The sequence below is a fragment of the Mytilus edulis genome, chromosome 1, assembly GCF_963676685.1.
Source record: "Mytilus edulis chromosome 1, xbMytEdul2.2, whole genome shotgun sequence".
In the NCBI taxonomy this organism is placed as follows: Eukaryota; Metazoa; Mollusca; class Bivalvia; order Mytilida; family Mytilidae; genus Mytilus; species Mytilus edulis.
Window position 1 is genome coordinate 109511854 of NC_092344.1, and position 288358 is coordinate 109800211.

General features: G+C 32.0%; 15 protein-coding genes across 32 annotated transcripts in view; 7 read left to right on the top strand and 8 right to left on the bottom strand.

Moving 5' to 3' along the window:
* Positions 1–9801, bottom strand: part of LOC139517614 (ubiquitin-conjugating enzyme E2 W-like) — a 28522-nt gene extending 18721 nt beyond the window's left edge. Inside the window, exons 1-2 of the mRNA XM_071308857.1 lie at positions 9756–9801; positions 1271–1362 (exon numbers count right to left, since the gene is read on the bottom strand). Of these exons, the coding sequence (XP_071164958.1) occupies positions 1271–1362; positions 9756–9770 (107 nt within the window). The 5' untranslated portion in view covers positions 9771–9801. The remainder of the gene's footprint in view (positions 1–1270; positions 1363–9755) is intronic.
* Positions 9802–9939: 138 nt separating this feature from the next.
* LOC139517592 (putative inositol monophosphatase 3) lies at positions 9940–23716 on the top strand. Of its 2 annotated transcripts, none has more exons than XM_071308814.1 (6): positions 9940–10319; positions 11528–11693; positions 14572–14679; positions 15939–16112; positions 16807–17623; positions 17720–23716. In XM_071308814.1, the coding sequence occupies exons 1-5, from the start codon at positions 9993–9995 to the stop codon at positions 17061–17063; spliced, it is 1032 nt and encodes a 343-aa protein (XP_071164915.1). In that variant the 5' UTR covers positions 9940–9992; the 3' UTR covers positions 17064–17623; positions 17720–23716. The 2 variants fall into 2 exon arrangements, with proteins under 2 accessions (XP_071164915.1, XP_071164924.1); XM_071308823.1 differs by having other exon boundaries at positions 9942–10319; positions 16807–17631; positions 17728–23716.
* A 3457-nt stretch (positions 23717–27173) lies between these two features.
* LOC139517567 (uncharacterized) lies at positions 27174–34148 on the bottom strand. Its single transcript, XM_071308785.1, has 2 exons — positions 33676–34148; positions 27174–28327 (listed from the first exon to the last, which is right to left on the bottom strand). The coding sequence occupies exons 1-2, from the start codon at positions 34025–34027 to the stop codon at positions 27399–27401; spliced, it is 1281 nt and encodes a 426-aa protein (XP_071164886.1). The 5' UTR covers positions 34028–34148; the 3' UTR covers positions 27174–27398.
* A 3190-nt stretch (positions 34149–37338) lies between these two features.
* LOC139517582 (uncharacterized) lies at positions 37339–39508 on the top strand. The gene is made up of 2 exons (XM_071308803.1): positions 37339–38007; positions 38415–39508. Exons 1-2 carry the CDS (start codon positions 37671–37673, stop codon positions 39194–39196), a joined length of 1119 nt encoding a protein of 372 aa, XP_071164904.1. The 5' UTR covers positions 37339–37670; the 3' UTR covers positions 39197–39508.
* A 2246-nt stretch (positions 39509–41754) lies between these two features.
* On the bottom strand, positions 41755–46490 carry LOC139517535 (uncharacterized). Of its 2 annotated transcripts, XM_071308733.1 has the most exons (3): positions 46332–46490; positions 45336–45513; positions 41755–43533 (listed from the first exon to the last, which is right to left on the bottom strand). In XM_071308733.1, the coding sequence occupies exons 2-3, from the start codon at positions 45508–45510 to the stop codon at positions 42005–42007; spliced, it is 1704 nt and encodes a 567-aa protein (XP_071164834.1). In that variant the 5' UTR covers positions 45511–45513; positions 46332–46490; the 3' UTR covers positions 41755–42004. The 2 variants fall into 2 exon arrangements, with proteins under 2 accessions (XP_071164834.1, XP_071164841.1); XM_071308740.1 differs by lacking the exons at positions 45336–45513; positions 46332–46490 and adding an exon at positions 43725–43872.
* A 2856-nt stretch (positions 46491–49346) lies between these two features.
* On the top strand, positions 49347–106046 carry LOC139517489 (choline transporter-like protein 1). 13 transcript variants are annotated; one of them, XM_071308638.1, is made up of 20 exons: positions 49347–49448; positions 57338–57381; positions 76256–76304; positions 78706–78807; positions 82456–82604; positions 83942–84154; positions 86892–87055; positions 88458–88547; positions 89333–89478; positions 90730–90916; positions 91551–91637; positions 91753–91834; positions 97121–97261; positions 97612–97733; positions 98056–98093; positions 99172–99300; positions 99561–99653; positions 100871–100966; positions 102183–102206; positions 104052–106046. In XM_071308638.1, the coding sequence occupies exons 3-20, from the start codon at positions 76272–76274 to the stop codon at positions 104133–104135; spliced, it is 1980 nt and encodes a 659-aa protein (XP_071164739.1). In that variant the 5' UTR covers positions 49347–49448; positions 57338–57381; positions 76256–76271; the 3' UTR covers positions 104136–106046. The 13 variants fall into 13 exon arrangements, 9 of the variants coding, with proteins under 9 accessions (XP_071164739.1, XP_071164785.1, XP_071164766.1 ...); XM_071308684.1 differs by lacking the exon at positions 91753–91834 and having other exon boundaries at positions 91551–91719; positions 104052–104143; positions 104312–104426; XR_011663149.1 differs by lacking the exons at positions 91753–91834; positions 102183–102206 and having other exon boundaries at positions 91551–91719; positions 104052–104242; positions 104334–104912.
* Positions 106047–113444: 7398 nt separating this feature from the next.
* LOC139517486 (multiple epidermal growth factor-like domains protein 10) lies at positions 113445–154093 on the top strand. Of its 2 annotated transcripts, XM_071308618.1 has the most exons (13): positions 113447–113626; positions 137638–139398; positions 139811–139942; positions 140173–140375; positions 141482–141594; positions 141753–141793; positions 142121–142228; positions 143459–143634; positions 144550–144672; positions 147092–147165; positions 147923–148042; positions 148360–148474; positions 150070–154093. In XM_071308618.1, exons 1-13 carry the CDS (start codon positions 113560–113562, stop codon positions 150133–150135), a joined length of 3099 nt encoding a protein of 1032 aa, XP_071164719.1. In that variant the 5' UTR covers positions 113447–113559; the 3' UTR covers positions 150136–154093. The 2 variants fall into 2 exon arrangements, with proteins under 2 accessions (XP_071164709.1, XP_071164719.1); XM_071308608.1 differs by lacking the exon at positions 141753–141793 and having other exon boundaries at positions 113445–113626; positions 141482–141635.
* Positions 154094–160320: 6227 nt separating this feature from the next.
* LOC139499341 (L-threonine 3-dehydrogenase, mitochondrial-like) lies at positions 160321–170672 on the top strand. Of its 3 annotated transcripts, none has more exons than XM_071288013.1 (9): positions 160321–160546; positions 163594–163762; positions 164673–164715; positions 164993–165063; positions 166505–166720; positions 167100–167206; positions 167896–167986; positions 169026–169292; positions 169819–170672. In XM_071288013.1, the coding sequence occupies exons 2-9, from the start codon at positions 163615–163617 to the stop codon at positions 169992–169994; spliced, it is 1119 nt and encodes a 372-aa protein (XP_071144114.1). In that variant the 5' UTR covers positions 160321–160546; positions 163594–163614; the 3' UTR covers positions 169995–170672. The 3 variants fall into 3 exon arrangements, with proteins under 3 accessions (XP_071144114.1, XP_071144119.1, XP_071144127.1); XM_071288018.1 differs by having other exon boundaries at positions 160414–160640; XM_071288026.1 differs by lacking the exons at positions 160321–160546; positions 163594–163762 and adding an exon at positions 163766–163802.
* A 2459-nt stretch (positions 170673–173131) lies between these two features.
* LOC139499353 (XK-related protein 6-like) lies at positions 173132–178864 on the bottom strand. The gene is made up of 4 exons (XM_071288038.1): positions 178749–178864; positions 176650–177387; positions 176183–176391; positions 173132–174731 (listed from the first exon to the last, which is right to left on the bottom strand). The coding sequence occupies exons 2-4, from the start codon at positions 177213–177215 to the stop codon at positions 174154–174156; spliced, it is 1353 nt and encodes a 450-aa protein (XP_071144139.1). The 5' UTR covers positions 177216–177387; positions 178749–178864; the 3' UTR covers positions 173132–174153.
* Positions 178865–180669: 1805 nt separating this feature from the next.
* Positions 180670–190209, bottom strand: LOC139498392 (uncharacterized). The gene is made up of 6 exons (XM_071286809.1): positions 189522–190209; positions 188457–188665; positions 187464–188068; positions 182909–183657; positions 182156–182364; positions 180670–181478 (listed from the first exon to the last, which is right to left on the bottom strand). The coding sequence occupies exons 1-6, from the start codon at positions 190127–190129 to the stop codon at positions 180862–180864; spliced, it is 2997 nt and encodes a 998-aa protein (XP_071142910.1). The 5' UTR covers positions 190130–190209; the 3' UTR covers positions 180670–180861.
* Positions 190210–200113: 9904 nt separating this feature from the next.
* On the bottom strand, positions 200114–210514 carry LOC139517622 (XK-related protein 6-like). Its single transcript, XM_071308869.1, has 4 exons — positions 210402–210514; positions 207688–208320; positions 206054–206262; positions 200114–205183 (listed from the first exon to the last, which is right to left on the bottom strand). Exons 2-4 carry the CDS (start codon positions 208239–208241, stop codon positions 204495–204497), a joined length of 1452 nt encoding a protein of 483 aa, XP_071164970.1. The 5' UTR covers positions 208242–208320; positions 210402–210514; the 3' UTR covers positions 200114–204494.
* A 4044-nt stretch (positions 210515–214558) lies between these two features.
* LOC139499362 (tubulin alpha-1B chain-like) lies at positions 214559–218253 on the bottom strand. The gene is made up of 3 exons (XM_071288047.1): positions 218117–218253; positions 216552–216774; positions 214559–215775 (listed from the first exon to the last, which is right to left on the bottom strand). The coding sequence occupies exons 1-3, from the start codon at positions 218117–218119 to the stop codon at positions 214646–214648; spliced, it is 1356 nt and encodes a 451-aa protein (XP_071144148.1). The 5' UTR covers positions 218120–218253; the 3' UTR covers positions 214559–214645.
* Positions 218254–228577: 10324 nt separating this feature from the next.
* On the top strand, positions 228578–239866 carry LOC139499371 (phosphatidylinositol-glycan biosynthesis class W protein-like). Its single transcript, XM_071288056.1, has 9 exons — positions 228578–228679; positions 229539–229726; positions 231015–231434; positions 232829–232982; positions 233697–233819; positions 235761–235891; positions 236522–236660; positions 237490–237580; positions 238954–239866. Exons 2-9 carry the CDS (start codon positions 229545–229547, stop codon positions 239178–239180), a joined length of 1467 nt encoding a protein of 488 aa, XP_071144157.1. The 5' UTR covers positions 228578–228679; positions 229539–229544; the 3' UTR covers positions 239181–239866.
* Positions 239867–249932: 10066 nt separating this feature from the next.
* LOC139499393 (tubulin alpha-1A chain-like) lies at positions 249933–253903 on the bottom strand. Its single transcript, XM_071288074.1, has 3 exons — positions 253563–253903; positions 253152–253374; positions 249933–251133 (listed from the first exon to the last, which is right to left on the bottom strand). The coding sequence occupies exons 1-3, from the start codon at positions 253563–253565 to the stop codon at positions 250004–250006; spliced, it is 1356 nt and encodes a 451-aa protein (XP_071144175.1). The 5' UTR covers positions 253566–253903; the 3' UTR covers positions 249933–250003.
* Positions 253904–264784: 10881 nt separating this feature from the next.
* LOC139499380 (tubulin alpha-1A chain-like) lies at positions 264785–267978 on the top strand. The gene is made up of 3 exons (XM_071288067.1): positions 264785–264981; positions 265363–265585; positions 266707–267978. The coding sequence occupies exons 1-3, from the start codon at positions 264979–264981 to the stop codon at positions 267834–267836; spliced, it is 1356 nt and encodes a 451-aa protein (XP_071144168.1). The 5' UTR covers positions 264785–264978; the 3' UTR covers positions 267837–267978.
* Positions 267979–288358: the final 20380 nt, after the last annotated feature.

Consider the following 288358-nt stretch of genomic DNA (forward strand, 5'->3'; position numbering starts at 1 on the left):
CTGGTGACCATGTCTTGAAGGCAACCATTAAAGAAAATTAGACTGTTTTTAAACACAATCTATTTAATAAAAATATTAAATATTTCTTCCAAAAGCTGCATGTAATTATATAAATGCTTCCAGTGTTGAGGCCTGGACTAAGTCGGGTGTCTCTATTCTGTGTTGGTCATTCATTATGTATTCGTGTTTGTTTTATGTAATGAGGTAATACTTCAGTTTCATTATGTATATCTGTTATATTCATTTGATAAAATTTACTGTTTGCAATAGCATTAATTGTTCTAAATAATTAGGATGTTCTTATACCAAGCATACAAACTTAGCCGTATTTGACACAACCTTTTTCAACTTTTGATCTTCAGTGCTGTACAACTTTGTACTTTTTTTCTGCTTTCGATCTTTTATATCTGGGCGTCACTGGTGAGTCTTGTGTGGACGAGGCGCATTTTTTTTGGCGTATTAAAATTTAAACCTGATGCTTTTTGTTATTCATTAATCATGTGTTTCTTTGTCTAATACGTTTTCCTATTTATTTGTATGTTAGTCCTGTAATATTATGTTGTCATTTCTATGTTATATTTAACATTGCCATTAAAGTGCGAGGTTTGGCATGCCACAAAACCAGGTTCAACCCACCATTTTTTTCCTTTAAAAATGTCCTGTACCAAGTCAGGAATATGGCCATTGTTATATTATTGTTCGTTTCTGTGTGTGTTACAATTTAACGTTGCGTCGTTTGTTTTCTCTTATTTTTGAGTGTAAATTGACATTGCGATAAGACGTGTCACGGTACTTGTCTATCCCAAATTCATGTATTTGGTTTTGATGTTATATTTGTTATTCTCGTGGGATTTTGTCTGATGCTTGGTCCGTTTCTGTGTGTATTAGTTACATTGTAGTGTTGTGTCGTTGTTCTCCTCTTATATTTATGCGTTTCCCTCAGTTTTAGTTTGTTACCCCGATTTTGTTTTTTGTCCATGGATTTATGAGTTTGAACAGCGGTATACCTTTGTACTACTGTTGCCTTTATTTAGCCTAATGATGGCTATTTCTCATAATTTAAACTATTTTTGAACCAAAATATCAAAAGAGTTTTTTCCTGAGATGATACTCATTTTTGACTTCATGTGAAACACAAAATGCACATTTGATTGTGGCTAGGCCGCTTAGTCAAACAGTATAAAAAAATTCAATAACTACATGTACCATGACTATAAAACAACAAGAACTTTAAATTGTTGCAACTTTCTGTATTGGTGTGAAGACTTACTCAGATAAATTCTTATAAATACTTTCAGCATCTACTTTAACACCTGTAGGAGGATCTTTCATTAATGCTGTTAGTTCTTTTTGCAGTCTTTTCTGAAAAGAAAACGTTTACAAATTCAGTCACCTTGCAATACATCTATGTATTAACTCCTCTTATACAATAAAATGCTACGCTGAGCACAACCTGATATGACCACAGAGGTCAAACCATGAACAGTTAGGGCAAAATTGGACACAATATTCAAGCTTTATACATTTTGTACTTCTTACTTTCGATTGTGATCAACTTTTTGACATAATTAAGGTTTCTGACACAAAATAAATGTTGTCAAAGATCTTAAAAATCTATTACCCAATACTGTGCATTTAAAGATTTCTTAAAACTTTACAAAAAATTGGGGGAAAAAATATGAACCCCTTAAAAAATTGGAGAAAAAATCACCCTCAAACTTTTTTGAACGGACCCCTGGAGCAATTACCCCCTTTGTACCTTCCCTTTGTAGAATGGAACCTTGAAGTACAATTTAAGAGAGATCCATAAGCTTAAACACAAAATATTGTCTGGAAACTAGAAAAAAATATGAGTTTTTGGCCCCTTTTTTGCCCCCAAGTCCTTCATGCTTGAGGCAACTACCCCTAAACTCAAAAATCACAGCCTTCCCTTTCTGATATGGAACCTTGTGGTACAATGTCAGAGAGATCCATACACTTACACAGAAACTACAAAAATGCTTGTTTTTGGCCTCTAATTCCTTAACTATTGGTACCATACATGTATATAAATAAATCCCGACCTTTCTTTTGTGGTATTGAACAATCTTGTAAAATTTCATAGAGACCAATTTACTTAAACTAATATAGTTATTGTCCAGAAACCTAATGTGTCTTAGGACATATAGGACAATGACGACAAGGCAGAAGACAACAAAGACGATGACAACTTCATAGCATTATACAACCTCAAAACTTTTGCGGTCCTTAAAAAATGATGACATGCCATTCTCTTCATTAAATTTTACCAAATTACTAATCTTAAATTTGTCTATCCACATGTACATACATGTATATTTTGTGTGTCTACCAGACTATCACCAACCTTCCCAGACAGCACCATCCCCAAGTACCTTTTGTAGTTTCATATCCACTAAATTGCCAATCTATTAAAATTACTTTTTTTAATTCAGGATGCTCAAACCAAAAAGTAGTCAACCCAACAGTCACAGATGTTTAACATTTTTTTATATAGTTGTACATGTTCATAGATATAAGAAGATGTGGTATGACTTTAAAAGTATCTAATATAAAACAACTGAAAATCCACTTTTTAAGTATACAATGTAAAAGAAACTTCAGTATCAACCTGAAACAAGCTACCATATCATGCATATAGAGTCCAGTTGTGTCAAACTATATTTCAGTGGCAGATCCAGAGGGGGGAAACCTCCCCTTTTTTTTTGGAGGATCAATGCATTTGAAACTGTACATATAGTTGGAACCCCCTCCCCCTTTTTTTCTGGGGAGAAACCCCATTTTAAAAATTGCTGGATCTACACCTGTGTCGTATTTTCTGCTTCTCGCTATGTTTTGATATAGTTATAAAGCCAGCAAATACGAATATCTCATAAAACTAGTAAATGCACGGGGTAATAAATAAATACGGACGTCAAATCTGTTGTCTGTTCTCTCTCATCATTGGTAGCGTGAATAACTAGTCAATAGTAACCCGGTGCTCCGCAGGGCACAGCTTTATACGACCGCAGAGGTCGAACCCTGAACAGTTGGGGCAAGTATGGACAAAACATTCAAGCGTGATACAGCTCTGAATTTGGATTGTGATCAAATTTTTGACATTACATGGGTTTTTTTTTACACAAAACAAATGTCAAGATTTTACAAATCAATTAAAGATTTCTTCTTCAAACTTTTTAAATCTAAAATTAAATAGTTGACACAGCATAGGTTTCTGACACAGAATGAATGTGGTCTAATGAACTTAAAAGTTTTTTTTGCCTTTGAACAATTCACTATGCTGTTGAATATTAATCCTCTCAAAAAAAATGTTTGAAGAAATTTTCTTTTTATTTATGAAATCTGAAATGAGAAAAATTTAAACCCCCACCCACCTTTTTTTTCACATCCCCGTTTCCCTTTTTCCAAAACTGATATCAATTCAAATTTCTAATGGAGTTTGCAGCAATAACTACTCATTTAAATACATCATAAAATATTAAAATGTAAAATAAAGTGCTTGTTATCACTGAATGGTAAAGATTGGTTGGTAGTAAAAGTGAATACACATTGTTTATTGTATAAAACAATAAAAAAAACTTCATCAGCAACATTTTATATTGGCAAATTTCCAATGAAGTTATTTACATAAAGTTATTGGCAAATAAAAATAGAAAATGACATCATAGTCATGTCTGGCAAATGTCCAACATACATTATCTAAAAACATTTTAGATAAGATAAAGAAAAAAAGCTTCATCAGCAACATTTTATATTGGCAAATTTCCAATGAAGTTATTTACATAAAGTTATTGGCAAATAAAAATAGAAAATGACATCATAGTCATGTCTGGCAAATTTCCAACATATATTATCAACTACTATTCTATACAAAGAAAGATAACTCCAATTGAAAATTAATTGCTATTGCACAATATTGTGCAATTAGATATTTCTTGCTATTGTGCAATACTGTGCAATTGAAAATTTCTTGCTATTGCACAATACTTGATATGGAATCCTGATTTGGACCAACTTGAAAACTGGGCCCATAATCAAAAATCAAAGTACATATTAAGTTGAAGCATATCAAATAACCCCAAGGATTCAATTTTTGTAAAAATCAAACTATGTTTAATTTTGGACCCTTTGGACCTTAATGTAGACCAATTTGAAAACGGGACCAAAAATTAAGAATCTACATACACAGTTAGATTCAGCATATATCAAAGAACCCCAATTATTCAATTTTGGATGAAATCAAAAAAAGTTTAATTTTGGACCCTTTGGGCCCTTTATTCCTAAACTGTTGGGACCAAAACTCTCACAATCAATACCAACCTTCCTTTTATGGTCATAAACCTTGTGTTTAAATTTCATAGATTTCTATTTACTTATACTAAAGTTATGGTGCGAAAACCAAGAAAAATGCTTATTTGGGTCCCTTTTTGGCCCCTTATTCCTAAACTGTTGGGACCTAAACTCCAAAAATCAATCCCAACCTTCCTTTTGTGGTCATAAACATTGTGTTTAAATTTCATTGATTTCTATTTACTTAAACTAAAGTTATTGTGCAAAAACCAAGAATAATGCTTATTTGGGCCCTTTTTTGGACCCTAATTCCTAAACTGTTGGAACCAAAACTCCCAAAATCAATCCCAACCTTTCTTTTGTGGTCATAAACCTTGTGTCAAAATTTCATAGATTTCTATTAACTTAAACTAAAGTTATAGTGCGAAAACCAAGAAAATGCTTATTTGGGCCCTTTTTGGCCCCTAATTCCTAAAATATTGGGACCAAAACTCCCAAAATCAATCCCAACCTTCCTTTGGTGGTCATAAACCTTGTGTTAAAATTTCATAGATTTCTATTCACTTTTACTAAAGTTAGAGTGCGAAAACTAAAAGTATTCGGACGACGACGACGACGACGACGCCAACGTGATAGCAATATACGACGAAAAATTTTTCAAATTTTGCGGTCGTATAAAAATGATACTTTTATTAAACAGCCGATATATTTCCATACAAGTACAATATTCCAACAATAATATATATAATTTACATACGGGCGGAGCTACTAAAATAATAGTCTTTTACTTTAGCTTGTATTTTCGTACGGACCAACCGGGATTAACTTGACAATATAAATAAATATGCAAGGCATACAGCTATCTGCGCTGCTTCTTACCTCTAAATTATAACCCTTACTTGTAATATAAAATGCGAGGCATACAGCTAATGCGCTGCTTCTTACCTCTAGGAACCCCCGGGATGAGCCTTGCTGCAAGCCAAAAGTAAACACAGCAAAGACTGACGAATGTGAGTTTGCACTGGTATTTATTTCAAATTACCGGAAGTAAATATTCTAAGCAGGAAGAAAAACCAACGTAAAACGCTCACATAAAATATAGGAGTCCTCGACTCAAAATGTTTATAATAATACAACCTTATAAATAAACAAATCTAGACATATCAATTCTTCCAGTTAAGAACTCATAAATGAACACTTTTGGGTTCACGCTTAAAATATTGACCCAACGGTAACGTTCTGAACAATGCATGACAAAGTTGTGCCATATATGACGTTATCGATACAGCTAATAACATAAAGTAAAACGTACGTTAATTACTCATTCAATATACTAAATACTAGAAATAACTTCAGACAACTGATATAAACTCTCTTAATACAATAATAACAATATTCCTTTACTTGGAAATAACCGTCCAATGTACACATTTACAACAATCTGTATACATAACATGTGACAATGCATTTGGCTATTTATTTAGGTATTTTTGTCATATACATCATGTACAAATGTATGACGACAAAAGTTCAAGCGGGACATAAATGTATTCTCTGATCAAGCAGGACAGATTTCCAAATAGGGATAAGGTGTATTTGAAAAATTTGAATTTCCTTCTCTATAATTTCAACCTCATAAGTAATTTTAATAGATTGGCAATTTAGTGGATGTGAAACTACAAAAGGTACTTGGGGATGGTGCCATAAGTAATTTTAATAGATTGGCAATTTAGTGGATGTGAAACTACAAAAGGTACTTGGGGATGGTGCTGTCTGGGAAGGTTGGTGATAGTCTGGTAGACACACAAGATATACATGTATGTACATGTGGATAGACAAATTTAAGATTAGTAATTTGGTAAATTTAATAAAGAAAATGGCATGTCATCATTTTTATAGGACCGCAAAAGTTTTGAGGTTGTATAATGAAGTTTAGCTAGCTATAAAACCAGGTTCAATCCACCATTTTCTACATAAGAAAATGCCTGTACCAAGTCAGGAATATGACAGTTGTTATCCATTCGTTTGATGTGTTTGAACTTTTGATTTTGCCATTTGATTGGGGACTTTCCTTTTTTGAATTTTCCTCAGAGTTCAGTATTTTTGTGATTTTACTTTTTTCCAGGAAGGAAATTTGATTTTTAATATACATTTTTACCTGAAATATAAATAACATATGTGATATTCCTATCACTATCTATTCAATCTGTGAAACAAATATTGGATCTCCTGTAGTTGGTGATCGCAATACTGGTATACCAGTATTGTCCACAATACTGGTATAAAAATTTTGTACCAGTATTGTATTCCAGTATTGTACCAGTATTGTGCTTTTTTTTTAATAAACACTATAGGTAATTAATCTTTTGTTAAAGGTGTCACATATATGCATAATGAAATTAACATATGACATGACAATTTTATTAGGAATGATTGTGTTTAACTGATGATGCCATAGATGGTACACTGTGATTGTCATCAAATAAAGTTTTAAATCTTCTGATGTTTTTTTCTTAACCTTTCTGTCTCAGCATTTTAACAAACTCTGTACTTTCTTCTATGTTTTCTTTCAGCTCTCTCTTTCCAAGATTCATGTAGTATATTTTAGTGAATTTTATATTGACATTAATGCTGTTATAGCTTCTGTATCATCAGCATTGGTATTTCTTCTTCAGATGTGATTTATGCAACCCCTCCCCCTTACTATATTGGTATTTAGGTATTCAGTCTCTGTGGACTTTCTCTAACGCTTACTAGATTACAAGCTATTTCAGATAGCATTTGTATAGCTCTCTAACTGTCAGAATGCTGGTCTAGTATTTGTACCAGTAGATATACATGTATCTGCTACTAATTGTATTGTCCATGGTTCTGAATCAATTGCTTCAACCCTTAACATTTATGTAGACAAACTAGTTAATTGGATTATAACAAGGTTCCCCTATAAAGCAACTTTTTATAATTAATGAATTATATTGATATCTTTTGTTGTGAAAGATTAATAAGAAAATAAAGACAAACAAATGCATATGATCTTAGTACACTAAAAATGTATACATGTATTAAAATATCTGTCAAAATATGTGATGGCATACATGTAAATGCTGAATTTACAGTGTTAGAGTCTAATAATTTGCTTGAATTTATTAAAGTATTGCTCAGATAATAATAAGCTTTTATTTTATTTTATCTATATTAAATAAAATAAAATATAGAAATATGATAAAATTATTAGCAATTGTTTAAATAATAATGATGATATGAGTTAATTTCAATAATCCTTTGTTTATTTGTGCAAGTACAGTATAGTAATGACTTTTAACTGGTTGTTAATTGATTTCACAATTATCCTCTATAATCTTTTTGAGTTCCATTTAATCTCCCTTTGATCTTCAATATAGTCTAATCAACAATACAACTACAATACTGGTATATCAGTAATGTACCAGTATTGCTGTTTTTTTAATAAAAAGTAACAATACTGGTACAAAATTTTTATACCAGTATTATGGACAATACTGGTATACCAGTATTGCGATCACCAACTACAGGAGATCCCAAATATTAGTGAAAGTCTCTAATGTAACTGTTATTAGTATTTAAGAAGGACACTAAATAAAAATGTCTATGAATATTTTTTTTATCTGTTTATCATTTCCATATTGCATTTTCGGAAGTAATTTTTTTGTTACTATACACGACTTCAACAAACTTTGTGTCATGTTTGTTGTAGAAGTAATTTCATACTTAAACATATGAGTCAAACCACAAGTTTCATAATGCACATCACATTATTAATATGAGACAATATCTGAAAAAGTCTAATTTTTGGAAATAAGAAAAAACCAAAAAAATTTTTTTAGACCCAGTATTTTAATAGCACAAATTGAAGAACACACATTGGGGATCTAGGAACTGTTGTCTGTAATTCAAAAAATTGTTTTATAAGGAAACAATGGCTATTTCAAAAATGGTACAAAACAAATCCAGTTCTTTCCTGTTACCAAAGTGAATCAATTTTAAAAAGTTTCTAATGGGAATAATGAATAAGTTTAAGACAATATTTGTGGTTTACTAGTATATCCTGCAAGAGTTTATCAAATGCCAATTATTTATTTTAGCATTTGCAATACAAAAGGTTTAGAAATATACTTAAATATAGTCAGATATGTCGGTAACATGAAAGAATCTTGAGTAACAGCACAACGGTAACAGGACAGAGTTGTTAACAGAAAGGATTTTTCTGCTTTATTTTAAAGTTTAAGAAAAATACATCATTTTAAATTGGTCACAATTGGAAGATAACAGCAAACAATGTGATTTATCCTTTGAAACTGTATTTGCAAGATGAAAAATCTGCCTAGGTAAGGAAAAATTCTAAAATAAATTCCTTTCTGTTACTATTTACTAAACTAGAATTGCACAATGTTCTCTGCTGTTATCAAAAGCAAAAAACCTATTTTTTTATTAAATATACTGTATATTATTTAGAAATTTATTTAATATGGTGGTGATAACTTATATTAAATAAAATGGTTAGCATATAGTAGATTAACTTTTCGATTGTCAGTGAAATTGTCTTGAACATCCTTCCTGTTACTGATGATGGTTATGCTGTTACTTTTTATCAGGTAACATGACAGAACGTAACAGAAAGGAATTACGCGATAGTTTTTGTCCTTTTTATCACATTAAATGTAAGTGTATTTCCTGTGACATATAACTTTTAAAAAGATGATATAAAAACACACTTAATGCTGTGGTGCACACTTAAAAATATTCTCAGTAAGTGTAAGAAAAGGCTGTAACAGGATAGAACACCAATAAGTATTTTTCTATAAATTCTTACCTTGGATGGGCTTGAATTTTCAAACCTGGCCGCCTTTCCAACTATTTCTTTGTACTAATGCATTCAGGAAATGATGCTCTGCACAATACATAATGGGAAAATAACTCTTGGTCTTGTAAATGTTTCCACAGGTAAAAAAAACCCAGTGGTAACAGGAGGGAAATCAGCCCTGGGGACAAATTTTTTTTCTCTTAAAATTTGCAAAATTTTATTACATGCTATAGTTATAATATAAAAAGACAAATTAGGGGCAAGTTTATTATATAATATATCATATATGTGAGAATCGGACGCCTGTTTAATTAATTTGGATATTATTTGAATGATTTAGTTTTCAAAAAAACACAGGGGACAACATGATTTTAGGGGGGTTGAACATTTAAATTACAATATTTTATTGGAAGAAATATAAGAATGAGTGTTTAATTGGCAGGCCATGGTGCATTATATAATTTAGTTTATACTGAAACTTAAAATTTTCAAAAAAGATGGTTGAATAAAAAAATAATTGCTGGTGAAGTGCGGGACATGGAAATTAGACTTTTTCAGATATTGTCTCATATATCGAATAAAAGACTGAAATGTAAAAGTGGAATACCTCCATAGAAGCCATGATCGTCTGTCTGTTTACCTTTAGTTTCGAATAAAAAGAAACTAAAAATTTATTGTTTTATCGTGTTTCATATATAAAAAGTATAAAGTATTAGAAATAAAAATTAGATTTCTTAATTTTGTGGATCGTGCATTTCTTTCCATAGGTTTAAAATATTATTCGAAACTAAGTCTTTACATCAAGCTTCTACTTATTTTTCCAGCTCGACATCTATGATCTACAATGGGACCTGCAAATGTAAGAATCAACCCTGTTGGTGGAGCTGTATTTATAGCTCTTGGTGTATGTGCAGCTTTGTACATGTTTGGTCTTCCCGACTGGTTCCATAGAGAGCCCAGAGTTAGCATGAAAGAACTGTTATCAGTGTGTATACAGCTTGCACAAGAAGGGGGCAAAAGAGTAAAAGATGTAAGACTAGCTAGTAATGTACTTCAGGAAAATCTGAAAGGAAAGACAGATGAAGGTGTCAAAGATGTGAAGACTGAAGGAGATACACAGTCGCACAGGGCTATTGTATATGGATTGGCAAAAGCATTCCCTGGTCTAAAGGTAGTTATTATATAAGACCTAATGATAGTTTTCTTAAATGCTAGTCTATTAGTTCTGGTTTGTTTCGTACCTACAATAAGGCAGTTTGGGGAAACAGTTTTTAGACTTACATGTATCTGTCGTGTGACTTCCATCGCCACGTGACAAAAATGTATGCATCCTGACTTCCAACTCATGTTGAGCAAACGGATGAAAAAGTTTGATTTTATACTACACAAAATATTTGGGAAATTAAAATCTAATAAGATGGTCACCCTCCCTCATTTGTACAGGAATCGCACCTACCCGCACATTTGTTGTTCTCACATCGAACATGTACATAAAACAGTACGATAATACTCCCCTGGGAGGCCTGTACTATAAAGGAAGAAGAAGAAGAATCAAGATTATGTACTAATGGAACATAAATGATTTCTTTACTACCCTACAAAATGACGATAATGCTGGAAACTTTTAATAGGGCAGGGATACAGACACATCTTCTATCTGGTAAATGACGTCATAAAGGGGTGCGAAATTGGCGATCTTTTCCAGTGAAAAACATGATTCCAGAAATGACGTATGGTAGTGTTATTGACAGACCCTTTAAGCACTGTCTTAATATCAGTCTGAGAAAGGTCCCAGATATCTATCTTTGGTTCTTTAATTTTTCGGTCCAAAAATGGTATGTCAGTAAAATTTTATGATATATACATTGTAGGTCAGCCTACTATTTTCAGTTTTCTAGTGTATAATATTTCTTTACTACTTTTATTGCTCTACCACATTCATACTGAATTTTGTTCAATGCTTTATAAATCATACATGTAGGTACTATTTTGCAATCAGATATATTTGCAAGGTTTTTGGATAATGTCACATGTTCAGTCCCCCAGGTATTTTACAATTTTACTGTGCCTTTTCACAGCCTTTGTATATCTCTCAGCACCAAAGCATGCTGTAATGAGAACTCACTGTTTGAGCTATGATTTCTGAGGGTGAACCCTTTGCTGTCTCAGACTCTTTATATTGGTGTGCAATATTTTTCTTTATTACAATGTACCCGGTTTGTTAGGTTGGTCTGTTATATATATACATGTATTGTTTTAACCTTGTAGTACTCATTATTGTTGATATTGATAAGATTATCGTTGATCCAAAATGTGTTCATGATGTTTAGCTTAAGTGTCAAATGCCTTATTTCATAAACTTGGTATATTTCTCTTTAGGTTATATCTGAAGAAAAAGATCTAAAACCTGTGAATTTACTGGAAATAAAAGACACAAATAAGCATTTAACAGAAGTTGCAGAAACAATATCAAGTGACCAATCAATATCAAACTCAAAGATTACAGTGTGGGTCGACCCTCTTGATGCTACAAAGGAATACACAGGTATAACAATATTTTGTCCAATTAAAGGGCCCTGTAAAGAGCTATTATCACATTACATACAAATACATAAGATAAGAGACATATAAGAAAACAACACCTTTCAACAATATTATTATTTTTATGCTTAGTGCTATATTAAAGTCCAGGACAGAACATATATACCTATGTATGCAAGTATACGTAGGAGTATACTTATGTTCTTTTTGGGTAAATACAGCAAACGCTTGAAAGTTTACAAATTTGATTTTTAAACAATAAACAAATATATAGCCATTTTGTGAGTTGTTGCATTAAGTGTTTATAAGGAAGTACACCACTAATTCATGGTCCCATTGCTTTCTATGTTAAATTCCTCCGTTTCAAGCAGGCACACCTCTTTTATTTTAAGTTCAAATAAAGTGGCAATCATTGCATTTCAAAGCAACACTTTATGGTGTCTTGTACTGAAAAAATCAACATACCTTACATTGCATATAAGAAAGAACTGGTTCCCGGAACTTCAGATGTACCAAAACAGGTACTTCAGATCTGACAAACAGACAAAATGTACCCTCTTTTTAAAATTTGGAGCAGTTTTTTTACTATTCAAAATTAAAAGTCCAAAAGTGTTCTACAATGATCACCAGTCCTTCAGCTTTCATTTGATACCAAAAATACCTAAATATTCTACATATTTTGAAAGTTACACTCATGCGTAGGAACTATTTTGTGTTAAATATGTACTACTTTCTGGTATGTGCTTTCTGGCCGGGCCTGAATTAGTGGTGTTACACCTATAACAGAACCAAACTTGCTATATTGACTTGAGCATTACTTTATTTCATTCTATGATCTATTTCAAGCAATAAAAAACATATAAAGCCTTAGTCCAAATACTATTTTATTAATTTAAAGCTCAAATTGGACTGGTAGTAACATATGGGTTATTCAAAGAAAACTGCATATGTATATTACCATTGGCCAATATATTTTTTTTATTCTCAATATCATTGTTTTATTTATTAATTTCTATTAGGAAAGCTATGTGCTTACTATTAGTCATATTTTTATCAGAGGTTCTTCATTAAATAACAATACATTAGTCCAAACTTAAGACATAAATGAGAAATTATCCCCCCTTTTTTCTTGAAATTGAAAAAAGGCTTTTTTTTTTGCATGAATTATAATTCTGTGGTAAAACATAGATTAATAAGAGCAATTTATATATCCCTCAGCTAGATAACTTGCTAAACTGGTCCAAAATTGCATGTACAGTGAGATTTAAGAATTCTTATATGAGTATATACCATTTGCCTAGATTGTAAAAGGCTACCATAAGAAAAACAAAAAAACTTGAAAAATCATGTGATTATTTTGACCAAGAGCTATTTTGTTCCATAAACAAGTCATAAAATACATGTTTTATTGATTTGAATCAGAAAAAATGCAAAAATGAGAACTTGGAGTCAAGTCTTAACTGCATGCATGTTGTATGACCATAAAAGGCTAACATATTTGAGTATGCCAATTTAAGAGCTTAAATTTCCCATAAGCAGGACGGTTGACCCAAAAAAGATGATTAGACATGATTACTAACATCATATTTGACTTATTTTCATTGGAATAGGTACAACTTCTAAAAATTGGATTTCTGGTGATTCTCTGTAATAGGAAGTACACCACTAATTCATGGTCCCATTGCTTTCTATGTTAAATTCCTCCGTTTCAAGCAGGCACACCTCTTTTATTTTAAGTTCAAATAAAGTGGCAATCATTGCATTTCAAAGCAACACTTTATGGTGTCTTGTACTGAAAAAATCAACATACCTTACATTGCATATAAGAAAGAACTGGTTCCCGGAACTTCAGATGTACCAAAACAGGTACTTCAGATCTGACAAACAGACAAAATGTACCCTCTTTTTAAAATTTGGAGCAGTTTTTTTACTATTCAAAATTAAAAGTCCAAAAGTGTTCTACAATGATCACCAGTCCTTCAGCTTTCATTTGATACCAAAAATACCTAAATATTCTACATATTTTGAAAGTTACACTCATGCGTAGGAACTATTTTGTGTTAAATATGTACTACTTTCTGGTATGTGCTTTCTGGCCGGGCCTGAATTAGTGGTGTTACACCATAAGGCCATTAACAATCAATCAAATTTTCAATATGCAAACTCTAATTTGAATTTTTATAATTGTTTCCATATATACTGATGTGCATCCACAATTATAATCTATTTTACCTGAAAATTTTAGTTTTATGTTTGTTAAAATATACAGCTTTTATTTGTTTATCTGAAATAGTTTATTCTTTAGGATTCAAAATCTGAATAGCAAGATAAATGTACATTAACAGTCTATACATATTTATAAAGGAACAATGACTTGATACATTGTTTGATATATACATGTACTTTGCAAATGCAAGCAATCACAATGTATAATCAAATAAGTTTCGATAGCAGATAGCAGAACTTTCGAGGTCAAGGGTTGAAGTCATAAAACTTTGCTCAGTGCTCGGAGCACACAAATCATGCTCGAAACATGAAATCCAACATTTTTATTGCTTGAGTTTTGAGTAAGAGTACAAAAAACTGACTTGAAAGTTTAATGACTTCAAGGCTCTCCTGACAGTTACAATTTCTCTGCTCTGTTAACTACACAATAACACTAAGTACTACATAATTTTACCAATCAAATCTTAATAATTTTGTTATTTGAATATATATATTTAATTTTGATGATGATATATATTTCTAACACTCTAAGTGGTACTTTTAAATCTGCTTGCATTATCTTGTGAAACTAATCTGATGAAGCAGCACATCTGTCCTATAACATGTGTAAAGTTATAAACTGAAATTCATTGACTGAATGATATTGCTATTTACAGAAAAGAAGTTAGAGTATGTAGCCACCATGGTATGTGTTGCAGTAGATGGCCATCCTACTATTGGTGTCATACATAAACCTTTTGTGAATGATAATAAAGGAGAGACAGGTAGGTGTCATACATACACCTTTTGTGAATGATAATAAAGAGGAGACAGGTAGGTGTGATATAGAAACTTTTTGTCAATGATAATAAAGGGAAGACAGGTAAGTCAGATTTATCAATGTGATAATCGGTGGATAAGTAAGTCAGATCTATCAAATCGTATAAAAAATGTGCTGATTTTGAGGTCCATAATGTGTTATTTCGTAGATATCATTGTTGTTTAAAAAAACAACTCTATAGCTAGTAGTTATAAAGAGATCAGTGAAGTTGAAATCATCCCTATGTAAATTTTACCAACATCATCAACAATTGGTTAACTATTATGGAATATCTGTTACAAAGATGACGACAGATATATTCCAATTGTTGCAACTACAATCTTGTACCCTTCACCTGAATGTGACATACCATATTAGACATATCACTGGGTTTGTACCCTTCACCCGAATGTGACATACCAAATTAGACATATCACTGGGTTTGTACCCTTCACCCGAATGTGACACGACAAGAACCACATATGGAGCAGGATCTACTTACCCTTCAGGAACCCCTCAGATCACCCCAACTTTTTTGTGTCTTTGTTTTTCTATATTGTTTTTCATACTGTTGGTCATATTGTTTGTCTTTTTCTTTTTTAACCATGGCATTGTCAGTGTATTAACAACTAAGTTTGAATGTTTCTTCATATTCATTTAAAGGACTAATTTGTGCCAAATGGTAGTATCTGGATTTTCAAGATAGTAGATGTTTTATCAAGTATTTCAATTGCAAGTTAACATTTTTTAAACTAAAATCAGCAAAATTAAATTATATCCTCTTATTTTTCTAAAGCTATGAATAATATAGTTTTTAATCCGTAGCCTATTGAGGTTTTGAGGATATTAAAGGCAGTCGGATTGATTTTTCATAAGATTTTAAATCAAACAAAATATTCATAAAAATCATGATGTGATTACATAATTACATACATTGTATTTACCAGATAGTCAAATTATTAATGAAAATATTTTCAACAATTGTCAGTTGTTTGTTTAGTTACGAGTAGGTATGAATTCCTTATGTCAATATTGTTCAAGTACATTAAAAATTACAAAAGATTTATTTCAAATGGTCTTAAAAAAAGTCTCATTGCAAACTAGAGAAAAATTAAATTTCATGTCAAGCATTATTACTAATTTATATATATTTTTTTTAATGTACATGTATGTAAAAGCATTTGTAACTACATTAAATATTTTATCCATAATAAATTATTTCAGTTTGGGCTTGGGTTGGTTATGGAAAATCCACAACCTTAGAAGCAGTTAAGACTGAGAAGAAGGAAGGTGATCCTGATAGAATTATAGTATCAATATCTCACAAAGGGGATGTAGAAACAGTGGCTAAAACTGCATTAGGGGAGAAAACTCAAGTAATCACAGGAGCTGGTGCAGGTAAAGATATAATACACATGTATCAACAAATACTTACTACACCCACCCACCCCCCAACCCCCACCCCCACCCCCTTTTCCCATTGGTTTCCTCTAAACCTTACAATACTGTGGGGAATAATGAAAGGAAGCACCCTTTATGTTTAAGTGTAATTTTCCAGTTTATTGTTTAAGGGTTATGGAACTTAAACTGTTATATTTAAGGCAATATTTCACAAATTGTTCACTTACTCTAGAATTCCTGGATTGATTTCCTCCGAACTTTACATTTTTGTGAGGACTGATGAAACGAAGCACTTTAGTCAATTTAATTATTTTCGGGTTGGTTGCTCCAGAGTTTCATTGTAAGATGTAAGTAAATTTTTCACAGACTCTTATACCATAACTTAATTTTGCCGACAATAATGGAGTGGACACTTCACTTAATTGCTGGAATTGGTGAACATAAAAAATTTGGGTTATTTGCAGAGCCAATTCATTTGCTTATGATTAACTACCTTTGAAATATCCCATTTTATTCTTGCAACAATTTAAAAATGCACAATTATATTGTATCATGCGCTCTTGGTGCAGCTGTTTATTATCCATGTCAGCCACTTTGTATGATTGTTTAAAGTTAGATTAAAAACTTAAAACCTAGATGCCCTAATGATTTTTTGATTTTTTTCATATTTCCTGTTGTTTTTTTCTTGCAGGCTATAAAACTTTAGAAGTAATTAAAGGTAATGCAGACGCATATCTTCACACAACAAAAATAAAGAAGTGGGATTTATGTGCAGCTAATGCAATAATAAGTTCTATGGATGGTAAAATGACAACATTACAAGGAGATTTTATTGACTATTCATCTACTACAGATAAAGTGGTTTCAGACGGTTTATTAGTGACTTTGTCAAATCATTTTGATTACTTGAAAAAACTAGCAGGTGCTATGAAAAAATCTGATGCATAGAGTATAGTTATTCTTTTAATTTAATTATATAAGGAAATTTGTTCATGATTGTTATTGTTAAAAATGCAAATTAGCTATTCTCAACACTTCAAAACTATTAATCTCACATGTTTTCTAAGATTCATAACCAGTGAGTTATCTTATGGGGTAATATGAAAAAGGCCAACCTGTTTTATGGGTATACTTGAATACAATGTTCCTCTGTACTTTTAAAACAGTTTTGATACTTAAATATAGAAAGTGGATATAAAATTATCCACTTTAAAAATGGCACCACAAGTCATGATTGCTGTTATAAAGATTTAGTATTTAAAGATATTTTAGGGGAGAAATGTGCAAATTTCAGTCTCAGAAGGTGTGACCTTTCTCAAATTGTTATTTTCTAAATGATGATTTAAGATAACTTGATAGTTTTAACAATTGAGAGTTTTCTGGTAAAACCTTCAGATGTTTTGGTTGTCTTGTCATTCAAACATTTACTGAAATGTAGCTCTTATAATATGGTATGTGAGGTGATAATTATTTATTTCTGAAGCAGTGTGGGTATAAAATGTGTAGAGGTTTTTAGGTGGATATGTTGAGGTTTTTAGGTAGATATGGTCGGGTGGTTGTCGCTTTGACATATTCACCATTTCCTTTCTCAATTTTATGTTGAGGTTTTTAGGTAGATATGTTGAGATATATCAAATTCTAGAGGTTTTTAGGTAGATATGTTGAGATATATCAAATTGATTATGAACAGTATTATTATGATATTTATTAGTCTACTGTGTGTACAATAATTGATGTGTATGATTTGAACTGCATCAGATAGAAATTGACTTTATGCAAGTGTACGTTAATATGTGCATGTATAAGAGTGATTTTGGAGCTTTTATATACGAAATGCATGAAATGAAAGATGTTTTTGGTCTGGTTTGTAACATTTGATTAACAATTCAACTTGCAAACACTCCATTACTTTTCGTTGAAATTTTTTTCAAAACTGAAATAGGTTAACAGAGGTATTGATTTTGATTTGCATAAGGACGATTTCTAGCTCATTTTATTATTGCTAAATTCTTAATTCCAAGTCTACAGTACAAGTTTCAGAAAATACGTTTCTGATATAAACATGATAAAGTGAGAGAACATTTTAGTAGCTTGTGCTGATTCTGCATTTCATCATATGCACAAAGGTCTTAAACAGAATAGCCAAACCATGTAGTGTAAAAAAAAAAAAAACACATTTCCTGGAAAATAGTACCGGTAGATTATAACAAGCTGATGATATTAAGAAACCATCATACTATTAATTAGATAATGGATCTTCTAGAAGATCAATTTTGCCAAAATACATATTATTGTTTAGGGTGTTAAATATTCTAGTCTTTATATTCTTTCTGTAATGATCAAACTATTGTTGTTAAAACTTTTCCTTTGCTAGTCATTTTAGTTTTTATAGTGATATTGATTATATTTTAAGTTACTTTGCATTATGCATTCATACATATCCATTACTGTGTTACTTATATGTGTTGAGCTACATTCATAAATATTTTATATAAAGGACAAGTTACAAAAAAGATTCTGAACTGAAAGACAATTGCTTTAATGCTCAATAAACAGATAAAGTACCTATTACTGAAATAAAAATCTTTTGTTAATATTTCACATGTTACTGGAAATGTTTTATTTACAGATTTTGGTTTTAGTTATGTATATTGATGGCATAAAAAAGGAAGGTTTTAAGAAAGCAATTGGAAAAATTAATTTCAAAGAATTGTAATCCATCAGAATTGTCATATTTATTATGTAAATACCTGAGCCCAGAAGTATATGCAGAGCTATCAATTTCATATCACAAGTATATAAATGATCTATTATCCAAAACTTGATTGATATCCAAACTTTATGATGACCTATAGTTGCTAACATCTTTGTCATTTGGTCTCTGGTGGATAGTTGTCTCTCTATCAATCATACAACATCTCCTTATTCTATATTATCCAGATGCATTTGTGAAACTGGGTTCAAAAACAAAAAAAAATGTATAATATTTCAGTGAAGTATTGGCTGCCAACAGTTTCTGTGAATAACTTATGAACCGTTCAGGCAATTTTTTTTATTTAAACTATCATATATATTGATACTGATTTCAAAATGAAGGTCGTGTTCCATATTGACATAGTTCACTTATTACAGTTCAGGAGTTATGGTCCTTGATATATGCACTTTATGTCCATTGGTACCGATTATCAGGTTGTGTGCATGTTGATATTGTAAAATATCAGCTGCAAGTCACAATATGAAGGTTTTTGTCGAGTGAGCGCAGCAAACGACATCAAAAAGCCTTCATATTGTGCAGAGCACAAACTTATCAAGGTCAGTTCAAACATAATGACGTCGCTGATATGTCCCTGTTAGAGTTATTAAGGCCGGGTCAAAGTATTTGACGTCACAAACCCGTGATATGCAACTTTATTAAGAGCTGAACAGAATATTATAGACCGTGGGACGCGCAATAACATTCAATATCTTTCAATGAGCCCTCTTACCAATGGTTTTCAAATTATAAAAATATTACAAAAGGAAGGTCAAGTTGGATCTTTTGCCATGTCAGTAGTTATGGTCCTTGACCTATTGGACAGCTTATTCCTTCTTCAGCTTACTATACTATGTATAGGTTTTAAATATAAAAGGAATTTATTCTTATTTCAGTGAATTCCCATGTAGAAATGTATTAGTCCTGCACATTTAGATCAATTAAGACCATTGTAGACATGTGTTATAAGATGTACCTTTGTTATTGTGTTATTTAGTCCCTATTTCTACTTCTATTTAGTAGAAGAATGTAATTAATGTGTTTTGTAATTGTGATTGTCTTCCAACTTGTGCTACCAAAGATGTATTGATTATCCAATATGCATTCCATTATATTTCAATTAAAATAATGCTTTAGTTAGATATTTCAGGACCAATTGGAAGCACTGTAACTCACTTATGAGAACACAGTATTTCATGATGTTGTACCTTTACAATAACTAGAAAAAAATGTCATATTGACAATTTGTTCTTTTAACAATTTATAATTTTAAAACAGAGCTTTCATATTTATTTATATTTTGTACTTTGCTTTTCTCTCATTACACTTTGAGGTATTATAGCATGGTATTTGTGTAGCTCATTTGTTTTATCTACTGGTATGTAATTAAATGAAAATACAAAATTAAGTTTAAAATCCTATTATTTTTGTTTTTTGCTTCACTATTTTTCCAATAGCATTTTGTATTGAACAGTAAAATTACTACAAAAAGAAAATCAAGAATAAAACAAGCTGTCACCTACATATCCATACAAAAGAAATTATGCAGTCATTCATTATGAAATTGATTCAAATCTGATGTCAAAAAAGAATCTGAACAGGTATTTAATACAGTAGATTAAACGATAGAGGGAAGGTTTTGTTTGTTTGTTTCCAATGTGACCTTTTCATCTTTTAACTTGTGTTTCCATGAGAAATAGGTGCATTTGGTGGATAGATTTCAAAATTATTTTCGAGAACATTTTGTTCTTGCATTATGACAAATCTTTTGAGAAAGATTTCGGTGACATCTGTAAAAAAGTTGTGGCAATTTTTCCTGGCAGTTTAATTACTGGTCTTACTAAATTTGTACCATCATTTAACACATGATGACTAAAGAAATAAGGATGAAAGGTCAATATATAGAACATGACTTGAGGAAAAATAGAATTTAGGAAAAAATAATCAGCATACAAGTAATAAATTTCATTACAATGTGTATAGGAATTATATATGTAAATATATTGTCATACATGTGTAAGGACATAAGGTATTGTAAATATTTTAGTACTATCATAAATTACATTATGATATAGACTCTTGTGTCTGAATTTTCTTCTGGTGCTAATTTTTTGTTGTTCAATCTCTGCCAATATTTAAGTCAGTTTTTCCTGCTGCTCCATCAAATGAAAAAAATCTGTTTAAATTGATAGTCCCTTTTATTTTCAGGGTGAAGTAATTGTGTATTAAATATTAAGTTCTATTTGTTTAATATGTCATTATATTAGCTTCAAATTATTCTACAACTAACCAAAGGTTTGAATTAACTTGACAAATACTTTTTTTAATTATTTATTTTAAAATGGGGAATAACATGTCTTAATATCAGGTGTTGTGTATAATTGAATGTTTTGAAAAATCCTTTATCATTTTGACCCTTGAACATGCCAAATACTAAGATTTATATATATTCTTCCAAACTTATTGATCAATGATTATTGTGATACCTGATTTATTTTTGAATTTTGTTCATACTTTATATTCATTGTAAATATCATTTCTCAAAGAACAAGAGAATTTTTATCATCTATTTTTCATCCAGTCTTTATGTACAACGGTTAGTTAACATCTGTTTGTATAAAACATTTAAAGTATACAGTTTATTTTAAACAGCAAATGTCATGATTCATTTTACATTATAAATGAACAAAGTAAAGTTGTTAGATTCCTGCTCAAATATGATCTCCAGGAGCGAATCAAGGGTTTTTGAAATGAGTGGTGCAATTCCATTAAACAAATTACATACTGCCCAGCGATGCGAGGCTTAAAATAAAATTCTGGACCATTTAGTGCTTAAATATCATGTAAAATGTGAAAAACATGAAATAATTATGTGTAATGGGGAATGGGGGGGCATACACCCTCTCCCCTCCCATTTCCCCTTGATCTGCCACTGATCTCTAGACTCTTTTTATTATACAAATGTACTTTTAGAATAGTCTTTTTTTTAAACTGATGAAGGTTATTTCTATTGTCATACATTATGCAGTAAATCAATTTTGTTTGATTGTTTAAACAAAACACATCAGATTTGTTCACTGAAATTGGCTAATTTTATTTATCATGTTAAGAAATATTGATTCTTAACTTATAAACTATAATTTGGTAATCTTTTTATTGATAATAATAGGACTAAAGTAGTAGATGCACAGATGTACAGTGATCATATTAACTTATTGTAAGACCTTGAATACACAAAAAAATGTGTTGCTTAAAGAACAAACTAGTAATCGTTTCTGTTATTCAGATGAATACTGATCATATTAACTTATTTTAAGTCCTTGAATACAGAAAAAAATATGTTGCTTAAAGATCAAACTTGTAGTTGTTGCTGTTATTCTGTGATTGTAACCCGATATAGACAATATAGACGTACACCTTATTAGTTGAGAGTTTCAAGAAAACATTACAAAAGACCATAAACATTTCATGAAAACATAAACTGCATTTATATTACAATAATTACTACAAAAGTTTGTACTTTTCAATGGCTGAAAATAAAATCAGCATTGCAATATCAAATTGCATTTCTCAATAAAATTCAATGTACATGACTGCATTTACTTCCCATGACATCGTAACTACAATGCATAACAAAAATGCAATTTTACAGGGTTGTAAGTGTTGATTGTGCCAACATTTAAAATAAGGCCTACGGTCAATACTTTTACACCCAAATCCAATTACATAAAAAGCATTCAATTTATGAATTTTGTAGTATAATACGTACAAAGTTTAAACATATTTAATCCTATTTCTATTAAATAAATATTTCCTAAACAGATGAAAATTACAGTTATTGGGACCCATTAATGTATTTATATTAGACTACAATCTGTGATTATAATATTCAGTTTTTTTATTATTTAAAGTGATTTTATGTATAAAGGTTTATTTGCAAATTTTTTTCACAGACTAATGAATATTTCATTCATCATAAGAGAAGGGAAAGATACCAAAAGGACATTTAAACCCTAAAGTTGAAAAACAAACTTACAAAGCCATAGTAATCCCATATTGATACTGCCACTATCAGAATAAATGTTTGACTGGTGTCATTTCTATTTCATCTGTAATTGAAGTTACTTAATTTACAAGCACTTGAAACAAAACAAAAAGAAGGGAACTATTCATGTTGATCCTCAGCAGAAAACCTGTATTATGGTCAGCTGGGTACAATTATTTCAGTACAGACCTAACTTTGGTAGAACTTTTTAATATAATTTTATGGATTTGATTTGTATACAAGTGTTGGTCATTCATATTTAGTGTTTCAGATCTCATAGATATTGTGTATTATTCTTATTTGTATAGCAGATTAACTTGGTAGACATTGTTTATTATTCTTATATGTACATGATGCATAACAGATAACCTTAGTAATAAATTAATTGGCCAAAGGGAGGAAAGGTAGCAAAATTGGTAGTAGTGAAAGGTTTGAAAAAGTTTGAATAAATATGATATTTTACTGTAAATTATTCTATGAGTTCATACAGTTCTCTAATGTATTCAAACTGTAAATGGACCATCAAAATGTCCTCAAACCATGAATGTTGACCCCCAAAGAGTATTCTTTACATCTGTTTTCAAAAGGTATTGAATTGTTGTGTGAAGTTTATTTGTACAACAGTATTATAATTTTGCTTGTAATATATTTGTCAGCATTGTTTAGGTTTTCCTGTTACATTATATTATTTAGAAGTATGGTGTAAGACAGAGAGTATGTGTATAGATGGACTATTGTTAATTTATGTTATCATTGTCATTTTAATGAATATCAGTATATATAATAAAAAGCCTTGGAATATAACTATTATGATTATTATATTGGCCACTTTGTGGAATAGAGAATGGAAAAAGGGAATGTGTCAACATCCTGACTAATGAACAGTTACAGCCGATTTCATTGAGTGTGTAGGCAAAGGTAATATCTTTGGTTAGCTTGCTTGCTAGGTGAACAGTGAAGTCATTATTAGTTAAGGTATACTACCCTCCTTTCGATTAGCCTAGTCCTACAGACAGATAGATTGGTTATCAGTCTGACTAGTCTATTCTTAAAGAACGGTAGTTTACCTAACCTAATAATGACTTCACAGTTCAGCTAGCAAGCAAGCTAACCAAATATTTTATCTTTAGCTACACACTCAATGAAATCGGCTGTAAAGGCCACTGGCCTCCTGCTAGAGGTGCAACCGGAGGTGGTCTTTAGCTGGTCCCTTGACATTAATGTTTACTAGTTCAGTGCAAAGGTGCCACACTTGACTTTTGAAACATGCATTTGAACCAAAATTTATTTAACACATACATTAAGCATTTGTTCAATTTACAGGAACTTTGGTGGCCATAGTTTATGACAGAAATGTTTTTGATCTAGTTAGTGATAAATTTCTTGTGCACTGAACATTGATTGAATTGAATTCATAAATAAGAGTTGGTTTATGACTGTAACAAATGTCAATGATTTATTATGACAGTCCTCTGTGACTTGCAAATAAATATGTCCGATCATATGAATCAACCTCTTCAGGAGATCATCAAACTCAGCATTCATTGGTCCATTTTTTCCAATCTTTACTATGTTTAAGCAGAGGTTTTGGCTTATTAATAAAGCAGAATATGAATTATCACACCAACATTTAAAATTTAACTCTGCAGGAATGCAGGGATTTGGAGATGTGGTGTTTTGTAAAGTGAATAATGGTTTGCAGTTTCATGCAGCTACTTCTTTTCCATCATAGCTCAACATTGAAATTAGCTTAAAGGAAGATAATCAAAGTTATGTCCCTTTGACCGTAGTAAAATTTTACAGAAGGTCTTTTTAGATTGGGTCGATGTTAGTTTCTTTTAAAAGTTCAATGTTTTGATAAAAAATAAAATAAAGAAAAAAATGTTTAACTATTACTTCCACTTAAACTGTTTGATGTCATTTTTTATTCTTAAGGCCTCATTCAGAAAAATATTTTTGCGTTTAATAAGTTGATATTTGTAACCACAGCTTGTGGTTGTTGAAGCAGATTGTCCCAGATGTTAACCAATGTTTGAAGAGAAAAATAAACAAATGTGTCAAGCATTTGTTCATCGAACATAACAGTTTAATCCTTTGTAAGTCAACCTACTTTGGTATTGACAACATTAGTCAAAATTTTATGATCTGGAAATCTGGAAATTCTGTATATTGTGTATGATTATAGGGGACGTCTATTGTGTCAATGAAAGGGGTACCACTGTGTGTAGATTCCATTGGGGAACAATCTTTTTGTTTCTGAACTTGTGATGCATACTACCTTAATGAAGATGGATTTTACGTGCAAAAAAATATACATATATATCTTGGCTATTTGTTTTGGAAATCTTATGTACTTTAAAAGTTCACCTCACTAAGTCCTTAAGTTTCAAGATGTCGGTTGTTTTTTGTTTTAATTTAAGCTTGTTGGTCTTTTGAACTTTCACCTACACTCACAAGTACAATTTGAAACTTTTGAATACAGCATACGTTTACCAATATGTTAATGCATGTACATTTTTAATGCCTTTTCTGATCACTCAGCAGCCTAACGTAAATTGTCGCAACACGCTTGTCCAGTACAATCGGTAGCTTTTTTTTGCCGTTTTGTCTTAGAGTTATCGTTTTTCTGAAAATCAGGTTACCAGTGTTGACGCTGGAGACAATTGTATTTCTAAATGTGTTTTTTTATTTTTTGGCATGAACGCCTGACAATGTTTTTTTTCTTTTCGATATTTCGGTTTAGATGTTTAGAAAAGGGTGTGTTTTTCAATGTTATCTGGTTAGAACAGGGTATGATTTGGCAAGTGCTGTCGGCACAGTTATACCCGAAAGGATAATCAGTACCAACAAACCTCCTCCACCCACCCCACCCCCGGATGTCAACAGCAAAAATGCGATTATAAACTTCTGCATGTAAGATCAATTTTCAAAGTGTGCGATCTTTGTAGAGCAAGTTAAAACACTCCCAGGCGACCTCAATCTAAAATCAGAATTATTACTAGTATTCAATCTAATTTTTTCTCACTTTTATGAGCTGTAACTTTAAATTTGTTAATTTTTCATTTTCTTTATAGGGGTTGTTCTCGCATTTGGTCTCAGCATTTTCCAAACAGATAAAATTACGATACTTTTAAAAATGACAGTTCTTTGGAATCAGTGATATTATTCTTTCTTTTGGGTCTTTTAATCGGAAATAAACACATTTATTCCAAAACCCTAAAACCAGTTGTTGTCACGATACGGGTTTTGTTTTTCTCGGATAACTTATTATATCATGGTAATAAACCTCTAACAGGAGGAGTTGTCGTTGATTTTCATATGACGAAGGTATAATCTTTTGATCAGTTTAATTGAGATATGGAGCTGGCAAATCAGTAACTTCTAGTAGTCATTTGTTAATTTAGGTAATAATTGTCATTTTACTTATAGTTTCCTCTGTTACCTTTTCCAACATCGTTTTAAACGGAGTTTAACTGTGTGTTTGTTTATTTCACATTGGCTAGAGGTATAGGAGGAGAGCTGAGATCTCACAAAACATATTTAACCCCGCTGCATTTATGCGCCTATTCTAAGTCAGGAACCTCTATCCTTTGTTATTCTAATAGTGAATAAGTAAAAGAACATCGACAGAGATGCCGGTTAATGCATTTTAATGTTGTCTTGTAGTTTTTATTATTACTCGTACAACGATAACTCACATGCCAAAGATCTAATTCAACGGAATATTTTTCTCCTATCTTGGTACTTTTTAGAATGAAATTCAAAACAGTGTGGCTGTGGCCATTGATTGACACATTAAATCCATCCATTGACTGGGACAATTTAGGTGAACGTTTGTATGTAACGACCACTGCTCACTATGTACTTTTTAAAGACAATTAAACTATGGGGTAACCAAAAGTTCTCAACACCTTAATAAAGTAATTCGAAAAATTAATCAGAAATAACACGATGTTTTGATTTATATCAATTATATAAATCAAAACATGAAGGTTATTCCCGATTAATTTTTCGAATTATTTTATAATTAAAGGCGTTAAGAAATCTTTGGTGACCCCACAGTTTAAATGTCTATCGTAGGTACGTCGTGAACAGTGGTCGTTACAGACAAACGTTCACGTAAATTGTCCCAGTCAATGGATGAATTTAATGTGTCAATCAATGGCCACAGCCACACTGTTTTGAATTTCATTCTATTATAAGTATGTGCATATTGCTACATGAACAAATCCTTGGCGTATCATTAAAAGAAATCAAAATGCAAAATAAATACATGCACTGTTCTTTTTAAGAACATTGCATCTTTAAAATAAATACTTCTTCAGTATTAAGAATCAAGAGGGAATTCTCCTTTTGTGTGTATGCGTTTTATGTAGTATAGTAAGCGTACTTGTTTCTTAAAGAAATTTCATGTAGTATGCTTGAGACCAAAAGTAAAGCTGTATCTATAAATTAGACGAGTAACATTAGTTTATTCGAATCATGTTTACACCGTTTCAGGTTCTTCGTTCCATTGCCGTACATTGTCTTCAGTCTTTGGACTGTTAATACTGCTGTTAAATATTTTAGGCACATGCTTTATTTCTGCTTTTTCCGAATTTTTCGTGTTTGTCGGATCCCATGTTATCGAAAATTCCGATTGTGCATCTTCTTCTTCCAAGTCACTGTCAGTGCCATAGTATGATTCCGTCATAGAACCATCGTCTTGGAGTGAACGGAGGGAATTACACACAGAATACAACTCCGGAGAAAGCGTGAATGAAAATTTGATTCCCCGAATATAGTCTTCACCTTCCGTTTCACAGTTTTGGAATGCATCTGAATAAAAGTCACTCTGCTTCATAACAGCTTCATTCAAAGCAATGTAGAATTTCATAGGAGTTTTGATTTGCAATTCAAGTAGTAAGAAATCGTCATCCATTGTAGAAGCAAGAGCTGTTTCTTCCTCAATAATGTCATCACATTTTAGATAACTGGAATATTCAGAAGAAAATAACGGGACTTCTCCTATCACATGTCGAATATTCATTGGTAAATGAGATCGATTGTCTAAAACGTCTTTAATTTGAAATAATCCATCATTTGTTACCAATTTGTTAACTTTGTAAAATTTTCCATTTTGTGATATCGGTAAATACATGTCCTTGTCTTTTTCGTCTGTGCAAACTAGATATTTGGAAGGCGGGGATCTTCTCGTTAAAGATCCCGCAACATCCGTTCGTTTTATTTGTAGAATTTCACCAGAAGATATTTGCTTTCTTACTGACTGTTTTTCTCCTTGTTCACTGTCTGTTAAACACAAACAACTGATACTGTTTGCTACCAGAACTTGGTCGGTATCCTTTTGTGCCACTGACTCTAGCGTGGTATCAGGTAGGTATTTCTCTTTAGGGTCATTCAATAAAGTAAACCAACCTAAAGTGTAACAAATAAGCATTAATAAAGAAGGATATATAAAAAAGCATTATAAAATAAGAATAAGGAAATTGAGATATGACATGGGTGTTCCTTTTTCACTTGATACAATAAAGTGTTGCATAAATCAGTCAGTTTTCTCGTTTGAATTGTTATACATTTGTCATTTCGGGGCCGTTTACAGCTGACTATATATGCACTGGGGTAAAGCTGATGACCGTAACTGCATTCACGGTCATCCCAAGATGTCGGATGAAAAATTAGGTCAGTTTCTGTATTGTCTGTTAAAGTGTTTCTATATCATTTTCTTTACAAATCATACATTGAAACGATGTAAATTTATAAAAGAATCACTCGGAAATCACTAATTACTTCTGAGAAATGTGCATGAAATGGGAAATTCGATTTGAAAAAATCGCCAAGATGACCGTAAATCACAATCGAGATGACCGTAACAGAATCAGCGATTCATAACAAGGCTGACCGTAACTGCTTTTAAGATGACCGTAATTTGTAAATGATGACCGTTACTTTTAAAGGATGACCCTCAATTCTAAGAAATATCCGTATTTATATAACTATCTTTTTGTATCAAATGATTAATCGTGTTGGTATACACATATTAATATGAGAGTTTTATCCTATAGGTAGAAGAAAATAAGACGTGCTTCAAATGCAAAGATTACCATATGTATCTTTTTTACAGTAGAGGGTTTAATTTTTAAAATGAATTTGCCAAAAGACATGCAAATGAACAGGAAGGGAAAACATGAGCTACAAAAGCGCGATAAAATGACACCTTACAAGCATAATGAAAAAAATGCGGTGCACAGCCTTCAACTGCTCGACAAAAGATTTTTGTTTTTGTTTCTGGGATTCCTTTTAATGACATATAATAAATACACATTTTTAAAAATGCCAAAAAAATTGCATGTACACCCATTGATATTATATCGTCTTTCATTTTGTCGTGCAAATAAAATAACAGAAATATTTTGAAAATATCATTCGAATAAACTAGTGAAGGTGAGCTCCAGCAAAGTAGATCCTTAAAGTAGTATTGTACGAAAAGCGTATCACAAGGCGGAACGTTGTCAATTTGTATTTATACTGCACTCGTTCTATTTGAGCAGTCAAAATGCGTTGACCGTATATTTCTATGTCATATACAGTCACTGACCTGATATCACTTTTCCTCATGAATATTTAAATAGAAATTGTCGAAATTATATTTAATTATTCATACGACCTCTTCAACCTGTTCTTGTTTCAAGTGTAAACAACTATGCGTTTAACGACTCAAACTTGTTTCTTTTACAATTTTTGGGAAAACATATTTCACTTATTAATATTTTTTGTTTGCAACCTATAAATCATTATGTTTTATGTTTATTGTTGATATTTTAGTCTGTAAACAAACGAATTCGTTCACCATTGATTGCAGTTTTCAACAGGTAATGATGTACATTTCATCGTGTTGTATATTTCTCCGCCTGTGTGATATGAGGCCTTTTTAAAGGGGGATTTCCCCCAATATTTAAATCAAATAAATAACATTAACACACTAAACAACAATTGAAAATGTTTTTTTTTAGATTGCAGTATAAAGACAATAATAGTGCATTGACTTGACATATCAACGATATTAGGATTCGGCCCGAAACGGGGAAAATGCTCGGCACAGCCTCGCATTTCCCCGCTTCTAAGCCTCATCCTTATATCGTTGATATGTCAAGTCAATGCACTATTTATATTGTCTATATATACAGAAATGTTATTCATACAGTCAGGATTCTACTTCTTCAAAATTATCTCCCCATTACGCCAGTTCATGCTTACAATCGTAGAAATGGAAGCCATTGTAGGAATGACGCTCTGCCAATTTTGCTCTTGAAAACTGATAAATTTATCCACATAGCACCATTACGATCGATCGTTATATGTCAGTTATATTTTAAAAGACAAATGTATCTACTAGCTAATGAGCATTAGTTAATGATCTTGTCTGCATTGATTCAACTGAAAAATATTGTCTGTTCGGATGTCAAATGGAATTTTTGAAAATTCTTAAGCATTTAAAAAAATTCTAATTAAATATTTCGTGGAAGGGCAGACTAAACATTTTGAGTGGTTGAAGATTATAAACCCTAGTTATCACACACAAGAAAATCATATTTTTTCGAAGATATCCATTTTCATCATCCAAATTAAAAGACTGTCGTCAAGTACTTTTAGAAAAAAAATAGCTATTCGAACACACCTACTCTGTTTTTGTGATTCATTAGATAGGTATCTCACTTGACCCATATATTTCATCTTTTCGTACTGTCATTTTTTAACGTTATAAAGTCAACCTGTAGCTTTGATATATAATAATGATAGGATCTGAAGCGAGATGCTATATAAAATACTCTTGCTTTGTACGTTTTAAAGACAAATATACACCCCAAACATGCACCAACATAAAAAGGTGCACTCGATTTTTCTCTTTTCGATACAATCGTTACCTGTTTTGGGGAATTTTTTTCTTGATTCACATATTGGAAGGGCAGACACGAAAATTTCTGAACTAAAAGATTGATATGTTCTCCGTCCGTGATAAAAAAAAATCGGAGGTTATGCATTTTCTACATCCAACTTATAGATACTATATATAAAAAAGAAGATGGTATTATTGCCAATGAGACAACTATCCAGAAAAGACCAAAATGACACAAACATTAACAACTATAGGTAACCGAAAGGCCTTCAACAATGAGCAAAGCCCATACCGCATAGTCAGCTATATAAGGCCCCGATAAGAACCATGTGGTCGACTTGATATCTTATTGTTTTGCATTACTATGTAATAGATACATTGAAAACTTATGCAAAAGGTGTTTTTAAAATAAGAAAATTGTCGTTTTATTTGTTTCTATTAATTTTTTAAAATTTTGTTACTATATCAAACATTACAGTTAACATTTATCGCTTTCTCGATAAACACAGAGCTTCTATTCTTTTGTTCTATTTCAAAAAAAGTGTTTCCGCCTGCATATATCAAGACGAATCAAGATTTTAATCTGCTTCCTCTGGAACCATACACATGGGCTCGATTACCAAATATTCGTATGTATTATTAATGTTTTTAATGTTTTTCTGATCTGTGCGTACGTTCGTCCATTCGTCTGTTTGTTTGTCCGTTTGTCCAGCTTCAAGTTAAATAAAATTGAAACTTAGTACACATTTTCCCTATGGTATGATCTTTTTAATTCTAATGCCAAATTACAGTTTTATCCCATTTTCATAGTCCACTAAACATAGAAAATGATAGTGTAGATGAGGCACCCGTGCACTAGGGACACATTCATGTTTCTTCAAATTTTCGTCGTATCGCTGTCAAATTTGTGTTAAAATTTTAACGTCGATATCAATAAATATTTCATTGTTTACGAGAAATATGCAATTTACTATCATTTGTTATTAATCCTAAATATGGCCAATTATATTATAGTTTAAAAAAAGAAATTTATGAAACATATTTATATCCGCTAACCGAGCCCCTATTGAGATCGACAAACTCAACAAAAAAGCTTTGGATACAATACGGATATTTCTTAGAATTGATGGTCATCCTATAAAAGTTACGGTCGTCCTATATAAATTACAGTCAGTCTTTACAAATTACGGTCATCCTTTACAAGTTACGGTCATCTTTTTACCAATCACGGTCATCCTTGTTTTATGTTACGGTCATCTTGAAAATATTTTGATTATGATTTACGGTCATCTTAACGATTTTTTCAAATCGAATTTCCCGTTTCATGCACATTTCTCGGAAGTAATTAGTGATTTTCGAGTGATTCTTTTATAAATTTACATCGTTTCAATGTATGATTTGTAAAGAAAATGATATAGAAACACTTTAACAGACAATACAGAAACTGACCTAATTTTTCATCCGACATCTTGGGATGACCGTGAATGCAGTTACGGTCATCAGCTTTACTCCAGTGATATGTGGTATGGACGTTGATCATTATTGAAGATCGTCACGATGAAGGCCGTACACTAACTTATAGTTTTTAATTTCGGTGTCATTTGGTCTCTGGTTGAGAGTTTACTTTTTTGGTAATTATATCTTGCTTTTATATTTTATGACGCTTTGGTTTTTTTTTCATCTTGCTTGCAGTAGTCACCTGTTTTGTAATTTGATGCTCTGTTGTTCTTCTTTTCGCCCTCCAATATCTTGCCCTGTTGTTGTCTATATTTTTTTTTACCTATCCTTCTTTTATGCACTATATACATGTAAGGTCACTGTTATGAAGACGAGATGCTCATTTAGATTTTTATTACTATACCAGTTGCGATTTCATCAGCTCATTTTGCATAGACTAAATAAAGTCATAAAGGTATAACTCCAAACGTTGGGTTGGAAGACGCCAAGTTTAAACATCCAGGATCTGAACCTGCAGTAATTTATTTGTACTACACATTTGGAGTACCAGGTTTGAACCTACGTAGTATAGTACTATAAATTCTTTAAGTACAATACATATGTAGTACTTCTTTTTTACTAAGATTAGATAGGGGGATCTGAAATTGTTTAAGATGTTTGAAACCAGTTGTTGGCATGACACGGGTTATGTTCCTCTCATTTATGTTATGATGGTATGATACTAAACCCCTCACGGGAAGGATTGTGCCTGATATTCATATGATGGAGACATAATCTTTCAATCAGTTTAATTGAAGTCTGGAGCTGGCATGTCAGTTAACTGCTAGAAGTCTGTATTATTGTCATATTTTTTATTTTCTTTGGTTACATCTTCTGTCATCAGACTCGGACTTCTCTTGAACAGAATTTTAATGTGCGCTTTGTTATGCGTTTACTTTTCTGCATTGGCTAGAGGTATAGGTGGAGGGTTGAGATCTTTGAAACATGTTTAACCCCGCCGCATTTTTGCGCCTGTCCCAAGTCAGGAGCCTCTGGCCTTGTATTGATTTTAATTTTGGTTTCTTGTGTACAATTTTGAGTTTAGTATGGCGTTCATTATCACTGAACTAGTATATATATTTGTTTAGGGGCCAGCTGAAGGACGCCTCCGGGTGCGGGAATTTCTCGCTGCATTGAAGACCTGTTAGTGACCTTCTGCTGTTGTCTTCTCTATGGTCGGGTTGTTGTCTCTTTGACTTATTACCCATTTCCATTCTCAATTTTACCTTTGTTTTGTACCTAAAATGCTTTTCAAATTAACAGAGGAGTATTCAAAGTAGGTACTTCGGTCCCCCCCCCCCCCATGACAACCAACACTACAATATCGTCGCAATGATACATTAATCTATTATTATGTATATGATGAGCTTACCATTATAGTCCTGCGGTATAACAACATATCTGCCAGTCTCCTGAAGTTCTCCTTTCTCGGAGTCTAGCTTCATCACAGCAGCTTTCACCTTCTTTGCTGATCTGTGACTATGAAGCAACAAAGGCTGAGATAAGTCAAAGTGTAACAGATTCCAATCTAGACTACAGGACTCGACACTACACTTGACGGCACAAGGAAGTCGAAAGTTATTTGTTATGTGATTCAAAGTATAAGAATGTGAACTCCATTTGAAGTCTATTACTTTGTTGGATGTTTGTAATCTTCGCTTGCCTCCTTTGAATTTTCTGATTTTTATCACTCTTTCGGTACCGTAATGTTCATCTTCCTCCATTTTTCAATGAATTTGTTGACAATTTTTTTATCTAGTTATAAATTCCGGTCACACAGTAGATATACACACTTATAAACCTTCACATCTTTAATGTCGCCATATTTAAATGTTTTCTTTAGAAAATTGTTTTTAAATATGACGGATGAGTAAATTTCAATAAAAACGAATTAGAATAACGATAATATCAACATTTTTACCTATCTCTCAAAGAATACAAAAAAAAATTCTATTGAATTTGTGTTTAGGTAAGATATCCTGCAGCTGTTTACAAAAAACCTGCATAAATGAAAAATTATATAAGAAACTTCATACATTCTTAGTAATAAACCATAAGAATTCACCTTTTCTTTAAGGTCTCAATAAAGAAATTCGACCTGTGCGATGTGTGTGTTGAGACTATATATCATTGACATATTTCTTTAGATATAACAAGTATGGACACAGACGCAAATTGTCAGTGGGGTTAAAAGTCGTTACAAATGTATTGAAAGCTAGACTGGAAATGTGTATTAACAAATTGAGTTGATGTGTACATGTCTTCATTCAAATGCATTGACTGATAAAAAAAGGGGGCTTCAACTTCCACCCCTCTCTATGAATAAGTTGTTTGAGTGTTTGAATATGGAGTTTGTTAATAAATAGCTGCACAGTAAGCGCATGATATGTCTCCAATGGGTTTTCAATGTAGCCAGAAACTCCTGCACTTATAGGTGTCCAAAAACTATAAAATCCCTTCTTTTTTTAAGCATATATAAAAATTCATAACACAGAAATGTATAATCTGAAATTTATTACAATCAAAAGGGACCTTAGGTCAATAGTTTAAACAATTCACCAAAGTTTAATTAAAGGTGATGGATGCATTTTTGTGTTATTGTTCAAAATTGGAAAATTCTCTCTTTTTTAAGGATAAAATCTCTCTTCATAACATGGAAACGAAAATTCTAAAATTTATAAAATCGATGTGGAGCTAATGTCAATAGATATAAGCATTTCAACAAAGTTTCTTGAAAGTAGGGGAAGTGTTTTCTAGTTATTGTCTGAAGTGTGGATGATGGACTGATAGACAACAGTATACTATAATATGTTGTGTGTGAGACATTGGTATAATAAAAAGGTTTTGAATGAATAATGATTAGAAACTGTTTAATGCAGTTATTGAGGGAACGACAGTGAAGAAATTGCTGAGATCAATGCGTTTGAATCCTAAGAATTCAATTTTTGTTGAAATGAAATAAAGTTCAATTTTTTACCCTTTGGATCTTAATGTAGACCAATTTGAAAACGGGACAATTGAATATTTCTGGCTATTGGCAATACTGTGCAATTGAAAATTTCTTGCTATTGCGCAATATTGTGCAATTAGATATTTCTTGCTATTGTGCAATACTGTGCAATTGAAGATTTCTTGCTATTGCAGAATACTGCGCAATTGAAAATTTTTCTTTAGATATAACAATTGTGTGTTGCAGATAAAAAAGTTTGTTTATAATTAAATCGTCATACATGTCAACATAGGTGTCTAAGCTAGCTCTGACAGCCCTGTCATTCGGACAGAAAACGTCACTACTGTACAAATTTTAACACCCGACGAGATGTGCTTTAATGTTTAATGACTTGAAACAACGAGAAAGGATTCGTACGCTACTTGAATTTCTTAATGTATGAGTATAATGGTTAGATGTTGATGTGATATGGTTTAAATTCCATCATACGAAACGGTCTATTTATCATCGTAAATTGTATTCAAATGTCATATATATGGACAATATTGATATTTGCAAACCGCATACCCTGTTAGTTGGGTAATTCAATTGAAAAAGAAAATTTCAAGACCAGAATGCATTTATTTATACTATATTGATACAAATAAGACAAAGCTCAACGAAACCAAGAAATAATCTTTGAAGCCAGTACAGACGTCCTGAACATTATATTTTTAAAAACAGATATAAATAATCTGGAGAATAATTTAGTCGCCAAACAAACTAACAGAGCGGCTGGTGGACTTCACGTTCCTGTAGGTACCAGTAGAGCGAATTCTGAAGGACATAAATGCTATTGTAGTCGCACAGCGTGACTTTGATATTTGAGGGGAACAATCTGTTAATAAAAGAGGTTAATTTTGTGATTCTACGGTTATACTGCAGATATATATGTAGTGTTTAACTGAAACAATTATTCCTAACTCTAAAATCTGTCGTATTACCGATAAGGGTGCTTTTTAAAGACATTAACTACCTATTCACAAGCGTCTTGCACGATCGTTCAGTAGTACTAAACTGATTGAGAATGGAAATGGGGAATGAGTCAAAGAAACAACAACCCGACCATAGAACAGACAGCAGCAGAAGGTCACCAATAGGTCTTCAATGCAGCGAGAAATTCCCGCATCTTGAGGCATCCTTCAGCTGGCCCCTAAACAAATATATATACTAGTTCAGTGATAATGAACGCAATACTAAACTCCAAATTATACACAAGAAACTAAAATTAAAATTAGTACATGACTAACAAACGCCAGAGGCTCCTGACTTGGGACAGGCGCAAAAATGCGGCGGGATTAAACATGTTTATGAGATCTCAACCCTCCCCGTATACCTCTAGCCAATGTAGAAAAGTAAACGCATAACAATACGCACATTAAAATTCTGTTCAAGAGAAGTCCGAGTCTGTTGTCAGAAGATGTAACAAAAGAAAATAAACAAAATGTAACTAGTTTCAAATGGGGTTTATTGATCTTCAAATTTAGAATTTTTCAGTATTTAGTTTCCAGTACCTATGATGGGAAAATATTGTAGCATGTAATTAGTAATGATTTGTGCAGATTTTTTTGGTTACAAAAATTCAGTACAAAAATGCAACTTCTATACAAAGTATTTCTATACTAAATATATATATGAATTTCCCTGCAGATCTTCACCAAATACTGATATTAGTTGTTTTACTATACAAAATTAGTATTCGCAAAGCCAGTGGCAAAACGCTGACATTTGTGGACCGTAGTTTTTCTTTTTACACAAGTTTACAGAAAGGTCAAACCGGAGAAAGTCTTTCAAATTAATACTGTCCAATATTTACCAAGTATAAATATTTTAACGCATGAAGGACGTACGACTGCCTTATAAATCAAATTCCTTACACGATTGTAATTAGTAATATAACAAGGATTATCAGGTCCAATGATCAAGTACAATCAGAAATGAACTTTTCTTTTTTTACAAATTTTAATGAAGTCTGATGATTTATGAATGATAAAATTCTGATTCGTCAAAGGTTCTAATTAAAAGGTAGTTTAAATTCTGGGCGATTTTTAGGATTTTCAAAAGTAAGGGTGAGAAACGAGTGTACCTATGAAGTGTTATATGTCAATAAAAAAAATCTGATGGACAAGTTCTTGTTCGTTTGTGTATTAATGAATGGGATTTAAAAATAATTACTGAACCAAAATAACTGTCACAATGGGATAGTACACACTAGACTGAATCAGTGCGTTTCAATACACAGAAAACAAATAATTTACACTTCACTAGCATATGTGAAGAGATTTGTCCACTGCCCGGAAACATTGTGTTTAAAACAGAAAGTGATCACATGTTATCTATGACAATACATAAATATGTTATGAAAGACTTTTTGTAAAATGTCGGGATCTGTAAGGAAGAAGACTCGCTTACGCCAAGCGGTGGCTAGACAAGAAAGTATTCGCGAGGAGCCTAAGAAAGCGCAATGGAGCAACCAGGAGTATACAACAGAAGAGATATTAAAACAGTTTAGTTTACCTCAGATTGTGAAATGTAACCAGGATTCTGTTAGGATTCGATCTGACTCTCCATTGCCTATAAACTTTGGCAACCCACTGGTCTTTTATGACAAAAGAACCGTTCGGAAACTGCTGGCTAAAAATATTGGTATTGATGCAGTGTCAAACAAATACCACGAGATTAATGACACTATTGTTATACCTGCTGATTATGAAGGTATGTGCATCCCTTATACTGAAACATACTAACTGAGTATATTGATTCATATTTTTGTCTGATATTGTTGAAAAATTTTCATATGCAATTGATGTATTAAAATAAAATAAATCATAATCTGAAAAGGCAGTATGAATGTACCCGTTATGTAAATGAAATCTGAAAAGGCAGTATGTATGTACCCGTTATGTAAATGAAAGAAACTTGTAAAATCCAAAAAACTCTATAACATTTGATTTTAATGTTCATTTCATTCTCCACTCCTAGCTTCATATAAATGTTTTAAGCGAGGCGATTCTACCTAGTTCAAGATTGATATCAACTGTTTTCAGCTTGTTAAAAAATAAAACCAAAATATGCTATGCTGACATATCTTTTTTCACTTATTATTTTAATATCTTTTGCAGGTTTATTTCTAAGACTGCAGTCAAGAACCTGCAAAGATAATACATGCTTCAGGAGTATTGAAGCAATGGCTAAAAATAATGTACGAGCGTTCCTAAATATGACAAAATTTACAGCCTTTCGCATTGGTGAAAATGTTACCACGAACGATTATACCAAAGTAGATTACACTCCTGGTAGCGTGTTCATCGTCGATAGTGTTTGTACTGGAACTTCAAGGACAAGAAAGGATGTTGTTCAACACAGTTATCTCAAATGTAAGGACGAGAAGGATGTTCAGATTCTTATACCCTTCCATCACCCTGGGGAATTTTCTGAGGTGTTGACAAACAATAACAGAATGTCTGTCAACAGTGAATATCTGATTGCAAATCAAAAGTTTCCCATGGTAGTGCGTTTCATAAGTAGTAAACAAAAGCCTAGACTGAAATCTTTTTCTGGATTATTCACTCTCATAGACTCGTTTGAAGAATCAACTGTGATTGGATGTGTTTTAAATCCATCAGGATTTACCATGTTTGAACTGCCTGTATCTTCACCGTTGTCATTTCATTTAGCATTAAACAACCAGGAAATGAACCAGCATCCTGTGGTAAAAAATGCACTGAAATTGTGCGAGGCCAAAAATAAACTATATGCAAAAGACATGAAGTACAAGTTTAAATTTGTCCATAGAATTGGAGAGAAATATTCCACCGTACCAGAAGAGGATGAAGATGACGTCCCAACAAGTGCTCTAGATAGCGCGAGATTTGGTGTTACCATAACTTATCTGTATATTTGATGGAGGGACACACCAAAATTCGTTTGACTGAACTGTTATAAAAATTACATTTAATCTATGTCCGAAAAGGATTTAAAATATGTTTACATCTACCGAATTTCACAAATTATATTCCAAGTTATTTTTACATGTGTATTGATTTTACGTCATGGATAAATATAACTTCTTTACCATATACATGTATGATGTTTCGTGATACGTCAATGTTATGTTCCTGGAAATTATAAATTCCTGATATTGTAGCTCCATGTTAATTGTGGTGGATATATTATTTACTTTAAATCGTCTTTTATTGAATAAATGTTAAATGTTTTGCATATCTCATTACATAAGTCTTCTCAAGCACTTAATTTTATTTACTTGTATTTTCAAAATAGGAAATGTATATTGATAAATATTCACGGTATCGTGCGTCAGATTGACGACAAGGGATAACTTTTCTGTGGTTTCTATTTCTTATATCAATATGATAGTCTTAATTCTTACTCACACACAACAGCCACACTATTAAATAACTAACATATTAAAATAAGCGGTACTACCACAGCTTATTTGTGAAAATAAACATTTGAATGGTAATGCAGATCAGCAATGTACACCTTTAAAACAGGAAGCAAACGGTTGCAGCAAAACAAATATTTATAGTTTTAGAGAAATTTATTTTTTATTTGATTGTATTAAACTGTTTCTATACTTCATGTATCACAACGTCGCCGGGCTTCCAAAATGTTGTAGATAAAAAACAAACAAGAAAAAATATCTCACAAACAGGCTTTGAAAATTTTGACAAATTGTTTACAAACCAACAATACACCAAATATTGATACTGCATTTCTTTTGGTAAATTTGCATATGCCTGCTGTGATTAACTTGCAGAACAAAAGTGTCTAAACTTTTTAGAAAGACCACAGACAAAGATTCCTCCTTTTGTGCTGATCGAGTGGTAATCGTTTAGACAATGATTTGGTGTTCGGCAGTTTCATGGTACATATATTACGTTTGCTAGATACCGGCAAGCGAGAGGGGGCTCGTGTTTTCCATAAATCGCCTATTTGTTTCCGAGCTTAAATCTATTTTGATTATACAAGTGTGGACACAGATGAGTGTGGATAGTATGTTTGGATGTTTGACAGTGTTTTATGATAAATGTAGTTCTATGATTTTCCTATATGTGTTATTAACTGTGTTGCACGATGACAACCAACCGGAGCATTAGGAGTATTGTTTATTTTATATTTAGTTTAGTTTTTATGTTCAAGACAGGCATGGAAGAGACACTAATTGCATTAGTTACCAAATGATTATGATAGAATATGTTCCACATCTTTGATTTTGGATACATTTTATAGCTAGGAGAGCAACACATAATAGGTTCAATTTTTCGTGATTTTTTTAATTGGGAGATGATATCTGAGAACATGATATAAGGAGCCTGTAATTCAGTGGTTGTCGTTTGTTTGTGTGTTACATATTCGTTTTTTCTTTATTTTTTGTACATAAATAAGCCTGTTATTTTTCTCCTTTGAATTGTTTCACATTGTCATTTCGAGACCTTTTGTAGCTGACTATGCTGCGGATTTAGGGGGGGGGGGCAGGGGGCCCGGGCCCCCCCTTTTTGGGAAAAAATTTGGTTGCTTATATAGGGAATCACTGGAGCTGGCCCCCTCTTAGGTCAGTCAGTGGGCCCCCACTTATGAAAATTTCTGGATCCGCCACTGATGCTGCATTAGCTTTGCTCATTGTTGAAGGTTGTGCGGCGACCTGTAATTGTTAATTTCTATGTCATTTTGGTCTGTTGTGGAGAATTGTCTCATTGGCAATCATATCACATCTTTTTTATATGTATTTGCTAACTATTTGTATGGTTCTATTTATATATACTGAGTGCCAATGAAAACGCAACACTTGGTTTTTCAAAAATAAAATTTATATTAGAAATCATAATCTTTCAAAATGAATTGTTCTTGAAAATTAACAATTCTAACAATAGATCGATATCAAACAAAAATGTTTCATTGTCATCTTTCGGGCCCAATAGATAAACGAAACATCCAATGTCGAATCATCAAATCACAGTCCTAACTAAAAATGTTACAACCCCGTAGTGCAGCGCAATCTCAACAGCGCTGTGGAATTGATCATCCTGGACTTTTAATGTGATCTCGAGGATTGTTATTCCACTTGTCCTGTAAAGCAAACTCAAGCTGACTTTATGATATTGGTGGTGGTTTTCATCGTCTAAACCATGTCAAATCTGATGCAAAATTTGCTCTATCGGACCTAAATCTGGCGAAACGTACGACTTTTGGCCAAGGCGGGTGCCAAACGTCTATGTAACCACCACTGACGATTTTTGGTACATAATGAATGATTTTTGGTCTACAGAATTCGATGTTTACACCAGACGGCCGTTTAGATGTCGGCTGCGGTCCTCTTTAACCGTTGAATTTCTACGCAAATGGTGCTTTACTGAAATTGTTTGATTATACTAGAGTTTACTAGTTAGCTATGCCCTCCTGGAAATATTCAACCTTAAATAAAATAGAAAAGACAATACGAAATAGAAATATATTTTATTTGAATCAAACTATAATTGATGCATGGTATCAAATAATCCTTGCTATCTCTTTTCCATCTTACTGTCTCTATACCAGTTTCCCTAACTACTGAAAAGACTATTAGGTAGGAGATACAAGAAAACAAAAACAATGAAACAGAATTCCTTTATTTACAGGTTATACCTAGTAAGAGGCTATCGATCTCTATTATTGTGGATTTTTGATACGAAACACAAACAAAAATTACATCTCATAAATATTTAAGTAGGTTTTGGATGTCCTTTTCCCTTGATTGAGGTGCATACATCGTGTCATAGACTGTAATAGTCTTTCCATTGCGGTTAGAAACACATAGTTTACTTTGGTCTAATGAGAAACATATTGCAAATGGTCCATTTATAGCATCCTCTTTTGACAAAGGTACATCCAAACTAATTCCGTCTGAAGATAAACGATGAACATTATTGGACCGATGTCCAGCGACATAAAGGTTGCCACGAGTGTCTGTAACAATATTTCTAGGACTATCTAAGTTCGATACATCTTGACAAAACACGTGGCGACCATCGGGTTTCATGCAGTAAACATAAGTACAATCCGAATAATAAAAATCACCATTTTCTCGTGGATGTATATAAAATACACTGATGCTAGGTACAGCTATTTCATTTAATTTAATACCATCGGTATCCAATATTTGCAAGCTGTTCTTCCCACCAACAATAATTCTCTTGTCAATCGTTGCGATTCCATAAACTCGCCAATTAAATTTGACCATTTTACCTGCTACCATACTGTTCGTGTTGATAAACTGAATTGCATACAAGATTGGCAAAGTGGCAACAGCTTTGCCTTCTCTTTCGCGCGTGATTGCTACGTCCCATGGCTCACCGGTCAGTTTACAATCTTGCAAGTATTTCCCCTCCAGAGTGGTGATGATAATATTGCATTTCCCGCCACCACACAATAGCAGACGGTTGTCGTCTGTAGCTGCAATACCAGTTATCATAACATCTTGCTTGACGTTTACATCAAATTTATAACTAAAATCAAATCCCTGTATAAAAGACTCTCTCTGTTCTACTTCTTTGCTATGTTTTTCATCCATGTTAAATGATGTTTTGGTATTTGAAGATAATGATAAAGACCCAAATGAACCAAGACTATCTAAGATGTCTCCGTTTTCTTGAAATACTAATGATATCGTGCCAGTTCGAGATTTCATATGTAAAATTCTTTCTTCTATGCCAATGATGTGTTCCTTGATAATATGGGCAGCTAGAAAGGTTTGCTTGTCTGTACCATTCTGTTTTTCGAATTCTATTTGCTCTTTGTGAGATTTCACTAAGTCAGCGGTTTGTTGGAGTTTTCTTGACTCCCTTTCTAGTTTGGATTTTCCGGATTGTTTAAGGTTTTTCAGTTCGTCATATAATTCTTTTTCAATAACGTTCAAACGTTCTGTGACTTTTTGCCTGAGTCTAGATACCGTATTCCGAATAGCAATATCCTGATCATCTATTTGTTTTATATTTTGTAGCTTCCTCTGTCGTATTCCATCAAGTGACTGTTGTATATTCTCCAGCTGTGACAGAAGCTCGCTGATACTTCTTGATTCTTTGGCACCTTTAGCGGCGATGTCTATTGGAATAATATTTGCGCATGCACGGTGGTTATGGGTCATACAATTTTGACAACAGATAGCGTCGTGGAATAAGCAGTGATACTCAAGTCTCTGATTAGTATGTGTCTTGCAGAACTGGCTGGATAATTTCATCAAAGCTGAAAAAAGAATGCATTAGAAAATAAGATGCACACATTAGTATATAACAAAACAATCTTACCATAAGTGTAAAGAAATAAAGTCATGATAAAACATGATTGGCATATTTCACATGGTATATACCTGGTGGCTTCTTATTAACGCAACCATTAAAGAAAGGAATAATGAAACAAGTAATAGCTAAACTTACTGTATCAAGCCATTTTTATATTGGAACCGAGTCTTCCCCGTCTACCTTGTGAAATATTTCTATCAATATTGTTTTGTATGATGTGTGTAATTTTTTAATGACTGGGTTTTAAGTTAATGCGACATTTTTAATTTTTGAAGTTGTATACAATGGAATTTAAGAGGATTTGGTGTTGTGTTAATTGGAGCTCTGCCAGAATTAAAAATTATGTTTTAAATACTTTTAGAATTCATACAATGATATACTTTTGTTTGCAATTGACATTTTTGTATTACATTGGTCGTACGGTATAATCTTTTAATTTAGTTCTTTTCTATTATCTACTTCTCGGTTTGAAATTTTCTTCTCATCTTACACGTAGGACTTTTTAGAAAAATGTAAATCAAAGTTAATACAACCTCCCAAATAATGAAATAAAACAGAAATGTGAAAAAATTTCTTTGGTATTGTGAATAGATTATTTAGATCTAGTACATTTATGTTACATATATAGTGTGACAATGGTAACATTTTGAAGCCAGTTGAAAGGGACAGTCAGATTTCTGAAACAAAGAACAAGATAAAACTCATACCACATCTTCTTATTTATAAAGACAACGACATTTGAAAAACAAAACAAATACTGAATACAAGAACAAATAGAAGCCATAACATAGAAAACTAGACTGAGCAACACGAACCCCACTAAAAACTGGGGGTGATCTCAGGTGCTCCAGAAGGGTAAGCGGATCCTGCTCCACATGTGGCATCCGTGGTGTTGCTCGTGTTATTACAAACCCGGTAAAAAGTCTTATTCGGTATGTCAAATTCATGAAAAGGGAAGGGGATTGTAGTTACAACGTAAGAAACGACGTAAGAACCATATCCGATATCATCTCAGTGGCGGATCCAGAGGGGGGGGGGGGGGGGGGTTCCGGGTGTTGGAACCCCCCCTTTTTTTTTGGCCGATCAATGCATTTGAATGGGAGCATATAGTTGGAACCCCCCCCCCCTTTACTCTGGGTTGGGAACCCCCCCTTTTTAAAATGGCTGGATCCGCGCCTGCATCTGCGAAATGGATATTCCATAACGGTCAACCAACTCGTGATGGCGTCCGTAAAATTTACGAAGGGATGATTTCAAATTCACAATTAGAACTCTTGATTTAATAGCTTCCTTGTGAGAAGCAACCTTCTATCAAGGAAATCATGATATAACATACAAGCGAGGGGATCTCGTATCAATTGGGAGATAAATATACTCCGTATGCATGCGCTACTGGAATGTTGCTACATAGAAATGGACAGTTCACAATTGGGATGTTGAAATCATCTCGTTTGTTGTAAAGTTTTGTTTTCAACCAACCCTCAATGTCAATTTCTAGATGTAAGTCAAGATGTGAGGCAGTCTCAACTGTATCTGTTGTATCGTTTACCTCTAGTTCGATGGGATAGATGCGTTCAACATAGTCACCAAGTTTTGAATTATTTAGTGAGAGAACATCATCTATATAGTGGAAAGTAATAAACTTGGATGCATGGGACCTAGGTCTCTAGCGCTTGTATAGACAGTTTGCGTTACTGCTTACTGGAATGGGTTCCCGAGTTTATGTGAGGTATGCATGGTACTTACCTGGGACAGGTGTTGTCTTTGCTAAATCGATGTCAACAATACGATGTGACAACAAAGCTTTCATTGACCTATGGGAATCATAACAGGATGAACATAATGCTTCATCACACTCAGTACACCACTTTACTGCAGGAACGCCAAGACCTTTTCTGTGGCAGGGTTCACAAGATGTCATTGCCTACAAACAAACAAATTATAACAAGAAATAAGACAAAAGTATGCTGCTTTACGATATTGTCTGAGTCTTCAGTACCATAATGCAGTTAACCTGATCAAGCAAGTCGGAGCCTTATTGTTAGCATTGGGTCTGCAGTTATATGTCCATAAATCAAGATTGCTCAAACCGATTTATATATTTTGTTTGCATGTACTGTTTATACCTACAATATAATCTCTTTCGATTTTTGTGAAATTAGGACAAACTGTTATGGTAAAAAATTGTACTTAATTTAAATCGCCCATCAGTTTGAGAAAAAATCATTTGTGCTAGGATTTCAACAAATATTAATATACATGTATATAATCATAATAGTCTTTACCAAATAGATTCCATCGAATCTATATAGATCATTTGTCTTCTATTTTTTTTTACATTTCAAGATTTTAAATGTTCGCGGTAAAACCAATTACGATGTGTACCTATGTCCTTCATTTCTCGTAAAATTCTGAAATTTCTTAAATTTATAGAACAGAAAATGACAATAGAAACTCCTTCCCATTCTCCTCCCCCCTCCTCCTAAATTCAAAAACAAAAATAATTATTAATCCAGATTTCCACACATCATTATCATCAGCAACAGTACTAGTATATGTTTCTCTATATACTGTATACACCTTTGTTCAACCAGATAGTTACAAGACTCTGTTTCCCCTTTTCAGTAAGTATTTTAATTAACCTATATTAGTGAATATTGAAATATCCCATTTGAAAACTAAAACTCAAGAACACGCGCAGTGTCTGCAATTATATAAACATACATGTACTTTCAAACTTACTTTCAGTTTGGCTCCAAGTTTGCCCTTCAATGTGTATATCAACGTTTCGATCCTTACTAACGTGCAGGGTTACAATATTGTTTGGTTTCCATATCTCGCCAAAATAAAGAGTGAACATATCAAATTGCAGATTAGCTATAGAGAAGTCGACATATACCCAATGTGTATTTAATTCGATAACCATATATATAAAGTAAATATTAATTGTAATTGTTTCAATGGTTTTAAGAAACGTTGTCTGGATGTACAGTGTGTCAAATACAAACCGTGACATACATATTTCAAATCTGTATGTCGACCCTTGAAATTTTGTTAATTTCGATTCGGCTGAACGCTAAATATTTTGAATTTTAAAATGTTTTCTCAAATTAAGATAAATTCAAAGACATTTTATGTAAGTAAAGGGTCACATGTAGACATAAAATGTGATATATTTATTTTTTGCAGACGAATAAAATGCACGCCAAAAAAAAATGTCTTCAGGAATTTATATAAGACAAGTATACAGCTTAAAAAAAACCACCGTCGTCTTACTTAAGTTGTTTGATCATCCAGTGGAACACGATTAGTTTATTTCATCGATCATCCAGTGGAAAACGATTAGTTTATATCATCAATCATCCAGTGGAAAACGATTAGTTTATATGGCAATTTCTGGAGGATTCATTTATTTTTATTCTGATTTTGTTTCACATTTCAAGCGGCTAGTAAATACAGAAAACTATTTTTGGGGTATTCCAGATATTTTATCTTTTTACACTTTCATTTAAATAGGCACCAATTTACTTGAGGAATGGATCCTCTTTTTTTCCATTTTATCTCTTTGTTTTTGGAAAAACTCTTCAGTATACTTTATAGATACAGGAAGATGTGGTGTGAGTGCCAATGAGACAACTCTCCATCCAAATAACAATTTAAAAAAAGTAAACCACTATAGGTCCATGTACGGCCTTCAACACGGGGCCTTGGCTCACACCGAACAACAAGCTATAAAGAGCCCCAAAATTACTAGTCACGGTAAAACCATTCAAACGGGAAAACCAACGGTCTACTCTATGTAAAATAAACAAACGAGAAACGAGAAACACGTATAAATTACATAAACAAACGACAACTACTGTACATTTCAATATACTTTAACATGTTTCTCCTGTGTAATGTGTTCTTGGCTTTATCCTTACGATATAAGAAATAACATTATCTTTGAATTCCAAAAACTGACTGCTTGGTGTACGATCTCCCTGTTATGTATTCGCACAACCTCACGGTTTGAAGTTAAACGAGTCACTCTATAACCTCTAGTAAGGAATTCGTATAGTACTATTTGATCCTTGATTGAATTGCACAATCTTTTCAGTCAACTTTTATCGGATATAAAATTTCATTTTCATCTGGGACCTATATCAGACTCATATATATATATATCATGTTAAGTCTAAGTTTTCATGATGATTGATTGGCGCCATTAGGATTTTCGATATCTCAGTAGCATGGGTTCGAATCCCGGCGAGGGAAGAACCAACAATTTGCGAAAGCAAATTTACAGATCTAACATTGTTGGGTTGATGTATATATTATAATATACATATGAGTCTAAAAGATTGTGTAACAATACCGATAAATAGATGGAAAACAAAACACTAAAAAGTGTTAAATATCATCGCACAAAGATTGAAAAACTGAACATATGATATAAATTATACAATAATTGCAAATATTTCGGCTCAACAAATGGCCTTCTTCGGTGCAAAAGTTTTAATTATATTTATATTTAATTATATTTATATATATAACTCGTCTAAACATCAACCCAACAATGTTAGATCTGTAAATTTGCTTTTGCAAATTTTTGGTTCTTCCCTCGCCGGGATTCGAACCCATGCTACTGTGATATCGTGACACCAAATCGCCTGCACTGCAGCCGTCCCGCTAGACCACACGACCACCTGGGCTCTCAAAAAAAAAGCTTTCGCTGACCGTGTGTTACCTTTCCTCGTCAGTTTTAATCTAGCGGCGTACTACAGTACATGATATATAAGGCATGAAGATGTTATTGTTACAGATCAGCTAAATTATCTATATATATACGGGATGATGTATAATTATAGTAAACAGTATTCCAATTTTCCAAACTTTGTTTTTATAGGAAATTAAAAATCAAATTGTCATTCGGAGGAATATATAAATTGCAATAATGGTACAATGCATATAGGCAGTTACTCTCAAAATTTAGACTTAAAATCATCATTTCCAAGGCATTGAATGGTAGATACAAAACATTTCAAGAGCACGAAGTTTATGTAAAGAATGTGGAGTCCTGGATGACGAATAAGTATGTTAGCTTATCTGAAAGACTTTATTTCAACATCTTGATAAAACACATTCTATTAAAACCCGTCACCCCTCAACTTGTTTGTCATATTCGAGTCTTCGTTAAGCAGTATTTAGATCTCCTAGGTCAGACAAGTTAATGATTGTGTTTTTTACATAAATTTGTAAACTATTAAACTCTTCCTTAGAATTAGTTCTATTATATTATATGGAATTGTATTGTATTTAGTTGTAGCATTGCTCTTTTATATTGCTTGACCCTTATGGGCGTAATTTTGCAGTAATCTGAGATTGATACATATTTTCATTTTTTACAATTTTTTTACTTTACACCTCATATAATTTGGAAAAAAAATAAACGAACTACTTGATATGAACGGGAAATATAATTGAAAAATGCGAATGACAGTGTTTACAAGTCTCAAAGGCATATTCCATGAGTTTTGATTGGGGTGTAAAATTTACATCTCTAAAATAAGTCAACTATTGTTATGGTAGTCTCTAAGTCAGACATGAGTTAATTTGAAGTGACACTGAGTATTATCTAAGTAATAAACAATCTTGTGATAATTATTTTCAACAATGATTTTTAATCATTATAATATTACAGTAAGACCTAAAATCCCTGTTTCATGTGTTTAATTTCAGACTTCGATTCCATTTTAACAATAATTTTTTACATTCAAAGGGAGACAACACAGCAGAAAAAGAAATCAAAGGGGAGACTACTATAAACAAACTCAGTTACCAGCAGCAGCACTGAACTGAAAAGGAACTGAAACAGAGGTAAGTTTATGCTACTGCATCAAACATCATCCATTGTACAGTGCTTCAGAATAATAGTGTAATATACAGCAACTGGAAACTGAGTGACATTTATACATCTCAAACAGAAAGTGAAAGTAGATGGGTTGTGATTCATCAGTTCATTGACTGAAATTTTAATATATGTATTCAAACATCACAGTCTTCATGCCTGATCCTAACCACGGATAACACTTGCTAATTGGTAAACACTGCACTAGTTCAGAAATGTAACAACCAAAAAACAAAATTTTCTCCAAACTAAACATGGTAGACAATTATATTTTTATAAAAGTCATTGACCCCCTAACCTGTTTGCAACCTGGAACTACCAGGCATATTGAACTTTCTTTTTAATCTCTTTCTGTCTGCAAGGAGTTAACCTCATATTTGATAACCTCATATTTGAGTATTTAAAAAAATCAGGCAACAAAAGTAGTGGGAAATTGAGAAAATAAAAGGGACAAAACAAAAAAATAAAGATTCAGTGATGTGTAGTTTCTGCCTTTAATATCTAGCTGAAGGTTTAGAACTGTCTCTTACCAGACATGGTAGTGAATTTTGTACCTGAAAATAAGTTGCTGGTACATTGCCCGAACTTAATGGGGTTATAGAAATATAGGGAGTCTGTCCATGCATGACCCTTCATCTGCCACGTCTTGTAAGGGCTCAATTCCAACAATTATATGCATTAAATGATTGCCATTTAATGTAAAGTAAACAATGATAAATCTACTTATCTTTTGTGACAACAAATTTAAAATTACTAATCTATACAAAAGTCATGGTAGAGACGAAATAGTCTTCTTCATAGTTTATTTTTTATAGATGATAAAGAGGGTAAACTGAAAACTAGGACCTAGAGAAAACATTATATATATCAGTTATTTTGTTGCTTGAGAAGTAAATATCCTATTTTTGCCTCTGTCTATGAAAATGATGATAAATGTATATATGTATCTTAGTTGATTTGACATGTATGTAGGTGCATTAATTTCAATAACCCTAAAAAATATAAATATACTCCTACAAAATTACCCTGTCATATTGCAAAGGAGTACAGGGCCTACGTGTCTGAGTAGGTTTAATTGGTGTATCTTTATGACTAGCCCGTCATTACTGAGGTGAATTTGAATCCAGCATGTGGCTGGTTTGCTTGACTCCAGTCTTATTTGACAAGGACTATCAGTTTTCCTACTGAATGTCAGTGGCTCTCTCTAAGCATTCCAGCTTCATCCACCAATAAAAACTGACTGCATGAAATAGCACAACTGTGTTGAAAGCTGTGTCAAACACCAATAAAAAATCATGGTGGATAAAGTAATGACATGGAATTCAACCTCACCATAATGACTATTATATTGTAGTGATATGTAGTTACATTTATATATAATTTTCATGCATTTGTATATCATTCTATTCTACTATATTTATAAAAGTGCAGTGCAAGTGCATGGTGGACACTCTTCTGTAATAATTCGATTTTTCTAATAAAATGGATTTGAGAAGCTTAGGCATTCATATTTTCCTTCAAAAAATGTTTAATCATTCATGAAGAGTTATTGTTCCTTGAAATTGCAAACGTTTTTGAGATATTCTTCCGCATGCGTGTTCATAGATATTAATGATTTTTTACTTATATGTATATAATTTATCTTCTTTAAAAAGTATTTGATTAGTATTCATTGAGGAAATGAATATATAACAAGCGATAAGGAATGTTAGTTTGCACTTGATGATGTCTTAGTATTCATCATGTTTATCGATTGGTTAAAAGACCAAAACAAATATTCCGTAATAGAAATCTAGGCGATAGCAATACACCAGAATGCCCTGTCTGTTTTCCGCTGTAAAAATCTGCTATTCGAATCTTTAAATGTGATATGTTACAAGCCACTTAACCTCACATTTGTGCAATCTATTATTAAGATACAGACCCTGAGTACAAGCTTTTGCTGAAAACACTCCATTTATCTTTCTGTTTCAAGACCCTTTTGTATTCTCTGGTTTTGTAAGCTGAAAATTCATTGGCTGATGTAAATATAACTGGAACAGAGAGTAAAACAGCAAAACTTTGACACAGATCTTGATTTGGGGGTAAAAATTGATTCGCTGATTTCTTTCATTTGTGCTTAAATTATTTTGGTATAATGGATTTGACCTGAAGCTCCTAAAATAGTGGGCCTGTATATATGAATTATTTATAAGTCATTTTGATGTTTCCATTTGAGTTTTTAAGTAAAGCTATCAATCTTACAGAAACTTAGAAATTTTCAAGAAATAGGCTTTTTATATTTTATATACAAAGTGGTCATATTATAATAATTTAGGTTTCTATAATTGTTGTCGCATTTATTTTTATCTTCTATTTTATTTAAAATAATGCCTCACTGAAAGTTCCATATAAAATTTATTAATTGCACATTAAAATGAATCAAAATAATAATCGTGGTATAATTTTATGAATTTAATGACAGTTTTATTTCTTATAATTGTCACAAAATGGTCTGTTGAATTACAATGGCTTGTCAGTAGACAGTTATTAAGTGTGAGTGGTAGGATAACATTACATATAGTTATGACTTAAAAGCTAAAATGTTGCCCACGTTTGACAAATAAAATGGCTGAAATAGCAGGAAGCTAGCAATAGAGCTGTTAAAAGGAAACAGGAAACGCCAGACTCCATTAGTATTCATTACAAGGAACATAGAGAACCTCTGTGATTGATGATCTTGAGTTATTTGAAGGGCTTCTATTTAGCTTTAACTTTGTTTGACAGATTCTACAAAAATCTCTTTTCCCTGAGAAATTGATTTTTGTATCTCAATTAGGATAAAGGGAAGCAACTAAATTGGAATGTTGAATTGATGAAATTGATTCTAAAGCTGTAATTAATTCTTTTCTGAAACTTGTCCATTTTCATTAGTTGTTGTATAATAACCTAATTAACTAAAATTTTATTGCTTTCCATTTGGGTTTCATAATCATCTTTAAAGGGAAAAAATGAACAAAAATAGTAATTTGTTTGAGAAGCAATATGTTGGCTTTTATCATTTGAGAGTCCTCTCAAACAGCACTTCCAGTCTATCATGTTGTGCTACAGGGATTTAGTGGGAAACATAATGATCTGATTACATAGAAAACACCTGCTAACAGAAGTGTTAGTAATAACACAATCACTGGGAAAATACTTCTGCTCATAGCATCAATTAGATTTGTACAGATTGTACAGAAAAGCTTTTTTTTTTAAAGATAGAACAGAATGTATCTTTTTGCTGTAAATATTCAAAAAGCAGTCCAAGGAAGAGATGCACTTTTGCTTGTGGGAAATTGATTTTTTTTTCAAATACTTCATTTCTTGGTTTCAACCAATTTTGTATACAATTCAATAGAAAACTGTAACTAATTAATAAGCAATTAATTTCTCCTTAAGATACTAACAAAATGCATTGTTTTGACTTATTTGTGAGGGAAAATATTCAGCCCATGCAATTACCCAGAAGTTATTTGTAAGAGACGACATCAAAAGATCGATGTAGGATAAAAAACTTAAATCAAATAGTTTGGGGGTAGGGGGGGGGTTAAAATTCTGCAAGTTTTGTATATATATCTAAAATCGATTTTTACATATATCCCTATTGGCAAATCAATTTTTACCAAATGAAGTTAAGAGGGGGGGTCAGTGGAAAAACTATGTGAATTAAGTTTTGTATCCTACATTGAACTTTTGATGTCGTCCCTAAGAGAGTTATTTATTGTGTATGCCAATTACTGTGACAGTTACACAAATGGAGTTCTTTCATGCCTAAATGTAGATTGTTTCAGATTCATGATATCAAATTAAAAGTAATTTCACCATATTAGAATAGCCACTACCAATTTTTTTTATCATAAAAATACATCTAATTATTGTCATTTTCATATGGGTTTTTGAACTTGCAAATATGGAATAGATTAATAACCAATAAATGATTAAAGTAATTGAGTGAATACAACATCACATGCAAACATCTACTTGGTCCTTGCAATACATCAATATCAATACATATATATATCTTCTATTATAGACATTTTCATATTACCTTTGAAGTGTATATTTTTACGTCAGGTCACCTACTCAGTGGATGGAGAGTCTGGAACTCTGTTAAGTGAGAGCAACTCATACATGTCATAGTAGTATTGTGTATTTAAGAATACATAAGACAGTTTATGTTTTTTCAAAATAGAACTGATTGTATGCTTGATTTTTAGGCAGTTAATCTGTCTTATGCGAGCACCCTAGATTTGTGTTCTACCCAATAAATGCTGACATACGTGCCATTGTTATTATCTAGCTGGATATTATGTTATTTATAACTAATTGAACAGTTTTTTCATACTTTTAATTCTGGATTATAAAAAATATGACCAGAAAAACCTTAAATGATCGTTGAATCACCCAAAAGTTTTTAAGTTGCGCATAGGAAGTAGAGCACAATAGGAATCCTTAAGTGGTTCATTATCCCCTGAGCTTTTGGCTAAGATGTCAAAGAACAAATGTATGAAATATTTAATCACCGAAAATCTCTTAAAGTCAAGTATTTTAGATTTCCCAAATGGCAAAAGTCATAGGAATATTGTTTGTCTTCAATACGTAGTCTATTAAAATAAGTTCAACTGTTCATGCTGTTGGCGGCAATTTCAAATTAATAGAAGACGAAATTTTTGTATCTTTTCAATTTGGAGGCCAGGGGTTCAAGTTAGCGGTGGTCCAAGGTCTGCAACCTTCCACTTTTGCAGTCGGACTTTCGACTTGGTTACTACATGTAGCTACGCCCGACAGATCTTCCATTTGAAAGAAAGGAAAAAATAACATTGCAAACCTTTTTACCAAAGTCTCCAAATAAACATTCTCAAAACTTATTTTCATCATTATTATTCATGACAGCGATGTTCATTTTGTTAAACCGCTAGCTTTATATACAGAAAATCACCAACAAATAATGTGTAAATTCGAGTAATATTGTATCTGACTGACAAAAACAACATTGAAAACAAAATGGATGTCGAAGACAATTACAATATCGGTTCCAATTCCGGAAGCGGATAAGGGTAATTCTCCTTTTTGGCGATCAACTAAAAAAAATATCCACGCAGGTGACAAAATACATCTATGCAGTGATAAATATTGATAATGCATGTAAGATGCTTTTAAAGTGTAAACATATTACTGCAATTTTGAAGGGGTATTTTTTTCTCAATTTGGAAGGGTCAGTTAAAGTAGCTGGAAGTTTCTTACTTTTTTTTCACAAATAGTGCAACTAGATTTTATATAATACCTGAATGTAATCAAATCATATGATATATAGGTGGCTTCCTTTGGCCCACCCCTCAAGCATATACATTCATGTATGGGACTATATAACTAATCAAATGAAATATAGGGAAAGTCCCTAGGGTCACCCCACCCCCTCCTGTTTGGGAACTTTGAAACGATCGATATCCCCACCCCTAAACCATATATATTTAAGTATGTGACAATATAATAAATCAAATGAAATATATGGTGAGTCCCGTGAGTCCCCCCACCCCTTCCCATTTGAGAACTTCAAAATGGTCAAGATCCCCACCCCTAAACCAAATATATTCATGTATAGGACTATATAACAAATCAGATGAAATATAGGGGGAGTCCCAGTGGTCACCCCACCCCTCCTGTTTGAGAACTAGGAAACCGATGAGATTCCCACCTAAACTATATAATCAAATACGGGACAATAAATAATAAATCAAATAAACTTTAGGGGGAGTCCCTGGAGTCGCCCCACCCCCTCCCTTTTGAGAACTTGGAAATGGTAGAGATCTCCACCCCTAAACCATACATACTCATGTATGAGACAATTTAACTAATCAAATGAAATATAGGGGGAGTCCCTGGGATCACCCCACCTCCTCCTGTTTGGGAACTTTGATACGGTCGAGATCCCCACCCCTTAACCATATATATTCAAGTATGGGACAATATAATAAATCAATTGAAATATGGGGGGACTCCCTGGAGTCGCCCCACTACTCCTGTTTGAGAACTTGGAAATGGCCGAGATCCCCAACACTAAACCATACATACTCATGTATGGGACTATATAACAAATCAAATGAAATAAAGGGGGAGTCCCTGTGGTCACCCTACCCCCTCCTGTTTGATAACTTGGAAACAGATGAGATCCCTACCCCACCCCTAAACTAAATATATTCATGTATGGGACAATATGATAAATCAAATGAAATATAGGGGGAGTTCCTGGAGTCACCTCACCTCCTCCTGTTTGAGAACTTGGAAACTGATGAGATCCCCACCCCTAAACCATATATATTCAAGTATGGGCCAATATGATAAATCAAATGAAATATAGGGGGAGTCCCTGGAGTCACCCCACCCCCTCCTGTTTGAGAACTTGGAAATGGTCGAGATCCCGAAGTCCCTGGGATACCCCTACACCATATATATTCATCTGGGACAATATAACGAATCGTTTACATTAACTATAGGCAGGTCAGTCAGACATCACCTTTGATCCCTGTAGTAGTAAACATTTGTCTGATTTGTGTCTCATAACTTTTGTACTATAGAACACAAACTCAGTTTTCTTTCCAGGGAAACAAGTCTATTCATACTGTTACAAGTTCGTACTAAGTCAGCTTGTACTACTAACAGTCAACTAATACCAATGTTAACTACCAACTAGAACAACTGCAATTATTGGAACTTGTACCACTGCAGACTCACCATTAAAAATATACATTGATATATGCATTGCTTTTGAAAACCTTGATAACATTTAAATTATTTACCTTAATAATTAATTCATTAATAAATAAATGTACAATATATGAATATTTATTGTTGAAGCATTGCCACAGTTTTCATAATTACCTTTACCTTGGTTTTTGGTTAACTGCCTTCAGCGCTTACAGCGCTTTGATTCTTCTTTTAGTTACTCTTTATTTATAATTACCTAACCAAGGACCAAAATGTCTTTAACACCAGTGACTATTGTGTTAGGTTCTACAATAACTAGTCCAGAGAAGAATGTATGCCATGCTCTCTCTTTTAAAAATATGCCATTAAAATATTGTTCAATCATAAGTGTATCTTTTTATTATTTTTGGGGATTTTTTTTTCATTTACGGCCATAAAGGTTAATTACTGTGACAAAAAATGTACCTGTCACATGACGTTACCTGAAAAATCTAATTTTTAGATCCAATTATTTATTATGTACATAAAATGTACTAAGAAAGTTATTTACTTTTACTTTTAGGAGCAATTAGATTTTGATAAAAAGTTGATGTCTTAGTTCTGACAAATTATGCAAACTTATGCCTTTAGTGTTGAACACTTTGATATAGAAATATAAAACTATTGCATCCCAAGAAATCAGCACAAGTTTTTAACGTTATAGCAAATAATCCACAGTAATTCTTTCGTGCTGTAGTCACATTAAATTGATAAAACTTTTTGATGTCCCCACTCTATTACATTTAAGGGAATCATTTTGCTACTTTTATATTTAAATGCATTATGAAAGAGAGAACAAATTCATGCTTTACACAACAAATTAGAATATTTCCAGGCAATTTTTTTAGTCTTCCGTCTTTGTTGTTTATAAATAGAAAAAAATACAATAATATGAAACATAACTTCACTGATTGGGTTTTCCCTATAGAAATGTATTGAGCTATATTATTACAATAAATCAGTGAAGACATCAGTCAGAAAGTCTTCTTCAATACAAGACAATAATTACAATGTTATTATGCATATTGTTGTGTAGTAAGATTCCTGGTGACATTCTTTCATGCATAATTTGTCTTACATTTTCTCCTGACAGAAGAAATTGAATGATTTGGATGGATTTTCTTGGTTGACATAAAGGTAAAGTTATAAGTGTGAAGTTATAGCTGTATTGACTACTACGCCTGTGTACCAGTTCAACCATTACAATATAACATCTAGGAGAGAAATTGTAAATATTCATAGTTAATATGTAATGATTCATGCATCACCCACTTTGAAGTTTTTAGTGTAATTTAGGACAAAGATTTGATGATCTGTCATAATATATGTAGGTGTAGATAAGTTTTTTTTGGAGAGACCTTGATATTGTTAACAGGTAAGTCTGTGCATTTTTGCTATAAGATCAAATCGAACATATTTTTTATTAATTAATGCATATTGCTGTGTATGCAAAGCACGTTTACATTAAGTTGCATTATTGCACAGTTTTATGCACTTGGTTTTATACTATAAATCAGTACACATATTTTATGAGAATACAACATAACTTTAACTCATTATTAATCAGGTCCATAAATGATATTCAGCAAAGCAAATGAAGTAAAATTTAGTGATGAATATAAACTTTAACAAAACTAGCTTTTAAGTAAAAAATAGCAGCTCATAGTGAAAACAACAAAAGGTACATACTCTAAATTGAAGTACATAAACAAGTTTTATAGTGTGCTTAGGGCAGTGTCAAGGTACTGAAACATCTCTGACATACCATGTTAGATTTATCAATTAATAATATATATGGCTATGGAAAGTGATTTGAGCTATAATCCTTTTAAAAAATCACTTGTCTCATGTTTTTGTATTAACATATATACTACATTTTCTATGCAAAGGATTACAAAAGAGAGAAATTTTTATTGTCTCTTTAAAAATTGTGATTTTTAGTTTTACAAAATAATGATATATATAATTTGTTGGAAAAAAGAAGATAGACGTCTTTTGGAAACTTACTTTGATATATTCTTTTGTGCTTTCTTTACATGCGAGTTTAGTATTAATTCACTTTGCACCATTTTTATCATTCTAATTTGAAAACATGGGTCAAAAATGATAAATATTTGTCTTCGGAAATTTATGTGGCTCAGTCCTTGTTTCATTTAACAAAAATCTCAGGTGATTTGAAATGTAAGCAGTTCCTGCTTTCCTATTGGCACCTTAGAAAGTAAAAATCTGGTAATAAGTTCAATTGATATGTCATAATCAAGGACTGCACCAGTTTATTGTTTACTCCAACTTCATAAAGTTGTGTGTATGTAGGTGTTTACATTTTAAAAAAAATAATTTAAAAAAAATAAAACTTGTATGTTAGTAATTGTTTTCTTTTAAGGATAAATAAGAGATCCTGGTAAATGTAATTCAATAAATTTTGCTATTGAACAAAGGGTAACAAAATGGTATCTAGACTTATCACATACTTATAGTATATGACTTATAATTTTTACAGTATGATATCATAGCATGAAATTTACGTGCATTCCATATTTACTGAAATGGTATTCAGCATGGCATTTTTCATAGATGTATTTTCAGCCCTCGGTCAATAAGAGCCCTCAAGCCTATAGCTATTGGACTGATAAAACATCTCAAATGAAAAATGCCATGTTATAATCTGATATTGTTGCTATTGTACAAAGGGTAACAAAGTGATATCTAGACTTATAACAATCAATGATGCCTTTAGGGAATTAAACAATATCATGTTTTTTGGTGATATTTGAATGTCACAAAGGTACTAAAGCCCTGTTATAAATGTCAGAATTGTCCAAACTAGTTGTTCTTGTCATATTAAAATATAAAGATAAGGTATCAGTTTTGTTGCATATATATGACATGTTTCTATACTTCATTTCTTATTAAAAAAAAAAAAAATTCTTCCTTATATTGATAGCAAACGGAAAATTAAGATAAATGGGGTTCTTATTTTTTCAAATTGTCAAATACATGTACAACTGCATTCAATTAAAAGTGAAATGGCATTTTACAATTATACCAGATCATATACAGATCAATTGCTGTGTTTTAACTTTTATCCTAAATTAATCACCATGCCACACACTTTATTACTTGTTCTTAAAGTTTGCAATTATGAGAGCCCCACATTTGTAATCAGTAATTTTGATATGACATACATTACTTCCTTATAGTTTTTACATACTTTGACATTTTTGATAAATATTTTTTAAAGTTCAAAGTCAGGAAGGAAAATAAGTATTTCCAACATGTGACATTGACCTGCTAGTACAAGACCTGCTTTGATCCTTTTTATTAGCTCACCTGGCCCGAAGGGCCAAGTGAGCTTTTCTCATCACTTGGCGTCCGTCGTCCGTCGTCGTCCGTCGTCCGTCGTCCGTCGTCGTCGTCGTCGTCCGTCGTCGTTAACTTTTACAAAAATCTTCTCCTCTGAAACTACTGGGCCAAATCAAACCAAACTTGGCCACAATCATCATTGGGGTATCTAGTTTAAAAAATGTGTGGCGTGACCCGGTCAACCAACCAAGATGGCCGCCACGGCTAAAAATAGAACATAGGGGTAAAATGTAGTTTTTGGCTTATAACTCAAAAACCAAAGCATTTAGAGCAAATCTGACATGGGGTAAAAATGTTTATCAGGTCAAGATCTATCTGCCCTGAAATTTTCAGATGAATCGGTCAATCGGTTGTTGGGTTGCTGCCCCTGAATTGGTAATTTTGAAGAAATTTTGCTGTTTTTGGTTATTATCTTGAATATTATTATAGTTAGAGATAAACTGTAAACAGCAATAATGTTCAGCAAAGTAAGATCTACAAATAAGTCAACATGACCAAAATGGTCAGTTGACCCGTTTAGGAGTTATTGCCCTTTATAGTCAATTTTTAACCATTTTTCGTTAATTAAAGTAATCTTTTACAAAAATCTTCTCCTCTGAAACTACTGGGCCAAATTAATCCAAACTTGGCCACAATCATCTTTGGGGTATCTAGTTTAAAAAATGTGTGGCGTGACCTGGTCAACCAACCAAGATGGCCGCCACGGCTAAAAATAGAACAAAGGGGTAAAATGCAGTTTTTGGCTTATAACTCAAAAACCAAAGCATTTTGAGGAAATCTGACATGGGATAAAAATGTTTATCAGGTCAAGATCTATCTGCCCTAAAATTTTCAGATGAATCGGTCAATCGGTTGTTGGGTTGCTGCCCCTGAATTGGTAATTTTGAGGAAATTTTGCTGTTTTTGGTTATTATCTTGAATATTATTATAGATAGAGATAAACTGTAAACAGCAATAATGTTCAGCAAAGTAAGATCTACAAATAAGTCAACATGACCAAAATGGTCAGTTGACCCGTTTAGGAGTTATTGCCCTTTATAGTCAATTTTTAACCATTTTTCGTAAATTAAAGTAATCTTTTACAAAAATCTTCTCCTCTGAAACTACTTGGCCAAATTAATCCAAACTTGGCCACAATCATCTTTGGGGTATCTAGTTTAAAAAATGTGTGGCGTGACCTGGTCAACCAACCAAGATGGCGGCCACCGCTAAAAATAGAACATAGGGGTAAAATGCAGTTTTTGGCTTATAACTCAAAAACCAAAGCATTTTGAGGAAATCTGACAGGGGATAAAAATGTTTATCAGGTAAAGAACTATCTGCCCTGAAATTTTCAGATGAATCGGTCAATCGGTTGTTGGGTTGCTGCCCCTGAATTGGTAATTTTGAAGAAATTTTGCTGTTTTTGGTTATTATCTTGAATATTATTATAGTTAGAGATAAACTGTCAACAGCAATAATGTTCAGCAAAGTAAGATCTACAAATAAGTCAACATGACCTAAATGGTCAATTGACCCCTTAAGGAGTTATTGCCCTTTATAGTCAATTTTTAACAATTTTCATTAATTTGGTAAATTTATGTAAATTTTTACCAAATATAGTTCTCTGTTACTAATGGGCAAAGTTCATGATAGATATAATTGTAAGAAGCAAAATCGTTCAGTAAAGTAAGAACTTCAAACACATCACCATCACCAAAATACAATTTTGTCATGAATCCATTTGTGTCCTTTGTTTAATATGCACATAGACCAAGGTGAGCGACACAGGCTCTTTAGAGCCTCTAGTTGTATTTTATCATAGATGTATGGTTTTATACAATGTCATGATTCTACCCATTCCAAAGCTTTCCTCTCAGTATCTGCCGTTGTAACTAAATATAGTATTATGCAGTCATTTTACTGCTTTTATAGACACAGCTTCAGTTATTAAATGCCTCAAGACCTGGGACATTATATCATTTATGGTTTTCCAGTTTTCAACAGTTTCATAACATCAATAATCCCTTTCAAGATAACTGGTAAAATCAACACAGCAAATAAAAGTTTTCTAATGGTGTTAAATGATATAAATGATGTCTAGTCAGGTATGATGATGTTGTACAATCAATCTGGCTTCAGTGACAAGGTTAATTAGAAGGAAGAAACATTTCTGATTACAACTAGCATCTGATAGCTTTTCTTTGATGTGGAATTGATCATTTGTTCTGCAGTATAGAATGTATTAATGAAGAAGTTGTGATGTAAACCTCAACTTGTTGAACTCTTTTGTTTGTTCAGAAATAAAGAAAAGTAATGAATTATGCATGTGTAAAGAAATTTTATTTTACTTGAATCTTTTTGTTTTAAGTCAAATGAGTTGATCTTTATTAATAGGCCACTCTGACGTTTGTTTTATGCTTATTTATTTAAGCATGTTTTATTTAGCACTTATGATTATTAGCAATCATGAAAAACCAGATAATTGTAAATTTCTAATTATATTTTTTTCACCATTTGTCATTTTTTGCAAAAATCCTTTCCATGGCCTCTGTTACTTAAAATAGATATAGAAATAAAAATCACAGGTTGTAGGTTTTCTTCCATCTAAGTGTAAAAATATTCAGAAGACTTTATGTACAGAATGATGTTTTATGATCTTTAGCAGATTAAGCTTAGTTTTGAAACTGCATACCTTAAGTATGGTAAATTTTTTGGCATTTGATTTTTTGGCTGAAAATTTAATTATCTCCTTTATAAAGATCACTTTAGAGTTGAAACAACAAAAACATGTGAGTGCCCATTACCGGGGTTCAAATCCATCCATTTAAAAAAAAGTGGGGTTCCCAACCTAGGATAAAGGGGGGTGTTCCAACTGTAATTCCCCATTCAAATAAATTGATTGTCCCCAAAAGGGGGGGGGGGGGGGGGTGTTCAAACCCCCGAAACCCTCCACCTGAAAATAAGCCATATTTACTGTACATTGAGTAGATATAAGTAAGTTTTAACTTTCATGTACCAGTAGTAAATGCCATGAAAATGAATGTTTCCACTTCCAATGTCCTTCAGCTGTTCTTGCAGCTATGGAACTTGTATTGTTATATAATTGTCTGATAGGTAGTTTCTGATTCATTTAACTTTTTACGGAGGTTGATCAACTTTTGATCTTTTAACTGTATGTTATTTGTGAATTTTATACTAGATTTATAGTAATAAATAGATAAATAGATGTTGTATTATCACTGATGAAACAACTACCCACCAGAGACCGAATGACATAGATGTAAGCAGAACAATAATGAAATGTAAATGAAGACTGCACTCACACAAGAAAAACACCCTATAAGGCCCAAGACCACAATTAATGACCCCGCTTTTCGTTGTTCACGAATATAGTTCCCTTTAATTATAGTGTGTTTTTTCTTTATTTTTTTCTTTCCCTTTCTCATTCATTTCTTAGCTTTTCTGGGGTGGAAATGAAAGAAGAGAGCTGAAATAAACTTTTTATATGTTTTATTTTAACTGATTTTAATAAGGAAAGAGTGATTAGGCCAGGTACAAAGAGGTAATATTTACACTTTTCGGATCATCTCTTGACTTGCCTATAGGGGTATGGATGTGTATTGGCCAAATTTGTATGATGTAAACATGCAATTTTTCTGAAAATTGCATATATTTTTGGACTTGTACTGTACATTACACACACAAAAAATTAGACAAAAAGAATAGGCAAAACTTTTTTAATGCGAAAAAACGTTATAAAGAAATGATAGAGGAATTAATTGTGGTCTCGGGCCTAAGAGGTGCATTTCAGCAAATTTTGAATTTATACTTTGACAACTTCTCTGAATGATCTATTGGTATTAATTTGTCAAACTATATGAGAAGAAATGATTTCCACTTTTATTTGATAGAAATTTGTAAAAAAAAGTCCCTTTTCAGCTGATATGCCCAAAAAGTAACTTTTTCACTTTTTTCAATATTTTTGCAAAAGCAGCATCCTTAATTTTTCTCTGACATTTTTTTTTATATCTATTTGTATTTGTGGTATTTATTTCACGTGTTTTACTCATTTATGAACTCTGAACACAAAGAAAAGTGGATAAAAGCATAAAAAGAATGCAAAATGTGCTGTTTTAATAGTCTAGGTCTAACGGTCCGTACGAAGCAAGTGAAATATGAAGTTCTATGCACTTAAAAATTGTATTCCTTTAAACAGATTGCACTGAATCTATGTCAAAAGCACTTAGTACTGGTTGTTTAAACTTGTCTGTTTCACAGAATACCTTTATTTTCTACTGTTGGATGGCTGGTGGTTAAAATATTGGCATTTTAAGACTGAAATTTCATGCAGGTTTAAACAGAAAATTGAAAAAACTTTGCATCAGACCATACTGTCTACATATATAGATAAAAGCAACAGTCTTGTTACATCCAGGCTTCATATTTGATCATATCTCAGCAAGGATTTGAGCAAAAAGAAGCATATTTCCATCTCCAATATCATTTATATGCAATTTTATAGGGAAATATAGGGAACGGCCCAAATTGTCAACTTGTTATTTTAAGCTTGACATTGCTTAAGACCATGTAAAACTCATTTGTTAGGCTATTTGGAACTTTTATTTACATGAAAAGAACATGTATGATATGTAAAATGTTTTGTTTTAACTCAACAACTTCAGAAAATTGTTGTAAGTGGAAAATATTACATTTCATATAAGGCCTTGCTTCATTTGAAAACCTCTATTTTTTGGCATAGGCACATATGAAATTAACTTTTGTCAAATTTTTATAAGTCTCATACATCAAGTATGCTATAAATGACTTTAAATAGATAATATCTTATACATTGAGACATTGAAAAGTGCAATTTGGTGGTTTTTTTTAAATTTTTGATGCCAAAATTTGAAAGTTGAAATTGTTCTATTTCAACGTCACAATTCAGCAACAAAAGTTGAGGTATAAAAAATGCCACATTTTCTATAATATATATCATATGGCTTTGAAATTTTGTAAACTGACTTGTAATACACTAAGCTTAAATCATGCCAAGTTTTATTGGAATTGGTCAAGTTTTTGGCCCCTAATAGGCCCAAGACCACAATTAATGACCCCGCTTTTCGTTGTTCACGAATATAGTTCCCTTTAATTATAGTGTATTTTTCTTTAATTTTTTTCTTTCCCTTTCTCATTCATTTCTTAGCTTTTCTGGGGTGGAAATGAAAGAAGAGAGCTGAAATAAACTTTTAGATGTTTTATTTTAACTGATTTTAATAAGGAAAGAGTGATTAGGCCAGGTGCAAAAAGGTAATATTTACACTTTTCGGATCATCTCTTGACTTGCCTATAGGGGATAATGGATGTGTATTGGCCAAATTTGTATGATGTAAACATGCAATTTTTCTGAAAATTGCATATATTTTTGGACTTGTACTGTACATTACACACACAAAAAATTAGACAAAAAGAATAGGCAAAACTTTTTTAATGCGAAAAAATGTTATAAAGAAATGATAGAGGAATTAATTGTGGTCTCGGGCCATAACTAAAGTATAAAGGCATGCATCGTAGGAACAGAGCACATCATAATGTCATTTGAACAAAACTGATGAACAAAATAGATGTGTACTCCTATTTATATAAAGAAAAATGAGAAGACTCAATTTCTATGATGAGTTTGGTTCTGCCTCTGTATTTATCTATTTGGATTTCTGTATAGAATTACCAGTCAGAAGTTCATTGAGTCAGTATAAAGCTAAATAGAACTATGTGTAGACATTGATTTTTTTAGAACCTGTAGCCCACTACATGCACAGTATTGGATAATAAAATGTGTAATTTATTTTCTGTTTGCTGGTATCTCTCTTGATGCATATAGATAATTGCCTCCTTTGACATACTGTTAAGTGCTTAGTCCATTCTCATTGGTCTTTGAAGTCAGCTGACTGACTTAGGTTTGTTGTTCTATCACATCTTGCACTGTAATTTGTTTTTCAGTTTTGTACTGACTGGTTTCTGAGCCAAATATACAACACATATTTTGCTAAAGATAATAAAAGCACAGGAAGTAATTAGGGCCCTGCATCATGGATGAAGTATAATATAAAAAAGAAGATGTGGTATGATTGCCAATGAGACAACTATCCACAAAAGACCAAAATGACACAGACATTAACAACTAAAGGTCACCGTACGGCCTTCAACAATGAGCAAAGCCCATACCTCATAGTGAGCTATAAAAGGCCCTGATAAGGCAATGTAAAACAATTCAAACAAAAAACTATAAGTAGGAGGCCAATATAATTATGCACAGTTTTTGTACATAATATGTAGTTGTGCATATTTTTATATGGTGATATTCAGATCATTAATGTTGGAAAAACCTGGTGGTCACATTCTACTCAGCATATTGAGTACTTCTTGAATTTTAGTTAGTTGCACTGAGCAATTTATTTGGGCACATCATCTATGGTAATTTCTGCCACTATTTTGTCTTACATGCCAGATATAATAGCATTAGAGAAAAACTTCTTGAATTTAGTTCAAAACTTCAAAATAGCCTCATTTAGAATACTCACATATGAGCATAGAATTTACCCAGACAAGATATTTTGCTACAATATGTATTTTACAAATATTATTGTAGCAAAATAAGATATGTACATAAAATACCTTTTAGAGTAAGCTGCTGCCATACTTTCTATATGTTGATTTCAACAGTTTTATGACAGCATTGTGACAACACAAGTATCCTTACCTTTAAGTACCATAGTGTCCATATGATATTAACCTGTTTATATATATCAATAAAATTACAATATTTTTTTGAAAGATTTGAATCATTTACTTATTTTTGCAATTTCAGGAAAGGGGGGGGGGGGGGGGGGGGGGACCCGGCTCTAGTCATGTCTCCTTCTTTGGTAAAATTTGAAATTGGGAAACTTTAAAAACATGTTGCCAAGTTTTTTTCAGTTTGAGATGTTCTTTACACTACATGCATAAGATAAGTAGTCTGATGAAAAGGATTTATCCTCACTGCTTTTGTTGGTCGTAGTTACTACCGGTATATAAATAGAAAAGAAAACATAATATTTGATACATGAGAGTGTTTAACCTTCTGGCCATTACCATTTATTCTGGAATCTGGATGAACTTTATGTCAGTAATCATGAATTATGAATGATTCAAAGTAAACTAAGATATATATGTTCATACTGCAACTATTCTGTTGAATATTGTGTGCTTTGAAGTTTTCCTCAGCAATAGAAATTAAAAGAAACAAGATAGTTCATTTTAAGTGTTTCCAGTAAATAGATTTTTAAAATAACATCTTTTCAAGCTGTTATTTTGATAATTATGTCATTGTTTGTTATGAAATAGGAAAAAATATTATAAATTAAAAAAAGCTGAGGATACTTTTCTGTTTTATTAAAATAATATTGGAATACATTTGATTTTTTCCGTGAATGATATTGGAATTTAATGACTGTATTGAAGTGACAATAGTGGAATTGTCTTTCCTATTGATTATCTGTATTGATTGGAAAGATTATCATTCACTATGTATATGTACCGTGGTTTATTTTACAGTTATTTTATGATTCATTACAGCTAATTGTCACAAGCAGTGTGCTTACCATGATATTACATAGTGTTATAAATATTTGGTAAAAGCATTAAATCGTGTAACTATTTATATTTCTGCATAGCAATACAAAATGTCTTCCACTCACGGAAAACACAAATTGTTCCCGGAGGAGTTCATTTAGCATTGGAATCATATGCTTGTTAATTTGTCCTCTGCTGACTTGAGTAGAAAAGTAAATTGCAGTTTCTGGTTTGAAGAGCACTTCACTATTTTATTGCCATCAGAATGAGAAAAGAAATATCGAGCTAGAGTTGTGCTTTGCAGTATAATGTGCCATTCTTTGAAGATTTTTAAAGCTAGATAATTCTAATGAAATATCAATAATTGAATGAGATTTGTATATCTATGTAGAAAGAAACTGAACTTTCATAGGTGAGTTAGATTTTTTATATTCTAAATGAGATCCCAATAGTTTATCGGAAATGATATAAATAGAATTTCTTCAAAAGCCTTCAGTACAACTGTATAAATACTGTAGATTCAGAAATTATTGCAAGATTTTATTAATGTAAAAAAAGTGTATTTTTTCAATTCTGTGGATTTTACAGCCTTGTTCAGAAAATTAAGATCATAGGAAAATAAGCTCCCAACTAAGGGAATGAATCTCTTTTTATGTCGAATCATCTTTACACTTGATAGGACTTACGTTTGGTACTAGCCAGCAGTGTATGAGTTGGTGTGTTCCATCTTGGTACTTCATGGTAGTGTAATAGCTGATGTGTTCAGTTGTGGTACTTGCCAGCATTCTAATAATTGATGTGTTCAGTTTTAATATTTGCCAGCAGTGTAATAGTTGATGTGTTCCGTCTTGGTACTAGCCAGCAGTGTAATAGTTGATATGTTCAGTTGTGGTACTTGCCAGCATTCTAATAATTGATGTGTTCAGTTTTAATATTTACCAGCAGTGTAATAGTTGATATGTATCGTTTTGGTACTTCCTTGTAGTGTAAAAGTTGATACATTCTATCTTGGTACGTGTCAGCAGTGTAGTAATTGATGTGTTTAGTCTTGGTACTTGTTAGCAATGCAAAAAAAATGTATTTAGTCTTGGTACTAAGCCAGCAGTATATGAGTTGATGTATTCAGTCTTGGTACTTTCCAAAAGTGTAAAATTGATGTGTTCAGTCTTAGTACTTTCCAACAGTATATGAGTTGATGTGTTCAGTCTTAGTACTTTCCAACAGTATATGAGTTGATGTGTTCAGTCTTAGTACTTTCCAACAGTATATGAGTTGATGTGTTCAGTCTTGGTACTTTCTAACAGTGTGAAATTGATGTGTTCAGTCTTGGTACTTTCCAACAGTGTAAAATTGATGTGTTCAGTCTTGGTACTTTCCAACAGTGTAAAATTGATGTGTTCAGTCTTGGTACTTGCCAGTGGTGAATAAATTGAGTTGTCCGGTTTTGATACTTACAAGTAATGTAATAGTTGAGTTGTTCACCTTTTGTTATAGTCAGCAGTGCTATAATAGATATGTTTTGTCTTGGTACTTGAAAGCAGTGTAATAATTGATGTGGTCAGTCTTGGTACCAGGTACTTGCCAGCAGTATATTATAGTTGATGTGTACAGTTTTGGATTTGTTAAAATTAGCTGTGCACCAGTTGATGGTTACACTAAACAAAACAAAATTATAATGGTTGTATGCAGTGTTATGATTAATACAAAAAAGTTTGAGAATATATGTAAATCAGATATGTTCAATAAAAGATGTAGCAAGTCACATACTAAAACAAAAATTTGTATAGAACTATACACCTACTTATTTCCACATGTAAACTCTTTCTTTCCAACTTCACGACAATCTATGTTTGCTATCTTTTCCTTTCAGGATATATTTATAAAAGGCAAGATCCAAGTTTCACATATTTGCAACAATTTTGAATTCATGTTATTTTTCTATTCTCAAAAGAAGATAGCTCACAACAATTAGTTGGTTAACAGTATATCGCAAATAGTTTACCAATGGTATTACCATTCTTGTAAAGTTTGTAAAACTTACAGACAGTAATCTAACAGTATTTGATGTTATTTTGTCATAGTATTTCTTTAGAGAACTGATACTCAACTGGTATATGATTGTAAATGTATTATCAAGATTAAACATTAATGCACATGAAGATTTGCGGCCTCAATTTATGTTCTTGAATTGAGTTCACTGTTGATTCACTTACATGGTCAGTCAACAGATACACGTGTCACAGAATATAAGTTCCTACATAATATAAGTTCCAAAAGGAAAAATATTCTGGAATATTATTTCCGCAGGAATAAATATTACAGTATATGTTCCTAACGGAATAAATGGTATAGAATATTTGTTCCAACAGGGATAGATATTATGACAATGTTTATAACAAAGTTTCCATTGGAACTCCAGTGTTAGGCGGAACAAATATACGTTGACACATGTAACCATTAAATTAAGTGTGGGTGGTTGCTCTCTTTTATTTTCTTTTTATAAATTCTTAGGTAGTAGCAAAAGGGTTATAAAAAAAAATGTGATAAAAAAATAAAAATGAAATAATTTCAAATGCCACTGAAAAATTCATATTGAATTGTGAATAAAACAAAAAAATCAACAACTAAAAATAGGGTTCAAAAAGCTACTTATAAAACCCTCTCAAAGAGTTAAGGCAAGGCTGATAGCATGGACATTTAAATTAAAAAAAACTGTCTTGGATTGTACAAGTAGATAATATTGCTATGGTTAGATATGCAGAAATCTTAGTTTTCCAGTGCTACTAACCATTAGTAGTTGTCAAAATGTTGCATTTATGTGCAGTTTTGTTCTTCTAAAATTGAAAATGAGATTAAAATACTGAACATTGAGTAAATTTTAACTGCACTATAATTGTTAAATGCAAAGAATTTGAAATAAAGGAAGTGGAAAAGTAAAGTAGCACCTTTTGTTTAATTAAGTAAAAGTTGTGAAGATATCCCCAATGATTAGAATTTTATATTCTGTAGAAGAATTTGCTGCCAGAATCAATTACCTAATTGATATTCAAAATGAGAAATACTGAGCAATTTTGGTGACAAATGTAGAATGTTTATAACCTTTCTGGACACAAATATGGAGAAATTACAGAAGCTAATTGCTTGGTTTCAGGAACTTTATTTGTTCTTTGTAGTTTAGATCATAGTTGCAACTTTTTATTGCTTGACAATTTTGATTAGTATTGAACAGTAGGATTATGTACTTGCAATATTTTATTTTATCTTCATAATAAGCTAATGGTAGAAAAAAGTTATATGCTAAAGTTGTTTGGTTTTTCTGTTGCACAATATTAGAAAACATAATGTAGAAAAGATAGAAAATCTTAGTTTTTTTGTGGTTGTTTACTGTGCATGTACAGATTTTGTGTCAAAGATGGAGACTTCATATTCTTAATTTTCTATTAAACTTGGAAGAAGATTAATAGATTGCTTTGGCTTTTACCTATATACAGACACCATTTATGAATGAAATACAAGCATTCAAAAGCATACAATTTTAGGATAATGAGGTCATGTTGGACTATGTCCTTAATTAGAATAAATGGTCAGTTCCATCACTGAGACCATCAGTACTGGTATGATACTCTGTTTGGCTTATCATTAATACAGAATCTGTCAGACTTTGACATTCTAGATCTGCCATTTGTCTCTGAGAAAGAATGATTTAATATATATCATATAGAACACAATAATTGATGCAATTTTGCCCTCAGCATTAGATTTCAAGAGAAATTATAGTTGAAAATCAATACTGAAATCTTGTGTAAAATGATATAATTTCTTCTATGTTCCTCTTCAAGACAATAATTTATGTTTTATATTTTCTTGCTATTTAGATTTGATTTGTTTGACTTGATCAGTGTAAAAAATCCTGACAATTCCTAATTACTTCATTTGGTGAGAAAAATGATGGTTTTTACAATGGATTACATGCCCCTAAGAATACTGAATCAGTAATGGAATTATGCTGCAATGCAATCAGACAATCAGTATAGCTATCATCAAGAGAAAATTCAATTCTTACACTGCAGTAGAGATTGAATTTGGCAAGGAGTTCTACGATTTATGAATTGATGGATGGAATAAGTCATGTATCTCAATCAAAGCAATAAATAGGAAATGGTTTTGGCTTTGTGGATGTACAATAGCTACTTGACATGATGTCTATAGTGACTGATTAGAAGTCTAGATCAGCACCAAATATACTTGTCCGCAACAATTCCTCATTCACTTAAAATGGCAAAAGGCTGAAGAACAAAACATTGTTGTTGAGAGTGAATTTCTTTATGCCATTACGGTTGAATGCTTTCAATAGCATTGTAACATTACATTATCCTCCAAATAAATTCTTTCTGCCATTACGCTTGAATGGCGTTGTAAGATTCCATTGTCCTCCAAAGAAATTCTACTTTCATTTACAAATTTGAAGGCTTGTTAATTAACTGATGTTTTCAAAGTTCACATAATTTACATAAATCTTGAAGGTTGTGAAAGATTAAATTTACCAAGTTTAAAGCAGTAAACCTAGTAATTTACATGACAGATTAGTTTTAGAAGCTTCTGTCAAGGGTAGAAAATCATTAAAGCTGTATATATGAATAATTCAGATCTGCTTTAACAACAAAAATTGAAAATAATGGTATGCAAACAGTTATCCAAGAAATGAGGAAAATTCTAATGAATAGAAAAATTCTATGATTTTGTTTTACTGAAATTTTCTCTAATTTCTATTACAAAAAAAATGATTGATTATGTAACATAACTAAAGCATTGATTTATTTGTATTTTAAGTAGGATAATTGTTATATGGGTTCATTTAGCAATTTTTTTAAATTTTTTTCTACTGATTTGAATATTTAGATGTGCTTTGATTTAAAACCATCCTAAGAACATTTAAAAAAATACAGCCACTTGTTATTATTTTTATTCTGGAACAATAGGGTGTTAATCATTGTGAATAGATTTTTGTCCAAATGAGAATGATCTTAATAAATCTATTGTTATCAGGTCCGAGACCACAATTATTTCGTAGTGCATTTCTTTTAGAAGATAAATGAAAATTTAAAAAATCCCACCTGCGCTTTCTCAATGAAATTTTTACAGTATGTTGTACTACTGTTGGGACAAGTTATATCAAAATTATAGAAAACTTCATCGGCTCTAACTCAAAATATGGACAATTTTATGTTTAGGGCATCTTGAAATCTTTTGACAGCTTAGGAAGTGCTAATTTTCAACCTTTTTCAGCTGGACCAAATCACTACTTTCCTTTAAAATTCTGAACCCAAATTTTTTTTCAGTGTAATTTCACCCCCCTTCTTGCAATTTGAGGCTTTAAACATGGAGAAATAAATTTGGAAGGGGTATAAAAATTAATGTCAAGTAACCCACTGTCACATAGGGACTATATTTGTGAACAAAGAAAATCAAGGGACGACAATTGTGGTCTCGGACCTAATAGGATAGAAAGAGTTGACCAATCTTAAAAAAACTTGGTATGACCAAAGTTTAATAAATTATAACACTGCTTACAAAGTTTCATAACAATAGGATATATGTTAAATTCTATACTCATCTTTGCGTGTTAAATTTTGACGTTAAAATTGAAAATTTCAACTATCAACATTTGGGGCTTCAAAAATTAAGATATTGCAAAATTATACTTTTTAAATGCCTTAATATATCATTTATAATGTACTAAAAGCAATAGAGTACTCATTTGATTTATCAGACTTAGCATAATTATTCAAAAGTCAAATTTATATGAGCCTACACCTAAAAATTAAGGTTTTTCAATAAAGGGGGGCCTTACATGAAGATGTAATATTTTCCAGCAATTTTAAATTTGTGAAGCTTTTTGGTTATAAATAATCCTTACATATGTATTGAATGTACTTTAAAGAAAAGAAAAGTTACAAATAACATATTATATTAGTTTAAAAGGGTCTTAGGGCAAGTAAGACTGGAAAAAATTTAGGGTCAATTTAGGCCGTGCCACATATTTACATTAAAAAATGCATATTGAGGCTATAAGAAATAAAAAATTGTGTCTTTTTTTATCATTTCTATACTCATGTGACATGATACAACAAATCTGAGCACTAAAAGACTCTTGCAATTAACTTTTCTTGCAGATAGTATGGCCTGATACAAATATTTTTGCCTTTTTAGTGAAAAACTTGCATGCAATTTTAATCTCAAAAGGCTTCTATTTAAAGCACTTGCTATCCTACAGAAGAAAAGAAAGATATTATGTGAAATGGAACAGGTACAATAGACATTTTAAAGTGCTTTTGATACAAATTTAGTGAGGTCTTTATTATGGACTTCAAATTTTATGTACTAAGCTCCCCATTTTTGACTGACTTCAACCAAACAGGGCGTTAGACAAGGGTCATTTATACAACACATTTTGCACATATTATCTGAGGTAATCTTCTTTTCTGTAGATTCAGAGTTCATAAATAAGTAAAAGAACTAGATAAAGGCATAGAAACACAAATATTGACATATGAAAACCTGTCAGATAGAAAGTCAGGATGCCATTTATGCATCAATATTGAAAAAGCTATAAAGTGCCTATTTGACCATAAAATGCCAAAATTAGTCATTTTTGCAAAAATTCTATAAAATAAAAAGCTTAAATCCTTTGGTTTCATTATATCTGACAAATTGACACCATCAAATTATTTAGGGAAGTTGCCAAAGTAAAGATTCCAAATTTACAGATTTCACCTCTTAGGTCCGAGACCACAATTATTTAGTAGTGCATTTCTTTTAGAAGATAAATGAAAATAAAAAAAATCCCACCTGCGCTTTCTCAATGAAATTTTTACAGTATGTTGTACTACTGTTGGGACAAGTTATATCAAAATTATAGAAAACTTCATCGGCTCTAACTCAAAATATGGACAATTTTATGTTTAGGGCGTCTTGAAATCTTTTGACAGCTTAGGAAGTGCTAATTTTCAACCTTTTTCAGCTGGACCAAAATCACTACTTTCCTTTAAAATTCTGAACCCAAATTTTTTTACAGTGTAATTTCACCCCCCCCCCCCTTCTTGCAATTTGAGGCATTAAACTTGGAGAAATAAATATGGAAGGGGTATAAAAATTAATGGCAAGTAACCCACTGTCAACACTAGGGACTATATTTGTGAACAACGAAAATCAAGGGACGACAATTGTGGTCTCGGACCATCAGTTGTCCATTGATATTTGAGATTTTGTTCAAAGCAGCGTTGAAGACCCATTGGTGGCCTCAGCTGTTGTCTGCTCTTTGGGCCTCAGCTGTTGTCTGCTCTTTGGTCGAGTTGTTGACTCTTTGACATGTTCTCCATTTCAATTGACAATTGTATTGTATAATAATAAGTCTGCTACATTTTGATATTCAATGCACTGATAGTTTGGAGTCTCTGTTAAACAAATGTTGATGTTTAGCACAGCTAGTTCATCCAGATGACTTCTTTTCCTCAACATTCAAAACTTTTATATTTGCTTTTATTTAAATTCACCTTAATCCCTCTTTTCCAATAAATTTTGAATTGATGTTTTTTTGCTGTACAGTTTTTAAAGGACTCTGGTTTCACATGATGAAAATCCATTAAATCTTGACCATATTATTACATACAGTGAACTTACAGTCTAATTGGACCAGCTTTCATACCTTTAAACAAACTTATTGTATCAAACTGTAAAAGAAACAAACTTAGTTGATTTTCTTGCTCATATAAAGCCATTTACAAATCAGCTAGGGCCTTTAATTATCATGTTTACCAAGCTTTATGTAAATTTCAGTCACAATTCATTTGGGATCTGCTGTTATACCAATACTGGACATTGCTTATTTAACAACCTGTCTGGAGCCTCATTATAAACTGTGCATTGCTTATATAATAACCTGTCTGGAGCCCCATTTTATACTGTTCATTGAACTTTTGATGTTTGCTTCATTGGCAGACCAGAACCATTCTATAATAGTAATCTGATGGATAAGACTTTTGCATGAAACCATTCTTCTTTTTATGGCAGTAATACATCCAACTTCCTTCAGATGGAACCCAGTTCTGATGTTGATTGAAATTTCCTCCTTGCTTCACTGACAGTCCAGAACTATTTTGCATGTTTATCAGATGTTTAAGTCTTTGAGACAAGTTAAAAATCAATTGAAAGCAAGCTGAGGCTAGGTGATGTAAATCACTTACTCTCAGACGATCAATCGATGGAAATTTATTTTTGTATCTGTTGTTAGACCAGATTTAGCATTATTTTGTATATTCTTTCCTTTAGAGTACAGCTTTTATTGAATTGTTGTACGATTACATCAGTGACTTTCCAGACTGACATATATTGTTTCACACTGTTATTTAGTTACTAATATAGATATATAGGCTTGTCTGTTTCTACTGCTATTTGTTGGGTACAGCTTTTTATTGAAATGTTGTAAGAAGGAAGTACATGTATATTATGTATATTATGAACACTTATATACCCTCAACTACAAGTTATTGCTGCCAAGTATGTAGATGGGTGGCACTGTAAAATGTTGCCACTATATAGTTGTGTTTCACTTTGTATAAGGGAGAGCATATTAACATATTAAAGAAAATAAACTGAAATAATTAGAAAAGTATTGAAAACTACTGTAATACAGAAAATAATAAATAATGTCTATACCCTCAGCAACTGTTATTTCACTTACTTAAAAAAAGGGGATATTGACAAAGTCATCCAGATATGTTCTAGACAATTTCATAAAAGAGGACGCCTTTGAAATACACAGCCTCCCACACTCAAAGTTAAAGAGCACACACTACCACAAGATGATGAGGTTTATGAAAAGACTTGATAAGTCAGACATTGTTTCCCTTTAGCAAAAGTAAAAAGATTACCTGAGTTTGAGGGGAAGTATTTCATTAACCTGTGTGCTCAAAGGTAAATAATTTGTTAGCATTTGAAATAGGTGATTTGACTGGATTGAAATATATATCAATATATATTTTTTTTATTTTATTTTCAGATTGTAAGAATTAATCATGTGTGCTGGTGACTGCTGTTGTTGTGATCAGGTAAATATTAAAATCCATGGATAGCATTACATAAATTTGTTAAATCAAAATTGCTTTTCTGTCTGTTTCCCTAAAATTTCACTTGGCAAATTACTATTAAAACAGTCATTTATTAATTGCTTTAGGCTTACCATAGTCTTAACTGGTGCCAATGAATTTGATAAAACCTTTTTAATCAGAATTTATTAAATTATCTAGAAATCAAATGTATGATACATTTTTAAAATTTCCTTTGCAAAATTTTAGTGGTTCAAAGAATTCTAAAATTAAAAATGATAATAAAATAAGATTGCATGCATGTGACTTTTCACAAGATATCAATAAGAGAGGTCACAAATATATTGTCACATTATTGCTTATATTAGACTACATTTAAGATATAAAAATCAATAACAGTTGTGTTTGTTTTAAAATGTGCACAGCTAACATATAATATGTAATATGTATTTTCACCAAGATTAGGAAGATACCAGTTATGATATATACCATTCTAACATGATGCTTTGATTACCCATCTGTGGTAAAATATGAATATATTGCCTGGGCTGTTCCAATTGTACTCCCACGTCATATGCTTTTTTATGAATGTGGTACCCAACTTCATAGAACGATGATGTAAGAATATAAGCATTTTATTGGAAAATACACGCTTGTGAAACCGAAAATCATCAAAACAAGGAAACGTAAATGAACGATGCTAAAATGTGGAATGAGCCATTTTATTTTTTTACATATAAGACATATAAGTAAATTATCATTTAAATTCATCCTAAACTATCTAAATACGTTATCGTAAATGGTTTAAATATGTGTTTTCCCTGTTCTTTTACACCAATTTAATAGTGCTTTACTATATGGGAATGGCAAATATTTGACTCCTCCTAGAGCATTTTGATCCAAAAGAATTGCTGTATTTGTCCTATTAGAATCAAAATAATTCATAGGGGATCTCCTCACTGTGTTAAAGATCCATTGATGGTCTTCATCTGTTTTCTTGCCCTTTGGTTGTTTCTTTGACACATTCCCCATTTCAATTTTTAATTTTATTTTATATGCTATACTTAAGTTCTAAATTTAAGTTTTTTCTACAGTAAATTTATAATATGTCTTAATGTTATCCCCTATTGATTTGGAAGAAACAAATTACTGAGATTGTATCAGAAGAAAACACATTGAAGATCAAAAAGCTATTTTCTGTGAGCATGAGCATAAGCTAGATAAATGATTCAATTTAACAAGGTTTAAATGTTTCAGATTTCATCATAAATTGTTGTCAGCATGAAATCCCATAATGCAATGTTCTAGATGTCTTACTTCGATTTCTTTATCAAACGAGTTTAGATAACTAAATAATTATGATTGATATTAAGTCAGTGGTAAAATCAATTGGATCTTAGAAGAAACATGCTTTATGCAATTATTTCAAAGAATGAATTTTCCTGATTGAAGATTTTGATTGGTTACATATTGACATTGTGATTTCAGTACAACTTTTTTCTTTAATATTTGCTTGGGTAAATTGTAGGCGATTAAAGCAAGAAGAAACAATTGAATAATTACAGGAAAACAAGCATTTAAATTCTGGAATTAACTGAAATATTAATGCATTTTATTGATTATAGAATTACTGTCAATAATAGCATGCCAGGAATAAAAAGTTTTCATTATGTCTCTGTTTGAGGTTGTCATTCTCATAAAGAAGTACGGAAACAGTCCCAGTACAAGTTAAACATTTGTATTTCTCTCAATTTTTGTTTGTACAAGACAGGTACATTGTATATCCTGATTAAGATCGGTGGTTCTTAGGTTTCATGAAAATGATTTATTTGAAAAATATAACAGATATTCTTTTGATTTGAATAAGACTTAGTAAATTCATTACCTTGCTGTTTGATAAAAAGTTTTTCAAGCATTTAATCAAAGATCATCAAATACTACATGAAAAGCATTGACATTTTTACCATGTGTAAAGCAATGTTTGAAAATATCACAACTTTGATGCCATTTTATTCATCCATTTTCATTTGTTCTGCCTTAATTAGAATTCTTTTCAACATCAGTAAATAATAACTTAATAAAATTGTTGACTGGATGTTTATTAACACATGCCCAGTAACAAGTATTTCATACATAAACAGGACAAGAAAAAATAAGATTAAGTAATGATGAAATTAAGGTGCAAAGAAAAAAGAAAAAGTTTTGTATGTTAACCTCATAATATCAATAGTAAGTCATTGATCATTTTCTACAACCTGTTTCCTAACATATATACCTGGATCAAATGAATAATTGTTTTTGTCTAATAAGGCTACCTGATACACCTATATAGTTTATTAGTATTCTTACTTTACATCCTTACTTAAATGAATACTATAGGAGATTGTAATTTGTTTGTTTACAGCCTGATTCATCAGAGAAAGCTCGGCTAACGAATTCTACAGAGAACAGAGGATGTACAGACATACCTGTATTACTTATATTTATCCTGTTCTGGGCCGGAATGGTAAGTTCAAATAGATAAAAAGATGCACTTACTGCAATTGTGACTCCTATGCTTAAAAAGGTTTATTGCAGACAATATTTTAATTTCCTTTTTGACATCCATAAGAATAAACATTCTTTTTCAGGACTTTGTTGGTATGATAACTGGCTGTTTGCCCTTATAAACTGAATAAAAGCTCAAATCATTTTTAACCGGATTTTTGTGACAAAAATGTCGGTTATTGATTTGGGGATGTAAGGCGGGCGGGCGGGCGGCAATCAAATGTTGTCCGTGCATTAACTCATGAACCGTTCAACCAAAGCTTTTAAAATTTTAATATGTTATTACTGACAACTATTCGAAGGTCAAGTTCAATAATGGCGATTTTGACTTTTACCGTTCAGGAGTTATGGTTCTTGAAAGATTGAAAAATGGAGTTGTCCGTGCATTTACGCATAAACTGTTCTACCAAAGCTTCCCAAATTTTAATATGTTGTTACTTATGAAAGAATGAAGGTCAAGTTCAATAATGACGAATTTGACTTTTACCGTTCAGGAGTTATGGTTCTTGAAAGATTGAAAAATGGAGTTTCCAGTCGTGTATGAGGGTGCAATCAACAGTTTTTTTCTATGACGTCACATTTTGAGGGACCATGCATAAGTGACCCTTAGTGGTGGACTGATTAATAAAGATACTTGTATAAAACTAGATATCACTGGAATCAGAATGTTCTCTAGTTTATAATGAAATAAAAATAATGTGTACTTTTAATATTTTAAAAATATTCCATCCAATGAACATGGGGGAAAAAAGGTCTAATTTGAACATAAAAAACTTGAAACCAGGTCATGTGCACACCCATGAAGACATGATCCGTGCACATTTTACATAATCAAAACTGTATGAAATTTGTAAGTTTTTACCTGGCCTTTCAAAAAAATCTTGTTTCAGGGTACGGTTTCCTGCTCCGAAAAATGCTACAGTGGCTGCAAATAAGTTTTCAATTTTCACTGCCAAAAAAACAGGATGTTTACAGTGTTGTCTCCCCTCAAAACATGTAAAGTTAATATAATTTTTAAAATTATTTCAATCATTCAACCTGTTTTAATTCAAAGCTAATTAACTAATTTTTACAATCAAATACAAAAAGCATGATACTTTTTCACCAATTGAGTAAATAAACAGGGGTTTCCCTCCATGGTTATTTTTAGTAGGGGAATAACCCCTAGTTTTTTATACGAAACTGTTTATAGCACCCTTAAGGCAAAACTTTATATGCGATATATTAAAATTTCTTAGCTTTTCTGAATCTGTACACTATACCGATTAAAATGATGTCTGACTTTAAGGATTGTGACCACGAATAGTGAAAATACAGCTCTTTTTTCATGTCGCGTAGTACTGGCATATTGGCCAGTGGCAAACAGTTTAACCAGCAAACCTCAAACATTTCCTGTATCTCATTTTCATCAGTTTTACAAAGAAAATAAATCATAAAATAGGGTTTCTTTTGAATAAATAGAATAAAAACTATGAAATAAGCATGAATAAAGTTACTTTAAATATATTTTGTCCCTAGTATTATGTGAACTAAGTTATAGCTGAGTTGAGAAAAATATGGAAATAGTGTTTTTCTTAGGAATGGCACTTGTACCTTTATGACTTTAAAAAGTACCAAATATATATTATAATGAATCAAAATTTATGTCACACTGATCAGAAATACAGGTCAAAGTAGAAAAAATCTACATTTTGCATGTGCAACTTTTGGTTCCAAATATATGAGAGATTGAATAAAATATCATGACGTCACAAAAAGTTGAAAAAAAACTTCAATATTCGCGCAGAGTCTGGTTTTCTTATTTCTGGTTGCTATGTACAAATCTGTAATATTTGCATTAAATATACCAAACTGATGCTTTTAAATTAAAGTATACGTGCCGTACAATATTTTTCAGAATTGTTTTACTCCATTCGCGTACACATTTCTATGCGAAAACATCACTATAATATATATTTGTCCCTTTAAGGGTGCAATCAACAGTTTTTTTCTATGACGTCACATTTTGAGGGACCATGCATAAGTGACCCTTAGTGGTGGACTGATTAATAAAGATACTTGTATAAAACTAGATATCACTGGAATCAGAATGTTCTCTAGTTTATAATGAAATAAAAATAATGTGTACTTTTAATATTTTAAAAATATTCCATCCAATGAACATGGGGGAAAAAAGGTCTAATTTGAACATAAAAAACTTGAAACCAGGTCATGTGCACACCCATGAAGACATGATCCGTGCACATTTTACATAATCAAAACTGTATGAAATTTGTAAGTTTTTACCTGGCCTTTCAAAAAAATCTTGTTTCAGGGTACGGTTTCCTGCTCCGAAAAATGCTACAGTGGCTGCAAATAAGTTTTCAATTTTCACTGCCAAAAAAACAGGATGTTTACAGTGTTGTCTCCCCTCAAAACATGTAAAGTTAATATAATTTTTAAAATTATTTCAATCATTCAACCTGTTTTAATTCAAAGCTAATTAACTAATTTTTACAATCAAATACAAAAAGCATGATACTTTTTCACCAATTGAGTAAATAAACAGGGGTTTCCCTCCATGGTTATTTTTAGTAGGGGAATAACCCCTAGTTTTTTATACGAAACTGTTTATAGCACCCTGAACTGTTCTACCAAAGCTTACGAAATTTTAATATGCTGTTACTGATGACAAAATGGAGGTCAAGTTCAATAATGACGATTTTGACTTTTACCGTTCAGGAGTTATGGTTCTTGAAAGATTGAAAAATGGTGTTTCCCGTCTTTTCCATGCATTTTCTCATGAACCATTCAACCAAAGCTTTTTGAAATTTTAATATGTTGTTACGGATGACAAAATAGAGGTCAAGTTCAATAATGACGATTTTGACTTTTACCGTTCAGGAGTTATGGTTCTTGAAAGATCGTAAAATGGCGTTTCCATTCAGGTTGTTGCATTTACTCATGAACCATTCAATCTAAGCTTTTCAAATTTTAATATGTTGATACTGTTGACAAAATGGAGGTCAAATTTGATATTGACGATTTTCACTTTCACCATTCATCAGTAATGGTTCTTGTGATATTGCCAGGACACAAATAAATGTTAATAAATCCGGTTTGCTGTCGTTGTGACAACCTCTTGTATTTGAATGTTTTTGAGAAAAACTGAATTTTACTGTGCATATTGCTGTGTTTGTTAATTCCACATTGACTAGAGCTATTAGGGAAGGGTTGAGATATCACAAAACATATTTAACCCCGCCCATTTTTGCACTGGTCATATATTGTTGGAAACCTCTAGGCGTAGTTAGTCTTGTATGTTTTTTAAACTCCAATAATAAGAAGAGTGGCTGTCAAAATGGTTGCTCCTTTACTAGATGTACCAACTTTTTCATTCATATGAGTTAATACTTGCTAATCTGTTGTCATCTTAAACGTGTTAGATATTTTTTCCTCTTAACATTAAGGAAAGAACATTCAATCAATTAGTTGAAGTTTAATTCCAGTGTATAATTTTAACACTGACACTACACATTGAAAATATCAAATATACAACACTTAACAAAACAGGAAAGATAAGAGTCATTTCAATTTTTTTGCAATAAGTTAAAATATATATTTTCAGATATACATAGCTGTATTTTCTGTGTCACATGGAGATGCCTTTAGATTGGTGTATGGTTACGATAGTTTTGGAAACACATGTGATGAAGATAATGCAGATAAGACCATGGAAAATGTCTCATTGACAGGGCTCAACCATAAAGGAAAACCGTAAGTACCATCAAATCCTAATGTCTCATTGACAGGACTCAATCATAAAGGAAAACCGTAAGTACCATCAAATCCTAATGTCTCATTGACAGGACTCAACCATAAAGGAAAACCGTAAGTACCATCAAATCCTAATGTCTCATTGACTGGGATCAACCATAAAGAAAAACCGTAAGTACCATCAAATCCTAATGTCTCATTGACAGGACTCAATCATAAAGGAAAACCTTAAGTATCAACATTGCAAATGTCTTTTGTCTGATCTCAGCCAAAAAGAAAACTTGAGGTTTTACCATCTAAATAAATTATTGGAATTTTGAAAACAAGGAAATAAATTATTGTCAAATAAAACTACTGTAAATTCAGAGATTATTGTGTTCATTTATTATTGCAATTTCAAGTTTTATCCTTGTCCTTCTGTATGTCAATCTGTCTACATCTGAATCTTGTTTCTGTTTTATTACTTGAGTTTGCCTCAACCAAATATTATACATCTGATGCACAATGCTAATTAAAACATAACACAGATCAAATTTGAATTTGGTGACATTACTTTCACCATTCTAGAGTTATGTCCCTTTACAGATGGAAAAATTACTGATTTTTCATTTCCGTACTCTAACTTAAGTTTGCTTCAACCAAATGTTATAAAACTTTATACATAATCCTTTTTGCCACAAAACTCAGATCAAGTACTAATTTGGGTAGCATCACTTGTATAGTTTTGAGTTTATATCCCTTTATAACATTATTTGCAAGCGGGTGCATCATCTGTATCCCATGGACACATTCTTCATTTATTGAAGAATGGACATAAAATCAAGACCAATTATTGCGATTTTCAGGAAAATTGACATACAGACATCTGTAGCAGAATGTGAGTTCTTATTATGCCGCTAATAACCAAGTTGCATTATTTAAAACCTCGCAATATTTTCTGAATCTACCAGTACAGTATTAGTTTCAACAAATCTAAATTTTTCATTATCACAACACAACCTTGACCTTTTCCTCCATAAAGACACCTTGTGACGCGTTTGACTAGGAAATGTCAGTTTCAAACTTAATAAAAATTCATATCCAATGTGAAAAGGATATTTGTAGGAATATCTTACTTATATTTATTTGATGAAATTTTCTTTTTCACAATGCTTTAATACTTTGAAGCATATTTTAGCATTTTATTGAAAAATCCTATGGAATCAAGTATGCAAAAAAATAGATTTCATTGATTAAAGGGTTAACATAAGTTTCAACAAATTCAAATGTCTCAGTGTTAATTTAGCTTCCTTCTAATAAAACTGTATTCATTCATGAATTTGTTTTTTGTTTTTCAGTTATGTTTTCTTTCTTGATATCAGAAAACCGCTTGAGACAACGATGTTATGTGTAACTAAATGTCCAGATATAGAGATTGATAATATTAATGGAGTACAGGAGTTTGCCATTAAAGAAGGTTCAAATTTATGTCGTTACGATGTACCAATAGACAAAATCACAGATGATGCAAATAAAGATAAATGTCCACAAGTGTTCCCTGTATGGAAAAGGTATTTACATCCACAGAGGAATAATTATTTTTTTAAGCTATTTTAAAATTGGGAAATAATGTGATGTCCATCTTCTAGAGATTGTTAGTTAAGGGGATTAGTTATAGTTTTAGGAAATTAACTGTTGACTTAAGATTGTAGGCATTCAATATTCAGTTGTTTCAAATTTTGTTTATGAAGCCATAGTGACAGAATTTAATAATTGCTTGGAGGAAAAATAGTATAAAACTACCATTTGCTTAATAAAAGAAGAAATGTTTTGCCATAAAAAGATAAATATTTTATGTAGGTTTATGTCATTACTCTCTCATAATTTCAATCAAGTGATTTTATAACAAATTATGAATAATCAATTGGATAATCACATTTTTAATGTTTTATTCGTTAAAATAAGGATCAATTGATGGATTGTGTGTTTCTTGTCTACACCTTATTAAGATCAGAAAGAATTCATATTTTTTTCATGTTTTAATTTTTGAAATGCAAACTGAAAACCATATCTAAGAAAAATAATGAAAAATGAAAATAACATAAACCATCAGTATGAATCTTAAATTTTAACTTTTGAAATGTATTATGAAATTAAAATCCATTTCCAACAATACTTTTTGAGCCTATGAATATTATTTTACCACCACTCACAAATGTGTGGTATACTTCATACATACATTGTCTTTTCCATCCAATCAGAACTACATATATGTATGGGGTTAAACTGATGAGTAATCAATTTGATCCTGGAACCCTTTTTATTATCAGAATAAGTGACAACTATAAAACTCACTTAATAACTAATACAGAAAAAGCACTAGTTCTAATGATGTCACTAACAGAGGGAATCAAAAGATTAAAAAAATGCAAACATGTATGTAAGCAACTATAGGTCAACTAAAGGCCTACAACAAAGAACAAAAGCCATACCTTAGTAAAGTGAGGTAAAATATCAATCAGTACACATCCAATAGATTAAGTGAACAGACAAATAACCAGTCTGAGAAAAGCATGACCTTGTACAATGCAAAACATAGGTATTGACAGCATGTAAGGCTGAAAATATTAAAAAAATGCTAAAGCAATACATTTTTAGTATTATTTTTTTAGTAGTAAAATATATATTAACTGTTAGAACTTATCTAAGTTTACTGGCTCTTTAAACAACATCACCATAAAAATTCAGTTGACTTCAACCAATGATTATGAAATGGCCTGTCTGTAACTAAAAAAAAGATAGCTAGCCACAGGTATTTCACCTGGGGCCATATAAATAAAGTCAAACTATTAAGGATGCTGATGTACTATATCTTGGTAACTTTGTGACGTACCTCATTTGATTTTTTCAGCCAACCTTTGATGAGTTATTGTGTACCAGGAAGCCTTACTAAATTAATTGATAAAGGAAACTCTATCATAGCATATTTTAACAGTTTCGATCTTTTCAACAAACTTACAAGTGACTTAGCTAGAGCGTGGAGAGAAATTCTCCAGCTTTGTGTTCTAGCACTAGGTATAATTCGCTGTTATATTTATATATGTGTTATATTTTACAATGGGAGAAAAAGCTATTACAGATGACAAACTTTAAGTATTTAAGAAAATGATTAAAAAAGTTAAAAGGCTTTAAAAGAAAATAATTTTAAAATCTCATTTTATTACTCCCAATTGGACTTGTTTCAGTTTCATGTTGAACTTTATAATTCCAGTATTTCTTTACTGAAAATCAGTACATTTTTATATGAACAAATTTCTTTGATTCATATACATTTGTGGATGAAGAATGAGATTTTAAAATTAATTGAATGTGTTCCTGCTGTGGACTTTTCATTATTTTTGGAAAACCTTAATATTTTAAAAATAATTTGGGCTACTAGTACCAGCTTATTTTTCAGTTAAAGGTTTTTATCAGTTAAGCATGTAAGGAAAAGTCACTTAATCTAATAAATGATCTTATCAAAACTTACTGGTGTTTTAATTTCATTTAATGCTTAGTTTAGTGATCTCCATTACTGGAGAAATCAAAGTAAAAATTATTATTCATTGAATAATATAAATCTCTTGTGTTAATGTTCATTGAATTATTATTAATCTCTTGTGTTAATGTTCAACTGTAATAGCTTTTCTGTATATTGGTGTTCTTTTTAAGCAAGTGGTATTAGGTCAGACCATATTATATTTTCAAGGACAGATGTAGTCCTTGATAATTTTACACACAATTAACAAAATTACTAACCAACTGAACCAAATTAAAAACTAGATTTGAATATTATTTTAAGTAATATTCGAATGCTATTTTCAGAGTATTTTTTTCCAATTTCATAATATTGTTGCTGTTTATTCAATCAGATGCATTAAATGATAACTTTTGGATTTATTTTTACATATGTTTATGAATTGTGAATTATGGTGTGACCTACATCATGTTTTATATTATAGCACTCAATGTTTATGTGCCTGAGTTTTGTTTCTTTCCTAGCATTTTTTCTTTGGTTCAGTTTGGTTTTTAGATACATTTTGTATTATCAGCTGATTTTCTGTTACAGTTCTAATACTGTGCTGAGTATTGAAATGTATTTTTGAAATAACAAACTTTCATGAACAAAAACTAACTATAATACATAAATAAAAATTTATTTATTTAGTGATAAAACAAAATCAGATGATAATATAATTAATTGTATTACATAAAATTAAGTTGGAATGTAATTAAATTTGTAGCAAATTTCTTTTTTCCTATTTGCAGTGACGATTTGTTGTTTAGGTGTGTCCCCAGTAAACTTACTGTTTTGGGGGACAAACTGGCAGTTCTTTTTGAATTTCTGAATAATAGTGATACGTTCCAGAAAGCTCTGAGTGATCTTTATGCTTCATGGAAAGAAATGATTCTTCTTTGTCTTCTAGCTTTAGGTAGGAATATATTTTTCATTGTGAGATCAATGTCATTCAAACATATTAGTTTTGTCACATCCCAATTTCATGTGTGTCCATTAAATATAAACATCCATTTTTGCAGTCATTCGGCAGTTCTTCATGCTTTTTCACTTTTCTCTATAACAATAAATATTTTCATCAATTTCAAACTCAAGCTAAACATAAAATAAAAGCTATATTAAATTAAATAGGTATGCTTTATAACCTTGAAGCTATAAGTTATTAAATTAAATAGGTGTGTTTTATAACCTTGAAGCTATAAGTTATTAAATTAAATAGGTATACTTTATAACCTTGAAACTATAAGTTATTAAATTAAATAGGTATACTTTATAACCTTGAAGCTATAAGTTATTAAATTAAATAGGTATACTTTATAACCTTGAAGCTATAAGTTATTAAATTAAATAGGTATTCTTTATAACCTTGAAGCTATAAGTTATATTAAATTAAATAGGTATACTTTATAACCTTAAAGCTATAAGTTATTAAATTAAATAGGTATTCTTTATAATTGAAGCTATAAGTTATTAAGAGACTTGACAGGTTCTGTAATTTTTTCTGTTATCTGTACTTCTCTAATATTTTAATATTTTCATTTCCCATTTCCTGATAGTTTGTAAAACAAATTGTTCTCCTCACTACTGAAATAACTGTTCGCAGCAAATCATGATATAATGAAATAAGATTTTCTTGATTTCTTCTGAATTTCCTATTGTGACGTCATGAAAAAAGGCAATCATGACTGATGACATCACATGAAAAGAACACAACTTTCTACAAACCTTTGAAAGGGAAGGATAAAAGTCATTAGAGAAACAGATTCGACCACTATAACTCATGTATTAAAATATTTCTTCACTCTCAATAGTTTAATTTTGATTGTTTAAAAAACTTTGCAGGTAAATAAATGAAGGATTGCCATGACAATATGAAAGGATTATGTTTTTCTCGTGTTTATTATTAACATTTATGGCAACAATATCGTTACTAACCAAACACATCTTTTGTTTTGTCACCTTTGTTCATGTTTTTTGTTCATGTGGTTTTGTTTTCATTTTTCTATATTTATTGTTTTTTATAACATCAATAATACTTTTATATATTTCACTATTTTGATTTAATGGTATGTGAAATAACATTCTTTAAAACAATTATTGATTTTAGACCATATTTCCAATTTTCATTTTTTGTTGTTGAAAATACATTGTATAAAGAGAATACATGTAGCAGTTACAAATTTCAAGCATATCAAACCTTAGAAAAAATATATTCCAGTAATAATTATTGTGTTCATCAAGTTCATTGTAAACAAAACTGTGATCACAGAATTGCAGTTTGTGATATTTATTGCAACAAATCTTATTTTAATTTACAGTTTTTGCTATAATAATGGTTTTACTGATCAGATTCATGGCTTCCATCATTGTATATGTCATCTTAGGTGTAGCTATAGTAGCCAGTTTAGGTAAGTATATGTTGTTATGGCATGAATTGGGAGGAGGGGTAGTATGCAGTTAGGTAAAACAAATTTGGTTCTCAGACACAGTTATCGTCCTTTGATTGTCTTTGTCTACAAGTAGAGTCCTAGTTTGGACAGTGTATAACTTGCAAATTTTTTTAATACACTTTCCAAATTGATTTTTTAAATTTGATTTTTTGATTTTTGATGTCTTAAATGTCTATGTGCATTTAAAAAACCATGTGCTCCTATATTGTTGGATAGTAAGAGCATATTTTTTCTATGCCCCTGCTGTAGCGTAGGGGGCATTTAGTTTTATTATTGTCTGTCTGTAAGTACATATGTTTTTACATCCTAAAATTGGTTTCTGTTCTCTAACTTGAATGGCTTCACTTTAACCATTTTAGAGATATGCTCCTTTATAAATGGAAAAATTGAAAAAATTTTAGTTTCAGTTTTCTGACTATGTTAGACTCACTTAAATGTTATAAAACTTATATACAATGCTTATAACCACTAAACACAGATCATATTTGAATTTTAGTGGCGTCACTTTAATCATTATTGAGTTGTGCTCTTTATAAATAAAAAAATTGCAAAATTTTTAGACTCCTTTCTGCATCTTAAGGTGGTACCTAACACTACAGGGAGATAACTCTGTAAAATCAGCTAAACGTTTTAATTATGTTGCGCTGTGAAGGCAATATTAAGCTTCTCAATGATCAAAATTACTGTTTGTCAAACTGCTATATAACCAGTATAAAATTTTATGAATATTTATTTTTTGACAGCTGGTACTGGGTTTTTATGGTGGACCTATGCAGATATAGTTAGTGACCTGAATGATGATATAATGCACAAGATTCCACTTCTGGACATTGAAGTCAGGGCTAAAACAGCATTTCTTGTTTACTCTATTATAGCCTCAGTCTTAACAGTATGTATTTTTATAACACTCATTACTCAATTATAGCCTCAGTCTTAACAGTATGTATTTTTATAACACTCATTACTCAATTATAGCTTCAGTCTAAATAGCATGCACTTATACAGTTTTAAGATATGAAGGTTAACGCTGTAACAGCAGACCAACATTGCTACAGCTTCAATGGTCTCAACTGTGGATTAATGCTAACATTTTGTGTTCAAATCTAAACATGATTTTTGTTAGAGTACGACAATCACTGTTTAGTATCAATATCATTAATAAACCACACCTTCAGATTGAAATTTGTCATCACTTTGCCACACCTTCAGATTGAAATTTGTCATCACTTTGATGTCGATAATGAGTTTATCAGGGAAATTTTAAAATAATTTTGATAAGGGGTGTATGACTTTTGCGCAGGTTTAAAAACATTTCCATCTTTCATTTGCACCCATTTGATTCTCTCAAATAGGCCAATTCTATATTTGGTCCTTTTTGTGTTTCTATTTTATGACACAAGTGAGTAAATACATGTACATGTACTATAGAAAGTAAATTGGTAAAATCTGAACATAAACTTTGTTCACTTATGTTTAAGTCAATTTTGTTTCATATTATTTGGAAACTTTGTTGAGACACTAACCATCTCAATGGTCACGTGGCAGCATGTTTACCTATAGTACAGGAAGTTGCAGGTAGGAACCCTAGCCCATGAAACCAAAGACTTTAAAATTGGTATTTGGTGCTTCTACGCTAAGCACGCATCATTAAGGAGGAAGAGCAAAGACTGGTCGGCTAGGAGTCATAATTGTGTGTTCGATTAAGGTAAAATGTCTGCCTGTGGACTCTAACCTTGTGAAATAGCACATAAAAAATCCAGCTCTGTTGAAAAGCAGGGTTAATTTTGATTTTACTAACACATGTTCTCGTCCTGAATATATGCATACCAATTTGCCATTATCATCATCTTCAATGTCGTTGTTGTGACATGATGGACATATTGTACACTGAAACGAACAGAAGAGGTTTATAATGATAAAAAAAAGGACATTCACCTGTAAATTACCTGTACAAAATTGGCACAAATGAAAGACAAATAAAAAGGTGCAAGCGAAATGCAGATTGGCGCAAATAAAAAACGTCAGTGATAAGCAAAGTCAACTCTGATATTTAATCAATTGATTTTATAACAAAAAGAACTTTATTGTTCTAATCATTTGCTCCCAGTTATAAATTTATTTATATAATCTTATTTTTCAGGTAATCCTTCTCTTGATAATCTTAGTAATGAGGAAGAGAGTTGGCTTGGTTGTAGCATTGTTCTATGAAGCAGGAGATTGTTTGTCCGCTGTACCACTACTGCTAGTTCAGCCACTTTGGACATTCTTACTTCTAATGGCATTCTTCTTCTACTGGGTTATTATACTGGCATATTTATCAACATCAGGTAAGTTGGATATTTTAAATAGTATTAATGATATTTTAATACTTTAATTTCTAAAATAGGAATCTTTGAGTGATCATATTAAAACATGTAAATTGTTAACTAAATTTAGAATATACTCATTGAGTTTTTAAGTTGAGCCATTATACATTGTTATAGATCTAAGTCAAATTTTAATTCACACTATCATCTTCCCATCTTCTGCCAGCTGCTATCATATAGGAGTGATTTGAAAGTTTTCTATCTAAAGAAACAATAAACCATTTGGTTTTTTTTACAAAATTTTGAGAGAGAGAAAAACAACAACAACTGTAATTTCAGAAATTATTGCATGTATATATATTATATCTTTATTTGAAGAATGGGCAAAAATGTGAGATCAATTATTTCACGAAAATCTGCTTGCAGATATTTGTATAAGATATCATAAGGCAAGCTCTCATTATTGTGATACACACCTAGTGACATTATTTGCATTATTTAAACCACACAATAATTTCTGAATTTACAGTATACTAATTTATTACTAACATATTACTGATTTAATGCTGATTTGATTTTGAATATTTTGTATTATATGTTGATTTATTTACAATTATGTGATTAGTGTGAGACAATATATAATTTATTATTTCAGAGATAAGAGAATATAATAATGTTACTGGACACATTGATTATACAGAACACGAGACTGTCTCCTATTTTTGGTGGTATCATCTGATAGGTTTGATATGGACCAGTGAATTTATCATTGCATGTCAACAACTTGTAGTATCTGGAACTGTGGCTACATGGTATTTTAGCAGGTGGGTGTAAACTGTTGTCACATGTGTCTTTAGGTTTGATATGGACCAGTGAATTTATCATTGCATGTCAACAACTTGTAGTGTCTGGAACTGTGGCTACATGGTATTTAAGCAGGTGGGTGTAAACTGTTGTCACATGTGTCTTTAGGTTTGATATGGACCAGTGAATTTATCAATGCATGTCAACAACTTGTAGTGTCAGGAACTGTGGCTACATGGTATTTTAGTAGGTGGGTGTAACTGTTGTAATATGTTCCTTTCTTACGGTTTTTGGGTTCTCACTGACCTAGTAATCAATGTAGATCCTCTTCGATGAACACTAAATTGTGGGCTGTACCACATTTGTTGAAAGGTGTGTTTGACTTCTTAATTGACTAGGATTGCAAATTTCTTGCTGAAGGTCAGTTGTTTTCTCTCTGTATTCCGGCTTCCTCCATCAATATAAAAACTAGTGGCTACAATAAAGTAAAAGAACTGAAAGTGGCATTAAACACCAACATTTAATCAATCAATCCACAGTTTTGAGACAAATGATGAAGTTTTTTACAAAGTAATGATATTTTATCTTTTATATATTGCTTATTCAGAATTTGACCTGCTTTACATGTATTGACTGATGGAAGAAAATGGAATGAATATATATATTTTATGACGCAAGATTGTTTTATACTTAACTTAAAATAATACTGTCATATTTTAAGATCATTAGGCCACACCAATTTAATTTCTTGTTCTACGGATTTTTGGACTCCAAAATTTGGGGCGAGCGAGCGATTTGAAAATTTAAATAAAAAAATATTTAATTTGCAAATTTTTGAGGCGAAGCTTGAAAAGTAAAGGCGAGCGATTATAATTTTTTTTTGTAAACATAAAATAATAGGTTTTGACGATATATATATATATATATTAAAACTTGATTTATCACTTGTACTTTGACATTTCTTTAATTTCTGAAGTATTTTTTCCCTGTTCACCAAGAAATAATTAAATCTGGTCTATGTATGTGTGACTGACAATGAGACAATTCTCCATCCAAATCATAATCAGTTTGGGGGCAACCCCTTAATGTTATAAATATCCCTTTACATGTTTTATGAGGGATCAATATAAGTTATTATATATTTGTTTGTACAAAAGGGCTCATATTTTCTCATAGAACTATATATCTATCTGGTATTAAATGGTCAAAACATGTCCAAGAATTTAGTAATATTCCTGGACTTTAACCATGTTAACACATTTACTTTAACAGTTTAATATTATTCAAAATAAGTGGACCCCTCTTTTAGAAAAAAATGTTTAAAATATGATGTAACTCTCCTCTTTTTGAGTACAAAATTCTAAGTAATCAAAGGTTTTGTATAGAAAAACTATGCAAATCCTTGGTATTTCTATTGTCATTTCTATATCAGTAAAATGACCCCTTGTCTGAGGGAGGGTTGTTCTCAACCTGATAATAACAAACACAGGTCAAAGTACGGCCTTTTATACAGGGCTTTGATACAGACCAAACAGCAAGCTATACAGGACCCCAAAATTATTAGCCTACACAATTCGAACAGGAAAACCAACGATCTAATTTATATATCCAAACGGGAAAATACCAATGAACAACATCAACAAACGATAACTGCTGAACGACATGCTCCTGAATCAATCAGGACAGGTGCATAAACATGCAGCGGCTATGGATAGTTTTGTTTCGCCAGCATACAATATAATTGCAGTTGAAGGCAAATCCTACAGAAGTTCTTTGTACTTTATTCTAACCACGAACATATTTTGATAGGGAATATAAGTAAGGGGGAAAGAAACCAATTTCTTGTTCTTCACGGAAATACCCGCTGTTATAACTTTTTATCGGAGCACTCCAGGTTTCATGCTGAAAGTTCAAACAAATATTCTCACAGATATTTACACATTGTGTTGAGTTCCTTTTATGTTTAAAATCGTTATTTACAGGTTAGACTGTGATTTAACAAATGTTGATATCTTTTTATAATATTTACAACAACAAAAAAACGGTGTGGGAAATGGACATGATTACAATTCCGGATGCGGGAAGCGGGAATATAAAAAAAATAAAAAAATTCTGTTTTGAAAAAAAATGGTGCGGGCGGGTCCGTCGAACAAGGGATCAAATTGGTGTGGCTTATTTGAAAACTGCTTTTATAATACAATGTACTGCATTTAATTTTCTTGAACACATGTATAAATTATTTTGGTGTAATCAGAATATTACATGGGTGTTGAAAATTAAATTTAAAAAATTGTTAAGCTGAGTAGTTAACCAATCAGATTACACGATTCTTAATTTGTAAGAAGTAATATGATCTTTTAACCATATAACAATAGGGGGAAAAAACCTATCTAGCTTAATATTAGAAGCTTAGTGTTGAGACAAATATTTTACGTCATACTTTTACTTTACATTCTGTTGAAAACAGATAAGGTCTCAATAAGAATAGAATTTAGTATATTAAATAATCAAAATTAAGCTGTTCAATGTTTGAATGCATTTATTTTTGTTGATACTGCGACAAAAGTCGCAGAAAGCTCGACATAGGGATAGTGATCCGGCAGCGGCGTCGGCATTAGCTAACTTCTTAAAAGCTTTATATTTTAGAAGGTGGAAGACCTGGATGCTTCATACTTTGTTTATGGATGCCTCATGTTATGAAATTTCCGTCAGTCACATGTCAAATTCCTTGACCTCATTTTCATGGTTCAGTGACTACTTGAAAAAAAAATTTAGATTTTTTGTGATGTTAAATTTTCTCTTATTATAAGTAACAGGATAATTATATTTGGTATGTGCATACCTTGCAAGGTCTGTCAGACAGTTTTCACTTGACCTCAACCTCATTTCATGGATCAGTGAACAAGGGTTAAGTTTTGGTGGTCAAGTCCATATCTCAGATACTGTAAGCAATATGTCTACTATAATCGGTGTATGGAAGGACTGTAAGGCGTACATGTCCAAATGACAGGTGTCTTCTGACCTTGACCTCATTTTCATGGTTCAGTGGTTATAGTTAAGTTTTTGTGTTTTGGTTGGTTTTTCTTATACTGTATGCAATAGGTCTACTGGAATGATTGTAAGGTGAACATGTCTAGCTGGCAGGTGTCATCTGACCTTGACCTCATTTTCATCGTTCAGTGGTTATAGTTAAGATTTTGTGTTTTGGTCTGTTTTTAGCTCACCTGGCCCAAAGGGCCAAGTGAGCTTTTCTCATCACTTGGTGTCCGGCGTCCGTCGTCGTCGTCGTCCGTCGTCGTCGTCCTGCGTCCGGCGTTAACTTTTACAAAAATCTTCTCCTCTGAAACTACTAGGCCAAATTTAACCAAACTTGGCCACAATCATCATTGGGGTATCTAGTTTAAAAATTGTGTCCGGTGACCCCGCCAACTAACCAAAATGGCCGCCATGGCTATAAATAGAACATAGGGGTAAAATGCAGTTTTTGGCTTATAACTCAAAAACCAAAGCATTTAGGGCAAATCTGACATGGGGTAATATTGTTAATCAGGTAAAGATCTATCTGCCCTGAAATTTTCAGATGAATCTGACATTCCGTTGTTAGGTTGCTGCCCCTGAATTGGTAATTTTAAGGAAATTTTGTTGTTTTTGGTTATTATCTTGAATATTATTTTAGATAGAGATAAACTGTAAAAAGCAATAATGTTCAGCAAAGTAAGATCTACAAATAAGTCAACATGACCAAAGTGATCAGTTGACCACTTTAGGAGTTATTGCCCTTTATAGTCAATTTTTAACCATTTTTCGTAAATCTTAGTAATCTTTTAGAAAAATCTTCTCCTCTGAAACTGCTGGGCCAAATTATTTGAAACTTGGCCACAATCATCATTGGAGTATCTAGTTTAAAAATTGTGTCCGGTGACCCCGCCAACTAACCAAGATGACCGCCATGGCTATAAATAGAACATAGGGGTAAAATGCAGTTTTTGGCTTATAACTCAAAAACCAAAGCATTTAGAGCAAATCTGACATGGGTAATATTGTTAATCAGGCTAAGATCTATCTGCCCTGAAATTTTCAGATGAATTGGACAACCTGTTTTTGGGTTGCGGCCCCTGAATTGGTAATTTTAAGGAAATTTTGCTGTTTTTGGTTATTATATTGAATATTATTATAGATATAGGTAAACTGTAAACAGCAATAATGTTCAGCAAGGTCAGATTTACAAATAAGTCAACATGACCAAAATGGTCAGTTGACCTCTTTAGGAGTTATTGCCCTTTAAAGTCAATTTTTAACCATTTTTCGTAAATTTTATATATCTTTTACTAAAATCTTCTTCTCTGAAACTGCTGTGCCAAATTGATCCAAACTTGGCCACAATCATCTTTGGGGTTTCTTGTTTAAAAAATGTGTCCGGTGACCTGGCCATCAAACCAAGATGGCCGCCAGGGCTAAAAATAGAACATAGGGGTAAAATGCAGTTTTTGGCTTATAACTCAAAAACCAAATAATTTAGAGAAAATCTGACATGAAGTAAAATTGTTAATCAGGTCAAGATCTATCTGCCCTGAAATTTTCAGATGAATTGGACAACCTGTTTTTGGGTTGCGGCCCCTGAATTGGTAATTTTAAGGAAATTTTGCTGTTTTTGGTTATTATATTGAATATTATTATAGATATAGGTAAACTGTAAACAGTAATAATGTTCAGCAAAGTAAGATCTACAAATAAGTCAACATGAACGAAATGGTCAATTGACCCCTGTAGGAGTTATTGACCTTTGTAGTCAATTTTCAATCTGTTTCCTTTGTTTAATATTCACATAGACCAAGGTGAGCGACACAGGCTCTTTAGAGCCTCTAGTTCTTATACTGTATGCAATAGGTCAACTATATTTAATGTATGGAATGATTGTAAGGTGAACATGTCTAGCTGGCAGGTGTCATCTGACCTTGACCTCATTTTCATGGTTCAGTGGTCAAAGTTAAGTTCTTGAATTTTGGTCTTTTTTTCTAATACTATATGCAATAGGTCAACTATATTTGGTGTATGGAAATATTTTATGATCTATATGTCAGTTGCTCAAGTTTTATTTGACCTTGACCTCATTTTCACTTTTCATTGCTCAGCGTAAAGTTTTTGTGTTTTAGTCTGTTTTTCTTAAACTATAAGCAATAGGTTAACTATATTTGTTGTATTGAAGAATTGTTAGCTGTACATGCCTGCCTGGCATGGTTCATTTGACCTTGACCTCATTTTCATTGTTCATTGGTTAATGTTTAGTTTTTCTTGGTTAATGTTAAGTTTATGTGACAGTTGTAATAAAGCTCTATATTTAGGACTATCAAAATAATATCAATGATTAGTAAAGAAGGCGAGACATTTCAGCGTGTGCACTCTTGTTAACTTATTTTGTAGAAATAGAAATGATTTAAGCTGCACTATATGTAAATCTATGAAGATGATGATATTTTATCATCTGGGATCAGTAGCTTTTGGAGCCTTTGTCATCACATTGGTCAAACTTCCTCGAATGATACTTATGTATATACACAAAAAGTGAGTATAATTTAATAAAACAGTTTAAAATGTTATTTTCAAAAACTATTTCTATTTTCAAATTTGAGCGCTTTAAAATGTATTTCTATCATTATTAAAGGAATATTGGATTAATCTTTAGATCCACATCAAGTTGTCGCTCACTCTCAATACTGCAACTCCAGCACAGCTAAGTGACTTACAGCTAAGTGACTTACTTCTTGCTGGAAATGATTTTTCTGCTGATAGTGATATTTATATAAATATGGAATATCCACACCAATACATTTATAGACATTTTGAATGAAAGTATGTATCTGCATAGTTTTATTTTTATGCTGATTTTAACTATTGATATTTTTATTTTCCAGATTAAAGTCGTCAGCGGGGAGTAACAAATGTGCTGAATATTGTCTGAAATGTTGTATTTGTTGTCTTTGTTGTTTGGAGAAGTGTCTTAAATTTCTAAATCAAAATGCCTACACAGTTGTTGGTAAGTATCACTGTAAACTATATCTAATTTATAAAGATTCAGTTCATTTCTTCAACAGAAGTTTTGATTGACTTTTTAATAAAAAATTATATAACTTTGGGTGTTTATTTTAATGAAATAAATGAAAGATTTCAAGTCAAGTTCTTGATTAATGCATATTACCTGAGCTTAGATGGACACAATACAATGTATAACAACTTTTTCTTTTGTTTGGGGTATATCTGATCATTGGCAATGCATAGTTATGAAATGCTGTACATGTACATGTTTTTGCCAAATGGTTGTGTTGATTGATTAATTGATTATTTGTATATAATTTCAGCCATAAATGGAACAAGTTTCTGTACATCTGCAAGGAAGGTAATTTCTAAAATGTTCATTTTTTTTTACAAAAACAACTGTTCATTGCAGAACATTTATATAATTAAAGAACATGTAGTTGCTTCATAACATATTTTTGGTTTATGAATATAAGAAAATGTGATATGATTACCATTCAGACACCTATGCATCAAAGACCAAAGGATGAAGGTTTTAACATCTATAGGGCTTTGAATAGCCTTCCCTCTACTTGGGACAGGGGTGTTACTTACAAAAAATAAGAACAATCAGTTGGATAAGGCTTAACTCATCCAATCTGTGCTAATCACACAAAATCACGAACAAAGAAGACAAAACCAACAAAGAGTACTCACTGTTACTGGAACCTAGTTTAGTGCCTATTCCAATTAATTGGGTTAGGGTTTTCTAATTCTAAAATTTAAATCAATACACATCTAATGGATTTAATGAAAAGAAGCTTACTTTGTTTAATTGATTTTCTCAACATAATCATTTTGATATGTAAAATTATTTTTAAAGATATGTGGCTAATGTTTTAAACCATATCACCTTTTTATGCCCCACCCTTATGCCCCACCTACGATAGTAGAGGGGCATTATGTTTTCTGGTTTGTGCGTTCGTCTGTTCGTCCGTACATCCGTCCGTCTGTCCCGCATCAGGTTAAAGTTTTTAGTCAAGGTAGTTTTTGATGAAGCTGAAATCCAATCAACTTGAAACTTAGTACACTTGTTGATTATGATATGCTCTTTCTAATGTTAAAGCCAAATTAATCTTTTACCCCAATTTCACGGTCCACTGAACATAGAAATGAAAGTGCGAGTTTCAGGTTAAAGTTTTTGGTCAAGGTAGTTTTTGATGAAGTTGAAGCTCATTCAACATGAAAATTAGTACACATGTTGCCTATGGTATGAGTTTTCTATTTTAATGCTAAATTAGATTTTTTTACCCAGTTTCACGGTCCATTGAACATGGAAAATGATAGTGCAAGTGGGGCATCCGTGTACTTTGGACACATTCTTGTTTACTATTCAATGATTATATAAAAAATTCTGGAAATGTTTGTAGTCATAACGTAAGTCTTTATTTTCATTTCAGGCATTTTTCACAATAATATCAAATGCTTTGAGAGTTGCAGCTATAAATAGTGTGGGCGATTTCATTTTATTTCTGGGAAAGATAGGTGTGACAGCAGCAACTGGTGCAGTTGGAATAGTCTGGTTTAAGGTTGGTATCTTTGACATTTTTTAGTACCGCCCATTGTACCCTATTACTTGATGGTGATGCATTCAGATAAATTAGTTACAATATAGTACAGTTGAAGATGAAAAAAATTAAAACAAATATGATTATGAATTAATTCACTGCTAGCTGATGATCATTTGTTAATCTGATGTTTTTCTTCTTGTCTGATTATCAAATGATTTTAACATTTAATTCTTCAATGTTTTTATATAAGATTTACTAAACTGTATTTTTATTTTCAGACCAAATCTGAGCTACATTTTTATGCTGTTCCAGTGCTGTTAGTGTGTGTATTTGCCTATTTTGTTGCACATTGCTTTTTATCTGTATATGAGGTAAGGAAGTTTTTTTATGCCCCACCTACGATAGTAGAGGTGCATTATGTTTTCTGGTGTGTCTGTCTATCTGTTCCTCCATTAGTCTGTTCGTCCCACTTCTGGTTTAAGTTTTTGGTCAAGGTAGTTTTTGATGAAGTTGAAGTCCAATCAACTGTTGACTTAGTACACATGTTCCCCATGATATGATCTTTCTAATTTTAATGCCAAATTAAAGTTTTGACCCAGATTTCAGGGTCCATTGAACATAGAAAATGATAGTGCGAAGTTCAGGTTAAAGTTTTTGGTCAAGGTAGTATTTGTTGAAGTTGAAGTCCAATCAACTTGAAACTTAGTACACATGTTCCCTATGATATGATCCTTCTAATTTAAATGCCAAATTATTTTTTTATGCCCCACCTACGATAGTAGAGGGGCATTATGTTTTCTGGTCTGTGCCTCTGTTCGTTCGTTCGTCTGTCCGTCTGTGTGTCCGTTCGTCCGTCCGTCTGTGCGTCCGTTCGCTTCAGGTTAAAGTTTTTGGTCAAGGTAGTTTTTGAAGAAGTTGAAGTCCAATCAACATGAAACTTAGTACACATGTTCCCCATGATATGATCTTTCTAATTTTAATGCCAAATTATAGTTTTGACCCCAATTTCATGGTCCCCTGAACATAGAAAATGATAGTGCAAAGTTCAGGTTAAAGTTTTTGGTCAAGGTAGTTTTTGATAAAGTTAAAGTTACATCAACTTGAAACTTAGTACACATGTTCCCTATGATATGATCTTTGTAATTATAATTCCAAATTATAAGTTTGACCCCAATTTCACGGTCCACTGAACATAGAAAATGATAGTGCGAGTGGGGCATCCGTGTACTATGGACACATTCTTGTTTACCCCAATTTCACGGTCCACTGGACATGGAAAATGATAGTGCGAGTGTGGCATCTGTGTACTATGAACACATTCTTTATTGTTATTTGTATGAAATCATGTTGAAAAAATGATATTTTTTAGATAAAAATTTGATTTCTTCTGTCAGAGATAATTGATGTTTTTTATAGACTTTCAAAGTTTCTAGTTAAAATCAAAAGCATTGTTAGCATGCTATACAAGTAAATTTAGTTCTTATTGTTTGATAAATTGGTCATGCTATAGAAACACCTATTTTGAAATAAAACAAATGTTTAATTGTACCATCTTGTATAACATTATAATCCTCTGATGACATTTCAGATGGTAATTGATGCCTTACTTCTCTGTTTTGTTGCTGATGTTGATGATAACGACGGAACAGATGGTCGTCCATATTATGCCAGCGACAAATTACGAGTAAGTCCAATACATACAAATTTTCCTGTTTCTTATTTATACACAAAAAGTATATAAACGTTGTAAAACAATAGATTATAGAACTTACTAAAACACATCTATTAGAATGCTTTACAGTTGCAAAATATATTTTCATTAGACATAAAAGGTATTTAAATTAACCATTTAAAAAATGTTAACAAGATGTTAAAATAGTTTATTTGACACTAATGGTTAGAAAATTGCACATTGTAATAAGATGTAGCATGGTACTAACATTAACCATAGAATAAGCAAATTACTGAATTTGAAAACTATTGTAGTGGATCCAGTTTAAGGTGGCTCAGGGGTTTGAGAACTTTATGTCAGAATATCAGATTTTAGACTTAGTAGTGATAGAGTTGTGCCCCTTTACAAATTGAAAAATTGCTGATTTTTTTTTACCGTTCTCTTAAGTAAATGTACCTCAACCAAATATTATGAAACTCTCAGACTGGTGTGGGTCTCTCTAGAAGTTCAGGGCTGAAGAAAATAGAGCATGGGGACAACATTTTGAGAAGTCAGACTTTTTCATCGAAAAACTAGTACACTAGGAGTGAGGGCTTACGGCCCAAGGGTTAGGGTTAGGACGTGCATCATCATGAGGCGGCTTATGAAGGTTTATGATGCCTGCTGTCATTTACGGTGCCATGGTCATTGAGAGACTTGCGGTAGCCCGCCCAGGTCTAACGTGCGACTCCCGATGAAAAAGTTTATTACCACAAAATTCCAAACAGGAACAAATTTGGGTAGAGTCACATTTACTGTTCTTGTTGATTTATGTTCCTTTAAGATGTTTTATGCAAACAGGGCATCTTCAGACACATTCCCCATTTATTTCAATTTAAAAAAATATTAAAAAGAGGTATTGACAGATTTATATTAAGTAAATAGCATCAATTCTTAGTAAGATTCAAATTTCTAAACAAACAAGATAACCTACAGCTTAGAAGAATAATCAAACATTGAGTTTACAAGTGAGCTAATAAATATTTGACATTTTTATGACATTTTGACAAGAAAACTGAGATAAGTTGGTTCAATATGAATTTAAAAAAAAAGTTAGATAAATATCTGAAGCAACATATAGATATGCATGACACATCATATGCTAATTAGACATAAAAGTATTACTGTTTTAACTTGATATATTTTGTATCTTAACTAAGATGTATTTTTATACTATTTTGATATTCAGTCTTTCATCAATTCATACAATAAGGTAACATGGTCTAAATTACAATAATTCTATCATAAAACAGCATGTAATTTAACTGAAAAATAGCAGCTAGGCAATATGCAGATACTTTTTTTACAGCAGCATGCTAATGAAGTGAAAAAGCATTCAAATCTTGTTTGTATATGCTAAATCTGTCACTCAGTAGCACTCAATTGCTTGCCACAGTATAATTCTTGCTTATTTGTTTCACTCTGTTATACAGACTCTGTGAGACTGTTTAACTGGTGTCATATTCAGATTTGTATTTGAGTAATTAAATACATTTTAACTACAACTTTCTTGCTTAAAGTTTCTGCATTGTCATCTATGTTTTATATATTTGAATGAGTGTCATCTTTTCTTCCTTGTACGCAAATTTTTAAGTAATGCGTTAACTGCAATTTTTTCTTAAAATATGTTTCTTGTATATTAATTCAAACTATAGAAACATGTTAAATTCTTCTGGCTTCTTAATAAAATAACATAATAAATTTTAAAACTTTAATTGCTGAGATGGAACTTTTGATTCACCTGAGCAATTAGCATTTGGTAATTTTCAAAATTGAACAGACCATTTAAGAAAATTAGTGAATGCTTATTTCTGTAAAGTGTAAACCTTTACCCAAACCTGTTTTCTATCAATTTTAGACTTTCTCTATCTTCTTAACAAAATGAATCATGTATAACAGATATTCAATTCTATAGAAGTTTCTAGTATTGAAGCAATATTTGATACAAAAGCAGTTGCAGAAGTTTAAAGAATGAATATATAAGTGTATTAAAATCTTTTTTGTTTGTTTTTCTTTTAAATTTTGTGCATGAATTATTTTTTTTAAAATTAGGAATTATATTAAGAATGATATTCATATTATAAGTTTAAGATGTGCTTTACATTAATGATATAAAAAAGAGTTAACGAGAGTAGTCGATCAAAACATATATGTATATATTTATAAGTTTTATCAAATCTGTATAGTACATGAATAAAAGCATCTGTGTTGAAAACTATGGTAACATTTGATAATTGAGAAAGACAATCAATTCAATTGCAAGGCATCTATAAGAAACTGAGAAATTAAGTCCTTTTGTCGTTTCGAAAAAAAACAACTACTGAAAATTAAATGTTTGCATATTCAAACTGAATTTTGTATCAAATTATTTATTCTTTTTACTAAAAGAACTTCCACAGCTCCCAGAGGCAAACCACATAAACCAATAAGAGCAAAGGCTATGTATCCATTACATTTATATCAGTAGTTGATCTACTTTTGAATGTTATTCTTTTATAAAAAAAATCACTTGCCTATTATAGTTGAGCTTGGCTCCTTTTAAAATTTTAGAATATGTATATGCCTTTCCAAATTCATAAACTAGTCTTAACTGTCATATTGACTTAATTAATGTCTGAGCCTACAGATTACATTTCTGTAAATATAGACAATGCAATTTGACATAGGAACTCCCTTTACATCTAAAACATTGCCTCTTTTACCATGAAGTTTCGTAAAAACTTATATCCTTGAATAGAAAGTTGATATTATCACGTGCACTAGAGAGAAATTGTATGATTGCCAATGAAACAGATATCCACCAGGGATGTAAACAACTAGGCCACCCTAGGGCCAACAACATTGAGCAAAACCCATATCATATAGTTAGGCTATAAAAGGCTCCATCATTTCAAAAAGGGAGACAATTGAAAAGAGAAAAACAAATACCAAGCTGATAGACTGGTTTCCTCATTTCAAATATAAAACAGTCTTTCATAAAAAATAAAATATGCTTGAAAGAAACTTTGTAAACTCTCGAATAAAGGTAGATGTAACTTGTTATTTTATATACTTACAGAAATACATTGAAGAGACCAGTACAGAGTTGAATCTCTTGACAAGAAAAGATAAAACAGAAGAGACTGAACCTGCTCAAATTTAGATGACAATATTGTGGGAGTTAATAACTCAGACATTGTGGAAGTTAATGACTTAAACATTGTGGACGTTAATAACTCAGACATTGTGGAAGTTAATGACTTAAACATTGTGGACGTTAATAACTCAGACATTGTGGGAGTTAATGACTCAGACATTGTGGGAGTTAATGACTCAAACATTGTGGAAGTTAATAACTCAGACATTGTGGAAGTTTACCTTTGAGACTTGGTTGATAATATAATGAAAGCTGTTTATTTGGTATAAAATATTACTGTATAAGAAATGAAGGAAACAAGTATAGAAATTTAAGCTTAAGAAAGGTTTGCGAAAAAAACTCAGGCACTTTATAACATTTGTAGATGTTGACAGCAGTTTGAAATGCTTCTGTATGTACATGTTATTTTTGTATAGGTTATATTTCTGAAAGAATATTTATGACATTTAAACATGTTATGATGAACAAAACAGAGTCTAATACTACAGAGCTCTAAAATGAAAATCAACAAAGACCAAGATTAATATTCTTAGACAATTTGTCAAAATCATTAATGAATACCATTTAGATCTGTCTCTTTCAACTCTTTTTAAAACATGTTAGTCTGGCATGACTCATCTGACCTTATTTTCATATTTCTTTGGTCGACAGTAACTTTTAACTGTTCAAATCTGTTTCGAAGAAACAATGTCATACTATGATTGGCATATAGAATAAGTTGTTGGTCACATGCTTTTTCGTGTCTGCTGGTTAGAACAGGGTCACTTTTTCAAGCCTTGCTTGTGAGAACAGGGTCTTTTTAAAACAAAGTATTTGTCTAGAACAAGATTGCTTATTTAACTGTTTAAGATACAGTCTAGAACCCGGGTCTAGAACAGTATCTATTTTATACAGTCTGGAAAAGGGTATACATTTTCTGAGCATGTCTAGAACAGGGTATGTTTTTCAATGTTTTCTGGTTAGAACAGGGTGTGATTTGGCAAGTGTTGTTGGCACAGTTATACCCGAAAGGATAGTCAGTAACTTATTTTAAGAGTGTACACACTTGTTTAATAAATGTTATAAAACTGTTTATAGAGAATGGAAATGATTGTTATTAGCTACTACTTTTGACAGAAATGAGACATGAGAAATATTGGTTGCCTAGCAACATTTAAAAAAAATAAAATTTATTACATTATTTAAGGAATGACTGTAATATTTTTTCTGTCTATGAAGAAATAACATAAAAAATGTGGTGCACACTGAATAACGCGCGTAGTGGGTTATTTAACAGTGTGCACCACATTTTTTATGTTATTTCGAATAGACAGAAAAAATATTACAGTCATTTCTTATAATTTAATTCTAAATTCCATTTTAAACCGTAGAAAACCATGACAAACGTTGATGACGTCACAGTCACATGACTAAATTATGTCTATGGGCTGATAACAAAATAACGTCAGCCAATCAGAAGACGTGTTACATCCAAAATTAAATTATTAAAGTAGAGAGTACAAAAAATATATTTGTATCTTATGAACATTTTACTTGGACTTTTTGTACATACACAATGACAGGTTGAATCTATGTGACCCTAATGTATATGTAAATAAAGGTCATAATGACTGTAAGTATATGTATTTCTGATATTTTTCATTGGTCAAAACCAGTTATAATATTATTTAATAAGGTTGTTAATTTTTTTTAATATTTTCTCCAAAATTGATTCATGTCTTGTTTCAGTTGTATACGTTGTAAATGTACATATTATAAATATGTGGATTATAATGAATATTTTGGTGCATCATACTAAATTCTGTATAGAATTAGTTAATATTGCTTTGTTACTTTGTATTTTATCATGTTATGGCTATTGATGCATACACTTGTTTCTAACAATTATTTGTACTATATTCAATTTACAGGCTACTATATTAATGGCCACCGTTAAGAACAAATTGAATAAATCTTCTCCCTGTAGAAGAATTCTAGATAAATGCAATAAATGAAATATCAACATTTTTTTTTAAACTTCATAATGTTGTTATGGTTTGTTTATAGTGGGATTTAAGATCTCCTTCTTGGTATTCATAGGCTGAAGGTTGTTTGATTTGAAAAAAAATAAATTAGAATATGCATTCAGGAAAGGCATTTAAAAATAGGGCAGTAAGATTTGATTTTTTCTCTATTATTTTAGAATAAGAACATGACATCTGATCCATTGAGAGGAAAGCTGAAGTGACCTTGCTTAATTGTTAATTATTTTAATGTCTATCATTTCTTAGCTAGATCTGCCATTCCAAAATGATTCCAATAGATCTGTCCACCAACGTTGTCCATCAGTAGTGCCTTTTTTTATACCAGCTTGAATATTTTTGGCTACTATTTATTGCTAAAAGATGTGCATAGAAGAACTCCCCTATATTTATTAAAGAGTAATGAATTAATTCATTTTTTTTTTTTAATTTAACTTGGGAGACGAGACTAAATGTATTATTCAAATTTACTTTTCATATGTGAAATAGATATGATTTAAACAAATTAAGGAGTATTAAATTTTTGAAAAGTGAAATTTTTCATGATTGGTCTTTATCTTTTATGACTGTTTGGCCACATTAATTTGATATTGCTATTACCTTATAAACTTCTCCAGGGTAAAAATTAGTTTAATAATAAAGTAATTTATAAATTTTTTTATTCTCATGTAAGTAATAAAGTTGCTTCACCTTTTTGAAGATATACATGTAACACATTGTAGCATTTTTTTATTTCACAAATTCTAATGATTTCTATACAATTTTAAAATGTATTGGAGTGGTATGGACTTGCAATTACACATACTCATCAGGTAAACGTAAGTATCCTACATATAATGCAATTGTTATGGGATGAAACATTTATTGGAATATGTCAATCGTTTACCAGAGAAAAAAAAAAACAATTTAAAAATTATCTTACAAATGTATTAAATGTATTAGAGGTGGGTCAGATACTAAAGTTAAAGTTATGCTGGTTTATTTATTACATAACATTTAATTTGTAAAACGAGAAAATGATAAATTTTGAATATTTTTTTTAATCACATAAAGTATATGACAACCTAGTAGTTTATTTAGTTTTTAGAATTTACTACCTTTAGTACATTGTCATTTGTGTATTTGCATCTCTGTACATACAAGTTGGGGGGTTACTTCCTATATTTTTAGTGGTATGAGTGTGCCGCAAAACAGGGTCCATTTTTCATGCCCTGCTGGTTAGAACAGGGTCGCTTTTTTATGCCCGGCTGGTTAGAACAGGGTCGCTTTTTCATGCCCTGCTGATTAGAACAGGGTCTTTTTTTTAAACAAATGTTTTTGTCTAGTACAGAATCGCTTATTTAACTGTTTAAGATACATTCTAGAACAACATCTATCTTATATGGTCTTAATCAGGGTAAACATTTTCTAAGCGTGTCTAGAACAGGGTATGTTAGAACAGGGTATGTTTTTTCAATGTTTACAGGTTAGAACAGGGTATGGTTTGGCAAGTACTGTCGGCACATTTATACCCAAAATGATAGTCAGTAACCCCCCGGGATACAAGCTGGATGATGCAATCAGATACAAAGCTCCAATGGTCATGGTTAGGCATTATGTCAGTGATAGGTTGAATTCAGAATTGATGCATAGAGAATCATAATAAATTATAACGTACATTCACGTCCTTAAGTATCAACAGCTTTTTCAATCAACTTTTTAAGGAACTTTTTTCTACCTTATAAAGTTTTGGATTACATGTATTTTGATTATTTGGATAACATTATTTCACAATTTGTATTTTAATAAAGGTGTCTTTTCAATTATTTTAATAGCATCAGTTGCAATATTTTTCTGAAAAAGATTGTATTATATCTTTTGTTACTGAATTTTTTTTTATTTTTTACTTTCAATATATGTATTACGTTGCATTTGTATGTAAACAAATATTTTTTATACATCATTGAAATAATTATAAATTATTATAACCATATATTGTTATTATTTTCAAAGTATATATATATATAGATAACATTGTAATATCATTTTCTTTTTTTTTCTAATAAAGTGAAAGCTTACTTCTAAGATTTGTTGTTAATACTATGCTAAAATGTGAAGTTCTATCAACCCTAACTACACTTTCTGTTTGAATATTTCTTGGAAAATAATAATTAGGTAGATATAAGAAGATGTGGTATTAGTGCCAATGAGACAACTGTCCATGCAAGTCACAATTTGTAAAAGTAAACAATTATAGGTCCATCTTCAACATGGAGCCTTGGCCTACAGAAGTCATGAGCTTGACATTGTATAACCATTTGATGACCATTGCCTGTTTTGACCTTTTGATGTCTTTTAGTTAACGGTATGCTGTTGAGAATTTGTTTTATTCACATAGGCCCGTTGTTGCCTTTTAGCTCATCAAAAGGTGTAAGTGAGGTATTGCCATCACCTAGTGTGCATTGTTGCCAAAGTTGGCATAAACATTTTTTCAAAATTCTCTCTAAGACACAAAATGGATTTTTTCCAAACTTTGTGTGGTGCATCATTATATGATGGATTCTGATTTGTCAACAAACAGGACCACAATTTCAAAAAGTTAGAGCTTAACATACGATCAACAAATCTAAAGTCATCTACCTTCAATTTTTGTTAAGTCTGCAACTACTGTTGCAGTAAGCTCGACATAGGGATAGAAATCAAATAGAAGAGCATCGGAGCCGTAAACAAATTCTTTAAAGTTTAATATTTCAGAAGGTTGAAGACCTGGCCTCACGGTCATAAAACTTTCGAGCATGATTTTTGTACTCAGATTCGAAAATCAACCAATCAAATTGCTGGATTTCATGTTTCGAGCATGATTTTTGTGCTCCGAGCACTGAGCAAAGTTTTATGCCTTCAAGGCCAGGATCCTTCATACTTTGTATAAAAATCAAGGATCTTGATATTTTTTCCTACAATTTAAGTCATTTTGAGATGATTTAAGAGTTGGTGCTCTTTTTTCAAATTGTCGATATCAGTTATCACAGTATCTTCATAGCATCAACGGACTTGTAGTATCTGTTAATCACATTTACCTCTTGAATTTGTTTACCATTGTTCTAAAAACATACAAGAACAGTTACCGGTAGCCATTATTTTCCAGAGGCATTATTATGCTTTTTAGGAGGACCCTCAGGATTATCTATACTGGAATGGCAGTTTAATTACAGGAAAGGGATTTTAAAACAAAAACAATTACAAAAGGACCGATTAAGAACCCTGATCTTGATAAAATGACCGAAATTATTTCTTAAAAAAAAAAAAATGTCCTAAATCCCAATTTTATGTTTACCGGTAGGACAAATAGCTTTCAGTTTTAGGTAAAGTCTGGCAAAGACAATTGGGAAAGGAAATGGGGAATGTGTCAAAGAGACAACAACCGGACCATAGAGTTTTCTGGATACTTGATATAGAGGCCTTATATTAAGAAGTTTCAGTCCTTCATATGTCTATTGTCCTTGACCTCATGTTAATTGTTCAGTGACTACTTGAAAAAAAGTAAAGGTTTTTAGTATTCTAAATTTTTCTCTTATTGTGAGTAATAGGATAACTATTTTTGGTTTGTGAGTACCTTGCTAGTTCCTCATGCCTGTCAGACAGTTTTCACATGACCAAGACCCTATTTCTATATCTGTGAACATGGTTTAGTTTCCCTGGTCAATTCCATATCTCAGATACTATAAGCGATAGGTCTACTGTATTTAGTGTATGGAATGATTGCAATGATTACAAGGTGTACATGTCCAACTGGCATTTGTCATGTCACATGATGTGACATTGATCTAATTTTCATGGTTTAGTGATTTTGTGTTTTGGTCTGTTTTTTCTAATACTGTATGCAATAGGTCAGCTTAATTGGTGTATTTAAATATTTTTTTATGTACATGTCAGTCTTGCATGTTTTATTTGACCTTAACCTAATAGGCTTCATTGCTCAATGTTAAGATTTTGTGTTTTGGTTTGGTTTCTAGTACTATGAGCAATAAGTCAACTATATTTGGTGTTTGGTATGATTGTAAGGTGTACAAGCCTGTCTGCGAGTTATCATTTTCTGACCATGACCTCATTTCCATGGTTCATTAGTCAATCTTAAGTTTTCCTTGTTTAGTTTGTTTCTAAGATACTATTTGCAATAGGTCAACCATATTTAAAACATATTTGGTGTATGGAATGATTGTAAGGTGTACATATATTTCCTGTTTGGTTTATCTGACCATGTTCTTATTTTTCGCTCATGTGAAGTCTATGTGATAGTTGTAGTAAAGCTTTATATTTAGGAGTATTGACATAATAGTCAATGGTCAGTAAAGATGGCAAGACATTCCAGCATGTGCACTCTTGTTAAAAAAAAAATGGACAACCCATTTTAAATTTATTACATGTATCCCTGAAATGTTATTTTTTAACATTGTCATTTTTTTAGGACTTTTGCTTAAAAAACTGGAATGATGTAGAGATTCTTTCAATAGCAAAAAATTTCTGATGACCAGATCTACAAATTAATCAACATGGCTGGGATTTTTTTTTTATGATGAAAAGATAAATTCAAAGTACCTAAATTAGAAGATTGCCTTTATAGGAGTTACTGACATTTTTTTTACCACTTTTAGATTTATTGCAGTTACAAGTATCTCGAAAAAATATAACAGATGGAGGAAAAACTGTCAGCAGCAAAAAAAAAAAAACAGTGAGCAAACCAAGATCTTCATATGAAAATAAGGCAATATAAATCAATTATTCCTCCTACTTGAGGCAATAGTCCTTAGATAAAGAAATAAAAATGCCATGTGGATCTGGATCAAAACATCACAATTTCACCTTAGTGAAGAGTTTTTACAGTGATTATGATTACTGCCACTGTTGCTAATGCATATCTTATATTGCATATCAAGGGGCATTCAAGTACAATAGAAACTGAAAAGCCCCCCAAAAAAACAAAGACAGTTGCCATTTCTAAGAGTTAATTTGCACTTAACATGGTTTAATTTATTTGAGGATCTCTTTTAACTGATGATTAAATTGGTCATGTCATGTTATTTGATTGATATCTGTCAAAATGCATCGATTGTCCAAAAAAAGGGTTCCAATCCCCGGAACCCTCCCCTGAATCTGCCATTGATACATATAAAACTTACTAACCCCCTAAGACATGCATGCATATGGTCCGAGACCACAATTGTCATCCCTTGATTTTCGTTGTTCACAAATATAGTCCCTAGTGTTGACAGTGGAATACTTGCCATTAATTTTTATACCCCTTCCAAATTTATTTCTCCATGTTTAATGCCTCAAATTGCAAGTAGGGGGGTGAAACTACACTGTAAAAAAATTTGGGTCCAGAATTTTAAAGGAAAGTAGTGATTTGGTCCAGCTGAAAAAGGTTGAAAATTAGCACTTCGGAAGCTGTCAAAAGATTTCAAGACGCCCTAAACATAAAATTGTCCATATTTTAAGTTAGAGTCGATGAAGTTTTCTATAATTTTGATATAATTTGTCCCAAAAGTAGTACAACACACTGTAAAAGTTTCTTTGAGAAAGCGCAGGTGGGATTTTTTTTATTTTCATTTATGTTCTAAAAGAAATGCACTACGAAATAATTGTGTTCTCGGACCATATATGACCAATCCTTCATAGTCTGGTTAGTTTGAGAAGAAAGTAGTAGGTTCAGTAAGACCCCTTTTTGGCCCCAAAATATAGCAGTTTTACAAAATTGTTTAAATGTACACTTTTAGTTATTTTTTGAAAGGTATAATGCCTCTGCTACATTAATATGGGCTTATTTTGGCTTTATAATGCACATATATAGGGTACTTGCATTATTAAGTCATGCTAAATTACTGAAATCTTCACAGTTTCCGTCTTAAATGAAAGTGGCCGCAATCGTGTTCATTTTTTATATTGAAATGTAAGTTGTGTTTAATGATAATACATAACATATATAAAGGTCGAGGATGAACACGGATGTAGCCACTTTCATTTTTGACAAAAACCATATGAAAAGTGACAGTTTTTGGCATATTTGATAGATTTTTCATATTTAAGCTTGAATCGGAGCATTTTTAATGAGTGACTCAGTTAAAATCTTTCACAAAAAATAATTGAATCAATTGAAATAGACATTTAAGTGTTTAAAAAGTGTCCAAAATCTTTCGTCAGATGAACTTGAAATTTGAGGCCAAAACCAGCCCTTTATGACTGAATATTTCAGATGTCAAAACTATTTTATTTTCAAATACTTCTTTGTTGTGTGTCTTTTTAGAGCAAAGAATCTCCAAACAGACATGTTAGAACATCAATAAATTGATTTATTGGTGTTTAATGCCACTTCCATCATGGTTGGGTTTTTCTTGGCAGTCAGTCTTTGAATTGGTGGAGTACTTTCAGAGAACTATGACTTTTTGCAAGAAAACTAACATGGATTATCCTATTCAATTAAGATAAGAGTCAAATACACCTGCCACATGCTGGGTTTGAACTCACAACATCAGTGTTGACACACTAATGATATAGCAGATGAACCACTGCATAAAGATAATTCAGCCAAGGAGGCCAGCTTAAACATTGAAACAGCTTCTTCTTTTCAAAACTGAAATTACACCACAACCTGGCTGGAAGAAATAAATGTAACATTTATTATAATATTTGTCCCTAGTACATGTAGTATAAATTACACTTATCATACTCAACTTTCTTTTATTTTTTATCTTCTGTTGTACATCAGTTTGGGAAAGCTAGAATCCTTCTTCCAGAAAAAAATCCCAGAACCATTGTTAATGTCCAGAGACATGCATACACAGGTCTCTTGTTGCAGCTATTTTTTTCACTATCCGTATCGATATACAAAAAAAATGTAAAATATAAAGAGATCAAATATTAAATGAGGGGAGATAACTCAAATAATTTATGTTTTGCTTGTAATTTGAAAATAAATTTTTGTTAATGAAAACTGAGAACTCATTCTCTTTTGTTATCATGTTATGTTTTTGATCTGAGACTACTATTTCAAACATAAATTTGATATACACTTATATATATCAGATACACATGTATATAAATCTATTATTATATTTTCTCATTATCTTCATTTTCATAGAAACAAAATTTAGCAGGATCAAGTTCTTATTTATAAATTGAAATTTTTAAAATAGTATTTTATAACCTACATCAAGCCTCGCATGAAGCATTTGATTCATGGCTCACATTTTGTGAAAACATAGATTTTTATTGTTGAATACAAAATCGGATACAAAATTTCCCAGCTCCGATCCGGATATTATACACATCATTTCCTGTATTTTTGACATTTTGCAACAAATGACACTTTGTTTACTAATTCTTCTCTTACGTAATTACTGCCGAAAGAATAGTGAGATGAATCACGAAGAGCAATGAAGAAATGGAGTTATTATTTTGTCGTGCAGATGCTAATTATAAGCATTCTGAAACAAGTTACAGGTAAGGTTCATTAGACATTACCTGTAAATCAGGTAATTAGTCATTACTACATGTTCAATGTACATGTATAATTTTGCAAACATACCTTTATACATCCGATTAGATCAAGAAGGTTCCACAATTGCAAACATTAGGAGTTGTTACTGTATTGAAGAAGAAGATAATGGATTGATTGGTGTTAAAACCACCATCAGCACTCTAAGCTTGTGCTACAATGTATTTCCTGGAGGTGTACTGGGAGAGAATCACAGACATTTGGTAGGAAAACTGACAATCCTAGTGAAAAAAAAACACTTTTGAGCTATATCTTTCATCAGAAAGTTTTGCCAATTATGTGGACTTTTATGACATCATTTACCAGATAGAGGGGATCTCCTGTAGGGGGTCTCATTGGGGGGTTCCCATCCCGGATCCCGCTTACTGTTTTGTCAGATTCCTGTATCCCGCTTGCACTATGTATGTAAGCAATTCTCATTTTTTTGTCATTTCCCAGGTCCCGCAAGACCTCATTTCCTGTTTCCACGACACAATAATTTGACTTTCACGTGTCACGCTAACAAAAAATCGACAATCCCGCGTCACGCTTAGACCCCAATGAGACCTATCTGTAGGTGTAACACCACTAATTCAGGACCGGCCAGAAAGTAGTACATATTTAACACAAAATAGATCCTACGTATGAGTGTAACTTTCAAAATATGTAGGCTATTTAGGTATTTTTGGCATCAAATGAAAGCTGAAGGACTAGTGATCAATGTAGAACACTTTTGGATTTATAAATTTTAGTATTAAAAAAACTGCACTAAATTTTAAAAAGAGGGTACATTTTGTCTGTTTGTCCGATCTGAAGTACCTGTTTTGGTACATACGAAGTTCCAGGAACCAGTTCTTTCTTATCTGCCATTAAAGGTATGTTGATTTTTTCAGTACAAGACACCATAAAGTGTTGCTTTGATATGCAATGATTGCCACTTTATTTGAACTTAAAATGAAAGAGGTGTACCTGCTTGAAATGGAGGAATTAAACATAGAAAGCAATGGGACCATGAATTAGAGTGTACTTCCTGTATCGATCCCTAGGCCTGCACACAAAAAGTTCATCAAGCGTCTTCATAATTGTGATAATGCAGGTTAATCTAGAAATAATTTTTGTTTGGTACAATTCCCTCATGACAGCAGTGCTGATTATTAAATATATATATTTGTTTTGCTGAATTATTTGTGCAATATAACATCATATTTTTTCAACCACTCGCTCAACATGGAAAGGAAGTGACAATGCCCCTAAAACGCAGGAATGATGATCACTAAAACTGATTTTTTTCTCAGAAATGCAACATAAACGAAAGTGGTCTTTTAAGGTCAAGGATCAGTAAATGACCAGTCTATAGATTTTTTTTTAATTTAGAACTCAATTAGATATATGTAAAAAAAAAAGAAGAATATGTCACGACTTTGTTTTCGAGAAAAACTCATTTTTAAAAAAGTCCCATAGGGTACTAAATTACATTGAATATGTAGGGAAAATCAATATTTTCTTCAAGAATTTTCGGTTTCCTGAATAAATCACGTGAACCACTCCATAGAATTTTTTTTTCAAATGATATGTTCTTCCTAATTGTCTAACAAATTAGATGACGATGAAGAAAAAAATATGCTCACCGACTTTGTTTTCCCTGTAGAAGCGACGCAAACTCAACATTTTGGCCAAAAAAATAAAAAATCTTGACGTCGTCATTTTTATTACATAACGTCAAGTTATCATGCTAATAATTTCTAACGTTCTTCGTGTTGATTATGCACGATGGTTATGTGTTTTGTATTGATAGATTCATCATTAATTTATATTTTGTATTACCAGTATTCTGTATTCTTTACATTTTAGCACCCCATTATTCTCTTTTCTTTTTTTTTTGCCTTTTATTCTGCAATTTTTGCCCGTTATTCTGTATTCCGTAAACCCCTTTGCATTATTTCTCCGTACAATTTTTTGAAAAACTGGTAACTTTAGCAGCGGGACATGTAATAGCTCAATTTCTGTACTATATCACGACAGAAAGTGTTCTGTCCATATACTGCTGCTTTGGCAGGCCTCGACAATAATGCTTGTCCTAATGTCCGGTACCAGAGGTAAAAAAGGTCGGACAAGTAAAAGCTATACCAAGCTTGTCTGATGGGACAAGTAGAATCATTCTGCAGAAAATAAATTTTAATCCAACTTTGATGAACAAAGTATAATTATTAACAAAAAAAGAAGAAAAGAAGATTTGTTTGACATCTTTCCTTTTTAAACTGAAACTAATTGAAACTTTTTATTCCTCAAGACCCCTCAGACTTGCAATCGATAATTTAAAACTGGTTCTTTGTCAAGTACTTTTAACAGGTAAAAGCACACTTTTCTCGGAAACCAGTCTTACCCATCCCATTCAACCATGCGCTTTTTAGATAAGGACAGTTTGTCACCAGCTCGGAAATGATTCGCCTCCAAGTTTAATAGACAGTTGGGCACCGTAGGAGACATATTTCATAGACATGATTAATAGACAGTTTGGCAAGGCAGTAGACATTTCTGGACCAAGACAAATCAGAACCTCTTTTCCTACCTTATTTTGTTGCTTTATAATAATTAATACCAATGTCCATACCGTATTTTTTAAATAAGAATGAGGAAATTATTTACCATAAAAATCATCAAATCATTTTTGATCTTTATGTAGAAAAAACAATACTTGCAATGCAGTGACCTATAGTTGTTAATTTCTGTGTCATTTGGTCTTTTGTTTCATTGACAATCATACCTCATATTCTTTTTATTGATTGCATTTGAATAAACTTTTTTCAACTCTTAAAAAAATAGGATAAAAATCCAATGAGTGTACATTTAGAGGCCAATCAGATGGTGCCTCATGTGCAAAGTATGATGAGACTTTAGCATTGATAAAAACTAGAACCCAAGTCCTGTGACACAACTAAATTCAGTTGTTCATGGCTCATATCTTTTAAAAGTATTTCAAAGGATATAAATCAAATTCTGTTCAATTTTTTTTTAATTCATTTTGTTCCTTGAATCAACTTGAAATGCAAAAAAAGTTATTATTAAGATTGTTTTTGGACAAGTTACAATTTCATTCGGACAAGTAAGTTTTGGTATGTACTTGTCCTACTGGACAAGTTGAAAAAAAAGTTATTGTAGAGGCCTGTTTGGTTCTGGCTCCAAAAGTGTTCATGTGTATGCTCGAAGTATATATAGAACCAGTAAATGATACACAACATGTGACAAAAAAGGGGGTGTAATAATAACAGGGAACTAAATTAAACTAAGGCTTTGATTGATGTAAACGTCAATAAAAATGGAAGTTAGGGGAACAGGAAAATACAAATATATTGCATCACTTACAACAACCTTTGAATTGACCAGTGATTTTTATACGAACGCAAAAATTGAAAAATTTTTGGACGTATATTGGTATCACATTGGCGTCGTCGTTGTCGTCTGAAGACATTTGGTTTTCGCACTCTAACTTTAGTAAAAGTAAATAGAAATCTATGAAATTAAACACAAGGTTTATGACCATAAAAGGAAGGTTGGGATTGATTTTGGGTGTTTTGGTCCCAACGGTTTAGGAATTAGGGGCCAAAAAGGGCCCAAATAAGCATTTTTCTTGGTTCTCGCACAATAACTTTAGTATAAGTAAACAGAAATCTATGAAATTTTAACATAAGGTCTATGAACACAAAAGGCAGGTTGGGATTGATTTTGGGAGTTTTAGTCCCAACAGTTTAGGAATTAGGGGCCAAAAACAGGTCCCAAATAAGCATTTTTCTTGGTTTTTGCACAATAACTTTAGTATATGTTAATAGAAATCTATGAAATTTTAATACAAGGTTTATGACCAAAATTGATAACTTGGGGTTCTTTGATATGCTGAATCTAAACATGTACTTAGATTTTTTATTATGGTTTTATTATAGTTTTCAAGTTGGTCCAAATCGGAGTCCAAAGTTTTTATATTAAGTATTGTGCAAATAGCAAGAAATTTTCAATTGCACAGTATTCCGCAATAGCAAGAAATCTTCAATTGCACAGTATTGTGCAATAGCAAGAAATTTTCAATTGCACAGTATTGCACAATAGCAAGAAATCTTTAATTGCACAGTATTGCGCAATAGCAAGAAATATCTAATTGCACAGTATTGCGCAATAGCAAGAAATATCTAATTGCACAATATTGCGCAATAGCAAGAAATTTTCATTTGCACAGTTTTGCCCAATAGCAAGAAATATTTAATTGCACAGTATTGTCCCGTTTTCAAATTGGTCTACATTAAGGTCCAAAGGGTCAAAAATTAAACTTTGTTTGATTTCAACAAAAATTGAATATATGGGGTTCTTCAATAAGCTGAAACTAACCATCTATTTAGATTTTTAATGTTTGGCCCGGTGTCATATGGTATTTTGAACCCCCTAAAAATTGAACCCGGGGTCAAAATACCATGCGGTAAAATGACCCCGGGGTCATTATACTGCATGGTATTTTGACCCCGGGGTCATTTTTCACATATGGTATTTTGAACCCCCCTGAGGTATATTGAACCCCCCTGATTTTGATAAATAGTATTGCAGATAATCTAATTTACAATTTATTGGCTATCATTTTTTTTAATTTGTGGTTTTATATAGGGGGTTCAATATACCGCAGGGGGGTCAAAATACCATGGCTAAGTAAAATTTTAAAAATTTCTTTTCCAGTATATTAAATACATACAAACTGCTTATTGGAGTATTATAACTATGTTAAGGAGTTAGAATAGCTTGAATTTTTATAATTCAAGGTCTATAGTAGGGGGTTCAATATACCGCAGGGGGGTCAAAATACCATGGCTAAGTAAAATTTTCAAAATATCTTTTCCAGTATATTAAATACATACAAACTGCTTATTGGAGTATTATAACTATGTAAAGGAGTTAGAATAGCTTGAATTTTTGAAATTCAAGGTCTATAGTAGGGGGTTCAATATACCGCAGGGGGGTCAAAATACCATGGCTAAGTAAAATTTTAAAAATATCTTTTCCAGTATATTAAATACATACAAACTGCTTATTGGAGTATTATTACTATGTTAAGGAGTTAGAATAGCTTGAATTTTTGAAATTCAAGGTCTATAGTAGGGGGTTCAATATACCGCAGGGGGGTCAAAATACCATGGCTAAGTAAAATTTTCAAAATATCTTTTCCAGTATATTAAATACATACAAACTGCTTATTGGAGTATTATAACTATGTTAAGGAGTTAGAATAGAATGAATTTTTAAAATTCAAGGTCTATAGTAGGGGGTTCAATATACCGCAGGGGGGGTCAAAATACCATGGCTAAGTAAAATTTTCAAAATATCTTTTCCAGTATATTAAATACATACAAACTACTAACTGGAGTATTATAACTATGTTAAGGAGTTAGAATAGAATGAATTTTTGAAATTCAAGGTCTATAGTAGGGGGTTCAATATACCGCAGGGGGGTCAAAATACCATGGCTAAGTAAAAATTTTAAAATATCTTTTCCAGTATATTAAATACATACAAACTACTGACTGGAGTAATATAACTATGTTAAGGAGTTAGAATAGCTTGAATTTTTGAAATTCAAGGTCTATAGTAGGGGGTTCAATATACCACAGGGGGGTCAAAATACCATGGCTGAGTAAAATTTTCAAAATATCTTTTCCAGTATATTAAATACATACAAACTACTTATTGGAGTATTATAACTACAATGTATGTTAAGGAGTTAGAATTGCTTGAATTTTTGAAAATCAAGGTCTATAGAAGGGGGTTCAATATACTGCAGGGGGGGCAAAATACCATGGCTAAGTAAAATTTTCAAAATATCTTTTCCAGTATATTAAATACATACAAACTACTTATTGGAGTTTTATAACTATGTTAAGGAGTTAGAATAGCTTGAATTTTTGAAATTCAAGGTCTATAGTAGGGGGTTCAATATACCGCAGGGGGGTCAAAATACCATGGCAAAGTAAAATTTTCAAAATATCTTTTCCAGTATATTAAATACATACAAACTTCTTATTGGAGTATTATAACTATGTTAAGGAGTTAGAATAGCTTGAATTTTTGAAATTCAAGGTCTATAGTAGGGGGTTCAATATACCGCAGGGGGGTCAAAATACCATGGCTAAGTAAAATTTTCAAAATATCTTTTCCAGTTTATTAAATACATACAAACTACTTCTTGAAGTATTATAACTATGTTAAGGAGTTAGAATAGCTTGAATTTTTGAAATTCAAGGTCTATAGTACTTAGGGGGTTCAATATACCGCAGGGGGATCAAAATACCATGGCTAAGTAAAATTTTCAAAATATCTTTTCCAGTTTATTAAATACATACAAACGACTTCTTGAAGTATTATAACTATGTTAAGGATTTAGAATAGCTTGAATTTTTAAAATTCAAGGTCTATAGTAGGGGCATCAATATACCGCAGGGGGGTCAAAATACCATGGCTAAGTAAAATATTTCAAAATATCTTTTCCAGTATATTAAATACATACAAACTACTTATTGAAGTAATAAAACTATGTTAAGGATTTAGAATAGCTTGAATTTTTGAAATCCAAGGTCTATAGTAGGGGGTTCAATATTCCGCAGGGGTCAAAATACCATGGCTAAGTAAAATTTTCAAAATATCTTTTTCAGTATATTAAATACATACAAACTACTACTTGAAGTATTATAACTATGTTAAGGAGTTAGAATAGCTTGAATTTTTAAAATTCAAGGTCTATAGTAGGGGGTTCAATATACCGCAGGGGGGTCAAAATACCATGGCAAAGTAAAATTTTCAAAATATCTTTTCCAGTATATCAAATACATACAAACTTCTTATTGGAGTATTAAAACTACGTTAACAAGTTAGAATAGCTTGAATTTTTGAAATTCAGGGTCTATAGTACTTAGGGGGTTCAATATACCGCAGGGGGGTCAAAATACCATGGCTAAGTAAAATATTTCAAAATATCTTTTCCAGTATATTAAATACATACAAACTACTTATTGAAGTATTAAAACTATGTTAAGGATTTAGAATAGCTTGAATTTTTGAATCCAAGGTCTATAGTAGGGGGTTCAATATTCCGCAGGGGTCAAAATACCATGGCTAAGTAAAATTTTCAAAATATCTTTTTCAGTATATTAAATACATACAAACGACTTCTTGAAGTATTATAACTATGTTAAGGATTTAGAATAGCTTGAATTTTTAAAATTCAAGGTCTATAGTAGGGGGTTCAATATACCTCAGGGGGGTCAAAATACCATGGCTAAGTAAAATTTTAAAAATATCTTTTCCAGTATATTAAATACATACAAACTGCTTATTGGAGTATTATAACTATGTTAAGGAGTTAGAATAGCTTGAATTTTTGAAATTCAAGGTCTATAGTAGGGGGTTCAATATACCGCAGGGGGGTCAAAATACCATGGCTAAGTAAAATTTTCAAAATATCTTTTCCAGTATATTAAATACATACAAACTACTAACTGGAGTATTATAACTATGTTAAGGAGTTAGAATAGAATGAATTTTTGAAATTCAAGGTCTATAGTAGGGGGTTCAATATACCGCAGGGGGGTCAAAATACCATGGCTAAGTAAAATTTTTAAAATATCTTTTCCAGTATATTAAATACATACAAACTACTGACTGGAGTAATATAACTATGTTAAGGATTTAGAATAGCTTGAATTTTTGAAATTCAAGGTCTATAGTAGGGGGTTCAATATACCACAGGGGGGTCAAAATACCATGGCTGAGTAAAATTTTCAAAATATCTTTTCCAGTATATTAAATACATACAAACTACTTATTGGAGTATTATAACTACAATGTATGTTAAGGAGTTAGAATTGCTTGAATTTTTGAAAATCAAGGTCTATAGAAGGGGGTTCAATATACTGCAGGGGGGGCAAAATACCATGGCTGAGTAAAATTTTCAAAATATCTTTTCCAGTATATTAAATACATACAAACTACTTATTGGAGTTTTATAACTATGTTAAGGAGTTAGAATAGCTTGAATTTTTGAAATTCAAGGTCTATAGTAGGGGGTTCAATATACCGCAGGGGGGTCAAAATACCATGGCAAAGTAAAATTTTCAAAATATCTTTTCCAGTATATTAAATACATACAAACTTCTTATTGGAGTATTATAACTATGTTAAGGAGTTAGAATAGCTTGAATTTTTGAAATTCAAGGTCTATAGTAGGGGGTTCAATATACCGCAGGGGGGTCAAAATACCATGGCTAAGTAAAATTTTCAAAATATCTTTTCCAGTTTATTAAATACATACAAACTACTTCTTGAAGTATTATAACTATGTTAAGGAGTTAGAATAGCTTGAATTTTTGAAATTCAAGGTCTATAGTACTTAGGGGGTTCAATATACCGCAGGGGGGTCAAAATACCATGACTAAGTAAAATTTTCAAAATATCTTTTCCAGTTTATTAAATACATACAAACGACTTCTTGAAGTATTATAACTATGTTAAGGATTTAGAATAGCTTGAATTTTTAAAATTCAAGGTCTATAGTAGGGGGTTCAATATACCGCAGGGGGGTCAAAATACCATGGCTAAGTAAAATATTTCAAAATATCTTTTCCAGTATATTAAATACATACAAACTACTTATTGAAGTATTAAAACTATGTTAAGGATTTAGAATAGCTTGAATTTTTGAAATCCAAGGTCTATAGTAGGGGGTTCAATATTCCGCAGGGGTCAAAATACCATGGCTAAGTAAAATTTTCAAAATATCTTTTTCAGTATATTAAATACATACAAACTACTACTTGAAGTATTATAACTATGTTAAGGAGTTAGAATAGCTTGAATTTTTAAAATTCAAGGTCTATAGTAGGGGGTTCAATATACCGCAGGGGGGTCAAAATACCATGGCAAAGTAAAATTTTCAAAATATCTTTTCCAGTATATCAAATACATACAAACTTCTTATTGGAGTATTAAAACTACGTTAACAAGTTAGAATAGCTTGAATTTTTGAAATTCAGGGTCTATAGTACTTAGGGGGTTCAATATACCGCAGGGGGGTCAAAATACCATGGCTAAGTAAAATATTTCAAAATATCTTTTCCAGTATATTAAATACATACAAACTACTTATTGAAGTATTAAAACTATGTTAAGGATTTAGAATAGCTTGAATTTTTGAATCCAAGGTCTATAGTAGGGGGTTCAATATTCCGCAGGGGTCAAAATACCATGGCTAAGTAAAATTTTCAAAATATCTTTTTCAGTATATTAAATACATACAAACGACTTCTTGAAGTATTATAACTATGTTAAGGATTTAGAATAGCTTGAATTTTTAAAATTCAAGGTCTATAGTAGGGGGTTCAATATACCTCAGGGGGGTCAAAATACCATGGCTAAGTAAAATTTTAAAAATATCTTTTCCAGTATATTAAATACATACAAACTGCTTATTGGAGTATTATAACTATGTTAAGGAGTTAGAATAGCTTGAATTTTTGAAATTCAAGGTCTATAGTAGGGGGTTCAATATACCGCAGGGGGGTCAAAATACCATGGCTAAGTAAAATTTTCAAAATATCTTTTCCAGTATATTAAATACATACAAACTACTAACTGGAGTATTATAACTATGTTAAGGAGTTAGAATAGAATGAATTTTTGAAATTCAAGGTCTATAGTAGGGGGTTCAATATACCGCAGGGGGGTCAAAATACCATGGCTAAGTAAAATTTTTAAAATATCTTTTCCAGTATATTAAATACATACAAACTACTGACTGGAGTAATATAACTATGTTAAGGTTTTAGAATAGCTTGAATTTTTGAAATTCAAGGTCTATAGTAGGGGGTTCAATATACCACAGGGGGGTCAAAATACCATGGCTGAGTAAAATTTTCAAAATATCTTTTCCAGTATATTAAATACATACAAACTACTTATTGGAGTATTATAACTACAATGTATGTTAAGGAGTTAGAATTGCTTGAATTTTTGAAAATCAAGGTCTATAGAAGGGGGTTCAATATACTGCAGGGGGGGCAAAATACCATGGCTGAGTAAAATTTTCAAAATATCTTTTCCAGTATATTAAATACATACAAACTACTTATTGGAGTTTTATAACTATGTTAAGGAGTTAGAATAGCTTGAATTTTTGAAATTCAAGGTCTATAGTAGGGGGTTCAATATACCGCAGGGGGGTCAAAATACCATGGCAAAGTAAAATTTTCAAAATATCTTTTCCAGTATATTAAATACATACAAACTTCTTATTGGAGTATTATAACTATGTTAAGGAGTTAGAATAGCTTGAATTTTTGAAATTCAAGGTCTATAGTAGGGGGTTCAATATACCGCAGGGGGGTCAAAATACCATGGCTAAGTAAAATTTTCAAAATATCTTTTCCAGTTTATTAAATACATACAAACTACTTCTTGAAGTATTATAACTATGTTAAGGAGTTAGAATAGCTTGAATTTTTGAAATTCAAGGTCTATAGTACTTAGGGGGTTCAATATACCGCAGGGGGGTCAAAATACCATGGCTAAGTAAAATTTTCAAAATATCTTTTCCAGTTTATTAAATACATACAAACGACTTCTTGAAGTATTATAACTATGTTAAGGATTTAGAATAGCTTGAATTTTTAAAATTCAAGGTCTATAGTAGGGGGTTCAATATACCGCAGGGGGTCAAAATACCATGGCTAAGTAAAATATTTCAAAATATCTTTTCCAGTATATTAAATACATACAAACTACTTATTGAAGTATTAAAACTATGTTAAGGATTTAGAATAGCTTGAATTTTTGAAATCCAAGGTCTATAGTAGGGGGTTCAATATTCCGCAGGGGTCAAAATACCATGGCTAAGTAAAATTTTCAAAATATCTTTTTCAGTATATTAAATACATACAAACTACTTCTTGAAGTATTATAACTATGTTAAGGAGTTAGAATAGCTTGAATTTTTAAAATTCAAGGTCTATAGTAGGGGGTTCAATATACCGCAGGGGGGTCAAAATACCATGGCTAAGTAAAATTTTCAAAATATCTTTTCCAGTATATCAAATACATACAAACTTCTTATTGGAGTATTAAAACTACGTTAACAAGTTAGAATAGCTTGAATTTTTGAAATTCAAGGTCTATAGTAGGGGGTTCAATATACCGCAGGGGGGTCAAAATACCATGGCTAAGTAAAATTTTCAAAATATCTTTTCCAGTATATTAAATACATACAAACTACTGACTGGAGTAATATAACTATGTTAAGGATTTAGAATAGCTTGAATTTTTGAAATTCAAGGTCTATAGTAGGGGGTTCAATATACCACAGGGGGGTCAAAATACCATGGCTGAGTAAAATTTTCAAAATATCTTTTCCAGTATATTAAATACATACAAACTACTTATTGGAGTATTATAACTACAATGTATGTTAAGGAGTTAGAATAGCTTGAATTTTTGAAAATCAAGGTCTATAGAAGGGGGGTCAAGATACCATGGCTAAGTAAAATTTTCAAACTATCTTTTCTAGTATATCAAATATATACAAACTACTTATTGGAGTATTATAACTATGTTATGGAGTTAGAATAGCTTGAATTTTTGAAATTCAAGGTCTATAGTAGGGGGTTCAATATACCGCAGGGGGGTCAAAATACCATGGCTAAGTAAAATTTTCAAAATATCTTTTCCAGTATATTAAATACATACAAACTACTTATTGAAGTATTAAAACTATGTTAAGGTGTTAGAATAGGTTGAATTTTTGAAATTCAAGGTCTATAGTAGGGGGTTCAATATACCGCAGGGGGGTCAAAATACCATGGCTAAGTAAAATTTTCAAAATATCTTTTCCAGTTTATTAAATACATACAAACTACTTCTTGAAGTATTATAACTATGTTAAGGAGTTAGAATAGCTTGAATTTTTGAAATTCAAGGTCTATAGTACTTAGGGGGTTCAATATACCGCAGGGGGGTCAAAATACCATGGCTAAGTAAAATTTTCAAAATATCTTTTCCAGTTTATTAAATACATACAAACGACTTCTTGAAGTATTATAACTATGTTAAGGATTTAGAATAGCTTGAATTTTTAAAATTTAAGGTCTATAGTAGGGGGTTCAATATACCGCAGGGGGGTCAAAATACCATGGCTAAGTAAAATATTTCAAAATATCTTTTCCAGTATATTAAATACATACAAACTACTTATTGAAGTATTAAAACTATGTTAAGGATTTAGAATAGCTTGAATTTTTGAAATCCAAGGTCTATAGTAGGGGGTTCAATATACCGCAGGGGGGTCAAAATACCATGGCAAAGTAAAATTTTCAAAATATCTTTTCCAGTATATCAAATACATACAAACTTCTTATTGGAGTATTAAAACTACGTTAACAAGTTAGAATAGCTTGAATTTTTGAAATTCAAGGTCTATAGTAGGGGGTTCAATATACCGCAGGGGGGTCAAAATACAATGGCTAAGTAAAATTTTCAAAATATCTTTTCCAGTATATTAAATACATACAAACTACTGACTGGAGTAATATAACTATGTTAAGGATTTAGAATAGCTTGAATTTTTGAAATTCAAGGTCTATAGTAGGGGGTTCAATATACCACAGGGGGGTCAAAATACCATGGCTGAGTAAAATTTTCAAAATATCTTTTCCAGTATATTAAATACATACAAACTACTTATTGGAGTATTATAACTACAATGTATGTTAAGGAGTTAGAATAGCTTGAATTTTTGAAAATCAAGGTCTATAGAAGGGGGGTCAAGATACCATGGCTAAGTAAAATTTTCAAAATATCTTTTCTAGTATATCAAATATATACAAACTACTTATTGGAGTATTATAACTATGTTATGGAGTTAGAATAGCTTGAATTTTTGAAATTCAAGGTCTATAGTAGGGGGTTCAATATACCGCAGGGGGGTCAAAATACCATGGCAAAGTAAAATTTTCAAAATATCTTTTCCAGTATATCAAATACATACAAACTTCTTATTGGAGTATTAAAACTACGTTAACAAGTTAGAATAGCTTGAATTTTTGAAATTCAAGGTCTATAGTAGGGGGTTCAATATACCGCAGGGGGGTCAAAATACCATGGCTAAGTAAAATTTTCAAAATATCTTTTCCAGTATATTAAATACATACAAACTACTGACTGGAGTAATATAACTATGTTAAGGATTTAGAATAGCTTGAATTTTTGAAATTCAAGGTCTATAGTAGGGGGTTCAATATACCACAGGGGGGTCAAAATACCATGGCTGAGTAAAATTTTCAAAATATCTTTTCCAGTATATTAAATACATACAAACTACTTATTGGAGTATTATAACTACAATGTATGTTAAGGAGTTAGAATAGCTTGAATTTTTGAAAATCAAGGTCTATAGAAGGGGGGTCAAGATACCATGGCTAAGTAAAATTTTCAAAATATCTTTTCTAGTATATCAAATATATACAAACTACTTATTGGAGTATTATAACTATGTTATGGAGTTAGAATAGCTTGAATTTTTGAAATTCAAGGTCTATAGTAGGGGGTTCAATATACCGCAGGGGGGTCAAAATACCATGGCTAAGTAAAATTTTCAAAATATCTTTTCCAGTATATTAAATACATACAAACTACTTATTGAAGTATTAAAACTATGTTAAGGATTTAGAATAGCTTGAATTTTTGAAATCCAAGGTCCATAGTAGGGGGTTCAATATTCCGCAGGGGTCAAAATACCATGGCTAAGTAAAATTTTCAAAATATCTTTTTCAGTATATTAAATACATACAAACTACTTCTTGAAGTATTATAACTATGTTAAGGAGTTAGAATAGCTTGAATTTTTAAAATTCAAGGTCTATAGTAGGGGGTTCAATATACCGCAGGGGGGTCAAAATACCATGGCAAAGTAAAATTTTCAAAATATCTTTTCCAGTATATCAAATACATACAAACTTCTTATTGGAGTATTAAAACTACGTTAACAAGTTAGAATAGCTTGAATTTTTGAAATTCAAGGTCTATAGTAGGGGGTTCAATATACCGCAGGGGGGTCAAAATACCATGGCTAAGTAAAATTTTCAAAATATCTTTTCCAGTATATTAAATACATACAAACTACTTACTGGAGTAATATAACTATGTTAAGGATTTAGAATAGCTTGAATTTTTGAAATTCAAGGTCTATAGTAGGGGGTTCAATATACCACAGGGGGGTCAAAATACCATGGCTGAGTAAAATTTTCAAAATATCTTTTCCAGTATATTAAATACATACAAACTACTTATTGGAGTATTATAACTACAATGTATGTTAAGGAGTTAGAATAGCTTGAATTTTTGAAAATCAAGGTCTATAGAAGGGGGGTCAAGATACCATGGCTAAGTAAAATTTTCAAAATATCTTTTCTAGTATATCAAATATATACAAACTACTTCTTGAAGTATTATAACTATGTTAAGGAGTTAGAATAGCTTGAATTTTTAAAATTCAAGGTCTATAGTAGGGGGTTCAATATACCGCAGGGGGGTCAAAATACCATGGCAAAGTAAAATTTTCAAAATATCTTTTCCAGTATATCAAATACATACAAACTTCTTATTGGAGTATTAAAACTACGTTAACAAGTTAGAATAGCTTGAATTTTTGAAATTCAAGGTCTATAGTAGGGGGTTCAATATACCGCAGGGGGGGTCAAAATACCATGGCTAAGTAAAATTTTCAAAATATCTTTTCCAGTTTATTAAATACATACAAACTACTGACTGGAGTAATATAACTATGTTATGGAGTTAGAATAGCTTGAATTTTTGAAATTCAAGGTCTATAGTAGGGGGTTCAATATACCGCAGGGGGGTCAATATACCATGGCTAAGTAAAATTTTCAAAATATCTTTTCCAGTATATTAAATACATACAAACTACTTATTGAAGTATTAAAACTATGTTAAGGTTTTAGAATAGGTTGAATTTTTGAAATTCAAGGTCTATAGTAGGGGGTTCAATATAACGCAGGGGGGTCAAAATACCATGGCTAAGTAAAATTTTCAAAATATCTTTTCCAGTTTATTAAATACATACAAACTACTTCTTGAAGTATTATAACTATGTTAAGGAGTTAGAATAGCTTGAATTTTTGAAATTCAAGGTTTATAGTAGGGGGTTCAATATACCGCAGGGGGGTCAAAATACCATGGCTAAGTAAAATTTTCAAAATATCTTTTCCAGTATATTAAATACATACAAACTACTTATTGGAGTATTATTACAATGTTAAAAGTAAGAATTGCTAGAATTTTTAAAAATTTAAGGTCTATAGTAGGCGTTTCAATAAACCATGGTAGTGGGGTCAAAATACCATGGCAAAGTAAAATTTTCAAAACAACGTTTCCATCTTTTCCATCAAAATACCATGGTGAGGTATGTATTAAACTTGTTAGAAAAGATATTTTGAAAATTTTACTTTGCCATGGTATTTTGACACCCTGTGGTATATTGAACCTGCTACTCTAGACCTTTAATTCAAAAAATTCTGGCAATTCTAACTTTTTTATGTAGTAAGAATACACCAATAAGCAGTTTGTATGTATTAAACTTGCTGGAAAAGTTATTTTGAAAATTTTACTTTGCAATGGTATTTGGACCACCCTGCAGTATATTGAACCCCCTACTCTAGGCCTTTAATTTCAAAAATTCTGGCAATTTGAACTTTTTTATGTAGTAAGAATACACCAATAAGTAGTTTGTATGTATTAAACTTGCTGGAAAAGATATTTTGAAAATTTTACTTTGCCATGGTATTTTGACCCCCCTGCGGTATATTGAACCCCCTACTCTAGGCCTTTAATTTCAGAAATTCTGGCAATTTGAACTCTTTTATGTAGTAAGAATACACCAATAAGTAGTTTGTATGTATTAAACTTGCTGGAAAAGATATTTTGAAAATTTTACTTTGCCATGGTATTTTGACCCCCCTGCGGTATATTGAACCCCCTACTCTAGGCCTTTAATTTCAGAAATTGTGGTAATTTGAACTCTTTTATGTAGTTAGAATACACCAATAAGTAGTTTGTATGTATTAAACTTGCTGGAAAAGATATTTTGAAAATTTTACTTTGCCATAGTATTTTGACCCCCTGCGGTATATTGAACCCCCTACTCTAGGCCTTTAATTTCAGAAATTCTAGCTATTCTAACTCTTTTATGTAGTTAGAATACACCAATAAGTAGTTTGTATGTATTAAACTTGCTGGAAAAGATATTTTGAAAATTTTATTTGCCATGGTATTTTGACCCTCTGCGATATATTGAACCCCTTACTATAGACAGTTCAAAAAAATCTGGCAATTTTAACTCTTATATGTAGTTAATAAACACACACAAGTAGTTTGCATGTATTAACTTTGATGGAAAAGATATTTTGAAAATTTTACTTTGCCATGGTACTTTGACCCCCTGCGGTATATTGAACCCCTCACTCTAGACCTTTAATTTAAAAAGTTCTGGCATTTCTAACTTTTTTATGTAGTTAGAATACACAAATAAGCAGTTTGTATGTATTAAACATGCTGGAAAAGTTATTTGAAAATTTTACTTTGCCATGGTATTTTGACCCCCCTGCGGTATATTGAACCCCCTACTCTAGGCCTTTAATTTCAGAAATTCTGGCAATTTGAAGTCTTTTATGTAGTTAGAATACACCAATAAGTAGTTTGTATGTATTAAACTTGCTGGAAAAGATATTTTGAAAATTTTACTTTGCCATGGTAATTGGACCCCCCTGCAGTATATTGAACCCCCTACTCTAGGCCTTTAATTTCAGAAATTCTGGCAATTTGAAGTCTTTTATGTAGTTAGAATACACCAATAAGTAGTTTGTATGTATTAAACTTGCTGGAAAAGATATTTTGAAAATTTTACTTTGCCATGGTATTTTGACCCCCCTGCGGTATATTGAACCCCCTACTCTAGGCCTTTAATTTCAGAAATTCTAGCTATTCTAACTCTTTTATGTAGTTAGAATACACCAATAAGTAGTTTTTATGTATTAAACTTGCTGGAAAGGATATTTTGAAAATTTTATTTGCCATGGTATTTTGACCCTCTGCGATATATTGAACCCCTTACTATAGACAGTTCAAAAAAATCTGGCAATCTTAACTCTTATATGTAGTAAATAAACACACACAAGTAGTTTGCATGTATTAACTTTGATGGAAAAGATATTTTGAAAATTTTACTTTGCCATGGTATTTTGACCCCCTGCGGTATATTGAACCCCTCACTCTAGACATTTAATTTAAAAAGTTCTGGCATTTCTAACTTTTTTATGTAGTTAAAATACACAAATAAGCAGTTCGTATGTATTAAACTTGCTGGAAAAGTTATTTGAAAATTTTACTTTGCCATGGTATTTTGACCCCCCTGCGGTATATTGAACCCCCTACTCTAGGCCTTCAATTTCAGAAATTCTGGCAATTTGAACTCTTTTATGTAGTAAGAATACACCAATAAGTAGTTTGTATGTATTAAACTTGCTGGAAAAGATATTTTGAAAATTTTACTTTGCCATGGTATTTGGACCCCCCTGCAGTATATTGAACCCCCTACTCTAGGCCTTTAATTTCAGAAATTCTGGCAATTTGAACTTTTTTATGTAGTTAGAATACACCAATAAGTAGTTTGTATGTATAAAACTTGCTGGAAAAGATATTTTGAAAATTTTACTTTGCCATGGTATTTTGACCCCCCTGCGGTATATTGAACCCCCTACTCTAGGCCTTTAATTTCAGAAATTCTAGCTATTCTAACTCTTTTATGTAGTTAGAATACACCAATAAGTAGTTTGTATGTATTAAACTTGCTGGGAAAGATATTTTGAAAATTTTATTTGCCATGGTATTTTGACCCCCCTGCGGTATATTGAACCCCCTACTCTAGGCCTTTAATTTCAGAAATTCTAGCTATTCTAACTCTTTTATGTAGTTAGAATACACCAATAAGTAGTTTGTATGTATTAAACTTGCTGGAAAAGATATTTTGAAAATTTTACTTTGCCATGGTATTTGGACCCCCCTGCAGTATATTGAACCCCCTACTCTAGGCCTTTAATTTCAGAAATTCTGGCAATTTGAACTTTTTTATGTAGTTAGAATACACCAATAAGTAGTTTGTATGTATTAAACTTGCGTGAAAAGATATTTTGAAAATTTTACTTTGCCATGGTATTTTGACCCCCCTGCGGTATATTGAACCCCCTACTCTAGGCCTTTAATTTCAGAAATTCTAGCTATTCTAACTCTTTTATGTAGTTAGAATACACCAATAAGTAGTTTGTATGTATTAAACTTGCTGGAAAAGATATTTTGAAAATTTTACTTTGCCATGGTATTTTGACCACCTGCGGTATATTGAACCCCTCACTCTAGACCTTTAGTTTAAAAAGTTCTGGCATTTCTAGCTTTTTTATGTAGTTAGAATACACAAATAAGCAGTTTGTATGTATTAAACTTGCTGGAAAAGATATTTTGAAAATTTTACTTTGCCATGGTATTTTGACCCCCCTGCGGTATATTGAACCCCCTACTCTAGGCCTTTAATTTCAGAAATTCTGGCAATTTGAACTCTTTTATGTAGTTAGAATACACCAATAAGTAGTTTGTATGTATTAAACTTGCTTGAAAAGATATTTTGAAAATTTTACTTTGCCATGGTATTTTGACCCCCTGCGGTATATTAAACCCCCTACTCTAGGCCTTTAATTTCAGAAATTCTAGCTACTCTAACTCTTTTATGTAGTTAGAATACACCAATAAGTAGTTTGTATGTATTAAACTTGCTGGGAAAGATATTTTGAAAATTTTATTTGCCATGGTATTTTGACCCCCCTGCGGTATATTGAACCCCTCACTCAAGACCTTTAATTTAAAATGTTCTGGCATTTCTAACTTTTTTATGTAGTTAGAATACACAAATAAGCAGTTTGTATGTATTAAACTTGCTGGAAAAGTTATTTGAAAATTTTACTTTGCCATGGTATTTTGACCCCCCTGCGGTATATTGAACCCCCTACTCTAGGCCTTTAATTTCAGAAATTCTGGCAATTTGAACTCTTTTATGTAGTAAGAATACACCAATAAGTAGTTTGTATGTATTAAACTTGCTGGAAAAGATATTTTGAAAATTTTACTTTGCCATGGTATTTGGACCCCCCTGCGGTATATTGAACCCCCTTCTCTAGGCCTTTAATTTAAGAAATTCTGGCAATATGAACTTTTTTATGTAGTTAGAATACACCAATAAGTAGTTTGTATGTATTAAACTTGCTGGAAAAGATATTTTGAAAATTTTACTTTGCCATGGTATTTTGACCCCCCTGCGGTATATTGAACCCCCTACTCTAGGCCTTTAATTTCAGAAATTCTGGCAATTTGAACTCTTTTATGTAGTTAGAATACACCAATAAGTAGTTTGTATGTATTAAACTTGCTGGAAAAGATATTTTGAAAATTTAACTTTGCCATGGTATTTTGACCCCCCCCCCCCCCCTCCCCCTTCAGTATATTGAACCCCCTACTCTAGACCCTTACTTTCCAAAAATCTGGCAATTCTTACTCTTTTATGTAGTTAGAATTCACCAATAAGCTGTTTGTATGTATTAAACTTGCTGGAAAAGATAATTTTAAAATTTTACTTTGCCATGGTATTTTGACCCCCTGCGATATATTGAACCCCTTACTCTAGACAATTCAAAAAATTCTGGCAATTTTAACTCTTATATGTAGTTAATATACACCAACACGTAGTTTGTATGTATTAAACTTGATGGAAAAGATATTTTGAAAATTTTACTTTGCCATGGTATTTTGACCCTCCTGCGGTATATTGAACCCCTTACTCTAGACAATTCAAAAAATTCTGGCAATTTTAACTCTTATATGTAGTTAATATACACCAACAAGTAGTTTGTATGTATTAAACTTGATGGAAAAGATATTTTGAAAATTTTACTTTGCCATGGTATTTTGACCCTCCTGCGGTATATTGAACCCCTTACTCTAGACAATTCAAAAAATTCTGGCAATTTTAACTCTTATATGTAGTTAATATACACCAACAAGTAGTTTGTATGTATTAAACTTGCTGGAAAAGATATTTTTGAAATTTTACTTTGCCATGGTATTTTGACCCCCTCCCCCTTTTTTTACCATGGAAAATCAAAACTATCCTTATATAATATATATATATATACATATGTTATAATTACAAATAATTAAAGCATTCAAGCTACATATGGTCTAGTTATAATGTGTCAATAGGTATTTTGAATGACATTTTGTTGGTAAAGACTTCAGAGCACCTATACCAAGCAAAGATATTTCTTTTAATTAAGCATGGAAAATGTACCTCCCCTTCTTGTATGAATGATTTTTTAATCTATGATAAGCTTTAGAATAATGTAAAATGTTCTAATATTCATCTAGGATGAAAAAAACAGGGGGGTTCAATTTACCATGGGGGTTCAATTTTCCATACAGGGGGGGTTCAATTTACCATGGGGGGGTTCAATTTACCATAGCGGTATTTTGACCCCGGGGTCAATTTACCATGGGGTTCAAAATACCATATGACACCGGTTATCAAATTGGTCCACATTGAGGTCTAAAGGGTCAAAAATTGAACATTATTTGATTTCATAAAAAATTGAATTCTTGGGGTTCTATGATATGCTGAATCTAACCATGTATTTAGATTTTGGATATTGGACCATAATAGGTAAATTTCAAATTTAAAATTTTTAAGTTTTTAAGTTTTAAGTTCCTTGACTACGTTCATTCTGTGTCAACTATTTAATCACAATCCAAATTCAGAGCTGTATCAAGCTTAAATTTTGTGTCCATACTTGCTCCAACTGTTCAGGGTTCGACCTCTGCGGTCGTATAAAGCTGCGCCCTGCGGAGCATCTGGTTTTTATTATTACAGAACACACCGAGATAACCCAACGATTTTATAAGGGTCTACATGAAGTGTGTAGCTAACTGTTCTTTACCTAAATATAACGCTTTATCTGTGAAATCCTCAAAATAAAATGTTGTAAAATTTTCTATCATTAAATTATTTCTTTAATCTGTACATTGTTCTTGTCTGTGATCAGTATTATATTTAATTATTATTTTATTTTCCATTGTTATTCTTTATAATTTAGCAAATTTTTATTTCTTTTGTTCAATTTTTACATTCACCAGTATCCTTTATTCTGCAACTCTTTTTAAATCTTATTATATATGACAATGAATTAATGTGCTTCTGTTATTGAATTTCGCTTTCTTTCGAGACATTGTCTTTGTACATGTAGTACAGTGTATTTTCCAGGTGATACATCGTGTAAAACATTTACAAGAAAACTAAAAATATGGAGATTGAGACATGACATAAAAACAGATGTACATATTCATGTTTAATTTGCCTACCAGAATAATCCCCCTATAACCAACAAAAACACAGGCTGAGACACGACTGGAAATTGTGTGTTTTGTTATAGTCCATCTGCACAAATGCATATCATCATCGATGTCTTTTCCTCTTGATTTCCATTTTTTTTTGCCTGGTGTTGTTGTCTGGTTGTTGTCTTAAGGGAAAAGGGTGGGGGGGGCGGGGTCGGAGGGGTTCTAATCCTGATATCCCAGGCTTAAAAACATGAAATCCCGAGGTCCTGAATTTAAAGAAACTTAAATACTGACATCCCAAAATCCCAAAAAAGAATTTCCGGATCCCGAAAGAACCAATTCCAAAATTCTGAGCTTAAAAACACCCGGTCCCGACGTCCTGAAAAAGGTCCTGCCCCCTCTCTTATTGAAGTACAGAAAATGTGTGTATTTTTTTTTTTAGTAGATTTTAGTAGATATATATAGTAGTAGTATGATGTAGACATGATCGATAGAATGTCGCTCTCGACCTTCAAGTTATGAATGAAAAAGAATTGAAAACAGTTCTATTCTATATTCAAGTTGAGATGCTACTTTCAGGGTACCTGTCTATTTTTTATTCGGATAATTTTTTACCCATATAGGCTGTATTACAATTTCCTTTCAGGAGACAACCATACGAATCAATACTAAGAAAATTCTTTTAAGGATCCACTGAATGTTCTTTTATTAGGAGAATATTCCATGTTTAACTCTTCTAACAATATACTATTTATACATGTATCTATTTAAAGATTTGTGTTCTATTTTTAACTTCGAGACTTTCCACAAAATTGCGGACGTGAAAGAAAACACCATTACAAAAAACAAAAATGTGGAATGCAAAATGTAGCGATAGGTTAATAATTATGAAACATCACTTTTGTTAATAATTTATTTGTTAAAGTCTTAAAAGCTTATGAAGTATAAATATTAAATGATTATTGCAACCGTGAAGAAGGTTAATTAATTTAAATGTAAAATTGTTTTGTGTCATTTGACTGATTGACGCAGTGGAGAATTTATGACCAGACGTATTTTTATGTGGTTCATTTCCTTATCTTAAATTTGAAAAGGTGTTTGGGTAAAGATGGCTTCAAGCCGTCAATCCCCTATGTGGTTGACCAGAGTGACATCCCCTCACATCATTCATTTTGGTTTTTATAGTGTGGAAAACCCCCAACAAATCTTACTGAGATTGATGAGAAGGAGACACACAAATGAATAGATTGACTTTAAACTCTTTTTTACACATTTCCCTTCTGTTTCTCATGAAATTATCGTATCTTGAGCTCTCCTTTACACTATTTACGTTTCTTTTACAATACGGAAAAATCAGTATGACGAGATATTCTAAATATATCCAACAATCCAACATACATAAATATTTTATAGTGACGTCATTGTTGGAATGCCACTAGTCCAAATAATTATGACGTCTTGAAAGGCTATTATAATTTTTTTCTTTGACACCTATCAAAGTTCTACCACCTTATACCAGTCAAGTCCGCGATTTTCATTTTAAAGAACTTCTTCATGACTTTTTTCATATTCATTTTTAAAATCCTGTAGTATTTCTTCATCTTCAATTTGAGCAAACAAGTTCATTCTCCTAGAAGTTGCATACTTTCCGTTATGATTTACTGTTGTCCCGTCGGAAAGTCGACGGTTGCAACAATGCAAAATCTAGTCAATATTTCGCGGAATCCGGTAGACGTCGTTCATTTACTGTTACTTGTTGATTGGATTCAAGCTAACATGCAACAGGCATGACAGGTACATGTAGGATTCAAACTCAACCTCAGTGTTGACATGCTAGTGATACAGTAGTTCTACTACTTTAACCACTCAGCAGCAGAAGCTCCACCCCAGAATAATAAGAAGAAAGAACAATGATAACATCTTCAAGAGCAATGATGTTGACCCCAGCCTACATAAACAGAAAAACTTCCTCGTTATGTAACCAATAGATACATGTTCCTCAGATCATCACCCCTTCCATGCATAGACCTCTCTAAATCAAAACTATATTGGTAAAAAAATGATGTTAGAAAGTATCAAAGTATCAAACAGATATTCAAAACAGAATATATAGCTGGAAGCTAAACAAAAAAATATTGGTGTTAAAGATTTCATAAACTTGCCAAACAAATCAAATCTTACAAACAGAAAATTTTTAGCACACAAGATACATGCTGCACTTGCATTAAAAGACAACAAGAATTCAAGAAAGCCATATGTACAAAATGTAGGACAAAAGATCAAGGCAAACTAAAATCTACAATTCATAGAGAAAACACCAGAACTGAACTATGGACATGAATTGCCAGACAGAGGGACACAAAGTATGGTGAAATTTTGTGAATACTCAGACAAGCGACACTAAAAACATTTTACAGAGTAATCAATAATATTATTATTATTTTATTATTTTTTTCAGATTCCTGTAGTGAAAATTGCCTGATAGGAAAATCACACTGTGACTCGTCTACTGGTTCCTGTTGGTATGGATGCAAACCAGGCTGGAGTGGTGACAAGTGCCAAAATAATTGTTCCATTCCGGACTGTTTAGACTGTTATCACAATGAAAACAATACAGAAATATGTGATCGTTGTAAGTTAGGATGGTATGGTGACCGATGTGAGAAAACGTGTAATGGTAATTGTTTGTTGGGTCGCTGTAATGCTGTAGGTGATTGTGTGTTTGGTTGTAAATCACACTGGACAGGGAAGAGATGTAACGAGCAATATTGTAACTTTGAGTTTTGTTTACAGTGTGGATTTTCATCTACTTATTACATGCCTATTTGTTCAAAGTGTATTGAGGGAAAGTTTTATAGTTATCAGGCTAATAAATGTGTTAATTGTAGTGACAAATGTATAGGAGGGGATTCTCAATGTAACCAGACCACTGGGATATGTTATAATGGTTGTGAAAAGGGATTTTATGGAACGAACTGTGACAGGGTTTGTAATATTGATCATTGTGATCAGTGTGTTTTAGCTAAAACACATGGGGATACAGCAAAATGTGGACGTTGTTCCCAAGGCTGGTACCCAACTAACTTGATCTGTACAGAGTGTAGCCAGCATTGTAATGGGAGAATCAGTAATTGTAACAGTAGTACAGGACATTGTCTAGACGGTTGTAAGCATGGTTGGTTTGGACCACTTTGTAATAAGCAATGTCAGATTTCAAACTGTGACAAATGTGCTGATGACCAGTTTGGCAAAACTTATTGTGCAGTTTGTAGCACTGGGATGTACTTTGATGATTTCAGTAGGTCCTGTTTAAATTGTAGTGATCATTGTATAGGGGGTACGTTAGCCTGTGATAAAGACACAGGAAAATGTCCAAATGGATGTAATCCTGGTTATCATGGGGAGAAATGTCAGTATATTTGTGGAAACTGTACCGGACAGTCATGTTTTGTGAATGGGACCTGTCCATCTGGATGTAAAAGTGGTTGGTTTAATGAGTACTGCACCCAAAGGTTCCCTGAACACTGTAGTGATGGTAACCAGTTTCTAAAGAATGGCACATGTGGGGACTGCCAAGCATACTGGTATGGAACAACATGTGACAAGAAATGTAATGCTAACTGTAGACCTAGTGACTATAATGGATATGTTTACTGTAACAAACATAATGGGAAATGTGATTCTGGTTGTTTACCCGGTTACTATGGCGATACTTGTAACAATTCATGTAATGAAAATTGTAACTATCGTAACTGTCATCAGACAACAGGTACTTGTTCAAATGGTTGTGAATTCAAATTTTATGGTGATTATTGTAATAAGAGTTGTCCAAAGAACTGTGATCAACCAGGCTGTCATCGTATCAGTGGACTATGTTCACGAGAATGTAATTCTGGTTTCTTTGGTGATTATTGTCAAATGCCATGTAGTGATGGATGTAAGGGAAACAAATGTTACAAAGTTCATGGAGGATGTTCTAACTTCGATTGCAATGATGGTTACTATGGAAACAAATGCGATGTCAATTGTAGTGTAAACTGTCTGCAGGGAATTTGTGAACGATCGAATGGAAAATGTTCCAAAGGCTGTATTGAAGGATTCTATGGACAGTATTGTGGGTATCAATGTAAAGGTTGCCAGAATGCCACATGTACACAAGAAGATGGAACGTGTGTATATGGATGTCTGGAAGGAATGGATGGACAAAGTTGTAATCAAGGTGAGTTCTATAGAAATTTGTGTATGGAAAAAATTATGTTTTATGAAACTAGAGTGTGAATGTTTAAAAGGGATGAACTAGGGCTATTAGCTGTATAGATTCAGAAATACGATGTATGTACAATGTTTTTATATGACAATGTTGTGAATTTATTATTGTGAAAAATGTAGCACGAAATATTTTGTAAAATAAAAAGTCAGCTTTTAAATTTTATTACATGTAGCATATTACTTTAACATATGCAGTATTTCCTAAAATTGTAATAATTAATTTCACATTTTTTTTCATTGTTGAACAATTACAATAATAAATGCTCGAAAATAATTCAAATATGCAATTTTCCATACACCTATATATACTCTCTCACAGTGTACTCTCTACATTTAAATGTTATCTTTGTTTTATTGCCCAGTTTGTTCCTCTGGTACTTATGGAGTAGGATGTAAGTTGAGATGTACATCATGTCGAGACCAATCATGTGATGCCAAGACAGGAGCATGTCAGTTTGGTTGTGCTGTAGGTTTTACTGGACCTTTATGTCAAGGTTTGTCGTCTCTAAATCATTCACATAAATGTTCATTATATTTTCCTCCTATGGGAAAATTTAGGGGGAAATTTAGTTAAACAAATTCTTATTCATTTTGACAATTAATAAACCCTGTAAACACTGAGTTATATTTTCATAGTACATCTTTTTTTTATTGCAATATATCTGAATTATCACATCTATTGATATGTACATGTTTAATTATTTGATTTATTTATTTTAAATAGATGAAGTTCCGTTATATACCGGTGGTATAATGGCAAACCAGAAAGATAATATAGCAGTTGCCACTAGTGCATCAGTTTCTGTAGTTCTTACTGTAGCTGTTATTGTCGTAGCATGTATCATTGTGCGTAAAAAGAAAAATCTTAGTTTGTGTTCAAAGATGAAAAAGAGAAAACATGATGATAGTCCTGTGGAAGAAATGCAGGTAATTTACAATGGTGTGGATTCCTTATTATTTTCGTTGGATACTAATTTTCATGGATTCATGGATATATAGAAACCACAAATTCAAATGTTCAATGAATATCAAATTTTTTGTATAATTAAGGTGGTACCTAACACAACAGGGAGATAACTCTGTAAAGTCATCTAAACGTTTTAATTACGTTGTGTTGTAAAAAGGAATACTTAGCTTCTCAATGATCAAAATTGGTGTTTGTCAAACTGCTATATAACCAGTGTAATTTTTCTGACAAAACGGTTGGTTAAAAATTTTTGAAATTTTTATATTTTTGTTAAAGGGTCAAAGTTCATACTTTGACAAAATTTTATGAAAATTAAACAGGCCAAATTAATTTTAGTGAAAGTGTTGGGTACCACCTTAATTTCAGACTTTTGGAAAAACCTGAAATCCAATATCCACAAAAATGTCAGTTTTTACCAATCCACATAAATTGGTACCCACGATAATGAATGAATCAAAAGTTTACAAAAATACAAAAACATCACTCATAGATACTAAGATACTCAAGTTTTACATTTAACATTCATCTGAGATCATCCTCAGTTTTTGGTAAGATTTGTGTTGCACAGACTTTAGTTTTCTTTACTGTGTCTTGTGTACTGTTGTTTGTCTTTTGATCTTTTTCTTTTTTTGCCATGGTGTTGTCAGTTTATTTTTCGACTGACGAGTTTGACTGTCCTTTTGGTATCTTTCACCTCCAATTATTTTCTGTCATACCATGATTATATCCACATTTATAATTAATCATTGGGAATCAAAAGAGATATGGATATAAGCCACCAATAAACAAGAGATATCCATAGATCAGCCTACAGACTTAGATAGTTAGAGTTCCATATGTATTTCTATTTGATACTGCCATTTTAATTGTAAATTATCCTTATAATGAAGAAAGTATGGCATCATTTAAATTTGTTATAGATATCCTTAATTTACATTTAATATATATATAAATAAGAAGATGTGGTGTATATTATGTCATAAAAAATGTTTTTTTTTCCTTCCAATAATTTTTAAACAAAAATTGTTTGTACATTTGTGAGCTAATAATACTTACATTTTTTCAGACAATCCAGACACATAGTCAGGAAGAAACCATAGATCCAGCAGATTTACAATTGTATCCAGTTATAGTAACAGGACAGAGATTTGAAATAAAATTCGGAAAATATTGTAGTAGGTTTAGATCATCACCTGTCATGGTCAGGATATTACCCAATGGTGAGTAGTAGGTTTAGATCATCACCAGTCATGGTCAGGATATATTACCCAATGGTGAGTAGTAGGTTTAGATCATCACCAGTCTTGGTCAGGATATTACCCAATGGTGAGTAGTAGGTTTAGATCATCACCAGTCATGGTCAGGATATTACCCAATGGTGAGTAGTAGGTTTAGATCATCACCAGTCATGGTCAGGATATTACCTAATGGTGAGTAGAATGAGTACTTCAGAAAAAGTACTAAATTAACAAAATCAGGAGCTCTGTAATTTCGTAACAATACTGTTTTTTTTATTTCTCAATGTTGATGCTGATTTACAATTTCTAGAAATTTAGCATTTGGTTATTATGGTTTTGGAATTTAAATGTGAACTCTAATGTGATGTATAATTTCTTTTACTTCTACCACTAAGTGACCACTGTCACCTTTTTTGGTGTGCCCATGCATATAATGTTTATAATGGTAGTTTATAATTGTTTTTCAGGGAGTAACAGCACAGACTGTGAAGATTTCTATAGAGATGCTGCAATGTTGAAAGAATTACCTAAACAAAAAAATGTTGTTTTCTTTTTTGGGATCGGAACTAATTTAGGTATGATAGATTATTTTTTATGATCTGTGATATCAACAAAGATATTAACTTTGATATACAAATGATCTATTTTCATATTTAATCATTTCCATTATTTTTTCAATGGATACTATTATAATTGAAATGTAATTAGTAAACTTTTTGTGCTTGTCAAATGCTGACATATTAATGTATACTGTTCTGTTCAATCATCCATTCCTCCTTGCAGGTCTCTGGTCTCACAATAACTTCATTGAATCCTTACTAAAATCTTACTCAATATGAAAAAAGAAAAGGTTGTATTATTTCAAATGAAGCCACTATTTAATCAAACTGGTAAGACAAGGATGTAAATAATTGCAGGTTGCCTTATGTCCTTCGCTAAAGAGCAAAAGCCATACCCTATATAATTCTATCGAAACCTATAATTATCTATTATTTGATCTTTTTTTGTGATAATTTTTCATATCATGCTACTCACTTGAGATGGAAAATTATCGCTAGAAACTAAGCAGGCATGTGGCGTTGCTAGCAAAATTGACATGAAATTGACAACGTCGTCATAGGTAAAATAGCGATAAACAGATTATCATTGGTCATCTCAACTCGATTGCCTTTCTCGCTTTTGCCGTCCAGCTCAAGCAAGAAAATCAATCTCGTTGAGATGATCAACGATAATCTGTTTATCGCTATTTTACCTATGACGATGTTGTCAATTTCATGTCAATTTCGCTAGCAACGCCACATGCCTGCTTAGTTTCTAGCGATAATTTTCCATCTCAAGTGAGTAGGATGATATGAAAAATTATCACAAAAAAAGATCAAAGGAAAAATGCACAAAATAGCGATAATAGGCAATTGATCAAAAAGTGTTAACACAACAGTATAACAGAAAAACAATGATGATCATTTAGCAAAAAACATTAAAAGAAAAACTACTTAAGCGTATGTCAAACACAAAACTGCTGGTTTCTGGTTTTGGACAGGCACATTAAGAATGTGGTGAAGTTGCACATATTTAATTTCAAGGTGCATCCAAATTTCATTTTTCTGACAAAAGCTCAGGTTTATTGTCAAAGAATCACATGAAAATTTGTGATATTGCTACAGCTTATGAAATTAACTCTCTGTAGTTTATGCAAGTTATTCATTGAGTTTTTTACACCTATGTTAACTGAAAGTTTTATTTCTACAGATTATTCATTACGTTTACTTGAACTTATATGTTAACTGACTTATTTATTTCTACAGGTTATTCATTCAGTGTATTTGAGCTGTGTAGTAGAGGTGTAATGTTGTCCTACCTAAGAAACCTGACAGAATCGTGTAGAGATCACACATCTACAATACTGAAGAGAAATCAATTAGATATATTGAAATGTTGTATAGGGGTAGTTAGTGGCATGGAGTATTTATTATATAAAAAGGTATGTGTAATTAGTTGTATATTAAGAGATTCTAATGCATTTTTTGTGTAGCACTTTTTTTTCATTGGCTAAAAGTTGCCATCAAATCCACAGTTGACCAGTTGTAACTAATGAGGGACCCGCCTTTTCGAATTGGTTGGATCAGGAAATGTTCAATTACTTCAATATCATCGGGAATTAACAACACGACCTCGAAATTGCTGTTTTGATGTGATTTTATACAAATTTGAATCGTAGAGGTAATGTTATAATCTTCAGTTTGTAAGTTTTCATTTGTATGACGTCACTATTAGCCATGAGGTCTTTGCGCCAAAATCATGTATGAAGTTTCATGGAATTTTATTTTATTTTAAATTTATCCATTTTTTCAAGCCATTACATATTATTTCTTTGTGTAATGCATTATAATCAGAATAATAGTACTGTAGTTCCTTAAACATTGTGATTCTTGTCTCCACAAAAATTTTATAATAAGATTCAATCAAAAATATAGGGCAGACAAATCCTCAAAAAAAAGACAAAGACTAGTAGCCAATCAGAAAATCATGATCACATATACACAACTCATAACATATTATTTGTTTGTCATGCCTATGATTACATTGTCCAGTCTGTGCATCTTTCCATCCATTCATCCTTCTGTTTAGTCCAAATAATTATGACGTCTTGAAAGGCTATTATAATTTTTTTTCTTTGACGCCTTACGAAGTAGGTAAGGCGTCAATGAAAAAAGTTATAATAGCCTTTCAAGACGTAATGATTATTTGGACTACCTTCTGTTCTGCATTCGGTTAAAGTTTTGGTTAAAGGTAGGTCATAGTTTAAGTTAAAGTTAAGTCATGAAAGTTTTAAACAGTGATAAATTGAGGGATAAAGAAAAGTTTTTAATTCATATTAATGTTAATTTCCATTTAGATCCTACACAGATATATATCTGCAAACAACATATTTCTAGATGAGAATAAGAGAAGTAAAATAGGAAACTTGTTTTATGCTGTTAATATAGAAACAGAAACTGAGGAATTACAGTCCACCAAGGTTTGTATAGAAATACTATACAGGTGTGGTGTGGTAGTGTGATATAACAGGAAACATGAAAAAAAATGACAGATTCCCTCCTATCTGCTTTATAGAGGATTGCCTTGAATATAAAAAAGAAGATGTGGTATGATTGCCAATGAGACAACTCTCAATAAGAGACCAAATGACAAATAAATTAACAACTATAGGTCACCGTATGGCCTTCAACAATGACCAAAGCCCACGAGGTCGTTTTTTTAAGAAAAAAATATATAATTTTCCTAGTCTCTTGAGATAGTTTAATGTACATTTTTCAAAATATTTACATTGACCCTTTGATAAAAATTTCAAAAAACTTGAACCACACACTTTATTAGAAAATTTCATTAATAAACACTAATTTTGATCATTGAGAAGCTTAAAATTGATAAATATTTCCTTAACAATTGAACATGATTAAAACATTCATCTGAGTTATCTCCTTGTAGTGTTAATCTGAACCATTTTAAAAGCAGTTAACCCTCTTGCTGCTGACAGTTTTTGAAGGTTGCATTTCATGTGCCAGAAAATATGACAGCTCGACGTCTGTGAGGTAACATACCAAACAATGATGTCATTCGATATATGACGTCACGACATAATGACTGTCACATTTGGGACCATTGAAGAAAAACATTACACTGTTTAATCTTCGATCTTTTAATTGAAAGAGATACAGAGATGATGAGAAGCTTGCATAAATTGAACCGTGGACACATGTGTCCCTCCGGCAGCAAGAGGGTTAACAACCTGATACAAGAACTATAAAAATTCAATAAACAGCGATTGTGAATACAAAACTTAATCCTGGTATCTATGATGAGTTTATTTACAACCACTGAGTCGATGTCACTGCTGGTGGAGTTTTAATTCCCCTAGGATATCACCAGACCAGTAGTCTGCACTTGTGTGCTGACATGAACTATCATTAAAATGGTCATATTTATAAATTAACTGTTTACAAAATTTAGAATTTTTGAAATACTAAGGCTTTTCTACCTCAGGAATAGATAACCTTAGCTGTATTTGGCAAAACTTTCGTACTTTATTTGGCCTTTTTGACTTTTTGGGATTTGAGCGTTACTGATGAGTCTTTTACAGACGAAACGTGTGCCTGGCGTAAATACAAAACTTAATCCTGGTATCTATGAGGAGTTTACTTAACCTTCAATTTACAGGAGTGTTTCAGAATTTTTATTTCATTAATCAAGGGTCATTGCTTTGTAAGAATTTGAAATCCTGAAGGTCTCACATAAGTAACTGTAGACAGGGATGCTACTCAGCCAACAGTTTTTGTCTCGCCTTGACGAAGTCAAAAAGCGAGACATAGGTATGCTGTTTTCGTGTGTCGGTGTTGGTGACGGCGTCAACAATGTATAAGTTTGTGATTAGGTATTGTTTAAGGTGAACGGCAAGTGGTAGGTCAATCATATTTGGAATGCATTTGTATAAGCATTGGCACATCTCATTTCCATGGAGATTATTTAGCTCTGCCCCCTCAGTCATGGTCTAATAACTTCGAAACTTTTGCTTATTTTACATGTATTAGTTTGTGATTAGGTCAGTTTATGGGGAACCACAAGTGGTAGGTCAATGATATTTGGTATGCAGTTGTATAAGCATTGGCATATCTCATTTCCATGGAGATAATTTGGCTCCTCCCCCTTAGTCAATGTCTATTGACTTTGAAAATTTTTGTAAGTTATCATGTATTAGTTTATGATTAGGTCAGTTCAAGGGGAACCATTAGTGTAAGGGCTAATTTTTGGTATTCAGTTGTATAAGCTTTGGCACATCTCATTTCCATGGAGAATATTTGGCCTTGCCCTTCAGTCCCAGTCTAATGACTTTAGAACTTATCTTAGTTTACATGTATTAGTTTGTGATTAGATCAGTTTAAAATGAACTGCTTATGTTAAGTCAATGATATTTGGTATGCAAATTTATTGGCATTTGCAAGTATTAATTCCATGGAGATTATATAGCCCCACCCCACTTCATGGTTCATTGACTTTGAAACTTTTACATAGTTTACAAGTTAATGTTTGTATTTAGATTTGGGAACAACTTATAATAAGTCAATGGTATTTGGTATGCAGTTGTATTAGCATTGGCATATTTGATTTACATGGATATTGTTTAGCCATATAACTCAGTCATGGTTCATTGACTTTGAATATTTGCATAACTTGTGTAAGATGTTAGAGTATTGCTATTTGGATTTCAACATTTGCATAATCAAAATTACAAAAAGGCGAGACATATCTCTGTGATAACAGTTTATTATAGATATTTATGATAATGACTAAACCTTTTTTATGTAAATAGGAAAATAATCTAAGCATATATTACTTTCTGATTTAACTGAGTACTGTTACAACAAAATTTTCTATTCTAGTTACCAGATGAATGTTTACCATGGATGGCGGCAGAATCAATCCAGGATTGTATATTCTCGTCGAAATCAGAAATGTAGGTAACTCTAACAAAGGCTTACTGATACTGGTATAACTTCAGACAAACAAAATTTGATTGAAGAGCCTTTTATTACTACATGTTTGTTATAGTAATGAATTTTTAGATGTAAAATACAATCTTCACTTTGCAGTTAATGTATTCAAGTGCTCTTGGCTTCCTGTCTTAATATGCACAAATTTTCAAATCATGAAAGTTGAGGATGCAGTTGAAACAGAATAACAAACAGGCCTATTTCATTTTTTACAGTAGGGTGCTTAACATGGTGCATCATATCAATTAAAAGTAATATCACTACACTGTTATCAAAATGTTCATTTTAAGAAGGACCCTTGCTATATGTCACAAAGTGTTTTGTTTGTTCACAGACATTAATACAAACTTTAAAAAAACCACTTGATTATGCAATGCTTCATTTTAATACCTAACGGTAGTAAATATGTTTATAATGCAAACTCTAAGAGCTCTATTATCTTTAGCAGACTGTTTTATTATGCATGTAGTTTATTAATTATGCTTACTAGTCATTTTATAGTCTTTAAAATAATGAGTTATCCCATCCATGTATACTAATGTAATGTTTTATATTGTCTAGGTTTGAATCTGAACAACATTGAGGTAAACCTTTTTTTGCATTGATGAATTAATGATTTATCAACCTAACTGAAAGGTGATCAATTGTCTCAGAATTTCTTAGCCATGAGCCATGTCTTATTTATTCAAAACCAAATGATGATTTTTTTTTGTGTTATAGTTATGCTTTTGGTGTGTTCCTGTGGGAAGTGATGAGTTTAGGAGAAGATGCAGGGATTGTTAAATCCAAGTTATCTGAAGGGGAGCTGTTACCCAAACCAGACTGCTGTGAAAGGTCCTTGTAAGTAAAGAAATTATCAAATCTGTTGACATTAATAATGGCTATTTTAGTGTAATTCCATTCACTATTTAATATGAGACCTCATTGTTTTAAGCTCACTTGGTTCAAAGGGTCATGTGGGCTTTTCCAATCACTTGGCACTTATTATTCATTATCTTCTGTTAATTTGACAATAAAACTATAATAGATAAAGTAAACATATAAAGAGCCAAAAAAAAATCATTTTTTAAGAAAAAAAATAATTACATCTGAATTGTATTGTTTTAATTTTAGAGTACCCAGCTTTCTTTAACAAGATCATATGTATTGTTTTACAGATATCGGTTGATGATGAGATGTTGGAGTGAGGCCCCAACTAACAGACCAACTTTAGATTATATTTATCAACATATATCAGATGCAATAGACAATACAGAAGAATCTCCTGATCAGGTACACTCCATATTTTTAAGATTCAGGCAACAATCTAAGTTACAAGTAACGATGTTCTAGTCAATTATTTATCAGAACTAGTACAAAAATTACACTTATTAATCCACTTGGTCGACATGTTCTGCCTGTAAGTTAAAGTAGTTTTAACTTGGTTGAAATAAGTTTGATAAAATTGCAAACTCTTTGAAGTGTTGTTGTCACATATAAGTATTTTAAGTTTTGAAATAGTTTATATAAATTTTGACGTAACTCTGTGCTTATGTATCCCATCATACTTTGAACGACAAAATTATTTTATGATGTGACTCTGTACCTAGGTATCTTGTCATACTTTGAATGACTAAATTATTTTATTTATTAATATTAATTATTACTTTTACTGTTAACCCACTTTTTTTGTGATATACATTTGACGTGACTCTGTACTTATGTATCCTGTCATACTTTGAACTACACTATTATATTGTTTATTGTTATTACTTTAACTGTTAAGTCAGTTTTTGTTATATCTATTTTGCGTGACTGTATTTATGCATCCCGTCATACTTTGAACGACAAAATTATTTCATGTCTACCTGTGCGAATTTCAAACGCGCAATTTTACACCAGTACTCAAAACCCTCCTTCCTTGATGGGTGCATTTTACATAGACAAATATAATCATATAATATAATCTAAATGAGGATGTTAATTTGATGTATGCCTTTTTGTGCTTCTTCGTTACATTTGTTGTTTTTATAGTGATTAAGATGATTACACAATGTTGACTGCTGTACCCCTATTTTTGACATTTTCACCTATTGTGTCTGTTTGTTTTGTTCACGCATCGGTGACAATATAATGGAATTTGATGCGACTGTCATACAAGTGAGAGGTTTAGCTAGTTATAAAACCAGGTTCAATCCACCATTTTCTACATTTGAAAATGCCTGTACCAAGTCAGGAATATGACAGTTCTTGTCCATTCGTTTTTGATGCGTTTTGTTATTTGATTTTGCCATGTGATTATGGACTTTCCGAATTGATTTTCCTCTGAGTTCAGTATTTTTGTGATTTTACTTTTGACAATCCTGCATTCAGAGGTATCAATTGGGGAGTCTAAAAAAACACAAGTGCGGGCTGGTTTTAATCTGACTGTCAATTCAAGAGACTCTTTTGAATTCTTCACGATTAAAATTGAAAATGGAAATGGGGAATGTGTTAAAGAGACAACAACCGGACCATAGAACAGACATTCATTGCATTATTTAACAGAATTGTATTAATTCACCACATGATCATTGACATGGACTTATATATTTGTGTTTTTCTGTTTTTATGATTGATGATATACTGTGGATTCATTATTTTTCGTTGGAAACCAATTTTCGTGGGTTTCGTTCATGTGAACCACAAAATCAAATATTTAACAAAATGCATATTTTTAAGAGGCTTTGTATACAGAGAAGGTCAAAACCACGAAATCAAATATCCATGAATATGCAAGTTTTCATCAATCCATGAAAATTGATACCCACGAAAATAAATGATTCCACAGTAGATGTTAGTTCACCACATGGAGTAATAATCATATTAATAATATTCTGTTTTTATAGATTGATGTAGTGGATGTTGTAGATGTTGTGGATGAAGATTACGCCATGAGATCAACATCAGTATAGACATCATTATCAAATAACATGCTAAAATCAGCATGACAAGTATGGAATTCAAAAGATTAACAGTAATTAAGTTTAATATGGCTGTTTGACCAGAATTATAAACTTTCCCATACAGACAAGGTGTACTTCCTGTCATACAGGACTTGCCATATGGACCAGCTGAATATATTTCCTGTCATACGTACTGGCTGTATGAATCAGCTGAAGCTAATTCTTGTCATAGGGACTGGCCATACAGACCAGTCATATGAACTGTTTTGATTATTTGATAAAAGTGATATAAACTTGCTGATTCTGTATTGTCCTGTTATTGATTCTCGGTCAGCTTTATTGGTCCTACATCCCTAGGGATCAATACAGCATACCTTGTATCAATACATGGACCAATATAGAATGAACAAGCTATTAATACTATAGTATATTTCATCTTGAATAGTAATTTATCTTTATTTCCCAGCTTTAGATTGTAAATAGTTATTCATTCCTATTTCTCAACTTTTGATTGTAAATAATAATTCATCTGTAATATCTCTGCTTTTTATTGTAAACAGTTATTCATATTTTGTCTTATTCCAGAGTTAAGTATTATTTTGTCATTAAGTTTTCCCAATTTTTTATCATTGTATTGTTATTGAGATTATAAAGTTGTTTTTGTATATATTTATATTGCCACAATTATTTTCACAGAATTTTATGTTTTTTTATGACAGGGTTTTGATAGTTATTTAACCAAACATTCCTTACTGTCTTCATATTACTATGCTTTCTAACATTCCTTTAATTTGATCATGTGATCAAGGTATATATAATATGTAAGTTTCATATGATGCTGACATTCTGATTAGATAATTACTTAAAAAGCTGTTATCCTCTTTTTGTAATGTAAATCGGATAGCTACAATCAGAAATCAAATATAATTCAGTGTAGATCAACAAATAAGGGGAGATAATTAAGGGTATATACCCTTTAACTCTAATGACATTCAAAGAAAATTGTTTAAAATTACTAAACGTATCAAACTAGAATGTTTATTTAAACCACATCTGTTTGTAACATCATATTGTGAGAATTATTTAGACTGATGATTATATGGCAGGTTCTGCTTTTATATTCTATAAAAATATAAAAATTAGGACTCTTCAGCATTATTTTCGGTTAACTACTTTTCTGTGATTTTGTAAAAATGACATAATGCAATCATTCATGGTCCTTTGTAAAATATATTTTTTATCACTTGCAATAAAGGCTTCTATTTTTTTAGATAATGAAAAATTATATTTTTAGATGTTAAGGTATAGAATTTTATATTTATTTCATTCCATTCACAATTTTTTAGTGCAGAAACATATTAAGATTATTAATTTTTATAAATAATTTATCATGGCAATAATTGTATAATTTGACCATATATATATACATATGTTTTGGATTTCTTTGATTCAAGTATTGTTTTTCTTAAGTTGTATATATTGTAGTTCATAACATATTTATTCAAGACAGATATTTTTTTAAGTTCAAATGTAAATTTTTACAAAAGTGTTGTCAATATCTAATTAGTGATACTTTTTTTTTTAGTATTTGTTGAATTGTACAGATGTTGCTCAATACTAGTAGCCCTTAAAAGTTTTCTTTACAGACTTTTTTAGGAAATGTATATGGCAAGTTCAAATTTTCTAACGATTTTCTAACTTGAAAAAAATATATATAACATTCATATGAAGATTAAGTTGGGTTGTGGTAGTATGCTTGAATCTTGACTGGTGTTCAAAAAGTTGTAAGAAATATCCAGGAAATAATTCTTCTTTACCAAAAAATCATAGTCAACTGGATTGGTTTACTTGATAACACATTTGTTGTGTAAATTATATTATTTTGTGAAGAAAAATATCTTTGAATGTTTTAGATGGGGAAATGGGGAAAAATTATCTTTAATTGTGTGTGATACTCCATTTTGTTTCACATGTTAAATTTCCCCTTCAGTGGTTTACTATTTAAAGAAGTTTAACCTCAGACTTGAAGTCTAAAAACAAGGCTGAAGATGAACCTGACAAATTTGTGGCAGCCTTTAACAATGTTAACATTGAAGTACAGTTAATTCAGAAATTACTGGGAAAGTTGTCTTTATGTGAAAAATGTGACAGTAGCAGGCTTACAATAATGTAAACCTGCATTTTTTTGTTGTTGTGATCTTCCTTCACAAAATCTTTGCAGTCCCAGTTCTATACCAATAATCAAGTGATTTTCAATAATAAATGTACACATTAATTTCTGAATTGACAATAACTGAAAAGAGTAATTTAAGTTTTTCTAAATTCATAGTTTATCCTGTGAAAGAAGTCATTGATGTCTGTAAGGATAAATAAAAATAATATTTTTTTATTTCTAAACTATAGTTAGTGCTTTTGGTAAACATTTTCTTTTGGTGACCTATACCTTTAATGTCTGTTTGTTAATCTGTGATAGTGCTATTACCTCCCTTTAAACATTAACCTTTTAATACATTATTTGTTGTATACATATGCTTATTTAACTGTATGTAGAAGCATATTATATCTTTATTTTTGTACTTAGAAAAAGAATTATATTATTTTAAATAAATGCGATGATTCATAAACATAAAATATTATGAGGTGGATATTTACACAAGATAAATAAATGTATTAATGAGTGAAAACTTCTGAATTAAATTTAAAATATCAATATGGTCTACAAGGTGTCAGTACCTATCAAAAGACAAAGGAGTTTATTTATTTTATGTAAGATTGAGTCAATCTATGGATTTTAACTAATTCATTTTAATATTAAGAGGTTGTAAAAATCCCTTAGTTTGTTGCGAACAAAGGGTGTATACACTTTTTCTTGGTTTCAGTCTGTGATAAATGTTGTCAAACCAGGACTTCATAACTGTAAATTCAGAAATTACTGCAAAAAATGCGACAGGGTAATAATAGCAATAAACTAAATTTTAAACTCACATTTTGAAATTTTCTATATGAATAAAACAGTGTTTTTCTTAATATCGGAAAAATTTAATCACTTTTTGATCTAAAATAACAAAATTATAATAATAAATGCACACACTAAGTTCTGAAATTACAGTATTATTTTTCTAGCTACAAGTTTTTCAGCAATACAATCAACACCTCCTTTAAGTTTTTTGATTAATTCTTTTTTAGAATGAATACTTATGTTAATTACTGACTATTTTATCAACAGATGCATTAGCTTCTAGGTAGTAGGTATCTCAATAGTGTACAGGGCATGGGATAAAACCTTTCATCTTAGCTCTTGTCACTTCAGACTTTTAATGTGGTGCAGGATTTTTTTGCTGTATTGAAGACCCATTGGTGGCCTTCGTCTGTTTTCTGCTCTTTGGTCGGGTTCTTGTCTCTTTGACACATTCATCATTTTCATTCTCAATCTTATTACTGCATATGTTTGCAAATTTTTATGACATACCATTATTATATGGTATTCTGTTGCTTACATATCAGCTTGCTATTGGAGATTATACAATTTCTGCAACATTTGTTATGCTTCATAACTTTCATAACTTATCAAATATTTTTTCTGATTCAAGAGTATATCTTTGATATTTTGCATTCCATTGCATTTGCAGATCAACATACTTCTAAGTCAATATTTATACAATGTCAAAATCACAAGGCAAGACTTAGAAGTGAAAAATAAATGAGCTGAATCCAACTTTTACCCCTGAAACAACAGGTTATTTAATACCAGCTTCAAAATTTTATCAACACTATTTTTCAGAAATGGTTCTTCTCAAACCCTTAACTGCTTATATTGTTTCAAGTAGTGAGGATAAAATGTTGTAATTGGTGTTGTGTATACATGTCAAAACCATTGAAAACTAAGATATGAACATTTGTGTTGGTTTACACATCTGATGCAGTGTACTCCTGGCTAGATAAAAAAATAAATCATATTTTACTATCAGACTTGTCATTATTTTCAGTCTTTATAATGCTTACAGTGCAAATTAATGTTTATTTTATAAGGAAAAAGTGTAAGCTTTACTTTAGATGGACCTCATTGTACTGCACTCACAATTATTCATAAACTATTCAAAGCTTATACATGTATATGCAAATAATTGTGGTATTATGCACACACGCACAATTCTTGGGCCAGTAAAATTTATCTGTCAGATGAAAATTTTATATCGGGGACGAGAGGAGCTTGTGTTTTAAGGAAAATTGATCAATGATTTCAGTATTATTCTGATGGTGACATTAACTAACCAGCTACTGAGATAATTTTGATATTTTACTTTGCTCTTCTACTGGTTTTCTGAATTTAGTGATCATTAAAATTTACTGCACCAGTTAAATTTTGTATTATTAAATGCATAGAAATGCAAGAAATCTTCAATTGCACAGTATTGTACAATAGCAAGTATTTTCAATTGCACAGTATTGCACAATAGCAAGAAATATCTAATTGCACAATAGCAAGAAATTTTCAATTGAAGTTATCTTTCTTTATCCAGAATAGTAGTTGAATCAACTTAAATCATTGTTTTATACAATATACAATGTATAATCACTTTTACTACCAACTGATAAATTAATACAAACTTTACCATTCATTGATAACAAGCACTTTTTTTTTACATTTTAATATTTTATGATGTATTTAAATGAGTAGTTATTGTTGCAAACTCCATTAGAAATTTGAATTGAGATCAGTTTTGAAATAATGGAAAGAGGGATGTGAAAAAAAAAATTGGGGGGGGGTAAATTTTTCTCATTTCAGACTTCATAAATAAAAAGAAAATTTCTTCAAACATTTTTTTGAGAGGATTAATATTCAACAGCATAGTGAATTGCTCAAAGGCAAAACAAAATTTTTAAGTTTATTAGACCACATTCATTCTGTGTCAAAAACCTATGCTGTGTCAACTATTTAATCACAATCCAAATTTAGAGCTGAATCCAGCTTGAATGTTGTGTCCATACTTGCCCCCACCATTCAGGGTTCAAGCTCTGCGGTTGTATAAAGCTGCGCCCTGTGGAGCATCTGGTTTCTCTTGTTATGAGTAATAGGATAACTATATGTGGTATGTGCTTACCTTGCAAGGTCCTCTACCCGTCAGACAGTTTACACTTGAACTCAACCTTATTTCATGAACCAATGAACAAAGTTAAGTTTTCGTGGTCAGTAATCAATCTATAAGCAATAGGTCTATTAGATTTGATGTATGGAATGATTGTTAGGTATACATGTCCAACTGGTATGTGTCATCTGACCTTGATCTCATTCCATGGTTCAGAGGTTAAAGTTTAGTTTTTTGGTGTTTTTTGTCTATTTTTCTAATAATGCATGTCATAGATCTACTATATTTGATGGATGAAAATATTTACAATGTTCATGTCAGTCTGGCATGTTTTATTTGGCCGTGACCAATTTTTTACGTTTAGCTTTATATATAGGATTATTAACATAAAATCAATGGTTAGTAAAGAAGGCGAGACATATCAGCTTGTGTAAACTTGTCTTCATTAATGGAACTGTCTAAACTATTAAGGAGAAGCCCTGTTTCTTGTAAAACCACTTTAGGGTTTGGGGATTATGTATAGGCTTATCTGTTCCCTTTTTTCTTCAGCAAGTCATGATCTATTGATCTACCTGATCTTACTATACTGTCAGAGTTGTTAAAGTTCCCAACATTTTCATTCCCATTTTTGTGGGCCTCAGGGAAATTGCTGAAGCCAGACTTAGATGTGCTGGTTGAGGTGTCTGCATCAACAATTTGTTGAGGTTTATGATTAGGTCAATTTAAGAACCACCAATGGCAAAGAAATGATATTTAGTTTGCAGTTGTATTGGCATTTGTGGTTTTCCTCCTCTTTTTTGTGTATATTGGACAACATGCCTTCAATTCACCTACACGGCCAAATATCATAAAGTTTCTGATTATTAGTAGTTGGAATACTCATCAAATGTTCGCGTGTCTTTTGGTGTGAAAAGTATTTAAATAGAAGTATGAACATACTTTGTTAAATACATGAAAAGGACAACATGATTCACCAAAATGTTGGACAGTATAACAAACCACCGCTATCCGACTCCTCCGAAATAAAAGTCAAAAAGCAAAGAAGGCCACATTGTTCAGATCGCTTGCCTTGGTACAGGAACAAACAGACAACCAACAATGAACAACACATGGTCCAGATAGCTTGACTTGGTACAGGAACAAACAGACAACCAACAATGAACAACACATGGTCCAGATAGCTTGACTTGGTACAGGAACAAACAAATACAAACAACAATGAACAACACATGGTCCTGATAGCTTGACTTGGTGCTGGAACAAACAAATACAAACAACAATGAACAACACATGGTCCATATAGCTTAACTTGGTACAGGAACAAACAAATACAAACAACAGTGAACAACACATGGTCCAGATAGCTTGACTTGGTACAGGAACAAACAAATACAAACACCGATGAACAACACATGGTCCATATAGCTTGACTTGGTACAGGAACAAACAAATACAAACAACAGTGAACAACACATGGTCCAGATAGCTTGACTTGGTACAGGAACAAACAAATACAAACACCGATGAACAACACATGGTCCAGATAGCTTGACTTGGTAAAGAACAAACAAATACAAACAACAGTGAACAACACATGGTCCTGATAGCTTGACTTGGTACAGGAACAAACAAAGACAAACAACAATGAACAACACATGGTCCAGATAGCTTGGCTTGGTACAGGAACAAACAAATACAAACATCAATGAACAACACATAGTCCTGATAGCTTGACATGGTACAGGAACAAACAAATACAAACAACAATGAACAACACATGGTCCAGATAGCTTGACTTGGTACAGGAACAAACAGACAACCAACAATGAACAACACATGGTCCAGATAGCTTGACTTGGTACAGGAACAAACAAATACAAACACCGATGAACAACACATGGTCCATATAGCTTGACTTGGTACAGGAACAAACAAATACAAACTACAGTGAACAACACATGGTCCTGATAGCTTGACTTGGTACAGGAACAAACAAATACAACCAACAATGAACAACACATGGTCCAGATAGCTTGACTTGGTACAGGAACAAACAGACAACCAACAATGAACAATACATGGTCCTGATAGCTTGACTTGGTACAGGAACAAACAGATACAACCAACAATGAACAACACATGGTCCTGATAGCTTGACTTGGTACAGAAACAAACAAAGACAAACAACAATGAACAACACATGGTCCATATAGCTTGACTTGGTACAGGAACAAACAAATACAAACAACAATGAACAACACATGGTCCTGATAGCTTGACATGGTACAGGAACAAACAAATACAAACAACAATGAACAACACATGGTCCAGATAGCTTGACTTGGTACAGGAACAAACAAATACAAACAACAGTGAACAACACATGGTCCTGATAGCTTGCCTTGGTACAGGAACAAACAGACAACCAACAATGAACAATACATGGTCCAGATAGCTTGACTTGGTACAGGAACAAACAAATACAAACAACAGTGAACAACACATGGTCCTGATAGCTTGACTTGGTACAGGAACAAACAAAGACAAACAACAATGAACAACACATGGTCCAGATAGCTTGACTTGGTACAGGAACAAACAAAATCAAACAACAATGAACAACACATGGTCTTGATAGCTTGACTTGGTACAGGAACAAACAAATACAAACAACAATGAACAACACATGGTCCTGATAGCTTGCCTTGGTACAAGAACAAAAAGACAACCAACAATGAACAACACATGGTCCAGATAGCTTGACTTGGTACAGGAACAAACAAAGACAAACAACAATGAACAACACATGGTCCAGATAGCTTGACTTGGTACAGGAACAAACAAAGACAAACAACAATGAACAACACATGGTCCAGATAGCTTGACTTGGTACAGGAACAAACAAAGACAAACAACAATGAACAACACATGGTCCAGATAGCTTGACTTGGTACAGGAACAAACAAAGACAAACAACAATGAACAACACATGGTCCAGATAGCTTGACTTGGTACAGGAACAAACAAAGACAAACATCAATGAACAACACATGGTCCTGATAGCTTGACATGGTACAGGAACAACCTAAGAACAAACCATGGTATAGGAACAAACAAATACAAACAACAATGAACAACACATGGTCCTGATAGCTTGACTTGGTACGGGAACAAACAAAGACAAACAACAAAGAACAACACATGGTTCTGATAGCTTGATTTGGTACAGGAACAAACAAAGACAAACAACAATGAACAACACATGGTCCTGATAGCTTGACATGATACAGGAACAACCTAAGAACAAACTATGGTACAGGAACAAACAAAGACAAACATCAATGAACAACACATGGTCCTGATAGCTTGACTTGGTACAGGAACAAACAAAGACAAACAACAATGAACAACACATGGTTCTGATAGCTTGATTTGGTACAGGAACAAACAAAGACAAACAACAATGAACAACACATGGTCCTGATAGCTTGACATGGTACAGGAACAAACTATGGTACAGGAACAAACAAAGACAAACATCAATGAACAACACATGTTCCAGATAGCTTGACTTGGTACAGGAACAAACAAATACAAACAACAATGAACAACACATGGTCCTGATAGCTTGACTTGGTAAAGGAACAAACAAATACAAACACCGATGAACAACACATGGTCCTGATAGCTTGACTTGATACAGGAACAAACAAAGACAAACACCGATGAACAACACATGGTCCAGATAGCTTGACTTGGTACAGGAACAAACAAATACAAACATCAATGAACAACACATGGTCCAGATTGCTTGACTTTGTACAGGAACAAACAAATACAAACACCGATGAACAACACATGGTCCAGATAGCTTGACTTGGTACAGGAACAAACAAAGACAAACAACAATGAACAATACATGGTCCATATAGCTGACTTGGTACAGGAACAAACAAATACAAACACCGATGAACAACACATGGTCCTGATAGCTTGACTTGATACAGGAACAAACAACGATGAACAACACATGGTCCTGATAGCTTGACTTGGTACAGGAACAAACAAAGATCAAACACCGATGAACAACACATGGTCCAGATAGCTTGACTTGGTACAGGAACAAACAAATACAAACACCGATGAACAACACATGGTCCAGATAGCTTGACTTGGTACAGGAACAAACAAAGACAAACACCGATGAACAACACATGGTCCTGATAGCTTGACTTGGTACAGAAACACCCATCCATCTTTTCGCATATCTATACCATATAAATTTAACACGCATTTAAAACCTTCACATTCCAGCTGCATTTGTACCAACAGGAAAACAATTAACTTGAAAAAGTCGGCAAGTGATTTGGAAAGCAGCGTCGAAATGTGTCCCATACTACAGTAAACTAAATGGCGTACAGACGTGAAGATGTCTTCACAGCTGTTGGTAAACTACTGAATATCAGAGACCACACTCATAACAGGTTTTCTGGATTCTCTACAAAAGGAAAGCGGTAGTGTGTGTAAGGGGGCTTTAGATAGCAAGACCATCCGAACAAAGAACCATTCATAACTGAATTAGTTAGTATGTCACGCCTGATGTTGTAGCCCTTGTTGTTGGCTTACCGATTTGTTTTAAAGAATTTTTAAATTACAACATGTGTGTCTCAAGTTACTCATTTTCATTCATTCTGGTAGTTTATATCAATGTTAATTAATGCGACTATTCAAATCGAAATCGAAATCGAATGCGTATATACAAGGAATTGTATATTTAAATCTTGTATATTCAAATTCATTTCAGTACATTTCTCTTTCAAAAAGGTTTTGGTATATATCATTGAAAGTTTTCAATATTTAAATGTTACATAATGATTACCTAAATCAAAATTGAAATATTTTTTACATGAAAGAAATTTAAAACGAAGTTAATTTGGCCCGGTTTTTCCCCTTTCATATAAGTCGTTCAGCCGTGGTAAGTTTCACTAGGTCATATAGGTTTACGTGTGACATATGTTTTATTGCAAATGTATATATTTGTTTCAGTTGAACGACTTTCTCTACATTGGTTTATGTTCAAGTTCAAGAGGAACTCTATATGGAAATTATAATAACCAATTAAAACTTCTGAAAGTGACACACACCACTCTTGTACAACTTCTATTGGTTGACAGAGCCGAGCCCTCAGAACATATGCTTCACTAAGGGGATTTTTCTAAATCCAGATTTAGCTTATTTAACATTGTTCAATATATACAAAGTACAAGGATTAATCATTCAATGGTTGATTGTTTTCGTATTATTGAAAAGTAATATTTTTATAACTTCTTACGGTAAGTTAATAAATTGTTTGTCCTCGTAATTTCAATCTGACTGGACCAGTATATTTTGGATACATGCATGGTTATTATAAAGTTGTAACATAAGGTAAGCTAATTCTCAACTTATTGCTCATTGATATACTTGATATACTCGCAATAATAATTAAATAATTTAAAACAGTTTTTTATTAAAATTTTCATTACGGTACCGTGTAATTCTATTTTACTGTTTATGAATAAAAAGGAGTTATTGGAATCAATAGGATCTATACAAATTATTGTTGTATCAATTAGACAGAAATCCAACCACAGAAATAATCCAAACATCGACACATAGAGGTCAACATAGGTCTCCAACAATAGATAGTTGTCAATATATCATTTTTATAGATAATTTTGCTATTTGATTAGGGACTTTCCTTTTTGAATTTTTCTCGAATTTCAGTATTTTTGTGATTTTTAATAATTTTCATTTATTTCGTGCTGGTTTTAAGAATAATGCTCTTTCATGTTAGTTTTGAAATGTAGACCTACAAAAATACTTTTTAAAAACACCCTGTGTTGTCTAAGATCAGAATCAAATATTCAGGTATTTAATAGTTTTTCATTCGTTTTTTTTTTCTTCATTTAAGACTCAAGTGCAATTTCTTTTTTGACTAGATTAGGGAACTTACGTTTTATTTCATGTCAAAGCACGTTCTTTCTTTAGCTTATTAGAAAACTAGCGGAATACGGATTTTCTTGGAATTCAATTTAACTAAACTAAATTTTAAATTTAGACCTGAAGCGAACCATTTCTCTTCCGACGTTTTCATGACGAATACATTTTAACTATTCACTTGAACTATTAACTATGCATGGCCGTGTAATTAAAGTTATTGTAGTGGAACGTGTTCTTTAAAGATTTACTTTTTTGTACTTATTTACCATAAATCATTCAGAGCGGACATTATTTTGTGGTTTTATTTGACAAATTTCTGATGCAATATCGCTGCTGATTCATATAATTCCGATTTAGACAAATCAAGTTTCAATCAAGCATAATCATTCATAGTGCAGGTACAGAAAGTAAAGATAGAATAAATACACGACAAGAATCAGAGAAACTAAAATATATATAACTTAACATTTTCATGCTAGAATACCAAAATAAAGGGATGTGATGTAATTGCCATTGAGACAACTATCCATCTCAGTCCTCAGACCAAATGACAAAGATGTAAACAACTACTAGTATATGAACACTGTGCGACCTTCACCAATGAACACAAATCATACACTAGAAGTTCCCAAACGTTTTTGCTTCTAATAAAAGTCTTTGAAGTATCTGACACAATTTGATTGGCATTGAGTGTTGGTGTTTAATATATAAAAAAAAGAAGATGGGGTATGATTGCCAATGAGACAACTGTCCACAAGAGACTAAAATGACACACACATTACTCAACTATAGGTCACCGTACGGCCTTCAACAATGAGCAAAGCCCATACCGCATAGTCAGCTATGAAAGGCCCCGATATGACAATGTAAAACAATTCAAACGAGAAAATTAACGGCCTTATTTATATAAAAAAAAAATGAACGAAAAACAAATATGTAACACATAAACAAACGACAACGACTGAATTACAAGCTCCTGACTTGGGATAGGCACATACATAAATAATGTGGCGGAGTTAAACATGTTAGCGGGATCCCAATCCTCCTAATCTGGGACAGTGGTATAACAGTACAACATAAGAACGAACTATAAAAATCAGTTGAAAAAGGCTTAACTCACCAGATGGACAAAAATACAAGTGGACACCACTTTTAGTTGACTCTTGTGACAATCATGGCGGTAGTTTTATATGTTTAAAAGGAAGTAAGAGAAACCAGAGAGTATCATCGACGTTCAAAAGTTAAACTTGCAATCCTAGTCAAATTAAATCTAAGTCGAACACTTTGCCGCGAGCGATATTCCAAGTGACGATGGTGATCATATCACTGTAAATGACCTAGTTAGAACACTCGGCCACCATATAGCCTCTTGAAATCTGATTGTAGTTTTAAAAAAACAAAATTTATTAAAACCTTTAGAATTACAAATGAAGGGACAAAGAAAAACGACGCAAAACAGCAGACACTCGCGTTTCTCTGCATAATAACTTCTAAGTATTATAAGTGGTCGAATCAGACGAACGCCAACGCCAAAGTAGCCACCTTTTTCTTAATTCATAAACTTAAAGTATTCAGGATGTACTTTTATATATATAAATGATTATACTGCAGTTTTTGTAAGGGTAACACCTGTCTCGTAGGAATAAAGAAATCAATCAAACTTATCCGATTAGGTTTGTAATATTTTGTTAACAACGTGGTTTATTACAAGCTAAGTTGTTTTCAGACACTCGCTTTTCTTTGCCTTTAGTACATTGTATGTACTAGGCAGGTTGTTCCCCATCTCGCCTTTCTTTGCCTGTAGCTACTATCGTTTTTTTTTTATTACTTATTGTAAGAAATTTCAACAGATGATAGGATATAATGGTATAATCGTCACGTTTTGTATTTACACGTAACAGAAAAGTTATAGAAATAAAATAAAATAAAAGCTTTCATTTAAATGTAAACATATGAGGATATGTTGAGACATAATAACGACAATTATACTCTTATATAATTATTTTTAAATGTCTACTGACATAAGGAATGGAAAAATATTAGCGCACTGTTTGGTTTATTTTATGTTTTAAAAACACTCTCAAACTGGAATGCAAAGGTTATGTAATATTGTTTCTCTAAATATATGAGGAATAATTACATGTTAATCCTGAATATTTTGGTCTATGTTATGATCTTTACGGGAGACCAATTAAAATACAATACCCTCTGAACAACTTTTGCCTACTAAAAGAAAGCAACGAGTATTGCTGGTTCCGTAAAAGAATTGTATTGGAGACATAACATTTTTTTTCTTTAATAGTTTTGTCTCCTAATTTGATCAATTACTATGATTCGGTCCCAATCGTAAAGGATTTTTTCATTTTTAGTTTTGTTTTTGTTTTGTTTTTAAATACAGGTTTTTGTAATATATCGTATTATGAAGACAGCCATCCAGAAAACCGTCCAGAAATCATTGTCTTCATTACTCGGGAGATGCCAAAGTTGTTCCGTCATCGTTTCTACTAGGCAGTACAATGATGATCACACCAAATACGAAGGCAACAAACCAAGAGTTCTGATTACAGGTAGGATTTATACTGCTTAAACCAAGAGTACTGATTACAGGTATGATTTATCAGGGTTAAAACTTTTCTAGTGAGTCCTCCTGGTTATAACCACTCTTCGTCAATAATGTTTTTTTTTTCTATGTTTTGTTCTAAATAAACTCAGCAGAGAAACCAGGATTGAAATTTTATATATGCGTTAGACGCGCGTTTCGTCTACAAAAGACTTATCAGTGACGCTCGAATAAAAAAATGTTAAAAAGGCCAAATAAAGAACGAAGTTGAAGAACATTGAGTACCCATCTTGTCATGTGTGTTTTTGTTTTGTTATGTTATGTTGTAACTCGAACTTCTTTGTACAATTGTTACTATATGGTGTTTTTAAAAAATAAAGAATCTCTAATCTTGGTATGATATATAATGATAAAATCAAAAGTCAACTATATGATATTGATGTGTCCGACACGGGGACGATCTGTCATAATATGATATTGATGTGTCCGACACGGGGGTGATCTGTCATGATATGATATTGATGTGTCCGACACGGGGACGATCTGTCATGATATGATATTGATGTGTCCGACACGGGGGTGATCTGTCATGATATGATATATTCGGATTTTCATTGCATTGAATTCAGAATTGAAATAGGGAATGTGTCAAAGAGACAACAACCTGACAAAAAGAGCGTTAAACAAGCATTTTAAACTACTTGTTATACCAAATAAATCATAACTACAAATTCATCATAACCAATAAACCACTATACTTTTAGGCTAGAAAGTTTATACATCTGGTAAGCATGGAAAAAGGACTAATACAATCGTTACACCTTAACAATGACATATTTGTGTATAAATTCCAAACTACATGCTAACATACAAATGAACATGTACATGTTTGTAAGTCTTTAATTATTTTATTTTAGGAAGTCTGGGTCAACTTGGAACAGGGTTAGCAAGTGTGATGAGGTATGTTATTATACAGGACAACAGCTGTCATTCGTACATATTTAGGAACAATTCAACTTCATGTAAAATAAATGCTGAAAGAGCGCTTTCTTTAAAGCAGTTAGAATGATTGTGGTTTTCTATTTGATTGTGGCAACAGTTTTGGGTAAACATTTAACGCTTGAAAGTGACTACTTTAAATCATAAATATCTAACGAAATATTATGTTTATTCTATCCTTTTTTTTGCAGTTGTAAGTCATTAGAAATTTTTAAAACTAAACTGGTTTCTTTTCCAGAAAGCGTTATGGAGTTCAGAATGTTTTTATGTCAGATATCATAAAAGCACCACCAAATGTTGCTGCAAGTGGTAAGAAAGTCTTAAAAACTCAAATATAACATAGGCACTATTCTTTACATATATGTTAGCGACAATAAGTGAAATTAGGCATTAAGCTTAAATCCTAGGCAATAAGCTAACGCCTCCAGGCATTAAGTTATTGCCATTTTTTTATAGGATAAGTAAGTTTTCTTTATTAACAGTTTCACAACTTGTGATAACAAAATTATTTGAACACAAATTTTTATCAAGTTTTCATATTTTTAGATTATTATTTTAATATAGATAACACATCTTATTAGTGATTTTATTTCCAGTCTCTTGTGGAGTGTTGTGACATTTCCATTTCAGCTCACTCAAAGCATGATTTTACTGATTATATGTAAAATTTTAACTATTTGCAGTTAGTTTTCAATGTACATGCGGAGACATGTCGTAAGTCGGTCCTAATTTTATCATTATTTCTGTCTTAGGAATATCTTATAGAATCGATCTTAGGACAGTTTCGATAAACAGGCCCCAGTTCTCATAATATTATTATTTTACAAATATATTGTTATTTAAATGAATAAATGTCTTTTATTCACTCGCATTTATGTTTTAGGCATTAAGCTTAATGCCTGCACATTATTTTTCAGGATTGAAGACTAATGCCTAACATCATTTAGGCAATAGACTTACTGCCTAGGCGTTATATTATTGCCTAGGATTTAAGCTTAATGCCTAATTTCACTTATTGCCGCTAACATATATAAAACAGTTATACATATCAGATTACTACTGTTATTCGGTATATAAAGCAGAATTACAAGTTATTTTAAATATATAAATGATTGCATCATTAGCTATTTGACCTATGCAAACATTAAAATATGTTATCTTTTATACTTTCACAATAGACTTTCTATCATATAAAAAGAAACACTACAACTGTGTTAGTAAATTAAAGAAGCGTAATAAAGTGTTCTAATACATTAAATGTTGACAGGTATAGAAAAATGAATATGACATCTGTACACGTAAAATTATAACAAATTATACTGATCTATCTGCACTCTATACTGTACACAAATAACGTCAATATATATAGTCGATGTAATACAGAAGTAAAATTTATCAGGTATACAGGAATTTACATTTGCGATCCCTTGTGACCTGTTTCTTGCAATCAAGTATGGAATTATATTTCCAATTCGAAAGACCCATACCTTTCCAAAGATGTACATGTATCTTTAGCAATGTTCGAATACACCATAGATGTAATACCAACTTCAAACGCGTAGTCATAAAACTTTTGATTACGATTATCGTATTCAGATTCAAAAGCCAACCAATCAGAACACTGAATTTGGTGGTTCGTGCTGAAATTACTTCTCGGTTTACTGAGAGAATGGCTGAAATGCCTGGTAATGTATTTGAGTTTTATGTACACATATCAGAAGTGAATTTACACTGAATTATTTATTTCCAGGTCCATACGTGTTCGCTGACATCTTAGATTTTAAGCGGCTCCAGGAACTCATAGTTACTCACAATATAGATTGGATAGTACATTTCAGTGCTTTACTGAGTGCTGTTGGAGAAAACAATGTACCTCTGGCAATGCGGGTTAATATTGAGGGTCTACACAATGTATTGGAATTATCAAAACAATACAAGTTAAAGTTGTTTGTTCCGAGTACGATCGGTAGGTATCTATCAAGTAAATCACAAGTGTCACTTCGAGACAAGTTTGTATTATTGTTTTGTGTCTTTACTACATAACATTTGGTAAACAAATCATGTTAGATATGATAAACTTACATTTAGATACAAGAAATATCAGCTTTAATTTGTTGTAATGTAAAACGAAAATTCTATTTATCATAAATGAAATTAAACAAAAGACAACAGGTTTAAGAATAGAAGCTTATCTTTATAATGAATTTACCAATGCTGATGTGATAACTGAAAAGTAAAATACAGCCTTCCGATTAATTGTTTCAATTAAAACACTTTTGACTCTGTAATGGCCAAAATTATCTTTCAAATGATACATACAAATTATTCAATTGTTATACTTAAAGGTGCTTTTGGACCAGATTCTCCAAGGAACCCTACCCCCGATCTGTGTATACAGAGACCAAGAACAATCTACGGTGTATCCAAGGTACACGCTGAACTGATGGGAGAGGTATGTTGCATAGATCCCTGTTCTTAGTGTATTGATGGACACGTTTCTCTCTTTGCAAAGCATACTTCATTTCCATATTTTCACTGTTTTAATCAATATGTTACAAGAAGAATATCAATAGTCTTTTCAGTTTTCTTATACAGTAAAAAAATATTCATTTGTTTACTTCTTTTTGCAAAACTTCTGGCCAAAATTTCACCTGAAGTTACAAGAATACAGTAGTTCACCAATTTTCGTTTCACAAAGCAACTTCTTTTAGCAAACTCTTTACAATAACTAAAAGGGAGATTTTCGTTATAATCATGAATGTTTTAGAGCATTGATTCAACATAATTTGCAACAATTTATGAGTATTAAATGAGATTATTAGTTTCATAGAAACAGCAAATTTGTTTAACTTAAAATGTCTAACAACTTTTTTTTCACTTAAAAGAAACTAACAAATTGTGTAACTCAAGGGAACTAAGAAATTATTTTTCATTTTCTCTGGTAGCATTTTGCGCAATTGTTAGAACGAATATAAATGTAAGAAATATTCCTGTCTTGATTTAAGAATATGCTGCATTATCTTACCTCCTTTACATTTCTATGAGTATAATTGGTTGAAAGCAACCGCGTGTAGACAAAACAATTTATCAATATAGGTTGGCCATTTAAATATTACATCGGCCATGATTTATTATTTGTAGTACTATTACCACCGATTTGGTATGGACTTCAGAAGTCTTAGATTTCCCGGTGTTATATCTGCAGATACTAACCCTGGTGGTGGAACTACAGGTAAATATTCATTCAAAGCTCTACTATGTAATTACTACATTTTATTGTATATGAGAATATTATTTTTTTCATACAACAAGTGTGGACACAGATGAGTGTGGATAGTATGTTTGGATGTTTGACAGTGATTTATGATAAATGTATTTCTATGATTTTCCTACATGTGTTATTAACTGTGTTGCATGATGACAACCAACCTGAGCATTAGGAGTGTTGTTTATTTTATAGTTAGTTTAGTTTTTATGTTCATGACGGGCATGGAAGAGACACTAATTGCATTAGTTACCAAATGATTACGATAGAATATGTTCCACATCTTTGATTTTGGATACATTTTATAGCTAGGAGAGCAACACATAATAGGTTCAATTTTTCGTGATTTTTTTAAATTGGGAGAGGATATCTGAGAACATGATATAAGGAGCCTGTAATTCAGTGGTTGTCGTTTGTTTATGTGTTACATATTCGTTTTTTCTTTATTTTTTGTACAAATAGGAGAAAGTCGAATACAGACTCAAGAAAGATTTAAGTATCGATGGTAGATTGAATTCTTGACATTTTATAAATTATACAGTTTGTATCAAAGATTGTCAAAATGAGAAAGACCAATAAAGGGGCATTAGCTGTCAAATTCCTCTTCACCGATTTTACTCAAATTCTCATATTTGAGTTATAACATACTAAAACTTATATTCAAATTACAAAAAGACTATTTTATATACAAGTAACAATGTATTAACGACATGAACTCGATAACATGTATGGATAGAGAGTTGTCTCATTGACACTCTTTCCACTTATTTATATCAACATTTCGTGTGTATTTTTGTCTAGATGTCATTTAGTTAAACATCGAGACGACCTTCAAAGAATGTCGACGGTCATGTTACCTGATATAAACATGCATATAATTATAAATAGATAGCGACCATATGCATTTGAATTTTTCTAGGTCTGTTTGATTTCATATTATTGGTTTATAATATATGTTCGTCATCGTTTCACCTGTATAAGAATACAAATTATTATTTTCTTTAAGATTATGCAGTACATATATTCCATGATGCTTTACAAACTGGAGATTTCACCAGTTTCTTGAGACGTGACACCCGTCTTCCTATGATGTATATTGACGATTGCCTTCGTTCAGTCGTTCAGTTTATGGAATTACCTAATAAGCAACTCAAACAACGAACTTACAACGTAACAGCGATGAGCTTTACGCCAGAAGAACTGGTAGCCGAGGTTAGAAAACATGTTCCTCACCTCAAGGCTAAATATGAAGCAGATAGCAGACAAAAAATAGGTGAAGTATCCCCCTTCGATCTATTTCATAATAACGTCGTTAGTAAATCAGATTGATTGATTGATTGATTAATTGATGTATGTAGGTGGTTTCGACATAATGAGATAGGGAATTATTTTTACTGGACTGGAAAGTAAGGGTTTGTTTGATAAGAGCAGCCATTTTGCCTACGCCAGATAACTTTCAGATCACTTAAAAACGTGTAGCAATGGTTTTCAAACGTCATAGATAACATGTATATAAATGTGTAGATAACATTCATTGTACACAACGTACGGACTCGGAGTTGACGTGGCTGCGTATTTGTATATCACACAGAAAAATGGACTCCCCGCTTTATAAGTGTTTTGAGTAAAGAAACAATAGAATAAATGAAAATTATTGATTGTCAATATTGATTGATTGATTCTCTTTATTTCCTCCATTATACTGAATATTTTGTAACAGTTAATGCAAATTAGTATTTGAATAAGCATCTCATCATTTTTATCCAAAAATGAAAATGACTGATTATTTATATTTTCAGCCGATACATGGCCAGAAGTGTTTGACGACTCAAATGCACGTGCTGACTGGGGATGGAAGCATGACTATGATATCAAAGGTCTCTGTGATATAATGTTTGAAAAATTACGACCAGTCTACGACACGGACACCCATCTGGACGCTAAAGACGGAAAACAAAAGCTTACAGCAGCATAATGTCGGAATAAATTCAACTATATTTCAGATTGCGAAATGTGCAAGTTACCGGTAAATGGACCAATAACTCATGGACATGAGAAATGGTCGTTCTACTATTTATATAGATTTTACTGCTAAAATGCATTACAATTCTGTACATTATCGCTTGTTATTTGTATATTTAAGGATTTGTTATTTATTATAAAATGTAAGATCAAACTTAAACGGTCCAGATTTTGGTTGTGATTTTAGTCCACAATCGTATATAATGTATGTTACAGGTCTGAAAGTACGAGAACAAGTACTACTATTTTATAAGTTGTGTATGTTCATGTGATATTGTAAACATATTGTAAACGGGATAACACTTCATAAGTTGGTAAAATTTGTATCTGTTCTTATTTGAATCAATGATTAACTAATATATTATAAACCCAATATATCAATGACTTTTCATAAATATATAATTTTGATATAAATATTGGAAACATTTTGCAGTACATGTACGTTTTACATGTGTTTAAACATGTTTACTTAAGAGGATTACTTGTCCTAATAAAGGACTTTAGATGTAATGCAAGTTGTTATTTATTTATGTAATTTTATCTTTCGTATTTCATCATAGTAGCAAAAATATAAACATGTTCATTGTTACATTGTATATTTTGCTCTTAATATTAAAATTTAAAACAGAAATAACATTCATTGATGCTTTGCAACATAGTTTTAACCGTTATAGTTCAGATGTGTTACCAGACAATCGCAAATTATTTCCATTCCTTACAGACTATACTATAGGTGGAAATTATTGAAGAGATAATGCCCTCCCTTTTTGTTTGAGTAAATAAAAGCAACAGAAGTATACCGGTGTTAAAGTAAGTATTACACCAAAGTATATGATTTAGTCTTGTCTATGATGATCTATGATGTGGTTTACGTGTGAACGAGACATAACGGTTTATTGAATGTTTGTCTTTCAGTTTGTTATCATTTGTGTACTGAAAAACTACATTTTAATGCGTCTATCCAAAATCAGAGACCCCGTCGGTTTTTGTCTTAATATTCTAAGGAAAAATGAAAAGAAGCTAACATTAACATTATCCTAATTTCACGTCCCGCTATATATATGATGTCCTCTCACTAAATAATTTTAAGTTTGGTGACTATGTTGAACGCATCTACCATATTGATATTGAACGGGAAATAATGGATACAACAGATTCAGTCAACTCTGCTTCATATTTTGACTTTCATTAAGAAATTGTAAATGAGGATCGGTTGAAAACAAAACTTTACGACAAAAGGGATGATTTCAGCTTACCAATTGTTAACTTTCCATTTCTATGAAACAACATTCCAGTTGCACATGGAATATACATCTTTCAGTTGATACGATATTCAAGGGCTTGTATTTCCTATAATGCTTCTTATTTAAGGGTTGCAATAAAACCAAGAATTACGAGTGGTTAAATTGAATCATTCCTTCGTAAATTTTACGGACGCCATCATGAGTTGGTCGACCGTAATAGAATATCATTTTCACAGATGATGACGTAAAGTTCAAATGTCATTACCACAATCGTGTCCTCTTTTCCCAAAATGAGGCATACCGAATAATTTTAACCGGGTTTGTACAAATATAAGCAACACGACTGGTGCCACGTATACATCAGGATCTACTTACCCGTTCAGAGCATCTGAAATCATCATAGAATTTTGGTGGGGTTCGTGTTGCTCGTGTTATGTTGAGTCTTTTATTATTGTTGTCATGGCTTTTTAGTTTATTTTTGACTTATGAGTTTGAATATCACTTTTTTTTTTTTTTATCTTTCTCCTCTCTTTCACTTCTTCATTTTCTGATTTATGCATACCCTGTAGGCACACACAATCTCTATTCTTGATAAGTTCATTCAACACACTCAGTTTTGATATTACTTATATTTGTATGATATAAAATTAATTCATTAGATTGTCGTTTTCTGCTTCAGTAAGCTACAATTGCCTTTAACGCATACCTACCTTGACGTTTGGAATAACTTACTTAACACAGTTACTCTACTTGTACATCAAAACCCAAAATACAAAGCATGCTTGAGAGCTTGTTTTATCTTAAATGTGGAACTCATTTCCCAACCTTTATGCAAATGCTTTAAACCTAATGGTACAGAAACACATGGCAGCTTTAAGACCTGATCAGCAAAACTTTCACTACAACATTGTGTGTTTTTACTCTCCCACTCCTCAAAATAATGGAATCAACCTTTGATGATAAAAACAAAACTATCAATCCTCTGAAAAAGAATTTACTCTAGGAAAGTTTTTCAAAACTCCTCCAATCTCTACTACTTATACATCGAAATTGACGTACTAAAGCAGTCATCTAGTACCAGAATCTATGACAAACGAGACGATAATGATATTGAAATTATCAATTACCCACACCGTAGTAACAATATACAAAGTTCACATGGGTTATATACATTTCGCATTTGGTATTCAAGAGCTTGCGGCTGCTACTCAGATTTTATAAAATGTCATTAATTACGTGTTATAGTATTTTTTTAATTGTCTTTGTAAACGATTCCTTTTACTCTTTATAATCTATTCTAGGTTATATTCACTAGACATGGCTCGGTTCTTATACATTCTATCAATGCGTTATTGTGCTATGGTAAATTTTCGTATTCTTGTCTTTCGATTTTACTAAAATGCTTTGTTCATATGCTTTTTTGTTTTTCATTGTTTACATATTTGTTTGTTTTTCTGTAATAAAGATTATAACATATTGCTGTACCCCTATTATTGACATTTTTACCTTTTATGTCTGTTTGTTTTGTTGTCACATTGTTGTCAGTATAACGGAATTTTATGCGACTCATATAAATGAGAGGCTTAGCTAGCTATAAATCCAGGTTCTATCCACCGTTTCTACATCAGAAAATGCCTGAATATGACGGTTGTTATTCATTCGTTTGATGTGTTTGAGCTTTCGATTTTGTCATTTGATCAGACAACCGTTTTGAACTTTTCCCCTGGAGATCGGTATTTTGTTATTTCACTTTTCACTACAATTTACAGGATCATATGTTCATATAAGCTCATCATAGATATTTGCACTTAGCGTTCCTGGTTAAGCTAAATCCAGAAAAGCGCTTGGGATGCACGAAATTTATAAAATTTTATTTTCATTAATAGCACTGGATCGATACTTCTGCTATTGGGCTGGTTTACTAAAAAAAACCTGTTGAAAGATGTAGAAATGTGAAAAATAAATTAAAAAAAACCTAAAATTCTACTTCCCTTATGGAAATTTCACCGTAGCTGAATTTTACTTTACTTTTTATGCCCCTTTTGATCATTACGATACTTACATTTCTTCGTTCTTATACATCACTGCTTTTCAATGATTTGGTTCGAGTTATAGGGGATTGTTAACTTTAACAGTATAAATTTATCTGCAATATTTGCAAATTCCGACAATCAATGTCTCTTCCGTGATGCTGAGACATACATTACTAAATATCATAAATTTGTATAAACCCTATAAATAGCTGATAAAACCAAAAAGTATCAAATGTGAATACAAACAACGTACAAGAAAATAAAATTATGAGGGTAATGCTTTCAATAGTTTAAAATGATTCCCCACAATTAGATAAATGCAAGTGCTTAAACCAATTCCCTTCTCATATTAATGACCATTGTTTAAGAGTAACGTTTGATGTATCAATTTGGAAAACCAACATAACGCGTCGTCAACTAGATGCTACATAATTTTGGTTGAGACACTTAAAAGAAAATATGGAATTTCTGTTATACGAATATTTATTTCAGATATTAATATATTAAATTGAAATGCAATACTGGTATGAAATTGAAAACGGGAAAAGGGAATTTGTCAAAGACACAAATAACCCGACCAAAAAGCAGCAAACAACCCAAGTCCACAAATGGGTCTTATAGTTTGTTAACGTTTATTATTCAATTTAAAATATTACCTGAAAGGAATAACATGCATGGCCAAAATACTACATAGTACTATAGACCTCATTGACAATCAGGACTTGAATCCTCGGATAATAACATATACATAAAAAAGCAAATAATTCAGCACATTCATGGTCATAATAAATTGGTAGAGAGGAAATGGTATTTGGCATTAAAATCTATAAATATTTCAACAAAACCAAATGTTTGTATGTTCAGGATGGACACATTTATAATACAATATCTGGACAATAATCTGAATTACCATACATGAAGGTACTGAAACGATTACGGCGAGGTAAACCCATTCTCTTTTATGATGTGTAAAGTATGTCCATAGTGTTAACATGATGACGTTTTCTACAAATGTTACAAAATAATAAAACATAGTTCTGTATCGAGTTTTACCCTTCTGTACATTTTGGAAACAAAATATCAATACATATCCAATTACAATATAATGAACAATTTTATCTCTCATTTTATCATACATTTCTTGATTCTGACGCCCAACCCAAAGTGACATTAAGATCCAATGAATACATGTTGCTACAAGCATGTGGTAGCCAAACTGAGCTGCAGACAGTGATAATAGGATTATTCTTGGTGCAACTTCACAGGATTTCCAGATATAGTAGAAAATCACTCCTAAGAGGGACAGTTTCCTTTCCTTTCTATTATATGATAATCTGAGTGCCTTTTGATAAGATACCAACGACCAGGATACTCCAATACCAGATCCAATCATTGCTGCAGGTCGAACGATTTCTACAAGATAAAAACAAAGTAATGCTAAATAAACTTTTTCTAGATTTGGATAGTTCGGTCATTACCCGGGAATGTAAATGCAAATATATACGACAAAAAAGAGATGTTCCTTTGCGTTATTGTTAATTTTCCTTTTTTGACGGATTTCTTCTGTTTGCCAATATTTTTGGTGTGTATGTTTCCCACCTAGATCGCTATGGCCATGTATTTAGTCAGACGTTTAAAATGAACGAAATTTTTATTCAGTTCAATCATTCAGCCTTTGATTCGTAATGAATTACGTTTAACTTTTACTTAATTCTTTTACATATACAAACAATAGGTTTGGAAATTTGGCTGTACTTTTATAATTTTTATTTTAAACGGGCCATTCCATCCGTATTCTCATCGTGATGTTGTATAAACATTCTGTTTAATTTAGATACGATTATTCTCAACGCATTTATCCTTTAAATAAACTTACTGTTAAATGTAACTATCACGATAACACAGTAGTAAAAACTCTGCGCATGATGTTATTGGTAACTACTAAAATTAATCTTGTATTTTTATTAATTGACGCATACCTCATAAGTTTTGATAAACAGTAATAAAAACTTATGGTTTACATTCTGTCGATTCTATGTACTATGAGTATTCTTAGATCGGTCATTTGTATCTTGTATCTTTGTGTTAGTCTTTTTTTCGTTTCATGCAAATATGATGGGTCAAGCCATTTCCAAAGGATTTCTACAGTTTGCAGTTATATTTGTGCTGTGCAAAACTAGGGGTGTAAGTATAGATACCAAAACATTTTACCACTTTTCATTCTGTATGAAAGAGGAACGAAAGATACCAGAGGGAAAGTCAAACTCATAAATCGAAAATAAACTGACAACGCCTGGCTAAAAATGAAAGAAGACAAACATATAGATGAAACTGCCCTGTAGTTCAATGATTGCGATGTTTGCTGTCTGTCAGATTAGGTTTTTTTTTATTGGGTTTTCACCATTGCCGAAGACCGTCCGGTGACCTTTTATTGTGTAAGCCATATCATTTAAACTTTGGTAGTTAATTGTCTGATTGGCAATCATACCTGCTTTTTAAATGTTTAAAGTCGGTCATTCTTAAAACTACCCCTATTCCAAAAAGAAAATGTTATTTCGACTTCTTTCATTTCGCGTTTATCGCAAATCATATGGTATATATAACAGAACGACCCATTTAAAATTTGATTATTTTGTTTTTTCCACACATCCCTTCTTGTTACAGACCATTGTTTTTCATACATATTACTATATACACAAATGTTATGAATATGTCTTGCTAGATTTCTTGTTTACCTCAGGTACTGGTCGCTGTTATACTAAGACATGATTGAACAGGAAGTGGGTTTTTTGTCGTTCATATTTACGAATAGAGTTATGAGGGACAACAAATCTATCATAAATCACAAATGTATACAATCTTACGCATCATTAATCCATCAGTATTAGCTTCTGTCATTATGATATATATCTGTAAAACTAACTGTGGAGCAGATTCTAGGAAAGCTTCAATCATCCTCAACATGGCAGCATCTGCATTTTCACATAAAACCATTTTATAGAAATAACGTCTTTCACTTTCAGACAATGATCTTGATTTGCTTTTAAATCCGTAATGCATATATTCCACATTTCTATAATGAAAAGAATGCGTCATAATATCATTAACACATGTGAAAACGATATATTTTAAAGTAAACAAATAACAAAAAGGGCAGTACAAACGAGAAGAATGAAAACACATAAGTAAATTGACATGTTATAATTATGCTTCATAAAGGTTATGAGGGCTTTGAATATGTTTAAGTTTAGACTTTTTTTATTTTTGCCACCAGTCAACACAAAGAAAGCGAAACGAGAAAAGTATAAAAAAAAGCATACAACTAACTTACCTGACAACAGGTCCAAGCATAAAAGGTAAAGAAAAAAACCCTCTTAAAAACCACACTAGTTTCTTTGTATGCTTTTCGCTCTTCTCTTCTTTGGAATAGTCATTACAGTACCAGGAGATATTGATGGCATTTAATACCAGATGAGGAATGATGATAAACGATATAGTAAATACAAACGGAATCCATCTTTGAAACCGATAATATTCTTCAGCAAGAACCACGTCTGAAATCACATCAAATAAGAAAAAGACTATTGACAAAACTGCTGCAAGTAAGTCTATGCAACGGAACGGAAAGGGATATTTCTCAGAACTGGAATATTCAAACGATGAGTTATTTCTACAGGATCTTTTCAGATTGTCTTCATTGATATCTTTATCTAACGTTGAACCACTTCCATCTATGCCATCAACTAATATAAGTGGACTGTTTGTATCAATAATATATGGTTTAGGCTGCCTACAATGTGGTCCATCAACATCGTCTTGTCCCTCTGTATTATCTCCATTCTCATCACCGGCTTCATATTTCCCCCTTCTATCGTATGGAAACTTTCTGCTTACCATTTTGTCATTACAATTATTTTCTTACTCTTTTGTCTAAGATTATCACCAAATTGACCAGCATTTTATCGTCCAAAAATAAGAAATATCTATGGAATTCGGATTGGCAGAATGAAGGTCACAAAACTTATGTTGACTTGCATGGAGTCACCGCCTTCTTTTGTTTCATTCATATCTAAAAATAACAAGATGTGTACTATGATAGCTGCTCATTTAAACATCCTGCTTAACATATCAATGTCATCAATAGACTGGTGTATAATTGTCTTTGGTACTAGTATTTTAAAAACAGTTTTAATTAAAAGTAAACAGTTTTGTTGTCTTAATTGCGACTAATGCTGCGTAATCATAATATTTAGAAATCAATTATCATTTATAGTTAAAAGACACATTAAAAGCAGTGATGTTTGTGTGATTTAATTACCGGAAACGATTACGCTAGTATGGCCCAATTGTGGATTTCCTTCGGGTCAGTCATTTCATATACTAAAATAAGATATCTTAAAAATTGCTTAGTTTAAACATATTGTATTTGCAAAATTAGCAAAAGGGATTGGACACAAGATATAAAAACGCACGTTAGCGACGTCCTCTCCCTATTTGAATTACTACACAATAATACTATATATCGAGCTATATATATACATATATGTATATGCTCGGAAACGGGCCCTTTAATGGAATTAAATAAATATTCTTATTCTGATTATTTTTATTTAAAAGTGGCATGCGTCTCTTATCATGAAAATTAAATAACATAAGCAGTGCCAATTTTACCCCACCAAATATGTTACCGAGATAAATTCAAAGAATAGTACTCGTTCAAAATGACATCATACCTTTCTTTAAACACAATTTATACAAGATAATTAGGGGAATCCTAATCGATCTCTTGCTTCAAAATGTATATTTTACCACGAGGTTAATGTGTAAATCATCTTAATTTCTACTACATGCACACGTTCTTCTATATATATATGTTGCGTTAATGGCAATACTTTAAAAGTTCAGAAAGTGATTAGTTATTTATATACGTAAATATCTCGATTACAGAAATGAGATTTTATCTTCGTAATTAATTTCATTATGTTGTATTCATTGTAATAATGTACTGAAATATGGACCGAAGTCAATTATTAGTATTGTAATTGTGGTTGTACCAATAAAATATTTGTATTTGTATTTGTATTTGTAAAAATGCAATTCAAGCCTTTGTCTTTTGCCATGGTATTGTCTGTTTTAGTCGACTAATGTTTATTTTTATTGACACCTTGGTGTTTTTCTCCCTCTGAGCTAATTCTTAACAAAGCAATCCAAACTGAACCGGTCCGTTAGTACTAATCTGTTCTTTCTTAAATTTTCACTTCATAAATGAAATGTTATAAACACTTTCAAAATGTCGTGCATTTGAAGCGCATTTCTGTATTTTCTTTCATCCAAATCGCTCAAAAAGCGCATTTGAAAGCCATGTATGATTAAATACGATGTAATGTAAGCATTTATATGACAAAAAAATAAACCAGTAAATGAACATACCTTAAGTGAGTTGTTCATTGTGAAAAGTATATAGATATACTATCAATTGTAATAATATCAAAACTTATATCAGATCTGTAATTATCCGTAATGAAAATTATATTGTCATTTTTATCAGGTTTATTAAATAGGACAACAGTCATTAAGTGATTAGTTATATGTAATTCAGTATACTAAATTGTTGAGTTCATTGATCACCTATGTCTTAACGTTTGCATTTGCTAAAAATGAGCAATTTCATCATATTTTCAAACTAATAACATATACATCAATAACCCTAAATGAAATTAAAATCATCCAAAAATTCATATAAAAAAAAATCTGAAATCCATCCAATGTGAATACGTACGATGCATGTGTTTTTATTTTTCATTTCAGACTTTGTTCTCAACAGTTTATGAGGAAAAAAACCAAGATAGATAACAAAATCTGCGTTCATCCTGCAAAGTCAGGAAACATGTTTTATATTGAATAAGATTGATTATAATCTAAAACTAGTTTGTTTTTAATATCAATTGATTGGAAACGAATTGTTCTTTATTTTGAAATCTCTTTCACCCAATGACTTAAAAATTAAACTTGTTTTTAGATCAGCTTCAATGAGAGGAATACTGATACTACATTCGTTTGACGTGTTAGAGCATTTGATTTTGCCATTTGATTAGGGACTTTCCGTTTTAAATTTCACTCATAGTTCAGTAATTTTGTGATTTTACTTTATACTATCACCAGTTCTTCAGTTTTTATTATGCATTGGTTGATCATCGCAGCGTCACTGCCCCTTAATTCAATAGTGGTCCTTTTATTACTGTCATACATCACACTTGTCTTTTATCTGACAGATTATTTGATAAAGGTAAAAAGATATTCCAATGTATCACTAAAACATAGTCTTAAATATACCCATGCAAAAAGATGGGTACATAATTTATAAAGATACCATTAAGATCTGATCATTTATAATATGATAAGTTACCAATGAAGGTAAGAAGCAGACAAAAACAAAAGGACAACCATATAAATCACAAGTGATAGAAAAGCAGAAAAAGAACTAGAGGCTCACCTTGGTCTGTGAATATTAAACAATGGACACAGATGGATTCATGACAAAATTGTGTTTTGATGATGGTGATGTGTTTGTAGATCTTACTTTACTAAACATTCTTGCTGCTTACAATTATCTCTCTCTATAACAGTACTTTCTGTGGAAAATGTTATTGAAAATCTTCAAATTTTAAGAAAATTGTTAAAAATTGACTATGAAGGGCAATAACTCATTAGGGGGTCAATTGACTATTTTGGTCATACTGACTTATTTTTAGTTTTTACTTTGCTGTACATTATTGCTGTTTACAGTTTATCTCTATCTATAATAATATTCAAGATAACAAAAAAACAGCAAAATTTCCTCAAAATAACCAATTCAGGGGCAGCAACCTAACAACCGATTATCCGATTCATCTGAAAATTCCAGGGCAGATAGATCGTGACCTGATCAACAATTTTACTTCCTGTCAGATTTGCTCTAAATGCTTTGGTTTTTGAGTTATAAGCCAAAAACTGCATTTTACCCCTATGTTCTATTTTTAGCCATGGCGGCCATCTTGGTTGTTTGGCCGGGTCACCGGACACATTTTTTAAACTAGATACCCCAATGATGGTTGTGGCCAAGTTTGGTTAAATTTGGCCCCGTAGTTTCAGAGGAGAAGATTTTTGTAAAAGTTAACGACGACGGACGACGGACGACGGACGACGCCGGACGACGACGGACGCCGGACGCCAAGTGAGCTAAAATGAATTTAAAACATTCTACAAATCACTACTAAGAAGACAATAGAATGACAAATACCAACCCAACCAAAACAGGGGTGATCTCAGGTGATCTTGAAGAGTAACTAACTGAAGTAAATATAAAATAGACTTTACAAACTCATTCATTTATGCTGTGATTAGAACAATACAAAGTGAATTTATTGAAATATTTAGTCAACAATGACAATGCTAATTAGGAAACTTATTATGTTGGGGATAACTCTTTAAATTTATTTAATTCTTATATTATATTCTTAGCAGGAATGAAATATTAATTGAATAACCAATACATATGTTTTAATCATTCATTTAATGATTGTTTAGATGGTCTATTGTTTTGACATAATACAATTTCTTTATGGCTTGGATGAATTAATTTATAATACAATAACTGGACCATTATCTGAAGGACCATGAACGAAGTGACAGTACCGATAGCAGCAAGATAAAACCATTCACTTTTATGTTGTGTAAAATATGCCAACAGTATTAACATAATGATGTTTTCTGAAAATGTTACAAAGTAATAAAACATGGCTCTGTATCTGGTTTGTCCCTCTTGCACATTTTGGAAACAAAATATCAAAACGTATCCGATAACAATATTAAATATCCATTTATCTCTAGAAGTTTTACTCATCATTTCCTGCTTTTGACATCCTAACCAAATTGACATAGCAAGCCAATGAATACCTATTGCTACTAGCATATGAAAACCAAACTGAGCTGCAAATAATGCTAACACTATCGTTCTAGGTGCAGCTTCACAAGCTCTCCATATATAGTAGAAAATCACACCATATGCAGATAGGCCCTGTTCCTTTATATTATGTGAGGCTCTGAGGGCTTTGTGGTAGGATACCAACGTCCAGGAGACTCCGACCCAAGATCCAAACATGGCTGCTACTCGAACAATTTCTACAAAATATTATGAAATCATGAAATAACAGTAAAGACATATTATTTCATCTAGAACTACATTACATCTTTACATTGACAATTTTTTTGTCGGTTATCAGAAAAGTTTTTCATATCCTGTATTAACCACACAGATCGGGTATATGCTTACACTAAAGATTTCGTATTAAAACGATTTCATTTTTTTATTAAATAAGGCCGTTTGTTTTCTCGTTTAAATTGCTTTACATTGTCATATCGGGGCCTTTATAGCTGACTATGCGGTATGGACTTTGCTCATTGATGAAGGCCGTACGGTGACCGATAGTTGTTAATGTCTGTGTCATTTTGGTCTCTTATGGACAGTTGTCTCATTGGCAATCATACCACATCTTTTTTTTAGAAAGTGTCTTTAAAATATAAGTATTCTACGTGTTTGACTTTTTGTTTGAACATAATTTTCGTACAATTAATTGTGAAACACATGTGCCAATATTTTCCACATCATTTGTCAATTTCCTATACAGATACAATTTGTCAAATTCACGATATATGCGATGAAAAATAAATCAGTGCAATAAACAAATTGCTTGTAAAACTGTCTGATCCTTTTGTCATTTTGAACAATAAAATATGTTTTAACTAAAAAATTGCTTAAAACCTTACTGAACTAAAACATAAAAATAATATATTCTTACGCATCAGTAGGTTGTCGTTCTGTGTTTCGGTCATAATTATGTATAATTGCAGAACAAGTTGTGGAGCAGACTCTAGGAAAGCTTCAAACATCCTTAACATCGCAGCATCTGCATCTTCGTATAAAACATTTTTATAGAAATAACTTCTTCTACCGTCCGACAATGATGCAGATCTACTTTTACAGCCATAATAGATGTATTCAACATTTCTACAATGAAAAAAAAACGTTCATAACTTCAATTTACATTTCACAATGCAAGCAAAACGAAGATTTAAAAAGTATCAAAAGAAAACGCCAAATAACTCAAAGAAGTGATTAGGTAAAGAAATGTATTCTAACTGAAAAATAATAGAATATACTAAAGAATGTGGTGTGTCGATATCTTTAGTTCAGTTGTGTTAGGTCAATAGAAGAATATATGTATTTCGAGCAAAAGTTTAACCTATCTCACAAACTTATTCAAAGAAAACAATAAGAATAAAATGAATAAAAATTAAAAAAAAACCATTTTAAAATATAATAACACAATCCAATAGATAGCTAGGTTATAAAATTGGGTCGACCAAAATGAAGACGGGACATTTAGACTACTAATATAAAGGAGGTATTTAAGATAGGAAAAATCATTTTGTCTTCCAACATACCATCCAAGGCCCCTTAAAAATGTCTTATTTATGTTTTTTAAAGTGGGAGCATGGTGCTTTTAAAACGAAAACAAAATCGAAGAAGCGTTTACATTATGAAAGCTTACCTTACAATAGGACCAAGCATGAATGGTAAGGAAAGTAATACTCGTAAAAACCATTTCCACCCTTGTGTTGTCTTTCCTTTATTCTTTTCTGCCATATAGTCGCGATAATACCAGGATATATTGATCGCATTCATGACAAGATGAGGAAAGAAGATCAGTGATGCTGTAAATCCGAATGAAATCCATCTTTGTAGACGGTAATATTCTTCAGCCAGAACTACATCTGATATCACATCATATAAGAAGAAGACAGTTGATAAAATTGTTGCAATCAAATCTGTTCCACGAAACAGAAAAGGATATTCTTCAGAATTAAAATATTCATTAGTTTTCCAACAATTATTGCCACAGCAGCATGTCAACGCAACACTTGTTGCTTTATCAAATCCTGACACAGTGTCATGTTCATCATTATCGTGAGTTCTGTTAATATCAAGAAATTCATCCCCAGCACGTCTGGAAGGTGCCATCTTAGAATTATGACTCTTATTTATATGGCGAGCATCAACTTCATCACGACCACTTTCTGTTTTGTATTCTTCTTTAGAGGTTACTGTTTTACCATCATATGTAAATTTAAGGTCTTTAACCATAATTTTACCGTCAACTTCGTCAAAGGTCTCATCTTCGTCATATTTCACTCTTCTGGTGTAAGGAAACTTTTTGGTTCCCATTTTGGGATTTGCCTTTGCCATTCCTATTATCTGCTCTACACCTTTTCTTAACTTTTTTCTTTTTAGATAACCGACTTATTTCTTACGGTGACAAATATAGAGCCAAGACATCCTAATTTATTTTATATCAATCCAGTTTAGTCATTCCTTTAAATCATTCCGAGAATTCAAATCAGTGTTCGTCATACTACACGAAATTAAGTGTTCACCACACCGCAAATTGGTGGGATATCTATCTAGGTCATGTTTGGCTAGTAATACATGTATGATTAAACATCCTGTTGAAAACATTGTAAATATAATTAGAACGGGTATACATAGTCAATGGTTTTTTAAAACTAATTTGAAATTATGTGTTAGGCTGAGCGTTTTAATTACCGAAATTTTAGAGACTACATAGAACTGGTGAGGTGGGCATTTATTTTTCTACTTTATGTTAATATTGATAGCAATACCAATACTTAGTTGGTAGAGAATAACCCATGTGATATCTCGTTCGACGTTACATGCGGTTAATGCAAATAACTTTATTAAATAGCAGTAGTATAGTCATTATCGAGTTAAAAATAATTACAGTTGAAAAAAAAGTAGTCATAAAATAAATAATTTAACTTTGTTCGATACTGTTAATGTCGTCGATACAGTAACAGGAGAGGTAATGACGTTGCTAACGTAAATTGTTATTTTGATGACGTCAAACAATCACTCATAGGGAAAAGATTCAGTTTTCGATGGATTTTTATCATTCAAACTAATTTAACTTGAAAACGAGTTCATGGACACTTTTTTTAAAAAAAAGCCATTTGATTTGATTACGTAAGAAGATTATGTGTGCCAATTTTCATGAAAACGTGCATTTTGTTTTAAATTTGAGAAATATACTTTTTTTTTCTACATTCGTGATCATTTGATAAATACGAGCTATTTGAAAAAACAAATTGCACAAATTTGAAGGACATGTATATTAAACAGAATTTAACAAATAGTTTAACAAAAAACTGCTTGTGTTTATCTTTTAAAACATGCTATGTATTTCTGTCGAAAAGAAATATACGACTACAAATCCTAATTTTGAGCAAATATATAAAATTTTGACCTCATTTTACTTAAAAAGTAGCGCATGAAGGTATACTTTTATTACATATTTGATTTAATCAGGCAATAAATAGCCTATATGCAAATTGTCAGCAACATTTCAATATGGGATCAAAACTGTATCGTATGCCCTTTAGTAAGGAAGTGTATGTTGGGTAATTAATATTTTTTAGGTAGTGTGAAAATGGTATAGGATGTGAATTAAATATTCGTTTCGTTTGATTAAGGGAAAAATATGATTTTTCATTCTCGAAATGTCCTATTTTCGTCCGGCGATGCCGTTTAGAGGTCCCAAACCACCAAATGATCCCTCCAATTTAGTAGCCCTACTCGTGTGGTCTAGCGGGACGGCTGTAGTGCAGGCGATTTGGTGTCACGATATCACAGTAGCATGGGTTCGAATCCCGGCGAGGGAAGAACCAAAAATTTGCGAAAGCAAATTTACAAATCTAACATTGTTGGGTTGATGTTTAGACGAGTTGTATATACATTATGTACACAGCCATGTATCACCATCATTGATGGCGATCCGATGGATACATCTGTTGTAGGGTTGTCACTGACTCAGACGTACTTATGAATATAATTATTTTCTGTGACTGTATCTTACATTAATTTGTAGGATCCTTTACTATAGATAATTTAGCTGATCTGTAACAATAACAACTTCATGCCTTATATATCATGTACTGTAGTACGCCGCTAGATGAAAACTGACGTGGAAAGGTAACACATGGCCAGCGAAAGCTCTTTTTTTAGAGAGCCCAGGTGGTCGTGTGGTCTAGCGGGACGGCTGCAGTGCAGGCGATTTGGTGTCACGATATCACAGTAGCATGGGTTCGAATCCCGGCGAGGGAAGAACCAAAAATTTGCGAAAGCAAATTTACAGATCTAACATTGTTGGGTTGTATTTAGACGAGTTGTATATATATACGTACTTATAAATATAATTATTTTCTGTGACTGTATATTACATTAATTTATAGGATCCTTTATTATAGATAATTTAGCTGATCTGTAACAATAACATCTCCATGCCTTATATATCATGTACTGTAGTACGCCGCTAGATTAAACTGACGAGGAAAGGTAACACACGGCCAGCGACAAGTACGTCTGAGCCAGTGACAACTCTACAACAGATTTATCCATCGGATAGCCATCAAATGATGGTGATACATGGCTGTGTACATAATGTATATACAACTCGCAATTTTTGGTTCTTCCCTCGCCGGGATTCGAACCCATGCTACTGTGATATCGTGACACCAAATCGCCTGCACTGCAGCCGTCCCACTAGACCACACGACCACCAGGGCTATATATATAATGACTGAATAAATAGTCAACGATTAATCTTATAGGGCGATGGATCATGTAATATGATTCTGTACACTACAAAATATGATATATAACAAGTCAAAAAGGGTACAACATCACCATTAAATAACTATAAAATGAACAAATATTAGATATTTCGGATAACAGATATCCTTCTTCGATAATAGCACGATGTAATGTCAATATATTCAAATTGAGACACTATCAAAATCTTGAACGTTTATACAATTTAAGCGGACACCACAGACGCTGGTACAATTTTAAAATTTCCACACACGGCGCAAAGATTACAAAGATATGCCAAATAAAAATAGTTATTTGCGATGTGAACTGGCACAACTCTAAATTTCCAAAGGTTGTGACAGTTTCGATGTGATAACTGCCTGGAGGGCAGTCCTCAAACAAAAAATAAAAAATGCCCTAACCGATCCAAGTTGGTATAATTTTTCAAATTTCCTGTTACAAAACTTTGAATTATCCCAGGAATAGATTACCTTAACCGTATTTGGCACAACTTTTTTGGAATTTTGGGTCCGCACTACTCTTCAACTTTGTATTTGTTTGGCTTTACAACTATTTTGATTTGAGCGTCACTGAAGAGTCTTGTGTAGACGAAACGCGCGTCTTGCGTATTAAATTATAATCCTGATACCTTTGATAACTATTTTTCCGTTTGGAAGATTCGTGATTTGTTTTTGTTACCGTTTTACCAATGGGAAATAACAAGATTTGCGTCCAGAATATGCACCAGCATACAGGAATATAGGAGTAAATATGATTAAACAGGTCGGTTAAAATCTAAAGATACTATGATCTTGGTTTTCAAGACAAAATTGTTTTGATCTATTTATTGTAACTGGTCATATGTCATTATACTTTTAACCACTGTTTTGTGTAATATGTTATATATCTATTTATATTAATGTGGAATATTTAAATAAAGATAAAAACAATGTTCACTAGTCCTGGAAAGTTCAGAATTAAAAACGTGTGCAGCTCTTAGATTATTGAATATTCCGAACAAAACGAGTAACAATTGGGATTCAACATGATGAACATGATGAACTAGGTCAACTATCAAAATAAAATGGGTCATACATTATCTTTAACTTATACCATTTCAAGGCATTCCGGATATTCCGAGAAACAACAATCAAAATGAATGACAAAAATAAAGAGATGGCAAATTTTCTTCACCGATAACTGCTTATTCATCGACACTTTCAGCCGATCAAATTAGGAGTATCGACAAACAATTTGCATCTCAAGTTCAATTGGGTATTGTTAACAAAGAGGAGTTTTCCGCGTCTTTTCTATGGTTAATACAAGAAATAATATAATGCTTTCGGGGACGGTTCATCTTGTAATATAATAACAGGGCTATAGTAATGTGTTATTTGTGTACACTTGTTTTATTGGGTATTGGTAACAAAGAATAGTCAAATGTTTTCAGCGTCTTTTCTATGGTTAAGACAAGAAATAATATAATGGTTTCTGGGACGGTATATCTTGTAATATAATAACAGGGCTAAAATGTGTAGCACCATACTACATATAACAAACCCTATTATAGGAAAGTAATACCAGTCTTCTCTGTGATCAGTAAAATGAGCCCAAGCGGCTATCATTGCTAAGTTTTCCATATATGTAATGAAATAATATAACAATAACTTATAACGTGTACGGCCTTGTTGAACACTCTGATATGAAAGTATCAAAATATATCCCAAGACAATATTAAATATGATTTTTTCGAATCTTTTTGTGTAAACGTCAGGCTTCTGAAACGCTATCCATACAGACATTATTATCCAGTGAGGTATGAGAACAGCCAATAACATATAATATTTGAATTGTGCTGCAAATACTGCGAAGACTATCATTCTTGGTCCAACTTCACATGTTCGCCAAAGGTAATATAAAATGGTGCCACGTGCTGAAACATCACTGTCTTTACTACTATGTGAGGCTCGTAGAGCATTCTGGTATGATACCAACGAACCTGACACACTAATCCAGGATCCAAAAATAGCAATTCCTTGAACAATATCTACAATACAAGACAATAAAAAAGAATGATTTATAAAATTCAAGCAATATTTTATACAAAACTGTAGCAAGATTGTCATATCATTTGTTTTGTAAATCATCTTGAAAATAAAAACATGAACTGATACTAGTTTTACATATATATATCTTGCCAATGTGTAGAGATCTGTCAAAATTTACTAATGTTATCAACTCTGCAGTATGGGCTACTACTATTATCACATTAATTTTCTTTTTCGCTGTTTTAGAATGATAAATTGCCTAATTTCTATCAAGAATATTTTAATGTTCAAAAAATGTAGCACAAAATAAAAAGTAAGCAGCAAAGAAAAATACCACAAACTAGTTAATTATCTTCAAATAAAACAGAAAGTTTGAAATTAATTTACGAAGGAGTATTGAGTCATCGTGTGTATCTGTCAGTATTATATACATCTGTAGTATGAGTTGTGGAGCAGATTCTAGAAAAGCTTCAAACATTGTTAACATGGCAGCATCTGTATCTTCGTATTTCATTTGTCTGTAATGGTATCTAATATCAAGTTCGCTGGACTTCACAGATCTGGTTTTCATGCCATGATACATGTACTCGATGTTTCTAGAATTACACATAAGATTAACAGATTTAGAATTAATGTTTTATCAGATAAACGAAAGATATTCTCTGTAAGAATTTCAATAACTTGTATATCAGCCAGGGTCGGATTGTATCCTAAAGAAAAACTGGTATACCTCATCGTTAATGTCGTAATTGGCGTGATAATTACACGAATTAATACAACCGAAGCGACTAAATAAAAAACTTTGTAAAATTTGCATTACATGTACTTATTCTTTACCATTTCGTCCTGAACATGCATGAAATATTTTCCACTGGACGTTAAGCAACCAACAATCAATCAATCTTTGCCATTTGCATTTTAAATCATATTTTGTACATTGAAACACATGTAATTCAATCATTATTTTTATATAGGAATAATCTGTGTACAAACACTTTAGATGAAAATAGTGTACTTTTTTTCATCTGCATTACGTTGACAATCGAAATGTCAATGTCTGTTCGTTTGTCGCTGTTGCAACTCTTTCGTTCAATATGTACTCATAAGAACACAGAGAAATCTGTCTGTATAGTTATGTGCTGATGTTGTGTTATTGTGTTCAGAAGCTGTTTTACTTAGATACTTCATTGATAAAGCAAATGTACAGACGTAACACTTTATTTGTGTTTTGTTTAATATGTTATCATACTTTATAAAAATTGGCATTACTTGCCGTACAGAAAGGTCAAACAATTTGATAGAGTGCTAGTCCAAATAATTATGACGTCTGGCAAGGCTATTTTAATTTCTATTCTGAGACGCCTTCCTCTGGCAAGGCTATTTTTTTTTCTGGGAGACGTCATCATTTTTTGGACTAATACAGTGCATGCATACTATCTATAGTTTGCTTACCTTGCAACAGGTCCGGAAAGCAAAGGCATAGAACAGAAAATTCGCAAAAACCAAACTGAAAACTCCGTGACTTCAGATTTTTTTCTCCTTTCTGCAATGAAGTCGCGAATGTACCAACTAATGTTTATCGAATTCATTATCAAAAGTGGGAACAAAATAAATGACGCCGTAAAGCCAAATGCTTCCCATCTTTTTAAGCGAAAGTATTCTTCAGCAAGATAAATATCCGATATTATATCGTAATAATAAAGAATGATACCTATGATGGTTCCTATAAGATGTTTCCCATGGAAGAGTAATGGATATTCTGTTTTATCAAATGCATTAGCATATTTCCAGCGTCTACCACCACAACAACAATCTAACAATTTATTTGACAATGAATCCTCCACAATATTCCCGTCTAAGGTATCGCTATCAGGTGAGTCGTTATCTAAAGCATAGGAACGTGAAGAAAAAATCATTTTTTCTGTGTCGGCATTAAATTGTATGTCCCATTCGTTGTGTAATTCAGTAGGATCTTCGTCATGTTCTTTGTTTCTACATATTTGGTGTGTCATCAAAGACGTAGTTGCTTCATCGTCTTCGTCATTGGCGGACCACTCCATTTCTTTTGACAATTTATATAAAATATCCGTGCTAATAGCAACTATTTTGTATATGTTGTTTTATGTAAATATTTTCTTATATAAAAATCCACGCAAGAATGACAATATTTTCTAACGACAGATATTTATTGCCTCTTTTGAAAATCCATGTATTAAAAAATCCTTTCATTATGAAACATTTCAGACGTTATTTACAATGTGTATTCGTCTGAAACGAATAAGTTATGAATTATTTAAACATTAAAACTGATTATTAAAAATAAAAATATAAAAAAAAATATCATGTAATGATGTATTTTAAAGGAAATAAGCCTAATAAGAGATTACTAATAATCAGGGATTATGTGTATAAATAAACTCATCATCAATACCAGGATTTAAATTTTGTATTTACGCCAGACGCGTGTTACGTCAAAACAAAAGACTCATCAGTGACGCTCGAATCCAAAATAGTTTAAAAGACCAAATGAAGTACGAATTTGAAGAGCATTGAGGACGAACATTCCTTAAAGTTTTGTCAAAAACAGCGCAATAGCGAATATAATATATTCCTGAGGTAGAAAAGCCTTAGTAAGTTAGTATTTCATAAATTCAAAGTTTTGTCAACAGTTAATTTATAAACATGACCTTATCAATGATACATAGTGAAATTCATAGTGTAATTCATGTCAGCATATAAGTGCTGACTACTTGGCCGGTCATACCCTCGGGGTATAAAAACTCCACCAGCAGGAATTCCTTGCCATTTGGGGATTTCATGTTATCCCTAACATTTAAAAAAAAAATGTATACATGTATCACACATATTCCTTGACCTTTAAAAATAGAATGTTTGATCGTAGTTTTCCTAATTTTCAATGATAGCCACATTTATAGACATCATTAAGGGGCAAAATATTTTAGGGGAAATTAGGCTTTTACGTTTTTGGAAACGACTATTTGGGAGGACGATTTTGAAAATATATGATCTGGCTTAGCAATAACTGAAAATAAATAATTTTGACCATTGTAGGTTGTGAAAGAGATTGATAACAAATGATCACGCGACAAAGCCGAATAACAATAAAATTGAGAATGGAAATGGGGAATGTGTCAAAGAGACAACAACCCGACCAAATAAAAAACAACAGCAGAGGGTCACCAACAGGTCTTCAATGTAGCGAGAAACATTTAAACAGAAATGTTTATAGAACAAAGATTATATTCTATAGAAAAGTGATTAAATTTATCTCTGCATCTGGTCTTCAACATCTAATGAAATAAATATCTTTAGAAAATGAACGTTTAAATGATATTTCATTTCAACACAAAAGTGCTGATAACTAGGCTGAGATACGTCAAAGAGTAGTGGCATTAAAACGGTGGTTGTATAACTCATCAACGGTAATAGGTTTATAATTAAAGAACGCTAGACACATCAATGGAACTCAGACATTCGAGAAGCCAAATCCAATACAAAGTTCGGAGCATAGAAAGTTGTGTCAAAATAAAACTGATGCTATATGTGACTTGGGTAACATTAACCACCAAGGGTTTCACCAGATACAACTTTTTAGAAAGTGAATTATCAGAAAATAAAACTGCCAAATATGTTTCATGTCAACGAAATAATTCTTATTACTGAGCTTGTAATATTGTAGCAGACGAAACGTCCAGCAGAAATGACAAATTGTCAAGGTGCTTTTAAAAAAACTCATCAATTAGTCAGATTTCAAGGCAATTACGTCTTTACATATCTTAATTCATTATAACTTGCAGCTGTACTGATAAGTTGTCAAGAAAATAAGTAGCCTCATTGGGTCATAACAAGAAAAAGAATCATTCTGATGTGCTAAGTTTCAATTTTCCGGATCAATTGTATTTGCAATAAAAAGTTATCAAGTAGCTATCCTCCGGCAGGGAAAAATAGTCGATATGAACAAGACCGAAATCAAGTGGAAAGATTTCAAAAGGATATTTTTAGAATCAGGTGTTGATTTATAAAAAATCCGTTAATCTGTAAGATTAAATACAATTTAAATCGGTCTCCTTCTGTAATAGTGAATACTAGAGTATTTAAAAGATTTTTGATTATGTTTTATTGACAACATTGACAACTGTTTTGCTGCATTTGTATGGCGTGTTTTATCAATAAACGTGTTATTTTTAACGTTAAAACAAAACTAATTGCAATTCTGCTGTTTGGAAAATTTACTTATTAACAGCAAAAATCTGAGTATCCCGATTATTAAGTACTAAGTTTTTCAGGTTTTTGTTTAATTCACACGAATTATTAATTGCGTTTTGTAAGTCGTTTCTTTTCATATAGACGAAAGCATGAATCTTATATTAACATTATGTTTTTCTGCCAAATTTGTGTTTCCGTATACCTATGAGACCTAACTCAGGTTCCCTTTTGCCGACTTGCTACTTTATTCACATGATGTTAAATTAATACCAAATAGTAGAATTTAGCCTAAACTTCCCGTATTTATTGTTATTTCTTATTAATTCAAATATATTTTAAAAATAAAAAAAAACATAACTAGCGATGTTGATAGAGCTATAACATGTACAAAAAATTTTCGTATATGTTATTACATATACAAAATATTGCTTAAAAATGGTTTTAACCTGTACAAATTTTGAAAATAATAATAAAGCAGAATATACACGCACGGTTGAAATGTATTAAATAGTAAAGAACAATAATCAAAAGCAAAAGAATGTGCATTATTTACAGCATGCAATAAATACTACATTTTCATACATTATAGAAACAAGTTAAATTTTACTTGTTGCTACAAGACAGAGACATGTGACACATTGAGTTGCACAAAACTTTCTTCTAAATTTACACCTACCAGACTTACAGTACAACTGCCTTTCTTACACTGACGATGCACAAAACCTTGCCCTCCACTCAATGATTATTTACGCACTATATCATGTATCTCTCTCACATTCATACAACTCATTGGGACTTCAGGCACATTTAAAGTTGCTTTTGCAAAAAATTAAACCTAGTTTCTACTCAAGTATCCATTTATTTGTCCATCTTTACTTCTAATTTTAGAGCCATCGTGTTTATTCACATTCATCACCACGCCTTTTATGTTTCTCTCATCGGAAGATCTATCAATGGGTGTAATAGGAATGATAACGTTATCGTCTAGGGAGAGAACAGTTAATCTAGTTTTGATTTTTGTCAAGGCTCCAGCTTGTATCTGCTGACCAGAAAGGGTCCTCTTTCGTGCACGCTTAATGTCAAAATTTGAAATATCAGACAAACCCTCACTAGTATGCAACATGACATACACAAGATGGAAGCATGGAGTGGCAAATGGCTACTAAGATTTCACCCTGTGGTTTCCAAAGGTAAATACATGGAAATATGTAAGAAATCAAATAACACTGATCACTCAAACAAATTACAAAGTACCAAACCATACAATAGTAAAGATTAAAAAGAAACAAGAATGTGTCCAAAGTACACGGATGCCCCACTTGCACTATCCTTTTCCATGTTCCATGGACTGTAAAAATTGGGTAATAATCTAATTTGGCATTAAAATTAGAAAGATTATTATAGGGAACATATGTAATAAGTTTCAAGTTGATAGGACTTCAATTTCATCAAAAACTACCTTGACCAAAAACTTTAACCTGAAACTCCCACTTTCATTTTCTATGTATAGTGAACCGTGAAATTGGGGTCAAATGTCTAATTTGGCATTAAAATTAGAAAGATCATATCATAAGCAACAAGTGTACTAAGTTTCAAGTTGATTGGACTTCAGCTTCATCAAAAACTACCTTGACCAAAAACTTTAACCTGAAACTCCCCCTTTCATTTTCTATGTTCAGTGGACCGTAAAATTGGGGTCGAAAGTCTAATTTGACTTTAAAATTAAAAAGATCATATCATAAGCAACAAGTGTACTAAGTTTCAAGTTGATTGGACTTCAGCTTCATCAAAAACTACCTTGACCAAAAACTTTAACCTGAAACTCCCCCTTTCATTTTCTATGTTCAGTGGACCGTGAAATTGGGGTCAAAAGTCTAATTTTGCATTAAAATTAGAAAGATCATATCATAAGCAACAAGTGTACTAAGTTTGAAGTTGATTGGACTTCAGCTTCATCAAAAACTACCTTGACCAAAAACTTTAACCTGAACGGACGGACGGACGGACGGACGGACAGACGGACGGACGCACGGACGAACGGAGGCACAGACCAGAAAACATAATGCCCCTCTACTATCGTAGGTGGGGCATAAAAAGGTTTAGGAGTCCTAATCGACTTAGAGCTCACTTTTAAAAATCACATAAGCAAAAAAGTGAATAAGACCAACTCCATATTTGCAGTTCTCAGAAGAACTTTTAAATACTTTGGTACGGACACATTCATATCATTGTGGACTTTCCGAATGTGGTAAATTTACTTTCCATCTGTATTGTTTCTGCTTTATCTTTAGTTGATTGTAAGAGGGGTTTTAGTAGATACAATCTCATTAAGACATATCTCAGGAACAGGTTAAACAGATACAGTTAAGTCGCCTTCATATCTTGACTTACATCTAGAAATTGACAATGAGGGTCGGTTGAAAACAAAACTTTACGACAAAAGAGATGATTTCAGCTTTCCAATTGTGAACTTTCCATTTCTAAGTAGCAACATTCCAGCAGCACCTGCATACGGGGTATATATCTCCCAATTGATACGATATTCCCGTGCTTGCATTTCCTATCATGATTTTCTTGATAGAGGTTTGTTGCTCACAAGGAAGCTATTAAACCAAGAGTTCCAAATGGTGAAGTTGAAATCATCCCTTCGTAAATTTTACGGACGCCATCACGAGTTGGTTGACCGTTATGGAATAACCGTTTCACAAATGATATCGGATATGTTCCTTACGTCGTAACTACAATCCCCTTCCCTTTCATGAATATGACCTACCGAATTAGACTATTTACCGGATTTGTAATCACTTAAGCAACACGACGGGTGTCACATGTGGAGCAGGATCTGCTTACCCTTCCGGAGCACCTGAGATCACCCCTAGTTTTTGGTGGGGTTCGTGTTGTTTATTCTTTAGTTTTCTATGTTGTGTCGTGTGTACTATTGTTTTTCTGTTTGTCTTTTTTATTTTTAGCCATGGCGTTGTCAGTTTGTTTTAGATTTATGAGTTTGACTGTCCCTTTGGTATCTTTCGTCCCTCTTTTAAAGTTCTCATCTGTCTCTTTCCTTCTGATTTGAGGTCATTTAGGTTTATGAAGGCTTTTGGGTTGTGATTTAAGGCTAAGGTGAGTAGGATTTTGTTTTACTAGTGGATTATTGTGTGAACTCGAAAGTAGTTAGACCTATGTCATAGAATGTTTAGCAACTCTTTTTATGCTAAAAGTAGCTTTTATGTAGATAAAATAATAACTTTTTGATAAGATTTTGTAATAGTAATTATATCTGTATGTTTACTCATGAAATACTGAAATAGAAAATATATATATATAAAAAAAAAAAAACTTGAACAAGGATGTGTTTTTTTATTTATTTATACGCTGATGATTATATTGCATTAGTCATAAGATGGTCTCCAAAAACATCATTTTTGTCTTCCTCAAAAAGGTCTCAGTATCCTAGTGTTAACTATTAATTTTATTTAAACAAAACGTCAAGAAAGTTTATGTATATGTCGTATGAAAAACACCCCATCTCCTTTGTTCAACCGGGGGTTCTAAGACAGGGGGTGTTCTGAGACAGGGGGTGTTCTGAGCCAGAACACCCTAGCTTGAGTTTCCTTGTACTGCATGCTTTGAAGTTTCCTTGATTCTGTGTTTTTGGCGGAAAGTCGAATCCAGTATAGAACTAAAAAATATGTATACGGAAAAGAATAACTACCATGTGTATGTCGAAAAAATCCAGCGTCTTTTCTGGGATTCGAAAGCAAGACCATTAGCATCTAGACCACCATTTCAGATCCCTACCCCATGACGACTGGATACAAACTTAAGTTAATTTAACATATTGAAACATTATTTTCGGGGCTCATAAAGGGTATATACTGTAAATGAATAATAAATACTATATATGAAAACGGTAATAGATGTAGTATATTATAATGATTATTTCGCGTTTTAACCTAGACTTTTATGAAGCATAAATGATTTTTTTATCTTATCTAAAACAGCTTGGATGTAAAATAGTTACCCTATTCAGACTTATCGGTAAGTGTAAGGTCGCCCTCTGGTCTCCTGCCATCAGGGTGATCTTACACTAACACATCCCGTCCTCATGGGTAAATGATAACAGAACTGATTACTAAGATCTACTAATGGTTGCACGAGACTGTTCAAAATTGAAACAACATTATTTATAGTTTTGATGTTATTCCGCCGGTTAAAAACGGACTGTGTCAATAGTAATAAACATGCAGAGCGTGCTTCTGCTGTTGTGACGATTATTATTTACTAAGACGACAGGTGGTACGAAGCTTGATGACGAGCAATATGTGTTTATGATGTCAAATTAAATGCATATTCTTTCACAGATTGAAGAAATGCCACTGCTGCAAAAAAAAAAATCTCAATACCAAAAAAACAATTAATTAAATAACATAAGGTGAATGAAGACTTAACAAAATTTCAGGTGCAATTTATAGTGATGACGATTGACATTGAGAGAAAATGAAGGACAGACACATAAATATCGGTCGAAAAAAAGAACGGATGAAGTAAGCAGGACAGAGAAGCAGAACCAGGTACGAAACCAATGGACAATAAATTAGATATTTTATGATTGATATCTAATGACAAACATATTTATAAATACAAAACAAGCAAGTGCAATCTTATAATATCGCACATGCATTATCCATCTCAAGCTAAGGGTTGAGTAAAAGGTCACAAATGAATACGGATTTAAATGAAGTTGAAATTATTGACTTGCAAGCTAATGAAATATCAGTGATGTTTTTGTACTTCATGTGGCAAAACATGATAAAAACAGACTACTTTTAGCACATTTATTTATTCTAACTTTGTTTTTATGAATAATTCAAACAAACGAAAAAAACTTTTTCAGTTTGTATTAATCATAGCTTAAAATGTCTTTTAAGGGCAATAACTCCCATAATGAAATAGAAGTTATGTATGGTAGCCTAATAATTCTCATAAAAATAAAGCCACCATAAGATAGCCAATATCTATATTATAAAAAAATCAGTATATTATGTTCGGAGAAATATTTTTCTGTGCAGTATGTGATCAGAAAAAAATATCTTATACATGATATTGAAAATTATCTAGTGAATTCTAGATATTCTTTTTTATGAAATGAATATACATTAATACTTCATAAATTCTCTTTAGGAATAACTTGATATCAGAATTTTTCTCATTTTTCGTTTTCAACATGGGAGAATTTGCATAAAAATTAGTCATACCATTTCATGACCAAATTAAGTTAACTATGAACCGCAATTCAATGTTTTTTCATTTAACCCTAATGAACCTGCTTTCAACAGTAGAGGATCATCATGTTTAGAAGTCTGGCCATCACATATCAGTTTAACATGTTCACATGAATGTGAAGCTAAATACAAATGTTCAAAATACTGAGAACGGTTCAAGACATGCATGTATGTCACATTTGGGAGATGACATCGTTTCAACAGTTCTCTTTCAATAGAAATGTGATAGTACATGCAGCACAAGATGTCATATGAACATATATTCTTGTTGAGTTAACTACAAATTTTAACTACTTGAAAAAAGCTAGTTTTAAAAACTTTATTCTAAAGTTGACAATTCTATTTATTAACAAATAATAAAAGCTCTAAAGAGCTTTGACTTCACTCAAAAACATAATAGAACACACTTCATAAGACAATACACAATTCTACAATATGCAAGGAGGGTATAATACAAAGTGCATACTCTTTTTTCAGTTTTCATTGCTTCTTTTTCTAATCTAATAACCATTCTGGATATATTATATGCTTAATTTTTTACCTGATCCCAAATTTATGTCATTTAGTTCAAAATGTATTATAATGTTTTTTAATGTACACAAGACATAAGTCTACCAGATATCAATATAAAATTGTATCTAATATATTTGATGAAATACATCGATTCAGCATTTACCAGTTATACTAGTTATGCTGCTACATAAGTTATGTTTATTACATCATTTTTCAAGACTGATGTCACTTCTCCTTTACTCGATTATCTTTTTTTTTATAAATATTTCAGAAAAATCCAGGGAAAATAATAGCTCTTATTGTTGCACATCCTTTACTTGTATAGAATACAATATCTTATTACTGAGGTCATTTAATTATAAAATAATTTGTTCAAAGATTTTTGTTAATTGATTAACAAATTGTGCCATTTTTTTCAGTAACATGCAAACGTTAGATATTATGTATTTCTATATATACTTTACTTAATTTGCATACAATTAAAACTTTAGGAACTCTCCTTTGCATTTGACTTTTTTAACACAGTGACAGAGCACAACAATATAAAGCCTTAAAAAAATGTATAATTTGTAAAAATTATAAAAAATATAATGTAAGCAATGTTCATTTTTCTCACAGCAAAGAAAATAAGAAATATCATGCTCAAACCATATTTTTTTTTACTTGGGATTACACTAAAAAACATTTCCAAAAGCAACAATCTTTAATATAAAAACTATTTTCTAAACTTTAAAAACAATACATGTACAAAAAAAAAAAAAAAAACAATACATGACTGATCAAAAAGTTCACTTTTACTTGTGGAACTCTGGACTCCCAATTAACTTTTTGAATTTTTATGAAAATGATTATCACATCATCGTCATTCTTTATTTTTATGAAAACAGATTATCATTTCAAAATTTGTTCATCCATTAAAACATCACAATAAATTAATTTACAATAAATCCCTTAAAATGGTAAAATTTTGTTCAACCATGATTGAAGATTGGTAAAGAATACACTTTCTACATGAGGTGGCTCTCATTTTGAAAGGAGGCAACAGAGTCCTTAATTTGACCAAAATATATCACTTTGTAATAGCCTATCTAAATGCAATATCTATGATCTTTAATGTTGCAATTCAAATAGATTTGATTTTTTTAGTAAACTATTTCTTTTTGACAATCTCTGCAACTTCTTACATTTGTAACTATAAAACATCACCAGTTTTTAGCTGTTTTCCAATTAAACAGTGATCTGTACTTTAGGTCTATTTTCAGTTGAAAACTTTAGCAACACCCTTTAATAAAAATAAATTTGATTTATAAAGAATTTAATACTATAATGCAATGTATGTGTGATTAAAAAGTACATTCACACTAGTTAATCATGTATATACAAATATTTTGTACTTAACAAATTTTTATATGAATCGAAGCTAATCGGGTGCTCCATTTTTACATAGTATATTTAATAATTTTTATAAACTAAAAGGGACAACATCTCTCTGAGATTATTATTAGCAAATCAAAATTAAATATATAAGTACCTGGCCACGTCTACTTGTATATTTGTCCATCTGATGAGTTAAGCCTTTTTCAACTGATTTTTATAGTTCGTTCTTATGTTGTACTGTTATACCACTGCCCCAGGTTAGGGGGAGGGTTGGGATCCCGCTAACATGTTTAACCCCGCCACATTATTTATGTACGTGCCTGTCCCAAGTCAGGAGCCTGTAATTCAGTGGTTGTCGTTTGTTTACTAGTATGTGTTACATATTTGTTTTTCGTTCATTTTTTTACATAAATAAGGCTGTTAGTTTTCTCGTTTGAATTGTTTTACATTGTCTTATCGGGGCCTATTATAGCTGACTATGCGGTATGGGCTTTGCTCATTGTTGAAGGCCGTACGGTGACCTATAGTTGTTAATGTCTGTGTCATTTTGGTCTTTTGTGGATAGTTGTCTCATTGGCAATCATACCACATCATCTTTTTTATATATTGTTGAGTTAACTACGAATTTTAACTGCTTGCAAAAGGCTAGTTTTAAAAACTTTATTCTAAAGTTGACAATTTTATTTATTAACAAATAATAAAAGCTCTAAAGAGCTTTGACTTCACTCAAAAACATAATAGAACACACTTCATAAGACAATACACAATTCTACAATATGCAAGGAGGGTATAATACAAAGTGCATACTCTTTTTCAGTTTTCATTGCTTCTTTTTCTAATCTAATAACCATTCTGGATATATTATATGCTTAATATTTTACCTGATCCCAAATTTATATTATTTAGTTCAAAATGTATTATAATGTTATTTAAAGTACACAAGACATAAGTCTACCAGATATCAATATAAAATTGTATCTAATATATTTGATGAAATACATAGATTCAGCATTTACCAGTTATATAAGTTATGCTGCTACATAAGTTATGTTTATTACATCATCTTTCAAGACTGATTTCACTTCTCCTTTACTCAAATATCGATTTTTTAAAAATATTTTAGAAAAATCCAGGGAAAATAATAGCTCTTATTGTTGCACATCCTTTACTTGTATAGAATACAATATCTTATTACTGAGGTCATTTAATTATAAAATAATTTGTTCAAAGATTTTTGTTAATTGCTTAACAAATTGCGCCATTTTTTTCAGTAACATGCAAACGTTATATATTATGAATTTCTATATATACTTTACTTAATTTGCATACAATTAAAACTTTAGAAACTCTCCTTTGCATTTGACTTTTTTAACACAGAGCACAACAATATAAAGCCTTAAAAAAATGTATAATTTGCAAAAATTATAAAGAATATAATGTAAGCATTTTTCTCACAGCAAAGAAAATAAGAAATATCATGTTCAAACCATATTTTTTAACTTGGGACTACACTAAAAAACATTTCCAAAAGCAACAATCTTTAATATAAAAACTATTTTCTAAACTTTAAAAACAATACATGTACAAAAAAACAAAAAAAAACAATACATGACTGATCAAAAAGTTCACTTTTACTTGTGGAACTCTGGACTCCTAATTAACTTTTTGAATTTTTATGAAAATGATTATCACATTATCGTCATTCTTTATTTTTATGAAAACAGATTATCATTTCAAAATTTGTTCATCCATTAAAACATCACAATAAATTAATTTACAATAAATCCCTAAAATGGTAAAATTTTGTTCAACCATGATTGAAGATTGGTAAAGAATACACTTTCTACATGAGGTGGCTCTCATTTTGAAAGGAGGTAACAGAGTCCTTAATTTGTCCAAAATATATCACTTTATAATAGCCTATCTAAATGCAATATCTATGATCTTAAATGTTGCAATTTAAATAGATTTGATATTTTTTAGTAAACTATTTCAATTTGACAATCTCTGCAACTTCTTAACTATAAAACATCACCAGTTTTAGCTATTTTCCAATTAAACAGTAATCTGTACTGTAGGTCTATTTTCAGTTGAAAACTTTAGCAACACCCTTTAATAAAAATAAATTTGATTTATAAAGAATTTAATACTATAATGCAATGTATGTGTGATAAAAAGTACATTCACACTAGTTAATCATGCCTGCTCACCCTAAAAAAAAAATTTTGTACTTAACAAATTTTTATATGAATCGAAGCATATTCGGATGCTCCATTTTTACATAGTATATTTAATAATTTTTATAAACTAAAAGGGACAACATTTCTCTGAGATTATTATTAGCCAATCAAAATCAAATATAAAGAATAAAAGTAATTTTGGCACCATTAATATCATAATTACTGAAGATGTATTTGCAGCAATAGTTTCAAACTTTCAACTCAATATTATTAACATATAATAACAACAAAAACATTTAAAAAATATTAGTGTGCTTTCCACTACACACATATACATTATATATACAATGTAAAATGACTGGAATAATCATACAAAAATAACAGCTTAGCACCTTGACAAACTTCAATGATTAAGTTATGATTAACAATTGTAGTTTTTAAAATGTAATAAAATATGTCAACTAATAATACAGATATCGATACAACTCTTACATTATCTCCCTTGACTACAGTGAATACATAAGTGTCTTATAGATAATAAACAAAAAATACAGTAATTTTAAAATAATTCTGACAGCTGCAGCTCATGGAAGATTTTCAAAGCCACATGAAAACCTCATATCTTATTGAATTTGGCATACAATAATTGCAACCTATAGATATAAGAAGATGTGGTATGTGTACCAATGCAATGAGACAACTCTCCATCCAAGTCACAATTTATAAAAAGTAAACCATTATAGGTCAAAGTAAGGCCTTCAACATGGAGTTTTGGCTCACAATAAACAGCAAGCTATAAAGGGCCCCAAAATAACTAGTGTAAAACAATTCAAACAGGAAAATCAACAGTCTAATCTATATAAAAAAACTAGTAAACGAGAAACACTAATGAACCATATCAACAAATGACAACCACTGAACAGCAAGTTACTGACTTACGACAGGTGCAAACAAATGCAGCTGGTTTATACGTTTTAACCGGCTGCAACATTCGCTCTAACCTGAAACAGTAGTATAACATTACAGCATAGAAAGAAACAAAATATCAATTGAAATGGCTAAACTAAAGAATTTTGATCATTTTTTTTTAATCTCTCACTCTTGTTCTTCAAGAGTGATTCCATTATATGACATTTCTGTTTACATGTTCTCATAAGTTCCAATTAACTATAAAAAGATATATGTTTTGTGTTTAACATTTGAACAACAAACCCATAACAAAAAATACTCCATTAGTCTAGATTTCTATTGTATTTTGGGTCCTTGGTTTATTGTCTCATTGACATAGACTACAATACCTGTTCAAACATTCATGAAATCTTATCAAATGTAACATAAAAACAAAAACAGATTTTAAAAAAGGTTACCCGTATCCTAAATAAAATAATAACTATAAAATAGTGAACTCAAACAAAAACTATTTGGCGAAAGTAAAATACATTAGATATAAAATGAATAGGTTGAAATAAAAAAAAATATTGAAAGTTGGACCCAATTTATTAGCCTATCTTAACATCAACCTAGTAAAATTTCCATGATTGAATGATTAACTGAAAACATAACCCAGCACCAATTCAAGTATGACACAGGAGATGACCCTCTTTTTTGCATGCAACACTATACATTATTATTCATTCAGTACACATTTTATTATTTAATGATAATCAATAATTGTCCAGGAACTCATTAATCAGTTTATATAACTGATTTTGCTTTTAAAATCATATGGAACTACAAATTTTAAACCAAAAAAATAAAAAAAAATATTATGTTTTATATACTTGAACATGTTGAATGGGAAAGTTTTACTATAAAACAATTTGGTCACCCAACATTTCAAGTGCAAAGGAAAAACAGTGATGAAAGAAATAAACAAACCTGCACTGGAAGTTAAACAGTGGTAATTGATTCTTAAATTTAAAACAAAAATTCATTTAACAACTATTGAGGAAAAGATTAATAAAAAAAGTAGTAACACATGGAAAATATATTAAAAAAACCCATCATGGCTCTATAAATTAATTTATTTGTCACAAACTCTACCTGCTCTGTGTTGATTGTTTATCAATGACATGCTCTGTAACTCTAAAGTTAACTAGCATACGATCACTTTAACGTACATACAAGACTTAGTTCAATATTTCTCTAATTTTATGGAAATATATCCCTTTCCGAACCCATTGTATAAAAAAAATTAATCAACATGTGGTTGCCGGTGATCTCAGAAGATGATTGGCTGAGTCAAAGGGTCATAACCTTTCTCAGCTCCCTGAAATGATCAAAATGTTAATGAAATTGACAACTTCGTGGAAAATGGAATGCACTCGAAGGGGATTTTGGTTTAGAAAAAAAGAAAATTTTCTTTTAATCATTAGAGAAACAGATTATTACATAGTAACGCTTGGGTTATCGGATTTATCCAATCTCGATAGTTAAATTATAAATTTTAAAGTCCTCGCCGAGGCTCAGACTTTAAAATTAATCATTTAACTATCTCGATTGGATAAATCCGATAATCAACTTGTATCAATGTAATAATCTATATATATATACACTCATTTGTTCAATAATGTCATTAACTAAAATTACATGAAACACATATGACTTAGAGCAAGTAAAATATAAACCTGACAATGTAAACACTCACAAATACATGAAGTATGACTATCACACTCTTTTAAGAGCAGGGGCATACAAATTACCCTTTTATGACCTATTGAGATTGCCCGGGAGATGATACTGTTATAATATCTACTAGTGCTACCATTATCACCATACATTTTTATATTCCTACATGAACATCATATATAAAAACACTAATGATTTCTAAAATATAACTGCCTTCATTAAACTTCGAATGTGTGTCCATTATTAACACCAGTGTCAGCTTTAGACTCCTCATTTGAATTTATTTCATGACAAACTGATTGGTAACAGTTATAATTCTGTACAGGATTTATACAACATACAATGTCCGTACTTCTAGGGTGGCAGCATTTATAATATAACAATTGTACAACTATATGAATGACAATACCTCCGGGTATTATTCCCAATGCAGCAAAATAATACCAGGCACTCTTTTGGGTTGTAATATATTGCCATGCTACTAACATGACCAAGTTTTCAGCATAAATTACAAAGTAATACAACATAGCTCTGTAACGTGTATGGCCACTTTGTACATTCTGAAAACAGAATATAAGAACGTATCCTATAACTACGTCAAAAACAATTTTATCAATAGTCTTTTTATAAAACTCGGGTTTTTGCAATGCTACCCATATAGACATGGCTGCCCAATGAACAGCAACTGCTATTAACATGTAATACTGAAACTGTGATGCAAACAAAGCTAAAACAACAACTCTGGGGCCTACTTCACATGCTCTCCATATGTAGTAGAAAATTGTTCCAAATAGTGATAGTCCTATTTCTTCTTCATTATGTGATGCCCTTAGGGCCTTGTGGTATGACACCAATGACCATGAGACACCAATCCAAGATCCAACCATAGAAACAGGACGAATTATACCTGTAAAATAAAGTGATATATTTGTTTTTTTGTTATTATTATAAACTATTGTGTGCTTTATTATTGACATTGGTGATGAATGGAGATTGAATGAATATGTTTTGGATTTTCAGGATTTCACAAAAAAATTTATTAGAATATCAAATGCAATTCACTCAATACTAACCTCGCATTCATTACTTTAATACAAACATTGCAAACAATTCAGAAATGACAGCTTCAAATTTAGACAAGAAAATCTAAAAAAAACTTTAGGAAAATAGCCTAGTATCTGACTTGAATGTTAAGTTTTTTAAAACCAGCCTTCTATGTTTTGAAAGCCTTAATGTGTTTAATAAAGAACATTTGTCAACATTCTCCAAAATATCTACTTTTGGTCTAAAAGAAAAAGAATGTCCACATTGAAAGCAAAACAAGGCCTTAGGGTAAAGTAAACCATTCGTTTGACTGATTCAATACACAAATCATTCTTTTACAGGTTAAAAGGATGATTAATACATTTTTAAACAATAATAGGAATTCAAACAAAGAAAAGTTCAATTGCACTTGTTCGTTATCTATTTAAATGTGACTATATTGGTTTATATGACCATCAGCAGTCTTCGGAGGTCACCTCGACAGTTAATTAGAGAGTGTCAGAGAGACTTAAATACACATGAAATGCTGATACATATTATCCAGTTCATGTAATGTATATGGTTTATTTTAGACGTTTTAAAACTTGAATACACACTTGATTAAATTATTTATCAAATACATGTATGGGATTATGAGTCAAATCAGTGAACAAAAATTTGACAACTATTGAACTAATGCCCCTTAAGGTTAGATAAATGATGAATCACAAATATTTTTATAATTTATACTTACTCATAAGTAATCCATCATCTGGAGTTTCTGTTAGTATGATATACATCTGTAGAACTAATTGTGGCGCTGATTCTAGGAATGCCTCTAACATTCTCATCATTCCAGCATCAGTGTCCTCATGTAACATCTGTTTATAATGATTTTTCCTATCTTCATCTGACAGGGTAGCAGATCTACTCTTACAACCATGGTATAAGTACTCTATATGTCTGTAAAAAATATTCTTATTTAGAAACTATTGAAATACTCATTTATTTTGATATATATATATATAAGTATACCTCCTAGACACACAAAATATCAATTATATTGAGACTTTTTGAGAGTGCACACGCTGAAATGTCTCGCTTTCTTTACTAATCATTGATATTATGTTGATAGTCATAAACATAAAGCTTTATTACAACTGTCACATAAACTTATCATTAAACAAGAAAACTAAAAATTCGCCAATGAACCAAGAAAATGAGGTCAAGGTCAGATGAACCATGCCAGGAAGGCATGCACAGCTAACAATCTTTCCATACAACAAATATAGTTGACCTATTCTATTGCTTATAGTTTAAGAAAAACAGACCAAAAACACAAAAACTAAACGCTTAGCAATGAACCGTGAAAATGAGGTCAAGGTCAAATAAAAACTGCACGACTGACATATAGATTATAAAATATTTCCATAAACCAAATATAGTTGACCTATTGCATATAGTATTAGAAAAAAAGACCAAAACTCAAAAACTTAACTTTGACCACTGAAACATGAAAATGAGGTCAAAGTAAGATGACACCAGCCAGCTAGACATGTGCACCTTACAATCATTCCATACACCAAATATAGTAGACTTATTGCATAAAGTATAAGAAAAACAGACCAAAACACAAAAACTTAACTATAACCACTGAACCATGAAAATGAGGTCAAGGTCAGATGACACCTGCCAGTTTGACATGCACACCTTACAGTCCTTCCATACACTGAATATACTATATCTATTGCTTATAGTGTCCGAGATATGGACTTAACCACCAAAACTTAACCTTGTTAACTGATCCATGAAATGAGGTCGAGGACAAGTGAAAACAGTCTGCCGGGCACAAGGACCTTGCAAGGTACATGTATGCACATACCAAATATAGTTATCCTACTATTCATAATAAAAGAGAATTTAACATTACAAAAAATCTTAATTTTTTTTTCAAGTAGTCACTGAACCATGAAAATGAGGTCAAGGACATTGGACATGTGACTGAGGGAAACTTCGTAAGATGAGGCATCCATATACAAAGTATGAAGCATCCAGGTCTTCCATCTTCTAAAATATAAAGCTTTTAAGAAGTAAGCCGCCGTCATTGGATCACTTTCCCTATATGTCGAGCTTTCGGCTCGACAAAAAAACACAACTTTTTTGTTATCTGAGACATTGTACAGAAATAGTTTTATCTTATATTACATGTACCACCTTAAAATTCATTTTAAGATCTTTAAACAAGACATAGAATCACACAAGTTTATTATTTACATACATTGAAGTTATAAATTAGGATGACTGCAGAATGTCATCCTCTATGACTGGGACAAAATATTTCTGTGTTAGTCCAAGAACACAGAATGATAAAAATTCAAAATACTTTACCTGACAACTGGTCCAATCATTAATGGAAAAGTGAAAATAGCTCGAAAGAACCATACTATACAACTTGTATATCCCCTTCCTTTTTCTCTGTTATAATCTAGGTGATACCATCTAAGACTTTTTAGGTTTATAACCAGCATAGGGAAAACAATAAATGCTGTTGTAAATCCAAATTCTGTCCATCTCTTTAAACTGTAATAATTATGAGCTAGGAAAACGTCTGTCACAACATCGTAGAAGAAAAATAAAATGGAACCAATTGTGGCAATAAGATCAAAGAATCGGAAAGGATGAGGAAATTTTGATTTGTCATACGATTCTGTATTTTTCCAGCATCTATCTCCACAGCAACATTTCAATAGTTTACTGGTTAATGATAGTGAAAAATCATCATTTCCATCTTTTATGACATCAAAAGTATTTGGTTTTGGACATGGTGGTTTTGCCCTTTCTGGTACCGAAATAGTTATATCATTGGCATCCAGTTCATCCTGCTCATCTTCCTCCTCATACTCTATTCGTCTGGTATACGGAATCTTCCTGTTACGAGACATTGTACTAGTCACAACTCAATTAAAGTCAAATTGGTACAGTCAAGACTTTGGTCTTTACCACTGTAGTCACACTTGTCAACTGAAATAAAAAAAATAAAGAGATTATGTCCAAATTCGTTTCTTTGTTCAGTTACATGTTTATTTGTATAGATTAATTTACAGAAGAAAACAAACATGCAGATGTTCTCCACAATCTTTAAAATATCCTCTTAATTCATGCTTTAATGTAGAAGTTTTAGTGTGCATTTACAATATAGGCTAAATGATCCTGTATTATGTACATTCACATTTGTTGTACATGTACCTACAAAAAGGGAGGAAATTGATCATTGAAGACTGTGTTCGTGTATTTGTCAAATATATTAATGTAAAAAAAAATCCAAATATTTATACTAGTGAATATGTGAAAAGATCTTTTAGGTTATACAAAATAAATGAGACTGTCAAGGGTTCAATTAAGCTCAATCAGTTTATAAAAAATCAAATGTGTCTCCATTTCTAATTTTAAAATGAAATTTCAGTTCCCCAATTGGAACAATTCATTAGACATATCAAACCTGTAATTTTAGAAAAACGGAAGCTTAAAATAAAAACTTTATGTTAGGGTCTTGAATTAGGTTTGACAGCTTTGGACATGATCATTTTTATTTTTACCTATTTCAAATTGACCAAATCACTACTTTGCCTTAAAATTTATATCTCAAATTTTTTAACAGTGAGATTGCATCCACTACTTTTCACATTTTATGCATTAAACATGAAGAAAATAAGTTTGGAAGGTTTATGAAAAAAGTGCAAAATGTAATACAGTCAACACTACAGAATAAAGGGTAGATCTATTTTTGTTCCAATGACTTTATAAATTACAAATATTCTGAATTGATTTAGCTTTTGTCTTGACATAACTTAAAAATCTGAGAAACACTATTGTAGCATGTTTTATGGTTTGTATGACGAAAAATACCCACATAAATGTACAATGCATAGTTTATCAATTAGGTTGACAACTATAATTTCAGAATAATAAAGATGTTTTTTTTATTATCTTCCAAATACCTGTCAGACAGAAAAGGTTTTTGATTTTTGTTTGCAATTGATGGTACTGAAGTATACATACACGTACAAAAAATGTACACCACACGAAAGGTGACACAAAATTGAGGGGTCTGATGGGGGGGGGTCTCATCACGATTCACGAGTTGTTTTTTTTTGTCAATCACGATTCACAGAAAATAAATTTCCATGATCACGAATCACGAAAATATAACAAAAAAAATCTGTAGAAAAACGGATCACTATAGCGAAAATGCGCCAATCACGAAGAACGAAAATAACCCATCAGGCCCCTCAAAATTTGATACCTGGCCATTCTGTTACAAAAATAAAACCACAGCTGTATTACTGTAATGTTACATCCTGATTTTACATGAATTAGTCCATTGTGCTATCTTTAAATCGAAATTGAACTGTTTTATTCAGGCATGACTTTTATTTACATGTCGGTGCCAGTGATATTTTATATTAGTATATATCTCACAACTGATATGATATTCTCGTGCTTGCATTTCCTATCATGATTTTCTTGATAGAGGGTTGCTGCTCACAAGGAAGCTCTTAAACCAAGAGTTACAAATGGTGAAGTTGAAATCATCCCTTCGTAAATTTTACGGACGCCATCACGAGTTGGTTGACCGTTATGGAATAACCGTTTCACAAATGATATCGGATTTGTTCCTTACGTCGTAACTACAATCCCCTTCCCTTTCATGAATGTAACCTACCGAATTAGACTATTTTATAATTTACCGGATGTGTTATCACATAAGCAACACGCTGGGTGCCACATGTGGAGCAGGATCTGCTTACCCTTCCGAGCACCTGAGATCACCCCATGTTTTTTGGTGGGGTTCGTGTTGTTTATTCTTTAGTTTTCTATGTTGTGTCGTGTGTGCTGTTGTTTATTTGTCCTTTTCATTTTTAGCCATGGCGTTGTGAGTTTGTTTTAGATTTATGAGTTTGACTGTCCCTTTGGTATCTTTCGTCCCTCTTTTATAAACCTGTTATGTCTTTTGTCGTTTTGATTGTAAAATGAACAATGTAAGTATGTATTTATGTAACAGACAATTTAATACAGTAGATGAAAATGCTCTATAAACCTACATTATTTTCATTTTACTTGCATTCTTTTTACATTCTACCAGACAAGTCTGCTTTTACAATAGACATTACACAAAAATATATTTCAGTGTCTACTGATACTTATTTGAGTAAACTATAAAACCAAACAAATAGAACGGAAACCAGTTTAAATTGGGTTACACTAGAACCCTCAACGCGGGCCTGAAATCGACTCGAATACTTGTATGGCAGTTGCTTTTGCATTTTTCTCGAGCCTTCGACTTTTGTCGATAAAGCGAGACATCGTCTTATACTTTTTTAACCAGAGACATATACACACATTCGTGTCTCTGCTTTAACTTAAAAGAAAACAAATCAAATATTATATTATTTTACGGGAAGAGGAATAACTCTAGATTCAGAGATTAACAGATTTGAAAAGTATGATATTTACGACATGCCCTTCCTTAAAGTATGATATTTACGACATGTACTTCCTAAAAGTGTGATATTTACAACATGTACTTCCTAAAAGTATGATATTTACAACATGTACTTTCTAAAAGTATGTATGATATTTACGACATGTACTATCTAAAAGTATGATATTTACGACATGCACTTCCTAAAAGTATTATATTTACGACATGTACTTCCTAAAAATATGATATTTACGACATGTACTTCCTAAAAGTATGATATTTACGACATGTACTTCCTAGAAGTTTCGATAAGCGTAAACAGATGATATATTCAAAGACATTTAATTAATACAATTGAATTATAATTCTATGTAATATTTCATTAGATTATTTGATCTCGGCATAAGCATATTAGTTCACGTATAGTTTTAGCTGTGACAGTCCTGAAATGTCTTGCATAAAATATTTGCCACTGCATATGAAGTAACCAACAATTTTAATCAATTGTATTAGTTTAGGTAATAAACCAAAGTAGTACAGTACAATAAGTACACTGTAAACATTTTTATATTTAAAAGATAAAATGCGAATTGATAATTATTTGATAATATATTTACATAAATCGTTTAAATATAATAAGAACTAGATGTGTCAAAGCGACACGAATGGCCCCCGTCTCAAAACGTTGAAATATTTGCAATTTCAATAACACATGTGGACACAAACATGATGGTAGTTTGACATATATCAAAAATCAGCTCAAAATGTTGAGGCGTATAAAAAGTCTGTATAACTGTGATTTTCAACAATTTTCAAAGTTGTAAACCCTTAATTTTGTCAAAAATTAACGGAGCAGAACAAAACTTAAACTTGACCTGTAACTTATCATGAGTAACTCACATACCAAAAATCAGCCTAACATCTGAAAGCATTTAGGAAAAAAGTCTGTATAACTGTGATTTTCAACAATTTATTAAAGTCCATAGCCCGTAATTTCGGCAAAAATTAGCCAAGCGAAAAAAACTTAAACTTGATCTGTAACTCATCTTGGTTAACTCACATGCCAAAAATCATCCCAATATCTGAAAGAGTTTAGAAAAAAATCCGTATAACTGTGATTTTTAACAATTTATCAAAGTCCAAAGCCCGTAATTTCGGCAAAAATTAGCGGAGCGGAACGAAGGATAAAACTATATGGCACCGACAACTTCGTTGCGGGGCCATAACAAAAGAAGTAGAAGAAAAGAGAAACTCACACAACTGTAATACGAATAAAATATATATGTTGAAAAATCTTTAAAAAAGGGATGGGAATCTGCATGTCACCACGGCATCACCCACAGGGGTAGTTGGTGCCAGCAAACTCTATTTCAGTAATATTCATTTTCTTTTAAAAAAATGTAATGTATTGTTTGTAAAGAGTTATAAGTCACCTTGGCGCAATTGCCAGTTGGTCAGCATTCCATCAAAACAAATCACCGTTATCGTGGTATCGTATTTTAGTCAGACACAAAGTATTTAACAAGTGCTTATACAAGTCATGATCAAGTTTCCATAATGCGTATGTAATGTCTGGTGTTCTTATCGCCGGTCATAGTAAGGTCAAGTATTTTCATAAATGGTCTAAGATTGAAACCTTTTCTCGCTCTGTTTACCATGTTGAGGAGATGTAAATGTTCAGGCCTATTCAGATCCATCCAGGTCTTTTTACCATTCAAGTCCGAGTTTTTACATTTAAATATATATATATATATTTCGACATTTTTCTTTTCTGTTAATGAAATATTAATTCCTTTTTCTAATAAATTTCAAAGTTAAAGGAAATTGATTAAAAAATAATAAAGGTCTAATAAAAAATACATTCTGTATGTAGCTGTCCAAATTCACGAACCTTCAACTCGGTGGTTGTGAATGGTTGCTGTATGCACATGCACTTGTCTCCGAACAAAACCAATTCCAATATACCTTAATATAGTGTTATATTAAGGTATATAGGAAAAACAATTCTGAGACAAGTGTCTGTGACTGTATGCCGTATTTGTTTTTTGTTTATAGTTTTATCATAAATCATCCTGTTACGGGAGAGGGACACCAAGGCAACTTAATGGATAGCACTTAAAAGATCTTAAAAGTTTATGAATTGTAATCATCCACTACACTATATTTTTGTAAGTTTAGTCAAAACAGTTTATCGACAGGTTGTAGGTATTCCTATGGGTATCAATTATGTCCCTTTCATTACAAACTTGTTCCTGTATTGTTACGAATCACATTCATAAATTCCCTTATTTACTGCAAAAATTTAACAAAGGGAACTAACTTTAGATAAATCTAATATCACAATACTCATTGTTCTTTAATTGATTTGGATATTTCAGTTTCACACAAGAAATTGAAACAAAGGTTTACGACAAAAGAGGCGATATTTTAGTTCCCTATTGATAATTTTACCCTTTTTGGACCACGTTGTCCCTTTGGTTCCTTCTTGTTTATCGCTATGCTCGTGTCTGAAGGTACATTTTATACTTTAATGGGCGTCATATATGGATAACTTGTTTAATATTAAGGCTTACGATTACATTTTCTAACCATTAATTAGCATTTGAAAGTTTTCCTAAATTGTTCCATAGGTACAAAGATTTGATCACTAAGTTTAAATGTACCTGTAGAGTAGTTATCAAAAACGGAATATCACAATCTTATTGTCACAATAATGAAAACTTTAACTTTACAATTATGAAATCTTATGAGCCAAAATGATAGTATTTACCTATAGTACTAAGCATTGCACTTGTGTATGTATGTTAGTTGTTGTTTGTGTGTTTGTTTTTGTTTTTATTTTTGCTTTTTTTTGTTTTTGTGATTCATGTCGATGATTTTTGTTTTTGTGATTCACGTCGATGATTTTTGTTTTTGTTCTTGTTTGTTTTTGTGCTTCTTGTCGATCTGACGAGTTGAGCCTTTTCGAACTGAACTTTTATAATGTGTGCTTTTGCTGTGCTGTAACTCTGCCTTGAGTAAGGGAGATAGTTGACACTGCCATATTCTATGAGTGCCTGTTCCGAGTCATTAGAATATAAATAGCGTTTGTCGTTTGTTGCACATGTATTACATTCGCTTTTCGTTTATTGTTTAGTCATAAATCAAGCCGTTGAATTTTACGTTTGAATTGTTTCACATTTTGTCAAGTCGGAGATTTTTATCGCTGTTTATTCGGTATGGGTTTTGCTCATTGCTTAAGAAAGTACAGTGAAATGTAGTTACGGGAATCCACTTCATTTGGACTCTGTCATTGTCAAAGATACCATTTCTCCATTTTTTATATTAAACATCCATGTAGCTTCAAGGGGAGGGGGTTAAATCTGCCTCTTATCTTTAGTTGTTTACATCCAAGTGAATAACTATAAGTCTAAATACCAATCATAACACATACCACATCCTTTTATTTTGATAAAGTATTTCTCACTTATTCAGACTATACCAGGTCAACAACAAAAAATGATTACTATCAAAACTTTCATTTACACAAAACATTTAAAACACAAACCATAACGAAACATATATACTGGATAGCCTGACAAAATACCACTTGCATAAAAGATCCCTGCTATAATAAGTGTTATGTAAAATGATCGTAAATTTATCTCCATTAGTCGATTTTGCATATTTATGCTGTGTGATAGGGTTGATCAAATGCAAATGGGGAACACAATATGTGTACTGCATTTTTGATTAAATTAAGTTAATCGTGTTTTAATAAATGATAAACAAAATTAATTGGTATAACATATTTAATTGATTATTTCGTATACTTAGTATACATTGAAAGATAGTTCAATTAATTATTGCTTATGGTTATAGCACTTAATATTCCTCTCCTTCTTCTTCTCCCTCGCCTTCAACTGAATCTACACCGACTTCTTCGTAGTCCTTCTCCAGAGCAGCCAAATCTTCACGGGCCTCTGAGAATTCTCCCTCCTCCATACCTTCTCCGACGTACCAATGGACGAAAGCACGCTTGGCGTACATTAAGTCAAATTTGTGGTCAAGACGAGCCCATGCCTCAGCAATAGCAGTTGTGTTGCTCAACATGCACAATGCTCTTTGTACTTTAGCCAAGTCACCTCCTGGTACAACAGTTGGTGGTTGGTAGTTGATTCCAACTTTGAACCCAGTTGGACACCAATCGACGAACTGGATGGTTCTCTTTGTCTTGATGGTAGCAATGGCAGCGTTGACATCTTTAGGAACAACATCTCCTCTGTACAACATGCAGCAAGCCATATATTTACCATGACGTGGGTCGCATTTTACCATCTGATTTGCTGGCTCGAACACTGCGTTTGTAATTTCAGCTACAGATAATTGTTCGTGATAAGCTTTTTCAGCAGAGATAACTGGTGCGTATGTAGCCAATGGGAAATGGATACGTGGGTAAGGTACCAAGTTGGTCTGGAACTCAGTCAAATCGACGTTCAAAGCACCGTCGAATCTCAGGGAGGCAGTAATTGAACTGACGATCTGGCTAATAAGACGGTTAAGGTTTGTATAGGTTGGTCTCTCAATGTCCAAGTTACGTCTGCAGATATCGTAGATTGCTTCATTGTCTACCATGAATGCGCAGTCGGAGTGCTCAAGAGTTGTATGGGTGGTCAAGATGGAGTTGTATGGTTCTACGACGGCAGTAGAGATTTGAGGTGCTGGGTAGATGGCGAATTCAAGTTTTGATTTCTTTCCATAATCAACACTAAGACGTTCCATGAGAAGTGATGTGAATCCTGATCCAGTACCTCCACCAAAGCTGTGGAAGATGAGGAAACCCTGAAGACCAGTACATTGATCTGCCAATTTACGGGTTCTGTCCAAAACTAGATCAACAATCTCCTTTCCAATTGTGTAGTGACCTCTGGCGTAATTGTTGGCAGCATCCTCCTTTCCGGTGATAAGTTGTTCTGGGTGGAACAGTTGACGGTATGTACCAGTTCTGACCTCATCTAAAAGGCAAAGATATATAATATATATATTTTTGTTAAAAATTATATGACAAGCCTGCCATATCAGCCATATTAAAATTCTGAAATTAAACAAATGCTAGTAAGGAAAGTCTTGCATGACCAAAAAGTTAAAATTTCAGCGTTTGTAAATTGACTGAAAACGTGATTTATACTTAAACAAATCAAAAGTATGTTCTTCGGTAAACATATCAGTTGCTGACATTTTTATTTTATCCGAAAACAGTGCACATTTCAAAATATTTAGCTACCAACTGTTTAAACCTATAGGGGGTATGTGTTTTATTTAAAAAAAATGTTTTATTTTTATTTTTCTCCTCTTTTATTTCTGGTGCTTTCGTAGTTTTCCAAAGAGTTAATTGGTACTTTAATGGGGAAGTTTCAGTCAGAAGACTATTTTCGACCTAGCGTCTTTTTCCTCAAAATCAAGTGGCAAATTGCAATTCAACTGTCCTAATCCCGTGCAAATTAAATGATTGCTCCTAGTATCAATACAGTTATATAGGAGGTTTAAGATAACAAAGGGATAGAGCAAGTAAAAAAATATTTAGATAAAACAGTATACTACTACATCGAAAGCTGCATAGATGAACATTCTCGCTGCACAGACGCAACTACATTGGTAAGACAACGACCAGTATTTCTTTATTGATTACTATTTTCTTTTACGTTTATATATATTCTGTTTTACGAGTAATGAAATTATCGTATATAAATTTAACGGGATCCTAATACGCAAAGAATTGCTATCAACTTACCGACTACAGTTGGTTCCAAATCAATAAAGACAGCTCTTGGTACGTGTTTGCCAGCGCCTGTCTCACTGAAGAAGGTGTTGAAAGAGTCGTCACCGCCTCCAATAGTCTTGTCTGAGGGCATCTGACCATCAGGTTGGATACCGTGTTCCAAACAATACAGTTCCCAGCAGGCATTACCAACCTGTACTCCGGCCTGTCCGACATGGATAGAAATACATTCCCTCTGCAAGAGTAACATACAATATGTTTTAATGATAAAAAATAAGAATGTAATCCATATATTCAAACTATCATTTTTCAAATATGCACTGATTCCTCCCTTTTTATCAAATGTGAAATAGAAACGCAAATTGTGATTTTACACACGCAGATAAAAAAAAAGCTTGATCTGACTTTTTCAAATCTGAAAGACTAATCCGAAAAAATCCAAAATGTCTTATGTATAACATCTTCGTACCCTTTAATCTTGTTAAAAACTGAGTAAACTTCTAAATTATTCGATTTAAGCAAATATTAGCATACCAATTAATAAAATGATTAATAATTATAAATAGATATAGGAAGATGTGGTGTGAGTGCCAATGAGACAACTCTCCATACAAATAACAAGTTAAAAAGTAAACCATTATAGGTTAAAGTACGGCCTTCAACACGGAGCCTTAGCTCACACCGAACAACAAGCTATAAAGGGCCCCAAAATTACTAGTGTAAAACCATTCAAACGGGAAAACCAACGGTCTAATCTATATTAACAAAACGAGAAACGAGAAACACGTATATATTACATAAACAAACGACAACTACTGTACATCAGATTCCTGACTTAGGACAGGTGCAAACATTTGCAGCGGGATTAAACGTTTTAATGGATCCAAACCTTCTCCCTTTTTCTGAAACAATAGCATAACATCACAACAAAGAAAAACATACGATAAAATATCAATTGGCAGACTTAACTCAATCAAAAAACGTATGATTAAACAATGAACGAATAAATTTGATCTGCGATATCTGAATACAAATGTACAGTTAATTAAATATTAGAGACAAACATTCATGACCAAAAAGCTAACAAACAAATTCAAAAACAGGACATGACTGAGAAATATTTAACCAATCAATGTTCACTTTAGAAAAAAACCGGTTTTTTTATAATCTTGAAGTTTATACAAATGTTGTAAGAATAAGTGAAGATATTACAAATAATCAAAGCTGGTGTACAGACAAGATCCGTATAAATAAAAAATGACAAAAAAGCATTATAAACAGTATCAACAGGTCGAATTAACAAGAAAATACGATTTGAGAGTACTCGCAGTTACTGACAGCTAGTTAAAAGCCAAAACCAATTAATAATAAAAAATCATGCATCAGAGACTAAAATCGACTAAAACACATCACAGGGATTTAGTATTTTAACGTCATTAATAGTCAAAGAAGACATGACTTGTGCAATGCCAAAAATAAATGTATCGACAGGTAGTAGTATAGTGAAGAGCGACTTCTATAGAAATAAAAGTTAACGTGTCTGTGTCTCTATACATCTAAAAATACATAAGACTTACCATATTAATTAGCAAAGATAAATGTCAAAGTAAATTTGCAATAAAATATCCCAGTGAACTCACGAAGACGTTAAAGTGTCGTTGTGAGTCTGTGTGTGTTTGTGAGACAGTTTGTAAGCACTGGAATATATACACCCATATAATCCCCTAGGTTACAACACAACAATCCAAGACTTAACATAATGATAAACAAATTAATGACGGCAGTACTTTTAATTATGTATGGTTTATTACAGTTTAACAGATTATAAGTTCATTGCCTATTGTTATATATGTATAATAATCGTTTTGAAATATTATTAAAAGTCCCGTAAGAGATTTATTAATGATTTATTTTATTGCAACATAACTTTTATTGTTACTAATTTCACATAGTGTACAGTAAACATGCAAATTACAATTCAAAGTTAAATACTGCGTGGCTTTTTTATAAATCAATTTAAACTTTGTACAATTATTATTTTATTAACATTTTTGTTTATTATTTTCAATTGTAAAGTACTTCATGTAAGAAATGTTTATAATTTTTTTAATAATCAAAATTGAAGAATCGGTAAGAAAAGTATGTAAAATTTGCAATCTTTTTATTTTCAAAATAACTTGATATTCCAAATGTGCATAACCAGAGGATTAATATTATCTGTAACATATGAATGATTCGATAGTCCAGACTGAACACCTGAGTTTTTTAATTGTCCAGCTATTATGTTACAATCTAAAGAAATGTCGTTTTAACGCTATTTTCTGAAAAGGGTCCACAACATAGTCGTTAATTATTTCCATTACACTGCTCTTAGCATATATTTATTTATATTTTCAGAATGTGCATTTGCTGCTCTTTTTTGTTCGAAAAAAAAAGAAATATGTTGAACGTGAATGTTTAAAGTTATGTGAATGTTTAAAGTTATGTGATAAATTAAGTGTCCAGTGTGTTTGTTACGCTTACGTTTTCTGGGGGGAAATGCCGACGTCGTAAATGGTTTTTGCAATTTGAAGACGTTACGTTTGTGGACTCAGCTTTGTGCACGCCGTCAATATAATTATTTAATGCTTCCCATTTAATTCCTTGCTTAATTTCTGTCAGACGTGTCATTTCTGTTGCCTCATTAACATAAGTTGGCTATATAAGGACTGGTAACATGTGAAAATATCGTATATTATATCACAAGTTCTCCAGACCATAATGAATGTGAATCTAAATATAGGTCCCTAAAGAGTCTGACTAGAAAATTATGTACTGAGCCCTGGAATGACAGTCTTAGACACAAAGTATTATATAATAAAAAGGAACTGAATAAACTTATAAGGAAAAAATATAGACAATTTAGACATAAAATGATAAAACAGATTATAGATTCAAATAACGGCTGTCCAAATGATTTTTGGAATACAGTTAAGAAACTAAAAAAGGAGAACTTCAAGGATCCTAGTTCTAACATACAACCTAAAGAATGGTTTAAATATTTTAATAAATTAATGAATACTGATTATGATAAAAATGTTTGTAATGATAAGAAAGAGTATACTACTTTTAAAGATTGTAACACATGTACTAAGATGTTAAATAGTTTTATTACAACTGAGGAGGTGGTTATTGCAGCAAAATCTTTAAAGAATAATAAAGCAAGTGGTTCAGATTGTATTACAAATGAAATGTTACAAATATCTTGTTATATGAATATTGATGTTTATGTAAAATTGTTTAATCTTATACTTAAGTCTGGTATCTACCCAACTTTATGGAGAAAATTTTTTATTAAGCCCATTTTCAAGGGTGGGTGTTTTAATGATCCATCTAATTACCGAGGTATAGCCCTTTCAAGTTGTTTAGGAAAATTTTTTCTAAAAGTTTTATATAACAGATTAGAAAAGTATCTTGAAGGAAATGAACTTATTTGTCGTGAGCAAATTGGATTCAGAAAGGGAAGTCGAACAAGTGACCATATTTTAACTCTAAAAACTATAATTGATAAAGCATTTAAATCATCAAAAAAGATATATGCCTGTTTCATTGATTTCAGGAAGGCATTTGATACTATTAACAGAGATGCCCTCTTTTACAAATTGTCTTATTACAACATAGATGGTCCCTTTTTTAGTATAATGAAAGATATGTATAAAGAGGTTTTGTACTCGGTAAAGATCTCAGAAGGTATCACTGATTTTTTTAATTCCTCAGTTGGGGTAAAACAAGGGTGTATTTTAAGCCCTACATTATTTTCTTTATATATTAATGATTTACCATCTATTTTTGACTCAACATGTGAACCACCCAAGTTAAATGATAATGATATATCATGTCTGTTATACGCTGATGATTTAGTCCTTATTTCTGAATCGGCTAATGGCTTACAAAAATGCCTTGACAAGCTTAGTTTATATTGCACTAGTTGGGATTTAACAGTAAATCTTGACAAAACCAAAGTTATGATTTTTAACAAATCAGGTAAAAAACTTACAAAAGACAAGTTTGTTTTTAGTGATAATATTTTGGAACACTGTACAGAATATAAATATTTGGGTATACTGTTTAAAGCATCTGGTAGTTTTACAGAAGCAGTGAGACTTCTTTGTAAAAAAGCCTCAAAAGCTATATTTTGTATTAGAAAACTGTTATTTTCTGAAGATATCAATGTATTACCTCACTTAAAGCTTTTTGATGCTTGTGTTAAACCTATACTTCTTTACTGTAGTGAAGTTTGGTCTCTGTATATGATAAAAGATATTACAAATCTAGAGTCAAAATATTGGTCATTGGCTACCATCAAAGTCCAAATTAAATTTGCAAAAACTTTAATTGGAGTAAATAAATCAGCTGTCAATTTAGCAGTACTAGCTGAACTTGGTATGTATCCAGTTTTTATAGAAGCTTTAAAACTGTCAATTGGCTTCTGGTTGCATGTGATCAAATCTGATAACAATTGTTTACTAAAAGATGTATATTGTTCCAACCTGCAATTAACCAATGGATTTGCTAAAAAGATTGAACAGTTACTTGCTACTTTAAATTTTTCACATGTTTGGAAAAATCATGATACTATTTCAAAAAGACGTTTATTATATGCAATTCATACCAAACTTAATGATAGATATCTTAATTATTGGAAAGAAAATATATTTTGTGATAATAAATCAGTACATGGTAATAAGCTGAGAACATATAGACAAAGAAAATTATAAATTGGAAAACTATTTATTGTTAAATATAGACAGAAAAGTAATAGGGCATTTTGCTAAAATTCGTATTAGTAACAGTGTTCTTAGAATTGAACAAGGGCGTCACACTAAAACCCCTGTAGAAGAAAGAATTTGTCCTTTGTGCTTCTTAGAAGTTGAAGATGAATTTCATTTCACTTTAAAATGTACAAAACTAAATATAATTAGAGACCAACTGTTTTCCAAAATTAGTGAAATAGTTCCCTCTTTTTTAAATATGACTAATGAAGCAAGATTTAAATTTTTATATACGTGTGTTGAGACTGATATAATTAGAATTATTGTTAAATTTATAAGCGATATGTACATTTCTAGAAATGCTTTATTAAGCACTAAATAACTGTGTGGTACCACCTCCTCATATAATGTTTATGAAATTGTTATGATATATATATGTTTGTATTTTTGTGTATAACAAATTTGTATTGTCTTGGTATCAATCCTGTAATTTTGGATTTTAAACCAATAAAAATTACTTACTTACTTACTTACTTACCAGACCACCATATACATAATCTCACAGGCACTTGCCTGAGAAAAAAAATTCCTATATACCTTTGTATATATAATACAATTATATAATATATTAAGTTATATAGGGAAAAAAATTCTGAGACAAGTGCCTGTGCATAATCTTGTGGATTTGGACATTTTTTGTAAAGTCTTTTGGTAGATCCGTCCTACAGAGGACCACATCCAATAAACGAAGTAGCTAGGGTATAAGTCATAATTGTTCTATTTAAAATGTTTTTGTTTAGAACAATAGTTTACAGATGGGTGGCTGCCCTTAATCCCTTTCTTTTGCTTCCAAGCAAAGTGTTGAGAATGGTATTTTCTGCCTATGTGCAAAAAAAAAAAACCACAACCCACAATCTACGACACAGGTGTGTATGCAGGTTTAGCTTGTGAGTACAGTCACATTTATAACCGGGTTCAATATATATTATGTATATATATACATACTGTATCTAATGGAACACCTAGTAAACACAAAAATGTTAAGACGGTTATGCTATTCAAGCAAGAAAGACATACGTAGAGGTGACATGCATTGCATTTTGTGAAAAAGTGCTCAAGTGTTTCTGACACTTCGTTTCAAAGCTGGCATGTTTGGTTTACTTGACTTGATCATTGTGGTTGAATTCATTGTTTTATAAAGTGGAACAATGTGTCATTAGTTAAGCAACGATGTCAATATATGAGACTGACTCTGTCATACAAGTGAAAGGTTTAAGCATAAATTAATGGCTAGCTATGTCCAATTTCAACACAAGAAAATGCCTGTACACTCAGGTTATCCATTCGTTTGTTGTTTTATAATTGGCGGCGCTCACAAACTTGAAATAGAAAAAGGTCGTTACTTTAATATAAAACTTGAAAATATAATATGGAGGAAATGGAAGATGAGGTGCATTTTCTTTTAACATGTAAAGCTCTGGTTAATGTTAGAAATCCCTTTCTAGCGTTACTAAATATTTCAAAATTTGATAACAAATCTCTTTCTATTTGGCTAATGGGAAATGAAGATAAAATATATTTTTATAATAATTCGTTAATTATCAGAGTTTTAAAATATAAACAGTGAATATTATGTTAAATTATATTTCTATATACATGTATATCAAGTTATAGAATGATAAGCATTTACGTTTACTTCTTAATGATACTTAATGATGTTTTCCGGTACAGGATCCTCACGGTTCCTCTTCACCAGACTCATATAATTGAATATTGTCTCCATTATTTCTGATGCTGCTTCCGGTTAATTCAGCTCGATAATCAGAATAATAGATTTCTTCGTACTCCCAGTATCTATCTAGTCTATTTTTGAATGAGTTTATAGATGGCGCTTTAGTTACTTTATCTGGTAACTTGTTCCATAATTTGGCTATTCTTACAGAAAAACTGTTTTTCCTCAGACTTGTTTTGAATCGTTGGTGAATGATTTTATTACTGTTTACTCTTGTGCTATGTCTATTTTCAGTGCTTGAAATTAATTTAAGGAATGAACTCGTTTCTGGATCGTAATTACCATTTAGTATCTTATATGTCTCAATCATGTCCCCTCGGACCCTTCGATATGACAATGTTGGCAGCTTAAGTTTTTTCAGTCTTTCCGGGTAGCTCAGTTTATTGAATCCTGGTATCTGTCGTGTTGCCCTTTTTTGTACATTTTCGATTTTGTCGATGGATTTCTTTTTAAAAGGTGACCATACAGAGCTAGCATAGTCTAAGTGTGTTCGCACTAATGTTTTGTATAGAGGTATGAAGATTTTTTCGTTTAAGTTTTTAAATGTCCTTCTGATTGCGGCAAAAGTTGAATTAGCTTTGTTCACTTTTTCGCATATGTGTCTTTCAAAGGTTAGATCTTCATCAATTACTACTCCAATATCTTTCTCTTCTTGACATTTACTTATATCATGACCTAATAGTTTGTAACTTGTCTTTTCTTCTCTTACCCCTCTACTTATATATATTTATGTGTTTGCATTTTTCTGGATGGAACTTCAACAGCCATGTATCACTCCATTTCTCGAGATTTTTTAGATCATCTTGCAATATAGTTTGATCTGTTTTGCTTTCAATAATTCTAAAGATTTTTGTGTCATCCGCGAATAAGTAGGCATCTGATGTCACGCAATCTGGCAAATCATTTATGTATAGAACAAATAACAGACGACTGATGTGAGACTTACTGGTCTATAATTTTTAGCTTGTGATTTATTCCCTTTTTTGAATATTGCACTCACTAGGGCGCTTTTCCAATCCTTTGGAACTACTTTTTGTGTTAAAGATTGGCTAAAAATGATGCCAAGTGGTTCAGCTATACCTTCTTTGACTTCAAACAGCAGTCTTGGGTGTAAATTATCAGGGCCGGGTGATTTATCCGTTTTTATTTTCTGTAGGTGTTTCAAAACCAAATCAGTGCCAATATTTAGTTCCTCTATTTTTTTATCGAATGGAATATGCTTAGGCTCTGGAATATTGCCTTGTGGTTCATTAGTGAATACGCTTGTAAAATATTCTGATAGTATCTCAGCCTTTTGTTTATTGTCATCTGTTTTTTTCGGATTTTACATCTTCTGTATCTACATGTAGGCCCCCTATACCTTCCCTGGTCTTTGATTTGGATTTTATGTAGCTCCATATAGCCTTTGGGTTTCTTTTGGCATTTTCAGATAATCCTTTTTCGAATAATTTCTTTTGTTTATTGACTGATGTTTTGGCCTGGTTTCTGACTTTATTGTATTCAGCTCTTGTTTCTGGATCTTGTTTAGTTATAATTTTTTTGGATAGAATATTTTTCCTTCTAATTAACTCTCTCGTCTTTTTATCTATTGGGAATACATTTCTCTTTTTTCCTATTTGTGTCATAGTTTTTGTTGGTACAAATCTGCTCTCTAATTCTTTTAAAATGGTTAAAAAATAATTCCAATTTTTATCAATGGAATTTTCCGCATTAAGCTTATTATGCCAGTCTATTTTATTCAGCTCTTGAATAAATTCTTTGTAATTTCCATGATTGTACAGATTAGCTATTTTCGGTGCTCTTTTTATATTTACATAACAGTTAAAATCAAAGGATAGGACGCAGTGGTCACTTTTTCCAAGCGGGCTCATATATTCTAGGTTTGAAATCATCTCTTCTTCATTTGTGATTAGTAAGTCAAGTGTATGGGGTGTGTCAGCTCCTCTCCATCGTGTTGGTTTTGTTGTGTGTTGGTACAGGAAATTATCTTGTAGTGCTTCCAGAAATTTATTTTCAGTGCTGTTTGGTCTATCCCCCTTTGTGTTCCATGTTTCCCAGTTTATTTCAGGATAATTAAAATCTCCCATAATGAGTATGTGTGAGTACCCCATATCTGTTGCCTCTGACATTAGGTTTACTAGCTTATCATTGTATTCCTTGGAACTGTTGGATGGGGTTCTATATATCAGACCCACAAGGAGTTTGTCATTTTGGTTAAGTTTTACTTTTATAAATAAATTTTCCTGAAACTCTGTCTTCACTGTAATTTCTGTAGCTTCTAGGTTGGAGTCTACATACATTAAAAGGCCTCTTCCTTCATCTGACTTTATGTTTTTCTCAAACATTTTGTAATTTCTTACCTCTGGTATTGAATATTCCGCTGTTGATGGTTTATATCTATTTGCTTTCGGTTTTACTTCTGTTATACCAATGATATTTGGTTTGTTGTCTCTTGTACGAACGATCAATTCTGACATTTTGTTGAATAGCTGATCTGCATTAGTATAAAAACAGTTCAATTTTGGTAGAACTGTAAAGTTATTTACATTGCCGTTAAAAACCTTTCCCTTCTTTTGTACATTTGTACTTACATTTTTTGTCTCTCTTTTCACCTTTTTATTTTTACTACTTTCCTCGCCCATGGCGGTCCCCGCACTTTGAACAGTAAGTCCCCCGAGTTGTTTTCTTGAAGTTTTTTTGCCTCAGCCCACAGTCTCTTTTCTTCTTCTCTCTCACTTTTAGTAAGGTCATTGCTTACATTTACTTTTTGGTATTTGGGATATGATCTAATATAATGCATGTTTCTAAATAGGGTTAGTTTTGAGTCTATGCTCTTCAAATGGACTAATAGAGGTCTATTTGTTTTTTCTTTATCATATTTCCCTAGTCTTTGTGTTTTTCTGATGTTTTCAATATCCAATGTTATCTTGGCATCTTTAAAGAGTTGGACTATATTCTCTACATCATGTTCTATTCTCTCTTGTTTATTTTCCGACTCATTTTCTGTTATTCCAAATATGATCAGATTATTTTCCCTTGTTTTTCTCTCATTTATTTCCTCTAGTACTGTGGTTACTGTTCCTTGATTTGGTAGCACTCCACCTTCAATATCCTCGGATACAACATTAGCTACTGCCCCTCCATTTAATGCTTCTTCTTTAGCTATTTCTCTTACTCTTTCCTCGTCACATTTGTGTTTTATAATCTCTTGGCTTACTATATCTCTTACTTCTTCTTTATCACATTTCTTTTCTATGGCGATTTCTATATCATTTATTCTTTGCTCATAGTTGTCCATGATCTCTCGGCATCTCTCTTCGATTTTCAGATCAGTAACTATGTGTTCTTCAACTACTTGTCTACATGGGGCGCAGAACCACATTGTGTCTGATTTGCTTAATATTTCATATTCAGTTTTTGATTTATTTAAGCATTTTATGCAAAAATGCTCTTTACATCTTTGACATTCAAGGAGTTTAGCGTCTTCATTTTTATATATCTTTTGGCATATTTTGCATTCCCATGGGTCTTCCTTTTTTTGATCGCTTGTTACATTTGAAGTAGATTTATTCCTTCTTGTTGCCATATCTACTACTATAGTTAATTTATTTATTTTTATATAGGGCTTCCCTAAATGAAAATATATTAATTTATTTTTTTATTTCATATAATAGAGCTTCTCTATTGTTAAAATAAGAAATGAGTTATTAATATTTTTATCTAGTATTTTAAAATTTAGGGCTTCCCTGAAATATAAATTTCTCTAGATAATATTATTTATTTTCCTGATATTAGATAGAGCTTCTCTATCTATAATTTTTTTTTCTAAGCTTGTTGTCCCTTTATTCCGCTCTTTCCTATGTCCTATATTAGGGCTTCCCTAATAGAATTGATCGTTAAGTTGTAATCTCCTTTCTATTTATCAGGACGAATAGGGCTTCCCTATTCGAACTAAATAAGTATGAAGTATGTTAATGCTAGATAGAGCTTCTCTATCTATTCTAGACCCCCTGTTAATTATTCTTATTTGTTCTATACTTAGTTTTGCTAGCTATCTCTGTATGGTCTTTTATGTTGTTAATTCCTAGAAAAAACAGGGCTTCCCTATTTTTCTAATATTTTTATTCAATTTTTAATTAACTTTTTATTCTATGATATAATAGGGCTTCCCTATTCTTTTTATTAGTTGAGTGATGTTGTTGATTTTCCTCTTTGCTTTATAATTAAGGCTTCCTTAATTATATTGCGCAGATCAATTATTTCGGATCTAGTATGTTAAACAAGGCTTCCTTATTTAACTATTTTTCTTGTTTTTATTGTCTATTTTGCTGGCTATTTAATTAGCATCCTTGCTCTGACAGTTCAAGTGCTAAATCTATGAATTTCAACATCCACAATTTATTTACAGCTCTTATGGGATGTACTCCGTCCGATGTTAGGTTGAAATTCTTTCTATATTTAACTTTAGTGTCTCTTTTTGTCTTGTTTGAAAGGATAAAATCTTGAGAAATTCTTGGTGTAGAATAAAGGCGGTTGATCAATTTTAGGTGGTCGTTAAAGTAGTCAATCTGTTCACTTAGTTCTTTGTCTATGTTTGTTGCCAATTGGACTTTTCTGTGACCTTTGGTGGCTTTATTTACCAGGAGTGACGGATATGTCTTTTTTTTTACTATTCACAATTAAGTTAATTGAATCTTTAGGTTTATTGGCCCTTGTGATCGAATAGTATGGACACTCTATAAAAAGCACTGTGGCAGATGGTTTTGTTGTTATGATTTGTTGTTTGAGATCCCTATAGTGTGTTAAAGTTTCTTCTATATTTTGATACGGTGATTTTCTAAACTGGATGGTTTTGTTAATTTCTTTTACATATATCAATTATTGGTGTGCTATTAGGTGTGCTGTCCAATAAAAGCAGGTCCAGACGGTAACAGACGATGGGTCATCATATTCATACTTTTTTTTTACGAATTTCTGATTTCTTTGATATTTAATCATTATAATCAATAAAATCTCAAATTAATCATACTATACTTTGTTTAACCTATTTATAATTTTTTTGTATATTATGTTTGAAAATTATTTTGGGCGCCGTGATCAGCAAACTAATATTTCTTTGTTTGTTTGTTTTAACTGATTGAGCATTTGATTTTGACATTTGATAAAGGACTTTCCGTTCTGAATATTTGTACTTTTAATCTGGTGGTGGATTACTCATTGATTGAGGTGCTCCTTCAGTATTGGAGGAAGATATGGAATACAAGTTACAAGTTACATCGGAGTTCGATATTTTTGATTTTTTTTCTTTTTTCTAAGTAAAGATAATATTGAATTAGTATCTCAATAATTTGCAAACCGTATACCAAAATATTGTAAGAGACAGGGTTCATTATCGGAATTCATACCATGTTTATCCGAAAGCGGATTTATTTTTTAAATTTCTACTGGTATTTAAAAAATAAGGGAAATAAGAAATGTCAAACAGGGAACTAGTAAAAAATGTTCAGAGTCAAAAGTATGCTTTCTTTCAGGAACTTTCTCCGTTTTTGAAGAAGACTTAATTTGACATCAAATTTTTTTGGGCATTAGGATTTCTGGTAACTATATTTTCTGAAATTAGACTTTTACAGACCAATAACATAACACAATCATCCCAAAAAATATAGAATGGAAGCACTGCAAATTAGGGAACGCCCATTACTTCAAGGGGGCGGGGTGGTATGGTGTTTTCCTAAAAAAAATATTCTGATCCCCAATTTGATGAAAAAAGATAATCTGATCAAGCAAAACTAATGACAAAAAATGTTCTGAATACAGATACCACTGTAGTTTGTACCTTTGCAACTCTCGAGGGGAGCTTCAAATAACACCCCAACCCAAATATACATTGGTGTTGGGGTGTTATCCAATAATTTGTAACTTTGATATATTTTGAACACATGAAATTAGTAATATGAGGCATGCATATAAGTGTTACCTGTGAAAGGGGACAAAGTAAACCTATGGAATACTTTGAGATATCATGTTAACTGTAGATGTATTATATAAACATTTACCATGTACAAAAAATGTATACATTTACATGTATTGTAAAAATTTCCAGCATGATTTCTGGTAAAAAAGTAATTGAAATACAGAAATATATCCTATGTTTATCCAGTCAGTAGGAAGTTTATGTATGATGTAATTTTTAATGTATTAAAACAAAGAAATGCTATCTTCAGGTAGCATTTTACCTTTCTCTTGTTTTAAAATATATTTTGATTAAAAAACATATTAATTTATGCAAGACAAGAGTCAAATGAGATAATTTGTTCTGATAAATATCAAAATCTAAAATGGCAATTATAAATCTTTTTGAATAAGACAATGTACCAGAATTCAAACTAGACCTTGCAAACTTGCTGCTTTCATTGAACAGTGTGCTTTCAAATAATGCTGTGTTTAATTTTGTAGAGAATTATGACAACCATGGAGGAATATAGAGACCTTCAGGAAAAGTTTGTAGCCAACCACACAGGAACCAGTGTATTAGAAATTTCAGTAGTTTTATCTGTACCAGTTGTGTCTGTATTTCTTAGAAGAGCTTTACTGCTAGCCTTTCATATTCATGCACAGACTTCATTTGGACAGTCAAGTTTTTGGTATAGTATTTTTCTGTAAATTTTTTCCATGATTAAAAAACATTTTGAACAAGAATGAAATAAAATAAAAGCACCTTTTAATAACAGAATTTAAGTTTTTTTCAAATACATGTACATATACATGTAACAAAAAATAAATAAAAACAAATGACAAAATTTAAATTGCTTCTACTTAATTAACTGATGTCGAACCTATCCACTAACATGTCATATGCTACTTATACTATGTAGCTAATACAATTAAATAAAAGATATGCATGTTTTAGTAAAGCATACTTTTACATCTACGTTTATCATAAACTTGAGAATGGAAATAGGGAATGTGTCAGAGAGACAACCCAACCAAAGATCAGAAATACTGCTGAAGGCCACTCATAGAAAATCTCACCTTGAGGCGTGCTTCAGCTGGCCCCTAAACAAAAGTGTGTACTAGTTCATTGATAATGAACGTCATACTAAACTCCAAAATATATAAATGAACTTAAATAAAAAATCATTCAAGACTAACAAAGGCCAGAGGATTATGACTTGGAACAGACCCAAAAGTGGGTGGGGTTAAACATGTTTTGTGAGATCTAAACCCTCTTCTATACCACTGGCTACTGTAGTTTGATTATTTGTTTTTTCTTCTTCAATATAAAAAAGAAGATGTTGTATGATTGCCAATGAAACAACTCTCCACAAGAGACTGAAATGACATAGAAATTAACAACTATAAGTCACCGTACTGCCTTCAACAATGAGCAAAGCCAATCATAGCCAGCTATAAAAGGCCCTAAAATGACAATGTAAAACAATTCAAACGAGGAAAACTAACGGCCTTAATTATTTAAAAAAATAATTCACAAAAAACAAATATGTAACACATAAACAAACGACAACCACTGAATTACAGGCTCCTGACTTGGGACAGGCACATACATACATAATGTGTCAAGTCTTTTTGTATTTGTCTTGTGTGCAAATGAAATAAAACCAAAAGATAATTCAATTTAAACTTTGTTTTAAGTTTCTTGATGTTAATTTGTTAATGATAGATGCTTTGATAAGTTCTCCATCTTTACAAATTAAGTGTCATTTCATACAAGAAACTTCTAACAGAAAAATTGGTCTGTTAAGGTGTCTTTTAAATTGTTCATTTTATTTTTATGATCTGGAAAAAAAAACAACAGTTAAGGGTTTATAGTTATAATCAGTGGAGGATAAAAATAGAGAAAAGTTTGGTTACCCAAAACATGATTATATTCCTGTTCATCTTTAATATATATGAAAACTCTTTTTATTGCAGGAAGATTTTCATGATTGACTTCCCATGTTTGGTGCTTCCAACACTCTTGTCAGCTACCACTCATTCAGAAAGTCTTTATTTCCTTTTCTTCTCTGTGTTGATGGTAGCAATTGTTTCCATTGTTTGGAAGTGTTACAGAATTCCAAATTTAACATGGAAATATGCAAAGAAAAGAGTGAAAGACTTCCCAACAATTGAATTAGATGATAGATTTCAGTTCATATCCAATTTCAAAGCCTACACATTGATTGGGACAGTGATATCAATATTAGCAGTAGATTTCACAGTTTTCCCTAGGAGATTCTGTAAGACTGAAACTTATGGTACAGGATTAATGGATGCTGGTGTGGGGTTGTTTGTTGTTTCAAATGCAGTTGTCTCCCCTGAGGCACGAAACAAAATGATACAAGGTCAGAATAGGTAGAGTATTTTTAAAGCTAACACATTTAGATATCATTACAATTACAAATCACATTTTTGCTCTAACCAATGCTCTTTTTCATTCAATATCACCTGTGAAATGTTTTATTTAATTTGAAAAACAATTTTGACTCAAAACTTATTGATACCTCAACCAAACATGAAAGTTTGAAATTAATCAGAATTTTTTTTAAAATAATAAATGCAATACAAAAATTCATTTAGATCAAAGTCGTATAACTAACATACATGTAAAACTAATATAAGTCATTTATTTAGACATAATTAAGGGGGCTCTCAGTCTTCACACTGAACTGCTAAATCTACAGGCCCTACTATATTTTGTTATAAATGAACTTTATCGTATACTTAATAGAAAAATTAAATTAAAAAATGGGGTCACCATTCATTTAAGCTCACAATCTTTTGTTTATGTCTTTTTTTTCTGTTGAACTAATAGGAGAAATAGAGGTAATATCGAAATAAAAAAATAACCTAATTACAGAAATCGCTTAAATTTTACAAATATTTAGTTTATGTACAGCTTATTTGAAAACAATAATAAAAAATATAGGTCACCAATGAGTTAAAAAAGATATTTAAAATTTAACGCCAAAAAATGGCATTTCTGCACCAAAGGGAGATAATTTGAAGCTTTTTCAATGATATAAACATTCTAAAAGTCATCTGGGGCCAAACGGAATCGATTTTTTTGTTTGATTTTTGTACCATATCATAAAGTTATAATTAATAGTGTAATAAATAAAATTTGTAATGAAAAAATAAAGGTTTAATTTTTTGATGAAATTATGTACCCTCGAGTAAATTTATGCATTCTTATTGTGTTTTTAATTTTCTCTTCATGCAATGAAACAGTTATTGTACGAATATTAGCGAACAATATATCTCCCATAGTATATTAAGTGTACTCACTATCTCTTGCCACCAACATTAATCATTTAATGTAATAACTGTGTTTAGGGTTTTATTCTATGAATTAAATTGAAATAATATGGAAAATACATATGAAATTCTAATGCAACAACGTTTGTATTGTCATTTTGATTGGATAACGTCACTTATTTACATTGCATCAATTGACAATTGATGCTATAGGACGTACATGCAAGCGCAGATGGCATATGACAGATTTTAAATACATGTTTTAAAGTTGTTTTCTATCAGTTTCATTAGAATTGAGATAACTGTATTGTATTTTAAGCTCAGAAGGCATCAATTTGGGATTTGATGGTCGCAAATACCCGTTAACTGTCTCCGCTAACGAGTCGCCAGTAAACTTAATTTGCGACCATCAAATCCACAATTGATGCCGTCGGAGCTTAAAATACAATACAGTTATCTCCTAATTGTAAAACTTATATTTTATTTTAAAGGTTTTACCAAGTCTATAAGTCTATCCTATCTAGTCTTCCATTATTGGTATTAGGATTAGCTAGAGTTATAACAACCAAAGGAGTGAACTACCAGGAGCATGCAACAGAATATGGTACACATTGGAATTTCTTCTTTACTTTAGCAGCTGTCAAGGTAATATTTTAGATTGACATTAAAAAAAACAAATGGAAAAAAAAAGTTGAATCAGCTTGTTATTGTTTAGTTTATTTTGTATGAAATAACATTCATTTGAAAATGAAGATTGAAAACTTAACCTTTGTTTTCAAACTTGAAAAAAAACCATTTTTAGTAAACATACAATGTATAACAAAATCAGTACACTCTTGAGGTGGAAACCTGAAATGCACCAGAGTCCTTGTTTTGAAAGGAAATCAGAATCATTTAGAATGTAACCGATGATGTCAATTGAGTATGTCTGCTAGAGTTGTTTCCCTTATACCAGTAGGTAATATACATGTATATATCTTTTTGTCATCCCAACAACAATAGTTCTGAAAGTCAATATATATATATACTCCCTAAAAACCTTAATGAGGAAATCAAAGACAAAAATGATTCTTTAAGCAAATACTTTTTTGAGGGGTTTATATTTGCAAAGATATTTTTTTTTTATTTACACATTGAAAAAAATATGACTATAAAGTAGCTGTATCAAGATTTGTTATCAGTCCTGAAACTGTTCATATTCTATTATGAAACTAAGATATCATTTAGAATTGTATAGTTCACAATGATTGAGTTGAAATGAACTGGTGCATGAATTTTTTACTGCTTTTCTTGTTGTCATATACTCAGTTAATGTTTTTGATTGACAATGTATTCATATAATTATTTGTTTTTCTTCAGATATTAGCCAGTATTTTAAGTTTTCTACTACCAATAGTGTATTGGAAATTTGTTGTGGTTTTATTGTGTATTTTGCATCAGTATCTCCTGACATACAGAGGCCTGAGCCAGTACATTATACAGGTAGTTGTTTTAACCATTGTCCATAATATTTATAGTTGCCACTGACCGTTAAGCAAACAGCAATCAATCAGTTGAAAGTGTGTCAGCTCAAAAATCACATGGAATTAGTTTAATTATCTTTGACCAATATTTTTGATATTTCAAAGATATGATAAAACAAGTTTATTAGATTGATTTTCATGAAATTAAACAAAATAGCTATATATGTATAACTGAATACAAAAATCTATTAAATGTGGAAAACACCAAAAAAAATACACATCAAAAAAGTAATATCAACTTGACCAATATCTGTTTAGAGGTTTCTGCGGTAATACAAATTTTAGATAACTAATAAAGAGAGATGACTGAAAATAAGAATTGAGTCAATAAAAAATAAACAGTAAAATCAGTTTTATCTATAAATACCAGATGAGCAATGCAGGCTCCATGAAATTATCACTTCTATTCATCATCCTTAAAAATGGTAAAATCGAGAAGACCTCATTTTGTGTGTCGCTACTCTTCCTTCCACAATCAATCAATCATCATGCCTCTGTGTCCTATAGGTCGCATTTGTCATCTATTCTTATGATTATTCAGATTGAGTAATTTTGGGAGAAAAATGACAAAAAAGGCAATCCCGATATTGTTTCCGTCATCAGACTGACTTTTAGTCATAGACTTCCGGTTTTAAACACATGCACAAGTACATTGAGAACCAATTGTATGATAGATAACAAAAATGAAAAATAAATAAGCCAATCAGAGCGTTCTCCATATCATGGTTTTTAGATCGCAAGAACCACAACTTTTATACCTATTTAAAGAGAACAATTATTTTTCACGTTTATCTACATGTAAACTACGATTATACTACTTTAATATATAGAGACTCTCTGTATTCTGTCTACTGTTTTCTTTGAAATGCTTACTATTTAAAGGGTCATATCAGTTGCATATTGGAATAAGTAATTAAAACATGTGGAAACAAGAAGTTGTCCATAGTACATGGATGCCACATCGGCACTATCATTTTCTATGTTCAGTGGACCAAGAAAATGGGGTAAAATGTCTAATTTGGCATTAAGATTAGAAGGTCACATCATAGGGAACATATTTACTAAGTTTGAGTTGATTGGACTTCAACTTCATGAAAAACTACCTCAACCAAAAACTTAAACCTAAAGCGGGACAGATGGAGGGATGAACAAACGGATGCACAGACTAGAAAACATAATGCCCATAAATGGGGCATAAAAATTTATTGTTGAAAGTGAAAGTAGTGATTTGGCCCAAAATGAAAGTATGGTAGAAATTAGAGAGGGCATGACTTCTTTCGGGACCTCGGGATCGGGTGTCTTTAAGCTCAGGGTTTCGGGATTGGTTCTTATGGGATCCGGGAATTCTTTATTCCAATTTCAGGATGTCAGGATATAAATTTCTTTAAATTCGGGACCTAGGGATTTCATATTTTTAAGCCCAGGATTTCTGGGATCAGAACCCCTCCGACCACCTGTCAAGTTGGCCTTAGTCATTTATACAAGATTCAAATCCTACCATTGGCATATTAATAGGGATCTCAAAAGAAAAAAGCAGAGATTGATTGTCCTGGAAGCATATTTTATTAGAATAAAAATGATTTATAAGCAGTTAGATTTGTTTCTTGTTTGAAGCGGTCCAAAATTTTAATTTAAAATGTATTGTAGCAAAGGGGAAGAATAATTGTGGTCTGAGGTCAGAAACACGAAAATAATTAAATTTTAAAAAAATAACAGACTTAGGAAAAAAGGGAGAGAGCTTTTGCTTCCTTTTATGAAATTCTCCAGACAATATTTTTTTTTATAAAGATTCATCCTACAACAGTTTACAAGCTGTAAATGCCTGCGATATCGCAGTTGTGTTCTAGTACTAATAAAATAGTAAAGAAATTGCTACCATTGTACATTTGACTGTTTCAAGGGCATTGACGGCCAAGGTGGAAGACATGGTATATTAGACAGTAACAGAGAAGGGATTATATCAAATGTGGGTTATTTTATCATGTACTTGTTTGGGGTGGAGATTGGAAGATTAGTTTTTAACAAGGAAAGGTATGTATAAGGTGTTACATACTACTACAGGGAGATAACTCTAAAAATCAGCTGGATTAGACCTTAGCTTACTAGCTTTTGCAAAAAGTTTTAATCACATTCTATTGTAAATATTTTATGAAAATATTTTGTTAATTAAATCAGCCAAATTAAATTTAGTCAAGATGTTTGGTTCCACCATACAATATTTTGTGAAAATGTTATGAAAATTAAAAGAGCCAAATTAATTTTGAAGCTTAAACTTCTGATAAGTCTTGAGTAAAATGAGAACTATATTACGCAAAAATACCAAATAAACACACAAACTTATTTCTGAATATACACACAACTTCAGTATAACAAAGAATAGAATATTAGTTAGAGTACTTATTCACTTTTAATCATGTCAATAGAATTATGTGATGAACCAGCATAGCGCAATATTGACTGACAAACAAGTTTGAAATCTGTATGCACACACGACGATCACCATAAGATATGATTCCACAGTATATAAAGTAGTAAATTTACATGAACATAACTAGCATGAGAAAAATATCCAACATCGCATTTTGAATCTTATAATTTGTATCTCATCAGTGACAATGCACTTTTTCACATGTTAATAAGTATATTTATAAATTGTTACAGGAAAACAGTATCAGATTATATGAATCTGTTAGCAGTATTATTTTTATCAGCAGCATCTTTATTTACTGTATTACCATACCTCACACAGATAGAACCTATATCAAGAAGATTTACTAATGTACCATATGTTATATGGATGGTATGTTTGTATTTTGTACAAAAACCAACTTAAAAGTAATAGTTATCAAAAGTACCAGGATTATAATTTAGTACGCCAGACGCGTGTTTCGTCTACATAAGACTCATCAGTGACGCTCAAATCGAAATATTTATAAAGCCAAACAAGTACAAAGTTGAAGAGCATTGAGGATCCAAAATTCCAAAAAGTGGTGCCAAATACGGCTAAGGTAATCTATGCCTGGAATAAGAAAATCCTTAGTTTTTCGAAAAATTCAAAGTTTTGTAAACAGGAAATTTATAAAAATGACCACATGATTGATATTCATGTTAACACCGAAATGTTGACTACTGGGCTGGTGATAACCTCGGGGACGAAACGTCCACCAGCAGTGGCATCGACCCAGTGGTTTAAATAGTTATCAAAAGTACCAGGATTATAATTTAGTACGCCAGACGCTCTTCCTTCTTCAAGACTATGTTTGTGTAACCTTTTACTCATCCAATATAATGGATTCTTTATTTCCCAATAATGACATCTACTTCTATTTTGTATTTTCATTTAAAAGTATTGCAACTTTCAAAATATAAATTTGTAAAAGCAATTCTTAGGGATAAGTTATGCAATATGTCTTATTTTAACTCCAGATGCTTAGTCACTTACTCAGTTGTGAAAATTTGGAAGACACTCATTTGGTGAAGAATATAAATGGTAAAGAGAAGGCACATAGAAATGACTAACTTTTTACCAGTTCTAGTGTGTTCTCAATGTTCTTTGTTTTGATACTATTTCAGTCATTATGTTTTTGTTTGCACTAGCAACTTATAAAATAAATTTTATTTTGTTTCAGATTGGAATATGTTTACAGCTGATGGCTTCTTATTTGTTAATAGATTTGATCTTCCTCTTTCTCAAAAGTTTACAAAACAAAAACAAAAAAGGTGAGTCCATTTCATGCTTTTCATTGTGAAAAACTAGCATAAAAAATTGTAATGATATCAGGTTTGGGCAATTATCTGTTTGGTAATACCACAATAGAAAATAGTTGTATCATAAACTGGACAAGTCCAGGTGATTTGTCCCACTTGATTCTTGTTTGTTCAATCCATTTTTAATTTTGATGAGTCAGCTTAGTTGTTTTAAATCTCATTTAACTCATGTAGAATTAATAAGGGTAAACACATGTGTCAAAGTTTGAAATGCAAGAAAAGTTGGAAGGAAAAGAAAGATATATAAAATATTCAAATATTTAAATTTTATTTTTATATTGTGGTCAAAATTAGATGACATGTCAATTTGTAATAACTTGTTGCACAATCAACTATAATTAAAGTCATATGAAACGAGTGAGTGGTGAAAAATAATGTTTATCCAATTCTTGAACCAATGCATGTATATATCATAAACTTAGTCCTCTGTGCACGATTTTATCATTATTTTCGCAAATATATCATATAATCGTCAATTTTTTTTCTCTCTGTTTGTTATGATTTAACAAATATGGCTGCTCATTAAATGCCGTGTTTTGAAGCCGAGGTTTACCGATTGTCACCTTATAGTAAACAAATCACAAAAAGCATGGGTATTTAGCACGTGTTTAACATGTATAACCAGATATTTGTTTATTTCAATGACAGATCCATGCGTATTGCGATCACCGGATTTTTACGAGGAGGGTTACGCTCGGGTCACTATGCATACAGAAAATATGTCGGGGAATTGCTTCCTGGAAGCAAGCAATTAAAAATAAGTTAACTTCTTCTAAATGTGGACAAATTAAAGAATTTTCCTCAGAAAAAAGTATATGTACATAAGTTGTATAATGAAAACTATCCATTTAGTTATAAAACACATATGCATATTTTTTTTTAATTTGAGATTTCTTATGACTTTAAGAATTGAATGATTTTTTGTAACTTCATTGGGGTGTAAAAGCGTTGACCGAAGTACATTTTGTAGGAAGCGTGGAAGCGCTTCATTGTAAAAATATGCGCACGGTCAAGGCTTTTACAACCCTATGAAGTTACTAAAAGAAGCATTCAATACTTATAATTACATTTTTTAGCTGGGATCATGAAAACACGATTTTTATCAAGTTTTTATTAAATATACCTGTGCACTTTATTGTGGGACCTTGTGTCATCATGAATGATAAATTTTATTGTGTAATGAAGTTGATTAAGGAATAACGGGAGATTTCAGTGTAGCCAATCAGAATAATGTATTATAATGAAACATACACTTAATGTAATTATATAAATATGTTTAAACTAATTGTTTCCTTTACACACTTTAAAACACTTGATTATTGCAGGTAAAAAAGAAGATAAGGTTTTGTACAGTTTGATAGATGCTGTGAACTACAATGGCTTGTTATACTTTCTGATAGCCAATTTATTGACAGGGTTAATCAACCTGAGTATAAAAACAATTCTGGTACCACCATTTTACAGTGTTATTATTATTGTTAGTTATATGATAATATTATCAGCGGTATCATTTATTTTATATGTAAACAATGTTAAAATTAAATTTTGGTGACACAGTTGTATGTGTCACAACTTCAAAGTGATACGACGTACAGACTAAATATAATTTCATTATTGATTTGAAATATTAGTAATACCTTAAAATTAAATTCTGGTAGCAGTATATGCAGTTCACAGACATGATAAGAAATTGATTTGCAGATTAAGTACAAGATAATTAGTCACTTTTTATATTAAGAACGCTATAAATACTGGTGAATAACTTTTTTGTGTAGTACAAAGTCTCTTTATGCAAAAATAGTATGTTTGATATTAGTTTTCTATTTTGAGAACATCCATTAAAAACAATATTAGTGAATGATTTATAGAAAGAAAACTAGCATTGAATTGTTAACAGAGTTTTTTTGTTATCAAAATTACATCGTTAGAAATTTAAATAAAAGTTTAAATAGAATCATGAAACACTGTCTCAAAGTATTGATTTTGGAAAAGCCTCACAGTCTACCTGTTTCAAGGTATTGTATGTATTAATTTTATATTGCGATACAATGTATAGGTATTCAATATGCATAATGCATAATGCATGAGCTCAGCTAAATGTAGATCTTTTAATAAAATCAAACATTATCACTTATTTATGGTTAAACATATATTAAACTGGATTGATTTTTGTGCAATGTTTTAAGGCTGTGATCATTTATTTTTTAATTTTATAATAAAAGTGAATAGTAACAGATATTTTGTTTTAGTGTATTGTTGTTAAGTTCTTACATGTTTAGCCTCTGTGTTTGGTGAGACTTCAGAATACTGTATGACAGAAAGTGTTTATCATGTTGACATTGTTACTATGCTTTATCCAAGAGTCTTAGCTTTATTAAGATAGAGATGTAGTTAAAATATGGAACAAGTGCAATGTAATAAAAATATTCCTAACATACAATTCCAATTGAAAATTATCTGTTTCATGAGGAGTTTAAAACTAGTTTTGGCTGTTAAACCATTGTTATATGTTCTAAAAGACAGCTGAAAAAATAAATTGTCAGACAAGTAAAAATTATGCAATAAATACATGATATGAAAGGGAGATAACCGTGGTCAGCTTTAACATAATGGTTTGATATTATTAATTTCGTAGTTGAATTATCTCCCTTCCATTTACTAAATTCACTGAAAGAAGACATCTTGTATATCAACATCGAAAACTATAAACATATTTTCTTGTTTGAAATGGCAAGACCTTCTTAGTTCACCTAATGGAAATTCCATGGAGATAAAGCCTCACCCCTTTCCTATACGGAATTGTAAAACATCTCTAATGTAATTTAGATAGTCACCAACTGTCTATTTACATTTTTAATTGTAACAATAAAACATTATAGTACTCCTGATGTTTTGTCTCCCTACGGTTCATCTCTTTTATGTCAACTATTGTCAAAAATCCTGAAAACGTTTAAGAGCCCCATCACTAGATCATAAACATTCCAAATTATCATGACAAGACATGTATCTTTGCATAGTGAATAGAATCTTTGTAAAGTGTTAATATGAAAAAAAGAATATTAAGGGTACAGGCAAAATACATGCAGTTTTCTGCTCACAATAGACAGATGCTCATACAATATATCAAGCTCTAAATTGTCCGGAGTCTGAAAGGGTTGGAAATGTATTTAAAACAAATACTATCAAGGATCTGCTATTTGCAATAAATGCCCATTACATGATAAACAAAAGACAACCTATGGTGAGGTTCTTTACTTAGGACAGACACATGAACATAAAGGTTGCACTTTATAAATACATCCATGCCTCTCCAAATATTATTCATAGATATTTTGATTTGTTTACATACTGGTTTCCATATATGATCTCTATGTTTCATCTCACAGAGAAATAACTTAGGTATGTTACCAGTATGAAAACATACAACAGCTGTGAAAAATGAATTTTGAGGAAGACCCAAACTGAAGGTAGGGGTAGAACAGATTTTTTGTATAAGTTTAAACTCTTAAAAAAGTTTCGGGCACATAAATGTTTTGGCCTTTGAATAAGAGAGTAGTGCATTTCAACTTTCCATTCTAGGGTATAATTTTTTAACGAATTTTTATAGTTAAAGTGGCACAGCTTTAGCCACAAAGGGAGTTTCTATGGTAAATTGCAGTGTCTATATTCACAGAAGTGCAACCTTAAGCCTGGTTACAATTGTCTGAACAAATGCTTTACCAGACCTTATTTTCTGGCTACATTTAGAGCTCACTTTACCAAGGTGAGCTTATCTCGTCACTTTTCATGCACAGACCAGAAAACATAATGCCGGGCCCTCTACTATCGTAGATGAATCATACAAAATATGATTGAGCCAAAGTTGAGATCAACAGCAAATACCCCGAGCGGTTAAGCAGTTCCTATCACACTATTGACACCTTCGTGATTTTAATAACTACCGGTATCATTGAAGTAAACAACTGTGATAATTTTACATATGGGGATTTTTTTCAAAGAGTAAATGAAAACCAGAGTGTGGCACAGACAAGTAGAAACATATTCAAGGTCATTCAGTATACAGGTATTACGATAACGGCCAATCTTGAATATGGTGTCCTTAAAACTTTTCAAAGGAACACCTACAACTATGCTTTTGTTTTATTAAAGAAGTAGTTTGTTGTGATGATAGGAGAGCAAACACGAAAAACTTGCAATATCAAATCAACTGGAAGATACATAGAAACGCAACACTAGATTTTTTTTTTAATTCCCATTATTGTTTTTAAAACAAATCAGTTCGAAATTTGAATTGATAAACGTCATTTTTAATGTTCAAATCATTTGGTATATATACACTGAAACCCTGATTTTCCCCCATACCGATGGATGTGTCATCGTCGAAAGCAATGACTGCATGTAACCAACGCCAAAATGATTGTCAGAAAGGTCCACCAATTCTGTACGGAGTTTTTTTTTGTTATGTTTTGCACCTTTTATTTTGTCTTTGTTCCACGCATAACATTGTGTTTTTGGCAATTATGCGGGTGAAACTTTAGGACTTTACGTGTAAATGTTTGTCTGCAGTCATTTTTTTTTTCATTTCTGTTTATATGAAGCATGTACGGCACGAATCTGTGTGTCATGGCATTTGGCAATTCGATTAACAACAGTTGACGTTGCGTAATCAAATTATATTCTAATGCAATTATTTTGTATCAGTGATTTTAAGTGTAGCCGTGGATTGAAAGAACTTTTTCATAGAGAAAAAAAATCCTGAAAAATGCACTTATGGGCTCCAAATTTTGCTTTAAGAAATTGGTGCAACCTGAATAATCCGGCATGATCAAAAAGCACAGATAAGTCAGATTGGGAAAGAGAAGTATGGTAAGCATGAATAGTTGCTGTACAAGGATCAAACAAGATTTGGTAAAAAAAACTAACAAAATGAGTGTTGCGTTTCTAAATTCAGTCAGTATATAAAGCATTAGTTGTGTATTTAAAAATGTCTTACAATCTCAATGTTGTTTCCCCAAAAAAATAATATAGAAGTTTTACAGTTATCGAGATCACCAAGCTTTTAAAGATTTCATACACAAAAACAATTATTTGTAAAATATAATTGTAAGGTTGGTTTTTAAACAATTTTGAAACTTGGTTCACTGAGTTAAACTTTATGAAGCTTTGTATAAAGAGTGCTAGTCATCGTTTGATTGTTGAAAAAGGTATGTATTTTTTTAAATTTATTGTTGATTCGATATCTTATCTGTCACAAAGACAAGAAACGGATACTGAAACAAAAGTTTTGATTGAAAAGAAATATAAACTTCGGCATCGGTTGAAACTTGCTAAACTATAAAATTAGTTTCAGTTTAAATTCTTCCTATAGGTGCATAATATTGAGCTATGATCTGCTGAGAAAAATGAATGAATAGGAGAGGAAATTGGCAGTAAAACATGTATAATATTGAGGGATTGCTGCCCAAGTTCAAAATTGAATTCAAGATGCTAATGATATCCTTTCTGCGTAAAATAGAAGTATAATATATACTCGGTGGTATCCCTTTCACTTTGAATAAAATATGTCTTTTGTATACTTTCAGAATGGCTGAAGGCTTTACTTCTGTTCCAGAGATGGAATTACAGAAAAGTTTGAATGTGTTTTATACTTCATACGGACATCTCACCAGATCAAAAGTTTTGCCTGAAGTTGTTGAAACTGCTTATGCTGTTTTACAAAAAATACAAGAAACAAGTGAACTGTTTAAAGGTGAAGTGGTAAAAGTTGGAAGTTCAGCTTCTAAGGTGTCAGCAATGTTTGATGACGAAAGTGACGTATTATTTCCTATCTCTATTGAAGGACTAATTGAAGCGACTAAAGATCCGGAATTTGTAAAGTTTAAATTAATGAAACGCTGTGTGAAAATTTGGGAAATCTGTTCTGATAATGAATACTTAAGCCCAAGTAAATTTTCTGATAAATTTTATGATTTAATAAAAGATTGTTTAGAAAAAATGAATCCAGACGGTAAGATCGAATTAGAAGGAAAGGGCACAGTTGCAGCAACTCTAAACTGTTGCCATGAAAAGTTCGATTTTTCTGTTGATTTAGTTCCTGCAGTTAGATGCAAACCATGGAGTACACATCCATATTGGATTCAAGACAAGACAAGGCACTGGCCTCCGAGGGAATTACTGGCTACTATAATTGAAAGGGGTACCGAGCTAGTTTCAAAGTCATCAAGAGATGGTGGAAATAATTGGCGTTTGTCGTTTTCCCATACTGAAACAGAGCTAGTTACAAGTGCAGCTTCTGTATTCCCAATATTTGGAAAGCTCTTGGTTATTTGGAAAACGTTAAGAAAGCTTTATTTTTCACCACAAAGCAGACATTGTACAGTAATATTCAAATCGTATCATCTGAAAATCTTATTTAATTTTATTGACAAGACTCCAATAGAAAACTTGCATCTTGGTTATTGCAAGTTTACCCTTGGCACTAACAAAAGTGCCTCAAATTTTGGTACAAGGAACGAATTGGGAAGACTGCCTATTGAATGTCATATAAAAACCCAAACTATTATGTATTTAGCAAGGCTTTTCACCTCAAATTTGAATCCCTTATTACATGAATCTTTTCAATTAACTAAAACTTTGGATTCTAGTGGCACCTATTCATGGTTCACTTTTGCAAAAGATATTCTTTCTGAATCTAACATTGATATAGATAGACTAAAAACCTGTGATAATTTAAAACAATTAAAAAATATTAAAAGCTATATTAAACCCCAAATAAACTCATACTACAACAACCTGTTGATAAATAAGTTAACATCTATTGATGATAAAAGTAAATTAAATTTTTATAAAGCACTTGAGCCAAATCTATTGATCAAACCTTACCTCTCTAACCCAAACTTTGAATTTAGAAAATTAATTACAAAACTTAGAATCAGTGATCATTCATTATTAATTGAAAAAGGGAGGCATTTTAAAATTCCTCGCGAAGAGAGACTTTGCAAAAAATGCAAAGTACTAGATGATGAGAAACATTTCTTAATAAATTGTTCTCATAATTCAAATATTAGATTAACATATTTTGATTGCATTAACAGAGAAAGTAATTTATTTGCTAATCTCACTGACAATGACAAAGTTATATATATACTTAACCCATCAACACCAACACAAGTGAATAAACTAGGATCCTTTATAAAAAAGTCAATGGAACTGAGGACAGGGGACCCTTTAATATTTACCTGAATTTGTGTATATATATTGAGTTACTTAGTTATTGTCTTTATTTGTTTTTGTTGTTGTTACATTATGTCACAAACTGTAAAGTTTATATGGCAATAAAACTTTGAATTTGAATTTGAATTTGAATTATTACACGAGGCAATAGACAACCCGAACAAAGAAACCTGGGAAAACCAGAACCTTGGTCTTAGATTTAAGTTGTCATTGGAACGTCTACGAAAACATATAGAGACAGGATTTCTACCACATCTGTTTATCCCCACGGTCAATCTGTTTTCCAATGGCATACCTCATTTCGTTTTAAACCATGGACTCTTTACAACTAACAATTTGGCAGACTTCGTGAGAAATATTCAAAAAACACACAGAACGGACTTTTTCCCCGGAGGATTTTGAAATGTTGTTGTTACTCATTTGCCATCTGCATTATTGTACTCATCAGAACTTAGTTAATTTTATTTGAGTTTTTGTTTATTTAATCGGTATTTGTTTATTAATATATTATATTAATGTTACAAACACTTAATTTACTAAGGCTTTCACAAAACGCCTACTCAGTCATATAAGAATTAAAAGAAAAGAGTTAAAGGTGATACTTTAACTTGAGCTAATCCCAGTGTTATCGCACGTATAAGTATTACTTAAAACGTAATGTTGCATTTTTCAGACAAGGTTACACGATCATTCCGAAAATATTATTTTTATGGCTTTATCATTTGTAAATATGCAGTTAAATTTTCAACTATGCATGGATTCGCATGACATGCTGTGAACTGATAATATTTTTACATTTTCATATTGAAATGGTCTTTTCGATGAATTATTGTTATAAAACAACATCGCTTCTGCATAGAAGATTTTGTTCTAAGATTGCAATGTCCATTCTTTCAAAAAAAACAATCAAAATATATCAAAAGCGTAAATACTATAGTAAATAAAATTGAGAATGGAAATGGGGAATGTGTCAAAGAGACAACAACCCGACCATATACTGATATAGCAGACAACGGCCGAAGGCCACCAATGGGTCTTCAATGCAGCTTGAAACTTCCGCACCCGGAGGCGTCCTTCAGCTGACCCCTAAACTAAACTCCGAATTATACACAAGAAATTAAAAATCATACATAACTAACAAAGGCCAGAGGCTCCTGACTTGGGACAGGCGAAAAAATGCGGCGGGGTTAAACATGTTTTTGAAATTTCAAACCTCCCCCTTTACCTCTAGCCAATGTAGAAAAAAAACCGCACGACAACACGCACAGTAAAACTCAGTTTAAGAGAAGTCCGAGTCTGATGTCATAGAGGTAACAAAATAAAATAAAAAAATGACAATAAAATATAAATAACAACAGACTACTGCAGTTACTGACATGCCAGCTCTAGGCCTCAATTAGACTGATTGAAAGATTATGTCATCATATGAATATCAAGCACAAGGCCTCCCGTTAGGGGTTTAGTATTATACCATCATAAAATATATGAGAAGAACATAACCCGTGTCATGCCAACAACTGGTTTTAAAATAAATGTGTTTAATTCCGATGCAAATTAAGACCCTATAAGTGTATCAATATTAAAGCCAAAATATGCAATCTTTATTGACCTGACAGCAGTATCGTAACTATATACCTTCTTAAATAGTCTGTTTAAAGATTTTGTTAGCTTTCGAGGTGAATACTGACATTTTTGTGTTTTATAAAGAATATTACCATAAAAAATTGGATGTGAAATACTTGAACGTATAAGATGTCGGCATGTTGAGTTATATTTACGAATGACGCCCTTGTACCGATGATAAAATAGCATGTAAACAGTATAATTCAAACGAGGTTCATTCAATGAAATGATGGGAAATTCTCTATTAGGTAGTTTATTTGTATCGGTTGTGTTTGCTCTTGAATTATATCTTGCTATTTCTTGCAAATAATTATTTATAAATAAGCACAATTCACATCTGCTTTAAATATAAGTAGTAGTTTAATGGGTTAAAATTGCAAAACCATTGAGCTTACACCATTATTATTCTTGCTATGGGAAGTTGACCGTGATTCTATATGATACATATTTAAGCACGTCCTAAATCAATTTGATAAAACAAGTTATTTGTGGGCATGCATATGTTTATATAATTGATTTATTGTTTCTTGATTTTTTTCATAGCAACAACAATACTATAGCAAATGTATGCAAATGGTCATGTACAGAATATGTATAAGATTGTTCTTTTTCCTGGCAAGTACTTGTTAAATATTCGAATGATTTGTCCCATGTAGCTATGATACCAACTATAACTTGGTAGCAATCTAAATATTTCACCCTTTAAAATGGTTTATAGTGATGTGTCTGTTCATTTGCCAATATATCTTTCCACATATGAACTATATAACCACTAAAAGGCAAGCGTACTGCATAATAAAATTAAGATTGGAAACGGGGAATATGTCAGAGAGACAACAACCCGACCAAAGAGCAGAAAATAGTCAAAGTGCTCCAATAGGTCTTCTACACAGCGAGAAAATCCCGCACCCAGAGGTGGACTTCAGCTGGCTCCTAATCAATAAATACGTTTGATTACATGTAATACAGTTACGATAAGAAGTCGTAATACGTAGTAAAATTGAATAAAAGCAGAAGTTGGTTAACACAGCAATGAAACAACTACACAATACAACGCAATCTAGAGGTCAACAAATACAAAAGTGGTTGTACATTAAGACAAGCTCGGATTGTTCCAAGTCAGGGAATTTTTTAACATATATAATGATTTACTTTTATCAATTGTGACTTGGTTGGAGAGTTGTCTCATTGGCACTCATACCACATCTTCCTATATCTATATAACAGACTATAATCAAGATCATTACGGGTACAGGTCAAAACTGTGTGTACACGGTCATACATGTCATCATACTAATGTACACCAGGTTTGCAAAAAGATAAAAGAATACTACAATACAGTTACCAACGGAATGACAAGGACAACCCTAGTACACATACCTCACAAAGTCACTCAACACAACATTGTAAGATCACTCCTTGAAATGGTTAAGGGTTTAAGAGAAAGGTTTTTGTAATAACAAATGACAATAAGGTAGTCGTTCAGTTTCGTTTTATAATGAAATCTATAATTCAATGACTTTTCACACGACTATACAAAGTTGAAAACCGGTGTATGATGCTGGCCGTTCGACGAGATAAAAGCTATTCTATGTTTTTAAATGCAGAGCTATCAACATTAATAGACAGATGATATATATGCAAAAAAGATATCCACCTCACTTTAAGTAATAGAGAATTAATTACTTTTGGAGTGTCAAAATCAAGTACTTGATAAATTGCATGCTTATGTTGGTGATTTTTAATAGGTTCCAAGTTTTGATTTTTCTACCCTTATACCACTTTGCCCTATAGTCTTATTAATAAAAAAAAAATCACACACCTAATTAAATGGGCATTTAAAAAGTCAGAATGCGAATATTTATGTTCAATCTCTTATAGGTCATTTTTTCAGTAACAACAAACAAAAGAACTATGTCAATTCATTATTGGACATGCTTTGATACTATATATGCCCTTGCATTTTTACTAGATAACATTTTGTTCGCTTTAGAGATTCTGTATACCGTCAAATTATCGGATTTCTAATGGGGTCTTACTGTGCATCACTTATTGGGGACCTGTTTCTGTACTGTTATGAGTTATAATATGTTCCCTTGTCACCATCGTATGGTGTTTATCTCAACTTGTACGATTCGGTCGCGTATGTAAGAACGTATTAGATTTTAATGAAACTTAAATCTATGTATTTTAGAAAAGTTATTACACCAGGGTTTTGAATATTACAAACTAGTCACACCATTTACTAAATTTTATCATTGGTACAAGGATATCATTCGTAAATATAAATCAACATGCAGACATCTTATACGCTCAGGTATTTCATATCCAAGTTTTTATGTTCACAACAATGTTGACATTCACCTTAAAACCTAACAAAAACTTTAAACAAACCTATAATAAAGTAGGGATATAGTTACGATACTGTTGTCAGGTCATTAAAGATGGCATATTTTGGCTTTAATATTGATCCACTTATAGGGTCTTTGCATCGAAAGGAAATAACACATTTATTTTAAAACCAGTTGTTGGCATGATATGGGTAATGTTAATTCTTATCATATATGTTATGATGGTATGATACTAAACCCCTAACGGGAGGGATTGTGCTTGATAATCATGTAATGAAGACTTACTGTTTCAATCAGTTTAATTGAGGTCTGGAGCTGGCATGTCAGTAACTGCTAGTGGTCCTTTGTTAATTTATATATAATTGTCATTTTGATAAGTTTCTTTTGTTACCTTTTCTGACATTGGACTCGTATCTCTTTTAAACTGATTTTTACTGTGCGAATTGATATTTATTTTTTTCTACATTGGCTAAAGGTATAGGGGAAGGGTTGAGTTCTCAAAAATCATCTTTAACCCCGTCGCATGTTTGCGCCTGTCACAAGGCGTTTGTTGGTCTTGTATGCTTTTTAATTTTAGTTTCTTTTATATATTTCGGAGTTTAGCAAGACGTCCATTGGTGGCATTCAGCTGTTTCGCTGCTCTTTGGTCGGATTGTTGTCACTTTGACACATTCCCTATTTCCATTCTCAATTCTATAGATTACCAGATGATGAAACTTGTTCCAATTTTTTACAGTTTTATCTGGTTTAACCTATATCTACTGGCCGGGAGACTGTGGTTTTCCTTTATTTCTTTTCAGAAGAATCGGCTTACACCCCTCGTCCTTCATAGCGACCAAAAGCACACCAAAAACTTTAGAAGTAGTTTCATTACAACTTAAAGCCTCTTAAAACCAAAAACCACATGGAGTCTTTAACTAACAAGTGTGTATGCGGAGGTTGGGAGTCATTTGAATCCAAAGTAAATCTCAGATTTAAACTGGGCAATGTTTTAGTTGAAAATTAAAAAAAATAGTGTTAAAAAATGCAATTGTCAATATTCGTTGTCAAAGTTGGAATATTATGATTGGTATTTTCAACTCAATAACAAGCAGTAATTTGTTTAATGTTTTTAATAGTTACTATTTGGTAACAAATGTTCATTGCTGTTATTAAAACTGTTCATTGTTTAATACTCTTCTCCTTCTTCTTCTCCTTCACCTTCTACTGAATCTACACCAACTTCTTCGTAGTCCTTCTCTAGAGCAGCCAAATCTTCACGGGCTTCTGAGAATTCTCCTTCTTCCATACCTTCTCCGACGTACCAATGGACGAAAGCACGTTTGGCGTACATCAAGTCGAATTTGTGGTCAAGACGAGCCCATGCCTCAGCAATGGCAGTTGTGTTGCTCAACATGCACAATGCTCTTTGTACTTTAGCCAAGTCACCTCCTGGTACAACAGTTGGTGGTTGGTAGTTGATTCCGACCTTGAAACCAGTTGGACACCAATCGACGAACTGGATGGTTCTCTTGGTCTTGATGGTAGCAATAGCGGCGTTGACATCTTTAGGGACAACATCTCCTCTGTACAACATACAGCAAGCCATATATTTTCCGTGACGTGGGTCACATTTTACCATCTGATTTGCAGGCTCGAACACTGCGTTTGTAATTTCAGCTACAGATAATTGTTCATGGTAAGCTTTTTCAGCAGAGATAACTGGTGCGTATGTAGCCAATGGGAAATGGATACGTGGGTATGGTACCAAGTTGGTCTGGAACTCAGTCAAATCGACGTTCAAAGCACCATCGAATCTGAGGGAAGCAGTAATTGAACTGACGATCTGTGCAATCAAACGGTTAAGATTTGTGTATGTTGGTCTTTCAATGTCCAAGTTACGTCTGCAGATATCGTAGATGGCTTCGTTGTCTACCATGAATGCACAGTCGGAGTGCTCAAGAGTTGTGTGAGTGGTCAAGATGGAGTTGTATGGTTCTACGACGGCAGTGGATATTTGAGGTGCTGGGTAGATGGCGAATTCCAGTTTTGATTTCTTTCCGTAATCTACACTGAGACGTTCCATGAGGAGTGATGTGAATCCTGATCCGGTACCACCACCAAAGCTGTGGAAGATGAGGAATCCCTGAAGACCGGTACATTGATCAGCCAATTTACGGATTCTGTCCAAAACCAGATCGACGATTTCTTTTCCAATTGTGTAGTGACCTCTGGCGTAGTTGTTTGCAGCATCCTCTTTTCCAGTTACCAGTTGCTCTGGGTGGAATAATTGACGATAGGTACCAGTTCTTACCTCATCTGCAATAAAGAAAAAAAATAATCATGTAATGAAACCTAAAACCATCAATATGAAATCCAGACAAGAAATAAGAAATAAAAAAGGGTTTCATGATTGATTTGAATGCAAACTCAACTGATTTAAATAACTAAGTTACCAATTTTGAAACTATGTTTGACCAAAATACCATTCGCTTAACTGTTTAAGTGGTAAACATATAAATTGATGTACACGGGACGGGACACCAATCTAAATAAACACTTGAATGTAACAGTATATCAAAGGAACAGCTATATTTAGTGTTTCTTGAAGGGGTAAAATTTACGAGCTGATGTGATGTCTTAAAACAAGACCATGGAAGATATAATACTTCCACGACTAGACCTTTAGCCAGCACTTGTCATTTGTTTATTAGGGACTATTTGATACTCGCACTTGTTTAACAATTTGTGTTTAATCCTGATATTTGATTCATGCTCTCCTGAACGGCCTTGTTCTTTAAATCATTTATATATTTTTTACTTTATGTTTCCATTTTTCGGTATTTTGGTTATGTAATGGTTATTTAGCCCATTTGTTATGTTTAAGTTGTTTTTAATTATTATTTTTATTGTGAAGCATAATTAAATTCTTTCATCTTTCTGTATAAATGTTTAATTGTTAATCCTCTTACATTTTCAAAGGATAATAATCAGAACAATTCGTTACACGTTTTGAAACAATCCTTGTAAACGTTTAAAATTTAGTTGAATACTTGAACTCGTTAACTTTATGATATATTCAATTGTTAATAATAGAAAACATCAACTTTATCTGCCTTTGGTTACTAATTAAACTTTTTTGATTTTTATTCTATAAGATAAGATAAGAATAGTTCAGATATTTATTCCAATTAAAGGGCCTATGGAGAGTGAAGTGCTTTTAAAATTATTACAATGATTTTTTTTTTATAATTGAGAAACACGAATAATTTTGACAATCATGTACAAACATGAATATAATCTAATTTTAACATGTTTAAGATCTTAAGCCACTTATTCTATATAATGATATAAATGTGAAATAGATTTATAACCACTTTTAAGGATTATGTACCCTTTTATTGTTTCAATGCTATACATGTGAGAATCGTCATAGAAAATCCTCAGCCTTTTACCCTCGTATATACCGTTATATTTGACAATTGTGTACTTAAAAAAGATAGGTGATAACAACATGTTATGTTAACAAACGTTTTCCCTCAAACAAGTTTTTAAATACAGATATTAGTTGAAATAAGTACAAATACATCGTACAACTAGAGTTTTTTTTTGGGGGGTTGTAAAGGTTGTTTCTGACTTTTTCTAAACCATCAACGCTAGCATAGCGCGGACAAACAAGTGAGAAATATATGTTTAAATGTTATAGCGGGAATCACTATTATAAAGTCTGTAAATTTCAGGCCCATGAAAATATTGGCTTTAATTTAATAACACAAAATGCCTATTTTCTATAGGTGCAATGAAACAACAAAATTCTCACTGTGAGCGACGTTATATAGCGTTTGATATATATATATGTAAAAACTGGTAACTCTTTTTTATTTAGTTTTTTTTTGTTTATTATTGCACTTTTAAAATTTCGTAAAACACAGGCCTGAAGAAGGGTCATACACTTTAAATGTGTTATAATATCCGACTCACGGTTCCATTTAAATTTAAAATTAAGGAGATGTGGTACATATTTTACCTGTGTGTACTGTATAGGTGTGCATTTTAAAGTATTTAAATAAAGCAGAAAAACGTGAATGGGTGATAATTATCAAATCCTTCAAGATCAACGAAAATAATTGTCCCAATTGCCCAACTGTATTCGTGTGTAGAAGAAATCTAATCGATTTAAAGTACAATGTATTACAAATCTACCTTTATATTATATTGTGAAGGTCAATCTTAAACATTTACCAAAGTCAACTTGCAAGCATACGCTCAAGTCAAAGTGGAGAGCAATAAAAAAAAAAGTAGACTGAACATTATACTCCATTGCTAAGAATACATACCGACAACAGTTGGTTCAAGATCAACAAAGACAGCCCGGGGTACGTGTTTGCCAGCTCCTGTCTCACTGAAGAAGGTGTTGAAGGAGTCATCACCACCTCCGATGGTCTTGTCTGAGGGCATCTGACCATCAGGCTGGATACCGTGCTCCAAACAGTATAGTTCCCAGCAGGCATTACCGATCTGGACTCCGGCCTGTCCGACGTGGATAGAAATACATTCCCTCTGAAAGTTAAAACATAGGTTGTTAATTCCACTGAAAGTACGGAAAAAGTCTCCAACAATATATATACAATTGATACTTCCGGTGAACGCATGTGTCTTTTAAATTGGTCATTTCGATAAACATTGTATTCAGAATATATCTTTAACACTTTTGAATATTTGAATTTAAATATTAAATGAAAACTTACCATTTTTCTAGAGTATATATGTTACCAAGTAAATAAAAACAAAGATACAGCTCAGGGTGAGTATGATGCGTCACGTTGAGCAATAACTGACATCTGACTGAATGTTGGATACAGTTGTTTATATATGTCGCATATGTATCAGGGGGTCGTTATGGTAGCATAGATTTAAAGGTCTATCGATCAGTTAATTTTTCCTTTCGGGAAGGCCAAACGAAGTTAACATAGTTATGTTTAGGAATAACAGCTGTTTAATGAAATTAAATCTACATTTTTTTCAGCTTTAAATATTTGGTAAAGCTTTTTGTTTTGACATGTTTTCGTATTATCATTATTACTTCAACAAAGTAAGATTTTATTTCAACAAAGTAAGATTTAAATTCAAATAAAAACGACAAATACACATGTAGATATATTTTATTAAATGTATGTAAATAAAACGAGGTGTGGTGTTTACTGAGGGTGTTTACGTCAATGAAACTGCGACGTAATAATATAAAAATGACGAAACAGTCCAACATATAAAGTCTTCATAAGAAGATATATTTATATGTGTTTGTAATATAAAGCTCTGAATCACCTCAACTATAGAAAAGCAGGGAGAGAAAACCATAGATCTGATATTAAACTCGAGTTCTCTAACAGAACCAAAAAATCACATCATATAATATGACAAAATATAATGAGTTTGGAACAAGTTCTTTACAAGTCTTGTGCAATCATGATTCGAATCGGTCATACAATTTGAAGCAAACAATTTATATTATACATCAAAATTGATATAAAAAACTGTGACAGTTACATTAAAAATGCTTGGCCTAATTATTTTTTTTTCTCTAAATTACAAAATATATGTAAAATGTGTCCGCCTTTGTTCTTGCAAAATATTTGTCTCACGTTTAACAATGCAAACAATATCTGTAAAAATCCATAAGATCTATAGATTGTTTATTGACTTGTCGACGTTAAATTGTCAGATTACATACAAATTTTATATTAATACGATTCAAAGCTGGAGGTTTACATTTTAAATGTAGCATTGATACTATTCAAAGCTTTACATTTAAGTTTGATTATATCCATCCAAAGCTTAACATTTGAATACGTAGTTGATTATATCCTTCCAAACTTTAAAATTAGACAATCCCATATATTACATATTGTATAACTTAAAATATTTGTAAAAAAATCAATACTTAATATTTATCAACTATAAACAAATACATTTGTCCGAATAAACAAATACATTTGTGTTGTGTAACTATGTGCGTGCGTGTGAATTCCTCCGCCTGACTAGCGTATATGTATATATTGTTTCATTTGAACTTATATTGACAAATTGTCAAACTCCGCTAACTAGCAACCAAGAAATGAGTAACGTTTCTCATCGTTGATATCTGAATTGTACAATTCTGTTGGTCGTTAATTACTAAAACATAATTATTTTAATGGAAGGTTATTTGTCATTAAAGTCACTACCAATTACACAGAAAAAAGTATTAAAAATACATACTTTCCTGTTATATTATATATACAGTTAGGTTTGTTTTCTAATTTAATACTAACTAATATAAGTCAATACACAATAAAGTGGGTCAATGTCAGAAAAATGTCAACTTTTTGTATGAGCTTAAGAAACTGGGGATCTAGACGAGATTGACACTGACCTAATATTGTTTTATACTGCAGCTGAAAAATTGCTCCAATGATGTTTATGGAAATGCTGACACAAACATATAAATTTATTTTTCAACCCTGAACGAACCCCAGATTATGAAGAAAAGTGAAGCGACGTGAAATCGACATTGCACGAACTATCCCTTTACTGCTATATTTGGTAAATAACAACAGGAAGTGTCTCAGTTCCATTATATAAGGTTTTCCCACTTTTCACATGCTTTTTTTCCCTTTCCAATCTTTGAGAGAACCTGGGAATTTGTTTTCAGAAACACGTGACATGTACAGGGAAACAGGGTTGAGTTCAATATCGTAGAAGCTACATAGCCGTATCAATATCTATGTAACAACTAGTCTATAGCTACACGTTCAATCTCGCGTTCAATGGTCAAAATCTACGTAGCAAGATACGTAGCCGCTACGATATTTGAACGCAACCCTGGTATTTAAAGTCATCTATAACAGTGAGCTGCGTCGGATAGAAATCAACCTTATGCAAGTGCACGAAGACGGGTTCGCAAAAAAAGAATCTCGAATGGTCAACAATAATCATTATACATCGCTCAAGGCAAATAATTATCTATTTTAACATAGCAACTAATTTCAACAGTAAAAACAAATAACAAAACATTGTCCAATTTGAAACAGGAGTGTACGAGTTGTCCTACGCTTCAGACTCGACATTCACTAAACATGCATGTTATCAGAAAATTGGTGGGATTCTTGTCATTCTTATTGCTCTATAGAAATGTTTGAAAACAAACATAACGCATAAAAGTAATCGTTAATTCGCAATTGATACGTCATTGGAATGCGACTGCAATACTACACATTCTGAGGTCACGCAGGTTCATACAATACTCAGTCCGGCAGGGGTTGAGTTCAATATCGTAGCAGCTACGGTTTGCTATCAATATCTATGTAACAACTAGTCTAGAGCTACACGTTCAATGGTCAAAATCTACGTAGTACTACGTAGCTGCTACGATATTGAACGCAGCCCTGTATAGTATACAGATACAGCATAGCGATATCTGTAGGGCTGTATCTGTATAGTATAACACCCAATTGCAGGATAAAATGTAATGTATGAAATATATACAGGCCAGAAACATTTTAAATGAAAACGTTATGTATACATGTATTGTGGTCTTACGGCGCACTGGTGAGGTTTCCGGTCAAGTTAGATGTGTCCTCCATTTATGACAACAGACCATCCTTATCAAGTAAATTAATATAAACATGCATTTAGGGCTTGATTGTGATAAAAGGGAAAATCCTTACAAAATTTAATCTTACTTTGGCCCTTTGACATAATTTCTGAAGATCCAAAATAAATAATCACGCAGACGAAGACATTGTCCACAGTTAATATGAACACCTTAATGCTTTAGATTCTACAGTTAACACGAACATACCTTAATGCTTTAGATTCCACAGTTAACACGAACACACCTTAATGCTTTATATTCTACAGTTAACACGCACACACCTTAATGCTATATATTCTACAAATAACATGCACACACTTAAATGCTTTAGATTCTACAGTAAACATGAACACCTTAATGCTTTAGATTCTACAGTAAACATGAACACCTTAATGCTTTAAATGCTGCAGTTAACATGAACACACCTTAAAATGCTTTAGATTCTACAGTTATCATGAACACCTTAATGCTTTAGATTCTACATTTAATATGAACACCTTAATGCTTTAGATTCTACAGTTAACACGAACACACCTTAATGCTTTAGATGCTGCAGTTAACATGAACACACATTAATGCTTTAGATTCTACAGTTAACATGAACACCTTAATGCTTTAGATTCTACAGTTAACACGAACACCTTAATACTGTAGATTCTACAGTTAACATGAACACCTAATGCTTTAGAATCTACAGTTAACATGAACACCGTAATGCTTTGGATTCTACAGTTAACATGAACACACCTTAATGCTTTAGATTCGATAGTTAACATGAACACCGTAATGCTTTAGATTCTACAGTTAACATGGACACCTTAATGCTTTAGATGCTGCAGTTAACATGAACACCTTAATGCTTTAGATTCTACAGTTAACATGAACACCTTAATGCTTTAGATTCTACAGTTAAAATGAACACCTTAATGCTTTAGATTTTTTTTTATCACAGTAAGTAATTTCATCTCTTTTTTTCATCTTTTATTTGTTTTTCAATTGTCAGAATTGTTCATACCCCCATACACTACCACCTGACAGGGGTATCAAGGGGTTAAATATAGAAAGTAATGCAGTATGCAACATGTATCTCTGACTAATTGATTTTTAACAATAAGACTATTTTAGGTTACAAATAAACTGTATTTGATAAATCTATCTCTCTCTCTTTGACTTTCTCACATACAACACTAATACTTTCATATCTTTGTGTAATGCTATTTATCACTTTTTAATGCAAAATTAAATCATGTTAATAAATAAAAACAGTGTTGTTATTTGGCCTTCCCTAGTGCCTCAACAAAGACCTTTGTATGTATGTAGATAGCATAAATCAGTCTCTGACAAATTTTAAAACAACCTAAAATTGTCCCAAGGTATTTTAGATAAACGTGAGGACAACTGTAATAACACATTCGTTAAACAGATTTATGGATAAGAGGTCAATTGAAAAGGAGTGACCAATTTTACATTATATATTGGTTACTTTGTTTGTTAAAACATTTATTGATTGTGAATAATTTGTCTAATTATGCTAAGTTTTGTTCAATTAAAATACATGAATAGCTGTTTTCTGTCTGTTATAAAGAAAATACCATTCAAGAAGATTATAACGTATTTATTCTCCGTAAAATTTAGTTGGTCACACATACATACTGTCGATGTATATTTGCATAGTTTAGGACTTCAAATACTAAACAGCCTTGTAAATATATAAAATATTATGGCAGTAAATCTTTAAAATGAGGTACAGATTCTTTACAGCTATTTATTGAATGTATATAACAAAGAGGTTTAATTCAGCAACGCCCATAACTATGAACTAGCCTTGTAAATCCTGGCGGCGTAACTAAACCATATTCATCTGGTGTAATATGCTTTGCCTTTTCTCCCTTCACACTAGCCATTATCTATAGTATTTAGTATTGATTATTAATCTCACCAGTATTGATTGAATAATATAGACATGACTGTGCAGCCTTTACTTAGGTCTTTCTTACATACAAATACATTGAAGTAGTTTAAATAAACCTCGTGCATTGACAACGATCAAGTGAAATCTTTTGGTTTCGATTTTTACATATTACGCAACGATTCTATTGAAGGATACTAATTTGGCACATGTTTGTACTCAACTTTGTTTGTAATGTTTGTCTTCCCTACAAAGAACGTAAATATAAAGCAATTAATAAAGTTCGCAGATATTCAAAATCGCAAATCCATTTGGAATAGCCTCAGTGTCTACATACCACCCAAGAAAGAATAAAAAACCGCTTGAACTGAAAACGAAGCTATACAAGGAAGTGGCGACAGGGTAATTGTTTCATATTTCTCATGTCCGGGCCTTTTAAAGCCGACTATACGATATAGATTTTTTTCATTGTTGAAGGCCGTACGGTTGCCAATAATTGTTTACATCCATTTCATTTGAACTTCAGTGTAATTCCTTCATTGGCAATCATACCACATATCTTTATTTTTATGAGCATCTCCTGATATGCATGCAACACCCGCCGTGCCAAACCAAACTCGGCAGAGAATGTCAAACAAAGGAAGAGCACACCATGGTTCCTGATATGCATGCAACACCCGCCGTGCCAAACCAAACTCGGCAGAGAATGTCAAACAAAGGAAGAGCACACCATGGGCTCCTGATATGCATGCAACACCCGCCGTGCCAAACCAAGCTCGGCAGAGAATGTCAAACAAAGGTAGAGCACACCATGGGCTCCTGATATGCATGCAACACCCGCCGTGCCAAACCAAACTCGGCAGAGAATGTCAAACAAAGGAAGAACACATGATTGGCGCCTGATATGCATGCAACACCCGCCGTGCCAAACCAAACTAGGCAGAGAATGTTAAACAAAGGAAGAGCACACCATGGGCTCCTGATATGCATGCAACACCCGCCGTGCCAAACCAAACTCGGCAGAGAATGTCAAACAAAGGAGGAGCACTCCATGGGCTCCTGATATGCATGCAACACCCGCCGTGCCAAACCAAGCTCGGCAGAGAATGTCAAACAAAGGAAGAGCACACCATGGACTCCTGATATGCATGCAACACCCGCCGTGCAAAACCAAACTAGGCAGAGAATGTCAAACAAAGGAAGAGCACACCATGGACTCCTGATATGCATGCAACACCCGCCGTGCCAAACCAAACTCGGCAGAGAATGTCAAACAAAGGAAGAACACATGATTGGCGCCTGATATGCATGCAACACCCGCCGTGCCAAACCAAACTAGGCAGAGAATGTTAAACAAAGGAAGAAAACATGATTGGCGCCTGATATGCATGCAACACCCGCCGTGCCAAACCAAACTAGGCAGAGAATGTTAAACAAAGGAAGAACACATGATTGGCGCCTGATATGCATGCAACACCCGTCGTGCCAAACCAAACTCGGCAGAGAATGTCAAACAAAGGAAGAACACATGATTGGCGCCTGATATGCATGCAACACCCGCCGTGCCAAACCAAACTAGGCAGAGAATGTTAAACAAAGGAAGAGCACACCATGGGCTCCTGATATGCATGCAATACCCGCCGTGCCAAACCAAACTCGACAGAGAATGTCAAACAAAGGAAGAGCACACCATGGGCCCCTGATATCTATGCAACACCCGCCTTGCCAAACGAAACTCGGCAGAGAATGTCAAACAAAGGAAGAGCACACTATGGGCTCCTGATATGCATGCAATACCTGCCGTGCCAAACCAAACTCGACAGAGAATGTCAAACAAAGGAAGAGCACACCATGGGCTCCTGATATGCATGCAATAACCGCCGTGCCAAACCAAACTCGGCAGAGAATGTTAAACAAAGGAAGAACACATGATTGACGCCTAATATGCATGCAACACCCGCCGTGCCAAATCAAACTAGGCAGAGAATGTTAAACAAAGGAAGAACACATGATTGGCGCCTGATATGCATGCAACACCCGCCGCGCCAAACCAAACTAGGCAGAGAATGTTAAACAAAGGAAGAGCACACCATGGGCTCCTGATATGCATGCAATACCCGCCGTGCCAAACCAAACTCGGCAGAGAATGTCAAACAAAGGAAGAGCACACCATGGGCTCCTGATATGCATGCAGCACCCGCCGTACCAAACCAAACTTGGCAGAGAATGTCAAACAAAAGAAGAGCACACCGTTGGCTCCTGATATGCATTCAACACCCGCCGTGCCAAACTAAACTCGGCAGAGAATGTCAAACAAAGGAAGAGCACACCATGGGTAAATTATAACCAAAAGACTATTCTGGCGTGTTAAGACGGCGAAATCATACATTTCGCATAGAGCAACCAATTCGTGATAGAACAAATACGTTTTCTTGCAAGCGTTAACAAAGAGTTCTGAGCATAGACATGTTTTAAACTCGTAGTACAGTGGTTGTCGTTGATTGCCATCTGTTATAGTTGCTTAGGGCTAAATGGTATAAGTTTAAATCACACTATTGACCTGATTTTGCGTTTTGTTTATTGTTGAAGGTCGTATGTCAAAAAAGTTATTTCTCGTATCAGCAAAGCATTTGCTATCTACATGCAATTGTTCCCGTAGATTCCTTGCAATTCCTCCTAAGGAATCGTTGGTAAAATCAATCTTAATATCTTTTTTTCAACTGCAGTTCAAATTTTCAGATCCTCGCTTTTATTGGTCAGCTTTGCAGAGCATATATGATTTAATTTTATTTCATCTGTTCTCGTCCTTTATGCGATTGAAATATTTCCACTTTACATCAAATAATTTAACTTATTTTACCACCCTATGTCACAGAAACATTAAGTTATTCAGTTGTTTGTTAAGTTGAAATAATAAAGATTAAATTTTGTTTGCTCTTTACTTAAGAGGATAAAGGAACATTTCTTCAATTGTTTCACACAAGGGAAAGTTGTATCTATTTTAGTCAATGCGAATGGCCGTTTTGAAACATTGTGTTATTACAGTACAGCCGCGGATGATAAAGGAATGGTGTTTATACCTGGAAAAAATGTTAGTATTCCAGCCGAAGCTTCGTAGATTTCTAGATTGAATAAAATTATCAAACATAGGGGATTTAAACCCTTATACACCCCCTTCCACATGGACCAACAGATTGAAATAAAACACCTCTCATTACTTATATATAGGTTCATATAAGTGTTTACACTACGTGAAACGTGTATATATTCTGTAACAGTGAAACTCGTTTTGATATTCAAAAGCCCTTTAGGATAATAAAATTTTCATATTATTTCTGGTAAACCTATAATAATAATACTTTATGTCAAGAAATCACGTTAACAATCTGTATTTGTAAACATAATTTTATTTACAATCTGTATAATTCACAAAGTAAACAGAAATAGAAATGTTAGGTATATATGAAAGTGTGTAGTTCTCTTTTAGATTTATAACCACTCCTTTATAAATTCATTATAAAAAAACATTCGAGCTCCAACTTTTTTTAAAATTTATTTTGAATACCATTGCAATATGTCAAATGAAATGATAAAATAATACTAGTGCATGTTTTTTTTTAGTAATCACCATGAGAATGAATACACAATGTTATGTTTTTACTCTGATCGTTATTTTCTAATGTTATTTCTTATTGATTGGCTCAGATATAAGCTTGAGGACAACAACCCAACAGGAAAGTAATTACAATACTCTGAAATCGATGATTTTATTTATGAACTAAATGATCAATATCGGGTTCTATCCTAAATTTGACATTGTTAAGTAAAATCTTTTTCGCGTATTAGTTGTAAATATTGTTGTGCAAGTGCATTATTTTCATGACATTTTGTCCCCATGTACGCAAAATACATAGAGAAGGACAAAATAACAAATGCAATGTTGTCTATATTGGACAACATTTCTTGGGTGGGAATAGTGGAATTATGTCTTGTTAAAGGGAGGTTATCCAAAGTTATATTTATGTACAATCATGGAAAGAGTTTCATAAAGTTCTGTCTCATAAAAAGGAGTTTATAAAAATATTTTGGACAATGATTTCATTTAAGTTTTTTTTTAAATTTTATTGATAAAATCGAGTAGATATTTTGTTAGTGGTTACTAATACTTTAATTATATTCAAACATTTTGACTTGGTCTAATTAACATGTGTGATTATTTATAAAAGCAAATTTAATAATAAAATTTAAAACATGTTTGTTTGGAATAATATTTGCCTGACAAAATATTTTCAGTTATAAATATAAAAATGTGCATGCTTCATGATTTTGTACTGTATATACGAATGATTTGATCCAGCATTGCATGATTATGCACATACTCTTCAAGAATAATATGTCAGTCAAAGATTCCAGACAAATTCCCACAATTTCATGTCAAAGGATTATGCAGGGAAGACAAATTACGGTTTAATGTTTTTGACCCGTCCGTCCGTCAGTGATGTTTTTGTCATCGCATCTTTTATTAAACCACACAACATAATTTAGTGAAACTTTTTGAATAATAAGGACAAATAAACTATGTCGATTTGCATATCGACTGGAACTTCGGATATATTTTTTTTCTAAGAGTTATGTCCCTTTGACCTTATATTTTTTTTGCCTACATATACTACTGTGACAGTGACAGTTTGTCCATGCAACTCTTCTGAAACCTCACTTCATGATTTGATGAAACTTTGTCGATTAGAATGACATACTATGTAGATGTACATATCTACAGAAAATTTTGATTCAGTAGGTTGATGGAGTGATGACTTATAAAAAAGAAAGATGACCAAAGACCTCTAAATGTTTGTTTTTATGGTTTCGTGTTATTGAGTAAATGTCATACTAATATGACTGAAAAATTAATAAATAATTCAGTCCTGACTAAACTTCCAAAAACCGAATCGCAGCAGAGCACGGATATTACAAAGTTTGATAGTTTCTCCACCTCCCTTATATATATTTGGTGTTTGATGAACTTTGTATCAAATCGTTAAATAAAGAACTTTATAAGTTAGTAAATAAAATTAAAAAAAATATAGTAATTTTGGTGTCTTTGGTTTACTATTATTATAGAAAACTTAAAATGAAGATCTGGAATAAATATTGGGAAAGATTTTACTCAACACATTAAACTTGGAATTTCGTAAACTTATGACAAAATATGTGATGACAATCCGTTAAACTTGAATTGATCAACCTCGCAATTTTACACCATGTAATGTTTGCTCTATTGAAGATAGCCTTTCGTTTCTTCTTTCATTGCGAAAGAAAAAAATGTAAGAAACAGTTACTGCACTAATATTGTTTCTCAAAATACAAAATTTATATTTATATTTATATTCAGGTTTATATAACCTTCGGAATTCTTCTCCGTGATAATATAAAAATGTAGATAGTGGCTTGTCTAAAATATGCACGAAATATTGATACATTATAACGAGTTCATGCTTTTAAAAAATTTTATTTGGGATTTTTTGTAATTTGGATAGAACTGAAGTGTTAGTACAGATACATGTATGATAAATAAAATATGAGGTTTTGAATCGAATTTGTGAAAATAAATGTGATACCTTTAGAGATGTTATTTCGAGGCTTTCAAATGAAATAGAATAGTTAATCGCAAATGTGCTCAGTGGTGGATTCAGAGGGGGCATCCCTCCCCTTTCTTCGACTAAATAATATCCTTTATATGTTTCATAGAATCGTTTAAAAATCGCCTCGCTACGCTCGCCAATTTCCCCCCATCTTTCGCGATTATGCGCACCATTTTCTCGGATCCCGAATCCGCGGCTGGTAAAAATAATTCATCGTCATTTTCGAAATACAGTACATAAATATATATTACCTTTAACTATCCTTCTACTTATTGTTTTATTTCTATGTGTTCTCGATGTCGCCTATATGACTCCTACTGAATTACATATGCAATTTCTAGATAGAGATTACTTGATGTTCATTCTAATGACGAGTACTGACTCAAACCTTAATATAAGGCAACAAATTTTCTTTTATTTTTTATCCTTTTTTATTTTTTATTCCTACATTTAAAAACTCGTAAAATGACAAATAAAACACCTGTTATCGACAGTAATTATTTCCAGTAGTTTCCTATAAGTTTTGTCCATGATAATCGATGTATTAATCTTTCAGCTCCATTTGACCTATTTGTTGCTAGAACAACTTTAAAACAGTTACAATGGTTAGTTAGATGTTGGCTTACGATAGACGACTACGCGACGTCCAAAATCTTTTAATTTATCTTATTAACAATGATTAATTTAACTTCAGTAGACTTTGATCAATAGAAGGGTCAAAACGATTTAAAACCAATGCAGAATTTGTCACCCGTCCATTACGATATGTTTGATAAGAGTATGATTAATACAGAGACGAGTTTTGGTTCTTTTGGTACTATGGAGATGTCAAACACGACTGAACAAGAGTTTTCCGGAATATAAAACCGACTGGCGGTCCGATATTGGCATTTCACAAGGTACCTCTCACAAGTGACGCATTGCTGTCTAAAGTGAGTTTTCTTGGTTGATCTTGGATACTAGTCTATTTAATTTTAAACATGGTAAGTAACTTTTGTACACTTTAATCGATTTTATTATTTTTTATAGATTGTAAAATATGCTTATTCAAATATAACTGTCAAATATAAAGATAGTTATTAAAAGTCTTTTGTAGATATCTGTCTTCTTATTTTTTTGTTAAAGTTGATCGATTTGATGTATAACAATTGCTGAACTGATATTTCGTTTGTTTTCTTCTCTCATATTTTTGCTAACTTAAAAACATCACACTGCTAACTGCATTACTGGAAGACTGCATTTTTCGAAACAAGAACGACCAACCAACTAGGTCTATTCTTTGTCCTTTAATGACCTTCAATACACATTTGAATTTCATCCGTCATTGGAGATTCATTATCTTATATTGCATTTGTTTTTTTCAGAGGGAATGTATTTCTATCCACGTCGGACAGGCCGGAGTCCAGTGCGGTAATGCCTGCTGGGAACTGTACTGTTTGGAGCACGGAATCCAGCCCGATGGTCAGATGCCCTCAGACAAAACCATTGGAGGCGGTGATGACTCCTTCAACACCTTCTTCAGTGAGACCGGAGCTGGCAAACACGTACCCAGGGCTGTCTTTGTTGATCTGGAACCAACTGTAGTCGGTAAGTTTAAAATAAGAGTATATTGTTTTATTACAAAAAAACAAAAACAAAAAACTAATGATTTTAAGTAATGTGAAATATGTCTATTCATGAAATTAGTAAGTGTAAACTATTCATATCTGATAGAATGGGTGTCCTGAACTTGCAGTGAAGTGTTTAAAAGGTTTTGATCCGGAAGCCTCGCCTTGCAATGACAAAGAGATGACGGACAGCAGTAAAAAACGCTGTTCCTTTGCTTTTTGGATTTTTTAAAGTTTTTGTCGAGACGGAGTGCATGTAGGAAGTTTAAGTCGAAAAGTAATGCACCTTGTCCCTTCGTTTTGTTTAGCAGAATACACTCGCATAAAGAAAAGATAAAAGTGGTCTTAAAAATTAAACATACAGAAATGAAGACCCCCCTGGCCCCTACCTAAACCACGTGACCTAAACCCTCTTTTATGACAAGAAAGAAATTTGATAAATATGGATAATAAATCTCTGTACGAAATCATAAATCTTGGATTGAAAACCCTTCTGTTATAAACGATAACAATTTATATCTTTTTATTGGATACACGATTGCATAATGTAAATCAATAAAACGTTTACATACCTGTTTTCAATGACAAAAAAAGTAAACTTTACTCTTTTAAATGTTTCGACCTACTTTCCCGTTTTTGAAATACTTTTGAATAGACAAACTTTAGTCCTATTGACATAGGTTTGCGTTTATTTACACATGTCTGTCCTCAAATACTGTATTGAGTAGGCATTATGAGCTATCTAAATAAAATGTTTACATTGCCATTTTTACATGTTTATTCACAAAGATATGCATTTAACTAAGGACAATTTGTTTAAGATTGATAAATAATTTTCTTTTGAATATATACGTTAATGACATATATGCTGAGACCCGAGTATGTTGTTTTATCTAAATTATTCAACTTTTTTTTTATTATACATATCTATCGTACCATTTCGAAATAAGTCGAGATGAAATCTTTTGTTTATAATACCAACACATTTTCAATTCATTATTTCGAACCCTCGTTTTTATAGAATTCTGATAAATATTTGGGTTTTTCATGTAAAACTTTTTCAACACATTTAATTAATCGACAGTTAAATTTGCATTTCAGATGAGGTCAGAACTGGTACATACCGTCAACTTTTCCATCCAGAACAACTTATCACCGGAAAGGAGGATGCTGCCAATAATTACGCAAGAGGTCACTACACAATTGGAAAAGAAATCGTCGATCTGGTCTTGGACAGAATCCGTAAATTGGCTGATCAATGTACTGGTCTCCAGGGATTCCTCATCTTCCACAGCTTTGGTGGTGGTACCGGATCAGGATTCACATCACTCCTCATGGAACGTCTCAGTGTTGATTACGGAAAGAAATCAAAACTGGAATTCGCCATCTACCCAGCCCCACAAGTCTCCACTGCCGTCGTAGAACCATACAACTCCATCTTGACCACTCACACAACTCTTGAACACTCCGACTGCGCATTCATGGTAGACAACGAAGCCATCTACGATATCTGCAGACGTAACTTGGACATTGAAAGACCAACATACACAAATCTTAACCGTTTGATTGCACAGATCGTCAGCTCAATTACTGCCTCCCTGAGATTTGATGGTGCTTTGAACGTCGATTTGACTGAGTTCCAGACCAACTTGGTACCTTACCCACGTATCCATTTCCCATTGGCTACATATGCACCAGTCATCTCTGCCGAGAAAGCCTACCACGAACAGCTCTCTGTTGCTGAGATCACTAACGCAACATTTGAGCCAGCAAATCAATTGGTAAAATGCGACCCACGTCATGGTAAATATATGGCTTGCTGTATGTTGTACAGAGGAGATGTTGTTCCTAAAGATGTCAACGCCGCCATTGCTACCATCAAGACAAAGAGAACCATCCAGTTCGTCGATTGGTGTCCAACTGGTTTCAAAGTCGGAATCAATTACCAACCACCAACTGTTGTACCAGGAGGTGACTTGGCTAAAGTACAGAGAGCCGTCTGCATGTTGAGCAACACAACCGCCATTGCTGAGGCATGGGCCCGTCTTGACCACAAATTCGACTTGATGTACGCCAAACGTGCTTTCGTCCATTGGTACGTCGGAGAAGGTATGGAGGAAGGAGAATTCTCAGAAGCCCGTGAAGATTTGGCTGCTCTGGAGAAGGATTACGAAGAAGTCGGTGTAGATTCAGTAGAAGGTGAAGGAGAGGAAGAAGGAGAAGAATATTAAACTGACTGAATGATAATTAAAAAAGACAGTTGTTCCAAAAAATAAATAAATTTAAGCACAACGAGTTATTACAGTGTGAGTCTTGTGATTTATAACTTGACTGATAACTGACATAACTGCGTTTGCCTTAATATTTATATTACTTCTATTTCTAATTAACTTTCATAATCTTTATAATTATTTGTCGTTCTCTTCCATACAAATATCTATGTACAAACAAAAACAAACCAAAAACCAAAAAAACTTGCAAATCAGAACCACCAAAAACAAGAAAGGATAGCATGAAAATTCAACACTCACGTAACACTCAAAGTAAAGTCAGTGCTCCTGTATGGTAAGCATATGACAAACATTGAAATACGCAGAACATGATTTAATTAGATATTCAAGGAATATTCGACATATTTGAAGCTTGACACTGAATTTCAGATATGTAATGCTACATTTGTGTTAAATATGAAGACGTGGTATGCCTCCCAATGAGACAACTTTCCATCAAAGACCAAATGACGTAGAAGTACAGCCCTCAACAATGAGCAAATCAAATACCACATTGGAAGCTACAATAGGCCTCGGCATTACAAATGAGACAATTCAAACGAGAAAACACAATGCTTATATAAAAACAGTTCGTGTTCGACTGCTGGGTATGATGTTCCTTCGGTATCTTTCACCTGTCTTTAACAGACTCTTGACTTTGGATAGGCACATACATATTGCAATTTATCATTTGAAATGCAATATCTGAAGAATCTACTATTATTATATGCTGATCAGACTTTTCCATGACCATACAACTTTGGTGTTGGTATTATCATTTGCTGCATTAGTCCACTGTTTACATCAGGTTCTTGTAACTCAAGCTTAAAAAGTAAAAGCTTAGCAAAATCTTGCTATGATAAAAAAAAACCGTTGTGAACGGAAATCAAATAACATTCGTTCACATTGAGTCTGATGGAAAGTGGAAAATTCGACACCAATAATTTTGCCACGTCTTAAAAGTATCGTGTAGTGTTGCGAAGCTATTAGTTTCATACAATATTCATGCCATTATTACATTACAAATATCATTTTTGGATGTGATAAAGATCCTTTTGGATAGAATGAGTTATAGAATTTTTAACATGTCCTTGACAGGAGAAGATATTGAATACAAAAAAAAGTATGAATATTCAAGATTCGATTCGCGAATTTAAATAATTTTGCTTTTATTGATTTACCATACTATATATGATGTCTGGTCACATTCATGGGACAAATATGAACAAGTTTCTGATACTTCATCTGGCTATGTATGCACATACTTGAAATACATATTACTGCTAATGATCCTAAATCCAAATAATATACAAAAACCAGCCATGCCAAGGGCACATCACATACTACCCTGCATTACAATTGTTGTTAGAACTGTCACGGATATTAAAAAGAATCATCTTATAACAAGTTAGTATTAAATGTCTGTACAGGAAGGCATGAATGAGGATATTCATATGCAAAGGAATATTGTGTAAACAATGAATGTTAAAAGTCCAATAAGTCTCACAACAAACCGTAAAGTTTCAAAATTCAAATAGTCTTGATTCACCACAACCAACATTAAATGTAAAGGTTGTAGTAAAATGACGCAAGCATACTTGGTCTATAATCAAACCGACTGTCAAAGTTCCATAACCGTGGTATATCTAACCATAATTCATATATAAATGAATTGTGAATCTATTAATCCATTTGAATGAAATTGATAAAGCAGGGTATTTATTTCTCAACCTAAGTGCTTTTTGGCTCACCTTTCTTAATGAAATAGAAATATAAGCTTTTACTTGGCGTCCCTTGTCGTCCGTCATCCGTCCGGTGTCAACTATTTCAAAGATCTCCTCTGAAACTAATGAACCAATTCCAACTAAACTTAAACTGAATGATCATGATGGCATCTAAAATAAAGTTTGTGTTTTCTTTTCTGTTTGTAAAAAAAAACGGGCCTCCATGTCTTAGAATAGAACATATGGATAAAATGCAGTGTTTGACTTGTATTTCAAAAACTAAAGCATTTAAAGCAAATCTGACGGAGGTAAAACTGTTCATTAGGCCAAGCTCTGAAACTACTGTACCATATTAAACCAAACTTATGCTGAATGATTTTTAAGTTATCTAGAATAAAATTTATTTCTTTTTTTTCTGTTTTCTCGGAAAACATTGCCACCATGGCTAAAATAGAACATAGGGAAAATACAGTTTTGACTTATATCTCAAAAACTAAAGCATTTAAAACAAATCATACAAGAAGTCAAAGCATGCATTAGGTTCAGTTCTATATGACATGAAATTATATGTCCAATCAGGTATCTGAATTTTAGGTTAATTCCTCTGAAATGATATTTTAAGGAAATCTTATTTTCTTAAATATTATAATAAATTAAAAAAAAATGAAAACAGCAAAACAGTTAAGCAAAGTAAGCTCTACAAATAATTTTAATGACCAAAAATGGCAATTGAACCCTTAAGGAGTTATTGCCCTTTAAACAAAAATCTCAATTTGTTCATCGATATAAAAAAGAAAATGTGGTAAGATTGCCAGTGTGACAACACCTCGCAAGAGACCAAATGACACAGTGACAGTAAGTAACAGCTTAAGGTCTTCTTCAATGAGTTTGATTATTTAAAAAAAAAAAAAAACATTTCGTTTGAAACTGCTGAATCAATTTCAGCCAAATTTGGGCTGAATGAGTTTCAGAATATCGAATATAAAATCTTGTATTTTATTTCCTTGTACGTCAAGAAACATATCCACTATGTCTTAAATGGAATATAGGAGTAAAAAAGCATTGTTTTTCTTTTGAAGAAAATGTGACAGATTAAGAGATGATTTAAGTGGCATTTTTAAGCCACTCAATACCCCCCAAAAAATCATTGATGAAAGATCTTTAGGCAAAAATTAAGGTGAGCGATTGCGGCTCTCATAAATGTCTTTTATGGTTTTTTTCATATATATATTACTTAATATAACATGAGTGTCAAATCGGAACACACCTAGAACAGTTTATTTTTTGTATATTGGTTAAGTTATTTTTGCTCTACAATGAACACTTCTTTCCAACAATGACGACACACCAAGTGACGTTACTTTTCGTGTCGTCAGTTTTTTACTTTCATGTTTATTGATGACATATTAAGAGTTCTTCTTTCCCTCTTGTGAAGCTTTAAAAAATCTATGGTCATGACAACATACTTTGCATTGGAATATTTTAAAAGACTATATACAAATAAAAATTGTTTGTAAAAAAGCACCATCCTACATTTTATGTCTCTGTACTCTATATTTATAATGGACTCCATTTGTTTTTTCCCAATGATTGATGAGATTTGAATATCGTATAACACCTTTGACATAATTTACAGCATCCCTTATATCAAGTATACATAGCATTGTTACTTTAAGATAGGAATTATTGAGAATGGCATACCTTATAAAAAGGCTGAAAAACACAACAGGTAAGTAGTTTCCCATAAAAAAAGAGAAATCAAGTTTGTCTACGTTTGAATTTACAAAATATTATCTACTGAAGTTATTCACATTAAAATTAAATCTTATGTTGCATGTTAACAGATCATCATCGATTTATAAAGTATCATAACGCTTAAAAGATGCGTATCCTTTTCATAAAATGAATTCTTATAATATTTCAATTAATTAATTGTATCTGGACAGAAGAACCAATCGGATACTTACATGATGGCTCATTGACTATCCTCATTGAATAATTCATTTGTGGGCTTCAAATATCATTTGATAGAATTAATACAATATAAGTGCAAGAAAGATTGACAGTCTTGTGCGTTTGAGGTTCTGAAATGTAAGTTTTCATTTTATTATTTACATTATGAATTTGTATTGTTCATGATTAGGTTGATGCTACGTGTATTAGAATAAAATAATTTAGAGAAAATTTAACATTTGCATCTGATGTCTTCTTTCAGTCTCTTAATGTGTTTCCAATTTTACTGAATTTAAACCATGCATCAATAATTTTATTCTTTTGTTCCTCCCTGGTTGTGATTTTACTCCAAGTAACTTAACAACTGCTACATGTGTAAACGAATTGAAGGAATTTGTCTTTACCTTTCGAATTAAATGTTTCACCATTTTTACTTACCACTTATTCATATGTCATGCTTATTTTCTTATTTTGATTTTACTTTTAACTTTTGATAACTTTTTTTGACATCCCACCCCCTCCCAGATACATACAAATTTTGGTTAAGTCTGCATCTATTTAATGTATATGCCTTTTAATCATAAAACACGTCGTTGTGTGTTTGGTAAATATATCATCGAACAAGTTGTACTGACAGTTTATTGAAGTTCTGAGTGTCCGTGAGACTTAAGTTTGTTCCATTTGATTAGGGATTTTCCGTTTCGAATTTTTCTTGGAGTTCAGTATTTTGTGATTTTAACTTTTAACGATTACTTTTTTTGTTTTTATATAGTGCTATGAATGAAATGTGGTCATCAATCTCTCTTTGGACTACATAGGAGCGTTATCCCGTATCTCGTGGTCTAAATAATGTCTTATAAGCTTTTTATGATTTTTTTTTAATTTTATGCTGATGTGGAGGTTTTGGCGTAAGAAACCAAGGCTACGAATTGACTTGTGATGATATTGGATTAGATCATTTGCGATGGTGCAGCCCATGTATTTATATTTGATGCTTTCATGCTCCAGAGTATGATTTTTAGGCTTTTAATTCCACTTGATTATGTTTTCTTTTATGTGACTTCGTTTTTCAATTTTGTGCAGATTGTTTTGGGGTTAAATACAAGTCGTATGAATTTTTGTGATCGGCTGGCCTCAAGATTGTTTGTGATATCGTCAATTCATTCAAGTGGTTGTGTATTTCTTGATTTTTTTTTTATCCTTGTACCATGCTGAAGAGGTTGAATGAGGTTTTTTTTTACTTCTGCATATTTTTTTATGTTACTGGTTATTATATCTTCTATCATTTTACGAAAGATGTAACGGATAATAGCATATGGTATGTATTTCTCACCTTTCGTGTATGCCGGTTTGACATTTGGAGTTCGCCAGTCATCGGTTATTTATTCGGTCTTTTTATCCATTGTGAATGATGGTTATGGTCAGAGTAATTTTGATAACTATATATATATATAGCTCCTTAAGTATCATTACTTTGATTTTGTCTAGCACAACATTCATGTGAGGGATTGGTTTTTTAAGTTGTTTACCACTCCATTATTAATTATGATAATATTTTGGCTGTCTAAACATTGTTTTCGTATTTCTGTCGTGAGTCGGAATCGAGAGGCATAGTTTTAGATTTTTAGGATTATAGTACCGGTAAAATAGATTACTTGGAGATCTGTAACTGCCTTTTTGTTGGATTCGTGATAATATTAGTTCACAGTTCGTGTGGAGTAATGATTTTTCAGAGCTTAGTCAATTTTTGGCTATGACGACCACACTCCACGTTTTATTTCCCTTTCTATCCTTTCGATCAATGCAATAATCTGGTAGCAATTTTTGGTTGTCTGTAAGTAATTATTCTAACAGTGTTTCTTTTATAACATTACAACTGGATTTGTTATATACATTAAAGATTTTGACTTTTTTTTAAATTATTTATGGACTAACAGATAACAACTGGAGTTTAAAACATTTAAGATCCTTGTTGATATATCCTTGAAGTAAGAATTGTGTGTTCTTCGTCTTACATTTTCTTCTTTTGGTGCTTTACTGATTTCATGTGTGCCTTCTTGTAGTTATGTAAAACTATTGATTGGAATAGGTGTCTGTCGACCCTTACCACGAGGAATTGTAGTTTTAACTTAAAAGAGTTTTCACAAATCATACAGATGTTTCCATCATCCAGAAGGGAAGCGAACAGTTGTCAGTTGATATGTACTCATTAATCTGAAGTACCGCAGTAAATGGCTCTGTCGTCCCATCTCATTGCAAATCAAATGTTCCGCAGGAGTATTTGGTGCCGTCATTATGTTGGTTCTGGGTTTGGATATACGGCACTTTCGTTTGCTATAATAAGAACACTAAACCTGATTTGATTTGATTTTGATTTTGGTGTTTTAACGCCACTTTATAGCACCGCATTTAGGCTATTTCGTGGCGGCCAGTTTTTATTGGTGGAGGAAGCCGGAGTTCCCGGAGAAAACCCACTGAACATGATGGTACAGATTTACATTCATAATGATAAGTTGATTTTAGCCTAACTATTGATGTTTATAAGCAGGTTATATCCAGTTTGTAACTCTTCATTTTCAAAGCTTGTAATAGTTTCATTTGCTATACTCCTTTGTATTCTGTGAGTTTGGTGTTTATCTAGTATAATAATTTTTCCCTTTTTTTTATGGAAATATTACATGCTGCTGACCTGAGTCGGTAACTCCTTCTGATTGCGTTGCTGCATATTTGACTAATGACATCAACACTTTCAAATGTTCCAGCGATGAACAAATATTCTAGTAGTAACTCTCTGTTTTGGCATGCCTTTGTTACTATACTATATATAAAAATATTAATTTTCGCGAACCATTTAGGTCACGGAAATTCCAAAATATGGCATCAGTAAGGAGAGTTGTGCAAATAATGTGAATACACAGAACCCCCATCCAAATTATCTTTAGCTAAAAGTATTCATCATTTTCTATTTTATATGTACTAACAACATTCCATTTTTCTATAATTTCGATTAAAATATTCCAAAATCTGAGTTAAAAAAAGTCAAATGCCCAAAATAAACATTGTCTGATTGGTTGAAGTACTGTGGCGTCAATGATAAGCATAGCAAGCCTCGATGTAAAGCACACGCTTCACATGAATAAGGAGAGTTTTACAAATAATGTGAATACACAGATCCTCCATCCTATTTATATTTTGCTGAAAATGTTGCAATGTTCATCATTTCTGTTTTGATTCTGCTAACAACATTCCATTTTTTCTTTAATTCCGATTTATATATGTGGAACCCGCAATAAAAATAGATGGCCTCAATGATTTAAACGCAACGCAAAAAATTCCGTTGACCCTGAATTCAACGGATCGATAATAGCATCATCACCATCAACAAAATGTTTACCGTTATCTTTGTGAAATTTCAGTTATATAGTTCTTTAATTAGAGAAATTTTGGTAAGTATTACTTATTAATGTTAAGGTTCTACTGATGTGCTCCTCTAGACCTTTTTGACGGTCCGTTTTATCCCATTTATCTCAATATTATCTCCGATGACAGTAATGTCAACCCGACCTATTCGTGTCAAAAGTGAAAATCGCATCGATTTATTGAACTAATTTCTTCTTAAACTGTGCATGCATTATTTCTGTATTATATGATAACCAATCACATTCACGTTGCATGTTTGCATGAAAATGGTCATGTATTAGTGAATTGTAAGGGCGATGCAACTTGAGGTCAGTGCGCGATCACGTGACATTATTATTTGTAAACAAATTTAAAACATGCTCCCCGCGTAACACGTGTCTGAATTATCATTTCAAAGTGTTATGAATCTTTCAATCACTATTTTATGAAATATTTCTAGGTTTGCATATCAGTAGTCAAAGTGAATTAAACGTAGTTCTTAGTTGTGTTTTTTTTATATAGAATTAGAAGGTAAATCTACATAAGGGGGTCTCATTGGGGGGGGGGGGGGGGGGGTGTTCTGATCCCAGATCCCACTTACTGTTTTGTCAGATTCCCATATCCCGCTTACACTATGTACATGAGCAATTTTCATTTTTTTGTCATTTCCGGGGTCCTGCAGAACCCCATTTCCCGTTTTCAAGACAGACCTCATTTCCCGTTTTCATGACACAATAATTTGACTTTCACGTTTCACGCTTGCGAAAAATTGTCAATATTGGTCACGCTTAGACCCAATGAGAACCACACACTAGTCAGTATTTAACTTCACCCAAAAAGATGACTCAACTTCCCTCTATATTTAAAACCTGCATACTAATTTAAATAGCATTTGCTCCCCTTGAACACTATTTGGCCCCTTCCGTGTCATTTCCCTTTAAATTTGCTGAAAAGTCATACTTTAAGTCCATTTACAGTAACGGCTAATATTTGATTTTACCATCTTAATTTCAATTTTCATATTGAACACATTTGACCATTCAATATGAGTTCCCATGTATTTTTGTCATATATGAAGGAGGTTTTAGGTCATGTTTTCCTAAACACCTTATTGCTATTTGTCTGTCTGGATTGTTAAAACCACAAAATCAAATATTGATGAATATGCAAGTTTTCAACAATCCCGGAACATTAACAAAGATGTCTGTGAGAGGGTGAAAATTACCCTTCTGATGTACTGATATTTTTAGCACCCCAAGTGAGAATCTAACTCAGGACTTTCAGCACTGTAGCCATCGGTCTTAACCACAAGATCACGAACTCACATTTGATGAACTAATTTCTTCTATATTAACTGTACGTGCATAAATTCTGTATTATTTGATAACCAATCACATTCACGTTGCATGTTTGCATGATAATGGGTTCTGTATGAGTGAACTGTAGTGTATTGCAAAATTAATGCAAATTGTGACGTCAGTGCGCCTTCACGTGACAATTATTTGTAACCAAACCGGCTTCTCATGTAATGTAACGGTTTATTTCGTCCTCTGTGATATTTTATCCTGAGGATAATTTGTCCCAGTAATTTTTTTCCAGGCATGGTATTTCATTTCACAGGTTGATTTTTCCCAGAGGAGTGAAAATCTATCAGATTTCTGTGTTATGCGGATAGTATGTACGGGTATATATTTGCCGTATTATATTTCACAGAACCGTGTGAAAAAGAGTCCCATTAACTACTATGTAAGTTACTCTCAATCAATATATACCTGACTATAATTATAAAATGTTTACAAAGGTAAGCAACTGTCTAGGGCCAGGTAAGGGAGGGGAAAAATTAGTATTAGTACTATTTCGCAGAACGATAAACAGATGCATAGACAGACCAAGGGGGTGGGGGAAATTTAGCTTATGACATATATGTAAGAAATCATTGAAGCTTGATGGGAGTGGGCAACCCTCTGGTCCATCAGAGCCCCCACACCTTTTTGAAAAGTTCTGGATCTGCCACTGAGATTTGCAGGTTTTCTTAGTAAAGATACCTTAAAATATCACAAACTGTGTGCTTTCCAGACCATAGTTTACATTTTTTTTCATATTTTGCCGTGTCAAAATGACCTAACTTTAAAGGACAGTATATAGACCCAAAAATGGTATATGGGCAGGAATTCGCTAATGCTACTTTAGTGTGACATTGTAAGTAAAAATAAAAATCATTATAAGCTTCTAAATTTTTTACAAATTATTGCTACAAATGGTGTCCTTCTATTTGTAACCAAAAAAATCATTTTTAAACTTGCGTCAGTTTGGAACCAAAGCAAATAATGAATTTGGAGCATGTAACATGGACACTTTTTCCAAATTGAGATTAATGATTCCTTAACTTATTCAACATTCAATATCATATATATTGATCACAAAACATTGTCTATCATCAAAACTCTAAAATGTATATTTTCATTTCTTTCAGAAATTTTGTGAAAGCAAGTTTCCTCTACTTTTCTGTCAATGTTACATGCAATGTTTAAGAGATAAATACAGTAAGAATCATTTTCTTTCTGAACATGTAAAGGCTCTTTTTCATTGTGTTACCCTCACATTAAAAAATTGTATTAATATTTTTGCAATTATCTCATTTCTGTTATAAAATAGTGACTTAAATGTTGCATGTAACGTGGACACAAAAAATATGAATAATGAACCATGCCAGAATTGACCTTAAAAGATATAAAAAGCCTCCAAACAACCATCTGAATGTAAATTATACAATTATACTGCCACATTTCTCATATATGATATTATTTAAATAGTGGTTAATACCAAAACCATTCACCTAAATTTCAGACAGCAGACATATTTTTTAACTATACCAGTAGTTATGCTTGTTCATGGTGGTACACTATGGAAGGCTAAATTAAACGATATTCAAATGTCAAAATAACCAGAAAAATAAAATTAAGACCAAAGATAGATCAATTGATGAAGGAGTCATCCAAAATTTCCACAACATGAAACATTTTTATATCAGTAAATAAGCAACCCGTTTTGTTATGCACAGGGATAAGATTGATAAGAAGACAACCACACAACCATCAGCATCCACGAAGTTTCTCACTCAATAACTAATACTGACAAAGTAAGGGTACAAAATGATTACATGTATCCCTCATTCATGTGACACAGTTACACTTAAAACTAATAGTATGAAAAACCAAGACAAAATATGGACAAATCTACGAGAGGTTGATACAGCTGCATTTATTGAGAATCTTATTTTCAATCGTTTACATAACTTCTATAACGAACAATTTGGGTTTCATCTTGGAGGTTGTTGTCTGATAGACATATTACCCTATATCTCGTTTTATTTCTGCTGGTTAATCTTACATTTATGATAACTTTTTAAGGTTTAAACAATAAATTTTATTTCAAACATTAAAATATTCAAAACAAGTTTCTTGTTTCTTGTTTTCTGTCTCCAACATCTTCAACTATCTATCTGAAAAAAGAAAAAAAAAAAAACACAATTAATCTACCCTCAATCAGAACCAAAATCCATGCATAGATTATAAAATTAACAATAATATAAAAACTCTCAAATATCTTGTTTCGATTTTTCAATGTCATTTCATCTTGAAAACTTGTTAGCTAAACTACAGGAAGCCACAATTTAAAGGGCCCCATAATGACCAGTGTAAAACAATTCAAAAGAGAAAACCAACACCCATTAGACCATAGTCCTGTTTTCAACTTTATTTGGCCTTCTTTTACTTTTTTGTTTCATTAGTGTCACTGAATAGTCTTTTGTAAACGAAAAGCGTTTCTGGCCTACAAAATTTCAATTCTGGTATCCATGATGAGTTTATTATTATTATTTTGAAATCAGAAGGAGGCTGAACCTCTTATAATGCAAAAGATATTTTGGAATGTCAATTATTGGCATAACAATTAAAAAAAATGTTACAAATTGAATTCCTCATGATTTCTATAATGAGCATCAGTAAATACACATGATACATGTGTTGACTGGTGAATGAAAAGGGATAAATAAACAAGATTTTGAAATAACTATCTTCTACACTGCTGTAGAATGGTCAAATTGGAGATCACTAGTATGTCTGCATACACAGTCACCACCATCTGCTTTTCTGACACAGAACTACTATCTGACTGGCTGAAAGGACCGTCACCACCTGACTCACTAATAGGGACCTTATCAGACTGGCTAACACAGACATCATAATCTGCCAGGCTGATAGGGTTATCACCATCTGACAGGCTGAAAGGGATATCTCCATCTGACTGGCTGACAGGGACATCACCATCTAACTGTCTGACAGGGACATCACCATCTGACTGGCTGACAGGAACATCACCATATGACTGACTGACAGGAACATCACCAACTGACAGACTAATATGAACATCACCATCTGCCAGGCTGACTAGGACATCACCATCTATTGGCTGACAGGGACATTACCCTCTGACTGGCTTACAAGAACATCACAGACTGACTGACTGACAGGAACATCACCAACTAACGGATTGACTGATATGCACATCACCATCTTCCAGGCAGACAGGGACATCACCATCTGTCTGGCTGCCAGGGACATCACCATCTGACTGGTTGACAGGGACAGTATCTTTTTGCAGCATCTTCCTGAGAGTTTTCTTTATCACATTTATTGCTGATTATCTTTTTCTTTCTTAGGTTTATATTGCCTGTAGATTTTTTTTATTAAAAATTGCATGTAAATTTTCAAGACCGACACCAATTTTGTTGTCAATGAATAAAATACACTTCTAAAAAGAATGTCTATATTTAGAAATAAAGATGAAGTTTGATGGTGGTAAAACAAGTTAAATTATCAATAATCTCTTTATAGAGCAAAGGAGTAAGTAAATGTTATCAGTTCTGTTCATGCGTGTAACATTGACAGAAAAGTAAAAGGTTGTATGTCAATGTTACATACATGAAGACCAGAAGATGAAAGTGGTGTGCTTAATAGTCAACTTTGGAGAAATAATATAATTGCTGCCCAGTAATATCTAATTAATCATTTAGGTTATAAAATGTTATATAAATGTCGTGACTTTAAGGAAGTAATACCTTTGCATGTAACATAAAAAAATCTTGACACAAAATATTGTTGTCAATGTTACTAACTAGTGTTAAAAGACAAATTAAACAGGAAAACATGAAAACGCTTTAATTTTGTAAAATAAAAATAAGATAATAGCTCCATATGGCAGTAAGTTTTGTTTACGCATGCAACACTGGCCTGAACATGTAAAAGTCTAAATAATAGACTGTCAATGTTACATACACAATTTCTTAATGAAAAAAAAGTTTAATTTGGGTTAACTTTATACATTATTTTTTAAAATTGGTATCATAATAATAACTTTGAATATTAAAAATTAGATTAACTGTTAATTTCAACACAATAAAATCTTCTCATGTAACACAAAAAAGACCTGATACAAAAATCGTAGTCCATGTTACTCATAAAGTTATCATAGGAGCATCACAGAAATTGTGTGATGACAATATTTCAGATGTTAGTCATTTATAAACTCAGATAAACTCATTTTAAAGCTCATAACAGAGGTTTGGAAATCAATGCTTTTAAAACATTATAATTCTGGGTTATGTATGTAACATTGACAGGAATACCAACAAATGATGAGGAAAAATTGCTAGTCAATCAGGAAAAAAATAAACACAAATAATTAAAACTCATTTATTTCTTTAATATTATTTTAATGAAGCAAATTCAAATTTCAACAAGATTTTATTGATTGAATAATTGTATGCACTTTTATTAGGTTGTAGCATGTAACCTGGACGCAGAAGATGTGTCAATGTTACATGCCTTTAAACAATAAGAATTACAAGTAAATATTGTAAAGTCTAGAAATCAAGAAAGATCAACAACTTCTCTGTTAAGAATTCAGCATAAATTTACATTTGATTTAATATTATGCACTGGCCAATTATGCTTTAAGTGTAATAAAGTAATATTGTTTTTATTCTGGTGTCAATGTTACATTTTATGTTTTCAAATTAAGTGGCCAGTTATCTTTATAATGCTGAGAATGAATACAAGTACTAGTTAATCAAATTGGCAATTAATCTGTGGTATTTCATGTAAAAAATTAGATTGATAAGGCAAACCATACAAAAAAAAGCTTTTGCATGTATCATAGACACTTTTCCTTTGTAAATATTTTCGTGTCAATGTTATGTACAGAAATCTCTCCAGCAATAAAATGAATATCGTAAGGGTCAAACCTGTTTAAATACAAGATAAACTTATATTTTTTGACAAAATTGCAAAGCAAGTCACACATCATTATCAAAGAACCTAATTTACACAGAAAGTGCATGTAACACTTCATTGTGAGGTCAAATTAACCTGGTCCCACTCTCTTATCATCTGCTTGATCACTGGTAGATGCCTAGTGTGAAAGATGACAAAGCCCCATTTTAATGTAATTGTCAGTGGGATGAAATGTGAAAAAAATAATTATGGTAATGCTTACTATAAAAAGTATACAACTGTTATAAAAAGATGAGTATTATTGGGCAGTATTGACACGAAAATGAAATAAATTTTCTTACCTTCTATATTTTTCAAACTTCAGTTGATTGATAAAAGTCATGAAATCCAAATTGTACCCATTGTTGACACCTTTCAAAATTTGCCATGCTGGACCAATAACTTGTTTCCAAAGCTAATCAGCTAATGAAAAGGTGCATGTAACATTTGTTGACGGGAAAAGTTACATGCACTTGTCCATTTTCAAACGTATTTTATTTGTAGCAATAATCGGATTCTGTACAAAATAGGGTTTCTAAATGATAGAAGGATCATTTTGCAGTTGATTTTCAACTATTATAGTAGAACAATTCTTCAGGCATATTCTAAATATGACTAGGGGTTTTGCCGGTTTATTCCCGATTGTCCCACTTTTTAAAATTTAAAGTTCTGATTGTCCCACATGAAAAGTTCTGATTGTCCCACATTATATTTTTATGTGAAATGTTCTTAAATAAACAGTAGCCTTGGTGTTTGTTTTGTTAAAATAACAAGAATTGATTATTACCTATTAAAAGTATAATTTTGGATTTTATCAATTTCATTAAGTACATGTATAAAATATGATTTTTCTTTTTAAATCATGAAATTAATGCACTTTAATTTCATTAAATAATATAACATTAAGTATTAAAAAAATATATCTAAAATGTTACTTTTATATATAAAACAAATACAAATACCAACATTTATGATTATATTTTTTGTTTAAAATCTAAATAAATATTAAAATAATACATATATTTAAAAACAAGAGGCTCTCAAGAGCCTGAATCGCTCACCTGGTAAACAATGCCTTCGGCCATGTTTTTTGACGAAATAGAAAATAAAACACAAACTTTATTTTATACACCCTACTGATCATTCAAATGAAGTTTGGTTGAATTTGGTTGAATAGTTTTAGAGGAGAAGATTTTTTTAAAGTTAGCAAATATGATGAACAAATTGTGAAAAATTATCATTAAAGGACAATAACCCCTTAAGGGGTCAATTGACAATTTTGGTCATATTAACCTATTTGTAGATCTTACTTTGCTGATCATTTTTGCTGTTTACAGTTTATCTTCATCTATAATAATATTCAAGATAATGACCAAAAACTGCAAAATTTCCTTAAAATTACCAATTAAGTGGTAGCAACCCAACAATGGTTTGTTTGATTCATCTGAAAATTTCTGGGCTGATAGATCTTGACCTAATAAACAATTTTTCCCCATGTCAGATTTGCTCTAAATGCTTCCGTTTTTGAGATATAAGCCAAAAACTGCATTTGACCCCTATGTTCTATTTTAAGTAACGGCGGCCATGTTTTTTGACGGATCAAAAATCGAAGCACACGCTTTGTGCAGGATAATCTAAGGAACAATCATTTTAAGTTTCATTCAAATCCATTCAGTAGTTTCAGAGGAGAAGATGTTTGAAAAATTGTTAACGACGACAGACGACGACGACGACAGACGCCAAGTGATGAGAAAAGCTCACATGGCCTTTTAGGCCAGGTGAGCTAAAAAAAAGTATAAATCCCGGGAATTGCTATCAAAAGTTGTTTTTTCCACTTTACACAATGTATTTGGCGTAAAGTGCAATCAACAGGGCTCGTCACCAACTACAAAGGAGAATCAGACGTACACCAACTGACCGGAGAACATCTTACATCAGTTTGTCATAGAACACCTTGTGTTACTAACACATGTTATATGGCCTTTTCTGGCATTTTAACAAATCGGACCTTCGTTGTGATACAGATGCAACAGCTTCTTTATATTTTACCTACAATCACGATTTGTAGAGTAATTGATTTGTTCTGTGGTGTTGTCATTTTTCCGATGATGTAGGTACCGGTGCAGGGACGGTGGTAAAAATATCAGTACTGGTATCTCACAGTTAGTGAATTGGCGACAAAACTGATTGCTGTTGACTGCATTTGTTACATATTATACCATGTTCAAAAAAAGGTTTCGAAAAATTGTTTCTGTTGTTTTGAAACTTGTATACAATGGCCTTATTTCATGTTATGTGTATATTACACACGCAATATTTGGGATTCATTGCTGTGGAATCAATTCTCGTGTTATTGGTTATGTACAGGCACCTATTTTTTGATTCTCAAATCTGGAATCCATTTTTTTTCTCCCGTGGGACAGATTTGCCCTTGTAGTATGGATCGCTTTTTTTTACAAGAAAAATTACTAGTTACCTGTAATTACCTATTGTACACTATAAATTGCACACAGATTAATCACAATAAAAACAATTCCCGATTGTCCCACAATTAAATTTCCCAATTGTCCCACATACATCTTCCCGATTGTCCCACAAAATTTCACTACCTTTTTACCTGTAATTTCAAAAAGTGGGACAATCGGGAAGACACCACAACCACCGTTTTGCCACTGCAGAAATGTCACACTTTTTGTCTACAGTTTTCAACTACCAGCACATAACAAGTGCTGATTTTTTGTTGATTTTTTTAATTGGATCCATTTTTTTTGCATTTGGCAATAAAGACTAACCCACTTTGATATTTAAACAATGTTTATTCTCCATATTTGCATGATTTCTTTATTTTTTAATTGGATAAACACTATTGACCCTAAAATTTCACTAGCGAATTCCTGCCCATATCACATTCTACACATCAAGATTTTAGCAGGAAAGACTGCCATTGGAGTTTTTAACCATTGTGACTTTTTAATTTGATCTACTCCACTAATTAAAGTCGTTGAAGTAGAATATTTAATGTAGGTTTGTCCACATTTTGGTATATATTAATACATGTTTAGAAATAATGTTGAGCCTGTTCCTAGATGCCTGTTATAGACTTCAATATTTATTGTTTATTGAAAATAAATGGAATCAATTCTTTCAGAAAAGTTTAATTCTATGGAAATGTATCCCCCCTTTTATAAGTTGAAAAGGCTACATAGAGGTCAATATACAGTCTCCAACAGAAAACCAAAAAAGGAAAAATAAAGTGAATTTTGGAGAATTATTAAATGTACATGCATTTGAAATATTTAAGATATATTGTTTCAATTTTTTTAGTTCTAGGTTCCACATAACTACCATTTTAGAAAACGATTTCAATGCTAAGTCTATTAGAGGGATATTTGATTTTCATTGGTTGTAAATATGGAATCTTATTCAGTGGCAAAGGAAATAGACACTGACAAGTCTTAGATAACATTTTATATAGTTTTGAATTTTTCTTCATCAGTTGACTAAAATTAGATGGAGGTGTGTTCTAATTTCCAACAGAGGAGCAATCAACCTATATCAATATGTGCATGAAGCAAATTGATAGTTGCTAGATACTGAATGATTATATCCACAATAAAGGTTTAACCTGTGCATATATACTTAAAACAAGATAAAAAAAGTCATGTCTTTTTCAGGACTTCTGAATCCAATCATGTAGTATGGAATGTTATTGAGATATGGTTTGGGTGGATGGATGGTCATGAAGGACCTGTAGTACAAAGTATATCACTGGATTTAGCTCTTTGTCTAAGTGTATTATTAAAGTACTTTGCTTTGAGCTCAGTTCATTGTTATGCAATTCATTCTTTGTGAAATTAAGATTTGACAGACAACTCTAATGGACAAGGATTTGTCAAAGTAGTATCATCTCTATGTACAATGTAAGTATTCAGGAGATAAAAGCATTCTATTTTGATTTGAACCATACATTTTATAAAAAAAAGTGGGAACAAATTTACCGGACAATGCTACTCCCACTACTAGCAATATGATGCTAAGTTGTTTTAATACATCTGTATTGCCTGCTGATGACTCGGCCCTGAGTGTAAACGGTCCTTCAATTAGGAGGAAAAAAATTATAAGGCCTATCCAGTCTAAGGGAGCTACCATTTGATTTTTATGGGGGGAGCTAGGATGAAATTTGAAAAAAAAGGCAGGACAGGATTTTGAGTAAAAAAAAAAGGCAGGATGACAATTGTTGTAAAAAAGTCAGGATAAGCTAAGAAAAAAAGAGGCAGGACCGAATAGACTGAAAAATAAAAAGGCAAGACAGAGATTACAACTAAAAAAAAAAGGCAGGACAAAATTTTTCATCCTAGCCCCCCCCCCCCCCCCCCCCCCCCCCCCATAAAAATCAAATGGTAGCTCCCTAATCGATTTCTAAAACTATACTTCATTGCACATGTTCAACATTTTTATACAACCACAAAAAATTTGGGGTCGTAAATTGGTATCCTGTCCGAAAGATGGTTTCTGGATAATAACTTTATTATAAGTCAACAGAAATCAACAAAATTATAACACAACGTTTATAACCACAAAAGGAAGCTTGGGATTAATTTTGGGGGTTATGGTCCCTAAGGTTTAGGAATAAGGGGTACATAGGTGCCCAAAACAAGCTTTAATCTAGTGTCGGTTTAAAAAGTTGTGTATAAGTATTTCAATTGTTCTGAAATTGTACCACAATGTTTAATACCATAAGTAGAAGGTTCGGATATATTGTGTGGGTTATGGGACAAACAGTCTAATAATTACGGACCAAAAACAAACATTTTTGTAAATTCAAGACCCTTAATTGGAGTTTGTCCAGAATGGTTCTTGAATTACCTAATACCAATGCTTTATGAAATCTTCTTTGAAAATTGGAGTTATCTTTCTTTGTTCAGTCAACTTAAATCAATTATACAATATACAATGCAATATTCACTTTATTACCAACTGATAAATTAAAGCAGTCATTAATAACCATTCAGTGATTGCAAGCACTTTCTAGGGTATGCCCTTTTACAAATGGAAAAATTATACATTTTTTTAGTTTCTGATCTCTTAACTGAAGTTTGTCTCCTCTAAATGTTTCTCATTTCAGAAATTAAAAAGAAAATTTCTTTAGATATTTTTGTTTGAAAGGATTAATATTCAGCAGCATAGTGAATTGCTCCTAACACAAAAGCAAAACAAATATTTAAGTTCATTAGACCACATTCATTCTGTGTCAGAAACCTAAGCTGTGTCATCTATTTAATCACAATTCAAACTCAGAGCTGTTTCCAGCTTGAATGTTGTGTCAATACTAGCCCCAACTGTTCAGGCTTCGACCTCTGCAGTCGTATAAAGCTGGGCTCTGCGGAGCATCTGGTCCATTCATTTGTTTATTTTTCAATTTGTGTGAATTAACATAGTTACAGTAAATGCTAATTACTGCACTTTCATACCACAACAAATATTGTATTGGTACATGTATCACTCAAATGTGTATCCATATAACAAAAAAAATGAAAAGGAATAATTTTGCATTACCTTTTGAATACTATGACTTTTTAGATATGTAGACATATTAAGACTCATTAGTAGATGTTGATAATATTGGCTTAAAATGCTTGAAATTCTATCAGATTACTTTTGGAGCAGTTATGAGTTTTGAAATTAGAAAGATCATATCATATGCAACAAGTGTAGTAAGTTTCAAGTTGATTGGAATTCAGCTTCATCAAAAACTACTTGACCAAAAACTTTAACCTGAAACTCCCACTTCCATTTTCTATGTTCAATGGACCGTGAAATTGGGGTCAAAAGTCTAATTTGGCTTTAAAATTAGAAAGATCATATCATAATGAACATGTGTACTAAGTTTCGAGTTGATTGGACTTCAGCTTCATCAAAAACTACCTTGACCAAAAACTTTAACCTAAAGCGGGACAAACGAACGAACGGACCCACAGACCAGAAAACATAATGCCTATCTACTATTGTAGGTGGGGGCATAAAAAATTTAATAAATAACACTCATAATGCTCAGATTTGGTTGTCATCGTGCAACATAGTTAATAACACCATATAGAAAAAACATAGAACTCATTTTGTCATAAGACACTGTCAAACATCCATACATACTATCCACACTCATCTGTGTCCACACTTGTATTGTGTCAAAAAACAATTTAACTTTTTCTTCGAATTTTTTACAGAAAATTTGTAATACGTGACTAAATGAAGACATTTAGATTAATAAATCGCAGAATATTCTATGTTGACAATGAAGTGTTTGGGGAAAAATAAAGCCTATCATATTATGCAGCTTTTAATTACAGAAAATCACTATCGGAATATTGCAGTAACGTCTAGTCGGAAAAGTATATAAAAGAGGTGACCAAAATAATCCCGTAAGACTGCATGTAAATTGATTTGTTAATCTATTATAATGCATTTACATTTTACAGCTAAGCACGGAAATGTTGACATTAGAGGTGAACAATGTGTAGCCTGATATCTGATTAAATAAAACATCGAATCGGGATTCAAACCTCAGACATTCCTCAAAAACAAATAAGATATGAAAACAGATAACATATGCGATTAAAGAATTATAATGCTTGGTGTGTCTGAGTATTATCATTGAATGTACTTCTTATAGATATTGCCTCATTGTATCCTGGCATATTTCAAAAAGTTGTTTCATATAAATTATTGCAACTATGTTATTCCTGTATTCAACTTTAAACAGGATTTACTTCTGTACCACAGCCTAGTTAAGCTTATGCTTAGGCTTCATATAGGGTAAGAAGTTCACAAAGTTTACCATTCTCTTTTTTTGTCTTTGTGTTATTATAACCAGGAAGATTTGGAAAATTGGGACTTACAAATAAATCAATTTGAGACAATATAATTTAAGTGCTAAAGTGACAATTTGTTTATCCGTCTATCTAACCTTTGATATTTGTTTGTGTTTAATTAATTCTATTGTTAAATATATATTTTTCGTAATGGAGATCCCTCTGACGATGACAAGTTAATCCGTTGGACACTTATCCTTACCTAT

Coding starts and splice junctions, on each gene's coding strand:
- LOC139517489 (XM_071308665.1), top strand. CDS start 76,272: ATGTGTGCTGGTGACTGCTGTTGTTGTGATCAG. Junction 85,659..88,457: donor GCTTTGTGTTCTAGCACTAG/GTATAATTCGCT, acceptor TTTAATTTACAG/TTTTTGCTATAATAATGGTT. Junction 100,967..102,182: donor ATGCCAGCGACAAATTACGA/GTAAGTCCAATA, acceptor TTTGATATTCAG/TCTTTCATCAATTCATACAA.
- LOC139517592 (XM_071308814.1), top strand. CDS start 9,993: ATGGGACCTGCAAATGTAAGAATCAACCCTGTTGGTGGAGCTGTATTT. Junction 10,320..11,527: donor AAGCATTCCCTGGTCTAAAG/GTAGTTATTATA, acceptor ATTTCTCTTTAG/GTTATATCTGAAGAAAAAGA. Junction 16,113..16,806: donor AATCACAGGAGCTGGTGCAG/GTAAAGATATAA, acceptor TTTTTCTTGCAG/GCTATAAAACTTTAGAAGTA.
- LOC139499341 (XM_071288013.1), top strand. CDS start 163,615: ATGAAGACAGCCATCCAGAAAACCGTCCAGAAATCATTGTCTTCATTA. Junction 165,064..166,504: donor ACCAAATGTTGCTGCAAGTG/GTAAGAAAGTCT, acceptor ATTTATTTCCAG/GTCCATACGTGTTCGCTGAC. Junction 169,293..169,818: donor AGATAGCAGACAAAAAATAG/GTGAAGTATCCC, acceptor TTATATTTTCAG/CCGATACATGGCCAGAAGTG.
- LOC139499393 (XM_071288074.1), bottom strand. Junction 251,134..253,151: donor TCTTGAACCAACTGTTGTCG/GTATGTATTCTT, acceptor TCTTTATTGCAG/ATGAGGTAAGAACTGGTACC.
- LOC139499362 (XM_071288047.1), bottom strand. Junction 215,776..216,551: donor TTTGGAACCAACTGTAGTCG/GTAAGTTGATAG, acceptor TTTGCCTTTTAG/ATGAGGTCAGAACTGGTACA.
- LOC139517486 (XM_071308608.1), top strand. CDS start 113,560: ATGAAGAAATGGAGTTATTATTTTGTCGTGCAGATGCTAATTATAAGC. Junction 143,635..144,549: donor AGTATTTATTATATAAAAAG/GTATGTGTAATT, acceptor ATTTCCATTTAG/ATCCTACACAGATATATATC. Junction 148,043..148,359: donor GACTGCTGTGAAAGGTCCTT/GTAAGTAAAGAA, acceptor ATTGTTTTACAG/ATATCGGTTGATGATGAGAT.
- LOC139517535 (XM_071308733.1), bottom strand. CDS start 45,510: ATGACATCTTGTGAACCCTGCCACAGAAAAGGTCTTGGCGTTCCTGCA. Junction 43,534..45,335: donor AAAGACAACACCTGTCCCAG/GTAAGTACCATG, acceptor TTCTTTTTTCAG/CTTTGATGAAATTATCCAGC.
- LOC139517567 (XM_071308785.1), bottom strand. CDS start 34,027: ATGGAGGAAGATGAACATTACGGTACCGAAAGAGTGATAAAAATCAGA. Junction 28,328..33,675: donor TATACCGCAGGACTATAATG/GTAAGCTCATCA, acceptor GTTACACTTTAG/GTTGGTTTACTTTATTGAAT.
- LOC139498392 (XM_071286809.1), bottom strand. CDS start 190,129: ATGGAGTGGTCCGCCAATGACGAAGACGATGAAGCAACTACGTCTTTG. Junction 188,666..189,521: donor CTTTCCGGACCTGTTGCAAG/GTAAGCAAACTA, acceptor GTGTAATTCTAG/AAACATCGAGTACATGTATC. Junction 188,069..188,456: donor CGATGACTCAATACTCCTTC/GTAAATTAATTT, acceptor CTTGTATTGTAG/ATATTGTTCAAGGAATTGCT.
- LOC139499380 (XM_071288067.1), top strand. Junction 265,586..266,706: donor TCTGGAACCAACTGTAGTCG/GTAAGTTTAAAA, acceptor TTTGCATTTCAG/ATGAGGTCAGAACTGGTACA.
- LOC139517622 (XM_071308869.1), bottom strand. CDS start 208,241: ATGTCTCGTAACAGGAAGATTCCGTATACCAGACGAATAGAGTATGAG. Junction 206,263..207,687: donor ATGATTGGACCAGTTGTCAG/GTAAAGTATTTT, acceptor TATTTTTTACAG/ACATATAGAGTACTTATACC. Junction 205,184..206,053: donor AGATGATGGATTACTTATGA/GTAAGTATAAAT, acceptor TTTATTTTACAG/GTATAATTCGTCCTGTTTCT.
- LOC139517582 (XM_071308803.1), top strand. CDS start 37,671: ATGTCGGGATCTGTAAGGAAGAAGACTCGCTTACGCCAAGCGGTGGCT. Junction 38,008..38,414: donor TATACCTGCTGATTATGAAG/GTATGTGCATCC, acceptor TATCTTTTGCAG/GTTTATTTCTAAGACTGCAG.
- LOC139499371 (XM_071288056.1), top strand. CDS start 229,545: ATGACAACCATGGAGGAATATAGAGACCTTCAGGAAAAGTTTGTAGCC. Junction 229,727..231,014: donor TTTGGACAGTCAAGTTTTTG/GTATAGTATTTT, acceptor TTTTTATTGCAG/GAAGATTTTCATGATTGACT. Junction 236,661..237,489: donor TACCATATGTTATATGGATG/GTATGTTTGTAT, acceptor ATTTTGTTTCAG/ATTGGAATATGTTTACAGCT.
- LOC139499353 (XM_071288038.1), bottom strand. CDS start 177,215: ATGGTAAGCAGAAAGTTTCCATACGATAGAAGGGGGAAATATGAAGCC. Junction 176,392..176,649: donor ATGCTTGGACCTGTTGTCAG/GTAAGTTAGTTG, acceptor TTTTCATTATAG/AAATGTGGAATATATGCATT. Junction 174,732..176,182: donor TACTGATGGATTAATGATGC/GTAAGATTGTAT, acceptor TTTATCTTGTAG/AAATCGTTCGACCTGCAGCA.